Source organism: Rhinolophus ferrumequinum, chromosome 11, assembly GCF_004115265.2.
Source record: "Rhinolophus ferrumequinum isolate MPI-CBG mRhiFer1 chromosome 11, mRhiFer1_v1.p, whole genome shotgun sequence".
Lineage (NCBI taxonomy): Eukaryota > Metazoa > Chordata > Mammalia > Chiroptera > Rhinolophidae > Rhinolophus > Rhinolophus ferrumequinum.
Window position 1 is genome coordinate 4,148,928 of NC_046294.1, and position 288,358 is coordinate 4,437,285.

Consider the following 288,358-nt stretch of genomic DNA (forward strand, 5'->3'; position numbering starts at 1 on the left):
GCATTCAATAGCCAGGTTCTTTTTTCAAAAGTGGAGAACAGTGCTGGGATCGAACCTTTCATGTCGGCTCATTTTTAAAAGGAAGCAAGCTGGCTCGTGTCACCAGCACATTCTAGGGTTTGGCACTTATCAACATGGACACCCTCCGAGACCACTGGCAAGTCAGATGCTCGGAATGCAGAGGCATGGTTCACCCAAGAAATAATCACCGTAGAAAAAAGAAAGGCCCTAAAATCCAATATGCTTTTTAAGGAAACAGAGGAACCAAATATATACACAGGGTGCCAAAAAACATGTACACACATTTTAAGAAAGGAAAAAAGTTGTATTAAAATTGTATTACAGTGAATGGCGCTAGCATTCATTTGATTAATGCCATCTTTTGAGCGAGCATCATACTATACATGGCTTCCATAATTCAACTTCCAAAAGTAATAGATAGATAACATCTCTTAAAATGTGTACATTTTTTTGGCACCCCCGGTATTTTTATACCACCAGAAATTATGACAACAAAGTATGTAAAACTCCCATCAAAGGCGGCCCGGTGGCTCAGGTAGTTGGAGCGCCGTGCTCCTAACACCGAGGTCACCGGTTCGATTCCCACATGAGCCAGTGAGCTGCGCCCTCTACAGCTAAGATTGTGAACAACAGCTCTCCCTGGAGCTGGGCTGCGGCGAGCAGCCGGAGGTTGGCGTGAGCTGCCGTGGCTGCAGTGTGCTACTGTGTGCTGCCAGGAGTGGCCGGTGGCCAGGAGTGGCCGGTGGCCAGCGACCGGCCAGCGTGAGTGGCCGGCAGCCATTGTGAGCAGCCGGCAGCCGACGAGAGCTGCCGTGAGCTGCTGTGAGAGGCCTACTGATGACCAGTGATCAAATGCCTCAGCCCGGGGAGCGCAAGGCTCATAACACCAGCATGGGCCAGGGAGCTGTGTCCTACACAACTAGACTGAGAAACAACGGCTTGAACCAGAGTGGGGGTGGGGGAGGCGGAAGAAGGGGAAAATAAATAAAGACATAAATAAAACTCCCATCAAAAAAGCCTCCCGCTGGCGCGCTTCTCTCCGCGCCCCTTCTCCCCAGCATGGATGGGGTCCTGTGGGCAAGGTGGGGGCTAGCGGGAAATAAAAGTTTGGTGCTTAATTTCATTGCTTAATTTCATCCCTGAGAAAGGATATTGGGAGAAGGTCATAGGCAGATGAGGCTGACAAGTCAGGCCTCCATGGCGGCCCCTGGAGCCCTAGCAACCCAGACTCACAGGAGACGGTTTTCAGAGAGAAAACATGGGCTTCCTCTGGGTTTCAAAAGAATATGTCGGCAGATAAGCAGGAAAGAGGGTGAAGGGAGTGCCCAGCAGAGTCTTCTAATTTCTAGGTGATTCGCCCCAACCCACATCCACAGCCAGTTTGACCAGTTTGAATGGCCGCTGTGGTGGCTGCTGGTGGGGCCGCCCACATCTCCTTACCAGGCTGGCGACCCCAGCTGCTGGGAATGTTGGTGTGGGGACAGAGCCCCAAAAAGCAGTTTCCAGGCTCTCGGCCTCACATAGAAAGGTGCTGGCTCAGGTAGTAAATGGCCATCGACTGTGATCAAATGGCCATCAGCTGTGGCTAGTTGGCCGTCAGTTGTAACCAGTGAGCCATTGGGCACTAATATAACTGCCGTGGCTAGGCTAGCAGAAAAAGGGGGGCTAGCAGGAAGATGGTGGCTGAGTCTGCAAGCGGCACAGTGAGGGGTGAGAATTGTGTTGTTCCTGGTTCCTGTGTCTCCACCGGCCGCCAGCGAGAGTATAGTGGTGTGACTCCCCTACCTATGGCTCCGTGGGTGTTCCTTTTTGGCCTCACCATGTCCTGCGTTCTTGTGTGGGGAGCGGGAGCAGAGACCCCGCAGGCCACCCTGCACGACAGTTGGTCATTAAGCTGTCCCTGCTGCCCTTTCTCCCAAGGAAGCCATGCTGTGGGGACAGAGCCCCAAAAAGCAGTTTCCAGGCTCTCGGCCTCACATAGAAGGTGCTGGCTCAGGTAGTAAATGGCCATCGACTGTGATCAAATGGCCAGCAGCTGTGGCTAGTTGGCCGTCAGCTGTAACCAGTGAGCCATTGGCCACGAATATAACTGCTGTGGTTATGCTAGCAAAAAAAGGGGGGAGCTAGCAAGAAGATGGTGGCTGAGTCTGCAAGCGGCACAGTGAGGGTTGAGAATTGTGTGGCTCCTGGTTCCTGTGTCTCCACCGGCCGCCAGGGAGAGTATAGTGGTGTGACTCCCCTACCTATGGCTCCGTGGGTGTTCCTTTTTGGCCTCACCATATCCTGCGTTCTTATGTGGGGAGCGGGAGCGGAGACCCCGCCGGATGCCCCGCACAACACTTGGCGTAGTCCGCAGGATCCCTTGCACTACACATGGCCCAGCGAGCAGGGTACGGTGTCGGCCAAAGCTCTCCGAAGGGCGGTGGAGCAGTTTGTGCGTATGAACACTCAGTCTCAGGAAGACCAGGAGGAGCAGCTGCTGGAGAGCTGGACCCCCGTGGAGGGGTGGGAAGATGTGGACGGTTCCCCAACCAGCAGAGGCCGGAGAAAGCGAAGGTCGTTGCGGCCCTGTGGGCTGGGAAGTGCTTGCTGAGGCAGCCGGGATGCAGGACTTGTAGTCCCAGGAGGAAAGGCTTGCTGAGTCCTCCGTGGGAGCTGAGGGTGAGGTCAAGGTCATCCCTCACCCCCAGGACAGCCCTGGCAATGACTATGGACTATGGGGACTTGCCTTCCATCCCTAATTTAATGGACAGCTTGACTGTTTGGGAACATACCACCATGTAGTGGAACTGGGGGATGTTTGCTTTTGTGTCTTGACCGGCCACCATTGAGAATATGTAAGCACCTTGACTGTGAGCCGCTGTTGTTCCAGCACGGTACCCTGAGAGGCCCAGAGAGAGTGGCAGTGCCCTGAGAGCCCTGGCTGAGTCCAGGAAGTCTGGCTGTGCCCAGAGAGAGTGGCAGTGCCCTGAGAGCCCTGGCTGAGTCCAGGAAGTCTGGCTGTGCCCAGAGAGAGTGGCAGTGCCCTGAGAGCCCTGGCTGAGTCCAGGAAGTCTGGCTGTGTCCAGAGAGAGTGGCAGTGCCCTGGGAGCCCTGGCTGAGTCCAGGAAGTCTGGCTGTGCCCAGAGAGAGTGGCAGTGCCCTGAGAGCCCTGGCTGAGTCCAGGAAGTCTGGCTGTGCCCAGAGAGAGTGGCAGTGCCCTGAGAAGCCCTGGCTGAGTCCAGGAAGTCTGGCTGTGCCCAGAGAGAGTGGCAGTGCCCTGAGAGCCCTGGCTGAGTCCAGGAAGTCTGGCTGTGCCCAGAGAGAGTGGCAGTGCCCTGAGAGGCCCTCACTGTGTCTGGGGAGACTAGTGGTACCCTAAGAAGTCCAGGAAGTCTGGCTATGCCCAGAAGTACTGGTGGTGCCCTGAGAAACCCTGGCTGTGTCCGGGGAGACTAGTGGTACCCTAAGAAGTCCAGGAAGTCTGGCTGTGCCCAGAAGTACTGGTGGTGCCCTGAGAAACACTGGCTGTGACCAGAGAGCTTGGCTGTGTCCAGGAAATAGCATTCACCTCCAGGCTCCTCGCACAGGGCCCCTCGCGGAAGACGCTTGTCGCGTAGATTGTGAGGCGAGAGCCTGTAGGGGTGGAGTGTGGGGACAGAGCCCCAAAAAGCAGTTTCCAGGCTCTCGGCCTCACATAGAAGGTGCTGGCTCAGGTAGTAAATGGCCATCGACTGTGATCAAATGGCCAGTAGCTGTGGCTAGTTGGCCGTCAGCTGTAACCAGTGAGCCATTGGCCACGAATATAACTGCTGTGGTTATGCTAGCAAAAAAAAGGGGGAGCTAGCAAGAAGATGGTGGCTGAGTCTGCAAGCGGCACAGTGAGGGTTGAGAATTGTGTTGCTCCTGGTTCCTGTGTCTCCAACCCAGCCGCCAGTGAGAGTATAGTGGTATGACTCCCCTACCTATGGCTCCGTGGGTGTTCCTTTTTGGCCTAGCCATATCCTGCGTTCTTATGTGGGGAGCGGGAGCGGAGACCCCGCCGGACGCCCCGCATGACACTTGGCGTAGTCCGCAGGATCCCCTGCACTACACATGCTTTCCCCACACTGTCCATGGGGGTCACAGCTGATGACTGACTGGTACAGGCTTGCCCGTTGACTCTGTGTGCTCCTGTCATGCAGGGTGTCATGGGCCCCCGCTCCCCACATAAGAATGCAGGACATGGTGAGGCCAAAAAGGAACACCCACGGAGCCATCGATAGGGGAGTCATGCCACTCTAGTCTCGCTGGCGGCTGTGTTGGAGACACAGGAAGCAGGAGCCACACGATCCACAACCCGCCTTCTGCTTCTCTGCAACCCACAATCCACAGTCCGCAATCCGCGCCTGCTAGCTTAGCGACGGCAGTTATATTAGTGGCTAATGACTCACTGGTTACAGCTGATGGCCAACTAGTCACAGCTGATGGCCATCTACTACTTATCTGATCTTATGTTCTCACTCCCGAGACCGGACCCTCAGAATCCAGTCCCATGGGTAGTTTCCAGGCCTTTCCAGGTCCTGGCCTCATCTAGTTAATGCTGAAAGTACTAATAATTCTCTAATAGGATGCATGCTCTCCTCCCGCTAAAGGACTGTGTGACTAGAAGTTAACAGCAGAGTAAAACATAATAGAATTACCCTTGATTGCAGCAGACATAGAGACACGCCGCTGGGCTCATCTGCAAGGAGTGGACCTGGCTGACGTCCTCCCACCCGTAGGTCCTTCCAGGTCTGCCTCAGCTTCCCAGCCTAAGTCCTACTCTGCAGCCCTCCTCTCATCACGGAACAAGAGAATGGCATGGGCCCTGGCCTTTTCTGCCAACTGTGGGACTCCTCTAAACTTCTCACTGGAAGCGATTGGGCCAGCGTCACAGGTGGACAGCACCCACACTTTCCTTGCACAGGTCACCAGGCCTTTGCATCTCTGACTGTCTCGGTGTCTGCTGCCAGGAGAACCCAACTGGCTCAGTTGGCAGCAGCAATGGCCCAAGAAAGCAGGTGGTGTGATGGAATTTAGGGACTGTCTGGGATGCCGCATGAACACTAGCAGAGGTGGGGGCCCAACTGCTAAACCGGTCGCCAGCAGGGTCTGCAATGAATGAGCTGGTGGGGGAAAGGCACTGGCCAGGGTACTGATTCAGGCATTTGAACCATACAGGGTGGGGACCACTGTGAGGGTGGTAGCACTAGATGGTTGTTACTAAGCTGCCTTGAGACAGACAGATGGTGACAAGTTGAGGACAATTAACAAATAATTGAAAATGTAGTGCGAGAGCCAGAGGGTTTTTTGAGCGGCCTGTACACCCCTCATCTCATGCCATGGGAAGTTTAGAGGAGCTATACTTCAAGGCTGTTGGATGCTCACGGCGGCTGACCTTTCATACCAGTGTTGGGGGCTGGTGGGGGACATCTGGGGTCCCGACACCTCGATGGATGTCTATGGAGAATTTGACTCCCCAGACTTAGTTCTGAGTCTGTGGAGGTGGCCCACTCCTCCCCCCGGTGTGAAGACAATACAGGTGCCAAAAAGCAACGGCTGCCCCCCTCGGGAGCTGTCCCCATTTCTCTCTTGGCTGCCAACCTCAGCCTGGGGCTAAGGTACAGCGTCACCCATACAGGGACCCGCTGGCCCCCTCCCACCAGCCCCTGGAAACCACCATTCCACTCTTGGAACATTCTAGATACCCTGTGTAAGTGGAATCATGCACTATCTGTCCTTCTGCGACTGGCCTATTTCATTCAGCATAACGTCCTCAAGGTTCATCCCTGTTGTCACTACTGAATTCTTTCTTTTTAAGGCCGAATAGTATTCTGTTGTATTATAGACCGTATTTTATTTATCTATTCATCTGTCAATGGACATATTATTTCCACATCTTGGGTATTGTGAAGAATGCTGCGATGAACATGGGAGTGCCAATATCTCTACGAGATCCTGATTTCGGTTTTTTTGGATAAATACCCCTAAGTGGATCACATGATAGTTCATTTTTCAATTATTCGAGGAAACTCCATACTGTTTTCCATAGTGACAGCACCATTATGCATCGCAACCAACAGTGAATTTGCAAAGGTTCCAATTTCTCTACAACCTCACCCACACTTGTCTTTTGTTTTGCTTTTTTTTTTTAAACTGTATTCTGTATTTATTTATTTATTTATTTATTTATTTATTTATTTATTAATTATTGGGGAAGGGGAACAGGACTTCATTGGGAAACAGTGTGTACTCCCAGGCCTGTTTTCCAAGTCAAGTTGTTGTCCTTTCAATCTTAGTTGTGGAGGGTGCCGTTCAGCTTCAAGTTGTTGTCCTTTCAGTCTTAGTTGTGGAGGGCGCAGCTCAGCTCCAGGTCCAGGTGCCGTTGCTAGTTGCAGGGGGCACAGCCCACCATCCCTTGCGGGAGTTGAACCGGGAACCTTGTGGTTGAGAGGATGCACTCCAACCAACTGAGCCATCCGGGAGCTCAGCGGCAGCTCAGCTCAAGGTGCCGTGTTCAATCTTAGTTGCAGGGGGCGGAGCCCACCATCCCTTGCGGGACTTGAGTAATTCAACTGGCAACCTTGTGGTTGGAGAGCCCACTGGCCCATGTGGGAATCGAACCGGCAGCCTTCGGAGTTAGGAGCATGGAGCTCTAACCGCCTGAGCCACCGGGCCGGCCCTGTTTTGCTTTTTTTTTTGGTAAGAGCTATCCTGACGGTATGAGGAGATATCTCACTGTGGTTTTGATTTGCAATTCCCTGATGACTAGTGATATTCCACATTTTTTCATGTACCTGTTGTCCATTTGTATGTCTTCTTTGGAGAAATGTCTATTCAAGTCCATAGCCCGTTTCTGAATCAAGTTACTGTTTTTTGTCTTCCTATCGAGTTATATGAGTGCCTTATATATTTTAGAGAGTAACCCCTTATCAGACATATGGATTGCAAATATTTCCTCCCTTCGTAGGTTGATGTTTCATTTTGTTGATGGCTTCCTTTGCTATGCAGAAATTTTTAGGTTGATGTAGTCTCACTTGTTATTTTTGTCTTTGTTGCCTCTGCTTTTGGTGTTATATCCGGGAAATCATAGCCCAGACCAATATCATGAAACCTTCCCCCATGTTTTCTTCTAGGACTTTTACAGTTTCAGGTCTTACATTTAAATCTTCAATCTATTTTTGAGTTGATTTTTATGGTATACGGTTCCAATTTCATTCTTTTGCATGTGGATATCCAGTTTTCCCAACACTACCTTAATTCAAGTATAGTTTCAACCCTGTAAGACAGTTATTTTCATTTCTTTTTACCACTTATTTCTCTGTCCGATGCTCTCTATTCTTACTGCATTGCCTGACTTCCATCTGGGAGGAGCTCCTTGTGCCTAGAAAACTTTTAGTGCAGCTCTGCTGGTGTTATTTTTCAGTTTTTGTTTTTCTGAAAATATTTTTATTTTGCTTTCAGTTTGGAGGATAATTTGCTAAGTATAGAAGTCTAGGTTGGCATTTTTTTCTTTCAGCATGTAAGATATCATTCCATGTCTTTTGTTTTGGCTTTCATCATTTCTACTGAAAAGTAACGTATCTATTGGAGGCAATGTCCTTTTATCAACTGCTTTTAGATTTTCTTTGGGGTTTGGTGGCTTTATTATGATGCTGTTAGTTGTGGTTCTCTATTTATCCCCCTCGTCACTCGTAAGTTTCTTGATTCTATAGATTGGGAAATTCTTGTTGGTCTCCTCTACCCCATTCTTTCTTCTTTCCTTTCTGGGACTCCAAATACACTATATTACATTTTTACTGTAGCCTATATTTTTCTTAGGTCATTTTCTGTATTTTCCATCCTTTTCCTCTCCATACTTGTCTGAATGTTTTCTACAGACTATCTTAAGTTCATAAATTTTATATTCAGCTTTGCCCAATCTGCTTTTAAATTCATTTGTTGGGTTAATTTCAATTATTTGTTTCAGTTTTAGAATTTCCATTTGACTTTTTTTTTTGTAATAGATTCCAGTTCTTTGGTGAAATTCTCTTGATCACCTACTGTCTTGAATATATTAGTCGTATTTTAAAGTCTAAAACCTCTAAGCTCTGGATCCATTGTCTGTTTTCTTCCAGTTTTCAGTAATTCCACGTTTTGTTTTCTGGCACATCTAAGGAACTTTTATAGAGTACCAACATTGTGCATGAAAAATGGTGTAGATTTTGGATGGGACAATTTTCCTTGAGAGGGGATCTGTTTCTTCCAGTAGAAACTGGAAGACTGACCTCTGATGTGTTCCAGGGTGTAGTCCTTCAGTGGTTTCAACATTTACCAGAGTCCTTCCTCCTTGGAAGTCCCTAAACTCCCAATTTCTGCCCCCCAACATGGAGAAATGTCTGGTGATCCTTCTCAGCCTCTTAGCTACAGTTTTCTGCTTGGCTTTTTGGCGTCTCTTCCTCGCATAGCTTAGGAATCATCAAAGGCCTCGAGAGGAAAGGAAGAGCATGTCAGGTTCACTTCTTTATGGTTCTCTTTCCTCCAGGACCTTGTCCTGTCAGTCTTCCCAGCCCTGTAAGACTCCGGAGAGCTCTGAGCCTCTGCTTTCTGCTGGACCTCATGTTCCTTAGTTAGAAACAGCCACAAGAGGAAAAACCTGGCATCATATGTCAGGTTTATCCTTCAATGCATTTCCTTTCTTTCTAGGATCTTGGTCTTTTGAGCACCTGTAGCCTTATTTGCTCTCCAGTGGCTTCAAATAGCTAGTCTAAAACTTTTACTGATACTGTTGGCAGGATGTTTAATCTGATAAAAATCACTTGTAGTTGGAAACAAAAGTCCCTTTACCTTGCATTTCTAATAATTATGCTTAGCTGCTATAATTATAATTTGATGCATAGTCTTTTAACTCTATACAGTGCTTTAAACTTTAAATTCCACTTTGCCTGATATTATGTTTTTGTTTGCATTTTCCTCTATTTTACCATTTGCTTATTTTCAGCCTGTCACCTTTATGACTTTCACATAAACAACATATTGCTGGGTTTTATTTTCAACCCGTCTGACCATCTGTCTTTTAAAAAGAGAATCTAGTAAAAAATCAACCAAAAAAAGAATCTAGATTTACTAACAACTTATATCCTTTCTAATTTTTCTTGGTTTGGGAGGGGGACTAGGGGAAACTCTGAAAGGTTCAGAAATAAGTGGGAATGAGGACATGGGAGACAAATGGAAAAAACCTGGTTAGAAATTCTAGCTTGAGATGTGCAGCGAAATAAATGGGCTTGCCAGTCCCTCACTCCTGATTTAGACAGAATTCCACGCCTAACCACTGGCGGAGCTGGACAGCCACGGGTCCTGTTCAGAGGGACAGAAAGCCTGGGCAGACGACAGACCAAGACACACGCCTCTGCAGGCCAGCAAATGCAAGAAAGAACACTTAGGCACAGATCCCAAAATGCAGGCTGTCTCCAAATGAATCAGGTAAATTGCTGTCATCACCCCTAAGAGTGAGGATGATCTGCTTATCCATTTTCCTGTTGTTGGATGTTTTTCATCTTTTGTTACTATGAATAAAACGACATTAAACACCGGTGTACAACTTTTGTGGGTGGACTTTCATTTCTCCTGGGTGAGTATCTACAATTGCCAAGTCATAAGACTGAAGTATGCCTCATTTAAAAAATAAGAAAACTTACCCAGCAGTTTTCCAAATTAAATGTATCATTTTAGATGGCGATATGCGTTCCAGTGGCTCCACATCCGGTGTGTGGTGTGGTCGGTCTTTTATAGCCATTCTGACAGATGGACAATAATATCTTCCTGTGGTTTTCATCTGCATTCCCCACTGGTTAATGACATCAAACGACTTTTCCCATTCTTACTGGCCGTTCACATCTTCTTTGTGAAGGTCTGTTCCAGTCTCTTGTCCATTTGTTAAATTGGGTGTTTCACTTTATTTTTGATTTGCATTTTTCTATCTTCAGGATATGAGCCTTTCCCAGGACACACAAGTAATCTTTTTCTCCGGCAGTCGATGGCCTACCTGTTCATTTTGAAGAGCAGAAAAGTGTAATTGTGATGGAAGCTTAATTCCTTTTCTTCCGTGATTTGTACTTTGTGTCCTAAGTAGCTGTTGCCCATTCCAGAACTATTTAGGTACAGTGGTTACCTCGGTTTTCTAACGTAATGCATTCCAGAAGACCGTTCGAGTTCTGAAACGTTGGAAAACAACCGACAGCTAGGCCTCAGGATCTTGCACTCAGCGGAAGCCATGTGACATGTTAAGACTTCCAAGGCGTTTGAAAACCGAAGCATTTACTTCTGGGCTTACGGAGTCCGTAAACCGAAATGTTCATCAACGGAGACGTTCGAAAACCCAGGTACTACTGTATGTTTTCTTCTAGAAGCTTACATGCTGATACATTTAGACCTGTGATCTATTTTGGATTTTGGAGTATGATAGGAGTCAAGGTTCTTTTCTTTCCATACAAATAATCCAGTCGTTGGTTGAAGATTCCTTTCCTCATGCAAATGCCTTGAAACGTTGTTGAGAATCAGCTGACCATGTATTTGTGGGTCTATTTCTGGATTCTGTTCCATTTCATTGACCTGGGGGTTGGCAAGCTTTTTCTGTTCAGGGCCAGATAGTAAATTTTTCTGGGTTTGCAGGCCATGTGCTCTCCACTACAACTATTCAACTCTGCCAGTGTATCCTGAAGGTGGCCAACTGGGAGTCGGGTCCAGTAGCAAGTGGGGGGCAGTCCCACAGGTTGCTCAAACTTGTCTACTCCTGTAGGCTTATCAAATTTAATTCTCCTACATGCACTGGTCTGTTTCAGAACTGTTTTGTACACCAGCCATCAGCCTTTGTCTATTGCTATGGCTGTAAGTTTTATTGTTCTATCGACTATCAAAGAGCCCATACAGCCAGTCTCCACTCATTTGTTGCTCTACTCAGAAATTAAATTGTCAAAATTCTAAGAAAAATACACCGGAAGATTTGATTGGAGGGGGGGGGCGGCAGAGAGGTAATGTGTGTACTAGAGTAATAACAGCTAATATTAATTGAGCATTTACAGAGCCAGGCATTGTTCTGTTATATATTAAATGTGTTAACACTTAATCTTCACGACTGTCACTTGCTAGCTTGTCATCCTTGGACAAAACTACTTGACCTCTGTGTCCCTCTTGTACATGTAGTGAGGAGAGCTATTTCATAAAACCGCTGGGAGGAAAAGTTAATGCATGTCCAGTACTTAGGACAGTGTCTGGCACACAGTAAGAACCCAGTTTTAGGTCACCAAATAATTACACAGGAAAAAACAACACAACTCACCCAAGTGCCTTCCATGAAACGGTGTGAAACCCTGTGGGCTGCGTCTGTAACCTACATGGGAGAGTCACCTGAGAGGCAGCGTGGCACCATCTGTTTACTAGGTAGGCATGGAATGATACACAGGATGGTAAGGGTGCAGGAAGCCGGCAAGCACTGGACGCAGACATGGCAGTACGAAGGGAACAGGACCCAGAGAAAGGAAACCGAATAAAGAACACTCACAGGCTATGGAACGAGTGAAGCGATGCAAGCCCCTAACTGTCACTGCCGTGCGGAAGCGGCCACGGTCCGCAGAGTGGGCACGGCCGTGTCGCAGTACAGCTGTGTCACCACAGGCTGGCGGGGACACCCAACCCGGAGGCAGAAGCATCATCAAAGCCATCCGCTCGGAGCGCAGGCACTGGAGCTTTCTGGGGGTGCAGGTTTTAAGTACACCAGCAGCTCAAAGCCAGGCTTCAGGTTGGTGAGCAGGTGACATTACAGGCTTGAGAAGTGAGTGAAGAGCTATCAGCTAACATTACAAGCTGCTTATCATCACACGGCAAGGACTCTTCGATCTCCCGTCTGTCTATGAACCTGCGACCACCATTTCCCCTCTGACAGAAAGAAGTGGACACGAAGAGAGGTGAGCTTTATGAGTGTCGGGGGGGGGGGTATGAGCACGAGCACTGGCCACCCAGTGAGATGCCCGCAGAGCCCAGGGGGTACAGGTGTGTGCCCAGACTGGTGCACTGGGTGGGACCTGGTGACTGGCTCTAACCACCACAAGGATCTTTGTTTATGCAAATCGGTGGAAGGAGAATGAAAAATAAGCAGTGGGAATGTCACATTTTAAATGTCATTGTAGAACGGCTGAGGAGTTTTTTTTTTTTTTTAAGGAGAGCGCAGCTCACAGTGGCCTATGCGGGGATTGAACCAGCAACCTTGGTACTAATAGCACCACGCTCTAACCAAATGGGCTAACCAGCCGCCCCAACAGCTGTGGAATTTTACCACTAGTTATTGGCAGGGCTGGAAGCCAAAAAATCCAGGCTAGGGAAGTGCTGCCCATGGAGAAGACAAGCTAGGGACCCGACAAACCATCTCAGGACAAGGGCTCATGGCTGTTCCCGTCACCTGTGCACTGATGGTTCTCGTGTCTGGGTGACAGCGGCGGGCGGAAGGAGCCCTGTCCCGCCGGGTGGCACACACCGTAACTCGGTACAGGCCAGGCTCCCTGCACAGCCGCCCGTGTAGAACATGAGGGACATCAGGGAGCCCCGACCGGGACAGTCAGTGACGTTCTCTCAACATGGCCCCCACACCCTGTCCGGTTGTGAAAGCCCAAGCAAGGTACAAGGAGATTTCTAGAAACAGAATCAGGCTTTATTTTTGTTGTTGTTATTTTTAATACAGGTATTGTATTGTAGACATCTATTAGTCTTGCAATTCAGGATGGCCGATACACAGAAATTAAAGTAGAAAGTAATGAGTGTGCTCGCTCCTGGTCGTCCTTGGGCTGGTACCCTCCAACCCCAACAGGCTGTCGTCCTTCCCATCCTCGTGTCCTTTCCCTGCCACACAGACAAGCAACACAAAACACTACCCCAAACTAAAACCCCAAATGCTCTTTCATCAGCAGCAGGCGGGATGAAATAAGCCTGTTACCTCGGGTGGGACGGAGAAGCCGAGCAAACGCAATCCTCACGGACAGAGGCAGCGTGTGCCACGCCTGGAGCCGAGCCCGGCGGTTGCCGGCAAAGCTCTCACCAGGTGAGACCAGAGTGCGTCATCCATCAGTGGTCCCCGAGGTCCTGTGCCACAGAAGTCAGCATCCTTGAGATGAGCGAAAGCAACACAGTCCTCCGGCGGTGCCAGGTCCCAGGGGGACACATGAGACAGTCTCTTTGAAGAGGCACTCACACAGAAAGCGTTCCTGAGGGGCGCAAGGCCCAGCAGGGCACCCCGCCATCTGTCCCCGACGCACCGCTGACTCCACTGTCCTTGAGGGCTCCGTGTGCCTCTGTAAACCTCACCAAGAGTTTCCACACCATTTACAATGGAAAAGTAAATAAGAAATAAGGCATTAGACATTTGATTTTTTTATTTCCATATGTAATGTAATGTTTAGGCACGCTGCTTGGGATGCTATTTCTAAAAAAATCGTTGTCCATTTTTCAGAATATCCTTTTGGTTTTAAATACTGGTCAGGAAAAACAAATGATGTAAAAATACGTGAATAATTTTCTATTACAGAAATGAAAAACTGATTTGCATCTAAAAGTGCAAGAGGTGAAGAAATTTAACCCTTTCACCAGACGATATGGCAATATACAATATATTGCTTCAGCTGTTTGAGAAGGCTGTGATGTATTCTTATATTGACATAGAAAATTATAAATTACATTGAATTAGTATCCATAATCACTATATATATACACAAACCAGTTCTAAAAAAATAGACTGGTTTAGAATTTACGAGTGAAAACCTCACAAGGTACAGTAAAACAATTAACATGCTTAGGTGCCGGATGTTGATTTCTAGTGTAAAAATACTAGCCTGTAAAATGAATTCCATTAGCGGCACGAGCATTTTTCAACTGACTTGCCTAATAGGATTTTGGTACGTTAAATACGCAGATTGCTCTGAAATGTTCATTGGTGATGCTTGTTAACAAGGTAAAATTTGGTGAATGGGTTAAAAGGCAGATGAACTACCGAAAGAAAACAAAAAAACAAAAAACGAAAAACAAGAAAACCCAAACCACAAGCCATGTACACTCCAAATAGTCTAGTGTTTCACCTGTAGGAATAATCATTTCAAGCAAACAAGACTTGAACAGAACATATGGCTTTACAATAACATCAATTTATCAACTAAGTTGTTGCAATAAATACTTAATCTCTACCAATAGACTTACATTTTTTGATCCGTTTTAAACAATACAGAAAACAGTCACCAATCCGAAACTGGTTATAAAAAGAACACCAAATATTTCTTACTCAAAATCACTTTTGTAAGTTAGAACAACCAAAATAACACTTAGAGGGCATTTCAATCCTACAACTCCTTGCCAACCTGGAAGAAAAATGAATTCAATTTTGTACAAGGTGAAAAATGTATGAAAACTGCCTAATACTTTGGTCACACTAATAATTGTCAAATAGTTATGTTTCAAATACAATAGATCTGTGTATTCACTTTTATAAAACTATTCTTACAGCCATTTTAACTATAGTATTACTACTATTATTACATGGGTGGCAAGGTCTTATTTCACAGGCTACCCATTATTTAGAACAATACAATATAAACATACGCAAAAATTCTTGGTATTTGTCAATGTGCAATATTTGTACACTTCTGAGTCTCTCTGTACAACGTCTGAGCATCTAGAATGTAACGGTTGCTGGCCCTGACCGCTTGCCGAGAGAGTGCAGCAGCGGCTGCAGCCGAGCCGAGCCCCTGAACGCTGGCAGTCGGCAGTCCTCCGTCAGCGGCAGCAGAGGCCACTCATCATACAGGCCCGTTCACTGAGGTGTCGCCTGGCAGGCTTGGCTGGTCAGTCCTACGGAGTAAGAGACAGACGCCTGAGGGAGGCACTTACACAGGAACGTGAGCCAGAAGATAAACTGCTTTTGCCCCGGGGGTGGGGAACATTTATTTCAAAGCTGCCCATGCAAGGCCGGGCATGCAGCCTGGCACTCAGCAGTGACTTAATGAAACGCTTCAGAAATGCGTTTACCCAAAGCTCCAGAAAGTCTAACTGAAGAGCCGCTAAGCTCCTTCTTAGGCTTTGGTTGCGTGGGCGCTCGCCAGGCCTACAGGACAGCGGGCACGCCATGAAACCAGCCCCCTCCCGGCTTTCTGGAAGTACAGGCCTGGCCAGGCCCATGGATCTAAGCTGCTCCCGGAGCACACGCCTTCTTGAATGCAGCTTTTTATCTGTTCCGTGTATCGGAATCCACACAAAATTTCACTTGAAACATAAGACTCTGCTACTGAGGGGAAAAAGGAAACGAGAGGAAAAGCTTGCCAACAGGACCAACCGCTGAGAACAAAGGTGTGACTGGAACGAACGTGCTCAGGTTTACAGGGGGAGGGACAGGCGGGATACTAAATGGACACAGTGGGGACGGAATACCGAGTCCGCCGTGCTGCGCTCTGGATGGCATCACCCACAATCCTACAAAGCAGACTTGGGGAAGGATGCTGGAGGCCCATTGGGAAGTACTTGTGAACCAGCATCAAAATGCACACATAAAACGCTTCAGACACCTGTAATCGTCCCGAGGACCCAGAAGGCAGCTCCACACAATGCATGTTCCTCACATTTGATGGCGTCTCAATGTATCAGCGACACAGGCACCGAGAGTTCTAGACTCAGACATAACCGGGCACATCCTGCCCTCACCACTCACTGTGACCTTAATTGAATTTGTAACCTCTCTCAGTTCAGCTTTCTCCCCCGGTGGAAAGGGGACAATAACCCCCGCGGGGGACTTGCAAGCAGACGACGTGTACAAAGTGCCGAGCACACGGGCGGGCACAGGTGTCAGATATGCCCGACAAGCAGCAGTGCACACCGGACAGCCCGAGGGATCACCGTGATGCTTGGCTGTGACAGGAGCCCTGTGGGGCAGACTGCTTAGGAAAAGTCCCAAATGGCCTTTTGTCGCCGACACTGCCACGAGCTGCTGTAAGAACATGAATGTGGCACATCAGGAAACTTACCTTCTCCCGGCCGCAAGGGCAGCTCAGATGTCACCCACTGAGGCCGTTCCCCGCCGCCCGACCTAACACGGGCTGTCTGTCCCTTCACCCGCTGGATCTAGTCTTCATCAGGCCCCCTTTCTGCGCGCCCCTATGTGTCTCTGTTCTGCTACTGTCTTCTCATCGGGCCTAGACCACTGGCTGCCACCCTCAGACGTGTGTTGGACGAGGAAGGGCAGATGGACAAATGCATGGACACATGTGGTGCCCCTCTTCTGCCACTGGTTCTCCCCAGTTTTTCCTGCCTGCAGATTGGATGTTTCTAGGCAGGGAGAAGAGCAAGGGGAACGGTTCCCCTGAGGAAATGAGCCAAGGATATTATCCCAAGCCTTCTGGACCATTTATGTCAGAGAATCCAAGACCGGATGCCCAAAGCAACACTCCAATTGGGACAGACGTGGCCTATCCTGCCTTCTAGACAGCGCTCAATAGCAAGGAACTTACAGGTAGAAGTCAGCGAGATGACATCACTTGATTGGGAGTGAGACCTACAAAGGACCTTTAAAATAACATACACTGAAGACCCCAGGCAGAAAAAGTGACTTGCCCGAACCTTTAGAAACACTGCCAGGGCTGGATGCCCAAAGCTGGGGTGTCACCCGCCCTCCACGCTGCCTCCGCCTCCCAAAGCCTTCACCAGAGCCAACATGCTCAAACAGTTCTTACAATTAATATGTGTGTTTTTAATTACAAAAGCAAACCCTTCATTCTGGCTATAATTTCCAGGAGAGAAACAAAAGCGGAGTCGCCCAACCAGCGACTAAAGAGTGCCCTCTGCTGGTCCCGCTGGGAATGTCACCCCTAAAATGCCTAGAAGGTTTTTGGTTGGGGGGGTTTGGGAGGGGGAAAGTACAACTTCTCTAAAATGACTGTATTCCTGAGGGACGATACACAGATAGATATATTTAACCAGAAGAGTTAACTCTGGAAATACTGGGGGCAAATCCTCGTCCCTGGCTCGGCTTATCCCTTCAGAGCGCTGGCTCAGCCTGAGAAAAAGGTAACTGGAAAGAAAACACCACACTCCAAATCACTCAGCCCTGGTAGTGAGGTTTTCAGTGAAGACAAGTTTACAAAAACTAAACCAAACAGGCCTCACCTAACAGTGGAGAATATTTAGCTACACTTGTGAAAGGGCCTCCAGGAAAGTCCTCCCCATGTGTCACAGGGGCGTGTCTGGGCAGGAAAACAGGCGCCAGGAGCTGCTTGTGCCTGGCAGCTGTGTGACTTCATGGAACCAATGAGAATTTGGGGGCCCAGTCCGGGAGGGGCGGCTCCATGGTCTCAACTTAATGCCTCATCAAAAAAGGGGGCTGGGTAATGCCAGCATGGGACCCTTTCATTCCCAGATTTTTTTTTAAAACTTTTATTTATTTGTGTGTTTCCAGGGCCCATCAGCTCCAAGTCAAATAGTTATTTCAATCTAGTTGTGGAGGGCGCCGCTCACTGGCCCATGCGGGGATCGAACCGGCAACCTTGTTAAGAGCACCGCGCTCTAACCACCTGAGCTAACCAGCTGCCCCTCCCACATATTTCTTGAAGGGCCAGTGATGTTACTGAATCTCCAAACACAGGTCAGTTTTCGACTGCTGGGGTCAGGAGATAAACTGTTATTTCTGAGTTCTCAGCTCAGTCACCCTGATTCCGTGAAGACTGAGAAAAACGTTACTGTGCTGAGTAAGTCACGGAACGTGTCAGGACAACTGAATGACTCCCTCCTGTGTCCCATGCTCCCGATGCCAACTTCCCTCCCCGCGCCCAGGTGACAACAGCCAAGGCCAGAGCAGGGCCTGGGCAGAATCCAAGGAAGTGGGCCGTTACCTCTGCTCCGGGCGACTGCTGGGGGGCCGGGGGGCCGTCTCCGGGCTCTCCTCCACATCTTTACAGGCAGCATCTTGAGAGGTAGACAGTTTTCCTTCCTCGCTGCAGGAAAGAGGACGACAGACAGTGTGAAACGCCACGGTCCCAGGCCGGGGGGGCAGATGAGGGCACATGCAGATGGCGCTGGAAGTCGTGGGTGCCATGGATCACAGGCCCGGGGCTGAGCATGCTCAGGTGGGGGGGGTCACAGGCACCAGACAGAGACTGGGAACCGACAGAGGGAGAGGCTCACGCACAGTGGGGACCGGAAGCGGGACGATGTAATGCAGCTGGTGTCTGGGGAAGAACGGGCCCGCACGCCTGTACATACCGATAGGATTTCAACACTCTGAAGCCCAGTGTGCAAAACAGAAAAAGAAATGTACAAGAGTTTCAGAACACTCCTATAAATGAGGAATTTGGGGAATACTATGTCCACGACTGCACATAAGCAAATCTGCAGACTCGGTGAAGGTGTCAAATGAACCTGTTTGAAGGAATGAGTCTTTAGTTAAAGCATTTTGCTTTCCGGGCTGAGCCCACCATTTAAACAGTCAGTAGGACAGACCCCCATCAGCTTGCGGGCTGATGTCATGTGGGCAGGTGACACGCGGCCTAAACCAGGACTGAACTTCTCAAATTGCCCTCCAACCACGCGTGAGAAGTATAGACACCCAGAAGGAGGAAAGCCACGAACAGCGGCCAGAACAGGTGAAAACTGCCCCGCGGGGGTCAGAAGGAAATACCACCTGAAAGGTTACTTCCCCTCCCCGAGGGTTCTTGGTAAAGACAGACAAGCAGCAAACGCTTTCAATTGTTTGGGGGTTGAAATTTAGACTTTTGCCTGTTCTGTCTGGACTGCCACGTTGACACAATCAAGGTGGCCCTAAAATTAGCTGAAGGGCGGCTGGCGGTTCCCTCTGGGAAGGTCCACCATTCTGAGAGCTGGTCCTGTCCTGGATTTGCTTATGAAAAACGGAATCTTAAGATGGTTTCTTGCGTGGCTTTCGGATAGGCCCAGGCAATTTGTAAGGAGGAAAATGAACTAAAGATTTGTGGACAATCTGAGTGACCTGGTTCATTAGTCTACCCCCACTGTCCAGTCCCTACCCATAAACGAGGTGTTTTATACACATGACCTTCACCCCATAAAATGCAGTCATTGCATACAGGCATTTTGAGTCATGTAAGTGGCACTGGATCGTTCCCCTCATTGCACTGATCTCTGTAATGAGCCGTCTGGAAGAGCACCTGTCCCTGCTGTGACACAGGACCCTACTGTGTGCACCTCAGTTCTATCTGGCTTCTCACAGTGACTAGGCCCGAACTGCCCTCCACCTCGCACCTCTGCACATGCTGCTGCAATGACCGGAGGGCGCAGGGCCCCAGGGAATGCCTGGGGTTTCTCCGGACTCTACACCCAGCGGTGGAAAACGTGGTCATTGACAAGGGAGCCCCTGGCTGCATTCCCCACTAGCAGGGCGACCAGGCTCGGCCCCAGAGCCCCCCGACACTTGTCATGACTCCTGCTCCTCTCGTAAGAGATGCCGGATGACGAGTGTTTTGAGCAGCTCTCTTTCTTTTAGCCCTGTTGGATTTCCTTGGCTGTAAAGTGCCTGTTGCGCTCTTTTGCCCATTTTCTGATTTGGATTTTCTATCTTTCCCTTCCTGGTTGACAGGAATCGAATACTGTCTTGTTGACTGAGATACTGTGAACTTCCTCCCCCCCCCACTTGCTGTCTGCCTCGTGACTGTGAGTACAGTGCTTTATCAACCAGAAATTCTTAACTTTGATGTAATCCAATTCTACCCTTCGCATTATGGTTTGTTTTTGCAAATTTTCTTGTTTCGTTATTAAAAAGGAAGTCCTTTTCTGCCCACAGGTCAGAAAGACACACTGCATTTTCTTCTAACGACCAGGAGACTCTGGCCACATCACTTAACTCTGGAGTCTCATTTTCCTCATCTGGAAAGTGGGATGATAACCACAGTTCTCATCTTCTAGGGTTCTCGAGAGAAATGAAGGAGTTAGCACACGTGAACCGTTCAGAGAACAGTGCTGGGCACGCAGACAGCACCACACATTGGACCTTTAACCCCCCTGGAACTAACTGCTGGTCGAGGGGGCTCTCGTTTCACTTGTCCCCTTGTGGTGAGCCAGGCTCCCGGCGCCCCCACCCCCGCTGTTACTAGGCTCCCCCATCACACTGGCCCCTTCACCTGTTTGTACACTAAGATCACACTGTTAGAATTACTGACTTTGCAGCAGATCGAGTAGCTGCCAGCACAAGTCTCTCATTTAATCTTCCTTCTGAGTCTCTCACCAATTTGGGAACCTTATTATTCCCCATAAATTTCAGAGTGTGTTTAACATTTTAAAAATCCAATTGAAATTGTGATTGGAATTGCATTAAACTTAAAGGTTGATCTGGTGACGGGCACCTCTCTGCCCCACTCAGCTGTCCCATCACAGAGCGTGGGTGGGGCTCCATGCATCCAGATCTGCAGTGGCTGTTACGGGACTTCCACGCTTTCTCTATAGGCACCTGGGCTGACAGAATTCCTAAATAACTTACAGTCTGATGTGTTTTGTGGCTGGTCCTCTGCCTCCTGTTATACAGCCTAGCTGCTTATTACTGATGTAGGGAAAGGCTACTGATTTTTAAGAGCTCTCTTACCCAGCGGCTTTCCTGAACTTTCCCTGGATAATAATTGATCACTATCTGTGAACACTAACAGTTTTACCACTTGCCATCTAATCTTACCTACACTTCTATTTCTTCTTCTTTCCTCCGAACATTGCGCACGGCTGCCCACACAGTGGTAGTGATGGGGGCCGTCCTTATTTGTTCCTCACTTTAAATGAATGCACCGAAAACGCCCTTAGTGAGTGTCATTTCTGCTGTAGAATTTTGGTACTTATCTCATACAGAGGTAAGGAAATTCACTTCTGTTTCTGCTTTACTCTGTTTTAATCATCTATGGGTACAGAACTTTGTCAAAAGCTTCATCAGAAATATCAAACAATTTTTCTTCCAGTCTATTAATATATGGTGAATTTCACTGACAGATTTGTCTGATGTTGAACCATCCTTGCAGACCAGCAATGAATTCTAATGGATCATTATGGATTATTTTTAATACGCTATTGGATTCAATTAGCAAATACTTATATAGGGTTTTTGCATTTAGTTTTCTTGTAAGTGACATGAGTCGATCGTTATATGTAATTATCCCTATCTGGTTTTGGAATGAACATTTCACTGCCTCATAAAAAGATCTAGGCAGTGTTTGCACTTTTTATATTTTCTGTAACAACTTAAGACAGAAACTAGCAGACTAATATGCACGAAACGGCCCTGCATCGTTGATGTAACGACACACCTGCTGCTGTGAGGCCGACCCGCTCAGGAGTGGGTGTGCTCCATTTTCCTCCACAGGTACTGGGCTTGTTGGTATCGTCTATCCATTTCAAAAACTGTTATTAGCTTGTCTCTTTCTTACTGATATTAGGTTCTTCCTCGATCCTCCTCCTGAATCTTTCCTTGATGGCTATGGCTTGTCTTTTCATTTTATCACCTCTTTTGGAATGTTAGAAATTAAATAAAGTCAAATTATCAATCATTTCCTTTGTGGAACATCTGGTGTTGGTTCATAGGATGCCCTTGATTTGTGCATCCAGCAAACTTGCTAAACTTTCCTAGTAGTTCTAATACTTGTCTATAGACTCAATCAGAAATTTTTATGTAGAAAATAATAATCTACAAACAATAATCATTTTATTTCTTTCAAATCTTTACCCCTTTTTAAAAATTTTATACTGCATTTGCTAAGACCACCAGCATAGCGGTGAAGAGAAGCAGTAATGGGGGGTTCTGCACGTCTGGGTCCTGCCTTTGAAGGGAACACTTCTAATGCTTCCGTTAAGAATTAAGTCCACTGTAGATTTTCAGTAGACACTTCCATCAGTTTTAGGCAGCTACTGCCTATTTCTGGCTGCTAAGTCATGAACGGTTTCCATTTTTATTAAATGCTTCTCCCCACCACCTACTGAAGGTCCAAATGGTTTTTGTCCTTTTATCTATCTGTGAATTACCTTCAATAACCTTTGCAATGTTACAATATCCTCACATTCGTAGGATACATTTTTGGTCGTGACTTAAGAATACATCACTGGATTTGGTTTGCTGGCTTTTAACTTAAAAGTTCTGTGCACATATGCCCACACAGGAAGTTAGCCTACAATTCATTTTTCTCTTTCACGCCTTGTTGTGTAGTGACCTTACAATGAGCTGGGAAGCGTGCCTTCGTGTGAGCTGAAAGGGTGTGCACACCATGGAGACCAAAGCTTCCTGAGCTCTAACGACCGCGCTGTGTCGGGAAACGGTCTGCATAAGGCGGAGCTGGGGTTTTCACGGGCTGAGCTTTGAAATGAACTGCATACGAGTTAGTTTCTACTATGACTAAAGGTTTGTCAAGTTTTTACATTCATATATTTTGAATCTGCTAGACTTAAATAAGTCTGAATACTAGAGATAGAGAGAGACAGACACAGACAGACAGACTTAGGCACCCAAACTCTCCATCTCTTCATGAAGATTTATTGAGTTTAACAGAGATGTTAGAAGGATGTCAGGCTAATCTCTGAAGCCACATCTGAATCAAATTAACGATGTGAACACTTGAGGTTCCCTGCCCAGTACCCTCCCCACCTGAACTGCCAGTATGACCCGCCTCTGGTTACCTTTTGAAGACCGCAGTTTCTGTCTTGGCATCTACAGTGAGGCTGAGAGTTTCCTTCATGCCGCCATTCATCACTGTCTCAGTTACCTTGTCTGTACTTTCTGCGTCCTCCTCTCCATCAGAGCTGGCTTCCATGGCCACACTGCCTGGCACTGAAGAGAACACAAGGCTGAAGGCCACACACACCAAAACCAAACAAGAACGGTCACCCCTCTTTTGTGCATTCCCACCCACCCAATGTGACATCTCCAGCTTGAAGAAGACGACATGGTTTGCCTGGGCCAATTCTTGATGGGCACAGGCTTCTCACAAATGCCCACTGGTGATGTGCCACGGGGCTTCTTCAGCCCCGCACCGGCGAGTGCCCACAGCCTCCCGAGCTCTGTCTCCCCACATACCCGACTCCCCAGCATGCGCCCATCCCTGTTCGCCATCCACGGTCCAGGCAGCCAGCCCGATTCTAACCTCTCTACCTCCACGCACAGGACGCAGCCCATAGCTTATCCAGTGACTGTGCTCATGCAGCCTTTTCCTTTCAGTTGCCCCACTTGGGTCCTCTTCTTTCTTTTTCAAGTTACTTTCTTGTGGATTATTTCCTTCTTCTATAACAGGGAGCCATGCGGCGTACTGATTATGAGCTGGGGCTATGAAATCATACTTCCTGAATTCAAACCACAGCTTCACCACTGACTCATTCATAACCCTTGGGCGAGGTATCTAACCTGTGCCTGGGTTTTCTCATCCACCAAATGGGGATAACTGAGCCCACCCGTAGAACTGTTGAGGGATAAGATGAGGTTATCCACATAAAATGTTTGATAGAATGAAAAACAAAACCAGTATTAGCTGCTGGTTTTAGTACCTTGCCCTGCCCTCGGTTCTTGGGCCCTCCATCCGTATCTTCATTTCTTTCTCTAAGGACTTCCTTCTTTGTTCCCTCACATATACCGACTCCCGCCCATACCCACTGCACTAACCTCCTCCCTCTACCCCGACCTCCCAAAGCCCCGTTCATCAGCTGAAGACAGTTCAGGGCTTATGCAAGGAACGATGTGTGTACAGTGGCACCTCGGATTTCGAACATAATCCGTTCCGGAAGACCGTTCGAGTTCTGAAACATTTGAAAACAGCTGACAGCTGGGCCTCAGGATCTTGCACTCAGTGGAAGCCGTGTGATATGTTCGACTTCTGAGGCGTGTTCGAAAACCGAAGCATTTACTTCTGGGTTTACGGTGTGCATAATCCAAAATGTTTGTCAACAGAGACATTCGAAAACCGAGGTACTACTGTATTGTGAATAACAAGACAACCACTGCATACCTAGGACTCTTTCATCTGTTCATAAAGGTGAGAAGAAAATGAAGTCGCGCAGCCTGAAACACACCCAGACACATGCACAGGCCCCAGCACAGTAAGCTCTGTGGCACAGAAGGACAGGCGCCGCCGGGCTCAGAACACACACGACTAACTCGGCCTGTGCACCCAGGCTTCCAGCTACGACATTCTTCCTCCTGGGCCTTTTCCTTTCCTGTACAGACAGGACCGTTTTCTGTCCCTTACTCCTACAATCAACACGCTGTGTTTCCGGACTGAACACGCAATCTCTTCTCCGGCTGCCCTGCGGACATCAGACCCACCATCTTATTCTCCTGGCTCCTTTGGGCCCTTGAGCCTGAGAGTCCAGAGTCAAACCTGCTTTTATAAATCTGCTACGTGGACTGAGGCAGCTTTTCAGACCCATAGAACTAAGCGCAAGTTCAAGCCTGACAGACAAAATGGTGGCCAGGTCCCCGCCGTACCCACCTTCGGGCTGCACCACCAGCGCAGCGACACTGGGAGTCAGGGGGTCCATCGGTTCAGTGCTGGTTTCCATTTCCACTGGAGAATTACTCCTTAAAGCATCTTTTGTACTTTTAGAAAAGAGAAAATTCAAATGTTAGCAGTGGGGAGTAGCCCTCAGTGACCATTATTCGCAAAAGTCCTTTGAAAATCAGTTCTGGTTCTGTTGCGGAGACATCGGTAGTTGGTGACAGACTCCAGGAACACACGAATCTAAGCGGGGCCAGGCAAACATTCTGCTAACTCACAGGGCGGTAACGCAGGGGCTTCTCAGGGTTTCCAGACAGGGTCAAAACGGCCCAGCCTCAGCCTCACCGCGATCACCAGGCTCATAGGGCAGGGAAAGCAACGGCACACACTGGACAGTATCGACTGCGTCTCCAATGCCGTTTTTACAAAACCCCATTTACCTTGAGCCACACTGCCCGGAGGGCCTGGCCCTCTTAGTGATACTGAATGAGAAAACACAGGCTGTGCACAGCGGCAAAGGTAAGTGAGCTGTTTCAACAACGTTCTCATGTAACCAAGGGCGCTCGTCCTCCAGTCACAGAAGGCAGAGAGAACCAAGAGGGGAAACTCGACTGGCCGGTACAGGAGCCGAGTTGGTGAAATCGTTCATATTCTTTTGGAGACGTTCCCACAAATCTCAGCTTCACCTCTGAATGACAGCTTACTGACTGCTCTGATCAGAATTGGTATAAAGAAGCAACATGAGTTTTAGCCAATTTTTTGATTTGTCTAAGATGGTAACTGCCAGCTCACCATCTTCCTGTCTTTTTCATTACCAACAATTGTTTAAAACCATCACGTGTTAGAACAGGCAAAGCAACACAGTCTTTCAAATGGGGCGGAGGAGATCGATTTTTTTCAGTAGACCAAATAAAACCGTGTTTAGCAAACGCAACAAGACATGAAGTCCATGGCTAATACTCAAATGCTGGCAGTATTATTCAGGAACGTTACAAAATGACAGGTTGCTGTCATCAAGAATAAGACAAATAACAGGACCCACAGCACACCTGTCGCACTCCTTAATTTACATCACTGGACAAGCTGCAAGCTAAATACAGGTCTGGACTGTCTGTAAGTTTAAAACACAGTTTGCCTTGCTCTGCCGCCCTCCACACACAGGTGCCTGGCAGTTCTCTGGGTCCCCCTCTTTCCCAATCTCCTCACTCCTGCCCCGATGGCTCAGTGGGGCCCGAGAAGCCCTGGCATATGCCATCTTCATCAGCATCCTGCCAAGTAGCTTCCCGAGGCCACGTCTTCCCAGGCCACTTGGCTCACCATCTACGCCCTTTCTCAATTTGCCCTGGATGAAAGGAAGGAGAATGGTGGTTGTTTGTCCTGTGACTCAGAGCGGTGCCACTATGTCCCCAGTGTTGATTTTTAATCTCGTTTGAGACCCTATATTCAACTTAGGGATAAATCAAGATGACACGAAGCACAGTGCTGACACCAAGCACACACCATCCCCAGTTCTCTTATGGAAAGGTCTGGAGAACTGGCGTACGCGTGCTCACCTCAGGGAAGAGGTGAACTCCGAGAAAGAGGCCCAGCCCGTCTCTTTAGTCGGCATCGGCTCCTCCGCGCTCCAGACATCAGACCCCACAGAGTCTAAGGGAGCACCGTGGGTTGTCTCCATGGGGACATCAAAGTTGGCTGACCAGTTGGGTGCTAAACAGAGGGGAGGAATACATTTTGAGAACGTTTCACCAGTTTCACGTAACACAGATATTTTTCAGAAACAGGTCTGCACTGATAAGAAAGATGGGAGTTGTGGGACTAGGGCATTTTAATACACTACTGGTAGGGAGGGGTGCAACTGGCACCCTCACCTGCAGGGTGATCTGACAACATCGATCGTGTTATAAAACTGCGTGTTTCCTCTGATCCCGTAGCAAGCCCCATTTCTAAGATGTTTTTTCCAACAGAATATCTCACAAGGATGTGAAGCAACACAGGCTAATGTTAATTTCTTAGTTTTGACAAATGTACAAGGTTATAGCAACACTGGGAGGAAGAAAGGTGAAGGAAGCCAATCCCGCTACAATCTCTGCAACTTTCCTGTAAATCTGAAATTATTCCAAAATGAAGTTTATTATAAAGAAAAGGCTGTTGGCTATTTAACTGTGGTCCATGGGACACCACGCTGCTTCCCAGCCCACGCCTGGTCCCACTTCATACTTTCCCGGCCTCCCCAGCGTTGCACAGACAACAGGGAGACTTCCTGGGACACAGTAAGAAACGCTATTTGGTCCCTGCCCCCCATCTCTGTTTCCTCTTGTCCGCTCATGAGCCGACTGGGGCCCGAGGACTCCTGGACAGTCTCAGGATGGGGCTTGTTTGCAAAGTTATCATCAGTCAATGCTTTAATCAATCGTGTCTACTTAATAAGGCCCCCATAAAAGACCTAAGCTGTAGGGGTTCGGAGCTTCTGGGACATGGAAAAGGGGGTGCGTTCATGGGGACAGAAGCTCCGTGCTCGGGACCCTTCCAGACCTGTTCTAGTCATCTCTTCCTCTGGCTGTTCATTTGTAGCCTTCAAAACATCCTTTGTAATAAATTGGTAACAGTAAGTAAAGCTCTTTTCTCAGTTCTATGAGCTGTTTGAGCAAATAAGTGAACCCAAAAAGGTCACAGGAACTCCGATTTACGGCCGCTGGGTCGGAAGGACCAGAGGCCTGGACTTGACTGGCATCCGAAGTGGGGCCGAGCCCCTCACCTGTGGGGTCTGCACTAGCTCCAGGTAGAAGTATCTGACTGGGAACCATAGGACACCCAGCTGGTGTCGGAAAACTGGTCTGTGAGAAAACCACACATCTGGTGTCAGAAGGGAAGATCTGCTGAGGATTAAATGAGGGCCCGCACATAGTAGGTCTGAATTAGGGTTTGCTCCATGCTTCCTGCCCTAAAATCTGGATGAGTGTAGCAAGCCTCCACGGGCACCAGGAAGAGACGACACTGGAATGCCTGAAAATCTAAGAAGCTGACAGTGCTTGTCACAGGCCAGCTAATGCAAGTCTTCTCAGCAAGTAGCAGGATGTAAACAAGCACTTAGCTGGACAAGTTTTAGAGTTACAAGACCCATAAATCAACTCTGAAAAACCCACTTTATATTGTTTATGCTTTAAGGCGTTTCCTCTGGCTTGGTGCATTCACGATGCTTCACACCAATATTTCCTCATCTTTCCATCACCCGCGGTCTGTCCCCTTCGGCACCACCACACCCGGCGCATGGCAGTGTCCTCCGGCCACTCACACAGTGGGCGTCCATCCCGGAAAGCAGTGTGCTTCCCTCACAGGTGTAACCTGCGTCTTCCCTCGGCCTGGTCAAACGACCACAGGTATCTCAGCTAACTTTTCCTTCTGACGTCACCTCACGCTGTGGACCAGTTTGCCTATTTTCCAACACAAAGAGAGCGACATGGAGGAGAGGAGAGCGACTCACGTTCATTCAGATCCACCTCCATCTTATCCTCGGTGTTGGCGCTGCCGGACTCAAACAAGTCTTGTTTTGCTCCATCTTCTTCTTCAGAGTCTGTACTTTCCTCACTGTCTGTACTCCCCGAGCTAAGGAAAAAAGGAACCAAAATATTTAATGCTGCATATCAGGCACCAGCTAAATCCAGGACATTCTAAAGTTCACCCAACAACAAAGAATCACATGCACTTCAACTGGATCACGCCTCCGTTCCATTAAGACTTCACGCTGCAGCAGAGCGGGGGATGCAGGTGAGAAGGGGCAGCATGTCCATGGAGGCCCTGAGCCAGCCTCAGCGGAACAGCGCAAGGAAATGGAAGACAAGTGACTGGTCCAGAGAAAGCCGAAGGAGCAACACAGAAGCAGCGTCCCCTCAACTGGGATAAATGCCTGGAGGTTCAGTTTTCTTAAGGAAACGAGGGCAGACAGCACAAATATTTTGATTCCGGGGATCACAACACAGCTAAAGCAAAAGGGAGGAACCAGCGCAGCCCCGGGCAGGTCCGTGGTCCCTGGGGACCACCCTCCCACTGCACAGCGCGCTTCCACAAGGAAACCAGCCCAGTTCTAGCAAGCCCACCGGCTGATGGAAAGAGCTGCACTGCAGAATCTTCTAGTTCCCCTTCTCTTTCCTTAATGTTACTTTCCTGCTGTTTCTTTCTTTCAGTCACTGAGGCATTTAGAGTGCCAGCTTTGCAGGTGGCGGCAGTGTGTGCTAGTTAAGGGAAGATGCCGGTGTGTCATTTTTGATTAGTTTAACAGCGTATTGATGAAACGAACCTGTTAGAGTTACATAAATTAATCTACTTGAAAATAATAGTATATATTACCTAACTTTTAGGGGAGGCTGGTCCTAACAAATACTGAGCAAGTTTTAATATTTTGGCTTTAATTCATTTTCATTACAGCTTTGTATGCTACTCTTATCTAATATAACCTCTATTGTACTGATTTCTTCTGTATTTTCCTTTTGGATTTTATAAATCAGAAGTTTAAGACCACAGGTTGGAAGAACAGTCAGATATTTCAAACAAATAAATGGGGCTCCAAAAGATTTGTATTTCTGTCCTTGAACTTCAATGGCCTTAAACCCGTCTCAGCTTTAACAACTGAAGTTTGGGGCAATATTTGCCCATTCTGGTGTAACGTATATGATCCTTGTGTATAACAGCTGCCGTGGAAGCTAATCTTATTCAGTTCTATAGCAAAATACCCTTTGTTGTTCAAGATGTGAAGTATGCATGAACATCGACCATTGAATTCACTTTTGTGCCACTTTTGTAAATACCTCAAAAAAGGTATTTACAACCTCAAAACAAAAACAAAAAAAAAACAAAGACTGCTCTGCGAGTGAGCTGAGTGAGCTGCCTAATCAGGACTCTACCACTTGGGCAACCCGTAAAGGTGTAGATCACAATCTAAAACAGCGCCTTCTACTAGGTGTGTAGGGGTATTTCCCGGTGGTGTTAATTTGCATTTCCCTAATGACCAAGGCGGTGGAGCTTTTCCCGTGTATTCGCCACCCATCTATCTTCTTTTCTGAAGTTTTTTCACATCTTTAGTACATTTTAAAAACTGGGTTATTATCTTTTTTTCTTATGATAGAGTTTTGAGAGCACTTTATACATTCTCCTAGAAGTCCTTTATCAGATATACAATTTGCAAATGCTTTCTCCTAGTGTATGCTTTGTCCTTTTGTTCTTTTGAAGAGTAGAAGTGTTTAATTTTGATGAATTTAAACTTATTAACATTTTTCTTTCACATATAGTGTTTCTGGTGTTTCATCTTAGAAATCTTTGCCTAACCCAAGGTCACAAAGACTTTCTAGTATAACTTTTAGTTTTATATTTAGGTCTATGATCCATTTTGAGCTAATATGTATATATGGTAAAAGGCATGGACTGAGTTCATTTTTGTTGCACACAGACGTCCAACTGTTCCAGCACTATTTGTATGAAAGCCTATCCTTTCTCCCCCGAATTGCCTTAGCAACTCTGTCAAAAATCAATGGTCTACATACCTATTTATGGGCTCTACTCTGTCCCTCAATCTAGTCCCTGTCTTAATTATGTCTTAATTACTCTATCTTGAAATCAGGTAGTGTTGGTCCTCCAATTCTGTTCTTTTTTGTCAGGTTTACCCCTACCTATGTAATATTCCGATGCTACTATGAATAGTATTGTTTAGTGATTTCGATTCTAATTGTTGCAGTATATAGAAATACAATTATATGGATCTTATATTGTGAAATCTTGCTAAACCACTAAATTGTTCTAGTCTTCTTGTAGATTCCAATATACGTTTTATACATTGAGAGTCATTCTGTCTGTGAATATAGGTTTACTTTTTCCTTTTCAATCTAGATGCCTTTTATTTCTTTTTCTTGACTTACTGCACTGGCTAGACTCTCCAGCGCAATACTGAAAAGCAGTGGTGAGAGCAGATATCCTTGTCTTGATCCTGATCTCAAGGGGAAATTGCTGAGTCTTTTACCATTAAGTATGGTGCTAACAGTAGGTTTACTGTAGAAGCTTTAATCAGGTGGAAGAAATTCCCTTCTATCTCCAGTTTGCTGAAAATCCTTAGGAATGGATGCTGGATTCAGCTGCATGATTGACTTCCGAATGTTAAACTAACTCTGGATTCCTGGAACAAATCTTGCGTGGTCATGATATATTATTGTTGCATTTATTTGCTAAATTTTTAAAAGTTGTGGCATCTATGTTCATGAGAATAACTGGTCCCTTTTCTTGTAATGTAATGTAATGTCAGCTTTTGGTATCAGCTTGCACTGATGGGGCCTCATAGACATAGGTACTATGACCTCCTTTTCAATTTTATGGAAGCTTTGGTATAGAATTGGTATAATTTCTTCCTGAAATATTTGATACAATTCACCAGAGAAGCCATCTGGGTCTAGAGGTTTTTTGGTACATGTGGGAAGTTTTAAATTAAAAATGCAACTTCTTTAGTAGATCTAGGACTATTCAGGTTACCTTTTTTGCTTGAGCTGTGGTACTTTGTATCTTTCCAAGATCACGTAAGTTGTCAGTTACTGGCATAGAGCTATTCATAATAACCCCTTATCTTCATTTTGTCAGTACCTGTAGAATCTGTAGTGATGTCACCTCTCTCATTCTTGATATTAGTAATTTGTATCTTTTTTTTTCTTGATCATTCTGTCTATGGGTACATCAATTTTATTAATCTTCTCAAAAACAACTTTTGATTACGATTTTCTCTATTGTTTTTGTTTTGCATTTTAGTTTCTTAAGGTGCAATCTGAGGTTGCTGATTTGAGATGTTTCTTCTTTTTAAAAGTAAGCAGTTAGTGCTAAACATGATCCTTTAAGTACTGTTTTAGCTGTACCCTCCAAATTCTGGTATGCTGTGCTTTCATTTTCTTTCCATTCAAAACACTGTGTAATTTCCCCTTTGATTTCTTAACTTGTGTTATTTAGTTTCTACATATTTGGAGATTTTCTAGAGATATTTCTGCTATTTGTCAGAGAACATATTTTGTATGACTTGAAACCCTGGAATTTGTTGAGGCTTGCTTTACAGCCAAAATATAATCTCGCTTAATAAATATTTCATGTACACGTGAAAAGAATGCATATTCTGCTGCTGTTAGGTGGAGTGCTTCATAAATGTCCAGCAGGTCAAGCTGGTTAGTAGTACTGTTCGAGTGTTCTGTATCTTTCGTGATTTCTGCCTATTGTTGTATCAATTACTGAGAGAGGAGTGTTGAGATACCCGATTATAATTGTGGATTTATCTGCTTCTCCCTGCACTTCTGTTTTCCTCTGTGTATTTTGAAGCTATTATTAGGTATATAGACATTTAGAATTGTTTAGTCCTCTTAATGACTAGAGCTCTTTATGACCTTTTCTTTATCCCCTTCCTTTGAAATATAGACCTTCGACCTTTCCTTTTGACTCGTTTCGGTATTTATATTTAAATTATTTCACACAGGCAGAATAAATTAGATCCTGTTTTATAAATCCAACCTGAGCATCTCTGTGTTTCACCGGGGGTTTCTGGATCATTTGTTTAGTTACTTAAACCATTACTGATGTGGCTGCCTCGGTTTAACACTATCATCTTGCTGTGAGTTTTCTGTTTGTACCAGCTGCCTTTTATTTTTTTTGCCTTTAGATTTTTTAAAAAAATGACTTCATTTCCTTTTGTTAGCTTATTAACTCTGTTTTGTTACTTAGGGTTTCTAAGTATACATCTTTAACTTATCACCCCTCTAGTTTCAAATGATATCACAGCCCAAAATTAGGAAGAACCCAAACGTTCATTAACAAGTCAATGAATAAACAAATTACATAGTGTATCCATTTGATGGACCACTCTTCAACCATAAAAAGGAATGAACTCTTGGTACATTACACAACATGGATGACTCCATGATGTTGACCGGGATATCAGTTTCGTGGAGGTATATACATGTCAAAACTTATCACGCTGTGTAATTAAAATAAATGCAGTTTACTACAAGTCAATTCTACCTCAACAGAGACGTTAAATAAACAACTGCCTTCTCTCGTCACATTGTGTTCCCTCTAGGTGGCACCTGTCATCTCCTCCAGGACACTGCACTGCCACACTTAATGCTCTGTTAGGACCAACTGCACTGCTGTTTTAGTGTGTGAGGACGGTCTGCCTCCAGAGGATAAATGTTACCAGGCAACGGTCATTGAGTAAATCCACTCAACACAAGGGCCAAGATTTCCTAGCAAAGGGTGACAGACAAGTTTGACTGGCACTTAATCTTAAAAAAGAAAAAATTCCCATGAAGACACCTGACCCTTGCTGTTCGTTCCTGGAGCTGCGGCAGCTACGATGAGGTCACAAGGTGAATAACCAACATGCGGAAGGTGACAGAGTGGGAACCAAAGAAAGAAGCGAAGTTTAGTGACCATAACAGCTCTGGACTGTGAGACAAAAACACCTGTGCCGGGTAAGCCGGGAAGGGGCTGGCTGGGAGACGGGACGGAGGTTTTATTACACTTTTCACTGTACTCTTTTGTCTTCGAATTGTATGCCATGTTAAAACATTACTTATTAAAATTAAATGAAATAAAAATGAAAGTTCAGCTGTTGTTCTCCTAACTATGAGGAGTCTAATGATACTTAGGTAACAAGAACTCCCTGTGTACAGAAGCAAATCTGGGTTCTTGTGACAGAGAGACTTAAAGAAAATTAGGAAAAAATAAAAACTGGATTGATTCTGACATGACTATCTCCGCAAGTTAGATTAGCTTTTAGAGAGAACTTTTCCCTCCTTGGGGAAACTTTAAGTCTTGTGTAACAACCAAAACATAACCCGGCTGCCGCTGTTGTTAACGGGAAGGGAACAATTAATCAGAGCCTGTACGACTACATTCCTCAGCATCGTTCCCCACGCAGAAGAGGCTGTCACAGTGCTCCGTGAACAACAGCTCAACCCTGCCAGCATTTTCAAGCAGATCACCCTGTCCACACCTGTCTCCCTGCAGCTGGGAGCACTGGCACCCACCACATCAATCAACCAGGGCATTTCTATCAGGACAAAAGCTTTGGGCTCCAGGACACAGTGCACTTCTCCTAGCACGCATGTGCTTTGTGCATGGATATTGCTGCCTGAACAAGACATCTTTCATCTTTCACCTGGACCGTCTCTGGGATTCTGGTGTAAACGCAATGTGCTTTTCCTCCCAGATGTCTTCCTCGTCAGACCCGCCGCCATCGTCAAACTGCTGTATTCTTTCCTTACAACACGCTTCAAACAAGGCAATATTTCCCTAAACAGAAACGAGAGAGGGACGGAAAGAACAGAACAGATTTACAAATCAATTTATTTTCTCCGAAAGTTACCAATGTACATTGCATTCTTCCCCTTCCTTTAAAAACAGTGCCTATCCCCTATACCAAGGTAAAATGTAAGCACCTAATGTCAGCTTCTGTGTGAGCGACAGCCAGAATCCCCCTTAGGTAAGAGGGATCCAGACCTAGCCTGAGAAGCCGGGACTGTCCTCAGGGACCCACTTCCGCCTGGGAGCCTCGCTGCCCCGCCCGCCATTCAGGTGACAGTCCAGCGCCATCTGATGTGGCTCACTGGCTCGCTGCTTCACAACTGCCTGGGGAGGAGAGGCTGTCCCTGACCCAGCCCAAGTTTCTATCCTGTTGCTACACAGCAGACCGGAAAGGCGGCAAGCTAGAGTCCAGCTGCACTCCTTGAAGCTCAGTAACTAAACTGCAATCGTGAGTGACCCTGGTTTTATTAGCCCTGTCGCATCTTAAACAGGGGCCAGACAGGTCACGTGAGAGGATCAGCGCTCTTAACACGCCGTGTCCTAGTGACAGCCTCACGCACAGCCTGACAGACCAGCTCCTACTCGTGCATCCCTCAGATGCCTGTGGCTACGACAGCGAACATTAATACTTACACTTTCATTTGTATTGAGAGTAAAGTTGATGTCTGATACCCGATCGAAAGAAACACTGCAAACAAAATATAAGTGTAGGAACAGTTAATTATCTGTAGACTCAAAGACACAGTATTTGTGAAATTTTCCAAATTTAAAGTATTCACACTATCACTAAAATCTCTGTAAGTTAAAAACAAACACCGTGCTTACATTAAATGATACCTTCTCCCTTAGTATTAAGGAATTTGTATAAAATGGGGAGGCTAGAAGGGAAGCCTTCTGAGACACAATAAACACCCTCAAAGCCGTCCTGTAAAGGCTTTTCACATCCATGGAAACAACCATGCTCCATAAGCAGGAAAAAGGTTATTGGCGAAGAGGAAACAGCACACAAAAGCTGTCAAACACTGAGCTTTCTGCAGGTACAGCCACACTCATACATAAAATACACAGACAGCCCGGAAATCGTGTGCTGTTGTAAGACATCAACAGGAAGAAAGGAGGGAGTAAAAGGATTCACAACCTATTAAACATAATTTTTGAGTAGGTGGGGCTAGCTTATCATCCTTAAAAGATCTGTTCTAATCAGCCATATTCCAAGGACCCAGTGAAAGTTGTAGAGAAACTACAGACTCCTAACATTTAGTGTGAGTTCACAGGCGAGCACGGACGCCCCGTGGCGAGGCTGTGGGTTCGGAACCGAGTACCCCTGGGGTACAGGCACACCACCTCGTGGACAGTCCCTGCTCTCTCTGGATCTCAGTTCTGCGGACAGCCTCCAACTCCCGCTGTGACAGTGAAGCCTGAGGCTCAGTGTGCCGACAGCACGTTGCGTGCGTGGCACACAGTGTGCCGGAGGTCTTTCAGCTTCTCCCAGGCCTAAGCTACAACTTGTGAGGGCCCACAGCCTCCCCTGGCTGTGGCTCAACAAACTACTGGAGGAACCGTAACAGACACTGGGGGCTCACAGGGGTCACCTGGGAGCCCCCTGTGAGAGCAACCATCAACACTTTAAACCCCATTCGCATAAACCCTTTATTTATAAACACCTCTCACCTGCATTCGCATAAACCCTTTATTTATAAACACCTCTCACCTGCAGGTCAGGTGCCAGGCCGGCTGCTTTCACTTCTGTGGATCACCGCACATCTGCTACACCTCGTTCTCTACAGCACTAACAACCCCCATTTCTATGCGCCTCTGACCCTGACTACACAATGCTCTGCCTGCCTGGCTCTTGTAAAAACCTACCTCTGCCTTATGGTGAGTCACCTTGACGAGAGAACACGCAGGGTGGGGCTGCTCGCCCCACACTGTAATATTAATACCTCCCCGTGTGCATGCTCAAACCAGTTATCTCTCCAGGATGAGCTACTTTAGATAATGCTACTGGCAACTAACGCGAGGAGTTCCTAAATCTACTAAAAACAAACCTCTGTGAAAGAGGCAAAGCCCCAAAGCAATCCCCCCTAATGGGAGACCCTCTAATTCCTACTTGTCCCCAGGGCTGGACACGCTGGAAGGAAAGGAACACCTGAGCCCAGGACAATCACAAAATGTCTCACAACCAGCAGGAGTGCACGAGACAATTATGGAAACAGGAAAATGTACTCACTTGCCAATGTCATCTTGATCTGCAAACTTCTCATCGTTGAAGCCAAACTGGTCAATAAAATTGGACGTCATTTGTTGCATCTGATAATCAGAAAAGGCCTGGCAACCCCAGGACCAGTGACAGTGACATAATGATTCTAATGACATTCTACATACTATTTGCCCATTTGTGTTCCAGAAATCATCTTATTTATAGAGCCATAGGACTTAAAAAGTTGGTGTGTTTTCTAAAAAACAGATCAAATAATTTCAGACACAAAATTTACCCCAAAAAGGAACGGTTTGGAATTTAGTGCACAAGCCATTCTAATGCACATGTCATTGTAAGAAGTGTTAAGAGACCACTCTGTCCTCTTGCGAATTATCTTTAGAGAGGGATCTAGGTTGTCTAATTCAAAGAGGTGATCAAGTGACATGTGACAGTCTGAAATTATAAGGTTTATCAGTTACCTCTGGACACAACCAACCTCATCCTTAAGATCCAACAACAAGTAATGACCCCACCCAGCCCCGCCCCCCTTCGCACCTCCCCGCCCCCAATCACTGCAGCAACATAGTGGCAGAGGAAGAAAGACAATCACCATCACCATCTTACAAACACTCGTTCAGGGACACTTCATTTTCTTAGAAAAAGCTTTAAGTCTTAAAGAGATTGGGAAGAGCATAAAAGTCACCTCTGTCCTACCTACCTGAGAAAGGACAGCCCGTTTTAACACTGCCCTGAAATCACTCTGAAAAGCCTACACCAGTTTCCTACACTGTTTCTAGAGCACCGAGCTACCTGGGTTTCCTTAGGGGAGAAATGGGGGACTCTGCAGAAATGCTGGTATTCTAATTTAAGAGAACAAGCAGGCCCAGGAGGTGAATCGGGGGTGTGTCCTATGTTCTCTATGAGGAATGAGGAAGGGAAGACGATAAGGAAGTGTGACTCCTTGGTGTACCCCAAATAATAAATCCGGAGACAGATAGCAATGTGTGTGCTGCCCGTGGACAGAGCTGTGCACAGATGACACCGCTCTCCTGCCGGTGAGCCCCATCCAGGGGACGTGAGCAGCGGCCAGTGGCTCAACTAAAGACATGGCTCCTGAGGCCACTTGCTGGGAGGGAGGGAGGCAGCTGTCGCTGAGTTAAGCCGATCTGTCCTCGGTTCCCCCGAGCGGAGCCCACAGACCCACCCACAGATGTACACTGCAGACGTGCCTGCCCTTCCTTCCTGATTGCTCATTCTGGTGGCAGGGAATATGGCATGGATAATCCAAGTTGTGGATAATTAAAAATCAACCTTATATTTGGCTTTGGAAGGCATCTTTTCCTTAGGTCTGAGACACGCTGTATCTGGTGTACAGAGAACTACAACCTCCCTTTTCTCTGAGTATACCCACCGCCGCCTCTGTTCACGCTCACACTTCCTTGCCGTCCCCTTTCCTGCCCAGAGATGAGACTGTACGAGCACGTGGGGATCTGGCTGACAGAAGGGGAGGCACAAGCTCCAGGAGGCTGGGCCCAGTTTTGGACCCATGAATGGAAAATATGCGATGGAGCATTTGTAGTCATTAAGTCAAAAAGAAAGAAGCCGATCCCCCGAAGCGCAGCTTTATCTTTTATAAGGTAACAGGAGCGCCTGGTAACTTTGAAGATGCAGTGACGGTGATGAAGCCATCTGAGCGAGCAGCGTAAGCCAGGCTCTGACTTTATTTAGGATGGATATTTGGTCACACGGGGGAAAGGTCCCTCTCAATTGTCTGCTTTGAGTCTTTCTTTTCCCTTTAATTTTGTACTTCTAGAGATCGTACTGTAAATCTTTTGGGTGCAAAAGGGAAGAAATGTTACCAAAGTGTTCCTTTAAATGCTTCATGAACAGACTGCAACCACTAAGTTGTTATAAATGTGCATGTGAATACACACAGATACGTACACACAGCTGTCCCTCGGCATCCAGCGGGGCTGGTCCCAGCACCCCCTCGGGTACCAAAACCCAAGGAGGCTCAAGTCCCTTATCTAAGGCTGCGTACGGTATTTGCATAAAAAGTGCCCACAGCCTCCCGTACTCGTATACTTCAAATCATCCCGAGGTCACTCCTAATACTCGCTATAGTGCACAGGCTGTGGAAACATCTGTTACACTGGACTGCTTAGGGGACAATGACAAGAAAAAGTCTGTACATGTTTGGAACAGACCCACTGTGGGCCTAGCTACATCGTGTACATCCGCAGCTTTGTCTAGTTTTCTTCTGAATATTTTTATCAGCAGTGGTGGAACCCACCAATGCGGGACCCATGGATAGAGGGCCAACTGTATACACATACACATTCGCATTTGTCTGTCTGTCTGCCTGCCTGTGGAGATACGTCACAACTGACAGACAGAGTTAACCTCCGTGCCACAGCACCGAGGAAAAAGAAAACCAAGGAACCGTAGCCAAGTAGTACGTGCCAAGCCTGTTATACCTCCTAGGATACAAACCAGCAAAGAACTGCAGGTCTCAAACCTGATTATTACCAAGAAAGCTGTCAAGGCTACTAAACCCACAGAAGTAAAAAGGCTGTTACTGCATTCTATGTAAAGAAAGCTACCCAAGTGCTTTCCACCCTGAGAAATCCAAATCTGGAAAGCCCCATATGGCTGTGTAATTATTGAAATATTTTAATTAGTTAAAATTAAAAAACAAAAACAAAACCCCCACACTTCCTGGAACTGGCATCTGGCCAAAGCCGGGGACTGTCCAAGTCACCGAGAAGCGAGCCCGCCGCTTCATTAAGCAAATCTCTCTGGGGGTGTCAGCTGGGCCACAGACTCTCCCAGTTCACCTCGTCCGTCTGACCACGTGCCTATGGACAAGCCTGTCTGGAATGAGGCCTGGGGGAGCCGGTTGGATCGGTACTCTAGAGCCCATGTGTGGGACGCAGCGCGAATTCTGCAGACATTCCTCAGCCTCCACACCTCTGTTAGGCAGAGTTACGAGGAGCAAGAGTCAAACACTAGAGGGGAGGAAAGCAGAAGGGGCAGCAGGCCCAATGAAACAGGCAGGGACATAAACCCTGGGAGGCACTCTGAACCGAATGTGGCCCCGCGGTGAGTGACACGGGCAGGAAACCTTGTTACGTAACTTGCCCTAAGCTCCCTACACTTGGGATTTGACCCACACGACACCTAACTTCAAATGTGAACGAGAACTTCAAGTTCTCGTTCACATACAAAGAGCTCTGGGCTAAATTCACCTAGACTTGTATGGTCAAATGAAAAAGGAAAAATGCTCTGGAGTCTATTTCTTATTTTCAGAATGACCCATGATTGGTTTTAAACATGCAAAGAGAAGTTTGCTGGAAGCCTGTCAATCAGGAAAGAACAGTCCTTTTTCCTACTTTTTAGAGTTCCACAAAGTGGAGAAAACCCACAGGAATGAGCCCGGTGAGAGCTGTTACCAAGGCAGTTCTGTGACCAGGGTGGCTTCATTTGCACATCAGCAGTCAGTCAAACCAAAACAATGCCAGAAAAGTCTCTCAGAACAGCTATGACCCTGGAACCGGATTTCATGAGCAGTCAGGGGGTCCCTTTTCCACATACCTAAGTGTAACCACCCCTTGATTCGATCAGTAGCCTAAAGTTCCAAGTTTGTTGGTTTATTTACAAATAGATGTTTAGGGCACTCTCCTTCTTAAAGCTATTTACACAGGTACAAAATCACCTTGATGATTTCCGCTTTCCCCATCACGCTCCACTGTAGGGTGGAGCAATGGATGGCACTGGGGTGCACCCCAGATTAGGCGGACCATTTCCGTACTCTATGGGTGCTCCCGGACACACGGCTGTCGTCAGCACTTCCTGGGGTGGCACCAGGGATTGCCGGGGTCGAGAAAGGCCTGCCTGGAGGCACAAGGGCTCCCAACGAGCCCAGAGGGCAGTGCTGCTCCACAGCAGCCCAGACAGGAAGGTGGCAGTGAGGGGCTGCTGCAGGCTTCAGGAAGGCCCAGCGGCTCACCAGCCCCCCCCCACCCCCCATGGCTGCTCCCTGTGCTCCCTGCCCCTAACCTGGGGGGCTGGGGAGGCCAGCTTCAAGGGCAGCAGTGTCAAGCATCAGCCTAGTGCTGCAACACTACTTCAGACTATACTGAAGATGCAAACGTTCAATTGCCTGGTATCAAACCAGCTGCTTAGCTTGGCCTATGCCAGAGCAGGCTGGTCCATGGGATGCAAGAGACAGGGCTGAGTGATCATCAAACATTTCATCCTGGCCCTGGTAAAGGATGAGGCTTCAAGATGGAGAAAAAGGAAGCCAAGCAAAACGCAGTGCCGGCTGGGAAGGCCACTGCCGTGCCAGGACCTGGTCCTGACTGAGGACACCTTCTCCGTATCAAGTGTTGATACCGTGTTTCCCCGAAAGTTAAGACCGGGTCTTATATTAATTTTTGCTCCAAAAGACGCATTAAGGCATATTTTCAGGGGATGTCTTATTTTTTCATGTACAACAATCTACATGTATTCAAATACAGTCATGTCATCTTCTTCTGGAACACTGTCATAACGTACTGAATGTGTCCGTCTGGCTGACGATCTTAACCGGGGCTTATTTTGCGGGATAGGTCTTATTTTCGGGGAAACACAGTAACTCTGGAAAGGGCTTCTGTTTTTAGCTCCCAAACTTGATATCCAGTTGAGACAGTGAAATCATTTGTCACCCCTCAGGAACTACCAATGGATGATAAATCAGTACATTTATCTTTATATCCTGTTTTTCTCCCCCACAAAGATTACAAGCAGCTGGTAAGCGAGAGAAATTTGGAGGCAGGAGGGGAGGATGGCAATGAGCTGCTTCCACTAAAACTTAATTTAGTAGACCTTAAAGAAATTAGAAACATGTAAGCCATTTGGTTCAGGGACATTTATGCAAGTTACGCTTACTGACATTAAAAAGGTCTTACTCCAATTATTCTTACCCATAGATCTCGACTACTGGAGTCTTTAGGCAACAACTTAACTACTGTAAAGGTCTGCACAACGGGCATGTCTGAGGCGCTTCATGAACTGTTCGTTCAGTTCATTCAAAGCTCCTGAGAATTGACCCAAGTCACCATCGTTTATCAGGCGTGAAACATTTCCTGGAAATATAATCAACACAAACCCTCCTGTCACATACCCAACAGTCCCTGTTTGCATGCTTGTCCTAACGGATAAGTAACCCCAAATCACATCCTAACATAATCTGACTCCGAAACTGATTCATAAACGGCAACTGGACTAAGCAATGAAAATAAAAACAAAAGCAAAGCTTTAGGCATGACTCACTTGCTGCAAAGAAGAATCCTGTGAGAAACCCGTTTCTTTAAAGTCAATTTCATCATCACTGGATGAATGAATATGGCAGGTTGTAACCTATATGCATAAAAATGTAAAAGACTATTTAACATAAAATGTTTTGGACATTTGTTTGCATCAGCATTTTTATGGAAAAATCACATTTACTTTTTCTCTCAATGTGTAACAACAACAAGAACAAAACTAAGAAACAGTGAGTTGTAAAATCAACCCAACACTCTGGGGTGCACGTCCCCTAACCAGACGGCTTGGCGCCCTGCCCTCTGCTGCCCACGTGTGGTCATTTCACTCATTACCAACATCACCAGAAAACAGGCCAGAGGACTTAACTCTGTTCAAGTGATTTTGGTAATTATCTCCAATTAAATGTTTACAAAGGGAAGGCGGAAGGAATGGCTCAGATGAAATATAAAAATAATTTATATGTGCCAATCTTGAAGGCTAAAACTGGAATTCCCAGGAATTACTAATGAGCCACTAGAAAGGTCAGGTTTAAATATAACCATTTCACTTGAAATTCTTGCATTTCTTGCCCACTCTAAGAAAAGCACTGTTCATATGACTTGAGTCAATAGTCTCCAGCTTATAAAAAGACCCCAAATCTTCTTCCCCTTAAAACGTACCCCTGCCCTCAGAACTTAACAACCAACTCACATTAATTAAGCAAAAACACAAACATGAACTACTCACCACTTCATGGTACGTGATTTTTATTAATTCAGAAATGTCACACATTAGGGGAAATGTATTAAAAATTAGAAACGATACACAAATGACTAAATATATAGCACTAATAGCAGAAATTGCTATATAGCAAGTACTAAATATGAACCGTCCATACATTCTAGAAACCGGCATGAAACTTCTGAGGGTCACTTACACTGCATTTTCTGGGTTTTTCTTCCTGTACTTTTAGCAGAAGTGTTGTGGGCAGAGACCACTGTAATGGGGGAGGAGGGGCATTACCACCACCCCTTGAGGCTGGAGTCAGAGAAACTGGCTGTTCTGCTTTGTGAAGTTCCAACAGTGGTTCAAGCCCAAAGCAGAATCTAAATAGGTCTGTGTGTGATGCAGCTTGTGAAAATCTGAGTAAATCACGTTCTGAAGAAAGTTAATCTTTCTCTCTGCCTGACCGCCTGTGTAAAGACACTGAGCCCACGTGGGGACCCAGTGCTTCAATGGCTTCCGTCTCTAGCTTCCCTCCGGCCGAGATGCACTCGCACTCTAATGGAGAAGCTGGCCTGATGAAATCAGACGCAGAATCTGCGACCCTGGAGGGAACCCTGCTTGCTAGCGTCAGTCAGTTGGAGCTTTAGGGGAGAGCTTCAGAGAAGACGGGGAAGGGGCCGCTGCAGGAGCGCCGAGGCCACGGGGTACCGCTGGGTCATGGCAGCTGCCATCTCACGCGGCCATTGCTATGAAGAGTGGGCCAAGAGGTCGTACTGCAGGGGGTTAGAGGAGCTTTGGGCTACTTGGCTGGCAGGCTAGTTAGTGCATGAGTCATATGAAGCCAGTGTGTGTTTTAGGGGTGCAACCCCATGGTGGGGCGCAGAATTAGACAATTTAAAGAGCAAGCTAGGTGAACTAAACAAGATAACAGAAAGAGTTGGCTACTTCTGGCATGTTTACTTTTTGCTACAAAATAAGATTTTACCAGCTAATTAAAGATGAGAAACAAAGTAGCTTTTGTTGAGCAACTACTATGTGTCAGATACTGTGACCACTTTACATAATCGCCTTAACTTGTATCCTCAAAGCAATTCTGGGAGGTATTTAATATAATTTTTTCCTCCAAAAAAACCCCTACTGTTTTAGGAAGTTATTGTTAATAACACCACAACACATGCACACCTTCGCAATTTTGTTACTGAAAGGTGCGCCGATTCTGATGTAACACGATGAGCGAAAAAGACCCCTGCACTTACCCCCCGGGGGAACGTGCTAATCAGAATCCCACTAGTTCATCACGCAGAAGTACCCCCCCCAGAGTCCCTGAGCTAAACTTCTCAACTTCCCTTTTACTGAGAATCGTCCAGCTCAGTAAATGCCAGTTCCATTCTTCTTCTTCCTCGCTAACCCCTCGTCATGTTTCTTCTGACCCCGTGCATCCGTCACGCTACTGTAGAAACAGAACCTAGACCCCCCACTTCCCATCAGGTCCCCACCACCTCCCTCGTGCAGGCCATGAGCACGTTGGGATTAACGCTCCCTCGGGCAGCGAGTCCCCTGCTGCAACCGTGGTCCCACCGTAGTCTGTTTTCCACCAGCAGCCGCAAGGCTTTCTTTCAATGGACAGCACATTAGGTCACTTTTCAGTTCCAAACCTAGTGGCTTGTCATCTCCCTAAGGACACAACCCAAGGGCTTGCCGTGGACTAAAGCTGTGAGATCTGGCCTGTAGAACCTCAGACCTCACCTCCTGTTCTCTCCATCGCTCGCTCTGGGATGACGTGTCAGCCTCTGCACACACGGGGAACGAACTAACCTCGGGCCTCTGCACTCACTATCCCCGCCCCCCATCAAGCCTCTACACAAATGTTACCTGCTCAGCGAGGTGTTCCCAGGCCAGCTAATTTTGAATTGCACAGCTGCCCCAAACGCTCCCTGACTCCCTCCCCTGGAGTTTCTCCATCTGCATCGAGGTAGGGTTTTTGCCAGTCTTGTTTAGTACAACGTCCCCACTACTAAACACACAGTAGCCATTCAAATATTTATTAAATTAATGAATACTAATAAATCACTACATGAGAACAGACTCATACCTTAAAAAAGTAACAAGTGTAAGAACACTCTTGCCAAGATAGATGTATTCTAAGTACATTCTTGATGCTACAGTGAAAAAATGCTTTTGAGGAGTCATCATCTTTCACAAAATTTGTATTATTAACTGCTGTTACAGGAAAAAAAACGAACAAGTGTTTCCTTCATTTTTGCCGGTCATGTTGCTAAGGAAAGCCACAACCATGACTTAAACTCTGAGTGAAACGTGGCAGCTCCAGACTCAGCCCTCATTGGTGTGTGGCCCTGCTCTGGCTCTGGCCCCCGGCACCTCCCCGACCTGGGCTGGTTAGAAACACCAACTCTCAGAGGTCCCACCACAACCTGCTGGACCTCTAGGCAAGTCCTATGTGCACATTTGTACACAACCTCCATAAACTGTTTCATCAGTGATGGAAAAGAAGCACAAATGCTTTTAAAACACATTCTCCCCTTGGAGAGGGAGGCAGAGAATAAAACAAACAATTTTCCAAAATCAGCACAAAAACATTTCCTACATTATGTAAATTATCTAAATCCCTACCAATCTTTAGATGGGGGGCTTAGTCAAAACACAGAGGTCTCTGGATGTAATTAAAACACCAAATTTCATTCATAATAAACTCCTAACACAAAAGCATAAACAATGTACGAATCCGCTGTGTATATATACTTTGGCACGATGGGTCGATGGGTCGAAAGATCAAAGTCCTTCAGAGCTGGAGGGGAGGGTGATTGAAAAGTTGCCCTAGAAGTGACAGGAGCTTGGGGTTGGCACAGCCTGTCTTACATAATGGAGCAAGTCCTCAGGCCCACAGCCAGCAGGATGGACAGGGAAGTGTCTGGCGTAGAGGTAAACAAATCCTTGCCGGAACCAGAAAACAAGAACGGGCCAGGGCAACACAACAAGCATTTGGTGTTGAACTACAAGGTGACTCAAGACCTGTTACTGGGATTACCAAAATAATCCCAGAGAGGTACCCGGCCGAGCCATCCTAAACCAACGAAATCAGGCAGTACATCGAATCTAACCTGCTTGGGGAAAGGGCAGGGAATAAGCAATCTACGATCTAATCGCCAATTTCGGTGATAAATGTGCCTGAAACCGTCAGAAGGGAAATGCTCTGAGCTGGACTCTGCACTGCCTCACACGTGTGGACACCCCTTCTGAACTCCATTTTTACAAGAGCAAGAGCCACTAATCGAAAACAGTTCTAGAGTGGGGCTGCATCAACGTTAACAGGGCTCTATAAATCTGACCATTCTTGCAGTATATGCAAACTTCTTCCTTCCTTTTTACTGTAGGTTATTTATGCAGTGCGTGCACGTGGCAGAAAGTGCAACAGGCAAAGGAGCACTGAGCTCCAACGAGCGGTGGGTAGAGCCCACGTTCGCTTCTGCTTCAGCACAGGTGTCACGTCTGGATGTCGGCCCCAAAAAGGCCACACGTGACTCCGCATGCCAGGCCCGCACTCCTCCGTGTGGACACAGCAGTAACGCTTACAGTCACACACCAGGTGGACGCATCATGCAAGGCAGCTGAGTGTTATCTGAATTGCAATGAAGTCCTTCTTTCCACAGAACTGCTCTCAAGAGAAATCTACTTGACTTACCAAAAATAAAGAGGTTTTTAAATTTTCCTGATACCAACAAGTTTAACGGGACATTTTTTATTTCTACCTCTGAAGTCAAAGGAAAATATTAAAAGAATTTTCCCAAACAAAATCAGAATTAATATTCCTAAATATTCCTTTTTTTGATAAAAACAAGACAAAAATCCCCTTAAAGGAGATCACCTTGCCTGCCATTTTTAACAGGTATCAGCATGGGGGCCTCTACAATTAAATGGCTCAATTTAACAGTATGAGAGAACACTTTCACCCTACAATAAAACCTGATTATCCAGAAGTTTGAGCAATTTGATTGGGGGGAAAAAAAACATCTACTGTGGGTGATACATTCATTCAAAATTACTTAACCTTTCCTTTACGACTCAGGGCTGCCAAAATGAATGTGTTTCTCTGTTGGGCTATAATACACTAGGACACTAAGGGCCATGAGATCTATTTCAATTACATGACCCCACACAGGTCGCTTTTTATAGCTACCTCTTCACTTCATAATTCTGCCCACTCTGGATACCTACTAATGTTATCGTTATACCCACCTTAACAAGCCATTTCCCTGTTCAGACTCTGGAAACAGAATCAAATTTGTTAGACCATCTACAAAGCGGAAGGCGACAGGCCCTTCAGGCTGTGACTCAGGATGACCCAGTGGCCGCTCTGTCGCTGCCTCAGCCTGTTTTCCTCGTTTCTTAATTCTGTTCTAAAGAGATAATGCCGCCAGACACCTGACTGCCAAACAGTTGAGGTGTTACTGTTTATTGGAAAGTCAAGACTGCAGCTGCTGAATTTCAAACAGAGAGTGAACTGCCCGACCCACCTCCTCCCCAGAGGAGCCAAGGCCAGGGCCTCGACTTGGCTGGCATGTGCTGACGGAAGGAAATGCTTTCCCACATCTTTAAAAACAAAACCAATACTCACCTTAAAACTTAATGTGTTAAAAAACAAACAACAAAAAAAAAACAAGGAGTGCATTCCAAAGTCCAATATAATTTAAGAAGATGTATTATCGATGCCATTATTCCCTGGCTAAAAGAACCAATCTGTTAAGACTTTAAAGCTGGGGTTTCAAAGGCATCTACAAAATGTCTTCCTGGTAAAGAAACAGACTCATCCTTGACCCACAATTCCCAGGACACATGGAAGATCTTTCACATCTTTCTGAATAAATAGGCAAAGGCTAAGAGCCCTGAAGTCACAGAAATGTAACCTTGTAAAACCTACTAGATCTACCGTGTTCCTCTTGTTAGTTTCTCCTAAGGAACTTGTGCAGAACGTCTCCCATCGCTCCCTGACTTCATCTGGAAGATCTTCAAAGGAAAAAGAAGAAAAGCGTCATCACTACAGTGACCTACACACAAATGACATCAATAGGTGACACAAGAGGGTACACCCCCCCACACACACTGGACTCATCAGAGAACTCCCAGGGGACCGGAGTTACACAGCCATGTACAGCATGAGCCCCGACGACTTTCAGGAACCAGAGCCACCCCTCCAAGAGTCTACACTTGACGCCAAGAGCGCTTAGCAGCCGTGAATTTAAACAAGTTTTAAAAAATCTGTTGGTTAAAAACTTAACCTGGAAAATGTGAGTGTTTCCAATAAACTCTGCTGAGAAGGTAAGTCTTTAAGGTGGGGGGAAATGCCTTCTTTTTTCATGGTCATGCACGTTTAGGAAACGCTACAAAAGTCAGCTCCCGCACACTTTCTTGAGCCACTCTGATTAGCATCTGGCCAAACAATGTTCTGTGGAACTCAGTTTGGCTTTTCAAATTGCTCAAAAATAATGTTTCCTAAATGTCTGTGTCACAGGCGAACACATGGATACATAGTGAAATTCAGCCTTCTATAGAAATTTTAAAGAAAAGGATATACCCTTTTCTGAGAAAATGAAACTATAGCTGTAATCTCGGAGGCCTTACTAAAATTGTCATCTGACAATTCTGATTTAAACACACACGTGCCCCACCCGGCAACTTCCATAAAACAAAGACTGATCTAAAAAACAATCACACACATGGCCATTCTCCTTGGTAAGAACATAAACTGTCATGATCTGGCTTACACCCCTCTCAAGAAGCACAATTACAGGTGAGCAAGCCCCAATTTTTCCATCGCTGGGCATCAACTATGGTCTGGATGCACATTTGATAGACAACAGCCACTTGAACCCATGAACATTCTTAAAAGATAAACAGAAGAATATACTGGAAAATGAGTTTCATCGAGTTAACTCTGAATGAACTCTGTACTGCAAAGGTTAAAGATTTTTCACATTCAGAGTCAGTCATGGGACTAGTGACCCGCTGGTACACAGAGCTCTCCTGTTGTAGGAGACAGCCGCATGGCCTGCGTGCCAGTGTAAAAGGCATCCACTCCCTCTCTTCCAAGTAACCTTGGGCTGACTGCATTTAAATGGCAGGACAGACAGAGTCCTTCAGGAGCCAAGAGTCCTCGTTTTAGTAACAGAGATACGGGGAAATGCTGACCAGTGCTTTAATATCCTGGTTACAGGAACTCGGTCCATAGGCTATAGAGGGGCCCTTAGAAGAAAAGAAAAAGCGAGAGAATTATAGGTCAGGTGGCTCAACTGCCAGCTTGCGAGTCCTGTGAGCTCAGAGGGTCGAGCTACTGAGCAGTGCTCTTTGAAAACGGAAGTGGGTAACTAACTAGTATGCTGAACTCGGCCAAGCCCGCCAATACTCACTAACATGACCGCCGGAATAAGAACAGCAAAGAACTACGTCGTTCAAAACATTCTTGAGAACCTCACTTAAAGCGCCAGATAAAGAAACTCCACAGACAACTAGGAAAAATGCTGTTATTTCTACTTTGTCCTTAAATCCTTTCTCTGATCCAACGAAAATGTAATCCCAATTCCGTGAAGCACTTACCTTTGATGAGCTGCTGCACGGCTGCACTGTTGGGGCCCTTATCTGTGCTGTGCACGATACAGTTAGCTATCCTCGTCAGGTGTCCCATGTAGCCGTGCCGTCTTCCTCCCTCGGCCCTGCCAAGGGGGCAAAGGGCAAATATTGAGACTCCTGACAGGACGGAGCGATGCAACAGCTTGGTGAATACAGTGCATTTAAGCAATCATTCTAGAAGCCGAGGCACTACGATGAGAATGGACAGAAAAGCTGGGCGCCAATACATTACCAGGCGGGGAGACAGAGAAATTGTCTACTCAAAGATTATACTATAGCCTCATTCGACAGGACAAGGTTTATTCAACTATACAAGCCAACCATTAATCTTCAATAACCTATTACCTTTAAACAACAAAAACCCAAACATTTATTGATGCTTTTCCTTTTTATCTCTTTGTGAAGCTTTTTCAGACATTAAACAGATTGTAGGGAACTAAGGTAATAATTCTGCTGGTTCATTTTGCTAAAGGACATCAAATTTTAATCATCCCAACCAATTAACAGAGGTAATTATCTACCAATGGCATTTCTCAAGTTGAAACATTGGCTGGTTTGTGGACGTGGCCAAGATGAGAGATAGTCAGCTTGTGTTTGGCCCACACACCATTTGGAACGTAGGCAAATTATTCCTCGTCCCTTTCCACATTTAGGGTCTCATCTTCCCAACGAGATCCATCTTTCCATTCAGAAAAATGCCTATTAAGACAGCATCACTAGGAAAAGTCTGTGTAACAGCTACTTACACATTATCAACGAATACTTCAAGTAATCTTGCCAATCAGCTAACGGAAATGTTCTAAAAGGAAAATACTAGGCAATTTCCCCCTCGAGTTCCACGAAGCAACTCTTCTCTACAACGAGAACACGGGGCAGACAGGGCAGGCATGCTAGGTTCAACCATCATCCAGGAGGACTTGGCTTGACAACTATTCCTTCAAGTCCACATTATTCTCAGAAAACTGCCACTCAGAAAGGACAGAAAGGTTTCGATGGTCAGCACAGAGGTGGGGAGTACTCTCACCCCCTGGTTTTCCCTCAAGAGAGGCAGAAAGACAGAGGGACCTAGAAATAAATTATTAGTATATCTGTTACAATGAAATAATCTGGAGGTCCTGAGAGAACCATTTACAACTGTAACGTGGCATGTACCACGTAATTACTTTCCAGATTCTCTGTCTAGGGCAAGGGAGGACATTTTTTTCAAATGGAAAATCAAACTGAATTCCTATCAGGAAACAATTTACGTACTGTTTCTTCTCGTTCATTTCCCAGGCATCAAGTATTCGTTCGATTAACTGACATTTTTGAAAAAGCTGAAAAAAAGGGAATATAACCAGTCAAGATTTATATAAATGTCAAAGTGTCAAAATTCTGAAGTGAGACAGAAGTCTAATTAAACAGACTAGTGCTATGTATAACCCAGGAAGCTAAATATAGCTGTGAATTACTGGCAAACCAAATGCAGTGTGATGGCGAGTTTAGACCTTCAGGATCCAAGACGGGACCCACGCCTCCAGCAGGGCCGCTGTTGGACATGACAGCATTTCCAGTACTGTTACCAGTGAGCAGCTGACCTAAAGCAAAGCCAGGTTTTATCGGCCACGGAAATGGGGCCCAGAAATACAGAGCCTGCCCGAAATTCCAAAGGGATAAAGAAAATCGTGCCTGGCAAAAACTTCACTCAGAATCCACAGCGATGCTTGTATTATTTTCACTGTGAGCACAACTAACTTCTGGATGCACTAACATTACTGCACTCACATTAAAAGCAGGTGCCGCAACCCTGCAAGCCAACGACAAGCGCCTGGGCTGCATTACCGGAATGTGCCAGTGCCAGCTTTAGTCAAACGTCCTCTGTCTCCCCATCTACTTGGTTATTCCAGGCTAGCCTTTTCCATCTTCCAGGTTTGGGAGTAATGTCATATGATCACAGCATTTAAGAGCAAGAAGAAACCTGAAGACTTAGTAAAATCACCTCACACTTAACCAGAGAAAGCAGACCCTAAGAAGAGGCTCCCTCAGCACTGCACCGAACTCGCCTCTCCCAACTTTCAGCCACGTTTTCAGCACCAGAGGTAAAACTCTGGCATGCCAAGTAACTGCTGAAATGTTTTCTGCAGTATTTACATTTTTACGGTCCTTTTAATCTCCAAACCTATTTTCAATCTTCAAATCTATTAATTTTACCAAATAAGCAGGCCACTTAGATTTTTTCCTTAAAAGTTCATCTAACTGTTATTTGTCCAGGATTTGATTTATAGAATCACTGGTTAAAAGTGCAATGAAAATAAGATAGTTAACTATTTAGACTCTGAAATTTAACCTCGTGTCCTTAAACTTCAATTCACGTCACAGGTATGTGGGAAAATGCTATAAACAGGAGTGGCAAAAAAAAAAAAAAAAAGACACCGAGTAAGCTTACGTGTTTCAATAACAAACTGTCACCAGTGGAATCTTGATCAGTAATTGTGCTATTTTCTGTGTTTTCAAAGGGACTTGCAAGAATCAATGCGATACAAATTTCCACCTGTGTATGCAAAAAGTTATTCCACGTATATTTGAAGAACATGTCCTACAAAAAAAAAAAACACACAAATAAACAATGCTTTCTTTTATTCGGTTACCTCAATGCTTAAGCCACTACTTTAATACAACTACCAAACAGTGATTTAATAAAGTAAAAATGATGTGTTCTCAGTCCAATAGGACTCATTAAAGGGAACACAAGTTTATTTTAAAGAGGGTTTGAAATGCCATTTCATAGAATACATAACAGTGTTTGCTCATTCAACATGCCAGAGTTTTCAAGGAATTGAGTAGAGACCAAAAATAAACAGATGACAAAAAGACAAGAGTACGTTTCTGAAAGAGAAAGGGAGTATCTTTTTACATTTTCAAAGCAACTAACCCTGACATTAAGTTCAGTAAATTTCCAAAGAAACTTATGAAAATTTCATTTTGATTCAACAAATTTTTACTGATGGGTTTTGTGCAGGGCATGGTACCAGGGGCAATACTGGCGACAGAGAGATAAAAATATGGTCCTCATTCTTGAGGGGCTCACAATCTTAGCAAAGAATAACCACCTTGGCATTTGAAACTCAGAACTATCAGCAAATGGAGTGAAACAAGAGAGGACGTGTGGATCTCCTAGAAGTACAAAGATGTTCCAGATTACCTCAAAAGTAACAGTATCACAAAAAGGAAAGACAATCCCTAAAAGCACAAAACACATGGTTAAGGTATGTATTCTAATCTCAAAATGAAAAAGTAATTATTCATGACCCTTTAGGAGTTTTATCAAATGTGTTATCACTCCAAAGTAGCTCTAAAGATGAACAGAATGAACGAACAGTTGTGTATTTATTAGCAGTAAAAGACTAGTAATTGATGACCGCAGGGATACTCCCAGAGACAGGAGTAGAGAGTTATGTTCCTGGAGTCAGAAGGTGGAGCAAGAACTATGTCCCCAGAGGGCAACAATTAGGCTGCCAAAGGAACTGGAACTCTTTGACATTTCATCTTTCTCCAAAATGACCCTGATCTCTGTGCCCCATACTGATGTGTCTTTTAACCCAAAGCTGAAATACAACTAACAGTATGTCAGTGGCACCAGGAAGCATTATGGCATGGTTGATAAAGCACATGTGGGTTTGAAATCAGATGTGATATCAAATCCTGGCTCTACCACGTACTAGCCATGGAACGTATCCCCATTCTGGGCATGATCTGAAAAAGATTCTCTCACAGGGTTTTGTACTCAGGATCACATGAGAAACATAAAAGTGCACATTCCAAGATCTTTCATGTTGTGAGCAAACACCCCGACCCTCTTTTGAAAGCTCCCCCAAGTGTACGGTGGGATGGCATCTTGTGCTAAGTGGTAACCCTTGGGCCTTCCAGGCTGTGGGTGGCAGGATGGCCAAAGCAACCACGGGTACCAGAGCTGGGCCCGTGGATTCTAGGCACAAACTTTCAAACTGGGGACTTCAGGGGTTGGGGAATCCACACATTCCCTGGGCTCCACTGACAAGCAGACGAACAGCTGTTTCAAGAAAGAAGTTGGACTCGAATCAAAAGCCCACACAGTGCCTCCGATGTTATATAGATAGAGAGACCTCAGTGGAAAGAAGATAAGCGCCTCTCCCTTTGCTACTTACGGCTCTAAGCAGCAGCGGTCATTGCTAGTCCAGTCCCCTGAAGGGGGTGACTGTCCTCACTCTATCATCTGTGAGACTGAACTTCTTGAGGGAAAGGCCTATGTTTTAATTATCTTTGTGATTCTCTAATATAGTTCTTTACACACAGCAACGATAAATAGCTACTGGAAAAGGCATTAAAAGTTGACAATAAACTCAAGGCAAAAACAATATAAAAGACCATTTACGCTCCGACCAATAGAAAGCACTGACACATATTGTAAATTGGTGAGGCTGTACCTTGAGTTATCTATCCGTAAAACATCGCGGGTAAATGAAAACGTCTTTCCGGAAACGTCTTACCAGTATGACGCCGATGCTGTTCAGCTCCATGAGGTCCCCATTGATACTGCTGGTGTTTGTTTGAAGGAGGCTGGATATCAACCGAATCACATTCAACCGGGTATTCCCCACAGGAGGGTCCAGCACGCCCCAAGTGGTCTTCATCACACTTTTCTGAGGACGAAAAAGCTTTCATTAAAGCAGGGGTACGTACTGAGATGTAACAACACCGGGTAAACTAACTCCGCAAACACTGACCTGAATTCTGTATCGGAAGGAAAATCCAAAGCTGCTACTGATATCTTTCAAGGTATGAGGAAAACAATGATCTAGTAATTTCCCTGGATGATTTTGTAAGAAATCAAATACCCTGTGTCAACATTCTACGCTGCCACAGAAAGAAAGCCGACAGCTACAGAAGTCCATAAAGAAGTGCAGTATCCCAAACCCGACCAGAAACGAAGAGAAGTTACAAGTGGTTTAGGACACAGCCCTCCATCTTTGTCAAATCTGTGATAAACACACAAACACAGAAGCTGCTGGTGGATCACAACCTGGAAACCAGATCAACCTCAATCCTGTTCTTGTCCATAAAAGGGAGTCTCTGTACTTTGAAAGCACAGAACACACAGAACATTCCAGAATTTCAGCAGTTTGACAGGAAAGGGGACGAGTTATAACCGAGGGTGCGTTGTCCCCAGCCACACTGGCACCCTCGCTCTCTCCTGTTCCTCTTGAGGCTTCTCGGAATAGTAAGGCTCACGGTTTTACTCGTGTAAGACAGCTCTAATGAACAGACATTTTAACAAGTGTCATCGATCTACTCACACACCACATCAAATAGTGAAATTAGGGACAAGCGCATCTCACTCAGTCCTAGCAGTAAGAGGAAGCCCCCACGAGACGCCGCCGCCTTACTTCCGAATCAGGGCCAGGAGCACACGCTTGAGACTCCACCTTAGGTGCCACCCTTTCTGTCCCCTTAAGATACAGGTCAGGGTACTTCATTACACACCCTCTCGTCCCTCGGGTCCCTTCTCCCTCCTCCAACTTCCCCTTGGACACTCTCTCCTTTCTCCTCAGCCAGTCCTTTCTTTTGCTTTCCCTCCTCTCCCTATTCTGCTTCTTAGGTCTGGCCTGAAGAACGCCGCTGACCGGAATTGTTACACACGACGCAGGCTCTTTCCCCGGGGATGAGTGCCAAACACGCCAGGCCGAATCCAAGGCAGGCTGAATGCAGACGACGTGGGACCATTGCCTGCTCGCTGGTCCCACCAGCCACTGGAAGAGACAACCTGGAAGCTGAACTAGACGCCCTGGGTAACGGACGGAAGTTACTTTGTGCCCCCGCCCCCCAACATGGCTAAATAAACACAAGTCTTTCATTGAGAAGGGAGAAGCTGGTATGATCAATTCCCAGGAACTCTCAGTGACGCCACGGAGAGGCACACACACCGGCCCGGACCCGGACCCAGCGATGCAGGGCAGGAGGGAAAAGGAGGGTGGAAGAAGTGGTGCAGGTGGCAGAACTTTCTGGAACTGCATCCTCTACCCTACAGATGCCAGAAGGAAGAGCCTCTTACCCTCATCTAAACCTCTGCACCAATCCGAGGGGTCTAGGGGGCAGCGGAGGAACACCACTTATGGACACCCCTGTTTTGTAGGTCTTCACTTTCTGTTATCTGTGTTTTCAGCGGCTCGCCTGCGTCAACAGTCATTTTTAGATTAGCACACACATGCGCCCTACGGAACCACTCACGCTCCAGGTCACATTCACCCACTAGTGTTTAAATAAGGCATCTGTCCATCACTGTCCCACTGCTTCAACACCGAGGAAGTCAACTCCATTGCAAAGATCACGTCCCAAAAGTTTAACTTCACCTCAAAGATGTGAGAATAATATGCTACGAGAACGAAAATGTTTATTGTACTGGCATGTAAGTACCCGGAATTTATAGAAAGAAAATACAAAGCTAAGCAGGTCCAATTTTGCTCAAGTTTACCATTCACTAGTTTAGACATTATATATAGATAAAAGCCAATTAGAAACTAGCTCAAAAGCAATAAAGACAACGGGCAGTGTATCTTTTAACGTATTTTGTACGTGCTGGTCATAGCCAGTTCTCTTACTCACGAGGTTCATACACTTTCTAACAACATTTAAATCAAAGCATTGAGCTGGCCGGCTGTGCTTCAGATTGCTGCCCTACCTTGGGTGGCTCAAGCAGGAGTTCATGGAAAGATCCAAGTCTTCCTCGGATGGCTTCTAGAACACTCTTGTTGACCGAACAAGCTGAATGACTCATGCCTGGTGGGCAGATCTCTATGTGGCCTTCAAATCTTGAAATAAAGCAAGTTAATTTTACTCACTACAATTTCAAAACAAATCACTCACAATGCTATCAGCATGTAGATATATACACAATAGCTACACAAATATACGATGATTTTATCAACATTTCTGGAGGGAAAGGAAGCACGTGTAATAAAAACTCGAAGGGGCTCGGCCCACATGACCTGAAATCCAAAGGCCCGCAACGTCAAGTGAGAAATTACACACGAGTTCTTCCCATTCACTTAAACCTCCCATCTCCTTGTATGTGTTATACTAATAGCAGTTCTCTAACCAGAAAATCTGAAAAGCAAAAGGAGATGTGATCCCAGGACAGAGCAGACCACACGGCCCACAATCCGCAATGTTAATAATAAGCAGGCCTGCCTCTGTTCCAGTTTTTCTTGTGTAACCAACGCTGTTTCCTATAAAAGGCTCCAATTACTTCCACATAAAGCTCAACGTACCCTCATTACAACTCACTCCTTATAGGAAGTTACGAGTGGAATGAGACTTCCCAAAGCCTATTGGCTTGAGTGAGTACCTGGGCACAGGGGGTTCTCATAGCGGGTGCAGGACAGAGCCCAAGAGGGGACAGAGGACATCGGGGGCAAGGTCTAAAAATGGGGGTATGCAGTTCAAATGAAAAGATAAGCCTGAAAACGGAGTGTCAACTGAACAGCAGTACACACTGGGGGTTAGTCAGGTGGCCGCGGGAGCCAGACTGCCTGAGCCCGCTACTGGCCCTACTATGGAGAGAGGGAGTCACTCTAGATGTCTCTCCCAGGACTGCTGAGAGGGCTGTGCGAGTGCAGGCAAGGAACTGAGAATGCTGCCCGGCACAGAGCCCACTCCTACTGTGTGTCCCCGAAAATACGACCTAACTGGAAAATAAGTCCTAGCATGATTTTTCAGGAGGACATCCCCTGAACATAAGCCCTAATGTGACTTTTGGAGTGAAAACTAATATAAGACCCGGTCTTATTTTCAGGGAAACACGGTAGACAGTGATTATTACAACCAGTACTCGAAAATATGCCACATGTGGAAGTGATTTCTAACTCTAAGAGCTACGCGGAACAGCATTCAGAAACTTAATTACTGGAACGGGGGCAAAAGGAAAGGCCTTTTGCTTTGATTGTAGTGCTTTTTAACGTGTCGGAGTTTTAATTTATGTGGCCAAATATAGCTGTCTTCATTATAGTTTCCGCCTAGGGAACCACGCTTAAAAGTTCTTCACAATCCCATAATTCTGAGTATTTACATACTTCTCTGGTATTTTTTAACTTAACTCATCTGGAATTTACTTTTATGTAAAACTGGTATAGACATATTTTTTTCCCACGTGGTGAGTCACTGTTCAAGCCACATTTATAGAACAATCATTTTCCCCCACGTACGTGAAAAACCATACCAAGCCATATACTGAAATTCTTTAACCATTCATAGAAATTTGGTATCATACACACTAGTATCACGCACTGTATTTATTGTATCAGTAATGCACTGTAATATGTAGGAGGGAACTTATCTCAATCATTGGTCTTGTTCAAAAGTTCTGCGCTAGTCTCACATTGTGATTCTTGAAATATATGTAAGAATCTGCCAAATCCAAAACAAAAACCATGCTGATGTTCCCAGGAGAACTTTATTAAGCTTAGAACTGAGACTTGGAAAGGCAAGAGAAGCGCTGGCTGTGCAGCAGCCGTCCATTCCTCCTCACTGCTCAGCAGCTCAGACGGGTGCTTCACGGCTCCTTTAGTCACAGGTTAAAGGCACTCAGCTTGCTTACAGTTTGGGGTAATTATGAATGAAGGTGACACAAACGTTCACTTTACAGGTCTTTGCATGACAGTTTTTATTTCACCTGGGTATCTAAGAGACTGCTATCTGTTTCACTTTATAAGAAACTGCCAAATGTTTTTAGAAAGTGGCCATGTGACTTTGCACCCCCAACGACAATGTTCGAGACTTTGTGACTTCCCAGCATTGCCAGCAGTGGCTGCTATTTGCTTTGGGTTAGCAATGCAGGGGGCTGAATGGGGGCTCCCTAAAACGTAAGCCCACATCCTAATCCCCAGCCTGTGAATGTGACCTTATTTGAAGATGTATCTGAGGATATCCGGAGGTGAGATTATCCTGGATCAGCCAGGTGGACCCTAAATGTCATCCTAAATGTCCTCATAAGAGAGACAGACACACAGCAAAAGAGGAGATGTGAAGGTGAAGCAGAGAAGTGGCCACAAGCCACGGAGAGCCAACAGCCACCAGGAAAGGGAAGAGCCAAGAATGAGTCTCCCCTGTTTCTGGCGAGACTGTAGCACTGTAGCACTTTGATCTTGGACTTTTCTGGCTTTCAGACTGTAGGAGAATCAATTTCTGTCATTTTAGGCCACAGAGGGAAATTGCTATAGCAGCCACAGGAAACAAATTCAAAACAAGTTCAAAAGGTGTGCAGTGGTATCTTGACATGGTTTTAACTTGAATCGCACTACTGACAAATGATTTGGGCCATCTTCTCATGTGTTTATTTGCTACATATGTTTTATTCTTTAAGTGTTTGCTCACATCTTTTGACTTTAAAAACTGGATTGCTTTTCTTGTTACTAAATTTCAAGTGCTCTTTACATATCTGGCTAGAAGTCCCTTCTCAGACACGTGCTTTGTGTCTATTTCCTGGCAGTCTGTGGCCTGCCTTACCATCTTCTTAATAGAGTCTTTCAGATGGCAGAATTTAACGTTTTAGTGCAGTCTGCGCTGTCCACTTTTCCTCTATGGACTGGACTTTGGTGATGCATCTGAGACACCTCAGCCTAATCCTAGGTCAGATTTTCTCCTAGAAAATAGTTTGGGCATTTCAAGTTAATTTTTGCCTAATGTGCAAGGTACGTATTGAGGTGCAATTGTTTGCAGCTGGAGGTCCCAGCACCATTTACGAAAAGGCTATCCTTCCTTCGCTGACCCACCTCCACACTTCTGTGAGCAGCACTGGCCGTGTGTGTACATTTACCTCTGGACCCTGTTCAGTGACCTGTGTGTGTCCTTCCGCTAACGCCACACGGAAGTTCCTCGTGATTGGAACTTTCAATCAGGTAGGGTCAGTACTCCCAATCTGTCTCTTTCAAAGTTGTTTTGGGAGCTGTATTTGCTTTGAATTTCCATGCAAGTTTTAGGATTAGCTTGATTTCTACAAAAAATCCAGCTGGGATTTTAATGGGAATTACACTGAATCTCCAGATCAGCTGGGGAAGAATTGCCATCTCCACGATATCGACCCTTCAAATCCATGAACATGGTACCTCTCCATGTATTTAGGTCGTCTTTGAGTCCATCAGTATTCAGTGGTTTTCAGCCTTCAACCCTGCACATGTTTTGATAGATTTATATCTACGTATTTCCTTTTTTTCTTTTTCTTTTTTTCCAGTACAATCCAGCAATCACCTTGGTATCTACCCAAAAGGGAGTTGAAAATGATAAGTACTTTTAATTTTAAAGTAAATGGTACTTGGTGAAAATTCCAGATTCTAATGACTTGCTAGTAGTATAAAGAAATGTAACTAATTTTTGAATACCAACCTTATAGCCTGCAATCTTGTTAAATTTACTTGTTAGTTCTAAGAGTTTTTTGTGTTTTCTTTAGAATTTTCTATGAAGATGGTCCTGACATCCACGCATAGATTCAGTGGTCCATCTTCCTTCCAGTCTGGATGGCTTTTCCTTCGTGCCTTAACTGTACCAGCTATGACCTCCAGCATGAGGTTGAATAGGTCAGGCGACGGGAAATACCCTCGCTGTGGTCCTTGATTTGAGGGGATATCATTTCAGTCTTTGACTATTAAGAATAATGTCAGCTATGGGTGTTTTTTCTTTTTAAAAAGGACTTTCTCAGTTTCCAGGTTCCTTCCTATTACTAATTTGCTGAGGTTTTAACATGAAGGAATACAATGAAGTGATCACATGGTTTTTCTTTAGTCTGTTGATATGAGTTACACCGATTGGTTTTTATGAACACTTTTTTTACTTTTTTATATATATATTTTTAATTTTTATTAGGGAACAGTGTGTTTTTCCAGGACCCATCAGCTCCAAGTCAAGTCATTGTTTCAATCTAGTTGTGGAGGGAGCAGCTCACTGGCCCACGTGGGAACTGAACCGGCGACCTGGGTGTTATGAGCTCTGCGCTCTAACCAACTAAGGCCACTGGCCGCCCCAAGACTTTAGTTTTATCTAACAACTTTAGGATCACAGCAAAATGGAGGGGAAGGTACAGAGACTGCCCACGTCCCCTTGTCCCCACACATGCAGTCTCCCCCATTATCAGCACACAACACCCCCACTGGTTCACTTGTTACAATCCTGTCACATCATCACCACCCAAGTCTAACGTTCATACTATGGTTAACACTTGGTGCTGGGTCCATTCTATGGGTTTGGACAAATGTATCCATCATTAGGGTAGCACACAGAATATTTCCACTGCTCTAAAAGTCCTCTTTTCTCTGCCTATTAATCTCCCCCTGCCCCCACCAACTACTGATCCTTTTTACAATCTCCATAGTTTTGCCTTTTCCAGATGCCATATGGTTGGAATCATACAGTATGTGGCCTTTTCAGACTGGCTTCTTTCACTTAGTAATATGCAGTTAAGGTTCCTCCATGACTTTAGAGCTCCTCCTTTCTTTTGCATTGAGTAATAATCCATTGCTGGACGTACCAGCTCACTTATCCATCACCTACTGAAGGACATCGTGATTGCTTCCAAGTTTTGGCAGTTACGTGTCAAGCTGGTACAAACATCTGTGTGCAGGTTTTTGTGTGGACATAAGTTTTCAGCTCCTTTGGATAAATACCAAGGAGCACAACTGCTGGATAGGATGCTAAGAGCGTGTTTGGTTTTATAAGAAGCTGCCACACTACCTTCCACAGAGACTGCACCATTTTGCGTTCCCACCAGCAGTGACTGAGAGTTCCTTTGGCTCCACAATCCCACCAGCAGTTGGTGGTGTCAGTGTTCTGGATTTTGACTATTCTCACTGATTGATTTTTGAAGGATGAATGGGTCTTGCATTCCCGAGATAAACCATCCTTAGTCATGATACATCATCCTTTGAATATATTGTCAGATTTAATTTGCCAATATTGTCTTGAGGAATTTTGTGCCTAACTTTTTCTGGAATCTTAGTTTTCTTTGCTGTAATATTTTTGTCTAGTTTCAAAGTCATGTTGGAAAGTGTTCCCTTCTATATCCTGGTAGAGTCCTTCCATGTTTGGTAGAATTCACCAATGAAGCTATATTGGACCGAGAGTTTTCTTTGTTGGTTTAAATATGAATTCAATTTCTTCAATAAATATAAGACTGTTACTGTTGTCTATTCTTTTTGAGTGAGCTTTGGCAGTTTTATTCCTTTAAGGAAGTTGTCCATTTCATCTCAACTGTTGAATTTGTTTAATGAGTTGTTTGTAGTATTCTCTTACTGTCTGTAGGAAATGTAGTTATATCCCTTCTTTCATTCCTGTTATTTATAATTTGTGTCTTTTCTGCTTTTTTCTTAGTCAATTTGGCTAGAGATTTAATTTGATCTTTTCAAAGAAATGGCTTTTAGTTTCATTGATTTTCTGTATTGTTTTTCTCTTCTGAATTTCTGCTCTTAATTTTATTATTTCTTTCTGCTTGCACTGGGTTTAACTTACTCTTCCTTTACTAGCTTCTTAATGTGGGAGCTTAGATCATTAACAGAAGACTTTCTTCTCCTTTGTAATATAAACATTCATTGTAATAAATTTTCCCTCTACTGCTATTACTATATTCCAGAAATTTTGACATGTTCTGTTTCCATTATCAATTAGTTCAAAATATTTTTTCTCATTTCTCAACATTTCTTGACACTTCTGGTTATTTTGAAGTGTGTGGTTTCATTTCTAAATATTTGAGGATATTCCAGAAATCTTTTTTATTGATATCCAGTTTAAACCCATTATAATCTGAACACACACTTCATATGATTTATTATTATAATTTGTTAAGGTTTGTTTAACGGCTGAGAATCTGGTCTATCTTGGTAAAGGATCCATGTGAACTTGACAAAAATGTACGTTCTGCGGTTGGTAGGGGGAAGGTTCTGAAAGTGTCAGCTAGGTCAGGTGAAAGGCCAGTGGTTTTCAAGTCTTCTATATACTTTCTGATTTCCTGCCTAAATGTATATCAATTTCTATTAGAATAGTTTTAGATTTACAGAAAAATTACAAAGATAATACAAACAGTTCCTGTATAACCCATACTGGATTTCCCCTATTCATGTCTTACATTAGTATAATACATTTGTCACAATTAATGAACCGACATTGATGCATAAAACCCACAAATCCATTTTGTATTCAGATTTCCTTAGTTTTCACCTGAAGTCCTTTCTCTGCTCCAGAATCCTATCCAAGATACATTATATCTACTTCTCAGGTCGCCTTTGCTTCCTCTTGGCTGTGACAGTTACTCAGACTTTACTGTCAGGTATTTTGCAGAATGGCCCTCCCTTGAGATTTGTCTTGAATTTGTCTCAGGATCATGGGTCTTTAAGAGGAAGACCACACAGGTAAAATGCCACCTTCATCACATCATGTCAAATTGTGTACATACTGTCTACACAATTTATCGCTGGCTGCTGACTTTGATTATCTGGCTGAGCAAGTGCTTGTCAGGCTTCGTCAAGTTACTCCTTTGATTTTCTCTTTCCACATGGTATTCTTTAGAAGGAAGTCATGATGTGCCATTTACACTGAAAGAGTATTAAATTCTGTTCTTCCTCCTTGAGGAGAGAGTATTTACATAACTACTCGGCATTTTTCTGCATGGAAGATTTGTCTCTTCTCCACCCCTTTATTTAGTCAATCATTTATTGACATCAGTATGGACTTATAAAAAACCATATTTTATACTTTGGGTTAAACTATGATACTGCTTTACTTCACTGTTGGAAATCAGTCCAGCTTTGGCCATAGGGGGCTCTTTCCATGGGCTCCTGTGTCCCTGTCACACCCCTTTACTGTGGGTGGTGTGGTTTAAGTACTTCCTTATTTTCTGTACCACATGAAGCTCCAGACTCGCCCTGTACAATCCTTGCCCTAGTTGTAGATCCAGCCATTTCTCCAAGGAGCTCTGGCTCCTTTTAATGGAGAATGGTGTTAGAAACCCAGACCTGGGCATTTGTACTTGTTCCTGACGGCACGTCATTACTTCTAGGCCCTTGTAGCTCACAAAGCAAAGGTCTTTTTGGTTCGTCTCTCCACACTTCTGCATGAATCATTTCTGAGGCCCTACGCTGATTCTTTCCTGCACTATGTCTGCGTTGGAAAGGACCCCAGTTCCTCAGTCTACGTTAAGAACGGTAATATGCACTAACTCACCCCTTCTCCTTACTTCTTGAGGCTTGTTAAAATATCTGGAATTTATTTGGTTTTCGACATTTGACTTATTTCAGTTATTCTTTCTTAACATTTAACTTTCACAGTCATATTCATTTCCATATCCCTATCCATTTCATTTATCATCCCTTTTACCAACATATTTCCTTATCTTTAAGTTTTTCATTCTAACTTGTTTTTCTGTTTGCCTTTGGAAAAGTCCATCTTCCAGGTAATTTACCCCAGAAACAGAACACGGATGGCACACTGAGGTCTCACGTGCTTAGAAATGCCGCGTTTGCCCTCACACATCAACAAGATTTCAGGGCCACAATCCTGCCATTTGTTTTTCAGTATTTATCTGGCTTTACAAACGAGATGCCTGGCAATCGGATTTGCTTCGTAGTTATCCCATTTTTTCTTACCCATACACTTTAAAGATTTACCCTTTATCCTTGGGATTCAGAAATCTCACCAGGATAAGGCTAAAATCTGAGTCTTTTTTTAAAAAAAAATTTAAATCTTCCTTAGTATTTAAGAAACCTTTCTGGTCTGAGGATAAATTCCTCCTGGTCAGACATTTCCTTCTATCATTTCTTTTATTGTTGTATCTTCTGTGTTTGCTCTGAGTTGTGCAACTCTGTTGTTTCCCTCTTCCATGTGCAGAAGTGTCCCATTTTTCTCAGACGCACCCCTCTCTGCAGTCACTGCACCACTTCCTGTGCTTTGAAACCACTTCAGGAGAGGGCGCGGTTACCTTGCACACAGTGGCGTGGTCCCTGTCCTAACCCCCGGGGTTAATATCCTGAGTTTTGGCTGCATCATTTAAAATGTAGTTCACCAGGGAAGACAGTCGAAATTCCAGATGCAATCCCTAAATGACAATGTACTGGAAGCAGTGCCGCCACGATGCCCTTCCCTTACCACTAGCCAAAGAATGAAGACACCAGGAGTAGAGGTCAGGAATTTGGGAAGCAGCAGTTGGGTAGACTATTCACTATTTTACTAGAAACCAAGAACCAGAAACCGCGGGTGGCAGAGGTTCCCCAGGCCGTCCTCTCTGTGCCCTCGGCCTGTCATCCTCTCTGTGCCCTCGGCTAGACTGGATGGACCCAATAGTGAGTAAAAAAACACGAATTCCCATCTCGAAACCACACTCTGCTGAAACGCTTACCTACGCACATACGCCCCTCTTCAAATTCTCATGCTTCAGGAACAATGAGAAAGCTCCAATAATTGGTAAGTAAATTAGTTAGTTAGCCCTGGACATAAAGTGTGAAGAATAACATGACAAACATTAAACGGCTGGTCCAGGGGCACACACGTTTCTGATGCTGAAGCTCTTAGCATAAACTTTCCCCTAAGACCTCAAGCCACCTGTCCATCTATTTTAAAACAGCCTCATACACTGCAGTGCCCTCACATGAGAAACCCTGCAAAGACAATGTGAAGCTTCAAATTAGCAGGTGTAGGAAAGAATCACAAAACGGAAAGAGTCCTTGAATCGCCACCAACCAGGAACACCTATTTTCAATTTTCATAAGCAAAAAAGAAGCTTCTCATAACTACAATATTGCCACAGGATATGAAAGACAGTTTGGTGAATACAATCAATAATGTAAACATTTTGTAGGGTGTCAGATGGGCACTTGTCTTATTAGGGAGACCACTTCATGGACGGTGTTGATGCCTGACCACTGCACTGCACACCTGAAGCTGAATAATATTACATGTCCACCATTATTTTATATATATATATACATGTGTGTGTGTATATATATATATATACATACACACATGTATATATATATACATATATATATGTATATATATATATGGTCACGGGATATGGAGTACAACATAGGGAATAGTCAATGGAATTGTAATAGATATATACAATGTCAGAGGGGCAATAGACTGGGGGAGGGGGGTTACCCTTTGTGAGGGGTGAAATGTCTATTACATTGTTTTGTACACCTGAAATAAAAAAATAAATAAAAAATAAAAAAGAAAGAAGCTTCACGTGTGTGAGCCAGGAGACATGTTTTTGATTTATTACAGCACTTACTATAGTAGCATTTTTCCAATAAACAGTGTTCACCAAACCAGTTTTCAACTGCATCCCTATATATCACATTCATGTAAAGATAACTGATGGTTTATATAGCAGAAAAAAGTTCACCTGAAATTCAAGGGCATGATATTGTAGTTTATAACCAACGACTCAACTCTCAACTCAGCTTTTAGAAAAATCTAAAAGCAAAATCCAAATGGTTCCTTTTGTAAGGTAAGAGGAAAGCTTACGTTGGTCGTCGTGTCTCAAGTAAAGTCAGCAATATCTGGATTGCACTGACGATGGCGGATTCATTTTTCTCCTTGTGAAAAATATTTGATAGAAGCTGCTCTATAATTTCTTGCCTAAGGAAACAAATCAATAGTCAAGGGTTAACAATAACATCATTTAACAGTAACAACTTCAGAGAAACAGGTCATGGTGCCAGTAAGACAAATATTATATAAGCATTCAATGTCACCTGGGCTATTTGTTTCAACTTAACATTTATTCTTAATACATTTACTGAAGTAGGCGAGTGATCCGGCTTATTGAAATTCCCCCATTCTTCCATACATATATTCCTACTCCCGCCCCTCAGCAAACTCACCCGGGGCCCTGCTTGTCTCTGCCAATCTTGTTGAGAGCCAAAAATATTTCAAGACTGGACATCACCTCCCACTCAGACCAGGTGGTGATGGTGGTGGTGGCAGAGGCTGGGGGTGGGGTAATAAGACTTAGAACCCTTCATCCCCACAAAAAAGGGGAATTTTTCAAAACGGCTAATTAGAACCCATAAATGTTTTCCCACAAGGCATTAATGTATAATTAGAGACCTGAAACAGGTAAAAGAGAATATCAATTGTTGCATTTTAATCTATAATTAAAATGTGGTAGCAATGAAATGGATTTGACTGAACTATTGCCCAAGAAGGAATCCAAGCAGGCCTTTCCCATTACACCTCTCGAGTACATATGCAAGGTCACAGTTAATATAAAATGCGGGGGTAACCTGTTAGGTGAATCTATAAGGACACTGTCAAGGAAAGCTCTCGTTTCTTAGGATCTCAGTAATTTTCAGAATGCACACGAATTAAAAAATGGAATCTCCTTCACCATGTGACATACAGCTGTCCCTGTTGCTCACCTGGCAGGGACGCGAGTCATCCCAAGGTACAGGTGTGCTCACTGTATCCTAAGACCTGCCCCCTTGCCAGGCTAGGACCACAAGTAGGAGAGAATCTTTTTCTATTTTGGGGGAGCAAATAAACCTGGCATCTAAACTAACTTCAGAGGAGCCTCCTGCAAGGAGCTTTCAACGACCCCCAGACCGGCACTGTAATTGCTGGTGAGACCACCGCTACCTGAAGTACTGGCACGGTAAGGTCACTCCACACAGGGCAGTCTGGAGCCTGCACACCAGGTCTCAGACGGGGCTCTGGAAAACAGACTGCTTCTTTACAGTAAACACGAACATTTTTCCAACATCAGCCTCACCCCAGGAAGAGGGGTACCCACACAGCATCCAGCCTGACACGTCCACCTTCCCACTCAAGCGTGGAGAGCACGACCAGCCTTTTACCAACACTGAGATCTGAAGACAGTGGCTAACAAAGGTGCCCTTGCTATTTCATGGTGGCGTCACATTCGAAGTCTACTATGTCCATTCTACCAATGGACAAAAACGATGTCATAATCAGCAAACAGTGGCTAAGCCATATTCTGAGTCTTATCTAAATATATAAATATCACCAAATACAGAAGAACCATAAACTCAGGGACTGAGCTTACGAGACGGGATAAAAGGAATGCCTTCATATCCTTTAAATAATAAGGCATTTGTTTACAAGCGAGAGAAAATACATTCATTTTCACATTAAAAAAAAAATGGAGTTCTCGGATGAGCATCAGTGAAATTCGTGACAGGAGTTGTTTGCTGCACGAAGCCATCAGGGCAGGCTCATTATCCATGCCGTTGAGACAACGGCTCGCTTCTGTTTTGTTTTTGATTTTCATATGGGCAGTCAGAGGACTCACTTCTATAAAACTTATTCGTTCAAACCTCAACTCATTCTAAGCTCATTAGTATCAAGAATTAAGAGCTGCATAGTCCAACCCTTTCTAACACAACTGCTTTTAATGGTAGTTTTTTGTTTTTGTTTTTTAATTTTTACTGGGGAATATCGGGGAACAGTATGTTTTTCCAGGACCCACTAGCTTCACATGAAGTCGTCGTTTTCAATCTAGTTGTGGAGGGCACAGCTCACTGGTCCATGTGGGAATCAAACCAGCGACTCTGGTGTTACGAGCACCGCGCTCCAACCACTGAGCCAACCGGCCACCCTAAAGGCAATTTTTTAAAGGCAGTTTTGAACTTGAAAACTCCCCCCCCACGAGCCACTAAACTGAATCCAGCCAATGGGAGCCCAGCCTGCTTTGCAAGCTAAGGCTAATTATCGCCCACTTTCTTAGAGGTCGTCTGGTGCCCGACCTGGCCTTAGCGTCTTCTTGAGCTCATTTCAAACTTTTCCTGAAGTGCTAACCTACATATATATATATATATATATATATATATATATATATATATATATATATATAGTGTACACACACACACACATCCTGTGGGTTCTTTGGCATAATACAAAGAGTTAGGTAATCTGTACACTATGTACTGCCAGTAGAGTGGCCTAACAATACTATATTTTTAGATAATAATTTATCACATTTATAAAAAGGCTATTATGATTAACAAAAGTTGACTAAGCTCACAGAAAGCAGCTTTTTGTCACGGTGTATTTTCTCCATCAACAGATACTACGAGAACCACCACAATGTGGGAGCATGTCTGACAGTTAAAGAGGTTGGTTCTCATTGTCAAGAGTGTGGGAAGCACTGGGACAGAGTAAGTCTCCCCACTGCTAAGTGCAGTGAACGCTTAACTCGGTGACATCATGGGGTCCCTGAGTCATCAGGTCTGTGTATTTGAAGAATCCTATTCCAACTAATATTTAATGTCATCAATTCTGAGCATGTACCCACCTGCATTAAATTATGCTTGTCCGATCCGGGACTAAAGACAGACTGAAATGTAACAGCTACCATGTTTCCCCGAAAATAAGACCCAGACGGACAACAGCTCTCATGTGTCTTTTGAAGCAAAAAATAATATAAGACTGGGTCATATTTTACTATAATATAAAACTGGGTCTTGCAATAAATAATAGTATGATATAATACTGGGTCGTATATTAGTATTTGCTCCAAAAGACTCATTAGAGCTGACTGACCAGCTAGGTCTTATTTTCGGGGAAACACGGGAGTACGTCCAGGCTCCAATGGTTAGCCCCCCACCCCCCATTTAGTTCAAGCAGAGGTGTGTGAACAGAGACACTGAAGAGCTCAGTGCTTCCAACTCAGCAGTCTGACACTCGGGGTGAAGCTGAGATTTCCAAGATAGGAGCCACTCACCACCGGTGGCCACTGAACACAAAATGTAACTAGTCTGAGCCGGCCTGTCGTAAGTGTACACTACACGCTGGGTTTCCAAATCTCTGTACAAAGAAGAGAATGTAGCGTACAGCTGTCCCTCAGTACCCAAGGGGCAATGGCCCCAGGATCCCCGCGGATACCAACCCGTGAGGGTTTTGTGTCGAGTATTTGCACATAACCTACATACATCCCCTTGTATCCTTTAAAGCTCGAAATCACTTATAATACCTAATCCGATGTGAATGCTACGTATGTAAATAGTTGTCATACTGCACTGTTTAGAGAACAATGACAAGGAAAACAGTCTGTCCATGTTCCGTATGCAGTATATGTCAGCAACACCGGGACATTTATCCCTGAATATTTCTGATCTGTGATCGGTTGAATCCGTGGATGCAGAATTCATGGATATGTATCTCATTAATAGCTTTTTAAAATGAACATATGCTGAAATGTTACTTTGATTCTACTAGATTAAATAAAATACATTATTAAAATTAATCTCACCAGTTTTTGCTCTCACGCGGCTACCATAAAATGTAAGAGTACACGTGGCTTCTGTTACGCTTTTCTTGGACAGCACTGTCATAGACCATATGAAACTGCTGATATTCAGTATTTTTTAGCCTACTCAAATGGCCATTTTACATGGTTTGACCTAATGCTACTACAAGCATTAGGTCGTGAAAGGTCTTACATGTTATAAAAGCAGTGCATAAGCCATAATGCCAAGAACTACTGACACGGGGCGGGTAAGATGGCATTTTACTCAGAAGCTGACGATCTCAAGTTTTGCTACTTGAGAGAACTACTCATCTCCTTCTTCTTCTACGTTTAATAGAACGTAGAACCGGGAAACCGGGAAAACACAACTTCACTTCGCAGAGGATACCTCGTCTCTAACTTGTTCCTCGCTTGAGTCACACTTGCCAAGCAAATAATACACGCAAATGTTTATTTTAATAAAAGGGCCTTCCAGGTACTTAAGCCAAAAAATGCAAAGGAGCCTCAACATACAGGAGGACTGAACAAAACTCATTGAAGAGGACAATAGCAGCAGTAAATTGACACAAGACTGCCATTTGTATTTAACAATGCTAACTGTATGCTCTTTCCAACTATTCATCCCCAGTGGGAAAATACCTGATTTTTCCTTATAAAATCACTTCCAGCTGTATGAATGCAGGTCAAATGTATGCCCATGCTTGACGGTAAATATTCTTTCTGAAATTGTGTGAATCCAGAAAAACTAGTACACGGAGGTTGGCCATTCACCAATTTCAAAACAGCTCACCACCCTCACCCTGCCTTCCACCCAAATAAGAGATGGCTGCTCATTAAGGATTATCTAAAACTAAGGGCAGAAGCAGCACAAAGAAACGAAATACACACGACTATACCCCTTCAAATTGGGTCTGGTCAGATGGCCCTTAGCCACAAAGATACGGTAAACCCTAAGAAGAGCTTTGGATAAAAATCGTTCACTAAAATAGGTCAAATTAGTTCACACATAAGACATTCTCCACCAAAGACCCGTGCAGGCAGTGAGTAGTTCTTAAGTGGCCACCCCCAACTTCGATGGCTTTACAGAATCCTAGTTTAAACTGTTGGAAAAGTTCAGTCTCCACATAAATGCCGTTTACTTACATTCTTCCCCTGCAGATCTCCACTGGGCATCACGAATGGCTGGGATCAGGTCGGCAGGTGTGCCTACCTTCTCACCCTCCCAAAGGTGGTATTTTTCCAGGGATGCAATTCCCACAGGAGGAACACTTACCAACCACTCAATGGTAACACATCAAATAGCATCAACATGCAGAAAGAACGAGAACAAAGTTTCAACATACTTCTCTAGCGTGGCAAGCAGAGGGTCTGGCTCTGTACTGTTCTGAATTTGTAACATCTGGTCTCTGCTCAGGCGAACAATTTCACAAAGTGACTGTGATGCATTTGAATGCCGCTAAAGGAAAAAAGGACAATTTTAACTACAAAACACGTCAGAGGTCAAATTTATAACACAAAGTTAGGGAGGAAACTACTTAAGAAATAACACAAATTCACACTGGCCTTAAGCTGCGGTGAGTAAAAAGTCAAGCTCAAAAGAAATAACATTTTGTAAAAAGCCATGAGTATTTTATTCTGCCAGGCTCCTAAGCTTTTTACTTAACAATACTGCACAGTTACTATTTGTGGGGAGATGTGACAAAAGTTCTGGCAAAGAAAAATTTCTATAACTGAATACCTGAAAAATAGATCCCTAAAATATATCCTTTTAGCAGCACAGAAAGATACACTTCTTTGATGCACAGCTTTCTGGAGTATACCAATGGGTAAGAAATGTTACATCTTCTCGAAGTGTACAGTGTGTTTCCCTTACGGAAAAGCACTAAAACCTCAGCGCCCATGTGACATGTGGCACCGAGCATAACCTGCAGAATGGCAGAACACTGATATTCCAGCACAGATGACAATACACACCAGGGGATGAAAAGCCACTGGTTGGAATCAGGAGCCTAGCATCTCCTTAACAAGTAGAAATTGGACAGTAGGATTTCAGCGTGTAATGTATCACTTCATGCAGAACAGAAGTAGCAACTGTCCAAAGGGCACAGTTAACTTGCAAGTCAAGCAGGGAAGGTGCTGACACCCTCAATGACTTGTCCTTCGCAGGGCTTCTCCTTTATGGATTTCTCCTGGACGCTGCAGACAGGCAGCACACCCTGCTGAGCAGTCCAGTTCCGCTCAAGATGACGAAGGTAGTGATGAGCAGGCCTTGTCCACGGACGTGCGCCTCCTGGTGAGGGGTGGGCCGCGCTCCTTTCGTCACGCCAGCACACCCTCCCTCTAGCACCCGTCATATGGGCACCCGGCACGTGCCCTCATGTCAGCAGTACAAGACTACACTGTCCCAAGAGGAAGGACGGGGGAGCAACAGCCCTTAAAGAGTTAACTTTCTTTCTTCCTCTTTCTCTTCTCTCTCTCCTTCTTTCCCTCCTTCCTACATTCCTTCTTTCCTCCCTCCCTTCCTTGTAGAAACACCTGTTTTAAATAAATGCTCGGTAGCATAAGTTTTTGAATGGACTACAATGGAAGGGGAGGGACTAGATCCACCTTCACACAAATTTGCCTTCATGAGAGAGAATGTCCTCTGGCTACCCTTCCTTCCCCCGCACTGTCCCCCGTGCTGCCGAGGGTGTACAACAAGTCCCCGCGCCGGGCATCATGGCAGACCCTGCATCCTCTTCAAACCAACTCCTTCAGAGAGATCAGGTTGAACCGCATGGAACTGTCACATCTGGAGGCAGAAACGGCTGAGAACTGGCAATTCCTCATGGCTTAGCCTGCCACTGAAGGTGGCAACAAGAGCAGCAGGAGAGAAGCAGGGTGACAGCCGCCTCTACAGAGCCACACAGACCGATCCTGGAGACCCCATCCTGACAGGTGAGCCCTCAGCACAGGGCTCGGTCTGCAAATTCCAAAGTAGTGTCCACCTGGCGCCAAGCCAATCTCCAGCACCTAACACAGAGCCAAGCCTGCCAGAGCACAAAGCCCTGGCTGGGAAGGACAACCGCCAAGAGCCTGTCCTGCTTGGGGCTCAGCGGGGTCAGCAGTGACCGAGACCTTGCCGTGCCACCTGCGAAGCTTCGGCCAGGACAAGTAACAAATGCAGCGTGGCCTCAGTGCTTGGGCTAAAAATGGGTATGAAAGAAAAAAGAGGTGTGGACGGAGGAGAACTGAAACAAAGATAAGCAGATTCAGCATGAAATCCCAGCTCGAGAAAGGAGACAGCGCTAGAGCCAGGGCGAGCTGCCTTCCACATGTCTGGACATTTCTGGGTATCGGCGAAGTGTAGTGTTTTTAAAGCCTTTAGTGTTTAGAAAACTGTCTCCTTTAAGAATGCCAGGTTGTCGCTGCTCTACGTGTCCTCTACGTCACATCTCATACAGTCATGCTCTGTGCGCAAACAAACACGGTTCCTTTTTAAAACAATCAAGGGTACACAGTCACACGAGATAACTTACATCTTCTTCTTGCGATGGGTGAACTATTTCCACAAGCCTCTGGATAATGTTCTCCTCATTTAGCCACTGTAAAACACATTGTAGAAGCAATCATAGCAACGAGTGGCTCCTGTTCGAGCCCCAATGAAGATTAACACACTTGGAAATATCCATCACATTTTAAGTAGAATGTTACAGGTTTCTCTGGACTTTGAACACTACAGGAAATTAAAAGTCCCCCAAGGAAAATGCCAGTGAATATATGATTTAACAGTAAGTAGCCAACCATACCAACTACTCCCCAACTTACAATACCCACATACAAAAATTCTATGCATTGGCTTCTTAGCCAAAGGGTAATTCTCAGAACTGAGCACTAAAAGGGCTTGTATTTGGTTACTGGGGGATGGGGTGCAATTTACACATTTTCTACCAGAGTATTCACTTTAATAAGAGAGCTTCAGAAAGACTGAGAAACGCAATGTGCAGCCTCAAGCCTCTGGGTTAAAACACATGACGAACTTGTAGATTGCAAAACCAAAACCACAGGAAACGTGGAGGCGCAGGGGGTAGGGGAGGGCACTAGGGAAGCAGAGTTTATCTGCCCTGTCACATGTTAGCAAAGAGCTACTATTATGACAAGGGCAATCTCCTCTTCACCTACACATGAAATACTGCTGTGAATGAAAACATGAAGTGGATGAAAATAAGGAAGAATAAATGAAAACTCAGCTGGTATAAGATTAGCTCCATAAGGAACAGAAACACTAATAAACAAGGCGCTCACTACCCAGAAAGGGGACGGAAAGACACACACACACACACCCCCCAGTTAAAGGAGGAGAGGGGAGGGAAAGAGGGGGGGGGCTAGGTGGCAAGAAATCAAACCCAATTTGCTGAAGGCAGAGCGAGAGACAGGAAAATGCAAACAAAGCTATTAGGAGGGTACAGCCAAGGTGAGACCGAGGTTCACAGTTTAAGAGCTGTTGTAAAATGTGCAGTGAATCACCCGCCCAGGGATCTTGTGAAATGCAGATTCTGACACAGTAGGGCAGGGGCGAGGGAGGCCCGAGTGCATGGATTTCTAATAAGCTCGCAGCTGATGCCTGGGACCGCACTTTGAGTGGCAGTGTCCTCAGAGGATGGTCACACCTGCACGGAAGGGGCGGGAGGAGGGTCCTGAGGGCACTCATCAGGCCCCATCCCTACTGCCTCCATAGCTAGTAACAAGCACTCACATTGCAACCCACTTTTGGACCACCCCCCCACCCCACCGTGGGCCCCCAAATCCAAGGAAGTCATTTGGGAGTTTCTAGAGACCCTTCTCCAAGCTATTAACCACCTATTAACAACCTGCCTTTATTAACCATCTATCACTACATCTAAATTTCAACCCAGAAGTGACCAAAGGACTTCTAAGGAACCACAATGAATAATTTCCCCTGTAATAATCCAAACAGATAGATGACCCTCCCTCTGTCCTAGACAGGCTTCTCTGGAATCCTCAACCTCTTTTCACACGCCAAAACACGAAAAGGAACCAGCGTCCCCATGTAGGGACCTTCCACAGGCAGCTCCCAGGACATTCACTGAGTCCGCTCAGCTGGTTTCCTCACAATGACCACGGTTCTCTGTGGACCTCTGCCTGGTTCTCCACATCCGGCCCTGACCCCTCGCCGGGACACACACACACACACACACACACACACCCCTGGCACTCCTGCCCACCTCAGCGGAGCACCCCCTTTCCTGGGACAGCACCCAACAGACCCTCCTGTCTCACCTTCCGGTCCTTCAAGTCTTTAATTAAAATAAGCATTTTCAACGAAACTCATTTCCAGAGAAATGAGTAAGGTCTGAGGTTCGAGGTTAAGCGTTCAAGATGGAATGGACCGGGGAATGGTTCTGGAAGAAGATAGTGAAGAGAACGAAAGAGGAAGACACAGAAGACAGAGGAGGAGGCAAAGACCCGAGTCTGTGAGAAACCCCATTCAAGTCGCTCACACCTCCCTCTTCCCACCCTAATTCCACTGCGCCTCAAGAGGCGCACGTATCCCAAACAGCCATCTCCCCCAAATTTAAAATATGTGCCCTTTCCAAAGTAAACTGTCCTCCTTATCCCGTGCTCCGGTACCCACGAGAAGAAAGGTACTTCTGAAGCCCGAGTCCCTGGAAATACCGACCCTCTCTCTCCGTGTGTGGCTTCGGCGGTAACCCTCCATCTTCAAGAAGGAAGGCCCCCAGCACACTCAGAGGAGATTTACGGCTCCCAACCAACCGTCTTACTTCCGCTCTTCCCACCTGACCAGCTTCGAGACAAACCTCAGTCCCCACCTTCCCGCCCCCACTGCACAACACACCAGCAGAGGGAAAAGAAGGCCTCACGAGGAAACAGCCCAGGCACCTCGGGACGTACACTCTGAAATCCTAATCCTGCAACATCTGGCTCTCCTCTGCTCTGGGAACAACCTTCTTCCCCACCCTGCTCCCTGCCCCCCCACCCCCGTTTCCCAGACAACCTCCTACTGCCAATCAAATGCCCGGGAATCCCACCCCAGGCGGCTCCGAGCCGCCCCTCCCTCTCCCCCACCCCGGGCAATGCCAGCCATAATTCTACTCACATTCAGCACATCTTGCCTGGGCTGTGGAGGCTCGATGCACGTCAGCAGCCTGAGCAACAGATCCATGATAGCTGAAGTTCCTATGTGCTTTATAACAAGGTCGACAAAATCACGTTTCTTCTTTAAGAAATCCACAATCTAGAGGAGAACAAACCAAAACTGAAAGGCACGTAACTGGGAACTATAAACTTCAGAATGCTTTCAATCCTGACCCCTCTAACTGGCCCCCACTCCAAAATCCCACCTCCACCCTGCGTACAGGAATGGTAAAGGCTGAATCATAATAAGCTGTCAAGTTGGAAAGCCTGCTAATCGTTACAATATGCAACAACCCTTAGGAAAACAAAAATCTTCCAAATTATCACACATTCCCCAATACAAACATACCGTTAACAGAATCTTTTATTTCTGCTCACTTTCACTATTAATTCTCAAAGAATGAGGATTAAAAAAAATGTCATACCTTATGAAGAGCAAGAGAATATACCATTTCACAGTTTAGGAACAAAAAGCAAGTCCATTAGACTATGCACTAAAATGCAGAATAAATATGCAAAGCCCTAATCATACTCTAGGTAAGTAAGAGGAAAAAAACGCGAAACATAAAGATTTCTACATCAGTCAAAGTGACTAAGTCACCTGCTACAGAAACATCACATTTGGATTTGATTTCTGCAATTCACCTAATCAGATTCACGCAAGGAGAGTATGGGAGAGGCCGACAATTATACCGAGGGACCGTGAGAGCCGCAACAAAGTTACAGCCATCCACCTGGGTCCCTTCTGCGCAGGAAGAAGGGGGAGACTGTCCTGTCCTGTACACCCTTGCAGACCTTCCGTCCGTGTGCACGACTCGTCTAGTCACAAGGCCCGGAAGCAGCGTGGCTGCTGCTCTAACAGTCTCCCTGAAGTCTCTCAAAAGCCCGTGTCGTGGGGTTAACTCAGTTACAGATGAGGAAACCGAGGCTCAGACCGGTTAAGTATCTTGCCAGAAACTAAAAAGTGGCTGCCCTATGATTTAAACTTGAATGTATGTCCCCAAAGCCACGATCCTGCCATTATCCCACATGAAGGAGTCTAAGGGCCAGAGATGACAACTAACACTGTTCCACACCATCAGGTGAAAATGCGGGATTAACCATCACACGTTGCTTCTCCAGACAATGAAGTTAAACGTCGTAATGCAAACCTTTGAGAAGTTATATGTAAATAATCCACTCACAACTTAGTCACACAATAGTTTTTAAAAGCACAGGAGAGGAGGAGAGGAGGAAAAGTCACAGGTCACCAAAACACTGCGTAAGTCGGGGTTAAGAGCATGGGACCTGCATCCAGGGGCACGAATCGCAGCCAGTCAGTGCAGGGGACAGCACAGCAAGGACACAAGCTGTCCTGGACAGAGGACGACACTGCTGAGGTGCCTAAGTGTCCCACCCTGAAGGCGCCCTACCACTGGACTTCTTGCTCCACGAGCGATAAATGTACCGGTTAAGCCAGCTCGCGTCTAACTTTTCCTCGTGATTTGCAGCTGCACTTATCCTTACCTATACATCAAGTGGTGGGAAACCTTTATTTACTCTCAGAATTGTCTTTCCCCGTCGCGCAAAGAAAGAGCAAGGGCTACCGAGTCCACTTGTTCTCATTCAAGGAGTGCTGAACCCAGAAGCACAACGAGCAGCAGAGTGACGCCAGGGCCTTTCACAGCGTTTAACGGGCACGAGCCACCATCCTTACTCAGACGATGTGTCTGACCTTGAAGACCAATATGAATACTCAGAAAGCTTCACGTGTATTCTCACGCATGACACTGACAACCAGGCCCCACAAATTTGGGTTTCCCTAGCACGGGATGCGGAGGAAAAGCACGAGGAAGGTGTAAGACCTGTTTCAACAAGGGCTACAACCATCTGGAACTGACCGGTGACTTAGGCTGAGGATTCCCGTAACAGTCAGCAGTACTGTTAATTCTCATCGGAAGGCAGGAGAGAGAAAGACAACCTGTATTAGAGTGGTCGTAGCTGGGAGCATTACCTAAGAAAAAAGAACCTCAATTCCGATAGATTTCGGAAGGTAAACCTGCTCCATCAAGAACACGAAAGAATGACCTCAGCTTGCTAAAATAAAACACATGTGCACTCCACTTTGGTACAGGGCAGACGCACTGGGCCTAAACTAGTTCTAGTCCCTCCACGTGTGCGGACGGCAAGGACGGGTCCTGGAGCCCATTTCCCCCCGAGGAGGGGGCCAGGCCCGACCAGTCTGACCAATCGCTCCCGTCATCACGCCCCTGCTCGCTGCGCTCCGGCAGGGCTGTCGGTTTGGACTTGGGCATCCGAGGCTTGGCTCGCTGCTCACTGTGTCCATAAGGGGAAGGTCACATCCTGCTGAGCAGATCCTTTTCACACCAGTAACCACTAAGGCGGCGATTCTCACATTTCAGCACGCACCCATCATCTGGAAGACCTGTTCTCCCAGTTTGCTGACCCGCCCTCAGCATCTGATTCTGTAAGTCTGGAGCAGGGCTGAAGGACTCGCATTTCTAACAAATTCTCAGGTGGTGATCATGCCCTCCCATGACACATCCAACAGATACCTGGGAAATGAATGACCCAAACACAGGAAGAGGAGGAGCGGAGGGGGAAAAGGGGAGGGGGAAGGGGGAAGGGGCGGTACGGCTTTCTGACCAGCAGAGCTCCACAGGTATACCTGCTACCCAGGTGCATGAAAGTCGATACCCAACTGTCTCAAGCTAAACACTGACGTTTTTGAATGGAATCAAAATGGAAACGATCACCATTTGTATAAATCAATCATCAATTCCATTTATGGGAAAGCGTTTTGATTTAAGCTTCATCTGTCATCATTAGAGGGAAAGAAAGAACACAGGCAGCTGTTCCTTTTCCACAGTCACTGCGACTCCCCTCACACACTCCACTGCTCGGCGTGCACCGGAAGGCCGTCTCCACGAACAGAGACCAACATGCTCCCGCTTCTACTCGGCCCGAGAGGAAACCACAGTACAGTAAAAAACAGGCCTCGTGAGGCTCGAAGAAAGGAGCATGTCAAGTCAGACCACATTCATTACTGTGTGAATCCGCGTGAAGCCAGCGAGCATTCAGAACGTTTCAGGTTGAACATATAATTCTTTTACAGAAGCTGACGTCAGGCACAGAGAACACGGAAGCAACAAAGCGACTGGGGATCAACTCCGGGGGGGTGATCAGCCCTAATACTTACCTTTTGGAAAACAATATTTACCTGTTCTGGTTTTCTGCTGATAAGAATACTTAGCACCTTGCTGAAGAAACTGGCAAGTAGTGGGTTCAAGGGGGAATCGTTTAGGAGGAAGCTATATAATTTCATTAGCAAGGATTCATCTTCTCCCAGTCTATCATTCATCTGGGAGACATCAGAAGTGAGCAACTCACAAGATATATTTGGATACCTAGAAGAACAGGATACTTACATCATCATCTGTATTAACAATTTAATCACATAAAGTAAAACACAAATCAGAAAGGCTTCCTAAAAGTTTGTGAAAAAAAGAACAAAATTATCTTCTGGGAATCAGAGAGTCATTTCAATCCATTCTTTCCAACCTCTAGATTAGAGTGAATGTTCTACTGTGTCTAAAATTGTTCCTGAACCAAGCTTTAATAGGCAAATGCTTTCCCCAACAAAACTCGAACACACCTAGGTCTCAGGAGCCAGGGGGCCATGCTGCAGGCCGTGGCCTTCTCAGCGGAGGCGAGAGGGGCAGGGAAAGGCCTTGGGTGGCCGTCAGCAGCCTATCTGGCATGGAAGGTGGCTCAGCTTGTGGACAACCATGGGGGGCACTGGTTTCCAGGACACTGTACTGCACACGGCACCGTGTAACTACTCACACGTTCAGGTTCCCGGACCAGCCACCTCTATTTTCACATGGGTTGCAAATGGTACTAGAAAGTTGTTTTGGGGGCTTATCAAATGTTCAGTCTATGTGACATCTGAGGAGAATGCACAGCCTTGGTGACACAGGTGGGAAGCTGTCTACAATGAACTTTCCATCCCAGCCTCCCAAAGGGGATCAGCCCACCATCAGATTCAGTGCAATGGGACACAGACCCATTCTACAGACCCCACAGCGCTAGAAATACCCGCACCCCTAAAGCTGGCTTGTCTCTGAGCACCAGAGCTCGCGCTCTCTGCAAAATACGCAGTAGATCCATCTTCTCCACTCACTCCCTCCTCTTACTACAATTTCTCGTCTGTTTTCAGTAGCAACAAAGGAGACTCCAAAGCCCATGCAGACTACATTCTCCCCGACCCACAGTTCACTTCTCTGCTCTTTACTCCTCCCTGTCGAGCAGCCAGGACCCAGTCACCCGGAAGGGCAAGCTCCAATGCTGAGCAGGACAGGGAGGTGACAGAGCAGCCAGAAGCGGCTACGTGACAAGAGAGAGGTGAGGGCTGTGGTCTGGAACACATGACAAGCAAGGGGCCGCCTGTTCTGTTTTGAGGTCCACGGCTGGAGAGGCCACTGGCAACAGACAAGAAAGCTGCGGCACCTCAGAGGGTCTGACGTGAGGTCAGAAGACTGAGTAGGAGGCGACTGTCCCCACATGAACCTTTGTAGGGAAGAAAAAACTGGACAGACAGACAACGAAACAGGCAGCTGTGTGGGCATGAAAATCACATTACCAAACAGCTGTCTTCTGGAGGCTTATGGCTCAACCAGATTAGTCGTTCTCACTTTATGGAAAATGTGGGCATATAGATACCGTAACATCAAGTCACCGTCAGGCTGGGGGCAGGATTATCCAGTGGACACTGTTGTGGCTTCTGGAGTCACACCATCGAGGCTTAGTACCTGTCTCCACCGCTTACAAACTATGACCTTGGGCAAGTTATTTAACCTCTCTGGGCCTCAGTTTCCAAGTTTGTAATCTGAAGACAACAGCTCTTACCTCACGTGGGAGGGTAATATATCCAAAATCCTGAGGAGAAAGCCTGGGCTAAGCGAATGCTGGCTGTTTCTATTCCTCTTTATCAAACTGCTGACACGCTGCTAAGGGGGTTGGGGGCACGCTGTCAGCTGCGCCAGCTTGAAAGCTGCTGGCTATGAAAGGACTGGTAAAAGGTAGCACACCTCAACCCCAGCTGTGAACCCAACGCGTAGGGTGCACTCCCCAAATTCTGATGCGGAAGGTCCAGGAAGTCATGGACATCTTTTTACATTTTTCATGACTTTTCACCTATTTTCCCACAGGTGACTCCAAGGTATGATCTGGCTAAAGAAGCATGAATATGGGGCACTACACAAAAGGCTCAAGGTTCTGGTTCTGGACAGGCTGGGGCGACTCTCTCGCTTCCCACCTCTTTAACACTAAACAAGATTCTAGAACACCCGAAGGCCTCCTCTCCTCCTACCCGACCACACGCTCTCCCCTCACTTCCTTCCTTTGTACTGAGGCTACAGAGGCAATCAGGAGAGAGCCCCGCCAACTGCACCCCGACCTGCACGTGGGCCCCTTCCTCCTCTCCCTATAGGGGAGCTGGCCTTGCTCCCAGCGCTGCCCCCACTTCTCCTCTTAGCCCACCCCCCACCTACTCAAGCCCTGCACGCCACTAGAGCTCCCACTCCTAGATACCAGCGCCATTTCCCTCTGGGGGTGTCAGTCTCAGCAGCCCCGACACACAGACCGTCATTTCCTCCATCCAGGAAAAACAACGAGCACCCACTGCTCTCCTGATTCCACATCTGCCCGCGGCTCCCACTTTCTCCCTCTGCTCCCTTTCTAGGAAACTCCTTGAAAGAGGCGTCTGTCTCCAATTCTTCCTCACAGCGCCCGTGTGCTCCGTGAGGCAAACCCCAATGGCTACTTGGTGCGTGGGCACAGCCCTGCCCACTGTCCCATCTCTCCTTCCGCCCTGGTTCTCCTCTCGCCTCAGGCCGCTCCGCAGCCCCTCTGTGGGGACCTTGACCCAAGCAACAGCATTTCAGCTTCTGAATTTACAGTTCTGCTTCAGGACCTATTGTTAAAGCTCTGTTGGTTTAAACTTATACTAAATTATTTAAAATCAGAAATATCTGTCATTAAGACTACAAAGCTTACTGTAGTGACCATCCTTGAACACTCTGTACATGATTAACTGAAGTAAGTAGAACAGTGATGGGTTTAATCCACATGTGTAACTAATATATAGTTCTGAACTTCAGAAAACAAAACACCAGCCTAAATTTCCTAGGTTGACTACCAGCGACCTTCCCCCTGAAAAGCTTTCCGACCCTCTGAAAGACCTCGCTACACTAATCCAGCGGCTCGTATCCCCCAGCTGTGTGTACGTTACACACAAGCCAGAAGCCCAGCGGAGAACTGCTCTGCCCAGCCAAGTTACGCTCCCTTGAAATGGTGCCACCCAGAGGCTGTGTCCAGGGAAGCATACCTGCTCTTGCAACTTCAAAGGTAGCATAAAAGGAGGGAAAAAAGAAAAATACTACTGGCGTGGCAATACCACAAAAGCAGTGACGACTTTCTGGCAAAATAAGCACTTTCCATAAGGTGTGCCCACTCTTCCCAGTTAAAGAGGTGTTTGCTCCATCCAGCACAGGAGGGACAGACCCCAGGAGGGCACGTCCCCACCACACTGCCTTCTACCAGGGAAGCCCCACGATGGGCAGCTCCCATACATGTTGGCTCACTGTGCCGGGAGCTCCAAAGCAGCCAAGTGTCTAGCTTTTGTGGGATGGGCATACGCTAGTATTTCTGCTGCCAAATGTCTTTCCTCTTCTTTGTTAAGACACTGGTCTCTGAGTGGAGGCTGTCACTGAACGCTAGCTGTCAATCTTCATGGCTGGCAGAGAACATGACCTCCTTGAAGATCCAAGCCACCAGCAACTTGAAAGCATTAGTAAGTATTATTTCCCTGACAGCAAAATTCTCACCGCGAAGAAATGCAAAGATACCTAAAAAGAGTGGACAGACTGGGAGAGGAAGGGCAACAGAGAACCTACTAAATCCACAATGCTTCCTACTGCATTAAGTTCATTTAATACATAATCAATAAATTTTTGTTCCTGAATTTGTTCTATCTTTTTTTTTTGGGGGGGGGAAGCAAATATTTCAATAGAGTTGGAAATGGAAAAATAACTAACTGAAACCCCAATCCTTTAATCCCACATGGAAAGCTCAGTTTCCGAGGTCTGTGTACAGGGTTACAAGACACAGTGAGAAAGGATCCCGTGCTAGCGTTCTGCGTGTGAGCAGGTGAAACCAGCGATGAGTAGACAAACCCACTGGGGTCACCCATGGTGTCACATGCTGAAATTCAGTGACACCAACATTGACCAAGACCCACACCTTTATTTTCAGTTAACAAAAGGTCAGAATTTATTAATTTATCAGCAACGCTCTTCATAACCCAAGCTCTGGCTCATTCGCTGTGTGATCTTGGGTGGACACATAACCTCCATCTTCCTATTTGCAAAGAGAAAATACTTACTTGGATCGTCTTACTATTTTAAGAAACTTCATTGCTATTTATAAAGCACTTTGCCCTCCCACAAAACCTGAGTGGAATACAGAACGCTCATTTTTACAACCTCATCGTCTCACTGGACTTGGCTCTGGAATGGGTTCTGTGCTCCACTGGGCCATGGGGAATCGCTAGACGACGAGAATGAATTTTTACCCCACTTCACTCAGTCCCACCCTAAAGAGAAGATTGAATTTTCTTACTTGTATCTGATCTTTTCATCCATGTCTTGAGGTGGTTCTTCTATAATGAATGAGACTAAATCTTCCAGACATTCTGCTTTTAACAGAAACTCTATAAGTTTGCGGTTCTGGGCTTTACATTCCTGTAAAACATCTTCCTCATCCATTAACTCCTTCAGTGTTACATCTTCTCTTTCTAGAAGTGTGTCTATGTGGGATGATGAGTGAAGATCAAATTTCCAGAACATGCTGGTCTAAACAAAATGCAGAGAGTATTTCAAATAAAATTTCAAATTCACGTTAATTTTTCAAATTGCAGTTTAGTTTTACAATCTAAAATGCCATAAATAAAGTTTCATGCTGAACCTATAAAATACTTCCTAAATAAGTAAAGTCAAGCAGGAGTTTTCTCCTCATAATAGAAATATTTTTACTGGTCACAAAAAATGGACGAGAAAATGCTGAAAGAATGCTACCACTTGGGGTTTTAACCTGCAAAATGAGCCCACCCACACTTTGTTACGAATGCTGGGAAAGTAAGAAAGTACACCCTTTCTTAAGGGCGAAGAACAGATTCTTCCACAGAACCCGTATGTTCAGCAGCAAACGCCAAGTCCTGAGACCTCGGTGTCTGGCAGTCTTCAGAACACTAGAGTTAAATAAACACACCACGGCCAGCAGTACTATCAGCCACTGACAGCACTTTCACAGCCGAAAGCCATAATATGGTAAAGCCCATGTCAATTCTTAACTGAAAACTAAAAAGCCAGAACCTCATTCTTGAGGAATGAGAGACACCAGTTCTCCTCAATTGCGAGGGAGAACCTTGACTTACCACGATCACTCCACCACGCCACATATACTGTTCCTGCCTCTGCCTCCTACCCCTCAACTAGGAAAACAACCAAGTTTGTCTTCTTCAAGTTACAGAGTTACAGGAGGTGCTTACTGGTAACGACCAGAAATAGGAAACACAGGGTCCACTGTATGATCTAAAGCTGCCATGACGAGACAATCTCACAGGCCATTCCTGATAACAAGATGACAGAGTTCTGACTAGGGACAGGACCATTCAAAAGTCACGTCTGTCAAAGGCAGTCACTACAGAATTCCTGAAGCAGGGGGTGAGACACATACTTATTCCATGTAACCACCTGGAGAAGTGGCCCCATTAGCATTAGCACCAAAAGCATGCCAATATCCACATGTGCTCATTTAAAATCCTGCGCGGAACCAGCCTGGGTAAAAGGAAGGAAACTGCAAAAGGTCGTAACCTATGGACAGACAGCACACATACATTTTTCAAAGTATGTAGTTTGCTAAATCAACCACAGTAGGAGATCGGGTGGGAATGTCTGATATTTTCATGAACGTGCTCAAAAGAGTATTCTTTAAACTAGAGATCATGGAGGGCAACATTTATTTATGCTGCTAGTCAAACAGATCAATCCAACAATAAAGCAGCAGAACAACCTGTACTCCATGGCAGGTCACTCAAGGGTGTGTGAGGGCACACCCACGTCACCGGGCCTCACCAGGAAGTCCACGTATGAGCAGCGTTTAAAATAAAGCACAGTTTTAAGGAAACTCAGAAAGAAAAGGGCTCTTTCAGGGAACCAGTTTTAGGTAAGAAATACGGTGTTACGGTAGTTGTCTGTTAAAAAAAAAAAATCTTGAACTGTTTCGAAAGAGACATAAAGCAACATCTGTCATCAATGAGCAACAACAGAACCAGGCCGGGCGGGATGAGGAGCCGCCGTGCAGGCTGGCCTGACCTGCGCTGCCGTCACCACAGCGCTCGCCGGGACGACACAAAGCAGTGGCCCACAATATCAGGCCCAGCTAGCACAGAACATGCTAGAGAAGCAACGTCACAACTCCCAGCAGAGCCAGTACCCCCACTACTCGCCAACAGTGACCTCCCTCCTCCAAGACGAGGAGCGGCAGAGCCCGTTAGTTCCCTAGCACGTCTGCCAGCGAAGGAAAGAAACTCATATACTTCAAACCCAAGAGCAACCCACTTGCACCCAAGGCAATTACGAAGGAACTAGGAAATAATGGCAAAGATGATATCCATCCACGTAACAAGCAAGAAGTTTGGGGAAAAGGACAGTGGAAATAAATCTTACGAATAAATGCTTTTTTGGCATTCAGATTTGTGGAAAATGGCAAACAAATAACAAAACACCCGTATTGTGTCATTTTATCCTAGTGAAACTGACAAGGAGAAAACAAAGACAAAAGGCTAGAGAAGGCGGGCCAGCCCCGTGGCTCAGGCAGTTAGAGCTCAGTGCTCCTAACTGCGAAGGCTGCCGGTTCGATTCCCACATGGGCCAGTGGGCTCTCAACCACCAGGTTGCCGGTTCACCTCCTCGAGTCCCACAAGGGATGGTGGGCTGCGCCCCCTGCAACTAAGATTGAACACGGCACCTTGAGCTGAGCTGCCGCTGAGCTCCCGGATGGCTCAGTTGGTTGGAGCGCATCTTCTCAACCACAAGGTTGCCGGTTCGACTCCCGCAAAGGGATGGCAAAGGGATGGCAAAAGGATGGTGGGCTGCGCCCCCTAAACTAGCAACGGCAACTGGACCTGGAGCTGAGCTGCGCCCCCCACAACTAAGACTGAAAGGACAACAACTTGAAGCTGAACGGCACCCTCCACAACTAAGACTGAAAGGACAACAACTTGGAAAAAAGTCCCGGTAGTACACACTGTTCCTAATAACGTTCTGTTCCCCTCCCCCCCCCAAAAAAAAAAAAGGAGGAAAGAAGAAAAGCAGGTTTCCAGCCCTCGAGAGCGAGAAGCCGTCCCTTGCTCCGGGCTGTCAGCGGCAACAGCTCGGCTCGCTTATGTGTTTCTAAAATCACAAATTCTGAAGAGAGTCCACCTTCTTTCCACTCTTCCCCACACTCAATATAAACCTTGCGATGACTGAAATGGCTGCACCCAGCACAGCGGCCCACTGACAGGGCCCAAGCCCGGCCGTGGAGACGTGGAGACGCCACGCACACATGCGCTCTCACCACTTAAGGACAGACGCAGGCGTGCGGGCTCCAGTTCAGCTGAAGTAGCAACATGACCTTCGAGAACAATCATGCCCGTCCACCTTGCCTTCAAAATTGGTCGTGGAAACTTTGATCCTAGGATGTCTACAGACTGACAAAATAGTTCATTTTACTTAGTTTAAATACATCAGTAAAGTCACTGACTGTGTTAAACCTTCCCACAGCCCGGGCCCCAACGTCACCAGGTCAGTATGTGCCACTTTGGTCTATAAGCCAAATCTCCTAGAATCGAATGGGCTCTCCACTTGAAGTCAGAAAACTGGACATAGTTAATAATTTAGCCTGAAACCTTTTTAAAAAATTACGTCTCATTTAAAGTCTTTTTATTTTTTTTGTAATCCCTTGTATGAAGTATAATGGAAAATACTAAGTAAGAAATCACAAAAAATGTAAATCTGGTATCAAGCCCTAACTATTGGCTAGTTATAGACAAGATATACACTCACCTCTATCAAAAATAAACTATAACATCTACAAACTATAGATTAAGTTATACTTCTAAATTATGGATCAAAACATAATCATATCTATCCTCAAATAAAATCCAACTTCCAAAATGTTACCCTTATAAAGATAACTCACTAAATACTAGATTTATAAAAAAGACTGATAATTAGTAGTGATGAAATGGAAGCAGAAATTGGCAAACTGTGGTCCAAAGATCAAATCCAGCTCACAGCCTGCTAGTTAAGGATGATGTTGATATTTTTAAAGAGTTGTTTTAGGAAATGAGAATAATTGACAGGGACCATATGCAGCCCACAAATCTTAAAATATTTACTCTCTGGTACTTTACAGAAAAAGTTCAGCGTCCCTTGCTCAACAGGAAACAGTTCCCACGAAGGAACTTTCCCTTCGCTATCTCTGAACCCAGCCCCCAGCGCTCACAGCCTGCCCAGAAGGAAGGACTGTCTACCAGATCCACGCTCCTCTCCGTGGGCACTCACTAGACCGATCCACGCTCCTCTCCGTGGGCACTCACTAGACCACGTGGCCAACTTCTCAGGCAGGCAGGTACTGTCACTCCAGTTTTCCCCAATGTGCTGTGAACCACACAAACACCTCCCCATGCCCTCTCCTGCTGCATGGAGCCGGATGCTGAGGACAAACAAGGCCCTAACTGAGGGCAGAGCTGAAAAACGAGGTGCATCTGGCCCACCACCACAGGGGAGAAGGCTGCCTGCCAACCTGACGGCTGCCATAGACTGTCACCGTGTTTCCCCGAAAAGAAGACCTAGCTAGACAATCAGCTCTAATGCGTCTTTGGAGCAAAAATTATTATAAGACCTGGTAGTATATCACATCATTCCATATCATATCACATTACACGGTCTTATAGTAAGGTAAGACCGGGTGTTACATTAATTTTTGCTCCAAAAGACGCATTAGAGCTGACTGTCCGGCTAGGTCTTCTTTTTGGGGAAACGGGGTACACGAGCCGGTGTACACCTGCTGTGTCTGTCCAGCAGAGCAGAGGGCCTCCCCGACCAACCAGCTCCTCCAAATCCCCGAGGCTGTGACTTCGCTGTTATTATGATTATTAAACACAAGAAAATTAATTCTTTAGCAACTGTCTTTTAAAATGCCTAACTCCTTTTGCTTTCTACTGTCCTGAATTAGAATAGCTTTGTCATTCAAGGGAGAACACTTGGAAATACACATTTCCATTGTGCATTTTAATACAAACTTCAAAATAAAACCCCAGTAGACACCTAAAGCAAACATTATGCATTTTATCTTTTAGCCAAACAGCAAATTGACTGGAAACTGGTAAATTAGTTATCCCTGGCTTGGCCCTGGTTTTCCTTTGTGCCCTTTGAAATAGAAACAAGCAAGGGGTGAACTAATAGTTACAAAGTTCAACTGCCCAGGGGCCTGAGGTAAAACAGAGTCCTTTGAAAAATATACCTACTTTAAGATACTCAAAAACACCCTGAAAGGAGTCAGAACTCCAAAATTTCATTTTCAGTAGACATAAATATACTTTAAAATCCATACCCAGGCTACATACGCATATAGTTGATCAAAATAGATTGAAAATAGGGTTTTCTCCTATAGGGGCTGAAGGTTAGGTGGGCAGGTCACCAGGGAGGTACCTGTTACTCGATGTCACAGATGCCGGCCTCTGCTGTTTTCTACCTTCCCCATAACTTAAGACACAAGTGAAAATTACCATGTTACTCGTATGTGCGCAAAACAGGACCAAAGGATCCCTAAACCTATTCATCTCAGATCAACTGCTTTAATTAAAGGTCCTCTGAAATTACTGAAATACCATCCTCAGAAGCAAAATCTGGACCCAGGTACCTTTCCTTCACAGCAGTTAGGCAGTGACACTTGGTTGCTGAAAGGAAAGGTGTGACCCCTTTCCTAGGACACACCACCTGGCAAGTCATCTGCAAGAGGCATGATAAGAACACCAGTCTGTCCACAGAATCTGCCCAGGCACTGCTGTGGTCGAGTGTATTCAATAAGGGCCTGAGTGTGGTTTAGGTAAAGCACCTACAACCCCTTGTTTTCACCACAGACACACCATTTCCCCCTAAACCTTGTGACTGACTAGCAAGCATCTGAACAGACCTGGACTCCAATGCCAGGCTGGCCCTGAGGCCTCGGGAAAGCAACCTCCTCTCTAAGTGTCAGTGTCCTCCCAGGGAAACTGGTTGCAAGGAGTCAATGAGAAACCCCAAGAAAGTAGGAATAACATCCAGGAACTGGGCGAACGGCAGCTCCGGGGCAATGAGCACGTCCCCCACTGGAGCCAGTGAGCTTCGAACCAGTGCTTCCCAGCCTTTCATGGGCACAGGAAACACCGAGGGGTCTCGTTCTGACTCAGGAAAGCAGCGCTCCAGCCCGAGCCTCTCCAGCAAGCTTCCAGACTTCTGTCACTGCTGCCCTGGGCTGAAACCATTGCTGATCGTGTGTGACAAAGTGCAGTAAGTAATTCAAATAATTATACACCCATGAGAAACAGGAAAAGCATGCTTTGCAAACATGTGACTGTTTATTTCAGAAACTCCCTGTGGACAAGCTGATATGAGTGGGTTTTCTTCCGACAGGACAGAAGCAGACATTAACATATGATATCACTTTCCAACAGGGGCCCAAAAAAACTGACACCACAAACATACTAACAGATAAACTATTAGAACTCTGAAGAAAAAAAATGCTAATCATCCTACCTACAAATGGAAAGCAAACTGTGGGAATGACAAGAACTTGAATGAATTTAACATGCAAAATGTGCTACGCATATAAACTCTGAATTCAAACTCTGTTTGAAATGAGCAATTTTCTATCCAAGTAGGATAGCTGTACTCGGCAAAACACCAAGTCTACATGCTGCTATGAACTATGGGACGCCTGTACCCAGGACAGGCCGGGCCCCAGGCAAAAGGTTCAAAGACCCCCTCCAAAAAAATTCAAAGATTATAAAGTATTCAAGACAGCAACAGCGAGCTTAAAGCCAACGCTGCTGAGCATGGGGCCCTGAGAGACAGACGGCCCGGGCTGCACACCCACGAGGCCAGCCCCACCTACACCAGTCCATAACCAGCCCCACGGGGGTCCCCAAGACCCCAAATCCTAAGTGAGTATTTGCTGTCATGCGCAGTCATGCAATAAGCTTGCATAAGGTATTTCTGGTTTAAATAACTGCAGTTACCTAAACACACGGGGTACAAACAACAAAAATAGGAGAAGCAGCTGCTCCCGACAAAAATAACACATGGGAAAGAGTTAAAACAACAAAATGTGTCATAAATATTTAATACTGTTTCTTTAAAATGTGCTATAAAGGGGGATATCTGCAGTGCAGTTTTTTTCATGACTTACACAAAGGCATGCAAGCACATGGCCCAAGTTCAAGCTCCCGCACACCTGCAGTTCGCAGTTCGTCTCCCTGCCACATGCCCCAGGCCCCTCTCACCACCGCTGGCCAGGGGCTGGCCCCACCCACCACCCAAGCGAGGGGGGGCAGCTAATACAAACATCACCCAAGCCACAACGGAAGCCACATGTAAGTGTAACGTTTCTAGGAGCCACATCAAAACGGTCAAAGAAACTGGCATAATTAATTATAATAGTGTATTTGATCTAACTTCACATATCCAAACATTATTATTTCAACATGCAATTCTTTTAGTACTAAGTCTTAAAATCTGGGTGTATTTTATACTTCTAGTACATCTCAGTTTGGACCAGCCACATTTCAAGTACTGTGTTTCCCCGAAAATAAGACCTAGCCGGACAATCAGCTCTAATGCGTCTTTTGGAGCAAAAGTTAATACAAGACCAGGTAATATAATACTGGGTCTTATATTAATTTTTGCTCCAAAAGAGGCATTAGAGCTGATTGTCCGGCTAGGTCTTATTTTCAGGTAAACACGGTACTCAAGTCACATCTGTAACGTGCTTCTAACGAAGCGACTGACAAGCAGTATTTAAGAGTGTACTTTCAGGGAATATAAGTGATACCCAGGCTGTAATAACAGTAATGATGTTTTTTATAACACTTCTAATAAAGATGTTTCTAACCAATCTACATGCAATATGTGTTCAGACGGCGTTAGTTCAGGGAATGAAGTAAAACCCACCCTGCAACAGTACTTGTAACAAACATGTCTAACAAGGTTTTAAAAAAGTCACATTCGGCTGCTGTTCTGGACAAAACAGGTCTAATTACGTAATTACTACAATTGTGACTCAGTTTCTCCCGATACTAAAATAGCCCCACATCTCCTTCGACAGCCAACGTCAACAGTTAACCACCTTTTCCACACAACAGCCAATTTTCCTTTCTTCTAAAATGTAAACGTGTATTTTTATATATATAGCAATTGAACACTCTTCAACTCAAAAAAGCAGGTCACAAGAAAACAAGAACCGTTTTTTAGCCTCTAAACCAGGGGTGTCCAAACTGCGGCCCGCGGGACAACGGTGGCCCGCAAGCCATTTTTATTGGCCCGCAGCAAATTCCAAAAATATATTTAGTTTACTTAAATAAACCAGGTGAGGCAGTAGGTACTTCACCTCGAGTGAGTGAGTGGCCCGGCTATTTGTGTATTTTACCGCATCTGGCCCTTGGTGAAAAACGTTGAAAAAAGTTTGGACACCCTGCTCTAAACCTAGGAATATTTGTAGGAATAAAAAGAAGTTTTCAAATTCTTTGTCTTGAAATAATGAAGAGGCCTAGATCTTAAATCAGGCAGGCCACAAGTGGCTTATTACTGATTTAGATATACCTACTCACATTTTAAAATAGATGTATTTATTTCATTTTATAAGCTAATTCAAAAATACATAAAGAAGAAAAAAGTGCCTAGGTGACTCAAACACGTTGGGAAACAATGTTGTTTGTTTAATGTATTAAAAACAAGGAAAACCCTAGATGCCCTACTCGTCCTGGAGAAAACTGAAAACAGAGCCTTCATGGCCTCCATTCAGATTCAAAACTTGCTTGTTCTCCCAGCAGCAGGCACAGGAGACCTGGGGACAGGATGTGAGGAACAGGTGGGCGGCTGGAAGGCTGTTCTTCCTGGCTCACCTGCTCCTGCCAGAGGCCTAAACCTGGAGTCGCAGGCCCCCGCCCTGGGCTTAGACTCAGGTATGTGGGAAACCAAGTGGGGAGTTTCGTTGGGCTCCAGAAGGGTTGGTGGCTGCTCACTAGTGGCACGGCAGTAAGGAGGGGACAGGGAGGAAAGTAACTATAAATAGGAGAATGCAGAGTCACTCTGAAGGGAGGTCACCTGTCAGGGGTGTAAGTTAAGGACAGGCTCCTCCTCCTCACGGCACAGCCCAAGGCCCAGGCAAACATTCTCATTTCCGCATGAAGAGGTAGAAAGATGGGACCCAGGAAGGAGTCGGAGCCGGCCTTGAAGGCCGCCCTCGCTGTACTAAGGAAAAGGACCGCAAAGGACGGACGGCAAAGTCCGCCCAGAAGCTGCTTGTCCGCCCGCCCGGCAGAGGCATCCATTCTGAACCGTCGTCCCAGCCCCCCGCCCCCGCCCCCGCCCCAAAAGGCTGGACTAAGTAAATCAGTTCTGAGCGCCCACTGGAGGGAACGGATTTCCTTAAAGAAGAGGGCGCTACACGCGCAGAGCCAGTTCCACGGGGTTTGCTCTGCAACTGCTTCTTTCAAAGAACATGTGAAAAGCAATTTAACATGTTTCTACCATCCAGATATTCTAGAATCTTTCTCCATTTTACTCTGCTCTTTCTTTGCTATTTCAGCTTTGATAGTAGTAAATAAAGGACTGAACTCCATTTACTACGCGCTATACGAAGCAACAGGTACTTGTACAGCCTGATATGCAGTGTACTGAGGGATACAGGAGTGACATGAATGGTCCCTGCCCCTTAAGAATACAATAAAACTCAGAAGACAGGAAATACAGGGAATAAAAGGGATAAATTCCAGCGTGTTCTGTAGAAAGGGAGCGCCACAGAAGAGAGCCTGGCCAGAGACTTCATTATACCTGCGGCCTAAGCCGGTCCTCCAAGGGGAGGTCGTTTAGCAGGTGATGCAGAAGCAGAAAGGCTGCCAGGCCAGGAGAAATAAGCCTGCAAACACGGAGGACAGGCAGGACGACCCAGCAGCTTCAGGCAAGTTCACAGCAGGGAGGAGGTCCTGATGACAGGAAGAAAGAGCCTTTCAGGAGGTACCGGGAACAGGTTAGGGACACAAGGCCATGCGTGAATGCACAGCAGAGCAGTGGGCTTGCTGCAGAAACGAAGACGGGACCAGTGAGTCTAACTGACATAAAGGCACATTAAAAATACCTAGAGTAAGCAACAGATTTCAGTAACACACAGAAACACGTCTGCACAGAAGTAGAGGAAAAGTGACACAGCCACGACATTTATGCTGCAGCGAGTGTACTTTCCACAGAGCTTCTGCTCCTACAGATGCCAAGAGAGGGAAGGGGACTCCCCTGTGCTGGGCAGGGCCGAGTATGCGAAGGGCGAAGTGCTGAAGCGAGACCACTACGGGGGGACACGCAGGACCACACAGCACACTCAGACATGAGCAGTGAAGGCGGTGAGAAGAGGCGGATGAGCGACAAGGTCAGATCAACAGCTCAAACACAGAATCGCCAGCAACATGAAAGACGGACTGCAGAGGGACGAGCCCAGAAGAATCCAGAGCCCTTTTCAAGAACTCACAGAACATGGCAAGGCCCTGAGACGGCCTCTACTTCCAAACCCACTGCGTCCCCTCAGAGATTTCCCACTAAATTACCATTCCTCCTCGATTCCAACCACAATTCTGCCTCCCCCAAGCCTAATCCTTCCTTTCCGGTTGTGCTTTGCTATCGGACAATGCAACCTCGTGCTTGCCTTCGGTATTCTGAGCGGCCTGGGAAATCCATGACCCTCAGAAAGCGAATGCCGACCCCACACCGGGGACAACTCCACATACACCACACGGTGAGGGGTACGATCTTATCACCCACGTCACCTTTATATTTAAAAAGCCAACTGCCAATCAAAGGAAAGCCAGCCTTACTACGGTCACCTCGTCCACGTTAGAACAAGTAATGTGTTCCTCCCCAAATTCTCGTTATGAAAACTCAAATGTACGTGAATTTCTGTGCATAAATTCCATCAGTCCAAGTATATGCAAAACATGACTTATTTTTTAAAAAAGTTTTGGGGTTTTTTGTTTGTTTGTTTTTTGTTTTTAAGTGAGACTGGGGGGTTGGCAAAAAAAGACAAATAATGAAGATGACACGATGGTAATCAAGATTTGCCAGGAACCTTGTCAGAGATCAAAGGAATAAAGACAAGGAAAACCGACCCAGCTGGATCTAGACATCCCGTGTGTGTGTGTCTGTGTACACACGCATGCACGCACTCAAATACACACATGATGGAGGGGAGGGTGTAGTTAAGAGAGTCTCATAAATGTCAAAGTCAAATCAGAAAATTCTTATGGGCTGTGGATAGAGGGTTTTCCATCTCAAGCATTCAGGATTCTGACTGAAACCAGGTAGGACCATCAACAAATGTGAAAAAAGTAACATGTAACGGGGAGCGAGAGGAAACATGACGTGATTAGTGTAGCCTCTATCTGCAATAAAACAAAGGCATTTTTAAGTCTCTAAAACTGTAGGGAGGAAGGGGGGTCCCGAGCAAGTGAGGGACGGTATGACAAGTGCTCAGCTAGGAAGGGAATTCTGCTCTAGCGTGGAGTGAGGGGAACACTTGGAAAACTCAATTCGACTAAGTTTTAAGTAAGTGAAAGCAGGTTATCAGCAGTTTGTGAGTCACCCAATTCGAACCAAGTGACAGTGGCTAGTTGATTATTCCTATGTCTGTTACAGACAGGATGCCCCAAGAAAACAGCCTTTCTACATCAGGTACAAATTCTAGAGCATACTGAGATTCTTTTGGAAAAAAGTTCCAAAGAAACAGGCTTCAGGTTAAGAATGAGCTAACTGTCCTCGTTAATCTCTAACCAATTCAGTAACAGAAGACAGAATGGACAAATTGGTCAAAAAAGCTCACCCAGCAAACTTGCATGAGACCATGCACGACCATAAAGCATTCAGGGCTCTCTCCACGGCTCCTAGACCCGCAGTGATGAACTGCGCGCGTCCAGAAAGCGCTGTCCTTCACGAATGTTCTACCAGGGTGCACCCTCGTGCACAAGAAAAAGAAAAGCAGATTCAGGGACTCAACAGTCAGCTCAGGGATACAAGGTCAGTGCAGAATGTGAGAATAGTTTTGACAGTCTTGATAGCTCCTTATGACAAGCAACCTTCAAGCTCTTCTAACGATTCCACAAAACCATTACCTGTCTTGACACTGGAACTTCCTATTAAAAGTAGAAACATGGTGGGCAGCCAGATGGCTCAGGTGGTTAGAGCTGAACAGCAGGGTTGCCGGTTCAATTCCCACATGGGCCAGGGAGCTGCACCCTCCACAACTAGACTGAAGACAATGAGCTGCCGCTGAGCTGCCGGCGGGGCGGCCGGATGCCTCAGGTGGTTAGAGTGCCAGCTCTCAACAACAGGGTTGCGGGTTCAATTCCCACATGGGATGGTGGGCTGCGCCCCATGCAACTAAGATTGAAAACGGCGAATGGACTTGGAGCTGAGCTGCGCTCTCCACAACTAGACTGAAGGACAACGACTGGACTTGGAACTGATGGGTCCTGGAAAAACACACTGTCTCCTAATATTCCCCAATAAAATTTATTTAAAAAAAAATAAAAGTAGAAACATGGTTGACAGCAGCTACCACCTATGAAGCGCCTGTCACAGACCAGGCTCTGGACTTGGTGCTTTAGATGCATCATCCCTACCTCACAACAACCCTTCATTCTGCAGATGGAAAAACTAAGGTGCAGAGAGGTCAGATGACCTATGAAAGACAAGAGCTGGTCCACATGCTGGCCAGAATCGGGACTCGAACCCAGGTCTGTCGAGCTCCAGTCTGTGCTCCATCCAGTGTAGCGCACGGCCACCTGGCCCGTGTGGGGACAGCTGGTGAGCAGCAGTAACTGAGAGTGCACGCCCGCCCCGGCCAGCTGTGTGTGTGCTGCGGCCCGCAGGAGGCCAGCCTGTCACCTGATGGTTTTCAGGACACTCACAAATGGGAACCGTGTGTCTTCCTGTGCAGGGCAAAGAATCACTTCAGAGACAAGCTGGCTGGGTGGTGACACGGCTCCTGCGGCCAGTGGCTCCATCAGTGTTGCTTCACCAGGATGCTGCAGGCTTATCAAAATGCACAGACAACATGAGAGAATCAGCTTCAAAAACTGGCATGATGAAACTAAGAGAAATTTACTTAACACAGATAAAGTCCTTTGTAGATAAAAACTACAAAACACATTTGGGGCGGAGCACCAGGAAGGTGTAAGAAAACTGTTCAAGTGAAGAAAGAAACAAGTCCCAAGATATCAGCTGATGACAAGCTCAACGCCAAGTCATGCTATGATGTGACTAAGCAGAGCAGTGACAGGGTGTGGTCAGTGATGAGTGGCGCCTGGGCCCACGGGAAGCCCTCATCCTGCAGCCTGCCCTGGGGTGCTATGCTGCCCTGCCATGCTATGCCGGGCAATATCGTGGGCAATATCGTGGCACCCAAGGAGATGACCAGGGTGGCCAAAGGACTCCGGCGTGGTCGTGGGTGATAAGCACTCCGCTCTTTCACACCATCGTGTAGAGCTCCGCAGGCGACAATGAGAGCCCATGAGTTAAAGCAGGCTGCTTGTGGGCAGAAGCCAGAACTTGCTAACGGTGAGGGCCCGAGGCTGGAGGGGAGCCAGTAAAGCCTGGGGGAGCCTCCAGGAGGGCAACGGAAGGCAGAGGAGTTTCCGATCCGGAGAGGAAGGCCACACTAAGTGATCACCGTGGAGTCAAAGCCCGCCTGATCGGCAAGGCCTGGCTACGTCGGGCCTGACGGGGAGCCTCGGCGAGAAATGAGAAAGGTGGACGCAACCTTGCAGACGCTCAGTGGGCTGAACCCCACACAGTTCTCCACTCCTCTGGAAACTCTAACAATAATAAAGGACAAAAAAAAGGTAACAGCAGCCAAGGAGAATGCCAACAAATTTATGAAAAGCCAGACAATGGAGAAGTAATTCAGGAAGTCTAGCATCCAAGTAATAGAAGTTTTAGAAGAACACACTAGAATCCACAACCAAGCCCTCTCATCAAAACAAACAAAAATAATTCTCAGAGCTTCAAGAATGTGACTCTGCCCCCAGGACCTGCACATGCCATCACAGTCTGTGGTGAAACAGATCCTCTAAGGAGGTGTGAAATTCCACGGCACCAGAGATAAAGAGTATTGACACTTTTCTCGCCAGAAAAAGACTTGTAAAAGGAATGGAAATCTGAACGACCTCAGCTTCCTCAATAGCAATTTTGGCAAAAACCGTTTTCAGACATGAAAGGTCTGAAAGATTTATTCACTTTTTCAGAACGCTACTGGAGAATGCACTTCATCAAAGCACGGCAATAAGCCCTGAGGGGAGGACATGGCATACACGAAACCAGGGACACAGCACACTAAGATGAGTGCCAGCAGAAAGGTGAGGGGGACACCTGCAGCTCCCGGGAAAGTCAAGAGGAACCGGCCCGGAGTCAGGCACGCGGCCGAGGGCTCTGGACAGGATGTGACAAGGAGGCGATGTGCCAGACACGTGACCACACTGAGAACTGTGCAAATTAAGCCAGAGATTTAGGGGATAATAAACCAAAATATACATCCAATTAATATTCATTTTTAACCAAAGTTGTGCTTTAATTATGTTGGAAGATGGGGGAGGAAGGAGCTGTGCATATCTAAGAGCTGAACCTTCACTGTCATAGTTAAACGTCAGACAGATCAGACAGAGCTACCGACAGGCGTACATTTCACTTAGAAACGCGGAAGGACGAAAATACGAGAAAACAGCTAAGAGGCGAAGGTAGCAGCCCCCAGCGGGTAGTTGAGGGATGAGGAAGAGACAGGATGGGCGAAAAGGAACAAACGACTGTTATGTTTTGTTCTAAACCTTGTGAAACTGTTTGACTTTTTAAACCATATACCTATGTACAACAAAATAAGAAATTATGAAAAGAAAACATGACAGCACTTAGGACAAGCCCTGGCACTTAGTACGGGCTCTACTAATGTAAGCTCAACCTGAAATCAAGATATTGCGCAAGACTCGCTAACTTGTCAAGTCATATACACAGATAAGATTGCATACACTCAAGACTCCGTGTACAAAATAAACAAAAAACAAGCAAAGAAAGAAACAAAAATCCAACCGACCAAACCAACAACAACAAAAACCACTATGGTACCTGTTCGTGGTCAGGTCCCTTTTCACCCCATTCTTTCTTCCATCAGCATATAAACCAATTGCAGAAACTGGGACCCCTGGGGGGTACAGTACTGAGATTGCCAGGTCTGATCTGCCCCTTATTTTTAAGGGGCATTCTTAGCTCTGTGTGTGTGTGTGTGTGTGTGTGCGCGCGCGCGTGTGTGTTTGGGAGGGGTAACAAAAGAATATTCCATGACTTGTGCAAATTCTATGAAATCCAAAGTTGAGTGTCCACGAGCTTACAGCCACACCACTCATTCACGGCCTGTCTCTGGCTGTTTTCACGTGACCAGGGCAGAGCTCAGGAGCTGCGACAGACACCACGTGTGGTGCTCCCGTCACTTTGCACCGCAGCTCGGCCGGGCGCTCTACAAACCACAGCAACACAGGTGTAACTCAGCGGTGTCCAGAGGGCCACGTGTTGTACTGCAACATCTGATTTCATTTTATCATCACTGTATAGTCCCAACATGTCAAAAGCGGAGAAGGAAAACTGGACTTCACATGTGTGCTTTTAGGCCCAGTGGCACGTGGACTGCTCCGCTGCGGAACGTGATGGCAGAGCAGTGGTTACCATGCCCTCACACACACCGGTGCTCCCAGAATAAGCACACTCTGTGTCAGCACGACCGGACGAAACAGTCACCGCAGCAGCCCCAACTCACAGGAAAGCAACTGTCAGAAAACTTACAGAATTTAAAATGGAACATCTGATAAACGCAGAATTTCTTCACACAAAAAATATGCAAATGAAGGTTCAAAGTTGGTTTCCGAATGGCTTACTAGCCAAGCAACAACGCCCATGGTTTCCTTTGATTCCTGGTGAGTTCACAGGTCTGACTGACACACCTCAGCTGTCGTTTACATGGGAGCTTGAAGCGATGAAGAATTAGCCTCTATGAACAGTCCGCCTGAAACAACTGCAGGCAGCATGTTTCCAGAGAAGCTGAGAAAAGATGAAATCACTACTACATGCTGCAGGAATCTGTACAACGTGCTACAACTGACGGTGGTTAAATGTGTGTAGGGCAGAACCGGCTAATTGGACAAATTTCCAAAACCTGTGAAAATGTTAAGTGTTTAAAGCTTATGGTTATGCTTTCTAATTTCATCATCAGGTACTTCGGGAGAATTTAAAAATTTCTCATATGTTGCTGAACTGGTAATGTGAACATTAATTTGACATTACTGAACTTAATTTACTCCCGTGGACTTAACTATCTTTAGTTCCTGACTTGTCCTATCACACAGCAGCTTAAATGGCTTATCAAGGGTTAAGTTTTTTTGCAACTTTTTGAGCTCAGGGCCAAGGATGACATTTTTCTGAATGAGAACTGTCCTTATCCCCTACTACCTAACAATGGATGGTTCTGGAAATTTGCTTTTGCTCAAATCTTTATGTTTCTTAATGAATGCAACCTAAAATCACAAGGCTAATACAACCTAAAATTCCAGCACTGACCTGCAAAACTTAGACTGGGGTATATTTCAACACTAACTTTGTTTCGATCAAACATTCAAGCTGTTTCATTCACTTCCCAAGCTGTCACAAGTTAAAATGAGAAGATCTTCATTCCCATACAAATTTGCAGTGGATACATTTTCTGAACTCAAACCACAGTTAAACACCATTTTCAGACCTGAATGCAAGTGCGAAGGAAATTTCTCTATTTCAGAATCCATCTAGTTATGCAACTGAGGAGCTTTCACTGGAAATAATCTATGTGCTAAAAGGCAAATAGTAAGAGAAAAAACTAACGTATTTCTATCAATGCCCCCCAAGTGATGAATATACTCAACTAACCTCATATGCTTCTAGAACGGTATCAGAATGTGACAGCACCTACCTGTGTACAGAGACATCTTTAAAGATGAAAAATCTATGAAACCTCATTACTGATCAGCATTAATACATTAGGTGACTATTTGCAATAGATTTGGAGGGGAGCTCTAACTTTGAACATCATTCAGGTGAAATGTTACCCCCTAGAAAAGAACTCCATTCTTCTCATTAGATCTATATTACAGAAAATGTAATGCAATTATTTCTACATTTTGAATTTCATCAATAAAGTCTGTAAAAATGTGTTTTCTCTCTTGTTATATAATACCTTCATAATGGTCTCTTGGTCCACAAAACCTAAAATACTTACTATCTGGGCCTTTGCAACACAAGTTCAGTTAGACAACCCCTGGTCTAAAGGACCCTCTGTCTCCATGCTGCCCTCTTCTCAGTCATCTGGATTGATTCTAGGACTCCTGGAGGCTTCTGGGTAACTAACTTCTTAAAAGAAGAGTTCACCAGTCTAGTGTGAAACAACTTGCTGATGAATAGAAGGAGAGAAAAAATGAAAGAGAGGAATACAGCTAAAGGTAAGGATTTGTTCTATAAGCTACCAAAGCTACGAGTCTCTGTCAGCAAAGCAACACGAAACAAAAAAGAAGGAAAAGGAAAAGGGGAGACAGTCTTAAAAATGTTATCCTAAGAAATGTCTCTGAAATTTTAGCTCCTACCACCAATTAATGATACCTATTACTTAAAAAGTACAAAAGACATAAAGCAGAAGTCAAAACTCCTTGCTCACTGGGAACTTAAAATCTACTTAAAGAGAAGAAATAACCCTAAAATAATTTCCTGAGGTACTCGAACAGTATACAAAGGAGTGACTACAAAGGAAGTGGACTATATACAGAAAGGGTTGGTAAAAAAAGTGAGAGAGCGAGCTGAGCCTGGAAGTCATGAAATCAAATACACAGAACAATAATGAAATCATATGACGGGGGAGGGCAAAATGGGGTGGAGAAGGGTCAGAAGGTATAAACTTATAGTTACAAAATAAGTTAAGTCATGGAATGGAACGTACAGCATGGTCACTATAGTTTATAATACTGTGTTGTCTATAAGAATAGATCTTAAAAGTTCTCTCACAAGAAAAAAAATGTGTAACTGTGTGTGTGGAGAGATGGTAACTAGACTTCCTGTGGTGATACAAATAGATACACTTCCTTCCCAATAGATACAAATATAGAATCATTATGTTGGACACCTGAAACTAACATGTTATGTCAATTATATCTGAACTTTTAATAAGCTAGTATGTATGGTATTACAGAAAAAATTCTAAAAATTATTTTTCAAAATCCAATGTCACAACAGACAAATGGACAAATGTTATAGTTTACAGATACACAATTATCTAAGAAACATTAAAAAACACGCTCAACCTCTAAAATAATCAAGAGACTTCAAGCTAAAGGTCTCTGTGGGGTCCTAAACTAGTGCCCTGCTTTCTACCACCCCAGCTGCGAACCAACTGCTGACCAAGGCAAACAGATCGTGTGTACTACAAACTGTCTTCTTCATTATAAATAACCCTAACGCTCAGACCACAGCTTGTAACTACCCTGCCGACTTCTTAAGTCTGAGTTGAGGCCTCGCCCACAGGGTAAGAACATACCCCTGGGTGGAGAAAGAGAAGGGCTGGGCCCGGGGACCAAAACAAAACAAACCAAACCAAACCCTGAAACAAGGTGCCCCAGGTGAATGAATACTCAGAAGGACTTTTCCCCACCGGGGATTTAGGCAGAATAACATGGAGGTCAAACTGGAGGAGTCAGAAGAACCTGAGTTTCAGGGCAAGGAGCTGGAGCTTCCCTGTAAGCACAGGGGTGGCCTGAGGGTGGAGGAGTCAGCCAGAGGGGCAGCGAGGTCATGCGCAAAGTGGTATTTCTGCCCAGGAAACATGGCCCAGGGATGAGAAATGAGATCTGTCCAGCAGAACAACCCGAGTGTCTCACAGATGGATTGTGAAAGGCAGGTCATTAAACAGTTTATACCCACTTTCCCCTTGAGATACTATGGAGCAAATGAAAATGAATTAAGAACATGTGCACGTCCCCAAAAGGCCCTACTGGGCCACTTCCTATTACGTGCCAACTGAGCCAAAAGTCAAACATCCAAAGTCAACCTCTGGTCTTTAAGAAACTTACAGTAAAGAGTTCCAAAGCGATAACAACCGTCTGGCTCAAAGCCAGATGGCCTTTGTCTTATAAAACAAAACCACCTCCGGCCCCTCCCTTTCTCCCTTCCCCCTCCCTCCCCTCTCTCTCTCTCTCTCTCACACACACACACACACACACACACACAGAGAGCCAGGCGGCCTAGAAGCACTATGCATGTTACTCCAGCCTCCTAGCCCTGGCTGGTCCTTGGGGCCCAGCTCACCGCCCCCGCCCCACCCCCCCTCACGAAACTGGGAATCACATGGGTGCTGCAGATCGCAAGACACAGCAGAGCAAACTACACAGGCTGCTCTTTACCTTCCTAACAATCCCCTGGCCACAGAACCATACTGTACCTGCTCGGAGATGGCCCAGCCCTGGTCCACCTGACTCCAGGGTCTCGTGACACGACACCGCTTGCCTTCATGTAACTCACGGAAGCAAACTCCTGTACTCTTAATAGTCTTACCTTTCAAACCAAGTTTAAAAACTAAAAGAAATGTTTTCTTCTCGGTGGCTCCTTGCCCATTACAGATTATCCTGGCAACGGCTGTCTCCAATTTACTGCATCAGCAGATTAGCAGGGCGAAAGTGGGACGTGGACATGAAACAGAAGCTCTCCTATAAAGAAGAAAGAGCACATCGTCACAACATGTTCTCTTCTGGTCTGATGACAGTTGCCACTAAGGATGCTGGTTCAGGGTCTTGATTCACACAGAGCTATACCTCAGAGGACTGAAAAGTTCTAGTTAATTGAACTTTTTTCTATGTCAAACAGGAGAAGAGGCACTGTCACCCACCTCGTTCAGCTTTAATCCTATACTACACAATAACCCAGAAGCAAGAGGCCCACACCAGCATTATCAGTGAGCAAACTAGAAAAAAATACATGTTATCTTTATATTATGAAAACATCAGTGATATTCTTATCCAACATGGGGTTGGCTGCAAAGGCATCATACTTTAAAATACGAAAACAAATTTTAAGTGTCTCCCTCTAAATGCCCCCAAGCAGCCCCACGTCCTATCATTAAAGAATCCTAACTTTTCTAGGAACTGTGTGAGCAGAACACTAGTCGCTGAAGTACTAGCTGCCTTACTGTCAATGAACCAACACTACACAGGGAAGAACTATCAACTATCCTCAAGGCACTTCATTTACTTAATCCTGCAGAAAAAGACCCAAACTATGGACAGTTACACTAACGAGAAATCCCGTAAGAATACAGTCTACAAGACATCTTAAAAAAAAAGCCTCACACGTAATGCCTCTCTTCCACAGAAATCAAACCAAGTTACCATCTCAACATTTTCCCTCAAATAAAATAGAAACAATGCTAACTGCTTCTTAAAACAAATCAACAAAAACAGTAGCAAACCTAGGTTAACACAGAAAGAATATTTAATTCTAAGTCAAATGTGTTTTGAACATATGCTTGAAAAAGTACAATTGATCATCTAACTTTTTTGCTTTAAATCACAACAGAGCTGTCACCATGAACTGCTACAGTCCTTATACACAAAAAGCTTAACATGTTCATGTAAAGAGTGCACACTAAGTGTCATAGGTAATTCTAGTCCCATCACCATCATCTTCTGTTAGGAGTCCCAGATTCCTTTAAGAATCGGATGAAGTACTTTACAAAATCGCGCGCGTGCACATGCGCGCGCACACACACACACACACTTTGGCATTTAAATTCCAGTGGTTGCAGGACCCTCGAAGCTGACCTGCAATCACTTCCCGCACTTGCAGGCCAGTCAAGCACAGACTCCCAGCAGAGCTGTACCGAGCTGCCTGGCTCACCACGCCACTCACTCCCACCAGGGAGGCCAGAAGACAGAGCAGCCACCAAACAGGCTGGTCCCAGCCTCAGGAATCCAGGTGCTTATTAAGCTGTATTGAGGATGCTGAGACATAACCCGCTGTGCTGGAATCGAGGCTTTGTCTAACTGTTTACCGTCTTGTCACTACTCACTGGCAAGAGTGGGTCTATGTTACTGATGGTAAGAAATGTGGTTATTCTGAAGTGTGAGACTACAAGAATCGAGACCCAAAGGTGGAACACAGCCCGGAATGGTGGACGAGCGCAGTACAGGGTCTCCTGGGTAGTGTATACTGCACACACATTGAAACGTCTCTAGAACTACAGCAAAAAAACAAAAAAAAAAACAACAAAAAACCTGTTTTGGTTGTTTTTTAAAGGCACAACTGACAAGGACCAGGAGAAGACAACAAAATTAAAGGGGTGCTGGAAGGAAGCAGAGGAATCTTGACTGAAAGTTATTCAATGAACACTTAGATCCCTGAATCTGCCTGCCCTCTCCTGCCCCTCCCAACCCTAGCAGATGACGGACAAGCCCAAAAGGGAAGCCCAAAAGTCTCTGAGCTGGGCGATCCCAGCCCAGCGGGGACGAGCCTGCCACGCTGCCAACACAGGGCTGTGTGAACTGCAGCACGAATGCTGCCACACAGCCCCGTCCCCAGCCAGCTCCTCCTACCCACAGAGCTCCTGAGCTCCTAGCCAGGCTGACGACTGAAAGGTCTCTTCTGAATGATCCGACCTCAAGGGAAAAAGACCTGAAAATGCAGACACTGGGGGGCTTCCCAACCAAAGGAGCTCAACTCGTCACTGCTGGGAAGTCCACGGGCCCTGAGCCCCACCTATGACACAGCCTCCAACAACCACTCTCACTCCAATTTTTCTAAAAAAATAAAAAGGCCTTTTCATTGTAAACTTGCAGAACAGTTCAATGGCAGCACAAGAAAACTCCCCCAGAGCCTTCACCTGGATTCACACCCATCACTGTGGCATTGTCGCTTTACTCCCGTCCACATGCATCCCAAATACCCGATTTACTGCAGCCAACTCGTCCTTTACCCTTAAACAGTTCCCTGTGTACTTCCTGAGAACAGGGATATTCCCTTACACAACCAGAGTACAGATGTCAAAAGCAAGAATTTAACCTACTGATCGTCAAATGTGGGTTACGGAGTTCATATTCCAATTCTGCCGCTGGCTCTGTAAGGTCCCTGCCACAATCCCCCGTCCCCTCAATACAGGATCGTGTGTCACGCCTAATGTCATGTCTCCTTTACTTCCTTTCATCCGAAAACAGTTCTTTAGCATTTCTTTGTCTTCCATTTCACTGACATCTTTGAAGAATACAGGGTATGTATGAATCTCTGGAAGAAATACTACATAAATGAAGTTTTGTTCTTTTCCTAGAGTATAACATAGAGACAAGACGATGTCAATTTATTCCATTATTGGTAATAATTTTGATCACTTGGTTAAAATTTGCCGTATTTCTCCACTGGAAAATAACCACTTTTTCCTTTAGTAATTAAGTAGTAAGTAATCTGTGGGAAGATATTTTGAGATTATGTTTTTCAAACATTCACCCGAGAGTTTTAGTACTCACTGGCAATTCTTGTCTGAATCATGTTACGCTGACAATTATAAAATGACGGCCTTTTTGGTAAATCTATTATTCCTTCTGCATTTAGCAGGTGGCATTCTAACTTCAGTGAGGTATGTTCCCTTCTCCCCACTCGTTCTTCCCTTAATCCGCGAGCAGCATGGACTCAGAGACTTATTTTATTATTAATGTCATTATTCATTCTGATGATCAAGCTGTCCCAGAGTTGCCAGTGGGAGCCCCACCGAGCAGACTCTTGTGTGTTTCTCTCAGTTTTTGAGCACTTCCTTATTTCCTGGCATAACAACAAGTTCCAGATTCATCTTGTACGTTCTCTGCCTCAGCTCTGAAATCAGCCATTTCTCCAAGGGGCCCTGGTTCCTTTTTGTGGACACTGTTATTTACAAACGAAGATCTGCGAGCTAAGTATGCTCATAGATAGTGGACAAAGCCAGGAAAGATGGAAATTTCATGTGATTCAACTCTATGTGTTATCTGTGTGTATCCCTGACTTTTAAATATGAATGGAAACCAAAGGGTTACATCTCAGGAAAGCTCTGTCATGAAAGGCCGTGAGGAAAACAGACAAGGCAAGTTGGAGGAAAGACTATACCGGACAAAGAGAACATAGAAGTAAAATTGATATCCTCAGAAAGAGAAGATAATGCATCCATGAAATAAAAGCTGGCACTCTTTTAAAGGGCACAGGACAATTAGCAGGCTAACAACAACAACAACAACAAAAAACACGATTTCCAATCCAGAAACCTATACCCAGTGAAACTATCAACCAAGAATACAGAGAGACACAGGAAGACTCAAAGGATTTGCCTCCTACATCCCTTTCTCGCAGAAAACTACTGGAGACTGTGCTTCACTTAAACAAGGGGAAGAGCAACAAGAGAGACAACGGAGAATACAGAAACAGGAGATTCAATGTAGGAGAGAGGCAAAAAGGCACCCAACCCCATCCCCCAGGAGACAACTGTGTTCCCAGCAGGGCGGGCAAGCAGTCCCCACTGGAGCAGGCACAGATTTCTTCAAAAAGGTAATGATGATGGAATACGTAACCATGTAACTGGCCGAAAGTTTCAGACCAAATTAGTGATTAATACATATTTTTTTAAGTGATGCAACATTTCCAAGGAAAACCAAAAGTTGTTTAGTAAAGGAAAAGTATTTTATAACTTACCACTTAACATTATAAATAGCACACAGGGTCATAATGATAAAGCTAAATGTTGATTTGACTAAAACTGCAATAAAACGATATTGGAAGGCTAGGGAAGATAAAATGTGGAGAGGAGGGTGCAGTGAGGGGAGAAGAGAAAGCTAATCCTATGGTCCGTATCTTTTCATAGTGGCAAATCAATAGATATGCTTAAAACTAAAACCCTCGGCAAGCATGCATGCAGTACGCACTCTTCAGACACATGGAGGTAAATATTTATTATTTAATTGGCTAAAAGAGTTCAAAAAATCATAGCTTCCTTCAGGAAAGGGGAAAAAAAGGTGGGGTGACTAAGAATTGCTGTTCATCTTATCCAACCTCCTAGGCCTAGCTTATTCTTAACTGTGGATGTGTAAAACTTTGACCAAAACAATTTTTAAATACATTTTTAAGAAGAATGCTAGACTGGGAAGGGACAGTAAATGCAGAGACCAGAGCACGACATCAGCTACTGACTAGCTGTGTGACCTAAGTCATTTAACCCAAGAACCCATTTCTTCACCTATAAAATAAAGGCATTAGACTAAATTAACTCTAAATTTTCTTCCTGCTTCAATAATTTATGAATCTAATATAAATATAAAGTAATCAAGGCTTTAAATATGGTGCCAGTGGCTACAGACATTAGCCAATTGAATTACAGAAAGAATTAAGCAGGCTGGGTGAAAGAATATACGGAGAAAGAAGTAGGGAAAAAAACTGATTTAAGTCTGTGGATACTGAGAGAGAGTGTTGATGGCAAAGGAGAAGTTAGAAAAGTATAGTTTAAGAAATGAAGACAAAGAGTTCCTGATCCTGGCATGGGAAGAATGTAACGTATCTTGACAACCTATGACATGAGACCCCTGAGAAAAAGCTAACGAGGCCAGAAAGAGATGGTTGTTTTGAAAGTTAAAAATATACAGATGATGGTGGAATCCATGAGGATGATGAAAGGTTCTTCCCAAAGAATACAGAAGCTCCAAAGGGGGCAATTCTTCCCGAGTGTTTCATTCCTAGGAAACTATAAGCTTTACATCATAGTTAAAGACAAACATGAGACAGGGGCACGGCTAGAGAGCAGACTACCTACCTAAGGACAGCGGGGAGGGAACAATAGCATCATGTCATGGAAGCTGAAGGAGAAAAAAACACGGATTTGCTAATAAATAGTATGTCATTTAATAGCTGATGTTTTAGTCCATTATCCACCTGTTACAATGGCTTATAAACAGCAGGAATTTACTTCTCACTTCTCTAAAGACCAGGAAGTCCAAAATCACAGCATCTGCAGGTTCAGTGTCCAGTGAGGACCCACTTCCTGGTTCACAAATGGCCATCTCTTCACTGTGTCCTCTGACGGTGGAAAGAGACCAGGGAACGCTCTGGGGTCCCATTCATTAGGGCCCTACCCTCATGACCTAATCACCGCCCAATACCAACACACTGAGGATTAGGTTTCAACATATGAATCTTGGGGGGGACACAAATGTTCAGTCTATGGCAGCTGGTATCATTAGATTATTCTCTCAGAGTAAATGGACCCAGAAGGGCCCCCTCAAAAAAGGAAATCAAGATTAAAAAAATAGTAATAAACTATATTTATTTTTGCCAATCATTCCCTAAAAGAATCACATTTTAGTCAATAGCCATGTAACCTAATCCTATCCCAAAGTGTCTCCTCTTTTCAACCCTTCTGATTCTGATTAAGGCCACTGAAGAGAAAGCAAGAACAACGTAATTACAAAAAAACTGAGCAGTCAGGAATGAGGACTAGTTATGGCCCAAAACAGCAAAAGAACACATTCTCAACAAAACAGTACCTAAATATGTAGTTGCTTAGTCACAGAACTCCAGAACAGCGAGAAGGGACATCTATTACCCTTACAGAGCCTTGGTGCGAGCGTTATACAAGTGCTTCTCGAAGCTCTTGGGTATTATTCCTAGTTTACAGCTGAGGACAAGAAGGACCTACTCCAAGTAACGCTTACATTGAACACTGAATTTATTTTTTGAAAAAGCTCTCCGTGGGATAACAGGCAGTAACCATCTGCTCTACACTGTCATATGAATTGTTACTATAAATTCCACGATATTCCTGACTGCTGCAAATTCACAAGAGGAAGCCATAGCTATTACATAACCTACAAGAAAGCATTTCCTCCTTATATCACAGCCAGCTAAAAACACCCTCTCAATTACAGACAGGTGATACCTACAGCCCAAAGCCTGGGCACACAAAAGCAAGTCACTCTCGAGTTGCTACTACTCTCAGAAGTCCTGCGGTGGGCCAACTCAACCAGAGTATCCTTTTAATGTGGGCCCTGATCCATTTCTGCAAGTTCTTCTCGTGTATGTTCCCCAAATCACCCAGTCTACAGCGATGGAAAAAACCCATCTCTGCGTGAGGTCTTGTTCATTTCATCCTCAGTGCCTAGCACACTGCAATACGAAAAAAAATGGCACAAAATTTTGACTACAAAAATCATGAAAACTGAGCACATGCACAGGCACACACACACACCAGCTAATTTCAGAAACACCAATCCTTTTAATACAAGCCATGGCAAGACGATAAGGCTTCTAAACCACTAATCAAAAATCACAGTACCAACAATGCAAAAAGACTACCGTCTAAAGTATAAAACACCAAGGTAAATCCATACCACCTCTTAAAAGTAAAATCATGTATGGAGAGTACTTGAAGCACAAACGTTGGCACCTGATTGGATTACATCATCGTCTGGCTATGCACCCTAATGGACACTCAAATCACTGCAGTCATGCATGAAGCCAGCCCAATCTAAGTTGCTATTAAAATGGAGCCAAGTCATAAATTAGTAAATTAGCATCCCAAGGAAAGCCTTGAGAACCAACTCTGCCTGTTACGACAACATGCAAAGATGTAGAGCAAGGGCACGAGAGACCCTTGATCCCAAGCGCCAAGCTGCACGTAGCCGGCTCAGGCCCGGCACACAGCGAGCCCAGCTGGTGTCTAAACTGAAACCGCCCCAGTCCAGAGTACAATAGCAAGATGCCTTTTTGGAGGGCATCTTGGTAATCAAGTGATTACTCTGTGAAATAAAAGTCTAGAGACTGAAAACCATGCTGAGCACCGTGAAGGTGAACAAATGTGTTCACTGAAAGCTCAAAGATAGGATTTTCAACTAGCAAACAAGATACGTAAGTGACGGAAAAGGAAGAGAACTCTTTACACAGGTTCTCGGGTGCTGTCCTGAAGAATGGATGAAATATAAACCAGGCCCAAGCTTCAACCAGCTGGCTGTCGCACTGCCGCAAGCTCCAAGTCAATTTTTCCTACTTGCGAACCCAAAGCCAGTCTCCAGTTGGCAATTGTAAGCATACTCGTGAAGCCTTGATCCCCACCACTAACACGTGAAGTTCTCCAGAACAAGTTGCTGTTAAGTAAGTGCTCTAGGCCTGCGCTGCCCAATACAGTGGCAGCCAGCCCCCTACGGCTACTGAGTACCTGCCATGTGGCTAGTAAGACTAAGAAACTGAATTTTCAATCGTTTCATAGCACGGATAAAGAATATCATCGTTATACGAAGTCCTACAGGACAACACCGGTGACTCACATTCAAAACTAACCACAGGATAAATGCTTATGGTCTATAATCTCGAGTAAATTCACATCTCTAGGCTTCAACTTTCTCAACCAAAAAATGGAGAGTTCGACTAGATTGCCTCCCAGGCTGTAAAGAAATTAGTGCAACAGGTAAATTGTCTTCATTAGAACTGTTGCAATGTCATTAAAGTCCCACACCCCCTCAAAATAATGGCAGGTGACGCAGACCTGATGGTGCAAGGTCATCACCTTACCGCTCACACCACCGAGCTTCCTGGGGAGGCTGGGAGAACAGATTCAGTTCAGTCAGCCTTCGGGCAAGTAGCCTCATCTCTCTGAGCCTGTTTTCTTATCTGTAAAAGCACCACTGAAGATGCTTCAAATCCTAAACTTCTTTCCTATGGCTCTAAGAAGTAAAGAAACATGAAATACAAAATGTAAGTGAAACCAGGATATTCAATGAAATGAAAAGGAATCGTTGAATAACCATAGTCTCAAACTCTAAAGAAATGAAGTCAATTTAAACAAGATCTTAAGAGTCCTGATGACAGAGAACGTGAAGTTGTACAGCATCACGTACTCTGGTGGGGAGGCAGATCCGGTCTGTCTGGGTGTCCCTGGTTTTTTACGTTTCTTTAAGTCTGTACGTGGACGCATGCTACCTCCCAAGGCTGACCTGCAGAAAGGTCAGCAGAACCAGGTTAGTGCAGGTGGCAGCACACACAAAGGTCTGTCCTGTCCCTTTCCCCCACAAAGAGCTGACCTAGAAAGTCTTCCTCCCACAGACAGCTACAGTATAATGAATCCCATTGCTACATTATTCTGGGTTCTCAAACAACATCGTATCTTGCCTCCTTTTCAAAGACCCAAGCCAAGTACAACGGCGTGCTCTCCTGATAGGAGCTGTGGTTACTTTTAGGTGCGGTAAGGTAAGTGGGGTGTGAAGTCATCCATGAAGCGTGTGCAGTGGTGGACAACCCAGCCCATACAGCAGACCGGAGGGGGTCCCCTGCAAAGAATCCTAACAGGCATCTGGCCCTTTCCTCAGCTGCCGGGAAGGTGCTCGGCCGCGTGGGGGTGAGGCCCTCACTTCACCGGCGCCCAGCACTCACCTGCCCCACGGCCTCTCCTCAGCGACGAGGTGTGGGTCACGGAGGATAAGATCAACGCCCTCATTAAAGCAGCCGGGGCAAACGGGGAACCTTTCTGGCCAGGCCTGTTTGCGAAGGCTCTAGCCAATGTCAACCTCGAGCCTCCTCTGCAGTGTGGGGGCTGGGGGGACCTGCCCCAGCAGGAGGTCCTGCCCCCTCCCCCACCGCTGCCCCGCTGAGGAGAAGAAAGGGGAAGCAGAGAGAGAAGAATGTGAGGAGTCTGTTGATGACATGGGCTTTGGTCTTTTTGACTAAACCTCTTGTAACATGTTCAATAAAAAGCTGAGCTCTGGGGGGGAAAAAAGAAAAGAAAAGAATCCTAACAGGTATCTGGAGAAGGGAATACAGACTAATACCTTACTAAGAAGCAGACGGTCAAGGCAGAATGACAGGCTTCACAAGCTCTTCAGAGGCACATTTCCGAGCACCTTCTGTGGCCTGTGCCGGCCCACTGATGCCTTCCTCAATCTTGAAAAGGGCTGGGGAGTCACTCCCAAAGAGCCTGATTTAAAGCACGGAGGGGGATAAAGCAACAGATTCTGCTTCCCTGGAGAGAATGTTCTACCTGATACAGACTTCCCACGTATCACAGTTGACTGAGCCAGGCCACCGCGGATGAGCATTCAGTTTTCACATTACAAAAATCCCCCCGAGTTCCCCGCAAGGAACTGTCGGCCCCAACACTGAGCTCTATTAGAAGCACGCGTGGCCAGGCGGCTCTCCTGGAGGTCGCACTGGCCGTGCTCCCAGCAGCAATGGACAAACGCCTGTCCCCTCACACCCTTGTCTTAGGACCACTGTTGGTATGTTTGAGAGCCACTTATTCTCTGCTTTTCTGCCAACTGTCTGTTGATGTCCTTTGTCCACTTTTCTCCTGGGCTAGTCTTCTCAATGATTTGCAGTGGTTATTTAAAAGTAGGAAAATTAGCCCTTTGTCCGACAGCATTCCCTCTTCAGCTCATTCCAACGTGGTGTCTACCTGTACCACTCAACTGAAACCGCCATTCCACGTCACAGTGACTTCCCGATGCGGCAGGATCCAAGTGCAACTCTTCTGTCCTCATCTCAGCCTGGCCCTCAGCGGCAGCGTCCAACACAGCTGCCGACAGACCCGCCTCAGCGGGACATCTGCCTCACCTGGCTCCTCTGGTCTCATCCTCTTCTTGTTTCCGCACCGGCCACTTCTCAGGCTCCTTAGCCAGGTCTCCTGCCCTCCTTTCTTCCTCTTCTACACAACTGCTATGGTAGAGGTTCCCACGGGGTTCAGACTGTGGACACTGCCTATTTAGTACACACTCCCAAGGTAAACACACTGGCTGGGGTGTCAATTCACATCTGTTCTATTCATGCTGTTGCCCTAGCAACAGAAACAAAGCCCGGGAAGAATAAAAAGTTATCTTGACTAAATGAAGCCATTTCCGTGGTTGTTAAGGTACTTCTATAAACACAGTTGAGACCCAACTTTATAAAACCAGTAAGACCATCTCGATGCTTCAAACACAGGTACCCCCCACCTCCTGGCCAACATGCCCCTTGGCCGTCCACAAGCACATCCAACGTAAGGTCTCCACACGGAGCTTTGGCTCTCTACCACACACCGGCCACTGATCAAATCTTTTCCCCACCACGTCTTCCCGGTCTCAGAAAAGGCACACCCTGTGACAGAGGGGCCTGGAAACGCCCGGGCTCCTCTTTTCCCTCCCAAACTAATTCATCCAAATTTTGTCAATTCCACCTTTTGAGTATCTCCCCTTCCCCATCTTCTTCTGCCACCACCTGGAAGACAGAATCAGCTTCCTAATCCATCTTCATGCATCTCCAAGCCATTGTTTATTGGCGTTCCTAGTCAATGTCCCCCACTACGCCATGTGAGCAATGACAATAACGACGACAATTCTGATCTATGCAGTCCGCTATGGTAGCCGCAGAAGGCTTTACAACACTTGAAGTGCAGCTAGTTCAAATTGAGATGTGCTATGAATGTTTCCAAAGACTTAGAACAAAAGAAAGAAACAGAAGTGAGAACATCTCAATAATTTTTTATGTAGATTACATGTTGAAATGAAGCTACTTTGAATTACTGGGCTAAATGACATATTTTAAAATTATTTTTACCTGTTTCTTTTTACTTTTTCATGAGGCCACTAGAAAATTTAAGATTACACAGGTAGTCTGCATCGTATCTCTATGAAACACTGTCCTGAGTGTGTCACTGAGGGCACCAGCACCATGGCCACCTTTTTTAACCACTTGTGACCAAAACACAGAAAGCACCAGGTCTGGCATGAGGCAGGTACCCAGATGCTAGCTGAGTGAATTATGGCCAACAATTACTATCATCTATGTACGTTCACTTAAAAACAAAACACTAAAAATTTAATTTACTTGAAGTTAAATGATACTTTAAAAATACAATTTGTATTAGGAAAGTAACTTTCTAAGTTTAAACTTTAGAAATTCATGAATTTTAAGAACGAATTTGTCTCCTTCTCTTATGTTCGTTCCAATCCTGTTGTCATTAATTTTTCTAATTTTTCATTGCTAAAGCTTCCACCGTGTTTCCCTGATAATAAGACTTAGCTGGACCATCAGCTAGCTCTAATGCGTCTTTTGGAGCAAAAAATAATATAAGACCCGGTATTATACTGTATTACCTGATCTTATAGTAAAACAAGACCGGGTCTTATATTAATTTTTGCTCCAAAAGATGCGTTAGAGCTGATAGTCCGGCTAGGTCTTATTTTTGGGGAAACATGGTATGAGAAAGGGAAGACCGGAAATTTACGGTGGCCTCAAGAGACCTTAAGATTTTGAGTCATCAACCCTTAAAACATTGGTCATCACACCTAAAAAAATCAGCTGCAAGAGAAAAGTAAGCTGGTGGACAGTACAAGAAGAAAAATACAAGTACACAATCAACACGGAAAGTCTGAGTAACAAGAGCTGGACCTTGCTATTTTATGCCCCTCAACATTTTAAACTACTGGAGAGGGTGTGGCATACTCAAGATAACAAAGCTTATAGTCAGTGCGTTGTCATTCTACAGAAGACAGAAAATGCCTGCTCAGATGGCCTCACAAGCACACAGAAAAGTAATGAGGTAGAAAGTAGATTCCAAAACGGACACCACTACATTTTAAGCACAGAACAACTCTGATCTATAAGAATTTCAATGCGGTTTAGTTTGGAAGTCCTTCGAAAATTTCAATTTGGGTCTACATTCAACCTCTAGAGACAGATCACAGCCAAAGAATCAACACCAGTGAGAGTGCAACAAAGCTTACCCCCACAGAGAAACTTACAGCTACCTGGCTACAGAACAAAGAACACTGTGGGGTCACCACAAAACAAACAGTCCAGGTCTTCCACAAAGAGATGGCAACGGCCGGGGAGGGGGGGGGGTTGGGGGGGTATGAAGACTAGGGACTCTATATACTTTTTAAGTTGGTGGGTTTCCATTGGATCCTGATTAGCCAAAGCTATTAAACTGTACAAAAAATTATGATATTTGAGACAACTGGAAATCTCAACTCTGACTAGATATTAGATAATATTAAGCAATACTGTATGGGTTTTTTTAAAAGATATGATAGTTTTATGGTTATGTACAATTAAAACAAAAAACGTGTTTATCTTTGAAAGATATATACTGATATAGTATTTACAGAAAAAAAATACTTTGGGATTTTCTTCAAAATATGGAACGGGTTAACCATAAAGGAAAAAATTAATAAATTACATTAATATTAACTTTCTTTCCTCAAAAGACACAATGACAAACAACAGAGCAGGAGAAGATTCACCATCCTTGTATCTCCTGAAAAGACTCATCCAGAATAAAAGAAATCCTACCGAGTGTCGTGTTTGGAAACACATTCAAATCCCTGACACATTCTTTTAAGAAAATGGAGCCCAACTCCCTTTAAATGTAAACTGGATGATTTAAGTGAATCTCTTCTAACAGAACATGGCAAACAGAAATTCCCCGACTTCTGAGGCTGTCATAAAAAAGACAGCGTCCGTCCACATGGCGCTCTTTCTCTCAGATCACACTCTGGAGGGGAAGTCAGTCACTTAGGCACCCCTGACAAAGACCCAGTGAAAAGTCAGGTGGCTTCCCACCCACAGCCACGCACGCACGGGAATGAGCCACCTCAGGAAGGATCCTTCAGAGGGCTGATCACATCCAAGCCAAAACCACTCAGCCAAGCCACTCCCTAGTTCCTAACCCACAGAAACTGTGAGATAATAAATGTTTATTGTTGTTACAAGCCACTAAGTTAGGGGATAATTTGCAATGCAGCAACACAGAGTTAATGTGATAAGAAAAACAATGCGATATAAAAAGAGAACAAAAGTCTTAAATATATCTTCATAAAAAAGGATATCGAAATGACCTATAAAAGTATGAAAAGTTGCTTGACTTCACTACTGCAAATTAAAACTGTCATAATATACCACAAGCAGCTACTGTGTTTCCCCGAAAATAAGACCTAGCCAGACAATCAGCTCTAATGTGTCTTTTGGAGCAAAAATTAATATAAGACCCAGTCTTATATTGTATTATAGTATAGTATAGTATAGAATATATTACATTACATTATATAAGACCCGGTCTTATTTTACTATATTAATTTTGCTCCAAAAGACATTAGAGCTGATTGTCCGGCTAGATCTCATTTTCAGGGAAACACGGTAGGAGTATAACTAGAATGAAAAAGATGAAAAATACGGTATTAGAGAGGATACAGAGTTAAGTGGAACTCTCACACACTGCTGGTGCGCGTGTAAGCTGGTACTACCACTTTCGCAGACACAGCCAGTCCTCCAAAATTGGACATATGCGTACCGCTGTGGCCTATCATTTTCAGTCCTAGATATATTCCCAAAAGAAATGTATGCATATGTTCACCAAAAGACACAAACTTTGAATGTTCAGAGCAGCACAATTTGTAATAGCCCCAAACTGGCATCTATCCAAATGTCCATCAACAGAATAGATAACTTCATACAATGAAACTTCATATAACAAGAACAAATCATCAACTACGTGCAATAACATGTACAATCCCACACACAACGCAAGAGAAAGAACTCAGACACGAGAGAAGATTCTACTTATTTAAGGAACAAAACTGGGCAAAACTAATCAGTGCAGTTAGATCCCAGGGTACCAGCTGCCCTTGGCAGGGAGGGAAGGACTGGTCGTGGGCAAAGGGGACATGAGTGTTGCCAATTACCCAGGTGAGTTTCAGCTTGGGAAGGTTCATTGATGACGCGTATTTTTCTGTATTTCTAGTGTAACTAGACAGTTTTAAACTAGCAACAACACAGGAGAGAGGTGGGGAACAGGGGAGTAAGTGGGACAGGACTGGCCGCAGCTATGTGGCGGCTGGGGCTGGGTAACAGGGTTCATCCTGCTATTCTTCCTACATGTATGCATGATGAAGTTTTCCCACATTTTTAAAATGTCTTAATATAAAAAAGGCTAGAACTGCTGGTAAAAGTATAAACCGGCATAATTTTTCTGGACACAGATATCAAACGGTGTTAAAATCTATACATCCTTTGACCAAATTATTCAATTTCTCTGAGCTTACCCTAAGGTGTTTATCTTGAGTAAAAGGTCTTAAAACAACATCCAAAGAATTTAAAAGAGGAAAAAAAGTCTAAATAGAGAGGATACAGGACACTGTAGGAACGACCACAGGACAAGTAATCTAGGTCATCCACAAATACACGGTACCAAACTATCCACTGATAAACAAATGATTTTATCTGCACCAAGGTTTTTATCCAACCAAGGAAATATAGTCATTAAAAATGATGTGATCATATGAAAAGATGTTCCACATCATTATGTCACCAGGGACATGCAAATTAAAACGCGATACCACTACACACCCATTAGATTGGCCAAAATCCAAAACACTGACCAAATTCTGGGGAGATTGTGGAGCCAAAGGAACTCACCGCTGGTGGGAACTCAAAATGGTGCAGCTCCTTTGGAAGACAGTGTGGCAGCTTCTTACAAAACTAAACATACTCTTACCATCCATTCTAACAATCACGTTCTTTATTTATCCAAAGGAACTGAAAATGTATGTCCACACAAAAACCTGCACACGATGTTTACAGCAGCTTTCTCCATAACTGCTAACACTTGGAAACAACCAGCATGTCCCTCAGCAGGTGATGGATAAATAAACTGTGGTCCATCCAGACGATGGAATACTACTCAGCATTAAAAACGATGAGCGCTCAGCCATGAAGTCATGGAGGAATTTTAAATGTACCGTGGTGCCTCGGTTTTCTAACGTGATCCGTTCCGGAAGACGGTTCGAGTTCCGAAATGCTCAAAAACAGCCGGCAGCTAGGCCTCAGGATCTTGCACTCAGCGGAAGCTGCGCGATGTGTGCGACTTCCGTCTTCCAAGGTGTGTTCGAAAACCGAAGCACTTACTTCTGGGTTTACGGCGTTTGTAAACCGAAATGTTCGTCAACAGAGGCGATCGAAAATCGAGGTACCACTGTATATTACAAAGTCAAAGCAGCCAGTCTGCAAACGTTACATACTGTGTGATTCCCACTATATGACATTCTGGAAATGGCAAAACTATATAGAGACAGTAAAAAGGTAAGTGGTTAAGTGGGAGGCAGGAATGAATAGGCAGAGCACAGACGACTTTTAGGGCAGTGAAACTATTCTGTATAATACAAGGGTGGATACATGTCCTTATACAGCTGTCCAAACCTGGAGAATGTGACACACCAAGAGTGGTCCCTCATGTAAACTGTGGACTTTGGGTGATAATGACGTGTCACGTAGTTCAAAACGTACCGCTCTGGTGCTGCTGATAGTGGATGGGGCTGGGGGTGGGGCAGGGGGTATATTGGAAACTTTCTGTACTTATGGCTCAACTCTGCTGTAAACCTAAAACAGCGCTACGAAATAAAGTTTATTAATTTTTAAACATGGTCAAAATATAAGTTTTACATTATGCATATTTTACAATAAAAGATCTGGTAATTGTTGATTTACAGAACTTAAAAACAAGGTCATATGTCATTTGAAAAGGAGATGAACAGAAAAAGCTTCCTTTAAAAAGGTTTTTTCCACTGGTTAACAGTTGTACTTTACATGCAAAGACAAAAAGCAAAAGAATCCAGCTTATAATTTAGCATTTTACCTATTTCTGCAGCAAACACTGCACTTATAAAAGCTTCTAAGAACAAAGTGCTTACTATATGAAATAAGAGCTGAACTGTGACTTAATAACTCCAAAGCCCACTGCCATGGGAAATGGCTGTTAGCTACATTTGCGGTCTGCAGCAATTAAAAAGAATGAGGCAGATCTCTAGTACTGCAGGAACTTGGTGAAGAATAATGAATGATAAAATAAGGGTATACTCCAGACACCGTGTAATTGCCATAGCACATATGAGTATGCAAATACATAGAAAAAAATCAAGACGGTTGACACAAAATATTAACAGCAAAACGTGGAAAAGGATTGGGAGGTGATTAGAGGAGATTTTAGTCTTATCTATAATTTTACTTTTTTTCAAAGCAAATATAATCATATACTAATTTAAAAAAAAAACAACAAACTATGGTTTTTGCATTCCAAACAGAAAAACAGCAATAGAATAAAAAAGATTAATTCATAAATTCATAATGTCCTACCTCTAGTCAAGACTTCAACACCCAAGCCAGTAAGAGAGTTCATAAAATATATTAATCATTAACAAATCAGCTTGGCCGCAACCACTTGTTCTGTTTTTGATTTTTACATTAGAATACTTGCCTTGTCCGCCCCCACAATCCCTCACGAATTCCAAGTACCCAAAGTTATCTTCTATGGAAAAGGGAGAACTTGAATAATCTTAGATTTCCATTTTACATACAAAAAAACGGGGGCTCAGAGAGGTGAATAATTTGCCCACAGCCGGCCAGCTAGCCAGCGGTCAAACCAAGGCTCTGATGTAATTCTCAGCAACTTAACGACCCTTCCGCTCCGCATTTTGGCTCCACCGCCTCCCTCCCTCCCTCCCAGAGGCGGCTTTTCACATGAAAGATGAACATCCCACACTCATCTGGAGGGAGAACAGTTAAAAAGCAATGCTTGCAATGAATCCAGCACGAGTGACAACAACAATCACTGTGCAAACAGGACCCAATTTACACCTCCCCGTGTAAGGCGGGTGGGTGAGCTCGGGCAGGCCGCTGAAGGCTTCCGCGACTCACAAGGAAATCCACTAGTACCTGAGGCCAAGAAGTGGAAAACGAGGCCTGACAATAACATACGGTAAATGGCAGGAGCAGACGCCCTACTTTCTCCTGGGGAGAAAAACAAACATGCCCAGTGATGTTTATTTTGAATCCTCACAACAATTCTGCTGACCCAGCTCTCTCCGCCCCCCTTACCCCCGTACAATCCTTTCCCATGCTTTCCTCAACGCCCTGGAAGACGATCAAAATTGAGTTTTTGGAAGTTTGATGAAAACTGTAGTTCTGTTGCCTCTGCATTTCAAACTCTTTGGCCGTGCTGAAAATGACTGGGACAGGATAAAGTCTTTGCTCCCGGGATCAGCGGTCTGGGCACCAAACCACCTACCCTCCTCAAGGAGGACTGTGGCAGACGCACGACCACGATGGACAGGGTCTGCTAACCTAACCATCGTGTCACAAGTGAGTTCCAACCCTAGCCCAGCGGCCTACATGTCATGATGTCCCTCAATGCCTCTTTTGTGTCCGATTACCGTTTTCATTTATTAGTCAAAGAAAAGACTTACTATCAAGAAAAACGTTTACAACAGTGCCTCCCTCCCCTGGGACAGCCCATGTATTATAAATGCTGAACTCCACTCTTTTCCCTTCCTCTTGGCTCATACTATTTTGATCCACATCCCTTTTCCAGATTGTTTTTGCTGTTCTCTGTACTTGGCTAGAGTCATATTTAAAGTTCACATAAACGTTTTCTAGCAACCAAATAATCCCAATTTTAAAAGAAAATTATTCTTGAAATCTTTCACATTTCTAGATGTAAAAATGAGCTAACTAATGTGAAGAAGCAGAAAATCTCTAAGAAATTCCTTACTGCCACAGGAACACTCCATATTAAAGAAGAAAAAAATTCACATTTGCCAGCTCTTACAAAAATGAACACCCTCTAATACTTGTAATTTTTTAATTTTTTAAACACTATCCAAAACAGATGGCTGATACTTGGTTATCCGGAATTAGCAAGACACTGAGAAATAAATAAATAAATGTATTATAAATTTATTATAAATAAATTTATTACAAATAAATAAATAAATAAATAAATAAAACCAGCAACCTAAAAGTAAAACAGAGTGAACAAATTTGCTGGACTGACCAACAAAACGAGTGCTTTAGATACACAACACCTCCAATTCCTGGGTAAGGAAAAACTGACAGCTAACTTCTAATTAATCTCAACAGCAACAATGGAAAAAGACGGGAAAGACTGGCAAAGTGCTAAGGGAAAATAATTATCAATCTAAATTTGGCAAAAGTGCCTTTAAAATATGACCAAAAAATATACATAATGTTTAATCTGTGGAATTTTAAGAGCAACAAAATGAAAACTCGGCAAGAGCACCATACAAACCAGGAAGGAGTATAAGACTAAAACATTCTAAGGTTCTTATAAAAGTAAAGGGATCAATTAACTTCAGGCTATAAGTTAAATATGAAATGTCTAAGATTACCGAGAAAATAAGTGTTTATTCAATATATTACTGATATATTACTGGGTATAGAGAGTAGACAGGAACAAAGGGATAAAAAACCACAATACATAGGGCAAGAAAAAGAAAAGGAACAGGAAAAAAAACCAAGTTAGAAAGCACAAAAGAAGATAACAGAAATAAACCAAATATTTTTCTCATAATTAACATAAATGGGCTAACTCATCAGTTTAAAATAAAATTATAAAAATGCAATCTAGTTATGTGCTGCTTTCAAAAGGCACATCTAAAAATCATTAAGGCCAGGGGTCGCTGGTTAGCTCAGCTGGTCAGAGTGCGATGCTCTTAACAAGGTAGCTGGTTCGATCCCCGCATGGACCAGTGTGAGCTGCGCCCTCCACAACTAGATTGAGACAACTACTTGACTTGGAGCCTATGGGTCCTGGAAACACACACTTAAAATAAATAAAAGTTAAAAAAAAAAAAAAGACACTAAGGTCACAAAAAAACTTGATAGAGAAAGGGCAGAAAAATATATATCAGGCCAATGTTAGCCCAAAATCACTTGGCACACTATACCAATATCTGACAAAATATACTTTACCGGAAAAAACATTCCTAGAAACAAAGATTCACAAATTGTGCCAGTCACTGGGAATTTAATAATTCTAAACTTACACAAAGCAAAAACAGAAACTTGGCAAATCTCCCATAACAAGGGATATTAACAACACCTCCTGTAATTGATATAGGACAAGCAGACTAAAGATACTAGTTTGAATGTGAATTCAATTAATGCATTTCATCTAATAGATAAGGAAAAAGCTCACCTTAAAACTGGAAACATTCTTTTTACACACACAGAATACTGATAAAAATTTGCCACAAACTAGACAATGTTAAAACAGCCTCAAAAAATTTCAAAGAATCAAAATCACATTGGACTACATTTCATTAACAAAATGCATGCTACCAATCAATAAAACAAAGATTAAATAAAGGTATACACAGTATATATACAGTAAGATTTCTCAGTAGACTTTCTAAGCTTCTAAGTCAGAGCTTAGAAGAAATCAAATGAAACTCTGAATATATTCAGAACTGAAAGATAGAAATTCTACATAGCAAAACTTCTGAGATGAGCTAAAGTGGTAGTAAAGGGAAATTACTACTTTATTTGGAAACACACACATGTATATGAAAAAGCTAAAAATTAATAACCTAAGCATCCTGTTTAAAAAGTTAATTATTAGTGATTAATTACAAATAAGGCATGAATTCAAAGGCAAAAAAATGAGAATTTTCTGCTAGTATATTTTAAAATGCACAAAAAAATAAAACAAATTTTAGAGAAATATAAATTACCAAATGTGACTCAAGAAAAAACAAAAACTTGAATGATTGTATGAATGTTAAAGCAACCAAATCAGTGATTTTTAAATCTCAGAAAGAAACACAAGGCCCTGATGGTTTTACAGGCAAGTTTTACCAAACAATGAAGAAAATGATAATTCCAACTTTATATATATTTAAGAGAATAAAAAGGAGTAAATACCACAGCTCATTTTATTAGACTAGACTAACCTTGATGATAAAACTCCTCAAGGTTATTAAAAAAAAGGAAAATTACAGACTGATCTTATCAATGAACGCAGATCCACAAATCCTGATATTAGCAAGTCAAAAACATACAAATCATACCAAAAGTATTTTTTTAAAGAGTATGTCACGGTCAAAGCTGAATTTATCCCAGAAATGTAAAGTTAAATTAAATCAGTATCTTTTTTAGCAATTTTTCACATTAGCAGATTAAAGACAAAACATATTATCATCATCTCAACAGACGCATTAAACAATGCATTCAATTAAGTTCAATACCTACTTGTGACTTTCTAAAATTCTCCATAAACTAAGATGGAAGAAATCTTCCTCAACCTAAAAAAAAAAGTACCCACACATTTAATGGTGAAAGATAAAAGCGTTTCCTTTAAAACCAGGAATACAATGATGCCTGCTGTTGCCATTTATATTCTCCATTGTAATGGCTGTCCTGAAGCAGTGCGATAAGAAATAAAAAGTAAAAGGGCTGGAAAAGACAGAACTGTCATTATTCAAAGATGAGATGATTATCTACATAAAAACCCAAAAAGAGCCCACAGGCAAATTAAGTTAGAGCAGTTACTGCATGTGCGAGCTGCGTAAAGTCATCTACATTTCCATTTGCCAGCAAATAGAAAATTTAACTTAAAAAAATTATTTACAACAGCAACCCAAACTATAAAGTATCCGAAGAATGTATCTAACAAAAGATGTGCAAGACGTGTACGGAGAAAAACCATAAAACTTTAAAAGACAACTACCTACAAGTCAAAAATCTACTTCTTCTTCTACCTGGGAAGTGAGGGCTAGGAGAAAAGATTAGAAGACACTGAGCTCCTTTTTTGCCCTTTTATTCCATGCTTTCAATAACCACTTTTTAAAGATCCGATAAGCACAGTAGAAAGGCAATTCACAAATTGGAAAATTGTATTCGTCACACAGATATTTAATAAAAAATTAATCAGAATATATAAGAATTCCTACAAATAAGAAAAATAAACTCAATAAAAAAAATAAGGCATAAACAGGCATTTCACAAAAGTGGAAAATCTGAAAAAGCCAGAAAGATGCTACACTTCATTAGTCATCAGAGAAAAGAACATTAGAACCATGCAAAAATAAATAAAAATGGACAAAGGATTCAAATAGACTTTCCTCTAAAGACATACAAATGGTCAGTAAGCACAGAAGCACATGCTCAACAGCCTTAGTCGTCACGTCACGGAAGGCGAATCAAAAACCACCGAGAGATACCACACTTCACACTCCTAGGGTGGATTAAATTTTTTTTTTTAACGGCAAATAATAAATGTTGGCAAGGATTTAAGAAATTGAAATCCTGATACGCTGGCAAGAATGCAGCCACTCTAGAAAACAGTTTGGTAGTTCTTCAAAATCTAAACATAGTTACCATGTTACCCAGCAATTCCACTCCTAAGTACACACCAAGAGAAATAAAGGCATACGTCCACGTCCACGCAAGGACTTGCACACAGCAGTAGTGGAAACCCAGAAGCCCACCCACTGACGAATGGCTAAGTAACACGTGGTCTCTCCATATAATGGAATGTTGTTCGGCAATAAAAAGCAATGAAGTAGGGCGGCCGGCACCTGCTACCCCCTGGACGCGCTGTGGAAACACTGAGTGCACGCAGCCAGACACAAGAGCACAATGTTGCATGATTCCATTTATAGGAAATGTCCAGAATAGGGCAATCGATAGAAACAGTACTAGTGGCTGCCTCCTGCTTAGGCAGAAACGGAGAACACGAATGGGTACAGGTTTCTTTTGGGGGTGATGAAAAAGTAAAATTAGACTGTGATCATCATGACACGATTCTGTGATCCACTAAAACCCATTACATTGTACACTTTAAATGGGTGAACTGCATGATGCGTGAATTATAGCTCATTAAAGCTGTTCTTTGTTGAAAAATGTGATGTAAGTTCACACCCACCAAATTGGCAAATATAAAAACGTCTGACAGTGCCAACCAAGGGTTAGAAAGGGTATAGAGCAGTGCTCGTAGGAGGGCACACGGGACGGCCCTTTTGGGAAACTAGCGGCACCATCTACTCAAGTTAAAGATGTACAGGTGCCACCAGCCTGCACGGGCTAGGCCTGGAGAAATGCTTCTGCACCTGCTCAAAACAGCGCTGCTTCTTTACTGGAAACAGCCCTACCCTCCAATGATAGGACGAAGAACTAAATGAGACATATTCGGTCTGAAACAGAACACAGAAGTGAAAAGGAGTAAAACGCAATGACAAGCATCACTGGACAAACGTCACACCTGGGTGCCCTCACCTCGCTCACATCCCAGCCTCAACACCATGGCCACCCAGTGATCACTGCCCGGACCTGCTCCTTTCGTTTTGCCACTTTCGTTCAGGGAGAAGCACAGCTCTGACCCAAACGCAGCACTGCCTACCTACTCTGCTTCTGGTAAAAAGAACACACCTACTCTTTGCACTGGAAACTCAGGGTGCTCCCTCACATAGGCTGTTCCATGTTGCTACTCCACTCACATGCTTCCTTATCCATAGAATATTCCATACCTTCTCCTCTCTCCTCACAACCCATTCGGCCCTACTCACCCTCACTTGCACAGACTGCTGGCAACTTCTTCTATTTCACTGGGAAACGAAGACGACATGTCCACATGCTCCCACTATGGGGGGAGGAAGAGCCCCCCCCGCCACGCTTCCTCTTCTCACCACAGCAGAGCCTATGGATGCTACTTGGGCACCTGGTCCATTCATTCCCTGGTGCCGTCCCAAGGACATGGCTCCAGCAGTGTCCCCTCTCCGACTTCATCACATCGTTCACTCTGTACAGGATCACCCCCCACCCACAGCACGAAAACGCTGTCACTTTTCCCATGTCAACCAAAACTTCTCAGGGCCCAAAATCTCCCTGCAGCGTCCTGGCTCCTCTATTGGTGGATCTCTTCTCCCAGGTCTTCCAGAACCCTCCCTTCCAGGCTTTTCCTGCACCACCCTGTGGAAATGGTCGAGGTCATCAAGGACTTCTCGGCCCTCATTTTACTTGACCTTCCAGCAGCAGCACTGGGCACAGGTGTCACCCTTCCTCCATGACAACATCCTCCCTGGCTTCACAGGTGCCACACTCACCTGCTTCTCCTCCACCTCAGGCTGCCCTGCCCTGCTTTCCTTGCTGACTCAGCCCTTACTCATCTCAGCGCTTTCACTCAACCTCAGGACTTGTGTCTCACGTTTCTGTCTTCAGCCCAGACCTCTCCTCTCAACGCCAACCGCTTCAATCCTACCCGTCTCGTCAGCTCTCTAAAAGCTTCACAAACTTAACTCCTTTGAATAAACCCAACTCCTGATCTGACTTCCACAACCTGTGCCCCCGCCGTCTCCCCTTTTTCCATAATGGCAGCTCCCACACAAGCCAAACCTCCCAGGATCGTCCTTCACTCTGCTCTCAGCAAATCCCCTGGGCTCTACCTTCAAGACGCATCCGGAACCCAACCACTTCTCACTTTTACCCGTGTTCCCACTCGCCTCCAAGCTGCCATTATCTGTTTGCACACAGCAGCAGCTATTTTTAACATAGCTTTAGGGGGTCCTTTGAAAAACACACATCAGATCTCAGGTCACACTTCTGCTCAAAACACTACAAATCCCCATCTCATTCAGAGAAAGACAAAACCATAAAGAAGGCCAGTGTGACCGGCTCCCACCCCCACCCCCACCGTCTGTGACCTTGTCTCCTGCCACTCTCCCTGGGGCTTTCCCTCCAGCCCGCCTGGCCTCTACTGCTCCTTCCTGCGACAGAGAAGGCACAGCCCTTCTAAGCACCTCCTGCACACTAGGCCCTCTGCCTAGAAGGCTCCTCCCATCCCGCCCGCACCCAAAGCCACCCAAAGCCACGTGGCTCCCTCTCCCCTCCTTTAGTTCAAAGGGCCCCAACTCAGGGAGGCTCACCCTAGTGACATTTCACTCTGCAAACAGCCCCTGCCCAGACACTTCCCTGCCTTACCTTTCTCCCCATGGATCTGACTTGTCTGTGAACTGTCTTCCCCCCTAAAACGTAAGCTCCCTGAAGGCCGGGACTGGCGTCTGCTTTGCTCACTAACACACCCAGTATCAAAACAAGCATGACACAACAAGTACAAATACTGGAACAAACGGATCTCAAACACGATGGGCGGAAGAGTCGCAGAATAAAATTATTCAATTCATATAGTTTAAAGACATGCAAACCTTAAGTTATATAAGCATACATTCATAGATGGCCACGCCATAAAGTAAAGCAAGAAAATGATACCCGCAGGGCAACGCTGGCCGTGGGGCAGTCAGAAGAAGTGGTGGGGAGGACGCACAGGGAGTCAAAGGCGGCAGCAACGGTGTATTTAAGCTGGTAGGGGGGTACACAACTGCTGGTTTTAACATTTAATATCTGTACACATGCTGATATATATTCTTTGACACGAGCTCATTAAAAATCAAAATTAAAAAATAGATTAGCACAGGGCAGGCCAAATCCAGCCCACTACCTGCTTTCGTAAATAAAACTGTGTTGGAAGACAACCACCTTCATTTGTCTGTGTGTTGTCTCTGGCTGCTTTCACACCACAGGACAGAGCTGCGCAGCGACAGAGACCACAGAACCCTCAGAGCCCTTTACACAAGAGAGCTGTCTGTCTGGTACAAATGTGGAATTTGTAAAGAAATTAAGTGAAAAATAAAAAAAGTCCAATCATCTCTTAAAATACATGATCCTTCAAGGTAGATGTGATTTTCCAAGTACACTGGAAAAATATGGTTCTTTATGAGACTCCAAAACAAACGGAGTTACCTTTATAATGGCAGGAAGATTTTCAAAAATGTTTTTGAAAGCAACACGCAAAACCTCAATTTACGATCTCTACTCCCACCAAAGTCAGAAAACATTACCACATTTATATAAATGAAACATACATAACGTAACATAAACATGAAAACACACAAAAACGTGCACATAAACACTAACTCCCTAACACCCCCGAACCGCAGCACCCCCGAGCAGCTGCTTAGACCTCAAAGGTCCTCCGTGATCCCATCACAGCCCATTTCACTTCTTCACGGCATTCACCGCACGTAGAGTCGTTTCTGCAGCTATTTCTATTCTTATCACGAAGATTGGTGAAGGTAGTAATATTAATACAAATATTACTCTTGTGCTAGGCCTTGCGCTAATTGGCCTGTATTTAACATTAATTTCACAGATAAGGAAACTAAGGGATAGAGATGTCATCTAATATTAGCATCACACGGCTGGCAGACTAGGAGCCAGGACGCAAAACCAGCTATTTCATACCCTGAGCACTCTTCACCTCCATGATATACTCTGAACTGGGGACAGACAACAGGTACTAATCTGTGAAAACTCCCTTTGCTTAAAACACTGTATCTATGATAGGTGTCAAACGCACAGTTGTTGAATCCAGTGTAATAAGGGTCCGCAGTGGCAAGTGGGGGGGAGTCATTCAAAGACCGTTATTTAATCAGGGTCTCACAGCAACAGAGGCAGACCAGCCCTACCCATTGTCCAGAGGCAACAGAAATCCTGCATATCTATGTCAATAAGAAAACCAGGAGACGCTATTCCCTCGTCTACTACAATGACAAAACTAACATGTACGACCACCAAAAGGGAACAATTCACAAGTTAACCCTTTGTTTTAACTCTCGGTGAGAACTACCTGTGATGTCACTCTTGAAAGAAATGACACTTGGAATTGGGGTCTAGTGGGGCCACCAAAACCCTAAGGAATCATGCAGGAACTGAGATTTCTCAGCTGCCTGTGGGTCCATTCTCCAGCCTGGCCTAAATTTGTCTCTAACAATCAAGGATCTCTAAGTTCTGTGCCAGCTCCAGAACCGTGATTCTCACGAGAAGAAGCCCCAAACAGCCAACAGTCAGTACTTGTCAAAGCTCCTCCTGCCACTGCCCCCATCTGGGAATTGAAAGCTCAGATTTCACCAAAGTCCAGCCAATGTCCACTAACTACGAGGCCACCGTGTGCCTCAGTGGGTAGTGTAACACCGCGGCCTTCCTTACCCTGCCTAGGGCCTCAGGGAGCCATGCATTCTGGGGCGAAATGCTTTCTCTTCTTGTCCAAGTGCGTCTGACACCAGCACTGTCGCTCAGACAGACGTCAAGGTACAGGGAACTCGAGGCCCCAACGAGCAATCCACACAGCTTTCTCCAAGTCAGACTCAACATTCAATCATACTCATTTTTGCAGCCTTTTTATTTTTATTTTTTCCCTGCAGCTTTTTCAGTTCTGCTCTCTAATGTTCCAAAAAACCAATCTTTCATTCATCTTCTTTTAGGCCACCAGATTTCACAGCAGTCGACCTCTGGGACACACGAACCATTCCAAGTTAACACATATTCCCACTGGAAGAAATTTTGGAACTAGCAACGTCCTAGTCTTCTCCGGAGTCGTTGAGAAGCACAAAATCAGAGCCTCCTCATATCAGTAAAAAGAGATTCATAACCTATCAAACTTTATTATAGAAACTCATAATCGAGTGCGTAATCCTCAATAATACGTAGAAAACAGGTCAACGCTAGCCAGGTGTATGTGACAAGCAGTAAACCATCTCTACTCAGTAAACCCAGATCTCTGCCAAGTATATGACATAAAAATGTCCCAGTTAAGGTAAGAAGCCTTTCAAGTACTGCCAAGATCCCTTTTACTTGCTTCTTTACCATCTAGGCAATCTACCTGGTATCCAGATGTCAGTTCCTTCATAATCATCCAAAACCTGAAATAAACTGGGTATTGATCCGACAAATAACTATTAAGTTGTTGCAAAAGTAACTGCAGTTTTTGCAATTATTTGTAACCTTTTAAACCGCAATTACTTTTGCACCAACCTAATAGTATCTCCTCTCTCCCAGTAAAGAAAAATAGAGAGAGAGACGGAGAGAGGAAGAAAGGGGGTTTCCGTGGCAATTAAATCTAAGCCAAAGGCAAAAGGCCACAAAAACAGATCTCCACTCAACCAAGACCCAGACTACAGCAGAAGAAACCATTTCCGTCCCCTGGAAGCACCGTGACTTCAGGATGCCCAAGATGTTTAGCGAGAACCTACATCAAGGCCCTGGTCAGTGTGGAACCAGTCAGTGTTTCAAGCTTGACTGACTGACTGACTGACAACCAACATCTATGGAGCAAAAGACAATACAGATCAATCCTATTTGACATTACAAAACAGCTTCACCAGTATGCCAAGAGTGGCATCACCACCAAACCAAACCAAGGAGGCAAATCAACATAACCATTTAATACATGGAAAAAACAAACGTGTAATTCCTTCATCCTCTGGAATCTCGATCACCCAACCAGCAAACGCAAACGAGTGCTTTTCCTCTGAAGCCTCTAGGGCCTCTCACCAAGAGCCTACCTACCGACTTACTTACCAGGTACAATTTTAACAAGCTGTTACGTGGTCTCCCACGCAAACTCTTTCTCTTTTGTAATGCTGCCTCTCCTTCTGGATTGCAGGGCCTTAAGCACCTGGTCAGGAGTGACTCCCTAAAACAGTTCCTGGCAGAGTCAAGACAATATGTTAGCTGATCAAATAAATGAGGATTAGAAGTCGAGGGCGGAAGGGGTCACTTGTCATTCTCAATCTCGGCCATAAGTCAAATTTTAGGATGAAGGATTAGAAAGTGCCTGCATAACCTCCTTTTTATGTCCTGATGCTAATATTTAGTTGCTGAAAGTGTGTATAGTTTTTATACTAACATTTCTCCATTCAATAAACTAGATCATCTAAATCGTAAGTATGTGTGGGAAAAGGATCTCTGCCCTTCTCTACTACTGCACCTCATCCCCCCCCAGGAGGAAAAATAGTCACCTACCTGGGTCAGAGTCCAGGGCACAGAGGAAGCCCCTTTACTAGCAGGCAAGAGTCACTGTGTAAAAAAGCTGAACATAAAGTATGTCTCTCTCTTGCGCTCAAAGGGCAGAATTGGCAAACTGATCCAGGGCTAACTCTCTGGAAATAAAGAAAGGTAATGAGGAAGCTGGCATCTAACAACAGAACTAACAGCTGATTGACAGGATGAGGGCAAAAGATACAAAACTCAAAAATCACACTAGTATAAAGCTGTTTAGCACAGGAGCAAACAACACTCAAAGCCTGAGAGTGCTACTAAGTTTCAGCACAACTTGGTCATTATTTTCCTGAGGGAAAGGAGGAAACGTTTTCTAAATTATTTTACAGAATCAACTCACTTAAAATTTCTTTTCAAGTTCCATCTTCAGGCACCTGCAAGTAACGTATGTACACCATCCCTTCCACCACTAAGTAATCTCCAAGGTGGGACGGAAGTACCACAAAGACAGAGCTCACAGATCACCTGAAGGACTCCCTGACCTACAAGCAGCCCCTAAAATTTGTGGGGTCGCACAGCGGTGCCAAAACCTAGCTGAACTTCAGTATTACCTGGGGAGCTTTTTAAAAATATATTCTCAATCCCACCACAAATTTCCAGAGGTGGGATCCATCACCCATGGTCTTAAAAAGAATCCCAAATGATTCTAACCCAAACCAGTCTAGCATCTGTCTTGCTCAACCTTGGCATTATTGTTATTTGGAGCGGGAGGGGGAGTCGGGAGGAGGGAATGCTGTCCTGTGCCTTACAGGATGTTGAGCAGCTTCCCTGGTCTCTACCCTTTAGCTGCTCACTCCCACTGGGGTGACAAGTTAAAGTATCTCCAGACATTGCCAAATGTTTCTCTAGAGGCAAAATCATCCCCCAGTTGAGAACCACCGATCTGGAGTAAATAAAAACCAATCATTTGAGGTTTTCTTCGGAAAGAAAGAAAAAACAAAACAAGAAAGCTACTTAAAGCCAAGAGGCTAGGTCTATGTTTTCAGTTCCTCGCACCTGAGAAAAGTAGCTAACACTACTCAGCCCACTGGGGCTCAGATTCTGACTTATAAGGAGGAACAAACCACAGCTTCTTGGGCTTTTCATGAAATAAACTCAATGCTGAGTTTTAGCTGAGCAGATGGTTAGAAGAGCTTCAGTCACTATCATTTACTCTCCTTAAGGGTAACAAAAACATTGTAAAATTTTAGACCAATATCCACTCAGGTTGCATCTCAAATATCCAAAATATAAAACTGCAACATACAAGTGTATCATAGAAACAAAGTCAATATTGAGCCTGACAACTACTGTTCTAAGGAAGACATGTTTTACCTGTAATAAGCATATTATCTTTGTACCAAATAGATACCAAAAATTAAACAAACCGAGCAAACCTCACCCTGTCGAGTCTCAATTTTACTACTATTCACTTTATGTCCAGCTATGTTCTCACTCTCAACTTCTCAAGTAACTAATTGAAACTAGCAAGTTTTTGTTTTGTTTTGCTATAATTTACACAAAAGCTATTATAATTTTCTGATCCAAACTGACCTTCTTCCTGTTCCTGAGTTAAGTTACAGCAGCAAGATGCTCAGCTCTACTTAAGACTGAGTCTATCCAAGCAACACTTTCCCAGTGCAAGACAGGTCCCAAGCTAGTAATGCCAAGGAAAAGGGGAGCACGGTTTCGAGTACCAGGGAGACGCACACAGGGCAGTAGTTAAAAGACTGTGGTATATGTGTGACTGACTGGATGGCATTTTGTTAAATATTCTAGATTCCCTGATCAGACACACTGAAACGCAAAACAGCTTATTCCCCAAACCATCTTTACTGAAATAAATGTCAATACACAATAACCTTTCAAACCTAAATAACCACCCAAGAGTACACAAAGAAATCCTGGAGTTACTGATTTGGGGGGCAATCATACTAAGGATGTAACACCCACAAGAGGAAAAGAATCTGACTCGAGCTCCTGATGGGCTTTTCTTTATTTACATCTCCTAAACCAAACATTCTGAGGCACCACCGCTAAAAATTACTCCAGGATACGTTTGTAATTCAGTGAATCTTCAACCACCCCTCTCCTAAAAAAAATGGAAAACATTTCCACTTCATTTTCTCACTCCAGCTGATTCTTAAATACACAAAGTTTTCCAAAGACATTCACCAAGAGCCAGCGCTTAAACACTCATCTGACTTTCTAATAATACCTAAACATTTAAAAATCAAATTTAAATTAATAATAATTGCCACTAATTACTAAGCTGATTCTGCGTGCTAGGCACCTTTTCTAACTGCTTTACATGTATTAACTCATTTACTCCCAACAAACTTTTAAGGTAGACACTTATTATTCCCATATTACACAGGAAGCAAAGAGACTGAGTAACTTGCCCAAGGTCACAAAGCTAGAAAGTGGTGAAACCAAGATTTCAATCCAGGCAGTCTGACTCCAGAGCGAAGATCGCTCAAACACCACCACCACCTAGCAGACGTCCCACTGGCTGGAAATCTGGAGTCCCTTTCCCACTTGCTGCCTACCTGCAACATGACCTTGAGGACTGAATCGAAGTAAAATTCACATCAAAGTGGGGCAATATCCACGTTATCAAGTGCCGTGAGGATGAAAGGAAACTACCAAGTAAGCGCCCCTCCCATAAAAGCAAAACATAAACAACGCTCCACGGGACCCACAGAGAAAATGTGAAATACCGGAAAAATTACACGAAGCTCTGACGCGTCAGGACAGAGATACATCCAAGGGCTCGTTCCGTGCACCTTACAGCCAAAAGTCCAAGTTGTGATCAGAGCAGGCGGGATGTGGGAAGAAACCCCTCCAAGCTAGGAGCGAACAGGCTTCTTTAAGAGGGAGGTACTTCCAGCCGCAGAAGGACCACCCCCCTCGCTCATATTCGCCAGGGAGGCTTTCGTGACCAGGTCTACATTCGAGTCACAACACTGGAGTTAAAAAATCGCTCAGAAGGCTATTTAAATACTCCGAGCTGCTTTTTGCGTTTTCCAGCGAGTCTGCAGCGAATGAATAGAAACCCACAGAACTTGTTTCCCGGAGAACGAGTCCAACAATGGCCTTCGCCCGTCTACAGCGAGCTGCCCCTCAACTTGACATGCTTCCGGGGCTCGCGCGGAGAGTTCTCCGGGGCCCGCGCGCGGGGCGGCGCCCGGGGCGGGCAAGCGGGAGCGGAACCGAGCCAGGCCAGGTTAGGGGCGCGCCCCGCCCGCCACCACTGCCGCGCAGGGCCGCGGACCTCATCGCGGGCGCAAAGTTCGCCGTCGGGCCCGCGTCCCACCCCAGCGCCCCGCACGGCGGGGCCCCCGCGGCCCGTGGCGGGCGAGCAGGAGGCTGACAGGCGCGGACCGGGACGGCCGGGAGAGCCTGGACGCCGCGCCTCTCGGGCCGCCGAGCGGCGAATTCCGGGGGGGAGGGGAGGGGGCCGGGACGCTCCCTCCCCGCGCCGCCGAGGCCAGGAGGAAGAGCCTCGCCGCCGACCGCGCGCCGCGCACCCCGCGCCGCTACCCGCTCCGCCGCCCCCCTCCCCCTTCATTACCTGGAGGTGCCCGCGACCCGCCGCTAGTTGCGCTCAGGCGGGAAACGCGCTCACCGACACCATCAGCGAAGCGCCCAAAATGGCGGACGTATCAAGCAGGCCTTGAGTTCTCCCCGCCCTCCCTCTGGCCTCCTCGCAACCAATTGCGGCCCTGCCCCCGCCCCCGGCTCCACGGTCATTGGCTTCCCTCTCCCGTCCCCTGCAGCCTATTGGGGCGCCCCGCGGCCCCGTTGCACCCACTCTTATTGGCTCGCAGGCCCCGTCAGTCAAGGGCAAGGGGCGCATTCTTTTCCCATGGACTTGACGGATCCGGAACCTCTAGGACCCCGGAGTCTGGAAAAACAAATCAGAAACCAGGAGAAACCTGGCTGGGTCCCCCTACGCCGTAGCAACAGCAGGGCCCCTGTTTGACGGACGCTTCGGACCACCAATCCGATAGCAAATGCTTTTTAAAACTAAACTGAGCCAAACCAATCATGGCCGTGAAGCTGGAAGCTGCAAGGGAACCAATGGGGTAGCGAGACCCGTGGGCGGGTTGGAGAGCCTGCAGGAAACCGGTGATGACGTGAGTCACAATATGTGTCCGCGGCGGAAGTTTTCTGGACCTGGGGAATTAGCTCAAATGGTAGAGCGCTCGCTTAGCATGTGAGAGGTAGCGGGATCGATGCCCGCATTCTCCACGGCTGAATTTTATAAAGGGAGACCTGCACGTCCTCGGTCACCTTACGAGGAAAAGGTGGCTGTCGCAGGAGTTAGGGGTCACGTTCACGGTAGAGAGGTCAGACCAGGTTCCCCCAGCCCCTACCCCTACGGTACCGGGAGAGAAGAAATGTTTTGCCTTACGGAAGGATTTACACACGAGTTTCTTCCGAAATGCTAGAGGGCGACAATTGGCGACAGGGCTAAAAGCTGGGGGCAAGTAAGCGTCCGGTGAAACCCAGCCGGAATTCAGCGAACGCAAAATTACGCACCCACGAGTGTGCGCGCAGCGCAGGGGAAGCTTGGGCTGCAGGCTGCGGAAGCGGGGTGCTCTGCATTCGTGGGCAGCCCTTTAGTGAGCGCCTGGTGTGTGCACAGCCTGTGGGGGTTCGTCAGACACCACCTGGGTAGCACCAGGTAGTGGTAAGTAAAACAGGCCGCCGAGTGGTGCGGGCCCTTCCTGAGCAGGTGTCATTTCAACACAGGGACAGGGAGGACAGAGCTGCAGGCTCTTGCGTCCAGATGGCGGGGAAAGAGGCCTGAAGCCCCCAGGTGGGGCTGTGGAGCGCCAGGGAGGCAGGTGTAGCTGCGTTGTGGTGGGAGAGGGCATGCGCATGGCAGGGAGAGGAGGTGGCAGAGGTGACTGGGTGGTGGCCGGGCCTTGAGGACAAGTGAAGGAACTTGGGGTTTATGCTCAGAGATTGAGGTCCAGGAAGCGCTTCTGGGTAGCGAAAGGCGTGTTCATGGCTGGCCTAACTTTATTTAGAAAGGACTGTTCTGAGCAAGAGCAGCAAGGCAATGCTACAGGAGGCAGAGGGCGGGGGCGGCAGGCCCCAGGGGCTGGACCTAGGAGTCAGGGAGAGGCTGCAGGGAACACTGGCATAGGAGTTGGTGCCTGAGAGGGAGGCTGGGCGTGGATAGGAGGGGACAACTAGGGCTGGGACCTGCCCTCGGGGGCACCTAGGGAGGGCCCAGCCACCCACTGATCTCTTTACTGGTTCATCTTCAAAGGACTTGCCAGTACCTGCTTCTGGCTCCTCCATCCCAGACTCTGAAGTGGGTCCTAGGGCCATGTGCACTATAATTAAATGAAATAATGCAGTACCTCACCCAATATAAGTGGGCCCCGAAAGTCTCCAGTTAGATGAGCTCCTAACCTAATCTGAAGGGTTGAAGCCAGGAGAACTTCCTGAAGGGGGAGGCATCTGAGCCCTGCCCGTCACCTGAGGGCAGTAGGGAACCACTGACAGGCTTTACAGAGGAGAGGGACTTTTGAAGCTTTGCATCGGCCTCACTGTTGTCGAGTTTCTAGATTTCACAGAGCACCACTCTCCCCCTTTTTCTCCTTAATCCTTTGGTGATTTAATTTTTAATGTTTAAATTTGCAACCCATCTAGACTTTTAAAAAATTTATACGAATCATTTCTCACACACTCAACAGTAGAGAGAAACATTATGAACGCCCATGTGCCTGTCACCCAGCTAGTACTCCTAAACTTTGGGAACAGCCACAGAACTGTGTCATTACTAATTCTATCAAGTAATGGTTTTTAAAAATACCATTTATTATTGCCGTCCTTTCATACAAGGAAAGACATTTGAACATACATACACTTAGGTAGGAAAGACTAGCTCAGGATAAACAAAAAGGCTTTAAATTGAATAAGCTCAGCTTGGGGACAAAGACATCCTATTGGCTTTCCTTTTGTTACATCACCAGGGCTCAGTCCTGATCTGAGAGCTAGAGGGGGGCCATGCTGAGGACAGCCATGCTCCAGAGGGGCCCGGGCTGGTTCTGGGTCAGGTCAAGGTCGGTTGAGGTTGGAGATAAGGGGCCAGATATGCAGCTCTAGTGGGATGTGAAGGGTCGACCGATTTTAACACGGAAACGTTAACTTTTCTGTTTCTTTTCCTTTTCTTCCCTGCATTAAGATTCAATCTGGGTTGGGGAGAAGGTATTTCCCTTCCTGCTAGAGGACTGTTGGTAGCCCAAGTGTTGGTAGAAAGGGGAACCAGTAGGTTGCTACCAATTAGGGCCGCTAGCTTACGGGGAAAGAACAGGAGGGCATTTGGGTGCAGAGAGAGAGAGGTAGACACATGGGGATCTGGATGAGGACCTTGAGGGAGGAGCCAGCAAGGGGGTTCCTTGGCGGGACCCCAGCCTGGTGACCTGAGGGTACGGTCCAACAAGCGGGTCTCAGTGCTGGGAAGAGCCATCTGAGAGGCTCTCAAGAAGGTACCCTGCAGGGGCCAAGTGGGATCCTAGCCCCACCCCACTTCCCACCACCCAGGTTTCTCCACTTCACCCACATCCCAGTTCCCCATTGTCCTGCCTGGCACTGGACATGCCTAAAATCTGGCCACGTGGATTTTGTTCGGCTGCCCGGGGCAGCTATGGACCCAAGAGGGCTGCCGGGCCCAGGCAGGGCGGAGCTCCCACACGCATCCTGCGGCCAGCCTGGATGAGGCCTGAGCTGAGCAAATGGCTCCTCTGATATGGTCAGGGAGGCCCTGTCGTTCCCCGAGGGACACCCTGCAGGGCTCAGTGAGGGCTGACAGAGACTCAGAGGTCATGCGTGTCACCGCAGAAGTGAGAGGGTTTGGAGGGAAGGTGGAAGCCCTTTTGGCCACGTTGAGTAACACCCAGTAACCAGTTAGTAATGTTTATCGGATAAAGGAGTGATTGAACAAATGAATGAAAAAAATTGTGGCTTTTCTTTTTTTTTCCCTGAGCCTTGGTTTCCTCAACTACAAATCGAAGATACCTCGCTGGGGTGTTGTGAAATTTAAATGAAACAAGCTAAGTTAACTTCACCCCCTCAGTTAAGACTGCTTAGACGTCACCTCCTCCAGGAAGCCTTCCCATCTGAGTGTGATACCCTTTCTGGGCCCCAGATATCTCAACACTGCTTTCCCCCAGCCAAGACTTTGGAAAACTCTCCATGATGGATTTGGAGTACCTTCAAGGGAGGACATCTGACTAATCTCTGGGCCCCCCAGCAAGGGCTCTGCAGGTAGTGGGTGCTTACTGAAGGCTGACAGATTTATTTGGCACATAGTAGGAGGCCAGCAGTTTGGCCCATTCCCCCTAGCTGATTGCAAGGCAGGAAAGCGTCCAGCAGAGTGGTCTCTGGCCACCAGATGGCACCCATAGCCATGCAATGGATCTATCAGGGGACACTCCAGGGTGCTGGGGGGGAGAGCGGGAGGGCTGCAGAGGTAACTCAATCGTCCCCAGCCCACGCAGGCCACGGGGGTCACAGCCCAGGTCATTTCTTCCCCACCCCTGGTCTGATCCCTGGCAGGCCCTAGAGGACTGGATGGCTGGCTGGGTGGGAGAATGGAGCAGAGGTGCTCCTGGGGACCCCCGATGCACGATTGAAGGGCAAGAGAGTGGACGGAGGTCTCCTAGGGGAACCCCCCAATGCAGCCACTGCTTCTGAGTCAGCAAAGGTGCCCTCTGCTCCCCGCGTGGCTGCCCAGGCCAAGACTGGTACTTTAAATTAGCACCTCAGGGCGTGGGGCCCAACCTGGAAGAACAGGAATCCTGAGTGCTTAGAAGCCCCCCCGCCCCCCGCCCACTGCAGGCAGCTCTGTGGGGCAGGGGACCCCACCTTGGGCTGGGAGTCTGGGTGCACCATCTAGCTCTGCCGGTCCTTTGTGGTATGACCTGGGGCAAGTGCGTCAGCTCTGAGTTTAACAGTTCCCAGCACCCATGTACTGAGGACCTGCTCCTTGCCAGGCAGACTGGGCGAGGCTTCTTCACGGGCATCATCTATGGAAGCCTCTGACAGCCCGAGGGGACGGGCGGGTGACGGCACCTTCCTTAACAGACGGGGCCGGCTGCATGGAGTGGCTAAGAGATGAGGCTGGCCCTCCGGGCTGCAGAGCTGACCCGTTGTCTGCAAAGGGGCCTTGGCATAGGTCCCCCTCTCAGGTGGCCCCAGGTCGGTGCTCAGCCCTGGCTTCCTGTGCTCACTCTCGCTTTGCACTGATGCCAGGTCACCCTGTCCCCAGCATCTACTCTTGGTCCCAGCGGCAGCGGCAGCAGCAGTCGGGACAGGGGAGGTGAACCCCGACGGTCTGTCCCAGGAACCAGGCCAGGCAGGCTTGTGCCCTGATGTCCCCAGCTATGTTCCGTGGCCAAGCAGTCCTAAGCGCCACCGCCTTCCCACCTCCTCAGTGCCAGGGCTGTGGGGCCCGTGTATTCTGGGGTCCCCCATCGTGGAGGCTGCCCAGCAGTTGGTCACCTCTGTGCTCCAGGCCCTGGGGGTGGGTGAATGGTTCAATCTCGGGGGTGTATTGGGAGGCCCTCCTTCCAGATCTCGCGAGTGTGCATCCAGCACAACCTGTGGTGGTCCTATCACCTCCCTCCAACATTGCAGTGAGGGCCAGGCCCTTCCTGGCTTCCTGCCTCCCCTCTGAATGCCCTCTGCCTGGCACCAGCACAGCCCAGCTTCATCACGACACCATACTTGCTGACTTCTCCATCGCCTTCCACAGACTGGGAGTCCCCAGGGACAAAGCCCAGTCCTTATCTAACAGTCTCCTCCAATACCATCCGGGTGGACACAAGGCAGGCCTCCGGCTGGGGGGCTCCCTCCCAACCTGGGGTGTGTGCGACCTGGCAGCCCCATCCACTGTGTCCATACAGATGGCAGGGCCAGGAGGGGTCGCCAGCCCCCAGCACTGTGTTGATGGGCACAGTAGTCTGGGCTGGCACACAGAGTTCACACGGTGGCAGAGACTGGCCAGGAATCTTCAGGGCCTCCTGCAAAAGGAAAACGGGCCTCTTTCTCAAAAGTTATTTAGAATTTCAAGATGGCAACAACAGAGCATGAAACCAAGTGCGAGGCCCTTCGTGACTGCACGCGTCGGACACCCATGACCTTGACCCTGCCCGCAGGCCTCTGCCCTGTGGGAACCTGATGGAGAGAGACACCTGTGCCCAGGAGCACAAGCGCACGACCCCGACAGCTGCGCAGGGCAAGGCCGGGGTCAGGTTCACTCCGTGGGGACACTCAATTCCAGCGCACACATGGCACAAAAGAACAGCAGTGATGTTTAAAAAAAATTAAGTTTATAAATATTTTCTCCGCTGTACAAAGTTTTCCCAGCCCTGCCCACCCATCATTGTTCACATTTCTCATGTTTTTAAAATCCCAACTATATTTATTTCTTAAATCATAAAATATATATTTTTCTTTGTTCATATTTAAAACTATTTACAGGGGTGCAGGGAGGCCGGGGTGGCCCGGCCGAGGTCAGGACGAGTCCGTGCAGGGGGACGGCGGGGGCGGGAAGAGGTGGAAGTAGCTCCTTTCGGTGGCAGGGGAAGGGGGGCAGCTGTCCTCCGCGGACAAGTACTGGCTGTGGGGTGTGGGCGGGGGCGGGTAGGGGTCTGAGTCTGAGTTCAAATCCAGGTAGTACTTGCTGGCCTTCCAGCGGCTGGCACTGTAGTCGCTGTCGCACACGTCTGTGCTGCAAGGTGTCGTCGGGGGCACCATTCCACGAATGATGTAGGGTCTGAGGGGACAAAGAGGGGGGAGTGGGACCTGATTCGGGAGGCCCCGTGCAATGCACCCGATGGGCACAGCTCCCCCACGCCCAGCTGTGTGGCCTCTCTGAGCCTTGACCTGCCCACCTCTCAGTAGGTGCCCATCCACCCTGCAGGGCTGCCAAGCCAGGCCCCCGGGAAGCCCTGCAGCCCCAGCCAAGGTCGCCTTTATGGACAGAGTGGGGACTCCAGGGTCTACCTTGGGCAACTCCCTCAACCGCTCTGAGCTTTAGTTTCTCGTTGATAAAATGGAGAGGATGACGCAGTACCCATTTCAAAAGGGGCCTGTGAGGATTCAATGAGATTCTGCACGGAAAGTGCAAGGAACTGTCTGGCACCAAAACGTGCTCAGCAACTGTTCCCCTTTACGTCATCCCTGTCAGTGCTGGAGCCCGGTCGGCCAGCAACGGTCCCATCTTGAGTGAAAGCAACCTGACCCCGGAGATACCACCCCGCTGGCCCCCCATGACACCGCCTCCCAGACACCTCCTGCACCCTGAAATCCTGTGTTGGGCCACCCCGTAGCCTGCGTCTGGGGTTGGGATCACGGTGTGTTTAAGAGCCCCAGGCCTGGGCCACAGTGGGGCTCACAGTGGGCAGGAAGGTGGAGCCAGCCCCCAAGGGCCAGCAAGGGGTGCTGGGCTGAGGAAAGTGCAGCAGGAGGATTTGTCTCATGGGATCCCAAGAGCAGGAAGGGACCCTGACAGACGGTGGGCAGGGCAGAGGTATCGGAGGTGGCACCAAAGTCAGGACAGAACGAACAAAATAGACTGAGGGGCCGGGCCTGGCTGGTGTGCATGTGACAGCCCTGGGCACAGTGGCCGATGAGGCTGCTTCAGGTCTCTGAGCAGGGCAGTGACCAGTAAAAAGGTGAGCCTCTCCCAAGGCTGCATAGCTCCCGAGATGGACACCAGATGGCAGGTGGCGCCTTGCTCAGAGTCTCTGTGGGGCCTCAGCCACTCCCGAGCTTCTGCTTCCACCTGGGCGGTCCAGCAATATGCCAAAGCCTTGATCTCTCGGCCGGGGGCAAGCCCAGCCCAGGCCCACCCCCACCCGTCCCATCGGCTGAGGGGCCCAGTGCACCTGGGGGTGGGCGCTGCTGGCTGAGACCCTAGGGCTGAAGGGCAGGAGGTTCACCAACCCCGCCCCAGGCTCTGACGGCCCCTGGACACGTCCGTGTACCCGGATCCCGCTTGATCTCCACGTTCTCAAGAGTCCCGCCCCACCCAGGGAGGAGGGGCCTGCAACCCCATTACAAACAACTTGGGGGGGCTGAGCAGGCCTGTGGGCTTCTCAGGCTCAAACAGGCCCTTGTACCAAGAAAGGACCATCTTATCGAGGGCCCGAGAGGCAGGTGGTGCACCTGCAGCCATGCAGAATTAGATGTGACCCTGTGGGGCCCACAGCTGAATTAACAGTCCGATGCCTGAGCCTGAGCCTGGTCCCCTGTGCATCGGTCTCCACAGGCAGTGGGGCCCAGCCATGCCAAGGTGGGCGCCCTGGTGGCATCCTCCAAGGCCAGTCTGCCTGTCCCGGCTAAGAGCCCACTCAGAACGTGGGATCCAGTGGGTTTCTGGCCTCAACACGAAGGCCCAGTGGGCTGGTGTGGGGAGGCAGCACGGTGTGCTCCAAGGGCCAGGAGATGCAGGGGAATGAGGGCTGGGCCCCGACATGTATCCATCGGTGCCCTGGAGCCCTCCCCGGGTTTTCTCTCCTAGGAAAGGGGACAAGGCCCCTCCCTGCCACAGGCTTCTCTGGAGGCCCAGCCCCACAGCGTGCCAGGGCTGTGCCAGTGCTATGCCGGGACTGCATACCTGTATGGTCTGGCGGGGGTGGGAATGTTTGAAGAGTAGAACATGTCCATGTTGTACAAGGATGGGTCCGTGGCAGGGGACGGCGGTGGGTTCAGGATCTGAGGAGAACAAGCAAGGGTCACAGTGGCCCGATGGAGCTTTGTGGTCCTTCCACCCACCCGCCCTCCTGCCCCGGTTTTCTCCTAGAGCAGGGGGTACAGGTCTGTGCAGGGCTGACCGGCCTCAGGAGGCCCATGCTCCCAGGACCCCTGTCTGCAGAGTGCAAGCAGCTGCTGTCACATCCCGAAGGTCGTGGGAGCAGAGGTGTCTACAGCCCCGGGTGCCCTGCCCTGACCAGCAGTGACCCCCCCGCCCAGGCGCTCGCTCGCCCTGCGCTCTGAGGCAGAACTTCGGGAAGGTCCCTGGATGCCTGAGCCAGCCAGTGCTGTGCACCGCCCCACCCCAGCAGTACAAGATGTCCCCACAGGCCCCAGCATGGCCACCTGCACCATGACCACGCATGACCTGCACCTTGGGGTCCTCTCGCCAAGGGAGGGGCCCTAGCCCCACTGCCGGCCCTCGCGGCACCTCTGAGCAAATGAGGAAAGGGTGCACCTTCCTCAGGGGACAATATGGTCCCCAGACTGTGAAAATAAATGGACAACTCTATCATGTGAATGCACCCTCCTGAGCCGGGCAGCACATGACCCACCCCACAAAGGGACAGAGGGAGCTGGGTCTGCACCTTCCCCAGCACCCACCATCCAGCACACTCCTCCAAGCCATTTCTGGAGGGGGCACAGCCAGGTCCCACTTCCAGTGCTCCTACAGCTGAATGGGTACAGGGCTGTCACTGCACACCCTGAAGATGTGTCTGGGAGTCCTGTTCCCGAACTTCTGGGCTGCACATTGCTCCCTGGTGAGGAACTTCACCTGTCGGGGCCTCGGTTTCTTCATCTCTAAAATGGGGCTAAGAAAACCTGCTTCCTGAGGCTGTCCTAACACTTGGTGCGTCACCAGACGTGCGGCATAAGGTTCCCGCTACTTATTTTGGGGAGGGTCCTCTTCCGCCCAAATAGCCACTCTGGGGACTCCTCAGGATCTGACCCCAAAGTTGGCAGGACACAACACTGGGAGGGCTTTTTCAGAGAGGGGAGCAGAAACCAGGCAGGGAAGCCCAGCGGAAAGGGCCTCTGGCAGCTGCCTGTGGGGTCCTGTTTGGGCATCTGCCCATGAACTTGACTGGAGCTGGTTTTTCTTCACTTCATCCTCCAAGGCGTGCTCTGGGATTCTGCCCAAACCCCCTCCCTCTGCTGCTGTCACTGCTACTTCCCCCAGGGTGTTGGGAGGTTAAAGTCAAGGAGTTGTGGAGAAGGTCTTCCCAATACTGCACTGGGCAGATTTCTAGCAAGTTCCGCTGGTGTAGCACCTCAGCGACTTCTCAGCCAATTGCTGAGCAGAGGCTGTACCCTCTCTGAGAATGGACCATGGCCCTGGGGGCGCTTCTTCGGGCGCTCTCTCCCACCTGATCTGCTGTTCCTGTGTTCTGAAGAGTTCGCTTTACCTCTCACTGGCCGACTGTCCGGAATTCCGGTCCCCGCTAATAATTCTGTCTATTGAACTTTCTCTGTTCAGAACACCATGTGAACTGTAACTAACAGAGACCACCTGGGAGCCAGCGGCACAGAAATAAAGCCAGATGCCAACAACCTAATTACATTCCCAGAGAATCAAAGATTGAAATATAAAACATGAAACTCTGAGAACATTAAGAAAAAGAACATGGCAAGAAATTGCTTTTCTTTTCTTTTCTTATGATAAAAGGAGGGAAAGCCTTTCTGAGCACAACCGAAAACCCCTAGATGTCGTAAGAGAAAAGATTGATCGTTTCATTGTATAAATGGCAAACACACCATAATCCAAATCAAAAGACAAAAATCTAGGAAAAACAGTTTCAACACACGTCTCAAGGAACGGGCTAATTTTCTTAATATATCTATATATAAAGAGACCTTATAAATGGATAAAAATACTAACAACGCAATATAGCATAGACCCTTCAGAGAAAATAAAACTGTAACGGTAATTACACACACAAAAAGATGTTTGACGTCATTTGTAACGCAAGAAATACACATTAAGATTATGCCACCGTACAATTTGCACCTTAAGTTAGATTCATGGAGAGAGTGTTTGAGAGGGAGTCGTGCCGACGTGGCCCTCTGCTGGCCACAGGATGGACTGTCCCCAGGGGAAGGCCACTTGGCCAGAGTGGTCAAGATGATGGACACTCAGCCTCTGCAGCCCGGGCATTCTTGCTCTGCCTGCCCTCAGGGGGGAGTGCAGCACTGCGCCAGGAGCAACCGGATGCCAGGCTCTCAGGAACCGCCTCCGGCTGCCAGTTACCACTCAGCTCTCCGTCTCGTTTGCCAATGGGATGACGACAGTGCCTCCTTCTGGAGACGGGTTCACGTAGCATCCGGAGAGGGCACTGGTCAGCTGGGCGGTCCGAAGTGCTCAGCTTGCCTTCTCGCCAGAAGCCAAACGCAAGGCTCAGAGGGGGGCTCTCGTTACCTTCAGATGCCACCATTTGCGTTTTAAAAAGTACCTACGAATCGACTCTGTACGAGACTATAATGGTGGATAATTGTCATACGTCTGTCCAAGCCCACGGAGTGTACACCACCAAGAGTGAGCCCCACTGCCCACTGTGGCCTTGGGTGTGACGCTGTGTGGTCCGTGCAGGCTGTCAGCTGGAACAAATGTAGCACTCGGGTGGCGGATGGTGACAGGGAGGGAGGCTGTGCAGGTGTGGGGCAAGGGGCATGTGCGAGACCTCTGTACCCTCCTCTCAAGTTTGTTGTAAACCTAAAATCGCTCTTAAAATAATAAAGTCTTAAAAAACGAAGTTTTTTATATGTAAAACTGGCAAGATCTGTATGTAAAACTGGCAAGATCTGCCCATGTAAAACAACTTGCCATATGTAAAACTGGCAAGATCTGAATAAGGTCAAAGGATGTCGTATCCATGTCCTGATTATGATATGGTACTATTGTCATTGCTGAATGTGAGTGTCCCCCAAAATTCCTATGTTGAAACCTACCCTCTAACGAGACCTTTAGAGGTGGCGCCTTTGGGAGGTGAGTAGGTCATGAGGGTGGGGCCCTCACAAGTGGGGTCAGTGTCCTCAGAAGAGACCCCAGACAGCTCCCTTCTGCCATGCGAGGACCAGACGGCCACCTGTGACCCCGGAACTGGGCCCTCACCAGACACCCAGTCTGCCAGTGCCTTGATCTTGGGCTTCCCAGCCTCCAGAATTGTGAAGAACAGTTTGCTGTCAGGCCGCCTGGTCTGTGATAATTTTGTTAGAGCAGCACGAACAGAGGACTGACACAACCGTAGGGACGCGAGATGCTCCCACTGGAGAAAACCAGTGAACGGAACTTCGCTGAATTATTTCTTGCAACCGCGTGTAAGTCTACAGTGGTCTCAAAGTGGAAAGGAAAACACTTACTACCTTTGCTGGAAAACTAAGTCCATACTCTTGAATACTTGCTTAAGTACACATTGCCCAGGGAAGACGCACAAGAAACTCTCAACGGGAACCTCCAGGGGGGGTTCCTGCTCAGGGTCGGGGTGGGGAGTCCCTCTTTTCACTGTATATTGTATTGTGCCTTGTGAATTCTGTACCATGAACATATATTACTGCCGCAAAATCATGTTAATTTAAAAATAGCTGGCTCTGCGTGGGGTTTCTTTTTAGGTGATGAAAATGTTCTAAAATTAACGATGGCGACGGCTGCACATATCTGTGAATATACTAAAAACTACTGATTCCTACAGTTTAGGTGGGTGGACTGTATGGTATGTGAATTATATAAAAAAAATAGTTGGCTGGTCAGAGTTGTCTCTTGCTTCCTGATGAGATCCCCCAGCTCCCAGCAGAGCCTAGAGACACAGAAGCCAGTTTCCTGAGCCTCCTGGGACCTGCATGGAGGGTCCAGGGGGCTGCTTCTAGGGGCAAGCTCAGTTTTACATGGGATTCTGGTGCTTTTGGCTAGTTACGTGGAGCAGGGGAGAGTCAGAGAGTAAGGAGGACGAGAAGAACGATGGTGACTATTCTAAACTCCAGGCTTCTGGCTCCTCGTTTCCTCTGCCCCTAAATATAGTCGGACCCCGAGCCTCCAGGAGCCAAGTTCCTGTCCTGTGAACCCAAGATAACGACCTCTGCTGCCCCCTCCCCTCCCAGGGCCTGCCACAGTCAGGTGCAACACCCCAGATATGAGAGACATTCAGAAGGGCAGGAGAGCCCAGCCCTGGCTGGTGGGGCTCGCTGGAGACCCCACAAAAAGCTCAAGGGGCTATCCTCACTGAGGAGAGCATACTGTTTTAAAGAATTAAAAAGTGTAGAACCAAGTCAAGTCAGACCTCGATGTTTATAAATACACAGGTTCACCTACCTCCTTGCATCAAGCTCACCGCAGGTAGCCTGGAGCTGTTGGAAATTTGGGGTCCCCCAGCCAATCTCGGAGAGAGACCCCACACGGGATCCTGCAGGGGGCTCGGGCCCTGGGGGCTTCAGTGTTTCACCCTCTGTACGATCATTTCGCTCTGGCACGTGGCTTGGCTAGGGTGAGCCCGACCCTGCCTGGGCTGCCGGAAGCTCCAAGGAGCATTTCAGCCACACAAGTCCCCCCAAGAGTGTCTGTCCTTCAGAAAACAATCCAGTTATTTTCTGTGGACAAGCAAGGCCATGGTGGGAAAGTGGGGTGTCCCTGGGGAGAACGCTGAGAGAGAGCTTGCAACAGGCACCCCTGATGCGCCTGAGCACCCCATCCAGATGCACCCTACAGCGGCAGCCATAGGCGGGCGGGCCTGTGTAGAACAGAGACCGCCACCTGGACACTATAATGCCCAACAGCCACCCTGAGAGGCTGGATGATGGGTGAGATTTCTGCTCTATAGATTGTTGTATTGTTTCTAGATTGTCCGTAATAGTCCGTAATATGTTCTATTGTTTCTAGATTGTCCATAATAAATAAGGAGTATCCTTTTTTAAATTGGAAACAATATCACTGAAGAGAAAAATGACAGGGTCTGGAGACAAAGGAAAGTCAACGTCCTCACCGTTCTGTAAGGAGGGATTCCAAAAATCCTGAGGTCATTTTTTAAGGAGCGTCCCCTGGTCAGCCACTGGCGGTGGGGACCTCCAGCCAGCCAGGCCGCCCCCCGCCCCACTCACCGGTGGGTACAGTGTGGCCTTGGTGCTGGACGAGCTGCTGGACGAGGCTCCAGTGACATGGTTCCGGTCGTAGAGGGGCACCCCGCCCCGGCCCCCCATCAGGCTCACGGAGCTCATCATGGACTTGCCGCATGAAATGCCTGCCACGCAAGGGGGACAAGCAGGTCAGGCTGGGGCTCCCCACAGACACAGCAGGTCCGCCTCAGCTCCAGCCACCCACAGGACCAGGTTCAGGTGGATAAGTCCTGTCTGAGGTGTGTCCGACCTCCCCAGCGCCCCAGGTCCTCTGCCCACCACAGGGGTGAGCCTTAGCTGTAAAATGGGGAGTCGCACAGCACCTCCGGTAGGGGCCGCTGTGAGCCTGCAGGAAGGACCTCAGAGGGTCTCAGCACAGAGCTGCCTGGCACAGACACGGCCCTGCTCGGGGGCTGCTGCCACCGTGACCATGCCACCCCCTCGGGCCTCTCGGAGCTGCTGAGAGACCTCTGACAACCCCACTCCAAGAAGAATCAGGGTCCCAACAAGGCTGGCTCTGGGCAGGGCGTCGAGAAAGGAGAGAGGGACCCAGGGCTGGACAGGCCCCGGAGCTGACCTCAGTGACCTCTCGGGCTCAGCACTGACTAAGCCCCCTTCTCTGTGAAGTAAACCAGGGTGGTTCAGCCTGGCGTGGGACCGGGGCATCTACACACGTGGCCTCTCAGGTTTGTGGCACCGTGGACCACACTGCAGAGTCACTGTCACTGCACAGCCAAGTCCAAACCATGCTCAGGGCAAAACTGCTCGTTATATATGCCGACTCCTTTGATGCTACAGAAAACCCAGCTACCCCCCATGGATGACTCAAGACACACCCCGCAAGAATATTGAAGGTCAAGTCCAAAGAGCTGTCCCCACACTTCCAAAGCCAAAGGACAGGTCATAGCCGTGCAGGCTTCTGTGTTGAGAAAGACTCTGATGCTAAGGACAGGTGCCGCAGTGGAGCCTGAGTGCTGCGATCGATTAGTAATGTCTGCCATGTGCACAACAGGGACCATGGTAGCGGCTTTCCTGATCTACTCATCCCACATCCTGTCCAGACTACTCTCCCCATCTCTGCCCGGGGCCCTTGCACACACATCTCAGGCTCCTTACCTGTGAAGGGACCATGCTGTGAGGCGCCTGGGGCTATGAAATTGAGGGGCACGTGGGGAGTCCCACTGACGTACTCATGCGGGAAGGGCCCGTTGGCCCCTGTGTAGCGCTGACACACCACACGCTGGCAAACAAAGTAGACCCCACCCATGACGAAGAGCGAGAGGATGATGCCAATGACCGGCCCGATGGCACTGCTGTGGGCTGGGGCGTCGTCCGAGGATGGCTTGGAGATTTCTGCCAGAGGACAGACAGGATAGGTGGTCATCGTTAACCGCAAAAGAACAGGGGAGACACCATGTGCCCTGGAGGGGCTGCTTCTGCCCAGGCCCAGTACCCACTGGTGGAGGGAGTCAAGAAGGGGGACTATGGGGTGCTGGGGAGCCATGCTGACCTCAGTACCTCTGACCCACTGCCCCCTTGGCCTGCTTGGAGCGCCCTCCTTCTGCTCTGTCTGGCTAAGCTCTACCTACGTCCCAACGGCCCCTCAGGGGTGACTCCCACACAGCAGCCTCCTGTCATCCACTTGTCCAGGGGCTCTCGGTGGTGGCTGGAAGTGTGTATACCAGATGCTTCCGTGAGTCATGAGCTTGGCCAGGACGCCCTTGGAGCTGGTTATGATTTGCTGACCAGCAGGCTGCAGATGTGGGGACAGGTAGATGGAGCCTGGTGTCTCCCAGCCTATGTGGCAGTGGACTTCACCCATGCACAGGGGCTGGGCGAACAGGCACGCCATGGGCCCAGGGCCTTCACCAGCAGGGCTCACTAAGTCCCACAGAAATCCTGAGTGGGGGCACTGTCAGGGGCAGAGTGTGACAGGGCCTGGACTCGTGGGGTCAGCCCAACCCATAAAGCCAGGAGCCAGTGCAGGGGAACCTCTGGGCACCCCGTGTGTGGGACTGCCACGTGGGGGTGCTCCTTGAACATGGTCCACTATCAAAGCCACCAGGCATTGAAAGGCAGTCTTTGATTCAGACAGGATGGGAGCTGGAGTCCCGGCTCTAGATTCAATTTGGACACAGCCCTGTCATCCAGGGGCGATCTTACTGCCTGACAGGTGTTGCTGAATGAGGTCCTGGGCACCAGCATGATGCATCCCACTCAGGCCTGGCCTGGCACAGTCAAGGGGGCCTGCCTCTGTGCCTCTGTCCCAGCCGAAATGCCTCAGAGCTCAGAGTCTCCCCCTCCTCTCCCAGCTCAGCCTCTCAGCTGCCTCCACCTCCAGGAAGGCTTCCCTGCCTCCCCCTGAAGGCTAAGTACTCCCAACCTCCTAGCCCCCTTAAACACGGCCCCCAGTATGTTTCCTTCCTCTAGACCCCACACTCCTGGGCAAAACCCCAGCACTGGAGGGAGTCCTCCCACCCCCACCCTCTGGGAATCCAGCTCACCGCACATGAGCTCATCAGAACCATCGATACAGTCGGGGAAGGAATCGCACTGCTGCTTGATGAGGACGCACTGGCCACTGGCACACCGGAACTGGTTGGGCAGGCAGACGGCTGTAAGGAGCAGGCCTTGCATTCAGAGAAGCTGGCAGGCTTGATGTGGCTCCCTGCCCCGCCACCCAGGACCCAACAACAAAGGTCTGGGCTCCAAATTCAGAGTGGACAAAGGGGACCCTTTCCAGGACTGGGTTGGGGATTGGTCATGGCAAACCCATTCTTCCCCTCCCCCTTGCTGACCCCTGTTCCAAGGCCTCCTGGGCCGGGCTCAGGACTGGCAGGGAAGACACCTTAACAACCCGCCGGGAGGTACTGACCAGACTCCTCCCACACGGCACCAGGACTAACCAAGGCTCTCCCAGGTCACAGGATAGGTAAGAGCCAACTAGAACATGACCCACAAGGAGCCTTGGCTCCCTAGAGTGGGTGGGGCAGGGGACAGGTGACGTCTCAGCAGAGCTACTATGAAGGTAAAAGCATCCCACGCAAGTGACCAACGCAGCTCACAGCCTTTGGGGGTGGGAGGAAGCAAAACGCTGGGTACTGACTGCGGCCGCCTCCCTTCCTGCTCCCAGATACTGTCCTGGAAGAAGCTACAGCCGCACCAGGAAGGCAGCTGCCTAGGGCCTCAGCCGTCAAGCACACTTGCTGTCTCAGCTCCCCACCTGTCCTACCACAGATGCCCCGCTCTGGGAACTGGAGACAAGGGACCCTGTCCTCAAGGTGGGTGGGACCATTTGCTGGTAACCGACCAGGGGAGGAAGATCTCAAAACAGAGTGTGGAGCCCAGAGCCTGCACTAGGGGCCTGTTCTCGGTTCTGTTTGCAGTAGGAGGAGGCAGGGGACAGTTCCTACTCATGGCTCCTGCCATCCTCTGAGATGGAGGCCACAACACGGTGCCGGGGCAAGGGCCGCAGCAGCACTCAGCACTCAGTTTTTCTGTAAAGGGCCAGATAGTAGGTATTTGGGCATCGAGGACCATAGGTCTCTATTGTAACTGCACCAAGCCCAGCCACAGACAATAAGGAAACGAATGAGCCTGGCTGCATCCCCAATCAAACTTTATTTACCAAAATAAGTGGTGGTCTGGATTTTGCCCTCAGGCCAGTTTCCCAACCTCTGGTCTAAAGCCTCCATCAAATTCTCAAAGTGTTTATTAGCTGAAAAGACTTAGCAACTGTGGCTTTATAGAAACATCTAGGGAAATGGCCCCCAGGCCCTCCTCGTCCACAGAAAGGCTGCTCATCATGAATGGGGATGGTGGGTTATCTAAAACCAGGACCTGGTGGCTATGGGGGAGGCAGTAAGAATGACCCATTAACAGCTGAGTGGCAGTCATGGGGCCATGGTGCTGACAACGTGGTTAGGAACCAACTGAGTAGGCCACTTACGAAAGGAAAACTCAGCGGGGTCACAGAGGTAGATGTATCACTGTTGAGGTCTAAAGGAAGATCCTGCTGGTCAGAGTGGATCTGGCACGAGTCTCTGTTAACTCCTGGTTTAATGGATTGCTAGCGACCACCCAGGGGTTATCCCACAGACGGCCTGGTGGACGACAGCACTGTCTTTTGGGACGGGGATTTACCAAGGTGTAAGCCATGGAAATCCAGCCAACTACTGGATTTGCCTTGGATTTCTATAAAACTCTTGACCAAATGAGAGAAGGCAAGACTGACTCTTACAGTCTGCCTTCGAGCCGAACTGCTTGGCAGAACAGGATGGGGGCAAATGGCAGGGTTTTCCTCATTGGCCTAAAACTAACTTATTTTCCTCCCAAGCTGAGGAGGACCTGGTGATTCCGCTCCAGGGAAAGGTTTTACAGAGACCCTACCCTGTGCGGGCAGACAGAGCCCCAGCGGGACACTCTGGAGGGCAGAACGCAAGTGGCTTCATGGGAACTGCACTGCTCTAGGGAGGGGCAATCAGGGACGGGGCGGGGCCTTTTGTGGGCGGGGCCTTTGTGGGCGGGGCAGGGGAAGGGAAGAGGGTGCCTCACCATCGCAATCCGCCTCGTCTGAGCGGTCCTGGCAGTCGGCCTCGCCATCGCAGCGCAGTCGCAGGTCCACACACTGGCCACGCGCGCAGGGGAACTGGGCGGCCGAGCACACAGGACAGCCCTCCTCGTCGCTCTGGTCGTCACACTCGGGGAAGCCGTCGCAGCGCCAGGCCCCGGGGATGCAGTCGATCTCCCCCGTGGCACAGGCGAACTGGTCCGGGGAGCAGGTGGGAGGCTCTGGGGAAGACAGAAACACCGTCACTGGCAGCCCCGCCCCACGCAAAGAAATCCCGGCGATACGCGTCTGGTGCTGCACCGTCTAGTGTGTCCTGTCAGCTGACGCTGCCCTGGCGTAAGATGAAGGTGGGGGTAATAAATGTTTGCTGAAAGAAGACATGACTTTTGCTGTTTTTTCCACTGTGGAGGGAAAAGAGGCTAACTGGGGCTGTGAACTTTAAGTAGCAGGTACTACACCGCGCACAGCGGGAAACACTCCAGGCTGGGAACTCGGCTGTGACCGCTGAGAAGCAGGGGCAGACCCCTTCCGCTAGGGGTCCTGTCTGTCCCTTCTGCTGGAGCCAGCCTTTGCCGCCTCCAGGCCCAGGCCCGGCTGTCAGTCCAGCGCATCGAGTGTGTGCATGGTGGCCTGGCCACGCCTGAGTGTCCACTGCACCCAGTGGGTCAGCAAGCAGGTGGTCAGCACCCACATCTGTAACAGGGCTGGGTGGCTGGAGCGGTGAGCTGGAATTCTGCAGGTGGCCAGCATGCCCACAGGCACAGTGGGGGCTGGCAGAGGATCTGGGCACCTTACGCAAGAGTGGGCTAAGAAAAGGCAGGAGGGTGAGGATACCATAGCAGGTGTGAAGTGGGTGAGGAAGGGGAGGGAAGGCTCCCAGGGGGAGGGAGTCGTGTGCGGGTACTGAGCTCCGAGAGCAAAGGACAGCAGACCTGGGGCCACCTCCTCCCAGGTGACCACGGTGGGTCCGTCCACCCCTCAGAGCCAACTTCCTCAGCACAGGCCAAGGGCAGTAGTGCTCAGTGAGTGGCATCTTTCTGGAGTCTGGCATGTAGACGGGCACAGAGGCGGGGGCACCAGCAGAGAGAAGCGAGAGCGCCCCATGTCTTCAGTCTGCCCCATTTCTGGGGGCTCCCATCACCATCGCTCCCCTCCTTTGAGTGGGAAGTCACAGAAAACTGAGGCCGGGAAACAGGCCAGAACTTCGTCTCAAAGTTTAACAACAGTCCTCAATGCTCTGGAAACCTGATTAAGGAAACAAGTATTGGTTTCCCGCAGCAACAATGCATCTAAGCCTTGACATTTGGAACCTGTGTAACTGCCAGGTTCACACCAAGCTGAACGGGATATGTGTGGGGAACGGGATTTGAGCAAACACAAAAAGAAGCCTGGCTGTCCCCACTGAGCCTGGCCACAAAGGACACACCAGGGCCAGTAGAAGCCTGGGTACCCATGGCATCCAAAGGGAGCCAGGGACGATGTCTGCATGCTGAGCCACCAATAAAGGACATGCGCAGAGGCTGGCCACGGCAATGTGTATGTGGACAGGGGTCCCCGCCCGACTTCAGCTCCCAAAGACCCTGTGCCTATTGTTTTGACTGACACCCTATCCAGGAAAAAGAGGGTCCATGACCCCCCTGTGGGGTCAAGCTCTGATTTCTGCAGGGCCGGCAGCCATGGCTGGAGGGTGAGGGTGGAATGAGGGTGGGGGGGATTGGACAGACCTGGGGTTGTACCCAGGCTCCCCTCTGCCGCTGTGCAACCTGACGAACCCACCCCCAAGCTCCTAGAGCCTCTATTTTCCCATCTCTAAAACAGAAACAGCCACCCTACTTCACAGGCTCCATCACAAGAAGTAACCGAGATAGTCGGGTAAGAGCGTGTGTGTGTGTGCACGTTTGCGTGTGTGGGGCTGCGCCTGGCTCAGGAGGGGCTCAAACAGCGTTGGCAGTGGTACTGCTGAGAACACTGAAGCCACATGGTTGTTCCTTGCCCATCGGCTCCCACCATTTCACAAGGGTCCATTGTCACCTCCCGAGAACCTGTGGGCCCTTAGCCTTCTATGATCTCCCCAGAGAAGTGGCCATGGAAGAATAAAGACAGGTAGACAGTAAACAAACGTCTTTTGGGCCGTGAGTAGGGGTCTGGGCTTCCTCAAATCTGGAGGACTAGAGCCAGGGGAAAAGGGAGAAGGACGGGACAACAGACAGAGAGGCACGTCCTCTGTGTGGAGGCACATAGCTGGGGCCTGGGGACAGCCGAGCGCTCTGCACAGCTCTCTCCACAGAGGGCTCTTCGCCAGGGCAGCGTGGCCATCTGTGGGAGCTGCACAGCCACTCTCAGGCCACAAAGCCTCGTGCGTCCGGAACAGCAGGTTGGAGACAAGCCACAAGGAAGCTCAGGAGAGTCAAGGTGGCTCCCACCAGGGGGCAGCCACAAAATGTCCCCTCTGCTCTTGGCCTAGTTCTCTGGTGTTTGCACTGTGAGGCAGGGCAGGAGAAAGCTCCAGAAGGACAGGCCCCGTGGTCCCACTCCCCGAGCTACTGGGCAATGACCAGTTTCTACCAGGGCACAACAAGCTCCAGAGAAGAACAGGCCCCATGTATTGTGAGACCATCTGCTGTGTGGGGGACACAGGGATGGTATGAGGGGGGTTGGGACAGGGTGAAGCCTGATTCCCAGGAGCTCACGGAGGAGAAGGGGAGATGAGAGGATCCAAGGTCACCTAGGGTCGCTCGGGGCAGTCGAGATGAAGCCCTGGGAGTTGGGCTTCATCATGGTGACAGTAACAGTTGTCACTTTTTGTTACTGCTTCTATCCCCACAACTAACAGCAGCTGGCATTCCCATGTGCCATATATCAGGGACCATTCAGAGTGCTTTTACTTAATTCCCTCCCTCACAGGAGGCTCAATTGATCAGCCTGGGGTTACTCAGCTGAAGTGGTAGAGCTGGGATTTGACCCAGGTCTGTCTGATTCTTGACTACTCCCCACAAAGCTGCAGGAAAAAAGAGGACCCGCGGCCTGCCCGGTGGCTCAGGTGGTTGGAGCACTGTGCTCCTAACGCTGAGGTTGCTGGTTCAATTCCCACATGGGCCAGTGAGCTGTGCCCTCTACAGCTAAGATTGTGAACAATGGCTCTCCCTGGAGCTGGGCTGCTGTGAGCAGCTGGAGGCTACTGTGTGCCACCATGAGCGGCCAGTGGCCAACGTGAGTGGCCAGCAGCCAGCGTGAGTGGCTGGCAGCCAGTGTGAGTAGCTGGCGGGCTGCTATGTGCTGCCATGAGTGGCCCATGGACAGCATAAGTGGCCAGCAGCCAGCGTGGGCTGCTGTGTGCTGCCGTGGGCTAACGTGTGATGTCATGAGCGGCCAGTGGCCAGCGTGAGAGGCCGGCAGCCAGCGAGAACTGCCGTGAGCTGCTGTGAGGGGCCGACCGACGACTGTCGACCCACTGCCTCAGCCAGGGGAGCGCAAGGCTCATAACACCAGCATGGGCCCGGGAGCTGTGTCCTACACAACTAGACTGAGAAACAACAGCTTGAACCAGAGTGGGGTGTGGGGGGAGGTGGAAGGGGGAAAAAAAAAAAAAGGATGGCAAATGAAGAGACAGTCCGCTGTGGAAATTGAATGCCATAGGGACTGACTTTAAAAGGATGCTAGGCAGTGACCAGCAGGCAGAGAAATCAAGTCCCCGTCCACGTTCCCAACAGAAAGCACTGAGGTCACACCTACCACCACAGGTCAGCAGGTTCTGCAGGAGCACGAGGTGCACGGGGCATGAGCATCGTGGCGTCCCGTCACCCTTGGCAATGCAGATGTGGGAGCAGCCGCCGTTGTCCCGGGCACATGGGTGGGCTGCTGCAGACACAAAAAGAGGTGGGGGTCAGGCTCTGCCTCCCACCTCAGGACCAACGCAGAGGGAGGCGGGGATGAGGGCCAGGCACGAACTCACAAGAACTGGCACTCCTGTAGGCCAGGGTCCTACACATCCTCCCACTTGACTCCCAGGGCAGCCTACGGAGTCTGTTTCTAGTGACACTGCATTTTGCAGATGAGGAAACAGAGGCCAAAAGCAGTTACAGAACTTGCCCAGCTCATCAGCACCAGGTCCCACTGAGCCCATATGGTTACTCTATACTGCTGCCTGTCTGTCTCTTGTAGCATAGCAGGCTGAGTAGTGGCTCCCAAAAGGTATGTCCACATCCGAAACACTGGAATCTGTGAATATGACCTTATTTGGGAAAAAGGTCTTTCCAGATGTAATCCAGTTAGGGATCTGGAGATGAGGTCATTCTGGATTATGTGAATGGGTCCTCAATCCAGTGACAAATGTCCTTATAAAAGACACAGGGGAGAAGGCCATGTGATGACAGAGGCAGAGATTGGAGAAATACAGCATAAGGAATGCCTGCGACCACAGAAAGCAGAAGGGGCAAAGAACCAGCCCTCCCAGAGCCTCCAGAGGGAGCACAGCCCTGCAGACAACTTGATTTCAGACTTCTCACATCCAGAACTGTGGGAGAATGCATCTCTGTTGCTTTAAGTCACCCAGTTTTGTGGTGATTTGTTACAGTGGCTGCAGGAAACTAATACACAGGGGAGTGAAAACAGCAGGCTGCTGAACCCTGGGGAGCTCACAGATTTCTATGTAACCAACAATGCGTTCAACCCAAGTGACAGGAGGGAGCCTGGGAGGGTGGCTGACCTCCCTCAAGTGAGAGAAAAGACAGAAAGCACTCGGCTCCCCATCCCCACCCCCACCAAAAAAGTCACACAGTTGTCCCTCCTCAACCTCGAGGATTAGGTGTCCTTAAAATGGCAGAAGTCATGCTTTAGAGCAGGGGTCAGCCAACTTTTTCTGTAAACAAGTTCATAATTTTGGCTTTATGGGCCAGACTGTCCGTCACAACTCCTCAAGCCTGCCAGCTGTAATGCCAAGGCAGCCGCTACGAAGGACACATAAACCAGTGCGTGTGGCTGTGCTCCAATGAAAACTTCATTCACAAAATCCAGCTGTGGCCCACGGGCTGCATCGTGCTACCTGGTTTGGAGTTTAGCTGTGGGATCTTGTACGGAAGCAGGATGGGTGACTCACGTCCCAAACAAACACGGGATTTCCTGCCCTCACTCAAAACGAGGAGCCTCTCCATGTCACCTTAGACATTGCATATCAGTGCTCACAGGATGTCCCCAATTTCCACCCTCATCTCTGCACACTGTACTTTTCCTGACCCTCTCGTCCCCTCAGGTCCAAGGAGCTGCCAGTCAGTGCACCTGGATTTCTGCCAACACCAACAGGTCTGGACATTCATGGGCTCAACGCTCACCATCCTGACCACCTCCAGCCATTCTGAAGGCCGTGACACCCAGTAACCCATGACTTAGCTGGGGACGGTGTAAGGGGCCAGGCAAACACTGTCATTCTAACCCATATCCACAGGTGCCTCAGTTATCTGGAAACCGTTCACCTAACAACTTCAGTTATCCAGGACCCAGTCAAAAACCCACAAGGGTAGAAACTGGCCACCCAGCAGTCAACACAAAGTGACCAATTCACTGCGTCAGAGGTCAGGCCCCGCTCTGAGCAGGGAGCCCAACAACCTCACTCAGACCCATGTGTTTGTACCGGACACATGATTCTAACGAATGTGGTTGCCAATTTGCACAGCCCACCGGAGGAAAGCAGCACACAAGGCCGGGGCTAAAACCTGGCCGCCGGCCTCACATCCAAGCACCAGCTGACAGGGGAAAGGTAACACCCTCTCTGAGCCCTACCGTCCGCAACTATAAAGTAGAATTGTTGTGAAATGCACATCATGTAATAATACAGTGAGCCCAGGGCCTGGGAGGAAGCAGTCACAACATAGCACAGCCGATGGAGACCCACGGGGTAGAAGCTCATCCACTGAGAGAAGGACACCTGAGCCCAGTGACAGCCAAAAAATTAGTAGGAGTTACTGAGCCAGAGAAGAAAAGGAAAGGTGATCAGACAGAGGGGCTCTGGGAACAGGCACACGGCCAGCGGTAGGGCGAGGGGCACGGAGAGGCTGGAGAGTGGGACATCCCCCAGGGCCGTGAAGGGCACCATGAAAGTGGCCAGATGGCAGGCATCACAGGACAGGGAACGGCCCTGTCCACCCCGCTGGTGGCCCAGGTGTATTTACTGAATGAAGAGCGAGGAGACAGGTAGACACTTACACTATAGCCATGGACGGAGGGGGTGGAGAACAAGAGGTTCCAGGGGTAGAGGTCCCTCTCTCCCAGGCCCTTGAGAAGAGCCAGGCTACGGTAGGCAGAATCCTAAATGCCCCCCCCGTTGCCCACCCCAACCCCCAGTGCAGGGGATGTGATGAGCGATCATGTCCATGGTTTTGCAGATGTCATTAAGATTATTAATCAGTTGACTAGAGTTCATCAAAAGTCTAAAGATGGGCAAATCTAATCACGGGCCCTTGAAAAGCAGAGCAGGTCCCCAGGTGGTCGTAGAGGAGGAACTCAGAGATTCGGATCTGTCTCTGAGATGGAGGGGAGCACAAGGTGAGCACCTGAGGTGGTGTCCAGGAGCTGAGGGCAGTGTCCAGCTGGCAGCCAGAAGGAAAATGGGGCCTCAGGCTAGCACGCTCCTATCTGGCCCTAAGGGGGCCGGTTCAGGGGTTGCTGTGCTGTGAGCACGTGACCACCCCCCCACACACACATACACCGCTGCCCACCCCCCACATACAGAAGTCCTCCAGGCTGACGTCCTCCACGGCGTGGATGCCGGTCAGGTGGGCCACACGGCCCTGGACTCGTGTCCGCTTGTCCCCAGTGGTCTTCTCCACGCGCTCAATCATCTGCTGCTGGCGGTCAATCCAGTAGAGGTGTTTGCCCAGCACGGTCAAGCCCACGGGCTGCACGATGTTGGCGTCCTCCAGAGTCAGGCGGTTGGCCCCTGCAAGTGGGACAAGTGCCCCTCACGTTTGGCTCAGGAGAACGGAGGGCTGCCAGGGAACCTGGGGCTGATTCCCCGGAATCAGGCCGATCCGAGACCAGCCCTTGGACAGCCGTGCTCCCACTGGGGCCAGCCGAAACCATGGACCCCCGTCACTGGTTCTGGTAAGCACAGTGCCAACCCTTCTCCCATCCCACCTATCTTATGGAAGAAAAGCCCCTCGAGGCACCGACTCTCACTCCTGTCCAGCCCAGGGGCCTCCTGGTCTAAAGCGGCCCATCTATGAACTTGAACACAGGAGGCAGAGGCTGGGATCGGACTCTGCTCTACCCCATGCTGTGGACCCCAGGCAGCTCACTCACCCTCTCTGAGCCTCATCTCTGTGTCTGCTATGCAGGTATCATTTGGGGCCTACATCCTGGAACTCTGGGCGGGACTGCATGAGGGGCACAGGAAGACCCAGCACAGTGCTCGCCCCCAGGAGGTCCTTGACAAGTGTGGCCACTGCTACTGATGACATGGAAGCCCGGGCATCCCAGGGAGGTCAGACCTGTGACTGCCCGGGACCTGATCCCCGGGGATGCCCGAGGCACAAACCTGACAGGTCGCAGCTTTCGATGCGCTTCAGGTCCGCGTCCACCCAGAAGAGTTTGCCCAGCCTGTTGTCCACCACGAGGGCCACGGGACGGATGAGGCCCGTGGTGAAGAGGACCTCGCGCTCAGTGCCGTCCAGGGCCGTGCGCTCGATCTTGGCCGCTCGGTCCTGCATGTTGGTGAAGTACAGGTACCTGTGGGGGGTTGTGGCGGGCAGGTGAGGGACAGACGCTATGCACTGCCGTCTCCTCAGCCGGGATCCAGCATGCTCAGCACCACACAGCCCAGCCCCTGGCCCACGGGCATCCAGCGGGCCTTTGCAAGGTTACCAGTCATGTGGCCCCGGCCCATCAGGGCTGGTCCCCAACTCTGAAAAGGTCACTCCCTGTACTGGGTTGAATGGTGTACCCCCAAAATCCATGTCCACCCAGAACCTCAGAATGTGACCTCATATGAAAATAGGGATGTAGCAGACAGAATTAAGCATCAAGCTGAGGCCATATTGGGTTAGGGTGAGCACTAACTTCAATGAATGTGTCTTCAAAAGAGAGAGAAGAGGCCACACAGACACAGATAGTCGCTGTGAATACAAGTGGTGGAGGGATGTGGCCACGAGTCAAAGAATGCTGGGGGTCCCCAGAGGCTGGGAGAGGCAGGAAGGAGCCTCCCTGGAGCGTCTGAAGGGAGCACGGCCCTGCCCACACTTGACTTGGGACTTCTGGTCTCTGGCAGTGAGAGAATAAACATCTGGTGTTTTAAGCCCCCCATTTGTGGTCATTTGTTGCAACCGCCCTAGGGACTAGTACTCGAGCCACCTGCCCCTCCACATTGCCAAGAAGTCCCTGCGTCCATGAAGACCAGCCTCGAGGGACCATCCGTGAATGAGTTTCCACGTCCAGCTCTGGCTGCTATGGCGGGGACCCGGGAGCCTCCTGGTCCATCAGAATGTTGGGAGTGGAAAGCCCCTCGCAGCGCCAGAGGCTGACGTTCACCAAGGGGCCTCCTGGCCCGCCCCAGCGGGATGCAGCCCCCACGCCCCAGTGCCCGCCTGCCCTTCTGGCCTCGCACCCTCGCTCGGCATTGACGACAATGGCCCTCGGCTTGTCACGGTCCCCGCGGAGCACCACGCCCATGGCGTCCCCATTCAGTCGGTGGACGTTGATGGTGTTGGTGGCCTCGCACGTCCAGAACAGCGTCCGGCTGTAGATGTCGATGCTGAGGTCATGCGGCTGCCTGTCTGGGTTTTGGTTTTGGCTCAGGGAGGTCAGAACGAAAGGCTGTAAAACAGTGAGAAACGAGCACCGGCTGAAGGCGTGGTGGGGAGGGCAAGGCCTCAGTTCAGGTCAAAAGTCAAAATTCCAACCTGTCAAATGGGCCCACTTGACACATGCAACCCACAGGCCCACTTGCCAGTGAAACACGGATTCCTACAACAGCCTCCGGAAGAGCTCTGTGCCGTCCACTCGGGTGTCAGGCCCACCCATCAGAGAACCCACGGGCCCGGCTGTCAGCCTCGCAGACCGGCGGCTCTCACGTTCTCTGGGTCCTGTTCTGCACGCATAGGAGGACCCCCTGACGGCTGAATAGTCCACCCAGGATCACAGGCCCCTTCTCAAGACCTCTCATCTCTTCTTGCTTGTTGTCTTAGACTCATGCTTTTTATTAGGTCCCTCAAATCTGAGGGAGAGGCCAGGGGTACAAGGCCCAGTGAGGGGACAGGCCAGGCGAGGGTACTGCGGAAGCCATGCCTAAAAGCAGACTTTGGGACACCAGGCTGGCATCAGAGCAGCCAGCTGAGAACCACACAGACCTCCCCAGGAGACCAACTTGACCAGCTGGCCAGTTTTACAAAACCTGAACCCCAATTTCAGTGTAAATGATAATATTTAGGCTAATGCAAAATTTGTAACTAGAATCCCATTCAACACCACGATCAACATGAGCCCCCTTCACCCCCCCACCGTCGTCGGCCACTTCATGAAGTTCGTGGCAGCACTGTGAGCCCCATGGAGAAAGGACCGAGGTGTCACGGACAGGTGAACACGTAAGCAAATGAACACGTAAGCAAAACATGGTCTCCCACCCAATGGAACATTCCTCAGCCATGAGGAAGGAGGAAATTCCGACACATGGTACAACGTGGATGAACTCTGAGGACATTTGGCGTCGTGATATAAGCCAGAAACAGAAAGACTATGATTTTGTAAGACCATGATCCCACTCATATGAAGTACTTAGAGCAGCCAAATTCACAGAGACAGAAAGTCGCCTGGATGGAGCGTGCCAGGGGCTGTGGGAGGGGAATGGAGAATTAGTGTGTCACGGACACAGAGATTCAGTTTGAGAGGATGAAAAGTTCTGGGGATGGATGACAGCCATATGACAACATGAAGGGACTTAATGCCACTGAGCCACACACTTAAAAAAGGTTAAAATAGTAAATGTTATGTGATGTCTGCTGATCACAATACAACATTAAAATAGGAAAGAACACTTAGCCAAGCAGATAATAATTTAAAACGTCATCCTTAGGGGTTGGACGCGGTGCCCGCTCCCCCAAAAGCATCTGGAGCTTAGCCAGAGACACAGGAGGGAACCGTGTTTCCAAATTAAATGGAAACCCGGAAGCTGTTCCTAAACGGCTTTTTCTTCCAAGGCTTTCCCACTTTTACCCAGGTACTATGAAAGAATGCTTTTGCTCAGATACCATGAAAGAACCCCGGATGAGACTCTAAGGCAATTTGCACCGTGTATCGTTCTCAGCAGGGAAATCACAGTCCGCCAATTAACACTTCCTCATTCTGGAAAGGACTCACAGTCACTGTCACCTGCACTGAGCAGGATGAAAAAAATCCATTTCCACCATTTCCAACAGGCTCTGCACCGACAGAGACGGTGGTCACAGCTGCCCAGGCACAGCTGGGGCTTCACCATCCACTCAGGACACACAGCTCAAAGGGTGGTGACCTGTTGACGGGTTCTAGTCCATCCAGACTAGCACTAGCATCCAGTTCAAGGAAGGCAACGGCAAAATCTACTTGACAGACGTGAAAATCATCTGAAAATCTCCACCAACGAGCATTTCTCTGTATCACTGTCATAACGGTATCAAGATTTCACCATGATGACGTAAGCCCCTACACTGACCCCTGGATTGAGAAAAGAGACTGTCTGGCTCTGTAGCTTTTGTAAAAGGAGTCTCTGGAAACTGGCAGGATGAGCCAAGCATGTGCTCGACCCCACAATGATGGGAGGAACACCTGTCACCTCCCTGCCACGTGGAGATGCCAGGTGTACCCCGAGGCTGCGGTGAGAACGTCCTTCCTGGAATCGGTCACAAACCTAACACGGAAAAGCTAGAACGTGCATTTTGAAAATGCCAATGTCTTCCAGGGCAGGGACGGACCCGGGACGACCCGAGCAGAACAGAGATTTCGCATTTGCTCGTGTGCATTTCATCCGTGAGAAGCACCGGCTGAATGCACCAGCACGGAGCCAAGTAGGAACAGAACCGCACACCCCAACACCGTCCACCTCCCTGTGAGCCCCACCTCCACACTGGGGTTGTCCCTTTCTGCCCCCTGAGACAGTCCTCATCCCACCGGTTCACCAAAGCCCACAGGCTACAACCTTGTGGCCAACTTCCGGTGTCTTCAAGATGAAGCCTCATCTCCACTGTGGCTTTGATGCCCTGAGCCCTTTAACACGCACAAGACGCTCCTGTGTTATCAGTTCCTTTATTTCAGTACGTTGGTGACGGGGTTTTGAGTGTTGTGCCCCAGCTCCCTTCCCCCATAAGCCCTGTGATTTGTGCTGTGTGATTTTGCGTGAGTGTAGTGATTTTTAGAACACATAGATGGCATTACAGCAGAACGGACTATACAATTCCTATGAAGTAAGAACAAATCCAAATTAAGCAATATCAACTACCCTGCACAAAGCCACTGTGGAAAGAAAAATAATCCCATGGGGTTTGATCCCCCCCACCCCGTGCCAACCACTTCAAAAATTATAAAATCCAGTTTCTACATAGAATCAAAGGGTTTCACACTGCTCAGGTGTATACCCAGGAATGACTTATCAGAGCCCAAATCATCGCTTACCCAAAACTGTGCTCTGTGGGCACCCCTTCCGCTAAGGGAATGTGGGCAGAGCCTGGAGACCGCCAGGGCAAGCTCTGCACAGAAGCACCCCCCACACCCCGCGACAGCTCCACTTGCCTGGGTCCCATCGTCCTTGGCTCGCTTGATGTTCTGGCGCCCGTCTGCCCAGTAGATGAACTTGTCCAGTGGGTCGTAATCGATGGCCTTGACGTTCCTCAGTCCATGCAGGGGCAGGATGAGGTCCGGGCTGTGCTGGTCGTCCGGGATCATCCGGCTGATGGCACTTTTCTGGCTGAACAGCAAGAAGGTGCTGGGCGCTAGGGTGAGGCAAACAGATGGTGGGGGGGCGGGCAGCACATCAGAACCTGGGAGCTGGAGGGCAGTCGGCAGGGGCAGGGAGAGGGCATTGGCACTCCGCTTTATTGTACAGAGTAGATGTGTAGACGCACCCACCAGATGGACATGGAGAAAAGGCAGGAAGGACATAAAGCTATTTCTTGGGGGTCGACAACGGGGAATTTTACTCTCCATGTTACATGTCTCCGTTGTTTCAGTATTTTCCGAGTGCAGGTGTTATTTAAAAAATAGATACCAATTCACGTTTAAGTTACCAAGACTTAAGATGGAAGGAAGACCGTGGCAGTGAGCCTCAAACTCCCACCCGCAAGGACACCGTGCTTGGATGAGGTGCAATTTGCTGCATCCTCTGTGTAACAGAACTGCTGAGAACCAAATGGACTGAATAGCGACACTAGGAGGGGACACTCCTCGGGGGTGTCAGTGAACAAAGCTGCCTCGGTGCAGAAACTGCGTCACTCAGAATATGTAGGAGGCCACTGGGCGCAGCCATGGTCAGGGAGTTACAGTGGGGCAGTGTGAATGCAAGTCTCACCCCAGGTCTGCTCGCCACAGGCGCGGGGACAGAGTTACAGGCGTCCCCTCAGGCCATGGGTCACCTGCACATCCGCTTGACCCTTCAAGGTTATGGTCCCCAGGGGGCAGAGACAACAGGACAAAGGGAGCACAGGAGTGGGGAGTCGCAGGCTGTGGCCGCCAGCCTGGGGCCTCGAACATGCCCCTGAACTCATAACCTCACCCTTAACCCTTTGGAACTCTGGTACCTCGTCCACATGACCAGCACAACAAAGACCAGCTCTCCTAAGGCCCAGGGCTGTGTGAGCCTCAGACGAGACCCTAGATGACAAAGAGCTTCATAAACTGTCACATGCTGCAGGGGCTGAATTATAACCGGTGCTCTGCTGGCATCACAGGAGAAAAGCCTGCCAACACGACACACCTGTTCTTCCTATGGCCCGTGGGAAAGTGGCTCTCAGGCTCTCTGAACCTCACATTTTTTTTTTATCATTGACATGAGAGCTTTCTGAAAAGGCGTACCTAATCCAGAGGGTCAATGTGAGGGTTACACGAGTGAACGTGAGGCCAGATGGCAAGGGGTCAAGAGCAGGGACTCTGCAGCCCGCCTGCCTGGGTTCAAACCTAGTGCGAACCTCACTAGCTGTGTGACCTGGTGTGGGATATTACGCATCTCTGTGCCTCAGGTTCTTTGCCTGTGAAATGGGGACAGTGACACTTCCTATCCTACAGGCTTGAGGATTATGTGAATAATCACATAATGCCATAAAAAGCACTAGAACGATGCCCACCTCTATAAATGAGCACTCTCCCCCATGCCTGGTTTTCACATCCAAAGACTACCCCATGGAATGTGGCAGGTGAGGGCTTGGCCCATCTACCTTGTATCTTGATAAAGCAACAGGTCCTCCACCCAGCCCGGGGCTCCAGGTAACATTATGCAGCTTGTGCAGTGCACAACCTGCCCAACAGTCCACGTGCACCAACGTACCCAATATAAGAAGCTCCTTTCCACCTCAGCCCCCAGAGCCAGCCTGAGCTAACACAGGGGTGAGAAGCAGAGGGAAAGCAAGGCACTTACGGCTGCAGTTGCGGCTGCTGGGGTCCAAGGTGTAGTGTGAGGCACAGCTGCAGCGGTGGCCTCCGGGGACGGCAAGGCACAGCTGCCCACACTGCCCGTTGTTGTGCATGCAGTCATTGAGGCCGTCCTGGCGGGAGGAGTGGAACACCAGGATGTCCATCACGAAGTCCAGGTGGCCCTGGATGAGGGTGCGGTTCCGGCCACTCGTCTTGTCGGCCCGCTCAATACTGTGCAGGTTCCAGTCTGTCCAGTAGATATAATCACTATACTGCGTCAGGCCGAAGGGGTGCGGGAGGTCGTCGGCGATCACAACCCGCTCCTGACCTGTGTGGAGACACACAGGCAGGGCGTCAGCCTTGCACAGGCTGCCCCGTCAGGAGAACGGGTTCACCCTGCAGCCTGGGGGCTTATGTCAGAGCCATAACGTCCGACCACTTTGAAAAACGAGCAGGACGAACTGAAGTTGGATAGATGTACACTACCCGGTGACCTGGCTATCCCCGGGCCCTGCCACAGGAGGAATGCACGCAGTGTCCACCCCGGTAACACGGAAGAGGATGTGCACAGCAGCCACCCTCTGTAACAGCCACCAGCTGGAAACAACCCTACTGCCTGTCAGTAGTAGAATGGCCCAAAAAAGTGGTGGCATCTTCACGTAATGGAAATGACGCAGCAATAAAAAAGTAATAACAACATGGGGGCAAATCTCACAGTCGTTAGATTAAAAGAAGCCAAACACTAAAGAGCACATGCCATATGATCACATTGACAGAAAGTTCTAGAACAGCAAGATAGATAGAAGGACGGAGGTAGAAGTCCAGGCAGCAATCACCCCACAGGCTGCTGAGCAGAGATTCATGAATCAAAGTGTGGTGTAACCATACCAGGGTGCGGCCTCAAACTGAGCACATGTATGTGCACCTACTGTGTGCCAAGCACTGGGCTGTCGGGGATACAATGGAGAACATGCCGGCTCAGAGCTGGGTGGGACAGGGCCCCGATGGGGCTGAGCCATGGGGGAGGGAGACAGCAAATGTAGGGCCTGGGTGACACAAGTTCTATCCCTGGGCCTGGGCATGGCTCTCCAGGTCTTCACGCATCAAACTGTGCCATCATGAACACTTCATGTATGTTCTATTTCACACTAAAAACAGTGCCAATGAAAACATGTTAATGACATGAGAACATGCTCGTCATATATGGGAGTGAGAGAAAGTAGAATGAAAATTATATATGGCACAATCTGAAATGTTTTTAAAACTATTTTTAAAAAGGAAAAAACGAATCAGATTTTTAACAATTAAGAACATTACTTTAAAATTTGTGAACCTGGAAAGAAATATGTTAACATGAATATTGGTTACCAGTGAATGGTGAAATTATGAATAATTATCATTTTTATTCATATTTTTCTGTATTTTCAAAAAATTCTCTAAGTTGCTTATTTTATCATTAGGAAAAACACGTTGTTAAATAAGGATGCTCCCTAGTACCTCCACCAAACACACACACACACGCACCAGGTCTCCGGGAGCAGACAGTTTTCCAACAACTATCATTATAATTACATACTCACAGGGCACCTACTATGTGTCGGGCATGGTGAGAAGTGCTTTTACCCATATCATCTCCTTTAGGTCACATGGTAAGTGCTTTATGAGGAAGGTACTCCTAATATTAGGGAACTGAGGCACAGAAAGGGTTAACTAGCTGGCTGAAGTCACACAATTAGTATGTGCCCGGGCCAGGACTGCACTGGGCCGCGAGGTCCCAAGTTCACGCTCTGTGTCCGGCTCTAACGACATCAGGCATCATTACCCATCCTTCACTTGCCTGGGGCCTCATACATTATTCAGGGCTCAGTAAACATCTGCGTCATTGAATGGAAAACATGCTACGGCAGAGTGACAGCCAGACCCAACACGCGTGGCCACCCTCAATCGGCAGGGTCGTGGGAGTGTCCAGGGCTTTCGCTGTCTTCCGTCCAAGTATGTCTCCACTCTGGGGTCATCAGTGAGCTGAATTATTTCGGGCAACCACAGCTGTGCTGTGATTGGTTTCTCACCAGCCACCAGCTTCTCATAATTTACTGCTCAAAGACACATTCAAATCCAGCCGTTGGCCTCATAAACCAGGACAGTCAGGGCGCAGGGGTGGGGGGTGTGCAGTCCGCCCAAAGCAGAAACCAGGACATTGGGGTTCTAGCTCTGCTCACACAGTACCTGGGGCAAGCCATTCAGCCCACCTAGGGCTCAGTTTGCTCATCTGTGAAATGGACACAACCAAGCCCACCACAGGTGACAGCAGAAGCCACTAGAGAGGAAGCCAGACTCTCTCTACTACACATGGTCGCCCCATCACCTGGTGCATCACCCGAGAATGCTGACAGAACCATTCCCCTCCAGCAGTACAGAGCTCAGAGTTGTGTGTTTTGGGTTCAAAGCCTGCCCCTATTGCTGGGTAGCTTTGGAGCAAGGTGATTTGTTTTATGTTGTTTGGTTTATCTAACCCCAGGGAGTTGGGTATGGCCTGTGAGTGGTCCCAGAATGCCTGGCATACAGTAGGTGCTCAGGATCAATGGAGACTGAGTGCATGGTCCTGGGGTCTGAGAGGTGCTCTGTGACCTCAGGCAAGTCCTGTCACCTCCCTGGGCCTCAGTTTCCCCATCAATGAAATCCTACGCCATGTGGTGTAGTGTCAAATCAGAGTCCTAGCTCAGGGCTCAGCTGGGACCCAGCTCGCCAGTAGGTGTGCAGGAAACAGTGGTCCCCAGGACCTCTGTCCACACACCTACAGCCAAGGCACAGCGCAGAAAGGGACAACCCTGGGGAGAGTGCGAGGCTGGATGTGCACTCGAGGTGTGTCTATACCTCCTGTAGGGCCTGGGGACTCACAAGGCAGAGGGCTGCCCAGCCCTGTCGGTCCCGCCCGTCCTCACCCAGCATGTTGGACGACTCGATCATGTTGGTGTCCAGGTCGGTCCAGTAGAGACGCTGGTCAGCGTAGTCGATGGTGAGGTCGTTGGCCCGGCCCACCTTGTCCACCAGCGTCATGCAATTGGTCCCGTCCATGAAGGCCCGCACGATCCTCGGTTTGCCGCCCCACTCAGTCCAGTAGATGTAGCTGGAAGGCACGGGGAGGAGGGTGGGGCGGGCTCAGGTGCATCCACTGTCACCACAGAGCAGGGAACACAACCGCCACCATCGCCTAGGCTTGGCCCTCCCTGCCCTAGAGCAATCCACATCCATGACATCCCTCTGGGAAGCAGAGAAGAGGTGAGACCCTTGAACCCACCGCCACGCCAATATCCCTCCAGGGGCTGTCACTGTGCTACCTCCTGCCTCCTGAATTCCCATAGCTCATCTGCAGGGTACGTGTGATCACACCGTTTACAGACACAAACTAGGTACACAGACGAGGTGACTGCGTAACAGAACATCCAGGCCGGGATGCTTTCGTTGGAGACAGACGCTAACTAAGCCAGACAGGATTTAGGGGGCAAGGGAACCAGGATGAACGTGGACAAAGCAGGACTTTGGTCCTGTTACCCAAAACAAGTAGGAAGCAAGACCCCAAGGCGGCAGGTGCTGCATGGCCAGGATTCCCATGGCTCTGCTGACTCCCAGCAGCTCCAGGAAAGGAAACACATCCTTATTCCAGAACCGTGCACATCATACGTGCCCTTTTGCTAAAACCTGGACCTATTTCTCTGTTCTGCCATCCTGAAACTTTCCTTCCCTAACAGCATGCGACAGGCAGGGTTTGGGGTGCTCCATATGCATCACTGATGCTTTATGGGGTGAGCATTGTGTCAGCATCTCAGAAAACTCTGGTGCAGGGGGAGACTCCACCCTGACCCCTCTGGCCCCGGTGCCCAGGTCAGCCCAGGCCTCCTGTAGATAAAAGTAGGGGTGATAAGCCTTGGCTATGCGGCCTGTAAGAAGCCTGGGCTCCAAGGAGCTCAAAGCCAGCTGTGAGATGGGGAGTCTTGGTGATCCCGGCAGAGGGAAGTTGCCCAGGATGGGAGCCTGAGACAGGACTTGTCGGCCCAGGCCTGCTCTGACTGGTCACGTGACCTTGCGTAAGTCACTCAGCTTCTCGGAGCCTCCGTTTCCACATCTGTAAAATCAGGGACAAAGACACCCACCCCTCGCGGACCCCTGGATGCTGCAGGGAGACAACCCACTGCAGTGCCTGACACAGTGGCTGCCATTCCTTCCTTCTGCACTGGGCCTCAGTTTCCCCTCTGTGAAATGAACTGGACGACCTCCAAGGGTCCGGCCAGCCCCGGCCACCTCAAAGCTGGTGGCCGCCAATACCAGCTGGGCAGCCACCTGCCATGGCCGCGGGTCATCACCGTGAGGCAGACAGATGGGACACGCACGCATCGGACAAAAACGGCCCTTACCCTTTGGTGGGGTCCAGGGCCAGGGACCGCGGGTTGTCCAAGTCCCTCCACACAAGGACCTGCCGGAACTGCCCGTCCAGCCGGGCCACTTCGATCCGGTTGGTCCCAGTGTCGGCCCAGTAGAGGTTCTTGCCCATCCAGTCGACTGCCATGCCTTCCGGGTAGTCGAGGCCGAACTCGATCACGTGCTCCACCGAGCTCCCATTCATGAAAGCGCGGCTGATGGTCTGGGAGCAGCAGGGAGAAGGGCCGTGGTTAGGAAGCAGCCGTTTTCAAGATGACTAAGCACAAGATGCTCGACCACCTGGAGCAACTGCTACCCACCCCCATTCGAGAGTTTTTAAATGAATGTTTCAAATGCAGCAAAATACAACCTCTTTAGAAAAAATGATTTGGCTGTATTTATCTATACAATGTGTATTTTATTAAAAAATATGTACATACGTTATACTGTATATAATTATAAAATAAATTATATATAATATAAAGTACATGTTATCTATTTACCTAGATATCATGACCCTTAGAAATAGTTATATCCTTCCACCCAGTCATCTTCCTCCTGAAATTTATCCAAAGGAACTAATGAAAATACAAAAGATGGAGAACTACGGAAAATACAAAAGAGGCTTTTCTATTGCTGTGGTATTGGTTAGAGTTGGGAATAACTGGAAGTGACCAGAACACCTAAAATAGGGAATGGTTAAGCATAACAGGGAATACCTATGCAGTGGAATACTTTACACATTTAAAGAATCATGTTAAAGAGTTTATAATAGGTTAAAAAGTACTGGTTACAACTTAAGTGAAAAAAACCAGGATATAGAATTCTATGCAGCATATAATTGCGATTATGAAAAATACTATCATAGGATGAAAACTCCAAAGAAATACAGGGAAATGTCAGCAATGGTTGACTTGTGCTCTTGGGGTTATGAGTGATTTTTATTTTCTTTTTTATACTCTTCTGTATATTTCCCTCTTTTTACAATGAGCCCTGGTAACTTTTAAAATCAGGAAAACTTTTAAGAGACATGTACTATAAATGGTAGGATAAACAACGGATGATTAGAGTGCTTCAGTTGTTCAATACTGTACTTTCAATAGGGTTCAGCACTCATTTTCTATAAAGGGACAGACAGAAACATTGTGGGCTTCACGGGGCACACGGATCTGTCGCAACCACTCATCCTAGAGGCACAAAAGCTGGCGTGGACAATCCATAAACAAATGGGCATCGCTGTGTTCCAATAAAACGTTATTTACAAAAGCAGGAAGCCAGCCCATGGACCAGTTTGCCAAACCTGCTTTCTCTGTATTTATCTCGGATGTTTCTATCTGTACCTTGAATGAAGAAAGTCTGCTAAGCCAGGGGGCACTGGGGAGGGAGTGAGTGAATCTAAAGATAGCATCACACACGTATCACAGAAACACAATCACTCTAGAAAAGTCCATTTGTGTTATCTCCTGGATCTACAGTTGTAATCATTCATGTTAGTTTATCAAAATAGGTTCACTAATATTTTATTGGCTTGATTTGACTTAAATAAATAGTACAGGTCTTTCGAAAACATTTTTAAAGCCTTTGAAGCAGTCGCATTGCAGGCAAGGTGTTCACGGGAGAGCGGTGTGCAGGACACATCGCAGGCCGTACCTTCAGGCTGACGTCCGTCCAGTAGATGTGATTATTGGACACGTCGAAGTCCAGTGCCGAGGCCTCCTTGACGCCCGTGAGTGGGATGGCCACGTCATTGTTGTTGGTCTCCAGGGAGATCCTGTGGATGGTGGCTCGGCTCGTGAACACGAGGAAGGCCTCTGGAACAATGCAGGTCTTCATGTCACTCAGCAGCTCCAGGCCAATGGGGCAGCCGCACTTGGTCGCGCGGGGTGTGAAGAAGCACAGGTGGCTGCATCCCCCATTTCTGTCTGCACACGGGTTAGTTCCTGGAAGTAAACACACAGGCCCTTGACATTAGCAGCCCAGCAGAGGGCGGGGGCAATCAATCCACGGTTGTGTGTGGCTTTATGTCCGCCAGACACAAACAAGCCCACTCAGTGGAGGTGATGGAAAGCCAGGTCCTGCCTGGTACTGAAGTGGCAGGTAAAACAGGTCCCAGTGGGACCCAATGCATTAACTCGCTCCGACCACTCAGCAACCTGAAGGGTAGACGCTAGTCCCATCCCTGTTTTCCAGTTGAGGAAACAGAAACGCTGAGACGCTGTGGAAGGTGACATAGTTGGGAAGTCAGACGGCAGCTCAAAGAAAACACGGACTGGGAGAACCCAGCCTCCTGGCCTGAGCTCCGGCCCAGCCTGGACACAGTAACACCTCGAGGCAGTGATGGAACAAGTCATCCCTCCCCAAGCCAGGCCTCCTGGCCTGCCAACGGGACTGGAGCCCGAGACGCCCCCCAGATGGCTCCTCTGCGACCTCGAAAACTCAGACCCACCCAGGACGGCCAAAGATGCCTCTATTTTATTAAAGCAGATGGTACTTAGCACGTTCATTTATTTTTGGCCGGCCTGTTAATCTCACTCATCTACTGGGGTGCTGTTAAAATTGGCTCTCATTTAATGTTAAGTATTTCAGCTAAAAAAAGAATCCTTTTCTTCATCTCTCTCAGTAAATCCTGAGATGAGAGAGATAGGAGAGAGGGAGGGAAAATGAGCCCGATTTCTCAATTTTAATCACACCCCATGGATACACCTTTTTTCTTATCCCTGATATTTTATTTGTTTTTTAAACAATCACTCACGGGTGGGCCCCGTGGTCCGCAGTGGATGATGAATGTGTTTTACAAGGAGCCTAGTGAAACGAAGCGTGTCCATGCCATCACCTTCGTATCAGGAATGCAGGTTGGGACTACAGACCTCCCCAGACACACAGAAACAGTAGCTGCTCCCAGGTCAGCCCACACGGCCTCACCTCCAGGTCTCTGCTCAGCTGTCCCTTTGGCCAGCAAACACTGCTCCCCACCGGCTCCTTAAATTCCAAACTCAAATGACCTCCCTTGTATTTTAAAGGCAGTCATTCCTTGAACATGCCAGTTATAGCCACCCGCCTGGTGGCAGAGCTGAGGGGTGTCTCACCCACCAGACTGTAAATGACTTGAGGGCAAGCACTGGGTCCCTGCTGCTCATTCCTTCATTCATTTATTCCTCCAGCAAAGGTCTGCTGAGTGCCCGTGATGGCAGGCACTGTGCTAGCCCCTGGGGCCCCTGCTGGAGCAGAGCCCCCACCTCACGGAGCCCACAATCCCCTCATCCCACCTGGATGCTACTTTCTCCCATGTAGCTTGTTGACCTGCATTGGGAATCCTTTTCATAAACAGACAAAATTGTAGCAAGTGACCTTTTTGCAAATCTTGGCGATGCGGTCGAGGTCAAGCCACGCGTGAATCCTGAGCTTGGCCACCCACTGGCTGCGTGGCTTTGCCTGTTTCCCCCCCGCGTGAATGGGGCAATATTGTCACTAGCGCACAGGGTTGCTTTGAGCACTAGGGCACTTAGCCAGAGCCTGGCACACAGCAGGCACGCACCTAATGTTAGCCATCATTATGACCATTACTGCCAAGAGTGCCAGTGCGTAACCACTGCCTCGTAAGTATTCCTGGCCCGTACACTGCCCCACACCCACCTGTCCTTAACCAGACAGTATCTCCACTTTCTGTCACGCTCATCCCCAGAGTGGAGCACCCCAGCTGGGTACTTCCGCCTCCAGCTTTGGCCCCAAACTGGGCCGCCCATGGACCAAAGGGCATCCACAAGCCTGTCCCTTATCCCGGCACCAGCTGGCACGGCTGACCCGTGGGTGGAGGCTGACAGGACTCACCGACGACCTTGGCCACGTTCACGGCCTTGAGCCCCATCAGGTCGGGCAGCTGGTCGATGATGACGTCGCGGCTGGCCTTGACCTTGTGCACGCGCTCGATGCTGCGCCGCTGCCAGTCGGTCCAGTAGATGAAGTCCCCCAGCAGCGTGAACCCGAAGATGTGCGGGAGCTTGTCCTCCAGGAGCGTCCGCCTCTTCGTCCCGTCGACGTTGATCACCTGGCGGGACGGGAAACACAGGTCTGGATGGGCTGACACAGGTCTGAACCAGCCTGAGCTGCCCAAAACGAGACGCGCTCACTCCCAGGACGGAGTCTCAGCTCTGCTGCACCCCACCAGGCCACCACACCAAGCTGGTGCCACGGCTCATCAGGGCACTGGCCGAATGACATTTCCAGTGAGGGCCAGTGCAGGGCCTCTCCCCACAGCCTCCCCTACCTAGGGGTGGATGCTGGGCTGAGAGGGGCAGCGCGGGCTGGAATAGCAAGGCAAAGAGGTGCTCTCTCTCACACCACTGCTGATCGTCTGACGGTGGCTGCCTGGTACCCAGGTGTGGGTCTCAGACCAGGTAGGGCTGCACAGGAAGGAGTCCCGGCATCGATTAGCAAGCCTGCCCTGAGTGTAGCACAGGGGGGCCCCGGATCACACCCGAGACGCAGAACTGAGTTTCCAAAGGCTGGACAGCTAACGCACTGAGGGCCCGGGGTGAGGCCTCCCACTTGTCTGTGGACTAACTTCTTGCTTGGTGACGACCAGATGAATTCTGAGGGCACTTCTGGTTCTGAGTCTGAGCCTGTAGCTCCAGGATCTTTCCACCCCCAGAAGCACTAGCGGCCGTTTACTCTGAGATGTGCAAGCCCAACATCCATCCCTTTCTGGAACAGTCTGGGCTGATCAAAAGCATCGATCACAAAAGCCACAGAGGAGAAAAATACTGTCAAACATAAAAAAATCCTTAACCAACTGAAACACATCAACAGAAGACGTGATTCTGATAACAGAGGATCCTGCAGACGCTTATGTGAAAAGGAAGACGATAAAAACGCAACACCCAACTCTCGGCTTCCAGGCCAGGATGAAAGAGACACGGTGAAATCAAAAGCAAGTTTCAATAGGTCTCCTGCAGCCAGATTATATTTCCAGCTTTCAGAGAGACTAAAAGCCTCTGTTTTGCAAGCAGCAAATACTTGGGACAGATCAGATGCACGTGGAACAGAAAAGACTGGTCCTCTGTTGTCGGGCAGCATAGGACAAAACTCCTGGGTCAGGCGGCAGGGGCAGGCAGCCGGGGGGCCCACCTCAGCTCTGCCCCATGGGCAAGCCCCTTCACCCCAGTGGACCTCAGCTGGCCACCTGTAACTGAGGGGAGAGGCTACGGTCACCCAGGGAACTTAACCAAACAAAGAACAATGGCCGGGCCCCAATCTGGGGCAATTAAATCAGAACCGGAAGGCCCATGGCTCCTGAAGGCAGCTCCCACAGGTGGTTCCGATGAGCAGCCCAGGTATGAACACGGATTGGACCGTCCATTTGTATCCTGAACTGGAGCGCGGCCAGCCTCACCTGGGTGGCAGATCCCAGGTTGTGTGGAATTCTGGGTGCCACTCCTGGCCCCTCGGGTTAGCAGCACAGGTGACCCTGAACAATGCAGTGGTTAGGGGAGCCAATCCACTGCTCACGCAACTGAAAATCTGCATATAATTTGACTCTCCCCAAACTTAACTACTGGAAGCCTTCCCAATCACATAAACAGTCGATTAACACATATTTTGCGTGTTATATGTATTAGGTACTGTATTCTCACAATAAAGTAAGCTAGAAGAAAGAAATTGTTATTAAGAAAACCGTAAGAGAAAATACATTTATTGAAAAAAAATCCACATATAAGCCGTTCAAAATCATGTTGTTCAAGGGTCAACTGCACACGGCAGGCAATGGATGAACTCTCCAAAACGGTCGAGGTGCCGGTTCCGGTTTCGGCCCCACACAGGAAGGCCCATTAAAGTGACGAAAACACGCTACGTGGTGAACACAGAGCACCTCAGAGAACCTCAGCACAAATCGCACCCGGGAGGGAGTCTCGCCCTGGGATCACAGCAGAGGAAGTGAGGGTGGGAGGAGACGGGGGTCTGTGTGTGTCCCGTGAGAGGTGAGGCTCAAACCCTTGGTCCTAGATTCAGAAGAGCGTGGCTGGGGTGTGGGGGCCAGAACCCAGTACCTTAAAACCACGGAGAAACAAGACTCAAGGAAAAACAAGACTCAAAGTTTTAATATTCCAAAATGTCAACCCCATCCGTTGAAGTTTCCTCTTCCTTCTCTATTTCCGTATTTCCTTATTAAATAACGAAACTTCAGACATACATAGGTAAACGTTCTAGAGAACTGAGATGAGGGAGCCCATTTTTCCTGGCTTACGGATGATGAAAATGAGCCCACAAAGGCACCGTCCGTCTCTCCACCTTTGCCCTGATTCCCTGGCTGCCCAGAATGAAGTGGGAGGTGGCAATGAGCTGCCCCCCACCTGGCAGTGGCTGGGCTGGCTGCACCCACAGCAAAGGCAGGACCGTGGCTCCGCGTGGGCAGGGCCTCCTTGGGACTCAGAGGCCACTCCTCGACCCCATCACCTTCCACACCCATTACAGAACCCACAAAGCACCGTGCAGGCTCCCCAACCTGAAAGAGCAACAGGACCCTAACACTTAAGAAAATGAATGACCCCAAAGCGGTCTTTTTATAGCAGCTTTTAGCACCCCTTGACGAAATCCAACACATCTGCAAAAGTTAACTCTGCTGGGCTGGGCCCTTCCCAAATCCTGCAGCAGGCGACTGTCTACAAGGAGCACACGTTTCAACATCTCTGGATCCCTCTGGGCCCAACTGGGGCCTCTACCTTTCCTGGGGCCTAGCTGAGCCTAGCTGAGCCTCTTACTGAAGTCAGGAGACAAGACACAGAGAAGGTCCCATCTGCCTCCTGGGCGGGTAACACATCCACACAGAATTCAGAAATAACAGCACAGAATCTGGGACAGCCAGGAATGTTGGAGCCAGAAGAGACCGTGGGAGATGGATTTTCCAGGATAGGGACCGACAAACGATTTCTGAAAAGGACTGTAAATATCTTCAGCTTTGTGGCCATATGGTCCTTGCAGCAGCAGGAAAGCAGCCACGGAGAGCGCATGCAAGTACAAGCATGGCTGTGTTCCAATAAAACTTTATTTATGCCAAAAACAAATGTTATTTGTGGACACTGACATTTGAACTGCAAATCACTTTCACATGTCATGAAATAATACTATTCTTTTGCTTTTTAAAAATCATTTAAAAGTTCAAAAACCACTCTGTGTTTGAGAGTGGTAAAAAAAAAGAGGCAGCCTGGCCTGTGGCCCACAGCAGTTTTCAACCCCTGCTCTAGAAGTTCCCGTGCCCTTGATTTTCAAGAAAGGAGACGAGACGTCTCCCAGAAGGTCTGCCAAAATGCTAGAGTCAGGTGCCAAAGGTGCCTGAGTGCCAGCCTTGCTCTCCCTGGCCTTTCAGCCTCTGCCCTCCAGGGCTCAGCAGATCCACACTCCATGCCCGGGGCTGGGGTAGGGGGTGGGGCGTGGCAGAGGCAGGACAAACAGAGCAGACACCTGTCCCCCGACCAGCCCACCACACAACCTGCAGACCAGCCGCTGTGCGTAGGAAAGGAGGGTGGGGAGACCCCATCGAAGCCCAACCTCAGCTGTGCTCCAAGGGGCAGAAGCCGCAGCTGTGGAGTCTGCACGGTGCCCCACAAAACGGTGGACCCCAGAAAGTCACCTGAGCTGCAATTTCCTTATACAGAGTCCTCTGTTTACAACGACTTGGTCGTGCAAAGAGACCCGAGCCCAAGAACAACCCTTTGAAAGCACACGTTTGAAGGAAAAAGAGTTGTTTTCTGATGGAATAATTATCACACTCAGTCAGACACAAAATTAAAACTGCTATGGTTATTTTGTTTCATGTCATAAAAAAGGATCTTAAACACACACACACACACACACACACACACACACACACGTGCGCACATACACAACTCTGTCTCTGTCCCAGGGAGCCCCGCGCTCTCCTTCCCCACAGCTCACGGGCAGGGACCTACAGCCAATCTGTCACTCCTGCAAAGACTGCTTGTTCTGGTTGTGTCAGAAGTCACCTCCTCGACTTAGTAAATGTCAGGAGCAGGGGGACAGATGGATGTATTTTTAACTTCTCAGTCTGTGATTCAGCCTCGGCCTGCCTGGCCCGCCAGGTGTGAAGGGCCCCGCCGGGTACTCCCCCTGAAAGCCTACCCCGACAGCTGCCGAGACTCAAGCTCTTCACCGTCCTGGCCAAGTGAGACAGCAGAGGGCCACGGAGACCCCAGGCGACCTTCCAGGGCCGCCAGCAAGAACACTGTCAGCCACACACAGGCGACACCTCCTGCCACAGAGATGAGCCAAACAGCCTGGACTGGGGGTTGGCCTGCGAGATTTCTGCCTGTTCTGTCCTCGGGTCAGAGCAATCCTGAGGGAAAAAACTAGGCAGGAAGCTTTAGAAAGACAAAGTCTTCTCAAGGGCAAGACCCGTCCTTGCTCTGATTCAGGAATGGCTGAAACCACCGTGCATGGACACGCCTGGTCACGGTGTGCCTGTTTCCTATGTGTGTGCGCAGGGGTGTACAAACACTTTGCCTACTTCAGGATTAATTGTGGGCACAATTCCTCCTTCTACTGTAGAAACAGAAGGAAACAGACAGAATTTACACAAATAAGTGAGGGGGGAAAGCAGGGCTTCAGAGCAAATGTGGCTGGAAAAGCAGCTGGGGTGCTGTCGGGGAGCCTGAATGACTCCCTCCCCAGCACCCCCACCCGCTCTCCTGGGCGGCTCTCTAGAGCACGGACGGACGTCTCTGGTGCCCTGCAGTTGTCCTGTTATCTGTTGCCTTTCTACCTCCCCCTCTAGAACGCCTCCCCCGACCAGGGCACAGGTCTGCCCCTTGATGCTTTTCCAGCAGGAGGCAGCATTCAGTGAATGCTGTGGAATGAACAGATGCTTGCCACGGGGCGGGGCCTTGTGATGTGACAGGAGTTCTGCTCAGGGACAACCCGCCTGGCAGCTACAGAAAAGGAAGATGCAAGGGGAGGCCCAGCAAGGGGCACGTGGAAGCCACAGAGAGTGTGGGAGGGAATAACACAGACCCAGTGTGCCCCAAGTCCTCAGAGAGCTCCCCCTTGCTTTGGGAGATGTGGCCTGCTCACAAACATGTGAAATTCGGATGATATGATGACGATGATGATTCGTGGCTAGGCAAGAGCATAGCGCTGGATGGGATGGACGGCGCCCTGGCTTCTGGCCGGGGGAGGCCGTGTCCAGGCTAACACCGCCATGTTGCCATTTTGGGAAGGAAGACCCCACCCTGGGCGCCCGACTGGATGGAGGAGGCAACTCATCCCACACAGGAGACCACAGTACATGGCGGGAGGTGATTCCAGGCCTCCACGGGAGAGGGTCAGGGGACAGCTGGGCACGTGGGCTCGGGAGAGAGCTCTGGACAGAAGGAAGTGCTTGGGGGAGGACCCTCCTGGGCCATTAGGGGCCTGGCGTCTGCCAAGAAGCACAGTCAGAGGGAGAGGACAGAAGTGCAGGGCCGAGCGGCCATCAATTAGAGGCACTTAGGGAGACCGTGAATCCTAGTTACTTTTGCAAATAAAGTTGAATATTGAGGCACAAGACCTAAGAGCTGTGGCCAGTCAGAGGAGGGGAAGTGCTCCCAGCTGGGCAGGCAGGAGGGAGAGGAAAATGTGCGAGGCCAGGAGGTAGGATTGGGGAGGCCTGGTCCTGAGGGTGCAGCTGGAGTCAGGGGCAAGGCTGCGTGTGGACTAAGGGTAACCACAGGGCAGGAACTTCCAACCCCAGGGGCTCCAGACTTAGGGTTAAGGAGCAGGAGCTTGAAAAACAGGGAGTAGAGGGGATGCAGAGGGAGAGTGGGGGCTGCATCCCCAGATCTCAGCCCACACCCATCCCAGGTGGGGAGGGGAGCTCAGAGCTGCCTCCTAGGGGGAGTGGCCACGGCCCACCCCCTCGGGGAGCCACCCGATGACTCCCACCTGTCACTCATGATGGCAATTAGCTGGCCACCTGTGGCCTGGCCAGAACCTGACGTCCAAAACATTGACACAGACAAGGTCAGCAGGAGGCCCCACCTGGAGGACCACGTGGGCCTGTCCTCGAGCTGGACCCTGTCCCACAAATCCCATCTATGTGCCGCGAATGCCGTCCAGATGAATCCACGTTTCACCAGCTCAGCGTCTGCAGACCTTTGTTCTCCTCCCAGTTCATCAAGGGATCAGCACAGCTGCCCTGTCACGTCCTTCTGGGGACGGGTGGACGGAACACAGGAGCCTGACGGCCTCTTCAAAGGGAAGCCTATTTAAAGGAACTTCGCCATCCAAAGTCCCTTTCCTCCAGTGCCTTCGCCGGCCTTCAGAGCCAGGCCACGCGCACAACCACGCGGAACAGAATCCGTCTGCCCTTCAAGGCAATGCGGCTAAACATGCCCAAAGCCGCCTCCAGCTCCTTAGCGCCTGCTTGGCCATTTCTTGTCTCAGGGCATAATTCCAAAACATCACCATGGCTCAAAGCGTGAAACAAGTCCTGTCACTTTCCTCACCTGGTTTATACCTTCCCTGACCATCCCTCCCTCCTAGGGTCCGACGGCACCCTCAGAAAGGTAAATGCGGTCCCTCACCCCTCAGCTGACCCCCAGCAGTGGCCCCTGCACCCCAGCTGGTGCGTGATCCACAGGTCCATGTAACAGGCGGCACCCAAGGGACACACCAGAGGAGCTTCTGGGGGCATATTTACAAAGGTGGCCCCAAGCGCCTGGAACAGAGCTGGCACTCACTAGGTGCTCAGCGGCCAGCGCTAAGACCCTACGGCAAGAGGCAGCAGTCCACACGGCAGGCACACAGGGGCCAGTCCCCCACCATGCTCAGGTTACCTCCCAAAAGCTTGCCCTTAGGTCAGCTACCTGGGCCCTGGGGCATTTCTCCACTGAAGAAAATTCCAGAAGGGTCTGTTCCGGGTTCCAGGCAGGTCCCAAGATACTGCCATGACCCAAAAGCACCTGCGTCTCACTGGGGGTGTTTCCCACACTCTTGGGAGGAAAACACACCAAATCCACACAGAGGACCGTTTCCATCCATGTCAGCGGATTCCCTGAGGTGGTACGTCCAGCACGAACCCCAAAGCCAGAGTAAGCTCTGGACATGTGCACGGACGGCAGCGATAGTCCCAAAGTGTGTGCCACCAGAGCCACAGCGGGACAAGAAAAGGCCCCTGCATGGAGTCGTTTGAGAACACTCATGCAACTCAGTCCCCTCGTAGAAGCTCAGCTGATTTTTTTTTAATTTTTATTTATTTTAAGTGTGTTTTTCCAGGACCCATCAGCTTCAAGTCAAGCAGTTGTTTCAGTCTAGTTGTGGAGGGTGCCGCTCACACAGGCCCATGCGGGGATCGAACCGGCAACCCTGGTGTTACGAGCATCGCACTCTAACCAACTGAGCTACCGGGCCGCCCCCTCAGCCGATTTAAGTATAGGAAAGTGTCACGGAAAGTCACCTGGCATTTCCCAAGACGGTTTGGTCCAAGAATCCCAAATCCTTGTAATTCTTCAGTCTTTTTAAGAGTCCTAACGATTAACTATAAATCAATAGGAAACACGCTCACGGTGCCTGTTTCTGGTTTGTCCCCTGCGGCCACTGCATATGCCCCACCCCGTCCTCCGGCTACAGACGTAACTATTTTTAGTTCCTCTACTTAGTTCCTTGACACTCTAATAGTCTCCTACCTTTCCCCACCCTTCGGCCTCCTATCTTCTGTCCGTTCTACTTATCCATTATCCCGGCGGGTGAAGTTTACATTCCGTCCAGGAACCTGACACTGTTTTGGGGCTCTGTCTGGGGACTGATTATAAAATTGCAAAATCAAAAACCACCCACTTGCTGTGTGACCCAGATCAAGTTACTGTCCCCTGGACCTCAGTGTCTCATCCACCAATGGGGACTATGCCACATACCACAAAATACTATGATGGTACAAGCAAGTGAAATGTAATTAGTCATCAGGAAAATGCAAATCAAAACCATGAGACACCACAGGACACCCATGAGGATGGCTACAATCGTAAAAAAAAAGAAAAAAAAATTACAAGTGTTGGGAAGGATACGTTGGAATTGGAACACACATACACCACTAGTGAGTGTAAAATGCTTCCTCAACAAGTTAAACATAAAATTACTATATGACCCACCAATTCCACTCCTAGATATAGACCCAAAAGAACTAAAAATAAGTGCTCAAACAAGAATGTGTACACACATGTTCATAGCAGCATTACTCACCATCGCCAAAACGTGGAAACAACCCAAATGTCCGTCTGCAGACAGACGGATGGACACAATCTGGTCCGCCCATACAATGGAATATTATTTAGCCATAAAAAGGAATGAAGCTCAAACACATGCTACGGTTTCGATGAACCCTAGAAACATTACACGACACGAAGAAGCCAGACACGAAAGGCCACGCATTGCATGATTCCATCCACCTGAAATGTCCAGGATACGCAAATCCAGAGACAGACAGTATACTAGTGGTGGCAGGGGCTGGGGGGGCTGGGGAGGAGAAATGGGGTACCAAGTGCTTAATGGATACGGGCTTTGGGGTGCTGAAAATGTTCTGGACCTAGATAGAGGTGTTGGCTGCACAACACTGTAAATGTCCTAGATGCCGCTGAATTGTACACTTTAAAATGGTTAAGGTGGTCAATCTTCTGTTGTTTATTTTACCACAATGAAAACGACAACTCACTGCCATGGGAGGAAAGGGATCGATGGCTTTTTAACACATCCAGTGGCATCAGCTGGACACACTCATCCCAACCCGCTCCCAGGGGTGGGTGGGGTCTGCCGACCCCGCCAGAAACAAGGGTCTTGCCTTCAGGCTCAGAGGCTCGAGAAACAAGTGTCTTCACACTCCCTTTAGAAACAAGCTCCTTTTAAAAATGATCGTTTACAGGGAGCTCCAACAGGAAATGGCTATGACAACGGCTACTTGGGCTTCAATGGGGGATGCATCTGCCAGCCCTGCGTCCCCTGTACAACCCTGCTCAGAAACGTGGCTTGAAACCCTGAGACACAGACACACATTCATATTCTCGCGCCCGCCCTCACTCTGCAAGCAGCCTGGTGGGCGGCTCCCCATGGAGCCGTGAGAAGAATAAAGGTGACTCCCCAGTGGTGACACCAACAGGAAGTGAGGTGACCAAAAGCAGACAGGGATCATCCAGAAGCTACTGGAACTGAGGGAGGTGTCCATGCCAAGGAGAGGCTTCAACATCACTAACGTCCCTGCATTAGGGACAAATTTAAGCACTGTATCATCAAGAGCACCCAAAAAAAAAAAAAAAGCATCCGTGAGCAAAAAGCAAGTTGCCAAAGAATGCACACAGGACACCACTTAAATGCGGCATGGAAAATCACGCAGAACAAGACCACGTAGTGTCCAGGGAGACATCCAAGGGGTACAAGAAAATATCACTTAGTGCCTGGGGATGAATGGCCAAATTCAGGATGGTGCTCACGCCTGGCTTCAACCGCATTAATACTGGGTGGGAGCTTACGCTGCGTGGTGGGTATGAGTCCTGTGTACGTTTTATTACGACTCTGTATTTTGAAATAGCTCAGGACTCACAAGAAGTCACACAAGTAGTTCTGAGGGTTCCTGGGGACCGTCGCTTCCCTGTAACATGTGACTTAGCACAGTACATCCTGCAGTGCTATTAGCTCTGTAAGGCCTTTCTGCACATCAGAACTGTATCGTGATAAATGATCATTGCAAGGATTCTATTTGTCCCCATAACAGAGCCCCACCTGAGACATATGACGGGCTGCAGAGGCGGCCAGGCCCAGGCTCTGCGCAAAACCCAGGGCCCAAGGCCAGGCAGGCTGCAGGTCTGTACAGACGGCTCCACGGACCGTGCTCGCTCGTGGGCACCACTCACCTCGATCTTGTCCGTCTTGGCATCCCCCCAGTAGAGCTTCCCCTCTTGCCCGTCCAGGGCCAAGCCGTTGGGCCAGCCGAGGGAGGTGTTCACCAGGACGTGCCGTCCCTGCCCGTCCAGGTTGGCGCACTCGATTTTGGGGTTTTCCCCCCAGTCCGTCCAGTACATGAGGCTGGAGAAGAAGCACATGTCCATGACTGTGGCCATCGTCATGTCCCTGCTGTATCCCCCGGGCTGAGAGCAATGCCCGTCCCCATCACATGGGAGGTGCTCGGGGAATGCTGGCTGGTGGGACGGACCCCCTTGCCCCTGCCCGCCCCCCACGGGAACAATGCCGTGCCCCGTGCGGGCTTAACTGCACGAGGCTTGAAGGGGCTCATTCTCCCGTCCAGCAGGTCAGCGAACAGCACACACCCTAAAGAGGGACCTGGGGCTGGAGGGGCTGAGCTCCGCGAGGGAGGAAGAGGCAGAGTGGGACCTTCCCTTCTTCAAATGGCCGAGGGGCTCCCATGTGTAAAGCAGGTGACGTGCTCTGTGTGGCCCCAAGGAGCAAAACTAGATCCTGGGGTGGCCGCCCCCAAGTGGAGGGTTCCTGTCCACGAGGAGAAACTGCCTGAGCTGAGCCCCAAGTCACGGCCCCTCCTCCCCAGAAGCCACTCTCTCTCACACCCGACTGCCGGCCCCACTTGCCCGGGGGGAGTCCTCAGACTGAGAGCTGGGAGGGACTTTGGAGCCGGCTGCCCCCCACCCCCATCTCACAGATGAGGGCAGTGAGGTCCAAGAGGCAGAGATGACAGAGTTCAGCAGCGGCAGAGCGGGGAGCAAGCCCCGAGCCACAGGCCCCCCCTGGAGCCGGCAGGGAGCTCCTCTGCCTCCTTGCCCTTGCCCCCCAGGGGACCTGCTTCTCACCCTCACCCATCCTCCTTGGGGGACGGTACTGCCCTCTGGTGCAGCGTCCATGCTCCTGCCCCACCTTGGGCAAGTCCCTTAACCTCTCTGGGCTTCAGCTCTGTCCCCTATACAACTGTACATACCCCGGGGGGCGACGGGACATGGAAACGACTCCTGAGTGTAACATGCTTCGAAGGGGCCCGCGTGTACGCGGTACGTCCGCAGCCGCCATCGGTGCTGCTACCATGTAAAGTGGACCATTCCTCTTTACAGACGCGAAGCCCAGGGGAAGACACGACTAACCCAAGGTTTCCAGGGCTTTCTGCACATGCGCACAACAGCCCGAGCCAGAGCTGCTCCAAGTCCAGTCCCCGGGAATGCCAGTTCTCAGGCTTCATCCCAGACCTCCTGAGTCGGAACGCGGGGAGCAGGCCCAGCCACGCACATCTCAGCGAGCCCTCTTCCCGGGGACTCTGACCCAGGAGAAAGTTCCAGAGCCACCGGGTCTCTCACTTCTGTGAGGCCCGCCCCCAGCCCCAGCCCCCGCCAGGTGGGAGGCCCGCCCGCCCCCAGCCTTACCCCATCACGGGGTGCAGCACGATGGCACGGGGCTCGTCCAGGTCCTCGGACACCAGGATCTTGCGGGAGGTACCATTGAGCCGCGTCACCTCGATGCGGTCGGTGCCCGTGTCCGTCCAGTAGAGGTTCCGGGCCACCCAGTCGACCGCAATGCCGTCGGGGTCATTGATCTCGGTGTTGACCAGCGTCTGCGCCCCCGACCCGTCCAGGTTCGCCCTGCGGATGGCCCGCACCTCGTCGTCCGTCCAGTAGACGTAGCCCTCCAGCGGGTCATAGTCGATGGCGATGGCATGCCGGATGTCATCCACCTGCAGCACGATGTCCGTGAAGTCGGGCGTGTCCAGCGAGATCCTCCGCAGGTCCGTCCGCCGAGCCAGCAGCAGCACCTCCTCGGCCCCTGCGGACACACGAGCAGTGGGGTCAGGGGCCTGCGGCAGGACAAGAGAGGGCCCGAGGTGGGCACGGCGGGGCGGAGAAGGGGCTCAGCCAGGCCCCCGGGGCTTCCTGGCAACGACAAGCCGTGTTAGGTAATCTTCTTACACAGTCACTGATTCATCCTTATAAGAGCTCGGTGAGACTGACATTATTTGCCTCACCATCTTACAGATGAGCAAACAGAGGCACAGAGAGGTTATGCAGCTGGCTAAAAGCCACACAGCCACCAGGTTTCAACCACTGCACAGCAGAAGAGCTGCTGCACACTCAGTCCCCCTTCCCCCCTGCAAACCCTCTCCTGGCCACAAACCAGCCCCGACTACAAGTCCTGCCTGGGCACTGGGCTCCAGACCCCACTTGCTGGCCATACTCCTCAAAGCCCCCACAGGTCCCCACCTCCTACATGCACACACTTTGTCGCTCAGCTCAACAGCCCCTTTCTCCCTGAAGCCCTCCTTCCCCCCGCACACTCTACAAGGCAGTTTCATAGCCCATAACCACACGTGTCACGCACAGTCCGATTCCTTCCTAGTGGCCGTCTCATGGACAAGGGTGAATGCCTTGGGACAGGCGCGCAGGCTTTCTCTTCGTCACTTGGCAGGTGTTAACATTTGACTCTGTCCTGGATCCTCCCTGCTGGGAGTTATAGAGCTTCCAGCAGAAGGGGCACGTAGACGCACGGCCCTGGGGTGTTCGCCACCATGGACGGCCACTAGGAAGGAATCGGACTGTGCGTGACACGTGTGGTTATGGGCTATGAAACTGCCTTGTAGAGTGTGCGGGGGGAAGGAGGGCTTCAGGGAGAAAGGGGCTGTTGAGCTGAGCGACACAGTGTGTGCATGTAAGAGGTGGGGACCTGTGGGGACACCTCCAGAGGCTGCTGAGGTCAGGATGTGGTCCCCTCCCCAGAGCTGTGTCATCATCCACTCGTTCATTTTGGCCCTTTCAGAACCAGGAAAATTAGGCCCAGAAACCATTCCTGACACATCGGGGCCACTTGCCTGGTTTCACCAGAGGCCCAGAAGGGGGAAGGACCCCCTGAAGCCACATAGTATCACAGGGAGCAGACCGGGCCAGAACAAGCCTGGCATCTCCCTCATACGCAGGCCCCCAGACCCCCAGGCCCAGCCTCTGCAACCAACCGCCAGGTCTCCTCAGTGCCCGGTCAAGCCACAGGTGGTCTCCTGCACCCCAGTGCTGGCTTCTTGCCCAAGGGCCGAGCCCTCAGAACCTGGTGCCCTGCATTTCAAGTAAGGGCGGGAACGGGTCCTGACTCGCCTGTTCCAAGGCCCAGAGTTCATTTTCTTATTCCTCCACTAGAGGGCGCACACGTGACAGCAATGGCTTCATGAGCCCGGGGCCAGGGAAACTAAGGCAGGCAGCACTCAAGAGGTTCTCCAAGTGCTCAACAGCATTGGACACTTGCAAGAATCAAAGTCAGATTTAGTGCAAGTTCTGGTTTGATGTATGGTGGAGGGAGGGGAGCGGAATTCTGAATTCCAACAGATTGTTTTCCTCTGGCCTCCATTCCCAAAATATTCTGTTGACATCTGACCTGTTCTTCAAGGCCCAAGTCACATGCCTCCTCCTCCCCCGGGGGAAACTGTTCCAGCCTCACCTCCCCAGTGGACGGACTGACCACACTCGCACACACTGTCTGCCCCTCGGCCTGGGCACCACCCTGACTGGCTCGTGGGGCTTCTGGCACACACCCCAGCACAAGGCGATGCCCAGAGAAGGTGCCAACATCAAACGGGCAGGAAGAATTCTGGGCAGGAACCTGCTGGCCTCTGCTGTGTGACTTTGGGCACATCCCTCACCCTCAATGGGTCTTGGTTTTCTCATCAGTAGAGAAGAATCAGCCCTATCTGATGGTGTCTGAATCCTTTCTAGCTCTGACATCAAGGGGACCATAAACGAAACTCCACGAAGGGTTGTGGCTTGATCCGCCACCATGGTGGAGGTAGGTATCCCCAGGGCACAGCGAGGAAGAGCCCCGTCAGCAGAGGCTGTCGCTCTCCCAAGCCGAGGACGGGGGCAGCTTCACTGAGCAAGACGGGAGAGTACGTCACACCCCATTGATCTCAAGCACTTCCTCCACGATGCCACAGAAAACACTGGTCCCAGATGGAAACCAACACTTGGTCCCAAAACACATTTTGAGCCTGTTTCGCCCATCCCTTTTCCCATGATCCTCCAGACACGCTCACCTAAAATAGCACAATCTTCGCTCCAGTCCCTGGACATATGATTATGCCTTATTTTACTGTTGAGGAACCTGATGTGCAGAGAGGTTAAGCTCCCCACCCAAGGACGCACAGCACACGTGGGAAAATAAGGCCCCACAAACACTCCGATCCCTGAAGTGGGCACATGCAGGAAGCCCGAGGCTGACATGCTGCCCGCTGGCTCAGTACCTTTATGGGCAGCCACCTTCAGCCAGGCCCTGGACAAAATGCCGGGGGTGGGAGTGGATCTGTCCCGGGGTGCTCCATCACACCCCGGGCTGAATCAGGGCTAGGAAGTGAATCAGGGCTAGGAAGGAAAGCTGGGGTATGGGGGTGGCTGAGGCTGGGGGTCTGGCCTCCAGTTCCAAGAGCTTCTGGGATTCATGTGGCTGTCACCACGCGGCAGATTCCAGCTGCGTGTCCAATAGGCAGAGTTATCACGGGCTACGTGTGCCCGGCCCCAGCGCTCCGGTGACCAGGGCGACACAAAGCCTCTAGCACACACCTCATCAGGGAATCCTATTATCAGCGTCCCTCCGAATAAAGTCTCTGTGGCTGAGGCAGCGATTAAATGCTGGATAAATCTGTGGGTGTTAACAGACTCCAAAGCGGGGAGGTGCTCACACACTCCTAGGGCTGCAGAGACATTGAGGTTTTTATTTGAGCTTTGCAGAGAAAAATGAGAAAAACGCAGAGACCAGGACCCTGGGCAGGAGCCACGGTCCAGCCCACTCACCTGAAGGTGTGAGCAGGTCATACCCACAGGGAGTTGATGGAGTGCTCCATCCAGGGCCAGGCCAGGAGCAGCAGCGGAGAGCAAACCACTAGCCCGGGCCCTGCGGACGCTCACCAAGGATGTTGCCCACAGGTGACCCCCAAGGTTGTCTGCAAGGTTGTCTCCCAAGACCTCCCCAAGGAGGTCTGAGCAGCTGCCCTGGCCTCGGGCCACCTGGGGGTGGGCGCAGGGCACTGTGCCTGAGCATGATGAGAGGCCGACCCCCTTCCTGGGACCAGACACCGAGCCAGGGTAGGAGTTTGTTTAAACACCAGGGAGGTAAACTGTTTAGAAACTAACAGTTTGGCCAAATGGTTTTCCTTGGGGTTGTTTAAACAAATAGCCTGCCTCACAGTGCTGCCAAAGAAAGTGAAACCTTCCCCTCGCTGGCTGGGCAGCAGTCCCTGGAGCCTCCTCCCAGGGAGGGGGTGGGGGGCTCCTGCCTGCAGACACGCAGGAAAGAAGAACAGCATCTCTGCCTCATGGCCAGGCATGGGGCCTGGGCACAGGCCGGGGCACAGGCCAGGGCAAGGCCTTCCTGGCAGAGGACATTCTCAAAACAAAAAAGCAGACCTGAGGGTGACCAAGGTCATGGACTCGGCCAGTTCAACACCCTCCCTCCTTGCTGACATCCATCCAGACCAAGCCGCCCTCCGTCATGGGCACAGTCCCTGTGCCAGGCCAGGGATCAGACAGATGAGGCGAGACACAAAGAAGGGCGGACGTACCGCCACAAACTGGGGGGCTTAATCCAGCCGAAATTGATTCCCTCACAGTCCGGAAGCCAGAAGTCAAACGTCAAGGTGCTGGCAGGGCCGTGCCCTCCATAGACTCCGGGGAGGCTCCTTCCTGCCTCTTCGAGCTTCTGGGGGTTGCTGGCCACCCTTGACGTTCCCTGCCTTACGATTCCATCACTCCCATCTCTGCCTCCATCTTCACACGGCCTCCTCCCCCATGTGTCTGCATCCAAATTTCCCCCCTACAAGGCCACCAGTCGTTGGATTGAGGGCCCACCAGAATCCAGGATGACCTCATCTTAACTTGGATACATCTGCAAAGACCCTCTTTCCAAGTTCGGTCACCTTCACGGGTTCCTGGGGTTGAAACTTCAACACGTCTTGGGGGGGGATACAATTCAACCCACAAAAGTCAGGGAGCAGAGTGTGAAAGGCAGCTGCAAAGGAGGGAACTCCAGGCAGAAGGGACAGCATGGAGGCCAGAGTGTGTGGAGGCCGTCTGCAGCTGGGGAGGGCAGGAATGGGCTGACCTCCCCCCTCGCCTGCCGCATTGGGCCTGATCTGAGCTCAGAGACTGGGTGACCACCAAGAGTTTGAGTTGTCCCACAGGCCACAGCTCTTGCATGCAGGACGCTGGGGCCGCTCTGGGCCCAACCCCGTCTGCAAGGAAGTCTAGTGCACACAGCACGCTGTGCATACAGCAGGAACCCAGCCACAGGACAAACACGCCACTCTGGAACAAAAGCCCGGCAGGAAACCGCACCAAGTGTCCACAGCCGTTATCTCTGGAGATCCCCGGTCTTCCTTCTAGTATCCGGCAGGAGTCTGCACACGTTTTCTGCAAAGGACCAGGCAGTAAACAGCCCAGCCTTTGCGGGCCTCAACTGCGTCTGTCGCAGTCACTCAGCTCTGCTGTTGCAAGGAGAAAGCCGCCACAGATGACCATAAGCAAACAAACGTGTGCAAACGAAACTTCATGTCTGGACCCCGAAATGGGAATTTCCTATCGTCTTCCCACGTCACAAAACATTCTGCTTGTGAGTTTCTTTGCAAACACAGAAAAATGTAAAAACCATTCTTAGCTCGTGGGCTGCACTGAAACAGGCAGCTGAGGCATTTGGCCCCCAGGTTGTGTGCTAACCCTCCTATGAGAATTAAGTGTGACTTTTCCAACACTAGAAAGTGACTTCTGGTAACGGGTAAATTGGGTAAGGGGGAAGAGGAGACAGAGAGGAGAGCACCCGGTATTCCCCACTCTATTTTCCTGTAAACCTAAAACTGCTCTCAAAAAGTCTATTAAATTTAAGTCAATGAAAAGGCATATAAATCAGTAAGAAAAGCACCCAAACCCCAGCAATAAACAAGCGAAGACCATAAACACAAATTAACAGAAGAAACAGCCCAGCAGATAAACATGAAAAAAACGGGTAACTTCGTGGTAATTGGTGATAACATGAAAATAGGAAAGGCCCATTGCTCCCCACTGGGAAGAGGGGGTGTTAATACTCGGTGTGGGTGCTGCCTGTCCCTGCCTCCCAGAGGACTGCAACCAACGAACACTTCCTGGACGGCAACATGGTTCAGGGACCCTCTGACCCCACGAGCTCCCCCGAGGACCCAGTCCAAAGCAGCAGCTAGAAACGCACATGGATTCCTGGCCACGGAGAGTCACCAGCGCTTCCTGAAAACAGCAAAACCCAAACCGAAGAAAAGAACCTGTAAACAACCTAAATTTAATACAAAACATTAAAAATAAAGGAAGGCACTGGGGTATAGGTCACTCACTGCACAGGCCCTGAACACCACGCCCTGGAGCAGGGCTGACGTAGGAAGTGCTCGTGAAACGTAAATGGGAGAAGTCACCTCTGCACACAGGCGTGCACCCCCAGATCTGAAGAAACGCACAGAAAAAAAATGAATGAGAAACACACCAGCACGTTAACGGCAGCTATCTCTGGGTGGCAAAATTATAGGTGGTTTTTATTTTTTCCATTAGTTTTTACGATGTTTTCTTTTCTACAGTGAAAACAAATGTCACTTTATAGCAAGAAAAAACCAAGACTTTACAACATGAGTTCATGGGTTTATCCTTAGAGGATCTCCAGGTCTGGAGGCGCGGGGGGCGAGTTTGGACGCCGGGGACAGGGCTTCTCAAAGGGCAACCTGGGGAATGAATGCACCAGCCCTCCGCTGAATTGTCCCTCGGGGTTGGTTTATGTGACCACCAGGTTCCGAACCGTGTTAGAGGAAAGAGCAAGAGAAGAAAGGAATGGGGCAGGAAAACCCACAGCCCTGACAGACCAGGAGGAAACCCACTGCCAGGTGGCCCAGGGTGAGAGGACCCGGGACGTCCTCACAATTAACTGCCCCCCCCACACCCCACCGTGGGAAAAGGGATTTCTGCAATGAGCAAAATAACACCACATCCCAGGGCGTGGCCTGACCACACCAGCCCAGACACAAGAGGAAGGACGCCCCCTGCCCCCCACCCCGTCCCTCAGCAGACACAATGGACATGACCACCAGCCCCCACTGAACCAACTGCAGCCCCAAGGTCACGGCCTACGTGGGAAGGATGGCCCTGCTCGCAGCTCCAGGGTCTCCTTCAGCCCTGTCTCCCCTCAGCTGCCCCCACAGGAGGCAGAGCTGACTTCGGCCTTCCTGACGGGCCAGGAGCTGTGTGGGCAGGGCCGGGTGTCAACACAGGCCACTGTCCACTCTGCAGTTTCTAAGGCCATAAACAGCTTCACAGCAGGCAGGCGGCCGGCTTATTTTTGTTTTTTAGCAATTGATTAAATTTCTCCACTGCCCCCCTGGGGTAAGTGGTTGGACAAACGCTGAGACCGCAGCCCAGCATCCTGGCCCAGGAAACCGCGCCGAGTGACCACAGGGTCACAAGGCACAGAGGAAGTGGCCAGGCCGGGCGCTGGCTCCACTGGAAACCCAAGGCCCAAGCAGCTGTCCACCCGCATAGCCCACCCTGGGCCTCCCAGCAAACACGAAGGCAGGCTGCAGCCGCCAGGAGTGGCCGGCAGGTCCCCTGGCCTTGAGTCTGGGCCTCGGTCGGCTCAGCTCGAAAATGGGCAAGTCAGTCGTCTGCCCAGAGGCCTGGGGCAGCCAGAACAGCAAGGTCAGCGCCAGCCCCTTGCTCCCATCTCCAGCTGTCAGTCCCTTATGTGGTCCTCCCCTATGTGTCTTTCCCTGCTCCCCAAGACTGCTCACCACACAGGCAGGACAACCCACTGGTCACACCGCCTTTAGCCCCCGAGCCCCATTTTCTCACGGAGTGACCCTGAGCAAGCTACCTGACTTCTTTCCCCTCACAGGTAAGACTCGGGTGTGGATAAGGTCCCACAGTGAGGCTGGAAGGGTCGCCTGCCCATGGCCCCTGGGGCCTAAGGCCACAACCCCAGCACACTGTCCCCTCCCACTGGCATTAAACACACACCCAAGGACCTGCCTTGGCCATGTTGTCTATGGAGACAGGGAGCACAGACGCACCCCGAAGGCTCAGGTCCCCGGCGGAGACGGGGGTGGGGGACAGGCACACGAGCGAAGTGTGGTTCATTGGGCCAATTAAAGTTGGGCAGCGCTGCAACCCAGGAATGCAGGTGTGGGGTCTCTGCAGCAGCCGGCGACTCACGTGAGGAAGAGGCTGTGTCCCACTCGGCACCTGGCTCCGTTCGTTCTTTAAGGAGCCTGCCCACACAGAGGGCCCTTCGGAGCCAGGCACACCCACCAATGGCGTTCCACAAACAGCAGGGACTCTCTCCCCTCCCGATAACACCCTCTGTCCTGCGGCTCCTGGGATGGCATGACCGGGTGCATGGACATGCCCCTCTGCCTGGGAACCCAGGCAGTGGGGGCCGGGGGGTGGAGCAAACCCTGGGCCAGGCGGCCCGGGTTCAAACCCCGTCTCTGCCCCTTCTTCTGTGGCCTTGAGCGAGCTTGACCATCGGTGCGTATGAAGCCAGCCAGTCACTGACCCGCCCTTCCTCACACAGCTGCTGTAAAGCACCAACGAGTCCAGGTCTCTGAAGGGCCACCCATGCAGCAGCCCCCCAAGAACCTGACTGCTACTGCCACCCTATGCGAGCGGTGGAGGCGCAAATCAGAGTGGGCTGAACCGTATGAAAATGCCGCCTCTCTAGTGCAAAGGTGCTTGAGCACCAGTGGGTCACATGGTTCAACGCGAGTGCACTGCACTCCACAGTTTATAAGGCACCTTCAGAGGCAGGTCGTGCCTGATACTCCCAGGTCAACAAGGCACAAAGATCCTGCATCTCACTGGGGGTCACAGCCACACGGTGCAGGGCCGACCCCAGACTCAAATGCCCCAATTCCCACCAAGTCATGGCCCTGGGGGTAGCAAGGAGGGGACAAGAGAAGGCTCCTCTTGCAGTCACCAGACTCGTTCCCGCTGCACCGACGAAGGCGACTAAGCAACTTTCCCAGCACTTTTCCTGGGCCTGACATTGTTCCCAGGAGAAGCCAGAATCCCTCCGTCCCTCCCTCCCAGAGGGGCCAGGGTGTCTGAATGGAGGCCTGAAGGAACGTCAGGTCAGAGGCCGTGGGGAAGGGTGCTGCAAACAGCGAGCACAGCACAGGGCAAAGGCAGGAAGACAGGCAGGGCGCAGGGAGTGGGTGGAGAGAAGCAAACCATCTACTTCCATTGGAATAGGAGGGAAAGGGTACAAAACGATCCACCTAGTCTCTCTCTATGATAAACTGGCAGCCCGAGGCGTCAGCCCAGCTCATCCCGGGGTCTGGTCACTGCCCATCCCCGAGGCACAGGCACAAGGGCACTGTCAGTGGGATCAACACAGGGAATCTGCAGCCATCACCAAATGCAGAAAGGGCACAAGTGGCGTGTGATCCGAAGGGGCTGGACGGGTGAGGGGCTGGGCAGACCAGGACTCTGGCAGGGCCTGGACCCCAGGAGCCCAGAACTTGACTCTGAAGTGAGGGGAGACAGCTGAGGTCCAGGGGCGTCTGGGGCCAACCAAGATGGAGCTGGGCTCAGGCTTCAGGAGCAAGGAGGACACAGAACAGGCTTGGGGAACAAGCCTAGTGTCGGGGTGGCCAGAGAGGACACAGGGCATCCACACGGAGTTAGCCGCACCCAGGAGGAGCCCTACGAGGACAGTTTTCTCTTTCTAAGAACACGGCATGCTCTCCTCTCCTTTTATTCGATTTAAAAGTTAGTCTTCAGGCTGAGACACAAAAGAGCACATGCTGTGTGGTTCCATTTCTGTGAAGTTCCGGAATAGACAAAACTAATCCTTGCTAATAGAAGTTAGGACAGCGGCTGCCTCTGCAGGGCGGGGCCCGGGGTGGCGGGGTGGGGAGAATTTTTCAGGTCGCAGCAAGGTTCTGTATCTCGATTGGGGCGGTGGTTACGCAGATTTACACAACTGTCAAAGCTAATCAAAATGTGCACTTAGGATCTGTGCACTTTATTGTCTGCAAGTTATACCTCGATTTCTAATGAAGTTAGTGCTCGGGCTTGTCACACCATTTCCTGGGACTGTGCAATCTGATTTTCTTGCTATTAAAAATTGACAGTCCACGGCTGAGAACAGCAGCTGCCTTCTGTTTGCAGAGTCAACGCCAATCACAGCCCGGGCGGCGGCAGCCTCGGCCACAAGGGCCTCTTTTCTTTTCCCTTTGACCTACTTCCCTGATAAGTGACAAGACAGCCAGACTGGGAACAAACGCGCCCCTTATTCCCCGGCCCTGAGCCTCAGCTAATCCGCCCGGACAGACGGATGGATGTGAGGGGCTTTGAGACGTCGCCCAGTTGTCAGTCTGCCCGTCAGACCCGACAGTGACGCCTCTGTTTCTCCCGCCGCCTAGGCCAGCCACATCCCCGCCGTCTTTTTGTTTCCTGTCCCTGTGAACATCTGTTAAAACTACTTCTTGGCGAGGTGCGGCAGGCGGACCCGTAAATCACGGAGTCCGAGCCTCCCGCCTGTCCGACGGCGGCCACGGCCTCAGCTGGAAAGGCCTGGGTGGGGGACAGAGAACCCTCCCCAGACAGCCTGGCCACCCCCATGAGCCACCTGCCCAGGTCGGTCAGGCCCAGAGCACGGTGAGGGATGGGGTGGGTGGCATACCACCCAGAAGCCCCTAGTGATGAGGAATACGTGGGGACAAAAGTCAAAACAACAGGGGCATGTCCCACAAAGAGCCGGCCGCTGAGAGGGCTGGAACGAGGGAAGCAGCAGGCTTCCTCGGACGGTGGTGGTAACTCCCAAATAAGGCCCCGCTACTGCTGTTTTTAGCCCATTCCACATAATTGGAAAAACATGGGGAAAACCAAAGCCAGCTGGGCGCCTCAGTGCAGAGCGGGTGGGGAGGCTGGGCTAGAGGGCGGCAGGCGTGTGGGATCGCAGCCTGGCCCGCCCTGGGGAGGGCTCCTTGTGTGCTGCTTCCCAGGACAAGGGTCACTCGGGCCCCACGGGGAACCGCACCACCCCCAACCCCCATCTTCCCAAGCCCCTGGCAGAGCTGGGTCCACAAGGGGGCCACTTGCTGTGACTTCCTTCCTAGTCTCAAAACCTACAGGACTCTCACCAGGGCCACTTCAGGGGGGTCTGGGCAACCTAAGACTCTTCACCCCTGAGCCCAGAGGGAGTCCCGAGTCTCATGTCCTGTCTGCGTGGACCCCACACAGGCATACTTAACAGGCAGTTTCTCATTTGACCCCCTCAATCGTGGTAAAGGGGCATTACTCTGCTCTCCCCATTTCACAGGTGAGGAAGCTGCAGCTCAGAGGGCTGACTAACCAGCTGCCTTCCATGGGCAAAAGACAGTGGGAGGGCTCCCCCCATTCCATCTTCCCCTTCTAAGGGGATGCTTGCACCCTCCTGGGATGTCACACCCATTTGTTGGGATCTAAGCGTCACCACCAACCTTCTTGGCCCCTTCCTTGGGGAAGGCACTGACCCCCTACACAGGGGCTGGCTTTCATTTACTTAATGTGGGGACAGAGCCAGGAGTGCAGTTTCCAGGCTCTCGGCCTCATGTGGAAAGGTGCTGACTCGGGTAGTAAATGGCCATCAACTGTGATTGGATGGCCATCAGCTGTAACCAGTGAGCCATTGGCCACTAATATAACTACTGTGGCTACGCTAGCAGCAAATGGGGGCCAGCAAGAAGACAGTGGCTAAGTTAGCAAGAGCGGTGTGCAGTTAGCACGGCGGGTTACAGTTAGCAAGTGGGAGTCGGTTGGTTGGCAGAAAAGGGGACAGCAGGTCGCACGTCGTGTGAATCCAGCCGCCAGCGAGAATATAGTGGTGTGACTCCCCTACCTATGGCTCCGTGGGTGGTCCTGTTTGGCCCCACCATGTCCTGCGCTCTTATGTGGGGAGCGGGAGCAGAGACCCCGCAGACCGCCCCGCACAACACTTAAAATCAGGAAAAAATAGGATTCTCACAAGTCACAAAAAATTTCTTCATTTTCAGCTCCATGAAGCAGACGCCCCAAGTGAGAGCCCCAGGGACGCAACAGTCATGCCTGAGGGCACAGCTTCAAATCCTGAGGTGTTTCAGGCTGGGCTTCCCGACTTGCCTGCCCATCCACCTGCCTTGGGCACGTGCCACGTGCACATTCAGCCCTCCACCTCCCACATCTGACCCTTGTCAAGGACACTGATGTGGTGGGGCTGGAGAACGTGGATGTGACAAGGGTTTGAGGAATGCTGACACAGCCAGGTCCCTGACCCTGACCCCAAGTCCCTCCCAGCCCAACACTGACCTTCATCCCACAGGAAAGGGAATCATGTGCCCAGCTCACTTTCGACACACGCTTCACCCCTCTGCCCGTTGCCCACTAGGCCGGTGAGGAAGGCACCCAATCCACACTTTGCCGGCACCCAATCCACGCTTTGCCTCCACCCAACCTCTGTGTGTACTTCTGATTCCAAACGTTCAGAGAAGAATTGCTCCCCTGGGATCAAACCAGATTGCGTGACTGGCGCCAGGTTCAAGGTCAAATTCAAGCACAGCTCACGTGTGTTGGGCAGCCAGGCTTTCCCCTCAGCAGCCCCCTGAATCAGGTACTACCGTCCTCCCTTTGACAGATGAAGCAGCACAGGGAGGGGGAGTCATTTCCCCAAGAACGTGAGTTAAGGTCATCATAAACAACGACTCGACATAGAGAGCCGTGACATAACGGAAAACGAGGTGCTCTAAATTCTGGGTTTGGCCAAGAGTGAATTTCCTCACCGCCACAAGACTCCGGCAGGCTCTGCACTACGTACGGCGAAAGCCGTGTTATCCATCCTGAGCATTGCTTCTGATGCCTCCCCTTGTGGCATGAGAAGCCGCCCAGAGCAGTCTCGTTCTCCACCTCCATCTTCATCTTCCATCCGTTCCCCTAGCCCAGGGCTACCTCCTCGCCCTCACCGTGTGGTCTTGGTTCTTCCCGCTTCCCGCGACACACACTGGCCCTCATGGATTCCACAGCCAAGAGGAGATCCCTGAGCAACCCCAGGGCTTCCTTTGCCAGCCCCTGAATTCCATCCTCCCAGCAGACAGACTCCCTGACCTCAGAAAACTCCCCTGGAGCTGGCAGCCCTCCATGGGTATTGCTCCCTTCCAGCCGGGGTTCTGCCCACCAGGGCCTCAGAGCTCCATCAGGAGCAGCGACATTCTACAGAACTTCGTGTTTCGTTGTCTTGCTTTTGCCTTTGTGTTACCAGCTACTATCTCCAGGTGGTTTTCAGTCGGTACCCTACACATCATTTGTTCTCAAATGTGGATACATTCCACGTATAATTTATGTCCACAGGACGCAGAACTGCTCGTGCCCTCGGACGCTGGTGGTCTCAACAGCCACACACAGAAAGGAAGGCAGAGAAGTGTTCTGGTGATAGGATTAATCAAAGCTTTTCCTTTAACGAGATCTTTTGTGGCAAGGATTAAGAAGCAGCCTAAAGCCCCAGTTCACAGGCCTGGGGGTCGCTTTTTGTGACACCAGAAGCCCTCGGCCCCACTCAGGCCGTGCACGGTCCAGTCTGACTTGCCGTATCTTTCCCCCAAACAGGCCTAAAGTCGTCCAAGGACAGAACCCATTTCTCACTCATGCCTGTATCCCTCTGGATTAAGGAATCTGGAGAAATTTCCAGAATGCCATCTAGGTGAAATGCTTCTGAGAAGCTTCTGAGTTTCTTCTTAACTCAAACTAAAACGTTTAGAAAACGCTGTTCACCCTTTCCCACCCCAGTTACTCATGAAGCACTACAACTTCCCGTGGCTCCAGGGCAGGGAGCTACAGAAGCCCCATCAGCCCCCAGAACCAACCAGTCCTTTAATGGGAACCGTTCTTACAAAAACACCAACCCACAGTCACACTCTCATGCAAAGCAAGATGTCCTCCCATCCCTCTTGTCCCCTCTGGGGAGCTTGTCCCTCCTTCTGACGTAACACCCTGGACAGGGCATCTGGAGTGAAGGCAGAAAGATGAAGTCCCAGAGCTGCCCTCTGCAGCCGCCCCTGCCTGGCCCACACCCCCACCCAGGCCAGCCCCTCCGAATGACAACAAAAAGGTGTTTCTTCTGCGCACTTGGCATTCTCCAATGGAGTTATTTATAAAAGTGTCCTTCCTAGTTGGGGGGCAAAAACCGTCCTTACAAGAAGGTGGCCCAGAGCAGCCAAATCCTGCGGGAACCTGCTGGTTTGCTCTCATAGATGAAGGGGGTGGGTGCTATGGATCAGCCCCCAGCTTCCAACAGGAAGGGCAGGCTTTGCTGCTAATCTACCAGTTCCACCTGCAGGTTTCAGTGTCAGCTCCCCACCGCAAAGCTTTCAGCACCCCCATGCCACCTCCTCCAGGAAGCCCTCCCACCCCAAGCAGCCACCTCTTCTCTGCCCTGCCCTCACCCCCAGCAGGAGGGGGAGCCCCAGAACTGCTCTGGGCCTGGACATGGAGATGCATAGTTAACGTTTGCAGAAAGAATGCAATGCCCTCAAAAGGCACAACCAAGTGTGCACGCGGGGGGTGGGGCAGGGTTCCCCAGGGCTCGGAGGCTCCAGCTGTTGGAACACCGGGAACTAGAAAGGAGGCAGGGGTCCATGAGAGTCCACAGCCCTTGCCTCCTCTCGTTGGAAAAGAAATCAGCCCTCCCCCAGGGGGCAGGAGGACCCTTGGACAATGGAGGCAAACCTAGGCCTCCAGCAGACCTGTCCCAGCTCCCTCAGGCCCTCTGAGACAATCAGAGGCCAACAGCATGAATGGTGGGCTTGGCCACCATGTACTGTGCACCTACTACGCACCAGGCACCCTGCACAGAGCTTTCAATTCCTGTTAACACAATGGACCCTCCACAACTTCCCTGGGCAAGGGGTGGCCTGGACCCCATCTCGCAGATGACGAAGGGAGCAACAGAGTGACAAGGCCCCAGGCACCATCCACCCCAAGATGACCAACAGCCCTTTGCACCCCAGGGTAGCCTGGGCACATCCTTTCTGGAACTCCAGGCTTCTCCAGCTTCACTGGACCATGACTCCGGGATTCTACTAGGGTTCACACCCCATTTTTGCCCAGACCCCATTCCTGGAACTCTGATGCATGAGGGTGCCTTAATGAAAGCTGCCGACACAAGTGCCTCATCAGGGCACAGTGCCTGACAGGCATTTCTACAAGATGGGGTGGTCATGTCCATCTCCCACTCCTACCCCAAATGTCCACCTGCAGCCTGACTCTGGACACCCCAAGTGGGCAGAGATGGCAACCAGACCTGCATCCAGTCACACCCCTCCCGCTTCCAGAGCAGACATCACAAACCGATCCAACAAGCGCTTGGGCAGGCATCACTAATCAATGGCCAAGAGACACCAGGTCCAGATCCCTCTTAGTCCTGGCCAGGCCCAAGCCAGCCCTCTCCAGGCAGCACAATTTATAAACAGCAAAAACACAAAGAACAGAAATGCCTAACAGGGGAAGATGGTTCAAAAGTACATCTACTTGATAAAATACTCTTCAGGCACCACAACTCATATTTTTGAAGTATATAATATACACAAATTGCGAATGCTCCTGCAATAACGTCACGTGAAATGCATGGACAGACACAGAAAAACAGCAAAGACACACTGAAATATTAATAGACTATCCCTTTAGCTTCTCAAATACACCAAGCAGGACATCCTTTGCAGGGACCACTGCAAAATGAAAAGGCGGGGCCCCCTCATTCAAAAATGATTCAACATTTCAAGTCAGCGAAACTGAGCTCTGGTGGAGCTTTCGAAGCCGCTCACCCCGCCAAGGCCAGGCCACAAGACACCAACTATCAGATCACCTCTCTCCGAGCAAGAGGCAGCAGCAAACCCAGGCCCAGGAGGTCCCAACTTCTAGAACCTTCTCTGCTGCTTGCTGCAGGCGACCCCAGACAAATGACCTACCTTCTGTTTTCTCACCTGTAAAATGAGGGCATTACTCCAACCTGGTCAAGCTGCCCCTGGCCCTCGAGTGTCTACCACCTACCCTTCACCGCTTAGTCTGAACCCCTGGTATCGCTGAACAAGGCAACAGAGCCTGGTCCTCCTGAGCTCCAGGCCCAGCTTCTCTCCCGGCCTCACCTTCGAAGCCAATGTGAATGGCAACGTGGCCCAAAGGGATCCAGAAGCTGGTCTTCTACACACTCGCCTTTCTAACACCCCAAACAATTCTCTAACTCACCGTCTCCCCCCGCAGCCCAGCCCTAGCACGGTGAGCCCCAGGAGACAGGGCTCGCGTCTGCGCTGCTCACGCGGGACCCCCGCACCCAGGAACTGTGCCCAGCACACAGCAGGTGCTCAGTAATGAATGAACTGAATGAGGTGCCATTCCCGGGATTCCTAAGGGAAGCTCTGAGCAGCCGGGGACCCACTTTAAAAGAACCGTGAGGACTGGGCCACCCTCATCTCTAGTTCCCAAATGGTGCCGTGTCCTTTTAATGATTTCCCTGTGTGAATGACCTCCCAGGGTCACCTGGGAAAACGGGGCTCTTCGTAGGTGGGGGATGCAGGAGCCAGCACGCTACGCACGTAACAGACCCTTTGGTGCCACAGAGAAGACTCCACGGAGGCAGAAGCCCTGCCAGGGAGGAGAGGAGCCCCCGCCCCCAGCACGACCACAGGTTCACCCAAGGCCTTGGGCTGCCAACAGCGGAGGGACCAGGACACCCCCAGGGTTGGGCCCCAGCGCTCAGGCAGCAGGCGATGGACCGGCAGCCCTGGGCAAAGCGGGGAGAGAGTGCTGCCAGTGGGCTGCTCACTTCAGAGTCTGCCCCACAGAACCCCTAGCCCATGGGACCCATGGCACACGCCAGCCCCCCCGGAAGCCCCTGCCCTCCCTTTGTTCCCCCCAAGGGGCAGTAGGCCCAGGGGTGGCCACTGCCTGCCCTCTCTCCCTAATCCCCTCGCTGGCCAGGCCCTACGCCCCCGGGGACAGGCCGATTCCTGGACTCAGCCCGTTCCTGCAAGCACAGACCCTGACCCTGACACCCGGAAATAAAGAGGCTCAGACACGGCCACAGACGAGGGGGTGACACGTCATTAAACAATAACCATAGTACGAGACCTTGAAGTACCAAGTGCCTGAAAATTAAGGGGGAGAATGAAAAGGTGGTGAAATACCTACAGCAAAGGAAAAACAAGGTGTGTGGGGGAGGGGGGTCAACTGAACTCTATGCACTGAAAATGCCCATTGAGAACACGTCCGCCACCTAACTTTCCACAGGGGGTTATTACGGCATGAAGACTCCACGGAGATGGGACGGGTAGAAAACCCATCCCGCCAGCGCGGCCCCGCCAGTGCCCTCCGTCTCACCTGCCTTGCACGTCTTGCCGTTGTCCTGAAGCTGCACGCCAGTGGGGCAGGCGCACGTGTAGAAAGGCTCCCTCGGGGATAGCAGGCACAGGTGGGAACAGCCACCGTTGTCCTCTTCACATTGCGTGCGGACTGGGGAAAACGGGACAGGGTGAGAGAGAGGTCCAGCACAGGTCCCGAGAGAAAGAGAGAGAAAGACAGAGAGAGAGAGAGACACACACACACACCCGCTCCCACCACCACCACCACTTGTTTCCAAACAAGCAATACCCCACCTCCTCGGAGCCCACCCCACCCTGGGAGCCCCAGTGCGTCCCTCTGCCCAAACGCCGACCTCATGTGGCATCGGGGCCATCACCACGACACCCATCCCACCTCCCTGCTGACCCCCGCCACCCCAAGCCTTCAGCCTCACCAGACAAGCTGCCTGCCATTCCTCCAATTTCTCCCAGCCACTCTCAGGGCCAGGTGTGGGCATCCTCCTACCTGGCACCCGGCCCCCCATCTCCTACAACAAGAGGCCCTCCTCCCCTTCAAGGCCCTCGAGGGACCCCTCCTCCGGAAGGCCGCCCTGGCTGGATCTCAGGACCTGCCTATGCGGTAATGACGGGGCACCCCAGACGGTGGATTCCGGGAGCAGAGGCCCGTCTTATCTCTGCGACATGCTTGGACCCTATAGGTTCTGCACAAATGCTTGGTGGCCACACCCGGACACTGGGCTGAGGCCCTCGGTGCTGATGACAATGGTTTTCATTGTCCCAAGCCTTTCCACAAGGAATATGCAACTGAACGGAACAAACAGTTCCGGTATCGCACCCTGCCCAGGGCAGGCTGGGGTGCAGTGGCCCTGAAATGTGGAGCATCAAACCCACTGTTAACTGAAGCACACTCACTCGCTGGTGGTGCCCCTACCCTCCCTGCCTTGTGTGGATGCATTCAAGGACCGTGGCGCTAACCAGAAAGCCACTCCCGACAGCCCTCCCCTTCCTCTCGGAGCTGAGGACAGGTGCCCCTGCGTCCCCACTCGTAAGTTCAAAGTTTGAACCTTCTACAGCGCTGTGGCTAGAAACCCCTGCCCGGGTCCCATGGGTGCAGGTGAGCCCAGGGTCCTGCTCTCATTGGCTGCCTGTCACAGGAGCCCTGAGCCTGTGCGTTTCAAGCCTTTCACCGTCAGGGAACCCCTGGCACGATCCTATGGGAACCCCAGACTGAGAACCTTGGCTCAGAGAAGATTTTTCATTAATAAATACGTAATTTCCCTTGGAACTTGAAAATGGGGCAATCGTCCTTGGGAATCTCTGCCACTTCCAAGGACCACTGGGTGGAGCCCCACCTAAAGCAGCCCCCACACTAGCTCTGCAGAGGGGCCTCTCCCAGACCTCCGCCCAGCCCGCCCCTGCCCTCCGCTCTAGCAAGCACCCCCTTTTCTCCTCCACTGGCCGGAGGGTCGGCCTCCCGCAGAGCACGGGCTCCCGCTGGGGGAAGTCGCCAGCCCCCACGCCCCCACCCACCCTGACTTACAGTAAGGCTGCCGCTCCGGGCTGAGCACTTGAATGTCCATGGGCGAGTAGAGAGCACTGAGAATCTCCTTCCGTTTCTCCCCAGTCCTCTTGTTACAGGCGTGAATGGAGCGGGTCTGCCAGTCGGTCCAGTACAGAGTGTCCCCAGAGAGCGTCAGGGCAAAGGGGTGCGTCAGGCTGCCCTCCACCACCTTCTGCCTGCAGGAGCGGGAGGCGGAGGGAGAAGCCATCAGAGCCCCCACGGTCCCTCAGCACCCAGCTTCGAAAGGTTTCCACAGTCCCCGCTGATCCATTTACACAACCCAGGACAACAGCAGCTGCGAGGGAGCAGAGTGAGACCAGGGCAGAGGGTCCCAGGAACCCTCTCTCAGTGTGCACAGGGTACCTTTCAGACCCGGACGGCCTCCCGCCATCCCTGACCATAACACACAGCCGGCTGCTCCCTGTGCAACCTGTTTCTAGAACGGTGGCTGCTGGAAAAGTGCCCCACAGAGAAGAAGGAAGGAAGGAAAGTGGCAACGAGGAAGCCTCACTTGGTGATAAGAGCTGATGATAAACACACCTGTCCTGTCCTTATGTTTTAGAAACTCAATACAGATCAGACCAAACGTACTTGCTCCTCCCTGTAAGGCCAATCATTTGTCTCAGACTAATTCAACTTGTATCAACACAAGAAAAAGATTTTCTCTTCTATGTATTCACGATGCTCAACAAACCAGAACAGCTGGTATCATGTGTGACAATCTCCTTAAGGCCCCTCCCCTCACTATAGGCTCCCGGAGGGTGGGGACTATGGGTGGGTGGTCACTACCACATCCCCAGCCCCTGGTGCAGTACAGGGGACAGTAATGCTCAAAAGGAGTTTCGGAACACCCAAAAACCATACGCTCATGCTCTTCCTTGATCTGACCTGACGTGACCTCTTTTTTGTTTCTTTGATGGCAATATTTTAAAAAATTTACTGAGGTGAAATTCACGTAACACAAAACCAAAGTGAATAACTCAGAGCCATGCAGTCAACTCACAACGCTGTGCCACCGCCACCTCTATCTAGTTCCCGAACATCTCCGTCCCTCCACGGGAAAACCCAAACCTATTCAGCAGTTGCTCCCCACAACCTGACCCCAGCAACCACCAATCTGCTCTGTCTCTATGGAGCTGCCTGCTCTGGACATTTCTGCGTCTGGCTCCTTTCACTTAGCAGATTCACCCATGGAGCGTGTACAGTGCTTCATTCCTTTTTATGGCTGCAGAATATGCATAGAGAGCGAGCCATTTTGCTTATCCATTCACCATTCCTCTGTTAGTGGACACCCGGGTTGTTGCCACCTTTCGGCTACTGTGGACAGCGCTGCTGCAAGTATTTGTTTCAATACTGAGTTTCAATGCTTTTGGGTTTACACCTAGGAGTGGACTTGCTGGATCACGTGTTAATGTTTACATTCCGAGGACCCACCCAACTTTCTGCTGGTGTTGCCATTTTTTGATCAGAGAAGCCAGAGACCCATCATTTCTTGGGCTGTTCCACCTCCCCAAGCCCTGCCTCGGCCAGAGGTGCTGCGGGAAGCTAGTGCCAGACCTCAGTGTACCTCACCCACCCTCACCCCTCCTCTCAGGGCGCCTCCTCCCCTCTGGGTGCAGCTCCAGCCACACCCCCTCTGCCTCCCATCAAATCCAAGAGCTCCCCTGGTACCCCAGCCTTTACTGAGTGCTTACTGTGTCCAGGCACTGTGCCCCAAGTTCACGTGCATTGCCAAATCGGATACTGTGGCTACATCTAGAAAGTACAACCACTACGCTAACTGACATGTAAGGCCCCGAGCCTCAGAGCACTGACGGGACCAGCCACGGTCTCTGCTGAGAGGGGGCTGGCAGGTGTGCCTGGCTCTGGCACCTGCCCCCCTTACGAGCAGACCATGCTTCCACTGGACCAGCCCTGGGCACATCCATAAGAGCGCTGGCCACCTGTGGTGAGGCACGCAGAGCAGGGGCTGAGAGTGGACCCTGCAGTCACAGCATCTGGGCTACAACCCTGGCTCTGTCTAGCTGTGTGACCTCGGGTGAGTTCACATGCCCCTCTGAAACAGAGGATCAGAAGAGCAAACACTTCATAGGGTTGGTGTAAGAAAGGAATGAACTGAGAAAATGTCCCGGCAAACAGCAAGTGTTAGGGAAGAGTTAGCCACCATCATCAACATCGATCGTCACCACCATCATCGTCACCATCACCACCATCATTACAATCGTTAATATCACCATCATCACCACCATCACCACCATCACCACCACCACCACCATCATTGACACCACTGTTGTCACCACCACTATCACCACCACCACCATTATCATGTTTGAAATGCCACCATCCATCACTGTCCCTCATCACAAACCCTCGACCAGGGCACCCCCACCTGCAGCCATTCCAGCGGCTAACCCACCCTTCATAACTGCCAGGATCACTCAGCATCCCAAGGACCACGGTTTCTTAGGCTGGCACACTTTCTAAATCTCAAACCAGGCCCCAGGCCAGTCTATGCTCACAGGGACAATGGGATAGAATGTTTCGAACCAGCCCGCCTGGCTCAGCTGCAAGCGACGGTCCCTCGGTCCAGGAGGAACGGAGGCCTCCTGCCAACAGCCATAAAAGTGGATCCTCCAGCCTCAGCCAAGCCTTCAAGTGACCCCAGCCCCCGCCAGGAGCCCGACTGTAACCTCAGGAAACACCCTGAGCCAGAAACACCCAGCTAAGCCACTCCTAATACCTGACCCCCAGAAAACTATGTTGTTTTAGGCTGCCAAGTTTTGGGGTATTTTGTTATATGGCAATAGCCAACTAATATACAAGGCTGGATAAAATGTGGCAAACCTGCCGACGTCCTCAAGCCTGTGTGAGCTGGTATCCACCTGTGTTTATGGAAATCAAGCCACTGAGTCCTCTCCATCCTGTCACCGCAGCCCTTGGCAGTGGCACCCAGAAACTCCCTGCCTGGGCCAGGAGCCCTGCCAGCGCAGGAACGGGGTTTGTCCTCGTGGGGGGGGGCCTGGCATCCCTAAGACCTGGCACTTAGCCAGCAGGTGTATATGCTCAATGAATAAACTGCCTTCACCTGTACTGGAGGGTACATTCCTAATCTAAAGCATAATGAAGTAGGGAGACCGTTAAGCTAAACTGACCAGAAAGCTCTAAAAGCAATTACCCAACAATGAAAAAACATCCTCACATTCATTCAATCATTCAACCCATTTTATTGAGCACCTACTATGTATAAGGCCCTCTGGCGAGACTGGGGAATGATAGTGAACACCAAGACCGACCCTGCTCCAGCCTTCAGGATGCTTACGTGCTGGGGGAGGAAGAGAGTGCCGTGAACTGTACACAACCCTGTTGGACCCTTGGGCTTCAGGTCCACAATCCCTTATCTGCAGTTATGAAATCCAAACTTCTGAAAATTGAAAGAGCTGTGTCACTCATTTAACGGCAAAACCTGTGCATGGATGTGGAGCGATTTACAGCCTTTTCCATTTCACTTAGGATGAACACTTTACATTTTGCTATAAAAGTATTCACATGGTAGACGGCAGATGTCTCTCCCTCCCCCAGCCTCGCTAGGGGGTTGATGTCAGATGAGGGGTGTGCAGTCTCTTACTATTCTAAGTTCTGAAGGGTCCTGAATTCCTCAGGCCCCCAGGGTTCAGATACGATACTATAAAGGATCCTAACGCCCAGCTTGGACCAGCCAAGGGTCTGGGGGCAGCTGGAGTGCGGTGGGGAAGCTGGGGTCCACACCCACGCGGCCACTTACCGGAAGGAGCCGTCCAGGTTGGCGCGGTGGATGAAACTGAGCTTGGCGTCGGCCCAGTAAAGCTTCTGCTCGTCCAGGTCGATGGTCAGCCCGTTGGGCCAGTAAATGTCCGAGTCCACAATGACCTTCCGGGTGCTGCCGTCCATCCCCGCCCGCTCGATTCGGGGCGTCTCACCCCAGTCTGTCCAGTACATGTACCTAAGGAGAAGGGCAGAGGAGACAGCGCTACCACATCCGCTCTGTGTTTGTTTTCTGTCTCCACAAATGCAAACAGAAAACAACGCAGTGACTCCGCCCTCACATCTCACCCATCAGAGATGACCAGTGTTTAGGGGCTTGGGGTGTTCTCGCTGGTGACTTGTTTTATAAGCAGTTAGTAAGAAACCAATTTTGAAACAAAGTTGGGTAATCAAAACAAACTGTGTCCAACTTGTTCTGAGTTAGCAACATCTGGGCACCCTGTCTTTTTACTATTAGAAATCCGCCTTGTTCTTTTCAGTGATACAGATTATTTGTCATTTATTTACTATAAATTATTTAAGTAATTGCGCGTTGGATGTTTGAGTTGTGTCTGATTTTTTGCTACCATGAAATTGCTGTAAACGAACCTCTACAAGACAACTAGAAACATGTAGGATGGAATATTACTTGGCGCTGAAAAGAAATGCGCTATTATGCTATGACATGCCATGGAGGAACCTTAAACGTATATTATGAAGTGAAAGAAGCCGATCTGAAAATGGTCCATATTGTGTGATTCTAACCACATGATATTCTGGCAAAGGCAACACTTACGGAGACAGTAAAAAGATCAGGGGCTGCCAGGAGCTGGAGCGGGGAGGGAAGGGGGACCGGACAGAGCACAGAGGACTTCCAGGGCAGTCAATGACTCTTTGATATTACAATGGTGGATACATAACATTAAACCTTTGTCAAAACCTGCAGAACCTACATGGATGTATAGGAACTCTCTGTACTTTCCCCTCAACTTTGCTGTGAACATAAAACTGCTTTAAAAAAATGAAGTCTATTTAAAAAACACCATCACCTAGGTGGGAGGTACCCTGAATGAATCACAGCAGTTACTCCTGGCGGGGTTTGTGGGGGACCTGGCTTGGCTCCTGCATGCTCTCCAGCTCCCGGCGAGGGGCCCCCATCCACGAGAAATCACAGCTCCTCAAAGCCTTTCTCGTTTCATGTCCCACCAAGTGAGTGAAGACAATGTGCTGCGACACCAGACATCCGGTGTGACAGGTTCAAACCCCACCCGCCAGCATCCAGAGATGCCCCCAGTTCTCCAGGCCGGTGGCCCCTGTTTTTCTATCCCGTGACTCTCCGCAGAGAAGGACAGTGCTGGACTTTCCACTGGGGAACTCCTCTGCTGGTCACGGTCCATGAAACTCCCCAGGTGGCATGGTGTCCCCAGCCCCCTCCTTCTGAGATGGGCACAGATCCTGGCCATCGGCAAAGCCCGTCACCCTCGGTCTTAGGGACCGCTTCAGAGACAGGCGGCTCGTTCATGCTGGGCCCACGGGACTCAGCCCAGAACCCTGACCGGGAAGGCAGGGGCTCCCGGGAACCACCTGTGCCATCCCGTGCGAGGGCCTGTCATCCTGGGACACCTAAACCCAGGTGGGGCGAGGTGGTGCCACAGGTCATCGTGTGAATCTGAGAACAGCGTCACTCCACGGGCCCTCTTCTCTTCGAGCTGCTCCTCTCTATTCTCAGCCAGGTCCCCCTTCGCTCGTGGCCTCCACTTCTTCAGAGGTAAAACTGCACCCATGTCAGCAAACCCTGAGCTGCCGTCCACTGGGGACCAGCGCGGTCATCGGGGAGAACAAGCCCAACCTTGCCTTTTGGGGGGTCTCTGTCCAGCAAGAGAGGGAAAATGATACATACACAGCTGCTACCTATCCCTCCATGGGAGCTCTGCGGCCACGGGAGCTGCGGGTACCTGAGGGGCCACCCCCAGCCACGGGGCCACGCAGCCTTCCCAAATCCCCCATTTAAGGAAACCAGAGGCTGTCACTTCTGGGCCAGTGCCGCCACCACCTTCCTGTGATGAGACTGACGTGAATGAGCAGGGGCTCCGTGTGACATGTACTCTCCTCCCCGCAGGGACCAACTGCACCCAGCTGTTGTCACCAAGCTCCCCAGTGGGGACAGACAGGAGAGCACACTTCACACTGACCACCTCTCCAAAACGCCTCTTTGTTGTCTCCTTCGCATCTAGTGAGAACTCGAATGGCACAGGGAAAGCGGGACTTACTATGCCTACCGGACAGATGGGAAAACTGAGGCTCTGAAAGGCTGACCTGCCCCAGGTCACATGCGAGTGGCAGCTCTGGCAACACAGGGTGGTTCCCTGTTAAAGGCCGGGGCCTGGTCATCATATGACTCAGCCCTTTGCCAGCAGGCCCGGGCTGGTGGTGAACTTTTCCTGGCAGCCCAAGGCTCACAGGTGCTGTCGGCCAGCTCGGCAAAGGCTCCAGCCAGCCTGGTGCAAATGCCTTTGTCTCCCCTCGCTTCCACCGCCCCCCTCCCCCCTCCCGCGGCCTGGAAAGAGCCCAGCTCTCCTGCTAGGCCGCCACCAAGGAGGTATCAGGAGAATAAATCTCAGAGCAATCCCCTCGCAGCCTCCCCCCAGGCTCGACGGCAGCCAATGGGACAGACCAGAAAATGTGAAGGCTCAGGACCTCCACGAGAAGCATAATTCAAATTCCTTCCCCCGAGTTTCATAACAGAGGCCGCTGGTTTCCTTAAATGGGGAATTTGCAAGCCACTCGGTTACCAGAGACGGGTTGGCGTGGACGTGCTCTTGCAAAGTCCTGAACGCTGCCACAGGCCCAGCCAAATTCCACGGAGGAAAATCAACTTCCGAAGAAAAGCACTGCAGCCTGGGCTTTGTGCAGAGGCTGCGGTTGTGGTTGTGTTATTTTAGGGAAGGGCCGTTCTGCATTTTAAAGAGGGGGTTAGGTTTCAGGCCGGGTTTAACTTAAGACCCAGGAGCCCCTGCAGCCCCTCACGGGCTGGCACAGGCCAGGCCTCCCCCAGTGCCGGGCTCAGGTCCTCAGGGTCAGAAGGTCCTCCCCAGGGCCAGCTCTGCCTCCCCCGAGGACGCCTGCGTTTGCCCCCACGTCACTGAAACGGCTCAAGTCCAGTCTCTGGGGTCCATGGGCCTTCCTGGCCGCGGGCTCTGGTCGCACGCACACTGTTGTGGACACTTGGACTGAGAACTTTCCTTCCTGATGATGGCCGGGGCGGGTACCCCCTCATGTGAGGAAGGACCCCAGTGGGGGATGGTGTCGCAGGAGGGCACAGGAGATGGCAAGGGGAATCCAACGGGGTCAGGACGGGGCAAAGCTGCTCCCTGCAAACTTGTGTCTGTAGCCAGGATGGAGGACAAAACCTCGCTCTCACACAGGGCTCCTGTGCCCAAGACTCTGCCCAGACTCCAATAGACTAGCCTAGAGTCCTCCCCTCCTGGGCAACGTGGTGCCTAAGGGGCATCTCAACCTCAGCCACCGTCACAGAGGAACTTGGGGACCATCGTCCAGTGTTCCCACCTTCATTTGATCTGGTGAGTAGCAGAGACTACTACCACTATTTTCACTCCCTTCTTCATCAGACACATTACTGGGGCAGGAAAAAGGCGTGGGGGAGTGGGTGGGGCCCCAGCTGTGCTGCCCAGGACATCAACACCAAAGTCAAGTTTGCCCTGGGGGGAGGGGCGTGATCCTCGGTAGATCTGGGGGAGAATTCAGAGGCAAGATCAGAAAGGATTCCAAACATTTAATGAGAAAAGCCAGAGACTGACCGGAGATGGTGCAGGCAAAGCCAGCCTGGATGGGAGTATGAAGACTGCTCCCAACCTAGCACCAAGCACCTCCCAACCGAGGACCTCACAATCAAGGTCAAGCACCTCCCAACCTAGCACCAAGCACCTCCCAACCAAGCACCAAGCACCTCCCAACCGAGGACCTCACAACCAAGGTCAAGCACCTCCCAGCTGAAATGGCAAAAGGCCAGAGGAAGAAAAAAGAGAAATCTGCGTGTGGACATGGAGACTCTATTTCCACTGTGGGGATGGCCATGTTTAGTATAAAAATAGTTAAGTTTCTTGAACCTACTAACTGTTCTTGGTGCTTTCTGTACCAGCACTGTGCCATCCTTGTTTTTCTCCCCAACCTGCATGCAAAGTGCCTGCAAATCCAGCTGGTTCTACCTTCAAAATCAACCCCAATCTGGCTACTTTACACCCCCAGCTCACTACCTCCCTGGTCCAAGCCGATACCGTCTACTGCCAGCATCACAGTCATAGCTGCTCGTGGACAGTCATAGCTGACTAGCTGCTACTCATAGCTGCTCCCACTCCAAAGACGACTTTCATTCCAACAGCCACAGGGATCCCCTTAAACATGAGTCAGACCAGGACTCTTCCACTAAAAACCTGATCTGCCCCTGGCCCTGACTTTGAATGCCACCCCCAATTCTCCCTCATTCCACCACAGCCCTTCCAACAGGCCCAGCCCCTGCTACCCCAGGGCTTTTGCACTGGCTGTTCCCTCCACCTGGAATACTCTTCCCCACATTGCATCATGGCTCTCGCCCTCATCTGCTTCAGGTCTCTGCTCAAAAGTCACAAGAGACCCTCCCAGGCTCTGGACCTACTATGGGAAGCCCCTCACCCCGCCCTTCCGATCCTTGGCCCCTACTTTATTCTCCTCCCTGGCACACACCCCTCTCAGAACACTCTCCATTTACAGCCTTCTCCCCCCAGTACATCATAAAGGTCTCAAGGCTGCTCCCCTCAGCCTCTCCCACCACTGACAGATGGCCCCCTCTTAGCTAAGGAGACTCGGCCATGCCAGCTGCCACCTCCTGGAAGGTGGTCGGTGACTACAGGAGTCTTGGAGCCAAATTGTGGCGTGACAGAGGTCTGAGATGGGGACCGTTCACCAGGCAGTACAGAGACCATCCCGGAAGGTCAGCCTGGCCCCTGGGCAGCTTAGCTCACTTGGAAGCGGGGGGAGAGGGACCTTCAGGGAAGTCACTGCTTGGCATGGACCCCCAGCCCCAGGATGCTGAGGCCGGGGTGCTCCTCTGGTGGTGGGGGCAGCAGGTCAGCTGGCCTGATCTCAGTGAGCCAGACAGTGGGGCTGTAAATTCCACACCATCCTCCCCCCCCGGGTGTGTGCACTGACCCATGCACACACATACACACACACAGGCTCACACCCCTCATTTCCACACTCAGGTCGCTCACACACGGCTTTACACAGACCAGCCAGCTCTCTCCCCACATCAGAAGCCAGTCCAGTGCAACACACCCACGTAAGCAGGCTGACTGGGCCACAGCGCCCCTCACACGGCCTGTTCCCTGAGCTTCCAAGCCCCCCAAACCCCCCGGCCTGCAGGTAGCACAAAGTCACCAAGCATGGGCTCGCAGTGGAGACAGGGATTTTCTAACTTAGACAATTCAGGCATGTCCCACAGCCAGTCCTCCCTGGCTGTTCTCATCTGCAACGGCCCAGGCTGGTACTTCTCCCAGGGGTGTGGTGACATTAAATAAACTAACACACAGTGTTTCCACAGGGCCTGAGGCCAAAAGACAGCTATTGTGTTTCTGCTCAAGATGTCAGAGAGCCGCCTCTGACAACTAAACCAGCAGAGAACTGGACAGACATGGCAGTGGGTCGGCTCCTGCCAGCAGGCAGTCCATCACCTGGCCTGGTGCAGCCCAGGTAAGAGTGTGTCATTCCCAGGCTGTAGGAAGAGGGGACGGAGGGCTGAGGAGTGACTGAGCAAACAGCTCCCACTCAGAAGAGTCTAGAATGAGCCTGGCCTGGCTAGCCAGTGAAGCTTGACCATCTCCGCACAATCTCTGCCTCCCGTCCTGCAACCCTTCATACGTTCTGAGATTTCCCACCACTCACAACGCCCGCCTGGAACTCGCAGCCAGGCCCTGAGCCTTCACGGGCCTCCGTGAATTCAGACAGGGAAGCAGAGGGCTTCCGGGACACACCAGGGTGTGAGGTGTGTGAGGTGTGAATTCCACCTGTACAGTGTTCGCACCTCCTCAGTTCCAATCACACACACACAGGAGACGTCTGATGATTCAAATCCACGGCCAACCGTGACCAGTGTAAAAAAGAAACATGGCTATGGACCATCCTGGGGAAATAATTCTCAACAACAAATTCTGAAAGGTAAACTCATGTTAAGGTTGCCAGGTTTTCTATGAAAAAGCAACTTGGGCTCAAACAAATTCAAGAGGGCAACCATGACCAGCACAGCCCACCCTCCCCCCCACCAAGGGGGACGGGCAGCTGGGTTTACCCGTGAGCGGGGTCCAAGGCAATGGCCCGAGGCTGGTCAAGGTCTTGCCAGAAGAGGACCTTCCGGGACGTTCCATTGAGGTTGGCCACCTCGATGCGATTGGTCTCTGAGTCCGTCCAGTACAGCTTCTTGCCGACCCAGTCGCAGGCCAGGCCATCGGGGGACACCAGGCCAGAGATGACCACGTTCTGCACGGCAGCCCCCGTCTGGTTCAGGTAAGTCTGCTTGATGGCCTCCTCGCTCACGTCTGTCCAGTACACGGCTCCCTTGGAGAACTGGAAATCCACCGCCGCCGCGTCCTCCAGGCCACTGACCACGATGGTGGACTCCAGCTTGACTCCGCCAGCGTCCACCAGCCGTACATCCCGGCGGTTGGCAAACAGCAGAAGTGGTGAGGCTGTGGGGACAGAAGCAACCCGTGAGGACCACTGGCTGAGCCAGGGGTGCCTGGCCTAGGACGGGGGACTAAGTGCACGGACCACCCCAGGTACCTCACGGCCAAGGCCCTCCAGCCCCTTCCTGCCACGTCCCCAAGACGGTGCCAGGGAGGTGCCCGGGCAGGTCCAAGCCATTCACAGGCTCTTTCAATGCAACAGTGTCGTTACTGAAATCACCGCTGAGGGCTGTCGTTTGTCCCACCCAGGGCTGGGGGACTCATCGTGCTATAGCCACCAGCTCCCACAAGGATGCCACGACCAGGCCACACATCATTCAGAGGCTGCACAGAAGTCCTATCACCTTCGTCAGCCAAATGCGGGGGATGGGGACACGAGAGCACAGCCCCAGCTGTAAAGCCCAGGCCGCAGAGCCTCAGGATTCCCTTATAATTCCTGGACCACTTTCCGTGCACAGACCCCTTCCTGGGACTGAGGCCTCAGTTTCCCACCCTGGAACGCCGCCCCTCTGCTCAAAACCCTTCGCTAGCTTCCTGTGCCACTCAGAGTAAGGTCAGGCTGCCAGGACAAGCGCCTGGCTCAAATCCTGACCCCTCCTTTAAAAGATGAGAAGACACGTGGAGGATTCGAGGGCAGGACCCTCTACGGGGCTCCACCACTCCCACTGTCACTGTCACCGCCATCACCGTGTCAGGTCTACAATTCTTCACGGCAAGAAGGGACATGGTAAAAATCAAGCAAAGGGATGTCACAATGATATCTGAGTTGGGCAGATATAATATAAAGAACACCTGTCCCCAAATCTCACTCCTCCTGCCCCAGGCAGGTGCAAACGTAGCAAAGAACACTTGCTTGTCACAGGCTGACAGCTCTTTGCAATTCACACAGTGACCCCACCTGTGCCACGACCGTTCAGACTGTGGATGACATTATGCCCATTTTACAGATGGGGAAGATAAGGCTTTGAGAGGAGCCTGCACAGCTAAGCTCTATGTCCACAGGACACCAAAGGCCTCCACACTGAAAGCTCATCATGCACTGGATACTGAATACAGGCGTATTCAGTTTGTAAAACTATCACTTTTCTGTGTATTTGTACTTTGATAAAAAGTTCTTAAAGATTAAAAATGAAACTTTCCGTTTTCCCAGTTGCTCACAAGAATCTTTCCCAACCTGCCAAGGGTTCCGGTAGACCCTGCGCTCCGGAGGGCACAGCTGCCCAGCTAAGAATGCCCTGCCCCCGGCCAGCACACAGCCTCTGCTCTATAAACACTGACTGGGGTGTTTACATTTCACCCATCCAGCCTGCAGCACCCCAACTTCAAGACAGTGAGTTACTTCTGTCCTGTGAGAGGCGAGAAGGAAGGGGGGGTGGTGCCGGAAGGGTCCTGGTCCCCACCCCCCCCAGAGGCTCCAGGACACGGAGCAGGAGCGACGTCCACCAATGGAGGCCTGGCCAGGTAGCCTCGGAGGGTCAGCCACAGATGGGAGAGGAGGTTATGCCCAGGGTCACGGAGGGTCCGGAACCTTCCGAGGGCAGATCAGTGAGGACGGGAAGACAGTCGTGCGTGGGATCAGGAGGGCACCATGGCCCCACAGTACGTTCCCATGCCTCATGGCCATGATGCTCCCAGGCTCCCCAGGGTCCCTGCGGCAAGGTCCCCAGCTTGTCCCACTCATGCGGTGAACAGATGACCCACCGGGCATGCTGAGTTGAAATTCTACACTGGTTCTTAACATTGGGGGGGTCACAAAGCCATCTGAGAAGCCGATCCCCTCCGCTAAACACACGCAGGTGCACACATGGTACTGTCACCCCAGGACGTACCCCTACCAGGGGGGAGCCAGCTCTGGCCTGAGAACCCTATGCTAACACAGGCAGGGTGAGGGACGCTGACTCCTCTTTCTACTCTACATGAGCATCTCTGGGCGACAATGAAAGGGAGGGTGTCAGGCGTGAGCAGGCTTCCCGCCGCCACAGGTATCCCAGGTGTGAACGCCAAGGGTGGACGGCCACAGACTGCTTCCCAGCCAGGAGGGGCAATGGTGGACGGCAGTGTCCCACTGTGTGTGGCGGGGGGGGGGGGGGGGAGTCGCCAGTCCCAGCTGCTGGCCAGAAACCCAGTGAACCTTCTCTGACAGCACAGTCCCGGAGAGGGATGGCGCTGGGGCCGGGACAGGAGGCAGGGAGCGCTCAGAAGCTGCTCCAGGCACAAAAAAATCCTAGCTCTGCTCTGTTCCTTGTCCCTGAACTGGAAAGACCACATTTTCACCACGGTTTACACTCTGGGCAGTTCAGGTGCACCCTTCAAAGGCCGCAGACGGGGGGTGAGGGGGTGTTTTTCAATTTCCTGTGCTTTCCCAAACTGAGAGTCAGGGAGGGGCGGCGGGCAGGCCTCGGTGGAGCCCCGGCGGGTGTGGCCAGGGCGGGCACGGGCCTGGCAGGCAGGCTCTTTCCAGGAGGAGCCACGTATGCTCCTAAGACGATTAGAAACCAGCACACACTCAATTCTTAAGTGTTCAGATGCACCCCCTTCACTCTTCTGTCACCTGGGGAACTTACAGCAAGGTGGGGGGGCCCTCTGCGTGGGTGGCACCAGCCTTCCCCAGCGGGCACGGGCAGCACCTTCTCTCCCAGTCCCCTCCTCAGGGCCCGGGCGACCCTAGCTAATGTGGCCCCATGCCAATGAGGGGTCCCGGGTGCCCCGGCCCATCCAAGAGACATGGCCTCTTTAAAAGGCCCCCTCCTGTCCCACAGGTGGAGAGATGCTGGGGCAGGACAGACAGAGAGAAGCCAGGGGGCTGCGGGCAGGAGGAGGGCCAAGTGGGAGCAGAAGAACAGCGTAGAAAGAGGAGGAAAACGTGTTGGGAAAGGCAGCCAGGAGTAGTGGGACTGGCTGAGACCAGGACGGAGCCGGGCGGGCGGGCGGTGCCCAATGTCACGTAGCACCTGCAGGCACCATCTGGGCACATGCAACTGAACAAAGAACCCACCGCCGTGTCCTATATTCCAGTGGGGGAAACAGATAATAAGCAATAAATATCGTCAATAGATCAAGCAATATTGGGACCTTGGAACATAAACACTGTGGTTTGGAAAACAGAGCAGGGGGAAGGGCTTGGGAGTGCTGTTTCACACAGATGGTGGGCGGTCTCACCGAGAAAGTGACAACTGGGTGAAGACTTGCAGGGTTGGAGGGGGGCACGGAGGGAGGGTGCCCCCGGCAGAGGGAATGCCAGTGCGGAGGTTCTGGGGCTGAGCGCTCGGGAGGCGGGCAGACGCCGGTGCTATGTGGTCCTTCCCCAGGGACGTGTCCATGCGCCCAAGACCCTCTCCTCTCACAGCCTCCTGCAGGTCAGGGGTCATGGCTGCATATCCCCCAGGTAAGGAGGCTGTGGCTCCTGAAAAGGTGCCTTGACCTGCCCCATGTCACTCCACCCAGGGATAGCTCTTGACGAGTGGCCCAAGCTTTGGACAGTGAAGAGAAACGATGCCATGTGAGGAGGACAAGGAGGGGAGGGTGGACAGGCTGAGAGGTCTAGCCACTGGCCCGGCCGTCACCATGCTCTGGGACGCATGTGGAGTCACCGGGAAAGACAGACAGACTGTCACCTGGCAGCTGCACATGACAGGACAACCCTTTCCGCAAATACCGTGGTAACTGGTACTAAACCCTCTCCCTGGCAACCACCCTTGCAGGAATTTAAATCAAGGAACATCCAAAGGAAGGAAAAGGTAATTGTCACAGTATTTGCTTCAGCCTTATTTGTAATAAGAAAGAAAACAAGCAAAATATCCCCAATATCAGGGTAACTAGATTGTTCTCTCAGTGGAAAGCTGCATCATTAAAGTAATAAGAAAATGATTGCAGCGACATCAGAAAATGTGGAAGGTATCATGTGAGGTCAAAACACACACACACGGCATGCCCATAAACCTAATGCACCCTGGAACCACGGTTATGAGAAAGTGCTAGGTGGGGGACAGAGATTGAAAAGGAGACAGGATTAGGGAATGACGACCTTACTGAGTCTCTGGGTAAATATAATATTTTTAATGTTTTAACGCCAAATTCCCTTTATGTTGCTAGGAAGTTATCAGTGCAAACATTTTTTTTCAGGACCATCTACATCACCAGGGCAAGCAGACGAGGTCGGCCCCCAGAGCGTGAGGCCCCCAACCAGCTCAGGGTGACAGCTCAAAGCAGGACTGGCTCAGACCTGGGCCTCTCTGACGTCAACGCCCTGTCTGTGAAATGGGGGTAATTACTACACCTACACATCAGAGACCGCGAGGCTTGAAGAGGACAATTCATACAAAGGCTCAGCCCAATAGCAGCACAAGCAGCACACTTGAAGCACTTAATCAATACCTGCCAGGCAGTGGTCCGGGGCTCGCTCTACTGCTACTAAGGAAACTACATCACTCAGACTCGGGGGCCTGGGTTCAAATCCCAGCCTGGCCTCCAGCTGTGAGACTTGGGGCAAGACTTTTCATCTCCACTCTGAGCCCAGGTTCCTCGTCTACAAAGCAGGAAATTGTAGCTACCGTTAAAAAGAACTCAGTCCCACAGCTGCTTAACAAGGTGGTATAGAGTACCATAGGACCCAGCAATTCCATTCCTAGGTATAGACCCAAAAGAACTCTAAAAAAAACAGGGACTCAAATACCTACCTACACATGCAAGTTCATAGCAGCGTTACTCACGATCGCCAAAAGGCAGAAACAGCCCGAATGTCCAACAGATGAACGGATAAACAATATGTGATATAGCGGTATAGCGGAATATTGCTCAGCCATAAAAAGAAATGAAGTACCAATACACGCTACAACATGGAAGAACCTTGGAAACATTCTGCTGCGTGAAGAAGCCAGACACAAAAGCCACATATTGTATGATCCCATGCACATGAAATGTCCCAAACGGGCCAATCCATAAAGACGGATAGATTAGTGGTTGCCAGGGGCTGGGGGGAGGTGGAACGAGGAACAAGGTTAGTGTGGATGAGGTTTTCTTCTGGGGTGATGAAAATGTTCTGGAATTACAGAGGTGGGAGCTATGAAATGCCACTGAATTGTTCACTTTCAAATGGGGATTTTATGTTACATGATTTTTACCTCAAGAAATAATATTTTGTAAAGGTACCGCTGCGCCCTGAGCCCACTGACTTCTCCCTGTGACAGTCTTCCTTCGTCCTGGCTTTCCAGCCGGTTTAACCAGGCACAGATTACCCTTTCCAAGAGCCTATATTTACAGACACGATCCTCAGGACACCCCACAACGTCTTCTGCACCTGCCTGTTAGGGGAGTGGGACCAGGCCATCCCCACCTACTTCTAGGACGTTCCCAGGACCCTCACCCAATAGGTGTCAGAGAAAGGCCACTCCTTCCGCCTCCCGTCTCGGGTCGCAAGACTCGTGATTGATTTACAGTCCCTACCACAGTAGAACCAGGAGCCTGCAAGTCCCAGCACCAACAATCCCTCTTTAACCCACGTGAGCACATCCAGTTTTTATATATAGAATTCATAGCAGATGTCTGGGCTTCCATTCCGATAGCCTGTATTTTACACCGTTCACATGGTTACACTAAACACAACCCAGCTCAAGGTAATCCAATCCTCTGCTCCTACAGCAAAATCAGCAACATTTTTCAGACATGCCTTATTGATATTCACCAAGCGTTACATTGCTCACTGGAGCAGGCTGGGGCCTAGACACAAACTATGGATTCATCAGGCAGGAATGGTCCTGTGTCCCGCACCGGTCCCTGTGGAAGGCCAGAAACAGAAGACAGCATGGGGCCACCTTCAAGGAGCCTACAATTTAGTCGGGCAGGACACACACTCCACACATGCACATGTACAGTTAACCACCTAAGCAAGAAGGCAGATGAGTGACACGACAGGAGGTGCCTGGGGCCGGGAGGAGAATGAGCTGTCAGATGGACCTGGCAGGCTTCCTGGAGGAGGAAGAGCTGGCTGTGGGTGGCCCTGGCAGGCTTCCTGGAGGAGGGGAGACTTGAGCCTTGAAAGATGAACAAGACTTAGCAAATGCTGAGCATGCCCTGGCCTGACACCAAGATGCAGCTACGCACTCAAGTTAATTAATCCCACTCACAACGGCTCATAAACAACTTCCCTGACGCCTAACAGCTCCGAGCGCCTCTCAACTCGAGTCTCCCAAACTGGTTATTCACACAACCCACCCTGCACACCATCTCGTACCCCGCCTCCCATCCCCAGAGGCAGGAGTTCTTCCTTGCCACTTCTGCCAGGTGCCACACCTCCAGGTATGCCTGGGTCCGCACCCACCTTCCCTCCACTGTTCTCCTACTTGTCCAGCCCTGCGCCAGGAGCACCATGTGCCCAAGTAAGAAGGTTCTGGGACCAGCCGGACGTCTGGAGAGCCAGTCCCTCCCTCCAGCATCTCCCTCAGGATATCCAGGCTGTGAGGGCCACTACACCCCCTCCCCGACATGTTTCACAACCAGTTTCCCAAGTTCTACAGAATCTCTGTTGCAATTTTTTAGAGCATTTTTAGTTTATACAATATGAAAAAGCAAAAAATATCACAGCTTAGCCGGGGGGACAGAAGCATATACAGTGATGCTTTATTGTGTGAAAGCCTGGCTTTAATGGTTTATTACATGATGGTGGGAGACCGATGGATGTGGTGTTTGCACACCACTGTAAATGTACTTAACGCTACTGAACTGGACACTTAAAATGGCCACCGTCATGCAGGGTGTCATGCAGGGTCTCAGCTCCCGCTCCCCACATAAGAACATAGGACATGGTGAGGCCAAACAGGAACACCCATGGAGCCACAGGTAGGGGAGTCATACCACTATATTCTCACTGCCGGCTGGATTGGAGACACAGGGAGCAGGATCCACACGATCTGCAACCTGCCGTCCACCTGCCAACCAACCCCACTTGCTACCTGCAATCTGCCATGCGAACTGCAATCACTCTTGCTAGCCCCCATTTGCTGCCAGCATAGCCACGGCAGTTATATTAGTGGCCAATGGCTCACTGGCTACAGCTGACGGCCAACTAGCCACAGCTGATGGCCATCCAATCACAGTTGATGGCCATTTACTACCTGAGCCAGCACCTTTCCACGTGAGGCCGAGAGCCTGGAAACCGCACTCCTGGCTCTGTCCCCACAGCCATCATGGTAAATTTCATGTGATGTGTATTTTAACACAATTCGAAATAATACGAATAAAAACTGAGTGTCGTAATATTATAGATTATAAGCTACTAAAAAGAATTATTTAGCACTACAGTTGCAGCCTTCATTTAGGATTTGGGTTTTAAATGTTGGCTGGTCATTGATGCACGTCCACATCGTACTATTTATTCTGTTATTTAAGCCAGTGTAGACTCATCTTTTCTCATGTCATTAAAGGGGTTAAGACCCAATATTCCCTTTGATTTGATGTTCAGACTTTCCTCGATTTGCACAGTGACAGCCCCTTTGTGCTGGCTCTTGTGTCCTCTTGGCATGTCCCCATCGTGCCCTGAGGGTTACTTTCTGGCACAAAAATATGTTCCAGGCTCCCGTACACTTTTCCCTCCCTGCCCTGGCCCTAGAATCGGCCTTTTCTCTGGTTCTCTCACTGGGGAACGATCTTTCGAAGCCAGAGCTGGGCACTCGGTGTGCTCACGGCCGCTGGGAACCATTGCCCTCAGGCCTGCTCTGTAGACAGAGCCAGGAAATACACCCACAGCTTCTTCTCGTCCTTCACAGGCTCCCTATCTGAGACTGCGCCTATTCGCGAAAATGCATTTATATTCCTCCAATCAATACCCACGCAGCCTTTGCGATCACTCCTGAACTCAGGCACGAAGAGGGGTGAAAGGCTGGAGTCTCCCCACACACATGTTCCCAGCTGAGGAGGACCAAGTAACCCTGCACCTCCTTGGCTCCACTCATGCTGTAAACGACTGTCCTCTTTGCAGTGGAGCTGGTGGCACGCAGCTCGCGTCCCCATGCTTTCTGCCGGTGATCACCGTGTGAAATGGCTCCCAGGCACGGAGCTGAAGGGCTGCCGTGTGCTGAGCAGAGAAACGGTGTTGGGTGAGCTTCATGCAGGCCGGGGTGACAGCGTGATTGGCTGTGTGTTCAGTGCTCATGCATCAATAAGAGACATTAAATCAGGTGTTTTTAAACAGAAACACACGTGAAACAAGGTTGTGTACTGATCAGTGCACAAAAAGGTTGTGACCAGAGGCTCGTAGGAACCTACCCCTGTATTTTCCACTGGGAGCAGTGGTTGGGTATTTGCGAATTCGGTGTTTGCTGCGGTGAGTTTATAGACACAACTGAATAGGAAGAATGGACTGCATGTCATTGTTTCTGTATATATTTCTTTCTCTGCGTGTGTGTATGCACACATGGTAAAATCTATGAGTTCATGGCGGTCCTTGAAATTTTAAATATTTCCACAGGGTACTTTCTAATCTTCTCCATTTCTACTCTTGCCAGTACTTTCTCCAAAGTGGAAACCTAGCTTTTGGGATTATCTGTATATCTACTTATTTGCTCAACAAAATCAACTCCCAACCACTCCCGCAGGCTCTGCTGGCCTGACACCACTCTCCCCGCTCCCACCTTTCTTCTCAGACATGGGCAACCCCAGCCACGTCACCAATGGCATCTCTACGTGACACCCCCTCACCACCCCACTTCCTCAAACACCAGGCACCAACATTTCTGCACCAGGAAGGGATGGGAAGAGCACTGTTGGAAATGCTACTGAAATTATACATCAATTTAGGGGACAGGCACCTCTCTCTGATATTGTCTTCCTATCCATGAACATTTATTTAGGTCTTCCCAGAGTGTCTTTCTATAAAATATTATTATTTTTTTGCATGCAGTCTTGCACATTATTACTTATACTTCTAGTTCCTTCAAATGAAGGTACAATCATCGTGTTTTTAAAAAGAGAAATAAAACTAACATGACTATCACAGAGACGGACGTCAAAATCCCCGTGAATCTAATAATAAAACATGAAACCTCAAAAGACACTTGGGCTGGGGTGGAGTCCACGTTTAAGGCGACATGGGAGCCTAACCATCCCCAAGCAGGAAAGTTCTATTTCCCCTCTAAGAGGAAATGAGGGAATGCATGAGAAGCGCTGATCTGGCCAAAATGCTGGCGACCAAGGAGAAATCTGTGCGGTCCCACAAGTGCATGAGAGGTAGACACTTAGCTCACAGAGGTTCAGTCCCTCTGCTCCAAGGGCAATATAAGAACCACGCACTTGACTGCCAAGAACAAGGCTCAGAGATCTAACGATGAATGGAAATGGCACTGCTGTACCATGAGCAGCATTCTCAGAAAATCATACCTCAACTTCTCATGGAACTTTGTTAATTAAGGGGGAAGAAATATTAAACACCCACACTCACTTTTATGTGGGCAATTCCTTGAAGCCAGGGACCTGCCACCCCTCATTTCCATCCTCGGGACCCAGCTCGCGGGAGACGCTCAGCACCTGTGCCGCTCCCACTGCGGGGCTGAGGGGGGCGTGGGCAGAGGCCACACAACTCCAGGGGCAGAAGACCATGTTATCTCGAGCTTTTACCAACTCAGACAGGCTCGACTCGATAACACAATCCTGCAGGTATCCATATATTCTAAAGGATAGACTTGACATTTACAACAATAATAAAACCTTAGGTTTCCTTTAAATGAGCAGATGTCCTGCCTTTTATGGAAAGCTCAGCAAACTCAAACTTGCAGGCCTGAGAGGGCCCAGCCAGAGTGGAATTCTCGATAACATCTCCAAACGCCCCAGAGTGACTCCACTCCCCCGGCTTCCACCTCAGCTGAGCTATCATAGCCCCCCAAAGACTCCCCCATTCATCAATCCATCTCAGGACCCGCTAAGAAAGGGAACACCCCCAAATTCTTCTCCCGGCCCCCCAACCTGGCCTCAGCCCCCATAGGCTCCCCAGCAAGGACACTCCTCCCCTACCCCCACCGCCACCCCTCACTCCCACCAAGTCTCCAGAAGACCTCACCCTCTCGGCCTCCATGCCATTAGCCATTCCCACCCCCACAAAACCCTCCCTGGTCTCTACACCTGGCCCAGGTGAAAGCCCGCCCAGCTAGCCCCACCTCCCCTGAGCTTGCTGTCTGTACCCTCCCCCGACAGGGCCCACACCCCGCCACCTCAGGGCAGGGATGGCCGATGCCACCCACTGGGCCCCATGCAGAGCAGGGCACAGCTGCCAAGGGGTTTCTGGCAGAGGGCCCTCCTTCCACCCTTCCCATTACAGGTGCTGCCACGATAAGGATCGACCAATGAGCTGTGAGCTGCTGACATTTGCATAAAAATAATGAATAAATACCATATTTAGCTTCAAATGGGGGCATGCAGCCAAGGTGGGTCTAGGACCGGAATTCCTTCCCAAAACAAGGCTGCTCAGGTTGTCAAGGGCTTTTATTACAACCACAAGGGTGGGGAGTTCAGAATACACAAAACTAGGATGGTACCTCCTGGGCCAGGGCAGGTGGGTGAAGGCTGGGAAGCAGATGCAGGAACCTTCCAGAACCCTGCAAGGTCTACACTTGACCTGGGTTAACGCGATGAGCTGGGGACATTCATCAAGCTGTGTGACATCACTGGCTGCAAAACAAAGGCCGCCACCTCTGGTGCCCACCTGCCCTGCCCCAGCTCAGCACAGGGTTTGTGTCCTGCTCCCTACATTCACCTGGCACCTGCCCAGCTCCTGGAGCCTCCACACCCGCACCCCCTACCCCACCTCACCCCCACCCCCGCTTTCCTCCAGACACACCTTTGCCCCAGGACCCTCGGCCAAGCCCGGGCTCCCAATGCAGTTTGGAGCTCGTCCTCTTCCTCCCAGTTTAGTCACCCAATTTCTGCTGTCCCCCAGCCCCCCATCGTAGCTTCTCTCATCCTCACACACTCACACTCACACACTCGCATGTGTGTGCACGCACACGGCCCTATAGGAAGGCGGCAATTAACCCTGAGGGCCAGGCAAGTTTCCAGAGCAGGGACCATATTTCAAAGGTCAGAGAAGCAGGCGAGCAGGAAATGGTCAGGGTCAGGTTTGGGGGTGGAGCAGGAAAGAAGAAATCAGTTGTGAAAGATAAAAAGAAAATGAGGTCTCTTGTTTCCAACACCTTACAGCACAAAGAAACAGGACGTAGGCCTCCCTCAGGCCTCCATTACACAGGGAGATGGGCTGGGGCGGGGGTGATCCCCTTGCATGGGGTGGAGGGCTATGGCCCTGGGGCAGGTCAGAGGACACTGTGGCTGTGCCAAGGACAGGACTGAACCTCTGCTCGAGGAAGAGCCTGGGTCGGTCGCTCTGGAAAGTCCCAGGAGACAAGCAAAGGCCCAGGACCTGACCAAGGGCCACTCTGTGCATGCCAGAGGGACGCCAGGGTGTCAGTCGGGCAGCCCACTGCTCCCAAAGGTCACTCTGAGCGTCCCGACCCTGGCCCAAGTGACCTGGGCTCCCCCAGGAGTGAATGTGTGGCCTAATTCCCACGCAGAGAGGGTCACCCCCAGCCTATGGTCACCCACGCAGAGAGGGGATGCCTATCAGATGGTCATCAAGCCCCCCACCTTTTAAGTCTCAGCCACCCGTGCCCCGTCCCCAGCCTAGCACTCACACGGGACAGCAGACCCTAGGGGGATGGGCAGAGGAAGAAACTAGCGTCTGCTGCGGGCCCACTGTGCGCTCCCCACCCTCTAGCTGCCCCAGCTTATCCTCATGACCCCACAGGTGAGGTGCAGTCTTATCTCACTTCTTAGCAGCTGGAGAAGCTCCAACAGGTGGAGCAGCTCAGGAGGCCACGCAGCACCCACGTGACAGGCGGGGGCGGGCTTCAGGGCCCCCTGACCTTTTGCTCCACGACCTCTCACCCTGCCACACAGCACCCTACAGACTCTGGACTCTGAGCCTGTCTGAGGGAAACAATCCCCAGAGCAACAACAAGCAGCTCAAAGAGTGTAAAGCAGACAACTGTTACCAAATCTCGCGATGGGAGTGGCCAGGAGCTTCCGCGGACCGTAAGGTTCAGCCGTGACACGGGGTCATTCATTCCATGCACTCAGCAGAGTGAGGAGACCACCACCCAGAGGTGACAACTGTGAAGAGGCCACACCAAAGCCAGAGAGACAGTAAAGAACAGTGCTGGCGATGTCACGTGTCACTTTGGGCACAACCCAGCCTACACACCAGTAATGGCCCTCTTTTCTCAACTGTAAAGGGCGCCTAGGTAGAGGGGACACAGCCAGGCATGTAATTACCATTTGAAAGGCCCTGGGAAGTCCCACAGCGAGGAAATCCAGTTCACTTCCATTATTTCAGGATTTCCCAAATGTATCTGACCACTGAATATTTTTCAGTTCGAACGCAGGGTAAAGTGAAATGGAAAACACAAAAGTTCAACTGAATCGGATGCGCCAGGAGAGGCCTGGCTCAGCACCCTCCCTTCCCAGCCCACCGCCGCCTCTGCTCTCTTTCGTGGACAAGAAGACTGACGTCCATCAGCTCCGCTCTCCCCACACTGCGAGAAGCCACCTCTGGCCATGGCCACGACGACAGCCTTGAGGATGGGGCTTCTCCATCCGGTTCCTAGGAAACCGTGTGCAACACACCGCCCAGATACACAGGAACCGGTGGTCTCCCGGACATTGGTCCCCACTGACGAGGAAGCGTCCCACCCACCAACACAGCACAGGACCCGAATGACCCCAACGGACCAGGACCCCTGGCCAGTGAGCCCCCCGAGCTGCCTCAGTGTGGTCTGGCCTCCAGTCAGACTCCAGCGAGAGGAGGACACATCCCACGCCAGGAACAGTTACCAGAGCCAAATCTCCTTTTCCAAAACCCACTCCATTAACAGTGGTGGAAGTCAGGGTCTGATCACGGAACGCTGCTCAGCGGAGATTTTCCTGTGAGGGAAAGTGCTTTTCCCTGAAAGCCATTTCCCTACTAAGTATGTTTTTATTGGGCAAATACATCTATATTTCACCGCAGTGGCCAGGCAGGTGTTGACAGTAGTGGGGGGCCGGAAGCAGAGGCCCAGGGGACTGAGAGGGAAGGAAACAGGCAGCCAGGGCTCACCAGCAGGCACCTCTGTCTCTCCCTCTCTCTCACACGCGCACACACACGTGCACACACGTGCGTGCACATACACTCACTCTGCAAGCCCTCATTTTGCAGCCATGGAACCATGGAATGTTACCAGCTCAGTGATACCGACAGTAGGACAAGTTTTTAGGGACTGTGACATTTGACTTATATCTGCAAATGCGCCTTTTCTCTAATTAGAAGGTTTAGGACAGAGCAGAAAAAAATATGTATTTCAGAGTCCCAGTTTGACTTGCCAGAAACCAGCCTGTTACTGACATTCTTATTTTCGACAAAATATAGCATTCTGATTACATACCATTTCAGTTCAACGGCTCCTGGCTTGCCAGGCTCCCGGAAGTGGCCCGTGGCCACGGCAAAGACTAAGAGTAACAGTCCCGGGATCAGAGTGACTCGGGGGCCCTGAGGGGGCTGGCTGCTGGTCCATTCCGCTGGAAGGAGAGTCAGTAGCTTTCAGCCAAAGAACCGAGGCCCCATTCAAACGGCCATAAGGTTCCTACAGGAGGTAGGGCCACCCAAGAGAGTGGTTCTGATGGCACTGACCCTCTCCAGGCCTCAGTTTCCACATCTGCTAAATGAGGAGATTGAGGTCTGGGCTCAGCACCAAGCTTATTTAAATGTACTTGGGGCTCTTCAGCCAATTTCCTTTAGAGATGAAATAAAACACTTTTATAATTCGAATGACGATTAAGAGGCAGGCAGTAGAGCCTCAGTCTGTCCATTTTAGTGCCTGCGTGACCCTGAGCAAGTTCCTCAGGCTCTCCCACCCTCAGTTCCCTCATCTCTACAACAGGGGTAGTGATGGCACCCAGCCCCCACAGCGGCAGAAAGGATTAAATGAGTCAATCAATGAACTTTTTTTAGAACCTGCCGGTTCCAATGCACACGTGCAATAAATGTTAGCTGTTTTTATCTATTAAGTTGAGATATTTGTATCTCGGGGGTTCTAAGGCAGGATGCATTGACCGAAAAATAAAGATTTTCATTAAATGCATGCCCCACGTAAAGCAACACCATAGATTATTCTTAATGGAGACTAGTTTCCAAACCGCCCAGAGTGCAAGCTTTTACAGGTCTGTTAGCTGTCCTTGGAAATCAACCAAGGAGGCACCTCTGAGGATACTGTGTGTGTATGTGCACGTGTGTGTATGTGTGTGGTTCACAGCCGCCCAAAGGAGCAGTACATGCACACACACACACACACACACACACACACACTCAATCTCAAGAAAACCGCGACAGACCGAGCAGCCAGGGGCCCCATTGGACTCTGGGGACACCCACTCAGTCCTACCTGGCTCTCCCGCCAACTCTACATCTGCACTGTGTCCTAGAGACCTGTCCTTTGGATGGGGACCAGTGTTGGATGCCAGAAAGATGGGGGGGGATAAAAAAGAGGAAAGGGGCCAGATCAACTGCAGGTAACAGATCCAGTACCAAGACCCAGGGTCCAGGAATGCAGCGCAGATGCAAACATTTGGCTAGCTCAAGGCCACACAGCAAACCCAAGGACCCAGAACAAAGGCCGGCACCTCTGTGGTACCTCTAAGCCACCACCCTGCAAGTTACCACCATGGGCCAGCGGACCGCCAAACCCCTGAAAGTCAGCGGATCTCTACCCGGGCTGGCAGAGACCGGCCGTTTCCCCTCAGGCGGGAGAAACCCTCCCCAGGCCCACTGGCGTTTTCCCCGCGTGCTTACAGAGATCTCATTGTTCTGCCTGCAGAGGAAACTGGAGAACTGAGCTCAGAGTGCATTTTGGAACTGGCAGAAAAGAACATCTGGGAAAGGAAACACATTTCAGAAACAAACATACCTTTGTACCAGCTTTTATTTTCTTGAAGTGTTGCACAAAAATCATAATAATGAAGACGTGCCAATTTTACCATCACACTGCAAAATCTCCTTTTTATGGGGCAAAATTGGGAGGCTCTGCTTTCAAATGATCTCCTGTTTCTGGGGGGGAAAGCACCACCTGGGTGCCGAGGTCCACAGGCTGACACCCAGAGCCAAAGAAAAACACCTCAGGCTCAAGACACGTCTGTCCCGTGCGACGTGGACAAATGAAAACCATCACATGAAAGAAAACTCAAACGCCCTCCCCGTGGTTTGCTTGGAACCTCTTGCCTGCTGGTACCTGCTGAAGCCCCTGACGTGCTGACGTTCTTCGAGGAGCTGGCATCTCACAGAGTATCCATGCGGGTTTGGGGGCTGCTTGTAAATTGCAGCACCCAGCACCAGCTCCGATTATCCTGGAAACCAAGGAAACGTCGGGTCTGGAGGTTGGTAAGAATGAGGAGACGCCCATAATTAGGGTTCTGCAGGGCCTAGGGGAACTCCCGCAGTGTGCCGGGGACTCTGCAAACTGGTCCATAAAGATGAAACAGAATTCCCCACGGAGAAAATCGGACGAGCTCCAGGGATGTGTCCATTTCTCTACCCCAGCGCTCCCTTTCTGAGTCACAGCGTGTGAGCTGCTCCCTGTAACTGACATCACTTGTTCCTAACAAGAGATGGGACTACTGTCACCTCATTTTACATACAAGGATATTGAGACAGAAGGGGACAAAGTAACCTGCCCAAAGTCACACCTTAGCTAATCAATGACAAGGGAAGATCAAATGCCCAGGTTCTTCCCACAGTACTTTGAATTCATTTATTTTGCCTAATGGGGAAATCGAATGACCCTGGATCTCTGTGCAGAAGGGTGGGACTAGAGCCACATCCAGACAGTGGATCTGCCCCCTAGGCGCTGCAGGGACCCTCCCGTACGCCCATGAGGAGGCACGACCCGTGGCCTCTGTCTGGGTCCCCACAGGACAGTCGCCTCCCACCCCCTGACCGCACGCCCTCATCCTGTCCAGCAAAACCCTCTGTCCTCCGGAATAAGAGACGCACGCTGCAGCCCGATGCTTCGGAGAAGCAGCCGGGCCAGGCTGGTGGGTCAACAGCCCCTCCTGCTCATCTCTGGGGCGCCCAGAGCAGGTTGGGCTTAGGTACTACAGGCAGGCAGGACGGACAAGGCCCACCTGTTCTCTTCATACTTACAAACAGCGGGAGAGGGACACCTGAACCAAATACGTCCCTGTCACTCGAGGGCCTCACCCATCATGGATTGGGACAATTTCCTAGCTCAGCTCAGCATTCCGGTATGCTGCACCATCCTGCCCAACCAGGCCCCCGCCTGCCAAGGTGGGAAGGGAAGATAACTGCTGTGTAGGACATCGGGCAAGGTCCCCGTCCTCCTCAGACTCAGTGTTCCCATCTGTAGGACAGGGGCATGGACACACCGAGCGCTAAAGCCACAGAGCAATCCAGGAGCACGACTCCACACTCCCCCAGGGACACCCCTCACGGGCACCACACGGGTGCCCTGGGGATTCTAAGCATGGAGCTACACGTCTCCTACGCGACAAGGCCTTGTGCTCCTACGGGCGCGCCTGCCCCTCCCTGCTTCCCTCTGCAAACCCACGTCCCATTCTGAGCCTTATCGGGGGCCGTGGGGACAGCGCCGGCCTCCCTGACTCCAGGGCTGGTATGAAAGTTGAAACGGTGGAAGCATAACCTGCCAGGCAGCAGGAGGCCAACCTGCAGGGAGAGAGGCCGCTGTGCTTTCCCCAGAGGGAGAGACCCACCCAGGTGGCACAGGAGCCAGGCCCGGGCAGCAGGCACGGGAGGAAAGCACTGCTCTCCCTTCACAGACGTCAACTCCGTCGCACACCGCTGTCCGAGGGTCAGCGCATGCTCTACCGCTCTCTGGCCCCGCCTGGGCCAGCCATGAGGACGGGAACCCTGCCTGCCTGTGCTCCTCCTGCTCCCAGGAGCCTAGTTCTGTGCCGGGCACACGGGAGCCAGTCAGCACACACCTGCTAGAGGCTTAAGTCACTCCAGGGCTAGAGGCAACAACAGGAAGTCAAGCAAGCCAGGCGCCTGCCCGGCCAACAAGAGGCAGGTCCTACCTGGGCTCGTGGCCAGAGGGCAGGTGTGGAGGGAGGGCTCCCACCCCGGGCTGCAAAAGAGAGGGTGGTGGGCTGCACCCTCCACGTTACAGACGCAGCCTGGCACACGGCCCGAAGAGCAGCAGCTCTCAGAGTACCTACTGGGCACAGAGCCCAGTCAGCAGTCTAAGGGAAAGGTACTGACCATCCGAGGGACGCCGGGCTCCCTCCTCTGCCTTCAGGGGTAAGCTGGCCGAGTGGGAAGGGGGAGGGCTGCTGGTCAGGCCTCCAGAGGGGAGGCCAGGCCGGCTCGTTAGCAGGCTGTCAGGGAAGAAAGGCAACAGGGGAAGAAGAAAGCAAGGTTCCTAACAATGTCCTGCGCGGCAGAGGATACACTGGAAATGCCTACAAATAGACAGAATAGATGGATGGTCTCCAGATGAAGGAGTGAAGCAGAAACGCCCGCTGGCCACACCTCTGACGGCAGAGGCCGGACGAGTGCGCCTTCAGACGTCTGTACCTACTCCCCATCGCCGGGCTCCAGAGCCCACCCCACCAGGCCTCCAGCTACAAAATAAATGCCAGCTTTACCTAGGCAAGGAAACAGATCCAGTCCTGGAGGCAATTAACCAACTCAACGCTCCACCTTCTAATTGGTGATGGGCAGAGGGGTCCACCCAGCTGAGATGCTTTCCACCAGGCTGGCCACCTTGCAGTTGAGTAGAACCTGATTCCAGGACCCCGAGGGCTCTCTCCCCAGAGAATAATGATAATTGCCATAATAATCCTAATAGCTAATAATTATTGAGCGCTCACCAAAGGCGACCTGTGCTAAGCACTTTACGGCCTCGCCCCACTGCGTCCTCAGGCCTGTCTGTGTGGGGGCGCTATGATTATACCCCAACGGGGGAGGAAACGGAGGCCCAGAGGGGTTAACTTTCTTGCCCATGGCGGCAGAGCTGAGTGGAGCCAGGAATGTGAGCCAAGCCGGAACAGGTGGAGGGGCCCTGGATTCCAGGCCCAGGGGCTGGGCGGGCTCGCTGCTGGGATTCCTCTGGCAGCCCCCTCAGCTGTTCACAGCAAAACTGGGGGGGGGGGTGCAGCTGGGAAGGAGGCTGGGGCTCAGCATGGCCTCAATCTGGAGGTGCCTGAGACAGCAGCTCTGCTCAGAGGCCAGCACACACCATGCCACGGTGGCCTGCAGGAGTCCCACTGGAGAGCAGGTTGGGCTTAGGTACCACGTTGGGCTTAGGTACTACAGGCAGGCAGGACGGACAAGGCCCACCTGTTCTCTTCACACTTACAAACAGCGGGAGAGGGACACCTAAACCAAGTACGTCCCTGTCACTCGAAGGCCTCACCCATCATGGATTGGGACAACTTCCTAGCTCAGCTCAGCATTCCGATATGCTGCACCATCCTGCTCTGCTGATGAGCTAGTGAAGCTTGGAAAGACACTGAACCTCCCCTTCCCCCCCTGTCAAGAACACAACACCCCCTGAGATCCCAGACACTTAAGCCCCTATCATGGTAAAATCGGATTAGTCATTAAATGCCTGGAAAGCCTGGAAAACTCCCCCCTCACAGGCCCACGGTGGGGCAGTTCCCTAACACCATCCTTCCCAGGGTGGGGGCTAGTGCGTGGGGTGGGGTCCCACATTCGGCCACATTCCATCCTGGCCCCTCCACCTGTTCCGGCTTGGCTCACGTTCCTGGTTCCATGCAACTTTGTGGCCGTGGGCAAGAACGTTAACCCCTCCGGTCCTCGGTTTCCTCACCTGTTGGGGTATAATCATAGCACCCCCACACAGACAGGCCTGAGGACACAGTGGAGCGAGGCGTAAACGAAGGTCTTGGTGCACGGAGGACGCTAAGGAAGGTCCGTCCATGTGCTCGGGAACTGGGCACACAGAGACACACACGCCAGCGGGAGAAGGGCTGGCCTGAGAGAGCGCTCCGAGCGGGCCTGTCCGGAGCGAGCGCCTGCCTGAAGCCCAGCGCTCACTCACAGCCAGACCAGCCTGGACCTTGGAGCAGACCCGCCTCACCCTCCAAAACAGTATTCCCGCCCGGGGCCACAGCCCAAGGAGCCATGAGGTGTGCTGGCTCCAAGAGGTGCTTTCAATGCTGAAAAGCCAAATGGAAACTGCTGGGTGAGGGAATAATGGAAACCCTGCAACAGAACTGCGACCAGATCTGCTTGGCAATCGTGCACGTCTGGGATCAATAAGCAGGAAAGTTTATTATTTAACAAATGTACTTTCCTTGAAAGTATACAATCTCTCAACCAGAGGGAAATTTTTTTAAAAAACTAGAAATGGGAGCCCAAAGGATGGAAACTGCTCTCTCTCCTGCTCTCCTATCTCGAGCAATCCTCCATACATCTCACCGTTCGCTGCTCAAGCATATTCTGAGCGGTGGGGAGATTAACTGAAAATACGTAAGCCTTCAGCCGGCCATCCCACCAGCCTGCTGCACAACGTCTGGGGAACACGCAGAGACCACCCTAGCAGCAGACAGACCCACACTGGGCCTACCCTGTCTCTAAGCCTCCCCACGGACACAGCACCCTGTACCCAGCCTAGCAGAACAAGGACCTGGGCAAAGGATGACATGCTTTAGGGCTGCTCTGGTCACAGATATCAACCAGGTGGTCACCAGCTCCGCAGGGAGAGGCAGTGCTGTGGCCACAGCCTGCACCAAAATGACCAGGAGCACACTCCCCTCTGGACAAGGGACACAAACAAGTCCCCTGCACTGGAGGCTGCTCCCTGGCAGGGCTAGAGGTCCAGCATCTCAGCCCTTGTGAATTGACAGTCCACTTGGCCCACGGGAGAAGAGAACTCTGTGCAAACGCAGGTGACACCATAAAGCCAGTGCAAACCCCCCTGCGACACTCCAAGTGGACAGTCAGCAGTGCAAGGGTCCTGCCCAACGTAGGGGTTGCAGCAGTGAGCCAGGCAAGGATGGAGGGCTGCAGTGGCCACAGCAGGTGTCATGAGCATCTTGAAGAAGGGGACAGTGGCAGGGGAGGCCCACGGCAGCCAGGGCTGGGAACTGGCACTGCCTGCTTGCCCACAATACAGCACAAACCACACCCCCCCACACACACACACACCCCCCAGTCAACCAGGCACTAAGCAAACTCACGCAGAGACCTGGGCAGTGACAACTCAGCTGGAAGGCACCCAGACACCAGAGCTGGCCGGGCCACGTGCTCCGGCGGCTTTTAATGCCCCACTGAGCAATTTCCTGAGAGTTTGGCTAGGCAGGTACCGCCTCCTCATCTGGGCTAATGGACGGGTACAGCCTGGGGAAGAAATTAAAGTTGCTCACATTTTGTTCTGGAATGAGCTAGGGGAGGGGAGCAATAATTTACGTGGTAATTATACTTGCCTTCGGGTAACGCTGGAATTAGTTGCGTTAGCGATTGTTTCCTGAGCAGACGCTGTGTGAGCGAGGCAGCAGGATCGTCTCAGGCAACTCAGCACAAACGTCACCTCTGAAGCACTCCAGGTGCTGACAGAAACCAAAAACGTGCAGGCTCGCTCCGTCGCAGCCACAGATGAATTTATGTCCACAACCAGAGACCTGCTTGCTTGTGGGAGACCACTTCTAAAGTCCAGCTCTCGGACACCTGTTGAATGTCACCATTTACTGTCCCCAGATGAAGAGATCAAAGGATGGAACCCGATAGGCTGACTCTGAAGTTTATCGCAAAAGAGTAAATGTACAAGAGTCCACACAAAGATTTTCAAAAGAGCAATGAAGGGGGAATTGCACAATTGATCTCAAAATACACTGATGCTACAGAGACTCAAACAATAGCCCTACTGATACAGAAAGACACCCACAGGTCAACAGAGAACAGAAGGTTCCAGAAAAAAAACAGCCAAGCATCTGTGGACACTGTACATGAAAGAGTGGCATTTTAAATTAATGGAGATAGGATGAGCCTGTCAGTTAAGGTCTTGGGACCCCTCCCTGTCTACTTACTGAGGGGGGAGGTGGCAGGGACAGTTCATACTGTACCCCCCGCCTTAAAAAGCAGACAAAAGAATTTCTGAATATAAAACACAAAACCCAGAGAAAAACCTAGGGGAACAAAAACCATATAACAAAGAATTGATGTCCACACCAAATAAAGAGTTCCCACAAAGCAATAAGAAAAAGATAAACAACTTGACAGAAAAATGGGCTAAGGAGAAGAGTAGGCAATACGCAGAAAAATAAATATGGCCAATCAGCCGGTAACAAGGGAAATGCAAGTCAAAATGCATTATAGTTTTAACCAAATTGATTTTGAAAAATAGAATCTGGTAATTGCTAGCTTCGGAGAGGATACGGGAAAGCACATTCTCTCACTGATGCCTGGTAGGGTATAAATTGGGTATAAAATTCCTCCAAAAGGGCTTTTGCACACATGAAAATGGGTAAAATGGTTAAAAGGGCCTTTGGAGGAATTTGTGAGTATCTTTGTAAACTTATAAGTGGATATACTCTTTGACAAGGAATGTATCCTACGGAAATGCTTGCATACACGTGCACAAGTGTGAACCATGCCGTTCACTGTGTCAGGCCTTGCAACAGAGCCTGGAAATACATAAATGCCCTTGAACTGGGGCAAGGCCCTGATGTACGGTACACCTGTACTGTGAAATAGTACTTGGCTTTTAAAAAGAATGACGACCTACAAGTAAAGATATAGAAAACGGTTTTGATAAGTTAGCAAGTGAAAAAGACACGCTATAGGATGATAGGGAGTGACTGGATTTATGCAAAAGATAGGAGTACATGTTCAAAAAAATGTAACACGTGAAAAAAAAACGTATTAAAGGTCTGGTCATCTTGGAGAAGAGAACTAAAACAGGCAACAAACCATCGTCACAAAAGAGGGGACCATGGTCCATGCTTAAGCTGTTTATATGTATTCATGGATATATTGCATTTAAAACATATACAGAGGGTGCCAAAGAAATGTATACACATTTTAAGAAAGGAAAAACCTGTATTAATTGTAATACTCAATATATACCGATACCAAAAGATGAATACAGGTCACGTTTGACTTCTGCGATTACAAGAGGTGCTCAAACTGGTTCCCATCAGCGTCCAGACACTTCTGATTACAGCCAGCTACTGCTTGTGCATAGATAACATCTCTTAAAAATGTGTGTACATTTTTTGGGTACCCCTGGTATATATTTGTAAAAGAAAGTGGCCAACAAGCACATGTAAAGATGCTCAATGCCATTAGCCACCAGGAACACGCAACTCAAAGCCACAACCAGGTACCACGTCACACCTACTAGGACGGCTGGAACTAAAAAAGGAGAAAAGAAGTGCTGGCTGGATTGGAGAGACTGGAATTCCTGTGCGTTGCAGATGGAAATGCAAAACGGTGCAGCCTCTGTGGAAGACAGTTTGATGGTTCCTCAAAATATTAAACACAGAACTGCCCCTGTGATCCAGCACTTCCAAAAGTGCAAGCAGGGACTCAAACAGACACTTGTACCCCCATGATCACGGCAGCATCCTTCCCAGTAGCCCGAGGTGGAAACAAGCCAAGTGTCCATCAGGGATGAACGGATACACCAAGTATGTTCCATCCACACAATGGAATATTATTCAGTCATAAAAAGGAACGGTGCTTCCACACACACAACTTGGATGAACCTTGAAAACATTACACGGAAAGCAATAAGCCAGACACAAAAGGACAAATAGTGGCCAACTCCACGAGGAGGTACCTAGAGTAGATAAATGCCTAGACACAGAAAAGCAGATTGGAAGTGCCCAGGGGCTGCAGAGCAGGGGGAATGGGGAATGCTTAACGGGTGCAGTTTCCATCTGGGGTAATAAAAACACTGGGGAATAGACAGAGGTGATGTTTGCACAACACTGTGAATGCAATTAATGCCACTGAATTGTACACATAAAAATGGTGAAAATGGCAAATTTTATGTCACATATATTTTACCACTATAAAAAAGTGGCTCTGAATTTAAAAGAATCAAAAAGGAAAGGGGGAAGGCAGATCCCAGGACAGTAGTTTTTCAGCCAGGCCAGCAGAAACCGCCGGATCTAAGGATCCCCAGGGGCCCACACCTGCTCCCATGGAGCGCACTGTGTGCCGTGCCAGGCATGAGGGGACCCTGGGGACAGTTCTGGGCCTCAGCTCCAGGGACAGTTCCCTATGTGACGGCAACCAGCAGGCCAGACACAGGAGGGTAAGTGTCAGCCTGGCGAGGGCTGGTCAGCCCGCCCACTCGGCCCACCCCTGCTGCCCAGTCCCACAGAGAAAGCCTGAACACTACCAGCTTGGACCCTGAAGTTTCACACAGCCCCATGCAGTGGGTACCACTGGCATCATGTTTTACAGATGAAGAGCCTGAGGCACAGCAAGCTGAGTGACCTGCCAACCTCACACGGGCAGTCTGGCAGCTCGGCCCCTGGGCCCTGTCTCCAGGGCCTCTGAGGACAGAGTTCTGATGACCACCAAAGGCCTTGTGGGCAGTTGTGAGTACTGGTGGGGCCCTTGGCAGAATGGCACGGTGCGGTGGCCAGCGAGGGGCCCAGACGGGGAGGTCCAGCTCAGCCACACGCTGAGGCTCTGGGTCCAGGCCAGCCTGCAGGCCACCACCTCGCTATGCCTCTAGGGAGCCCTCTCTACCCGTCCCGGCCCAGACAGCCCCCTCTTAAGCTGCACGGTCCCAGCACACCCAGCACTGCTAGCGCCAGAGGGCAACAGACTTCCTGGGAGAGAAGCCTTCATCAGATTCTCCGAGGGACATGAGAGACCCCCAAAAGGCTAAACCACTCTCCTCCCTGAGCAAATCCTCGCTTCAGTTTAGCCACTAGAAAAATTACATCAAGGCAAACTGAAAGCACTCACACAGTGTATGTTGAATTAAATACTGACCAATAAAGCAAATAAAATACTCAGGAAGTAGTATCTCCCCACCTCCTCACAGGTGACGCCACCATGACAACCTCCAGGGGGTCCAAAGCAAGAGACAAAGGACATGTGACCTGGGCAGACTGATCACAACCCGAGGTTCCAGTGCCAGGTGGCTGCTGCTACCTCAAGAGCACGAGGCGAATACTACCAGGCAGGGTGAGCCAGTGGGCAGGCCAGTGGAGAGCTAACTGTCCCCTACTGGGTGACAGGCAAACTGGGACAAATTAGAAACCAAAGACTGGCCCCAGAGCCACACAGATAACCGGCCTGCTCGGGGCTCAAGACTGGGCAGAACTAATGTGGGCAAGGGTGCGCCCTGGTTGGCACATGCCCCACGTGGCTTAGAGGCACAGAGGTTCCCCACTTACCGGGGAAGGGCCAGCAGCCAGGTCTGCTCCCGGCTGGGGCTCTGGCCTGGATCGGGGCTGCCAGCCACCCTTCACGGGCAAATGAGCACCAGACACCGACACCCAACATCTCACACCACCTTCCGGCCTCCAACTGAATGAGGGTAGTAGGACTTGGAACCTCGGGGCGCTTTTAAAAGGGAACCTGGAGGCCTAGAACAGAACCTCTCATGTCCTTCACACAATGGCCTGTCCAAAGAACAACCTCCATCCGGGTCCCTCCTGACACTGGCTCCTGAACCCCAACTAGTTTTGCAGATGACGAAACAGGCTGAGAGCTAGCAAACTGCTTTCCAGAGCTAAAGAGAAAGCAGAGACCAGCCTGGCGCAGCGGGCGGGACCCTGGGCCGGCTCTTTGTGCAACCGCAGCTGCCTCTGCATGTCAGCACTTGGACCCGTGCTGTCCCTGGGACGGCCCTGCAGAGGGGGCCTGTCTCCAGCACACACACCACCACTTTCTGAGCAAATGTGTCAACAGGCCCCCAAAGGGAAGGGGCCGGACACAGCCCCTCACTCCCAACAGAGCCTCCCAGTTTTGAGAGTGGGCTAAGTGACCTCATAAGCCACAAATATCCAGTTTCGCTCAGGGCTTCTGTAACACTGAACATGGCACTGACTCTACCTCCCAGCACCCCTGCTCCCCCAGAGGCCAGCACCAGCCCTTAACTTGTCCCCTCTGCCCCCTTCCCCATCAGCTCTCACGTCTCTGAACCAAGGCGGGAGCAGCTAAATGCTAACCTGCCCAAGTCCTTGCCCAGCCTAAAATAGCTTCCACTGTCCTAACCCCACGGGGACATCACAGCCCCCAGCCTGTGCCCACTGAGAGAAGTACCCAACAATGGGGGAGTGGAAAAGCCAAATGTGCTTTATCCATCTGATGGAATATCGTTCAGCCGTGAAAAGGAATGGAGTGCTGACACGTGCTCCAAAGCGGATGCACCTCAAAACCGTAAAACTAAATAAGTGAAAAGGCCAGGAGAAAAGGTCACATAGCGTAGGAGTCCATGTAGATGAAATTCCAGAACAGACAGAAAGCCGACTGGTAAGCAGGGGCAATGGGAGCTACTATGTAATGGGAATGGAGCTTTACTTGGGGGTGATGAAAATGTTTTGGAACTTGATAAAAAATGGTCGTTGTACAACATTGTGAATCTACTAAACGCCACTGAATCGTACACTTGAAAATGGTTAATTTTATGTTATGTGTATGTCTTCTCAATTAAAAAAAAAAAAAAAAAAGGTTAGTTCAACACCTTTCACCTAGGACAGACCTGAATCTAGCATGTGTTTCCTATCCCCCCAACCAAAGTCTTCCAGAAGCTTCCATCGCCTTCTGGCTCACATCCAGACTCTGCAGCGTGATCTGGCCTCTTTCAACGGAGGAGACCACCTGGTCCCTGAGGACAGGGCTCTGGGACTGTGAGGGGGAACCCCTTGGGCCCCCCTCTCCCCTAGCTGTTTAGTCAGCTTCTTTCTCTACACAGAATGGCTGGCAGCAAAGGCTGGGGGCCTCATCTGTCATTCTATCCCCAGCACCTCACACAGGCGCCAAAGAGTAACATCAACCATAATAAGAGCTGGTACAGCGCCAGGCTCGTGTTACTCACTAAACTCATGGTAGGAAGTATTATATTATTAGCCCCATTTTACAGAAGAGAAAACTGAGGCACACAAAGGGAGAGTCAGCTGCCCAAGCTCCCCTCCCAGAGTAGGCAGCAAGGCGCAGATTAGACCCCCAGCCACCTGGGCTCTGTCCACACAGTTCAGCACCGGTCTCTGTGTCACAGCAAGAAATGAGTCAGATAGTAAACGAGATAACCAAGGTCACACAGAGAAGTACAATCCAGACTGTGTAATAACAGCTTCTAGACCTTCCAGACCAGAAAGATCAAGGACCCCGTTACACAACAGAAACTGCAGCTCTGCCACCACCAGTCCCTCACCCGGGACTGGGATGGTGCCAAGGGTTTCTCACACAGCATTTAATGCTCCCAACTGCCTGGGCTTGGGGGGGAACCAGGTGAGGATACTGGATGCAGAGAAGCTAAGTAAGTCGTCCAAAGTCAACCAGCTGCTGAGCATGTATGTAAACCAGGTTGGTCTGACCCCAAGCCCCCCCCCCCCACTTCAGCCCTGACGAGCCCCTGCCATAGGCAGGCAGCCATGCTTCGTCCTCACCTGACTGCACCCCCACACACACCCCCGCCCAACCAGTGTGCAAATTCTGGCAAATGCCTGAGCGGTGACACAGTGCTGCTGAAATTAGACGGGTTCCAAATACGACGGGATCTCCACAGCAAATGCTGGATCGTTTGGGTTGACTGGGGAAATTCTTGGATCCGAACGGGAGGTTACAGGCATGTGGGCCCTGCTTTGAAAAGCACAGAGTCCTTTGGGGGGGGGCTCTCTCAGTGGACTCCACACGGCATTTAGTTTACTCAACAGCCACCCGCTGGGCCCTCCCAGTGGGCCAGTCCTGGACAGGCTGGGCCTGGAGCAAGTGCTGTGGGGACAGAGGGGAGCGGCCTGGGCCATTCCCAGTACCGGGACCAGGAACAAAGGCACTTCCGTGGGCTCACAGCTTCAAATTGCAACAGGAAGCAATCAGGAAAAATAATGAGCTACCAACTTACTGGCTGCACTCCGGACGGATGCATAAATCGAACACAGAAATCAGGGACATACCATATCAAGAACAGCCCCAGGACTTGTCCATCCATTTTAGGCCTGGGTCACCCCATCAGCTGGTGCACTAAAACCCTCGTGCTGACATGCTTCCTAATGTTAAAATAATCAGCTCTATTTCTGCCTCACACACAACTGAACGCCACACACGATTCATCTTCTTAGGGGCTCGAACCACACAACGACAGGCATTCGCCTCCAGGAACCATCACCCCGAAAGGTACAGGAAATCCCAAACTGCAAGGAAGTGCAGATCAACAGAGCCGGCTAAGAAACCCCACCTTTAAAACAAACATCTTCCCAAAAAAAACCCTTTTGCCTCCATGTTCCAGGCATTTCCGGAAAGAAAAGGAGCAGCGTTGGCCTGAACTACCCAGATACTGTCATTGTTTTGTCGTCACCTTGTTTTGCTAGTATCAGACATGGCCGAGAAACGTAAACACGTTCCTGAGAGAGACAAATTTGGGGGGAAACCACTGACAGTCTCTAGGCTTGGGCTAGGAGGCAGGGGGACTTGAGGAAACCATGGCCTCTCTGCAACACCCCCCCCCCCCAAACCTCAGTGGAGGGGCCACAGCCCTGGGAATGTGACCACAGAGCCAGGCCAGTACACCTCGCTGCAATGTCCACACTGGAAATATCCAGAGAGACAGCTGTTTGTCTTGTTTGTCTTGAAGAGGCTCAGACAAAGGCACCCGAGGCCCCCTGCCCCCCCCAAAAAACGGCCACCAGCAGAACAGCAGCCCCAAGAGCACAGGACTTGCTGGCCGTGTCTACTTGGCCAGCCACACTGCAGAAAAACAACACTCACGTCAGAAGATAATGATTTAGGTAGCGAGAGACTTGCTTCAAAAACCACATGGCAATCTCCAAATTAAAAGAACATGTGTAGCGTTTCGCAGGCGCTTAGGTTTCCTGAGCCCTCCCGACCTCAACTCCACCCCTTGGGACACACCAAAAGTTGGAGAGAAAGGTCCCCAGCCCTCCATCTCCCCAAGGCTGTGCCCAACTGAGGCACCAGCACGCTGCCCCACCACGCCACGCTCTGGGACCAGGTCACCCCCGCGGTGGCCCCACACAGTCGGCCCCTGGGGTGGACACGGGCCGGGCGTCACTGTTTGGGGCCCCAGCGGCCAGACGTATCGTCCAGGCACCTGGCAGGTGTCAGTCCGTTTGGAAACCTACTGCGACGCAGATGAAAGGCCAGCGCAACAGGCCAGGCCGCCCCGCGCCCTGTCTCAGAACTTTTTCTGCAACTTAAATCAGTTCTCGGAGCTCGCAGGCCGGCTGCGCGGCCATCGGAAACAGGCTCGCCAAAGAGTTCCCAACGCAGGGCGGCCAGGCCTGTCTCCGGGCCGAAAGTCCCCGCTCGGTGCCTGCCCAGGGTCCCAGCACGGCCTCGCCCGCTGGCTTCACGCGGGCGCACTTCCGAGCGCGCCCCGGGGCCCGGGCAGGTGAGGACCCGCCCGCGCCGCGCCGCACCTGGCGGGGTCGGCGCCGCCTGCGCACCCTCCTCGCCGCCCCGGGACGCTCCGGACGGGCCCGGCGTCCGCGGGAGGGGCCCTGGCGGGCGAGACAAAGGGACCGCGCGCGGCCCCCGGGCAGCGGGGACGGCGGGGAGCAGCGGGGATCCGCGGCGCGCGCCCCAACTCGCCCCCAACTTGTAAAGTGGCTACCGCGCGCCGCGCACTTGGCCGCGGGCCGCCAGGGCGTCCGGGCCATTGTCCCTGCGGCCCGCGCCCACCTACCCGCGGCGGGGGCCAGGCTGCAGCAGAGTGCGAGCAGCAGCAGCGGCGGCGCCGGCCGGGGCGGCGCCGCCTCCATGTTATCCGGGGCCGGCCGGGCCCGCGCCGCGCTCACTCGGGCTCCATGGCGCGGCGCGGCGGCTCCTCGCGCGGCTCCGGCGCCTGCCGCCTCCCCCTCGGGCGCCGCGGACCAGGACGACGGGGGAGGAGGGAGGAGGCGCGGGAGCGGAAGCCGCGCCGCGTCTCCGCCCCCCGCCGCTGCCGCCCGCCCGCGCCCCCCGCGCCGGCCGCGCCCTCCCGCGGGCGCCCCCCGGAGCCGGCCGGCGGCGAGGCGGTCATTGCGCGCTCTCCCCACGGCCCTCCCTGCGCCCCCCGCCTCCCGCGGGGAAGGCCGCCCGGGCTCCTCCCGGCGCAGGGTCGGGCTCGGGGCTTTCACCCCGCAGGGCCCGGGGCCCGGAAGCAGGTGTGTCACCTGTAGGGCCGCAAGTACCTGGTTTTTACCGAGGGGGAAACTGAGGCACAGGGTTGTTGGGTTTTTTTTCGGGGAGGGGACATTGCCCCCGGACACACAGTGAAGCAGATTGGGGGCTGAAAGCCAGGGGCCCCGAGCCAGGTCTGTGCACTTCCCCGCGACCGCAGCCCCCACGGCAGGACCGGGTCGGGCGGCCAGGCGACACCTGTTCGCACTGGTGAGGTCACCCAGGAGGGCAGAGGACGACGGCGAATCGGCGCAGGGCGCGAACAGACTTGTAAGCGGATGAGAGAGTGAGGCAGTAGCTACACGGGCTGGGATTGGGGTGGGCCTAAGGTTTTATTTTTAAACTAAACGGACGCCCTCTACATTCATTGTGGTACAGACTCTGAGCGAAGACACGCTGGTCTTCTCAACATCCTTCTAAGCGGACTGAGCGAGAAAGCCCCTCTAGGATGGCAGACCTCATCTCTGACTCCGCCAAGCAGGCCCTGAGCTCCTCATCTTCCCAGCTCTGGGCCACCTGAGCGTCCAGCTTTGCCTGGACCCTCAGGGCACAGGAGGGACTTAGAGGGAGCACAGCCCCGGCTCTGGAAACCACGGGCCCCAACTCTGGCTCTGCAGCTTCCTAGAATCAGGTGTGCCCTTGGGCAGGTCTAAATATAACCTTCCCGGCACACTTTCCTCCCTTATAAAATAGGGAAGCAGTGCCTACCTTGCAGGTGCGAGAGAACTAGCGGTAAATCACCAAAAACTGATACTCACAGATGCGAATATTCTTCACGTACTTGTGACAACCTTACAAACCTAGTGGTCGGGCAGAACCTCTCTGTCCTGAGTGGGGCTGATATTCTAGGGAGGCAAGCAAAAACAAGAAGACAGATAAATTTAAAATTAAAAAAAAAAACCAAAATACCATTAACAGACTGAGGAATGCCATGAAAAATGAAGATTATTGTACTGCAATGTCTGGGGGAAGTCTGAGGTAGGGAGGTAGAGACGCCTGACAAAGCAGTAGGAGGAGCTAGCTGGAGCCAGTGCAGATCAGACCTGGACCCCAAGAGCAGTGGGGAGCCATCGTGGGTGTTGAGTAGCAAAACCCTTGCTGATTGCTCTCTCACACCCTGTGCCCAACCCTAGAAGCACATCCTGTTGGCTCTACTTTCAAAACAGATGCAGACTCCCGGCTCTTCTCATACCTGTGCTATCACTACCCTTGTTGGGGTCCCCTCTCACCTCCATGGGTCTTCTGCTTCTGCCTTGACCCCCTTCAGCCTAATCTCACAGCCAGAATGAGCCTGTTTAAACAAGTCAGATCACATCCCTTCTTTGCTCAAGAATCTTCTCTGGCTCCCATGTCAGCCAAAGGCTTTATGGCAACTACTGGGCCTGATCTGGCCACACCCTTCCCATTATCTCTCCAACCTCCTCTGCACCCTCCTTCCTCTCCCTCACCCTGCTCCAGACACAATGGCCTCCTCACTGGTCCTCAGACACACCGAGCACACTCTTGCCTCAGGGCCTTTGCACTTGCTGATCTCTCTGCTGGAACTGTTTTACCCCAGTTAGCCACATAGTTTATTTCCCCACATCTTCGGTTGCTCAGCCAGGCCTTCCCTGACCCGCCTTTGAAAATTGTAAACCACACCCCCTGGAACACGCACCCATGCTGCCTCTTCCTGCTGCATTTCTTCGCTTTACTTTTCTCCTTTGCACTGAGCGACATCTGACAGACTAAGTGTTTAAACTTACCTTTCTTCCGTCCAAGAATGGAAGCTCGATGAGAACAGAGACTGTCCTTTGTTTTGTTCCCTGTGTATCCCCTGAACCTAGACCAGGGCCTGGCACATAGTAGGTGCTTACAAAACGTTTGTTGAATGAATGAAGTGAAAACATCTGATTTACATTTATAAAAGGAGCACTCTGGCTGCCAAGTGGGAACAAGATTGTCAGGAGGGAAGAGGGAATGAGGGGACTGGGTACCATAGTAGCCGCCAGGAGAGATGGCAGCTTGGACTGGCAAGGGGTGGGGAGCTCAGGAATGGTGAGAAGGACCTGGATTTGGGATGCTTTAGGAAAAGCAAATGGGGCTCACTAAGGCCACTGGCTGTGGAGAAGAGGGGAAGGGGGCCCGAGGTGGCTCGCCATAGGAACTACGCTAGGTCTAAAGTTCAAGTCAAGTTTCTAAATCTGAGAAGGGATACTGAGGAGCTGAAGACCTTACGCTCAGTTATGCAGATGATTGAAAGTAAAATGATCCAAGAATACAAACAAACAAACATTGGGATTCTTTGTTCTGGAGGAGGAAGGTGGCAAGCTTGATTGTCAGAATGGGAGACTTCAATAAATAGAGAAGAGGGCATTTAAGTCAGGGGATGGCGGAGGCTGGCAGCAGCTCCTGGGGTGCCCTGGGGTTTCCTGTGCCAACTCTTGGGGTGTCAATTGTAGAGACCCCCCCACAGGAAAGGTACTGTGCCCCAGGTCTTCAGGCATCACAGCAATGACTCCATCCAAACTTTGAGAAAAGTCATTTGTAAAGAACAAATGAGAATGAGGTACTATTCTGCAGAATTCCTACATCACAAGGGCAGTAATCTTTACATTCTTCACTAATGTAAGAAGCAGCTGGAGAACGTGTTAGGCTTCCCAGAAGGCTGCCTGTCACAGCTCATCACGCCACGAAAGTTTCCTTAGGTCTCGCGTTTGGAAATGTTCACTCTCAATTTATTCCTCAGATGCAGGTTTCATCCCAGGGAAGTAACAGGGGCTCAGCACCTGTCAGATCTAATAGTTTCTGGGGACAAGGGCTCAATTGGGGTCCATTCAGGGCCCATCGAAAGATGCCACCTCAGCCCCGTGACATTTGGGGAAAGTGCCTTTTTGGTTTCCCTCCCATGCGGGAACATGCTGACTCTGGAGAGTTATTCTGGGCACGAGAGCCCTCCCTCCCGGCAGGCCTGGCGGCTGTGGACAGAGGTGTGCCTTAGGCTCCCAGCATTCCCGGCTCTCTGAACCACGAGCATCTTCCTGAGGGCAGCTCGGTGGAGGAGGGCAGAGGGAATGTCCACTGACCAGCCCATCCCTCAGATCCCAGAGGGCCTCCCCCTGCAACAGCACCACCTCCGAGCAACCTGCTCCAGGAGCAGGCAAGGGGAGGCAGCCACCAGCGCATGGTGGTGGGCAGTGCAAGGCTTAATTGGCAGTGGAGCCACGGCTCCTGTGGAGACAGCTGGGGTGTGAGGGACACGGGCTAAACTTCCCCTCTGAGCCTCAGTTTCCTCATTCATAAAATGGGAATATCTGCTCAACTGTTTATCTCTTAGTGCTGATGTGAACTTCATCCAAGAGAAGATTCATAAAAATGTTCTTTATACTTTGAAGCCCTGCATTCACGTGACTTGTGATTAGTGTGGGCCCACGATAGGGCACAAGAGCAAGTGTGGGTTAGGCAACCCCGCACACTTGCTCTTCTCTCTCCGATAGTTGGCATCCAGCCCTTAGTTTCTGTAGCCCTGAGCTTCCCTCCTCCTGATCTGTGGCTCGTCATGTGACTCGATCCTGGGGGAGCATTAATGCCACGTGACTGTCTGGTGCACCCAGCAGGGTTATTTTCAATACAGATTAAGAAGTTGATATTCAGGTTTGATATCCCTTTTTTAGCTCTTTAAAGACACCTATAGTGGGCTGAATAGTAGCCCCCAAACAGATATGTCCGCACCCTAATCCTGGGAACCTGTGACTGTTAATGTGTTTGGACAGAGGGTCTGTGCAGGTATAATTTAGGTAAGGATCCTAAAACGAGGTCATCCTGGATTATCAGGGTGGGCCCTAAATCCAATGACAATGGGCCTTAATACAGAAAGGCAGAGAGAGGGCTGGCCAGTGTCTAATGCCGAGGTTGCCGGTTCGATTCCCACATGGGCCAGTGAGCTGCGCCCTCCACCACTAGATTGAAGACAACCAGCTGCCGCTGAGCTTCTGGAGGGGTCAGATGGCTCAGTTGGTTAGAGTGCAAGCTCTCGACAAGGTTGCGGGTTCAATTCCGTGTGGGATGGCATGGGATGGTGGGCTGTGCTCCCTGCAACTAAGACTGAAAATGGCAAGTGGACTTGGAGCTGAGATGCGCCCTCCATGACGAGATTGAAGGACAACGACTTGGAGCTGATGGGCCCTGGAGACACACACTGTTCCTCAACAATATTCCCCAACAAAAAAATTAAAATAAAATAAAAAATCACTCTTCAGTACAATGCCTTTTCCTACATAAAAAGAGACAAAAGAGATGTCCTGACTGATCTTTTTTTAAAAAATGCTTCAAAAATAACTCTGATGATATTAAGAATTGTATTTTTTAGATATGAAGAAACTATTCTAATTATGTAGCGGAGTGCTCTTAGGAGAGCTAAACTATTTAATGGTGAACCGTCATATTGTCTGCAATGCACTTTCAACATATTTTTGGCAAATATGGCAAAACCTTAACAAATTTTGAATCTAGGTGATCAAATTATGGATGGTCACTAAAAAATAAAGTTATAAACTGGCCACAGACTGTGAGATAAGGAGTGTTTTAACCTCCTGGCGGGACAAATACGCCTTCCTAACACCAGGAAGGTGGTGCCACGTGGGACTTTTTGGACTCCTCCGAGTTCCTGTTGGAGGACGGTGACAGAGGAGACCCAGCACAGGACCTTGGGACCTCCACTTTAGGTGGCGGAGGGCGAATGCTCACAAAGCAGATGAGTTAGACCCTGGGCTCACTTGTGCCTCTCCAGCCATTGGCCCTCAGCCCCATCCGTGCAGCAAGGCTGAGGGCTGGATGCTTGGGGGTGCTTCCTGCTAGCGTCCCCTCCCAGGCCAGGAAGGATCACAGTCCTTCCTTGCTTGTCGATAACTCTCTGACCAAATATCACTGCAGGCAACGGGCAGGGCACGCGGCGCCTTTGATGTGCCTCAAAGTCAACAAACTCTGCTGCAGACTTTTGTACCCAGACTTTGTTTTCTCCCTGAGAAGACCGGGCGAACCCCAGGTCTTCAGCTGCGCAGTCTAGGCCAGAAGCCGCAGGGCAGTTTTCCCCAAGTCCTATGCTGCTCCTGCAATCCTCCTAACGCCCATTCTACAGAGGGAGAAACTGAGACCTGGGTCAGGCTGGGTGACTTGACTGAGGTCCCTCAGAAAGCAAGGCGTGGGGCTTCAGACCCCGTCTTTCCTCCTCTCGACAAGGCCCTGTGTCCTTTGGGCTGAGAGGAGAGAAGAGGCTGAGGCAGGGGTGGGCCAGAGCGGCTCGGGCATCTGGGTACTGAGGGGGCTGCCGGCTCGGGCCTGCAGGGAGCCGTGAGGCCACGAGGGGGCAGCAGCATCCAGCTCTGCCAGATTCTTCCTGGCGCTCTGGTCGGAAGGAGACAAAAGTCATATAACTATAATCTCATGGCTGAGATCTAACGAGTGTTAGAAGAAACAGCTCTTGTCAAAGTGGGGATGGGGTCTCGGAAGATAGATCTCGCCAGAGAAGCGACTGCACACACCTGAGGCTGTCAAGATAAGATAAAAGGAAAGAACGCAGGTTCTCAGATCAGTGGACATGGTTCGGTTCAAATGCGCACTGTTTGACCTTGGCAGGTTGTTGAACCCCTGGGGACCTGTTTTCTAGTCTGTGCCGCTGGGGATAATAGTAGTTGCCTGGCGTGGCTGCGTTGGGAATTTAAACAACAGGGTAGAAAATATAAAGTATTACTACCAGGGTGCAGAGGGCCCCAGGGCTGGGCTTCCTGATACTTTCTGGAGGAGGGTGGCTCCCCCTGGGGCAGGACCGCTGGGAGTCTCCCTGGTCACCTCATGACTTTCACACTTGGGGGCCTGCATATCTGCAGATCCGTGCCAGCCACTGAGCAGCCATGTCACCCCCACAGGGAGACTCATCATTGCCATTTTGAGGCTCAGTAAAGCTAAGCATGTGCCCTGGGACCACAGTCTGTGTCAGCCTCATTGCTGGGGAGCTGGGATTTGCAGTATGGAGCTCTGCCTTATGAATCCCGCACAAAACACTGCCTGAGTCGCCAGTGTGGGGTCAGGGATATTAACACCCTCCCACATCCCTTCAACCAAGGTGGGGGCCGCTGATGGACGCTTTGACAGTTGTCCTCCCCACCCTGCCCCCATCAGCTTTGCAGGATGGCTTGGGAAGAAAAGCTCTAGGCAGATTATCACTGCCAGCCTGTCCTGTCCACTCCCCAGTGGCCCCGGACCCCCAGCCATGGGCAAGCCAATTGGCAGGCAGGGAGGATGCTGTCAGGATTCTCCCCCACTCATCCCTTGCCAGCCCCAATAGACTGAGGAAGGGTCCAGGGAGGTGCAAGTGGCCTGGGGCAGCCCTGTGTTAGAATACGGTTGGTGTCTGCGAGGCTAAAAGTTGGAAAGGAAGGAGCCAGGATTAAGAGGGGAGGAAGTGTTTATAGGTTTAATTAGGTTAATGGGATTTATTTTATATTCTGATTATAAAATTAATTCATGGTCATTGCAGAAGTTTGAAAAGATAGGAAAGGATAAAGAGAACACCAGTCATATATTATCTCATGGCTGAGCTCTAACTACTGTTAGCATTTTTAGGTATGTCCTTCCAGTCTTTCTTTTCTAGGCATATTCACGGAGATATTTTTAAAGTAAAATCGTGGTTAGGAGTTTCTGTTTCTGGCAAAATGACAGGCTAACTATCCAGAGAGCCCCTTTTGGTACAAAATATGTAAAAATACTGGAAGCAACATGAATTTTAAAAACATTTTTTAATGCATGGTAGAGGTGGCATCTAAGGCCAGAAATAATAAGAAAGTCATACACATATTTTTGAAGCAATTGGCAATTTGAACACTGATTATAGCAGAAAAGTGAATACTGATGATATTAGGGGATTATTTAACATTTTAGGTGTGAATATGGATATTTTGGCTATATTTTTTGAAGAGTGCCTATCGTTTGGATACTGAAGTATTTTCAGATGAAATAGTATCACGTCTGGAATTTGGTTCAAAACCATATGGAGGGTGGGTGGGCTTCGAGATGGGCTGTGTGGTGAGTTTGTTGGAGTCACTATACTATGATTCATATATTTATATATATTTTAAATTCTCCATTTAAAAAATCAGGGAGGCTGCAGCTGGCCTTGCTCTGAGGGCATCTCTGATCCGAGGAACCTCAGAGCTGGGTAGCCCTGGTGAGGCAGCATGTGGGAGATGGGAACAAAGCTCAGGGTCTGAATAAGGAGGAAGGTCAGATCAGGAACCCCCAAAAAGCTGAGAACCCCCCGAGAAAGGACATATCCAGTGAGTGAACAACAAAAATAAAATCTGCCCCATGGAGGGTAGGAGGAAGGCTTCCCTATATTGGCTCTGAGTAGTGCAGAAAAAAATTAAATGAAGAAAAAAGCCTCCCTGAGAATGTCTGAACACAGCCCTGCACTCCCAGGGGTTCAGGACCAGAAGCCACGTAACACTCACAGTGGGGTCATCTAAAATAGTCCCAAGCAGTAGAGCCCCAAGCGGCCCAGCAAAGCAAAGGCAAGTCTGGAGCCAGGACACTTCAGACCGCGCTCTCAGATGTCCCACTAATAAGATCACACAGTGCACAGAGCACGTGGGAAATGAGCCACCATGAGTAAGCGTAGGAGGAAAAAGCCTCGGTGGCCCAGAGCCCTAAAAACTGCAGACCCTCAAACTGTCAGTCACAAACTATGTCAAAGTCTAATTCAAATATTTAAAGAAATAAGAGAGGATATTGAAATTATGCTAAAGAAGCAAGAAACCATCAGATTGGCAGGTAAATTGGAGAAAAGGACTAAAGAGCAGTTCCAGAAACAAACATTATAATTGAAATGAGACACTGAATGGATCGGTTAAACATGACAAAACCTGTGAATGTACTGGAGATACCTGGAAGGAACTACCCAGAGTGAAGCGCAGAGAAGAGAACAGGTGAAAAGGAAATGAACTCGCACATTCCTCGTGGGAATGGAAAAGGGTGCAGCGATTTTGGAAACAGTCTGGAAGTTCCTCAAAACGTTAAGCATAGAGCTTCCCTATGACTCAGCAAGTCCACTCTGGGGCATCTACTCAAAAGAAACGAAGGCATACATCCACACAAAAACCTGCCTGTGGATGTTCATGGCCCATCATTCTTAGCCAAAAAGTGGAAACAACCCGAATGTCCATTAACAATGAATGGATAAACAAAATGTGATATATCCACACAATGAAATATTATTCATCCATAAAAAGGAATGAAGTACCAACATATGCTACAGCAGGACTAATCTTGAAAACGTTATGCTATGTGAAAGAAGCCAGGCACCAAAGACCATATATTGTATGATTCCATTCACTGGAAATGTCCAGAATGGGCAGATCCATAGCGATGGAAAATGGATTGGTGATTGCCAAACTCTGAGGAAGGGAAAATGGGAGTGACTGCTGTCAACCAATGGTCCTTGGCACTAATTGAATGCCAACAGGAATCCCCAATTGGGGAGGCAACGAAGGAGGAGGTTTTATTCAGTGCAAACAGCTCAACTGTGATACAGCACAGCTGTGAGGTGTTTATATATTAATGTCAACAAGATAGTCTCTAAGCCAATTTTTTAAAATAAAGATTACCTCATAAAGAAAAAAATTAAATTCCCTAGGAAAATATAAGAATTCTAAATTGATATGCCCCTAATAACATGGCCTCAAAATAACTAAGGCAAACACTGATAGAACATCAAGGAGAAACAGAAACTCTACAATCAACAGAAAATTTTAACACTTCTCTCTCAATAACTGGTAGAACAAGTAGACAAAACAATCAGTGAAAATATAGGCGATTTGAACAACATAATTTACAAACAACCTGATTTGCGCACATAGATCTCTGAAGAACATACATTATTTTCAAGCACGCTTAGAACATGTACACAAAGTGAGCATATGCTGGTCCATTAAACAATTTCAAAAAAATTTCACTGGGCTCAAAAATACAGAACATGTTCTTTGACCACAGTGCAATTAATCTAGAAATTGAAAACGAACAAAAAGAAACCGATTTTTTTAAAACAGTTTCTGATGAGAGTCCCTGGTCAGCTTCAAAGTCCCTCCACCCTCGTTTCCATCTCTTGGACCCTGGGCCCTGCTCTCTGGGTTCCTGAAATATAAACATGTCCAGCAGCACCACTGCCCTTGTCCATGGAGGCACTGGGCTCTGCAGCTGTGACTGAAAGAGATGCCCCTCCTTAGATTGGCTCAGAAATTCGCAGTGGAGCCGGGACCCTTGCTGCCTGCGAGTCCTAGAGTTTGCCATCAGGCCTTTTTCTGCTCTGCCACCCTCCACGGAGCCCTGGACAAAGGGGCTCTGTGGGGTTAACCCAAGGGCTGAAACTAAGCCAACACACACTGGTTGGAGCTCTAGTGTAATGCAAATGTTATAAACATATTCTTAATCCTTTCCCCCAGGACATCCAATCAAGCTATCCATCTGTATTTTTTTTTTTTAAAGATTTTATTGGGGAAGGGGAACAGGACTTTTTTGGGGAACAGTGTGTACTTCCAGGACTTTTTTCCCAAGTCAAGTTGTTGTCCTTTCAATCTTAGTTGTGGAGGGCGCAGCTCAGCTCCAGGTCCAGTTGCCGTTGTTAGTTGCAGGGGGCACAGCCCACCATCCCTTGCGGGAGTCGAGGAATCGAACCGGCAACCTTGTGGTTGAGAGGACGCGCTCCAACCAACTGAGCCATCCGGGAGCTCAGCGGCAGCTCAGCTCAAGGTGCCGTGTTCAATCTTAGTTGCAGGAGGCGCTGCCCACCATCCCTTGCGGGACTCAAGGAATTGAATTGGCAACCTTGTGGTTGAGAGCCCACTGGCCCATACGGGAATTCAGCCAGCAGCCTTCGGAGTTAGGAGCACGGAGCTCTAACCGCCTGAGCCACCAGCCGGCCCTCCATCTGTATTTTGTCTGGCAACACAGAGCCAATCCCTCTTCCCTCACCCCCATCCCCTGATGACCACTGATTTTACAGACAAAAGTCTGTATACTCTTGTCTTTTCATGAATGTCATCTAAATGGAATCATACTGTACATAGTCTCTTATGTCTGGTTTCTTTATCTTAGCATAATGCTTTTGAAATTCTTCAGGGTTGGTGAATGTATCAGTAATTTGTGCTTTTTCGTGGCTGAGTAGTAGTCCATTGCATAGGTGTACCACTGTTTGTATATCCATTCACCCATTGATTGTCATTTGGGTGTTTCCAGCTTTTGGTGATTACGAAAAAGGTGCTATAGACATTTCCATGCAGACATTTGTGTGCACACGTTTTCATCTCCCTTGGGTAAATACTTAGAAGTGGGGCTGCTGGGTCGTACAGTAAGAGTATGTTTCACTTCATAGTAGTTAAAGTGTTTTCCAAAGAGGCTGGAGTATTTCGCATTCCCGCCAGCAATGCATGAGAGTTCAAGTTACTCTGAATTGTCACAGGCACTTGGTATTTTCATCTGGGACATGGAAGGGGGACGAGGGGGTCCCCAGGGTGCTGGTTCTGCTCTGTTTCTTATCTGAGTGTTGATTACACAGGGGATTCAGTTGGTGAACACTGACCAAGCTGTGAACTTATATGTACACTTTTCTGCCTGTATATTAAGCCTCAAAGTTTTTAAACCATATCAAATGTCTTTGAATATTCCACTAAATTAATGTGTGAAATTTAAAACATGCTTTTTAAAAAATTGAAATAAAAGAAAAACTCAGTGTAAATTCATACCATCCTGGTTTTGTAATCTTTAAGATTTTTTTGCCATCTAGCCACAGTATATATCTGCAAAGCAAATTAATATTTCTGAACATTATAAATGACAGGTGAGAAGGACCAATACAAGAATGCACATATATTTCTACCTGCATTAATGGTCCATTTTTTAATCCTCAAAATTCTCATAATTTTAATGCCCTTAGTTTTGTGTTAGAGCCAAAACTTTGATTAATAAATATGACGATAAAGGGTAGAGCGTGAAGGGAAGTGTTGGCTTTGTTTTTTCCCCGAGGAGTAATGGTTCAGTATTCCCTAAGTCCGTGGTCACAGAGACTTTATTAAACAAAACGACCATAATGACAGATAGACTGTATGATGAACTGAGGCACACAGAGGGTGTAGTCTAAGCCTCTTGCCCGCTGTCACTCAGCTAAAAAGTGAAGGAGCCAGGCTTTGAAGCCAGCCGGTGTTACTGCAGAGTCCTTTCAAATATGTGCAATCTTGCATGGCCTTAAATTCAAATAACATTGTGATTCAACAAATAAGAGGACAAAGCCTTGAGTTTGTTATTAGCTATTTCTGCATAGAAAGCATTTTAGATGATCGTGCCCTGAAACAAAAGCTTAAGGATTTAAGTGTATCCTTTTCTTTAATTCATCTACTGCCATCAGAAGAAGCTGGCACGCCCTGCTTTACTCTTCATGATACTCTACAGAAGCACCTCTGTAGTTCCCAAAGCTTAATGGACACTAGGTTCCCTGTGATCCTGATCCAAAGACATTGTAGTACTAGATTCCCGTGAAAGAATGTTTCCCTGTATTCTAGACCATCTAGGTGAGATATTTCCATTGTTGTCTGAAACTCATTTTCTAGCAACATCCTAGACTGGGGTTAGGGGGAGGGGCAGGGATTGGCAAACATGGACAACCCTGTAAATACTCTGTCAAGGAATAGGCAGTAAATATTTCAGGCTTTGTAAGCCATACAGTCTGTGCTGCAGCTACTCAACTCCACCCTTGTAGTACAAAAGCAGCCAGACAATACATAATAACTGTATTCCAACAAAACTTTATTGACCAAAGCAGACAAAGAGCCAGCAGACCGCTGCTCTAGACTGAGCAACTTGAGAAGGAGGGCTGTGCCTGATGTTTGTAATCTCAGCCGTAGGAGTAAAAATTGTCCCAATTTTGCCAAGAAGGAAGTGAAAACACAGAAAGTCACATACATCAGTTTTGGAAGAAGGCAAACATAAAATGACAACTGGATGTTTGGGTGTATTTTCACTTGTGAACACAGATCCTGCCCTTCTCATGTGAGACCTGAGCTAGTTGGGAAAATTAAAGCAAACACAAAACAAAAGGATCGTTGCCACAAACCCTACCAACTGGCCTAGGCCTCAGCAAACTCATCTTTGCAGGGTAAGTTTTACACAACTTGAAACCATGAGGTTGAACGGGGTAGTGATTGCTTTTCTAACTTGTTTTTCAGGTGTTCCCAGAGCTCAGAGCTGGTGAGTTCATCCTGTCTTTGCAACCCTTAGTTTTCTGTGTCTGGTTTAGTCTCTTAGTCCAGGACCCCTAGATAGCTTATAAAACTGTCTGAAAATGAAATCTTTCGGTTTACTCCCAGGTGTGCAGGAATAAGGGCTTATACGGAAAGTATCCTCACAAGGTGATCTGATCACCAATTTCTTCTTCTTTTACATGCTTTAAGCATGTAACTTAACCAAGTTATGTTTGGCTTAAGCAAGCCCTGTCCATTGTTTTGGTGCATCTACTGCGTTTCCCCGAAAATAAGACCTAGCCAGACCATCAGCTCTAATGCGTCTTTTGGAGGAAAAATTAACATACGACCCGGTCTTTATTTTAATATAAGACCGGGTCTTATACAATACAATACAATACAATACCAGGTCTTATATAAGACAACGTCTAATATAATTAATATAATACCGGGTCTTATATTAATTTTTGCTCCAAATGACGCATTAGAGCTGATGGTCTGGCTAGGTCTTATTTTCGGGGAAACACAGTAGGTTAACACACCTTTGAAATAAGCATAACCCTACACTGCACTTTGCCCTATTGATTGCTATCCCACGTCTTACAATTATAAAACATTTTGTCTCCGTTTCTGCATCTACAAAATGGAGGTGAGGCACCTCACAGTAATTAAACCAGCAAAGCCGCAGGTAAATCACCAGGCACAGGGCTTGGCAAACTGTAAGCTGCCACCACTGCTATCACTTACTATTAGGAACCCCGCGCCCCCCGCTAGCGCACGCCCCCAGGGGCTGGATCAAGTCTGAGGGGGGAGGAGGAGGGCAGGGAGGTGGCACCGTCACTCCCTCCAGCTCGAACCCCGACAAACGGTGGAGCCCTCGGGGTATGTCGGAGCTGAACCTGCCCCAGCCCGCGCACTCCGGTCGCGGCAATGAGGCGCCCACTGCCGGGGTGGGGGCGACAGGAGGGGTCCAGGCCCAGCCGCTACTACTTGCCCTCTTTTGCCAGAGACCCGACCGACAGAGCCACGCGTCGCCGCCTGAGAACTGCAGCGGGAGCCGCCAGCGGTGGGCGGGGCCTGGGGCTGCCACGCCCCTCACTTCCGGCCCCCGGCGGCTGCGCCAGGCACCGCCAGGCCGCTCCCGGCTCCAGCCCGGCTGCCGCGCCCCGCCTCGGGCACGCCCTCGTGTGACGTCACTTCCGGGGTAGCCCGGGTGGCCTGACCTGGGGCGGCTACCCTGAGCGGTCTGGCTCCGGGCCACGTTGCTTCATCGCCGGCCACGTCCCCACACCAGAGCGAGGGCGCTTCCCGCCGTTCCAGGGCCACCGGGCCGCCGCTGGCCTGCGGCGACCAGGTAAGGCCCGCGCTGCCGTCCCCTGCCTTCCAGGGAGCTGTAGTCGCCGCTGCCTGAACCGGCGCGGGGCTGACGGGGAGGTGTGGGGCGGGATGAATGGGAGCAGAAGGGGCAGAAGAGGGGACAAGAGAAAAAACTGAGTGGGGCCCCACAGTGCGAGAGGATGAGGACTGGAGGTGTTGGGGTAAGAAACACCCAAACCTGTAGAGAATTTTTGACTTTATTTGAGCCAAACTGGCAATTTCCCGGACGCAAAATCTTCACCGAATTGAGAAAATGCTCGGAGAACGGCAGTTTTGAAGCTTATTTTATTCATTGGACTAGAAGGAGGAGCTGTAAGGAGGGTTACATGAAATTCATTAGTGATAGAGTGGGGGGGGCAGGAGAACGCAAAGCGGGGACATCTCTGGGATGGGGTACAAAGTCAACAGGAGAGACACATACTTCTGTTACATTGGTGGGCACAGGACAGCTAACGTTTGTGGCACATAGAGATGGTTTTGGGGGTGTAAGATAACCAGGAGGAGTTCTGTGGTCTTGGGCTCTGGTGGGGTGGGTGTGCCTGAAGCGTTGGAAAAGGAGGTTACTCTGACATTTCAAAGGTGTGTTACCTTAGATGCAAAAAGCAATGCACAGGCTCACTTTGTCAAGGAAGCTATAAGCCTCGGACGGGACCACCAGCCCTGATCTGCTTTTAGTTAGGCATTTGTAACATCCCATAAAGTTACTTTCTGTCTCTGAGTTTGTAGGGCCGACCATGCTGGTCCCTCCTGAGTGCAGCAGGTTTTGTGCATGGCCCCTTTCTCGTCCACTCGGGCGAGAAACAGGAGAGGAAGGAACAGAAGGAGTCAGTCGGGGGCTCAGACACAGATTTTTCCACTTACATGCCTGGCTTGCCTAACAGGCAAAATAACGTCAAATTTACCTACATTGCCAACAAAAACTAGGCCCTTACGGGGTCAAATATATGGTGATGGAAGGAGAACTGACTCTGGGTGGTGAACATATAATGTGAGATACAGATGACGTCTTACAGAATCGTACACCTGAAATCTGTGTAACTTTACTAACAATTGTCACCCCAATAAATTTTAATTTAAAAAAAGAACTAGCCCCTTGATCAGCATTTAATTGTGATACCAAAACTTCCAGAAACCCGGAAGCAAGCAGTGTTATTAAGACAATATCCAGTGCTCCAAGTTGCCATCTGCCACAGAGACACGTCCTTTGGACCACAGGACAATGACTATATACACAAAACCACAAGCCTATGTTTTATGTACCTTGGGTTCTACTACCAAAGTTCAGCCAGGTGACGTGTCAGGATAGGTATTTGTGGTTTGCCCAGTATTTGCTTCCACCGTCCCTACTCCTTGGTGTGTATAGTTTCTCCAGCTTGGAGTAGGGACTGGGGCCACGTCCCTACGGATACATAAGTATTAACCAGAGTGATGGCATGTGGGGTAACGGTGTAGTCCCTTGCTAAGCCTGAGAATTACTTGTTTTGAATCTTAGGAACCTGTGTAAGCCAGAAAAAGAATTAAGCAATTTACAGTCTGGTTTCATGTAACTTGCATGCAACACCCTGCCTGTAACAAATAGGTTCATAAAAGAGTTTAAAATCAAGCCAAAGTTGGGAACACAAGAAATTGGGGACAGGAGGTGTTGAGGCATCACAAGGTGAAGGGCCAGAAAAGGATCAGGAAGTTGGCACCCAGGGTCCCAATCTGGGGGTGCCTTCTTGATGGAGTGTTGCTCGGCTCAGGTCTGCAAAACTTGTGGGGAGCTGACCTCTGAAAAGGGGAATGCCCAGCACCAGCCAAACCTGCTTTCCCTCTGCCCTCGTCTCCTACTTAATGCTAACTTCCTTCTTTCCTGCTTATTCCCCTCCTGCCCCAGGGGTCTCTTTCCTTTCCATCTATTGTGGTCTGAGACCTTTGTCTGTCTAGTCTCCTTGTACCAAATAATAAAGAGAATAATAAAGAGAATACTGGCCAGACCCTCTTTTAAGGTTCCCTACAGCCTTTGCAGGGGAAACTATTATTTTAAATCGTGTTAATGGTTTGTCCATTGTGAGTCAATTTATAAAGTTTAATGCAGGTCCCCACATATGCATCTTGACATTTAGACTATGCTGTTGGAAAGTGGAGGCAGGACCGTGCCAGATAGATGACGTCACGGCCCAGCGAGGGCCTGTACTTGACTCGGCATGAGGGCCAATTCCCGTCTCTGTGGGAGTGATCACCAGCGCCCTGGCTGGGAGTCTGAATAAGCAGTTACTGTATCCAGCGGAAGCTAACTGAGAAAAGTGTGGAGTTCTCCTGACCTCACCTTGTGGAGATGCTCCATGTGTCCACTCGCCTTTGTGCATGTAACTGTGTGTGCGTATGATTATTTGCACATATGCATGTGTACGACTACATGTGTATGCTTGCAACTGCATGCATGTAGAGCTGTGAGTGTGTCAATATGCGTGTGGCTGTGTGCACACACGGGTGGGACTGCATGCTCTTATGTGTGTGCCTGTCTATGCACGCATGTGTGTGCACATGTAGGCATTTGTGTTAGGACGTGGGCCCATGTAACTTGCATGCAAGGTGGTCCTCGGGCATCCGTACTACTACCTACCACTGTAGGAGGTGATGGGTTTCTTTGGTCTCCTCCTGAGTTTACATTAACTACTCATCAGTGAGAATCATTTGTGCTGGTTAATATCTTTGCGTTACCACTGTACTCTTAGATCCCTCTAGTTTTGGTTGGCTCCTCGAAAAATGCATCTCCTGATGTGTAAGTCATGAAGTTTCTCTAAATTATCAAAGTCTCTCTATCAAGTGGGCCTCCTAGGTGCCCTTGCCTGGTGGGTTAGAGTACTTGAAGAAAATCGCATGGTTAACCTTTCATCAGAGCCTTTCAGAAGTGTTTTCCATAAGTGATACATGTTTATAAAAAGAGAGAGAGAGAGAGAACATAGAAAATAAAAATCACTTGTAAATCTGTTCCCCAGGGATAACCCTTATTGACATTCTGGTATAAATCTTTCCAGATCCCTTGACACATCTGTTTAAACAAAAACGGGCTCATGGTGTGTGTACTGTTGTGTGACCTGCTTTTTTCATTTCATGTTACATGCTGGGCATCTTCCCACGTCAATAAGTAGAAATTTGTATGTCTTTTGACAGTTGCCATGGTGTTTTATATGTGAATGGGACCATATTTTACATAATCACTCCAATGTTTTTGCTGTTGTAAATAACTGTGTGATGAACATCTTTGTAGATCTCCTTCTTTGGACATCCGTCCAGTTGCTTCCTTAGAAGAAATTCCAGCAGTAGAAAGTGCTATATCAGGAGCTGTGGCATTGGAAGTTTTGATACATAGTAGTGTCATTTTCCAGGATAACGATCTGTGTAACGATATTTTGGTGCCTCCTCCTCACTGGCTGTTCTTCCTGTGCTTTTCCTAAGGAGTGCTTACTCTTTTTCAAACCCTAGATATGTCCATGAGCAGAGTGGAGCATCGGCCAGTGTCCCACGTGGGCCACAAAGCATGCCGGGGTCTGGGAGTGCCCCTCAAAGCTGCTCTCGCCTCCTGGAAAGCCAGACCTCACCTGGTGAGCACACAGACCTCGCCTGGCGAGCACACAGTGCCAAGCCCGCAGCTCTCCAAGGAGGAAGATGGCCCAGCCTGGGAGCACACCCTGAGCAGCTGCCTCTAGTGAGTGTCTGAGGCCCTGCAGGCCGGGGCACCAGCTTGGGGACGGGACAGTGAGCTTGGAGAGGGCACTGAGGGCGTTTGCCAGCCCAGGGAGGATCAAGGGAAAAGGACCGACAGCAAAGCCCAGAGGGCTGAGCTTCCAGTAACCAAGAGGGGCCCCATATGTGGCTCTTCCCTTCAGAGAGTCCGCCTTCTGAGGTGGTCCAGGAGGATGGTCCATAGGTGGGGACAGATGGGGACCGTGTGGTCCTCTGTGGCCCTCATCTGTTTCCGTCACACGAATGCCAATCACCACAAATGTTTTCTCTCAGCCTGTGTCGCAATACCCTAATAGAGTGCCATGAGACCCTCTTGGCACACTGCCAGGGTGCTGTACCTCACTGATGCCGGGGTGAAGGAGGTGCCTTGTAGCAGAAGGAACCCTGGGAGGAAGGCGACAGCGGCTGACCCAGGACCAGGAATGAAATGGTCTGCATCTGTTCCAGGGTGAGGCAGGAAGGAGGAGGTCCGCTCAGCATGTCGGGTCAGGGTCCCCCTGCTTTCAAGAACTCTGAAGTTCACTGCTAGAGCAGCGGTTGGTAAACTACAGCCTGTTGGCCAAGTCCCGCCTGCCACCTGTTTTTGTAAATAAAGTTGTATTGGGACACAGCCACGCCTGTCACGTACACGCCATCCATGGCTCACTCCTTTTGCATTACAGCAGCAGACCTGAGTCGCTGAGGCAGAGACCCTATGGCCCACAGTGTCTAAAATATTTGCTGCCCAGCTCTTTACAGACAATGTTTGCCAGCCCTGCTCTAGAGATTTGTAGTGAGGGGACATCGGAGTGCCTAAGGCCTGGGGTGCATCCAGGAAGCCCCTGGCACATTATCCCCGCCAGCGGACCCCAACTCCAGACGCAGACCTGGGGCCCTGCATTCAGCAGACGTGACTGGCCAGAGACAGCCTTTCAAATACACTTATTTACCCAGAGCCCAGCTGCATGGCTTCAGCTGATGTGGGAGTGAGAGTTCTTTGTGCCCAAGACCGTCTAGTTTGAATTCTTCCCTCTCCCGTAGTGTCTGTTTCTTTTCTCCCCACCCCCACTTGTTTCTGCCCAAACAAAGAATGCTTTGCACTCCAGAAAACAGATGCAAACCTGTGGTTGGTAGAGCTGAGCAACTTTCTAAACCTGTGAGATACCGGGAGTCCTTCCGGACGATTCTGGAGGCACAGGGCAGTGTGAAGCTACAGTGTGGTTAGTGACGCTTGGAAAGGGGTCAGAAGCATCCGGGAAAGTGCCCGCCTTCCGGAAGAGCTCGTGCTCAGATGGGTTTTCCCAGTCACGGGGCCACCCTACAACAGTCCCCACTGGTCCCAGGAGGCAGAAGGCCATTGTGTGGCCATCCCATGTGCTACATGGGGGCTGATGGCTAAGCCAGGCTCTGACTTGGGAACGACAGGTGTTTCACGTGCCCAGGGGTGGGAGCATAGGGGAGCGGCCCATGGGGCCAGGTTTTGAAGGTCGCCTCAGCCGGGTGCAGGAGCTTTGGGGTTATTCAGGGAGAGTAAGGGGTTTGAGCCGTGGAGGCAGGCTCAGCTCTGTGGGTGACCAAGATCTTTCTGGCAGCTGTGGGCGAGTGCTGCCGGTGAGTAGGGCCAGCATGGGGACGCTGGAGGTGATTCGTCTGAGACTCTTGGGGCTGCTGGTTAAAGAGCGAGCCTGTCGTGGTCACGGAAGCTGGCCTGGCTGCAGGGCCGTGGAGAGCAGCTGTAGCATCCACGCCGGGCTGAGGTGCTGCTCAGGACATTTCCACCCGGTGCCCTTAGGCTCCCTTTCGTGACAGCCTGTGGAACTCAGGGCTTCCACAGTGAGGGCCCAGTGGGGAGACTGAAGGCCTAGGGTATCTGCACGCAGGATTTTGGAGGCACCCTTGGGAGCCCCAGTCTTGTCACCTGCCCTGAGATTCCCAGCAGGCCTGCCCTGTGCCCAGATCGAGTGGTCAGTCACGAGACGAAACCTGACTGCGTGTGTCCAGGCCATTGTCTGCGAGGGCCTGGGTCTCCAAGTGGCCACGTGGGACTCAGGCAGTTAGGCAGGGCTGAGGGCGGCATCAGGGTGCACCCACAACGAGCAGGACGTGAAGGGGGGGGACACTTGAGGTCACTTGGCCCCTCGACTCCCTGTTGCACCCCTGCTTCCAGGAATCCCAGCCTGCCGGCAGGAGGGAAATTCCCAGAGTGATTGTGGGGAGACCCCCACGTACTCGGGAAGCCGGCTCTGGCTGGGCGCAGGCTTCATCCTGTGAGACTCAGCCATGGTGGCATCTCTGGAACCTTCTGCAGCACACTGTCTCTCACAGTGGCACCCCCAACCACCCCCCCACCTGCATCACCTGCCTCCTCTGGGCCCTTATAGTACCCTATCCTCCCCCAATCTCACCCAGCCATCTTCGGGTTCTTCGCCCAGAGAACCAGCCTCCAGCTAACCAACCCTTCAGGTCCTGCCCGCTGCCATCTCCATGCTTCCCAACACTGAGTCACGCCGCCGCTCTCCATTTGTGCCAGCCGGCAGTGACCGCTTTTCTGTCTCCACTGGGTGGCAGGCTCCCGGGAGGAGGGAGTTGTGTGGCTTTCATCTTTTGTCGCCAGGGCATTGCCTGGCACATGAGCAGGTGCTCAGAGTCTTGGATGATGGCTTGGAGAATAGACGGATGGGTGATGGCTGGCAGGCCAAGTGGCATCTCCCACATGAAAGGCGTGGTCGCTGTCACGGCCGCAATGGGCCTGATCTGTGCCCTGCAGACCCTGGGAGAAATTGAGGAGGAAGAGTTGGCCAATCTTGGCGATCAGAATGCTGTGCCCTTCGCTTGTGACTGAGTCTTGACCCTCTGTCCACTGCTCTTTCAAACTCTGAACTCTGGGGTGGGGCAGAGGGGTTGAGACTCATTGCGCAACTGGGTCAAGAAGTGCTGTAAACCCATCAGACGCAGGCGCTGGTGAGACCCCTAGACCATCGTGGCTGAGACGCATTGCGCTCTTCCTGGGGGCCAGGCTGGTTGAAGCACGTGGCTCAGTTGGCATGCTGGACCCTGCCACAGCCCCGCACGCAGGTGCACTGCCACACCCTATGCCCCAGGCCGGCCTGTGTTACTGACCAGATGCCACTGTTGACCACAGATCCCTCGGCCAAGCAGCAGGGCGTCGTCGGCAGCCTGAGAGCATCTGGATGGGAGCCTCGGGGACCGCCCAGCCTTGCTCCTGGCTCACCCGCAAGATGTGGACAGCTCTTGTGCTCATTTGCATTTCCTCCTTGTACTTCTCTGAAAGCCGAAGTGCATCCCTGGATCCACGTAAGTGAGAAAGCTGGGTGACTGCCGGACAAGGCCCACCGCGGCCCCAGAGCATCCTGAGCCCAAGGGGTGTCTGCAAGGCCAGGCCAGCGAGTGGGGAGCCCCGAGCTCCCCAGTGCTGGGCTGGGAAGGGCTGCCAGGCTGAGCTCCAGGCCCAGCGTGGGTAGGGCGCCCCCAATGGGACCAGGCCTCAGCCCTGAGAGGGCCACTCGCCTGGCCCTGCAAAATCGCCCTTCTGTGGACGCAGTCTTCGGTGAGGAGTTCATCCGTTCCTGCCTCAGATATTTACCTGCGCTTCTGTGTGCCAGGCACTGTTCGTCTCCAGGGAGACCTGCAGCAAAGGCTTCTAGAAAGCCAAGAATATCTTTACAGTTGGAATATCTGGGCAGCGGTTTATCTGCTTCGTAAAGCCGGGTGTGTGTCTGATGGGTATTAATGGTGAATCACACCTGTAATGGGAAACTTTCACTCTGTCTGGTGTTTTGGGAATTGGATCAAAGAGTGAAGCTCTTAAGCCTTCGATGGGCTTGGGGTTCCGAGAGGGCAAAGGCGCTTTAAAGTCAAAGTGCTGAGTGCTTCTGGGCTGGGCTGCAGGCCAGATGTGTGCAGCGAGGAGATCAGAGGGCCGCTGTGTACACAGCCCCTCCCTGAGCTCCCTGGGCCGAGAAGCCCGGCACAGCAAGGCCGTGCGCCAGCCCGCGTCTCGGAATAATCCATAGGATTGAAAGTGATTGTGTGTTTTTCTCCCCTTTCTGACTTTAAGGACAGATACGGGATAACTTAGTCAAGAAAAATGTATCTGAGGAAACAACTAAAAACGACTCTAGTAAAACATCTGAAAACACGACCACGACCACACCCTCTCCTGTTACGTTGGCCAAAAGGACTTCAGTAGGTGACAACAGCTCTCTGGCCATCCCAGCAGGGACCACACACAGGACAAATGTGGACACGTCAGCAGTTGTGACAAATCTCCCTGACCGCACGGCCTCTGGTATGCCCATGCCACCGGCCCCGACGCCAGGGCAGCCCCCGCGGTCCCCCACAGCTGCTCTCAGCACACCCGGCACACAGGCGCCCAGCGGCAGCACATTGACAAAAGCAGCACCTCGGGTGACTCAGGCCACCAGCACTAAGCTAGCTGCTGCCACCACGGGAAAGGCAAGCAGCCCCACGGGCACGCAGAGCCCTTCCACGCACACACCCAGCCACTCCACAGCCAGCCCTGCACCCCCAACGGCCCCCCGAGCATTTGAGTCCACACAAGGCCTCACCACCCAGACCCGGCCTGTGGCGGACACGGCTAGCAGTTCCAAGGCCCCTCTCGTGAACACAACCCTAGAGCCCAGCTCTCCCTCTGTGGCTTCCATGTCCACAACAGTGGTGACCACCACCAAGGCACAAGCCCAGGGGCCAGCTGCCACCACAGTGCCAGCTCCTGTGCTTCATACCAGCCCGACTCCTGCCACATCCCCCACTACACGGCCAAGCCCTACTCCACATTCCCAGGGGCCCACGGGGTCAGGCACACCCCAGACACCGGAGCAGGCCACAGATGGTACTGCTTCCACCAGGCCAACCGCCGAGAGCTCAGGGGACTCTAGAATGCCAATCACAGACTCGTGCCAGCTCAGCACCCAAGGCCAGTACCTGGTGGTCACCACCAAGCCGCTTGCCCTATCTCCGAACAGAAGTTCCCTCCTGGCGGTGCTCTTGCTGGGTGTGACCCTTTTCTTCACAGTCTTGGTTCTGTTTGCCCTGCAAGCCTACGAGAGCTACAAGAAGAAGGACTACACGCAGGTGGACTATTTAATCAACGGCATGTACGCGGACTCCGAAATGTGAGGTAGCGGGAAGCCGGCCTGCCGCCCCTTGGATCCTTGGAGGGCCAGGGTCCTTCCCCTTCCGTTTTCCCTTGGAGACCAAACCAAGTGCTTCCAAATTCTTTGGTGCAATTTAGGAGCTATGCCAGATGCTTAAACATATTGAATTACTGTCAGATCAATTCCATGATCACAGAGAGTTGTGCTTTTCTCATATTTATTTTTGTAAACAATCATGTTGACGGAGCAGGCAGTGATGGGGCCGGGGGCGGGGCTGGGGAGCCCCAGGTGTCAGGTCCCGGCCAGAATTAAAGTAATGACTGCTTTCCGTTCAGACCGTGTCTCCCCATTTGTGTGGGCCTTGTCCTGCCCACCACTGCCACAGGGGAGCCTTTTCAAAATACACGTGACGGAGTTCGGTTTTGTAAACGCTGAATATCATGTGGGCCCCTGGGGGCCTGCTGTGTCGGGCCGGTTCCTTGGGCTTCATGCTTACGCCCAGAGTTGCCCTCCCCCGGCATCTGGCACCATGTGGAGAGGCAGCTCTTTCCTCTAATCCCCCTTTCTCTGGACCATTCGGTGGTGAGCCACACGCTGCAGCCAGGTCAGCCAGGACCTGCTCAGACCACACTCGTGGTGACCCTGCACACCTCGCCTACACTCGCCTCGTAGAAAGCCTTGTGCGGTGGCACGGTCATTACTGGCACCTGACCCCAAGTCGCCCTGGAACGTGGGGAGCCCCAGACCCCAGTGAGTGCAGGGCCCGCTTCCCTCAGCAGGATGATTGCCCGGGTTCCAGTCCCCAAAAGTCCTCAGAGCCACACAGGCTGTGTCCTCGTCATGGGCTGGCCACCGTCCTCATGCTTGATGCAAATAACTCATTTAGTCACCGCCCCCAACCCAGGAGATCAGCTGTGATCCCCATTTTAAAGGCAGGGCCACCGAGGCATAGAGGAGACATTGCACCCCTGATGGCCAGTCAGGGTTAAACCAGCTCTTGAGCTACAGTTGACCATTGAACAGGGCGGGCGGGGGGGGGGGGGGCGGTTAAAGGCGCCAACCTCCCCCCACGGTCAGAAGTCCTCGTAGATGTAAGTCGGCTCCCTGCATATTCAACTGCAACCTCCCAGCAGACCCTTGAACAAGGTGGGTTTGAACTGCACGGGCCAAATGAAACAATCGTCGCTAGGTGGACCCACAGCGCAGGTCAAGCCCGCCTTGTCCAAGCGTCAAAGACTGTCTTACCGCCTGCCTGCTCTGAGCCTGCCCTTGACCTTTCTCTGCCCACCTGCTCAAGGCAGCGAGAGCTGGTGGGCAGCATGTGAAGCTGTGTTCCCAGGCCGGGCCTGCAGCTGCTAACTGTCACCGGGAACAAGCATGGAATGTTCTGGAGCTCCGCTGCTTCATCAGTGAAATGGGGAGACAGGATTGCGTCTTTTCCAGACGGGAGGGGCAGCAACTTCCGGCTTCTCCACTACGCAGGCAAAAGAGACTGATTTTGTCTGATGTCTCCAGGTCCCCGTGACAGGTCTCTGGAGCCAGGTCTGGGTGGCCAGCTCCTCTTTTTTAAGTTCTGCCTCCTCCAAAAAGGATTTCGAATGGCCCGTAATAACGACTCAGATAGTATCTAAGCCCCAGATCATTTGAGATCATGGAAGAGCCAAGGATGGAGAGAAAGGGTTAGAGCTGCCGTGCGGTCCACGCCTGTCTTCTAGCTGGATCTGGTTGGTCCAACAGGCCCAGAGGCCCCCTTGCCCCTCTCAGGCCTCTGCCTGTCTTTGAACCATGCTGTGTACACTGGCAGCTGGACTTCAACCAGCCTGAGCCAGCCTGAGCCCGCCTGTTTCTCCCTTCCCAGCAGATGCCAGCACACGTCTGCACATGTGATCACAGGTGCTGGCACTGGCCGTGGTTGGGAAGGTGGCTGTTCCAGCCCCCGTCTTGTCACCCTCTGTCCTGTGCTTCCGGCCAGCTTGCAGCATTGTCTTGGGACAGGCAGCTCTGCATACCAGGTTAGAGTCGGGTTTTAGAGCATGCCCTTTCCTCCGCCAGCCGTCACCCACCTGAGAAGGGCACGTTCCCCATCCTGGCCGGTTGAGCCCCACCTGGGAGCCAGATCCCTGGACCCACATGACGGGTGCCTTGTTCCTTTCTGGGCAGGTACGACAAGGGGCAGTGACCTGGGGCCTCTGCCTGGCACCCCTCCACCCAAGGAATGGGGAGGTAGGGTGTCACGGGGCCTACCTGTCCCCATTCCCCAGCCAGGGACTACTACGTCCTGTCACCTTCTGAGAATTGGTCGCATTCCCCATCCCTCTCTCCTTGGGGGTCTTATCCCCAATCACCCACCATTATTGTAGCTCCCCTAGTGGCCCACAGGTGCCTCAAACTCATGACATCCAAGGCCCAGCTCAGCGTTGGCTCCGAGAGTGTGTCGGCACTAAGGGTTCTTCCTAAACCGAAGGGCATTTCTGCTTACCTGGCGGGAAACCTGTGCTTCGTGCTGGGGTCCAATGGGCCTTCCTAAATATTCCTACAAGCTAGTGAGCCACTCCCTTCCCCGGGCCCCTGCTGCTGCCTGCCCAGGGCCCCAACCCAGCTGTCCCCTCCCGGCAGTCAGGGACCCCTCAACACAAACCTGCACACCTTTCCCTTCCTGAAATGAAGGCCAAGCTGCTGTGCCCGGCATTCCAGGCCAGGGCAGACCCTCCTCGTGGAGCACAAGGACGAGAGCTGGTCTCCAGAAAGCTCCGAGGAGGTGGAGACCACGGAGTGCCCCTCCATGCGGGGCTACCCAAATCTAGGGGGTGGCAGGTCTGAAGCGCAGGCTGTCCCCCTGCCTTGTAGGCCACTAGGCTGCAGCGACGGCCACTCCTGGCCTGCAGGAAAGTCCCACTCCGCGTTACCTCCCCAGGAGTTTAGTGAGGGCTCCCTGTTTGCCAGCCAATTGGGATTCAGAGATGAAGCTGCCCTCTTAGCCCGCAGGAGCTCACGGTGTGCTGGGTGAGATGTGAGAAGCACAGTGAAGAGGTAGGAGGTGGGCACACAGGAGGTATGTGACCCGCCTCGGGAGCTCAGGGCAGGCTGCCTGGCAGAGGGCACTCGGCCTCTCTTTCTGCTCCAGGCAGGGGCGGTGGCGGGTTCAGTGCCCATGACAACATGGACACGGGAGGAGCCGGGACCTATTCGATGGGTGAGAGTCCACGTGGCAGGCCAAGGCAGAAGTGAGTCACAGACTGGCTTGGCCCCGAAAGGGGCTCTCGTTTCTTCACAATGAGGAAACCGAGGCACAGGAAGGCCAAGTCACTTGCCCATGGTCACCCTCCAAGCAAGTGGCAGGACAGGAGTCACTCCAGGTTTGTCTGTCTGTCTACAAATGTTGGTGGGGCAGGAGCCCAGGCAGCCATGGGGAAGAGTGGTTCCTTTTCGGGGGCCACACCCACACCTGGACCCAGCAGCTTCCCTGCGCACCACGCCTCAAGGGAAGTCCAAGGGCTCCCCCTGGTGGCTGAGGCTCCCTCCAACCTCCTTCCCTCACCCTGCGTGCTGCCCCTGGCCGGAGACATGGGGTCCGGCACTCCACCCTGCTGCACCCCCAGCCCCCAACATCCCCCAGGGGGAACCCCCCCAGCCCAACTCCCCCGGCACCAGGAAGCCTTCCTGGTTATCCCCCCGCTGGAAGAACTTTCACCCCCTCAGTGCTCCTAGACTGGGGGTAGTAGGTCTCTTCTGTGAGACAGAATGTTCTCGGTGGCATTATGTCACTTGTGCCTGGGACTGTCTCCTGCCAGAGGGAAGCCAGGAGTTCAGGGAGAATGCAGTAACGTCACAGTACAGATCTCCGGGCTTCTGTCCCAGAACCAACCAGCTCGGTCGCTTGGGGCAAACCATGTCCACGCTCAGCCACAATTTTTATATCTACAACTTTGCTTAAAACTCATAGGGACCATCTAGTCAGTACAAGGACCAGTAATAGCTAATATTTTTTTGAGCTATGCACCCGACTTAGAGCCATTGTCTCATTTAATCATCTCAGACTACGCTCTTCCTGCTGTCCCACCCCCACCCCAACTCACACGGCAGCCAGATGATATTTTAAAAATATAACCCGGATCATGATACTCTGCTGCTTGGATCCCTCGGATGGCTTCTCACAGAGAGTAGGAAAAGTCCAAATGAGAACTGAGAACGCATGTGGCCAGAGGGAGGCATTCCTGGAACATCGGGGACAGGGACGTGGGGGATCCAGGCAGAGCGATGGGCGAATGCAGAGGCCCCGGAAAGATGGGAGCCCGGCGAGTGTGGGCAACAGAAGGGGCAGCGGAGAGTGGGAGACACAGGCCAGGTCCAGGGACATGGGCCAGCGCGGGCCAGCCTGAGGACATGGAGGCCCAGGCAGGTTTTCAGCAGAGGAAAAACGTCATCCGATTTCGGGGTTAAAACTTATTTTGTTGCGCTGAAGTATTTATCGATGAAGTGATACGCTGTCTGGATTCACGAGGGGACAGTGATGGGGAAGATACAGCAGGAGGGCGTGTCGTTGCTGTCTGTCGAATGTGGTTGACGGGCTCATCGGGGTTCGTTCTCCTCCTCTATCTCTGTTTGGGTATTTCTGGAAATTTCCATAATGAGAAGTTAAAAGATGGAAAGAAAGGAAGGGAGAGGTAGAGTGGTGATTGCGATCCCTTAAGCAAATGCCCGTTTTGGTTGTGACATGGAGGGCGCGTTGGGGGCAGCGCATGAGGGACCCAGCTGGGAGGCTCATCAGTTGGGAGCAATAGTGCGGCTTGGAGCAGGGAGGGGCCCACAGCGGGGAGAAGCCAGTGAACTTGGGGACGTGTTTTGGAAGCTGAGTCAACAGGACTTCCACTGTTTCTTTTTCCTTTTCTTTTTTAATTGAGGAATATTAGGGGACAGTGTGTTTCTCCAGGGCCCATCAGCTCCAACTCGTTGTCCTTCAGTCTAGTTGTGGAGGGTGCAGCTCACTGGCCCATGTGGGAATCGAACCAGCAACCCTGTTGTTAAGAGCTCACGCTCTAACCAGCTGAGCCATCCGGCCGTCCCTCCACTGTTTCTTTACACACACCCCACAGGCACATGGCGGAAGCCGGGATGACCCCTGCGTTTTTGGCTTGAGGAACTGGGGTGGTGGTGGTAGGGAGGAAGGGAACAGTGAGCCCTTATTCTCAGCACTTTACACGTTACTTCATTTAGTCCTAACTACAACCCTATGAGATGGTACTCGTCATCACCCCCAAGTCTCAGAGGGGAAACTGAGGTCTGGAGGATTAGTGAACCTCCCCGATCTCACATAGCTGGTAGGGGGCAGAGCCCGGAGTGACATGCAGGGACTCCCCCTGGCGTCCACACTCATACCATTAGACAACACTGCCACCGGATGGGGGGATGTGCCAGGCTTTGGGGGTTAGGTGGGCAAGGAAATCAGGTGTTCTTCTGTAGGTGTGTTAAGGCTGAGACGTCTGTTAAGTGTCAGGGAGACACAGGATAGGAGTCTGAAGTTGAGGAATGTCCCCACGGGAGAGAGAAATCAGGAGCCATCAGCATAGAGAGGGGGTTTGAAGGCAGGTGGCCAGATGAGATGGTCTGAGGGGAGCGGGGAAGTGAAGCGAGGTCACCACCCGGAACAGGCAGGGACCATGCTCAGAGGCTGGGGAGCGAAAGCGCCTTTTCTTCCACAGGGGAGTGGCTCCCTGGGATTGAGACAAGAGGCTGTTTCTGGCAAAAGGAAGTGGACATGCCAAGGGCCGGGTCAGAAAGGGACAGGAGCCGCTGCTTGTTTGGGCGGGGCCGATGGAGGTCCCAGGTGGCCCAGTGAGGGCGGCCAACAGAGGAAAGCAGGTGAGCGAGTACACGCTGACCGCAGACAGTTCCGAGAGGTTTTTCCAGGAGTGAGGGGGTGGGGTCAGGACAGGGGGTGCAGATGGACAGGGGACCACGAAGGATTTTTAAAATAGAAATCCTAAATCATATTTATTTGTGTGTTGTTTTTTTTAAATTTTATTGGGGAATATTGGGGAACAGTGTGTTTCTCCAGGGCCCATCAGCTCCAAGTCGTTGTCCTTCAATCTAGTCGTGGAGGGCGCAGCTCAGCTCCAAGTCCAGTCGCCGTTTTCAGTCATTAGTTGCAGGGGGCGCAGCCCACCATCCCATGTGGGAATTGAACCAGCAATCTTGCTTGCGCTCTAACCAACTGAGCCATCCAGCTGCCCCAGCATATTTATTTGTTGATGAGAATGAGTCAGTAAAGAGGCAGCCTGTCGATAAAGGGGAGGAAAAGGAAGAATTAATGGCGGGAGCTCCGTTTCTGAAAGCGACAGGGCAGGGGTTTAGCACAGAGCAGCCCTTCAGCCACCGTGTGGTGGGAACGACCATTATGCCCATCTCCAGGTGGGGAAACTGAGGGCGGGAGGTGAGGTGACTTGCCCAAGGCCACACACAGGTCAGGGCTGAGCCAGGCTTTAAGTCCAGTCCGTCTGGCTCCCAAACCCACGCTCGCACCGCTGAATCGACCTAAAGTGCCAGATTCGCCAGTCTGGCGTTCTCGGTGAGTAAGCTCTCTGTGCCCCAGGGGCAGAGCACATGGCAGGGGCTCGGCTCCTCCTTGCCGACCATGGAGTGACCCCGTGTGACAGGACAGGACGAGGGGAGCAGGCACAAAGGTGTCACGTGAGCAGAGAGAGTGCTCTGAGGGGCTAGGCCCAGTGTGAGGTCCGGGGCCCTGTAAATGGAAATGCGTGAAACAGGACGACCCCACCCGCCTCCAGCCTTCCTCCTGAACCTTGGGGAGACCCCCAGCTCTGCATCTGAGAGCCCCAGAGAACAATCCCACTTTATTCCATAAGCCCTGAGCAGCCCTTTGTCCAGGCAGCCTTTGATTGCAAGGACCAGAAACCTCGGGCCTTCCCAGAGAAAGGGGGACTTGTTGCAAAGATAGAAGGGGAGCCAGGACTCACAGGACCTGCTGTCCACCCCTCATTTCCCATCCCTTCTCCACGTCTCCGCCCCTCTGCAGGGCTCCTGCCTTTCCAAGACTCAGGGTCTGCTTTCTCCAAGGGGCTCTGGCTAGTAGTCTTGACACCAACAGTGACGTCCAACTCCCAGGACCACATCAACTGTGGCCAGGAGGCTGTTCCTAGTGGGCTGTGGGTGCAGTCCAGCTGCTAAGGGGTGTAGGCTGAGAAGAAAGGATGCCCACATCTTGGTGGGTTTCTGTTCCACGTACCAGCTGAGCTCTGGGGCACACAGATGCCAGGATGTGCTTCCTGCCATCAAGGAGTCACAGGCTGGGAGGAAAGGTGATACACAGTGACAAGCAATCAAGGGTTACAGGAGAAAGGGATGCCCCCAGGCCCTGCTCCCAGCACGGCTCCATGCAGGCACTTTGCAGGGCAGTTGCCCGCAGTGTTAAAACTACAGATGCAGCTGCAAGTCTGGGTTTCTGCCCAACAGAAGCGTGCAGGAGGCACGGATCACAATGCTCCTGACAGCATTGGTAATGGCGAAAGTCGTCTCCAGTAGCCCCGCAAAGTATGAACAGCCGTCAGAAAGAATGAGCTAGAGCAATCTGTAATAGAATCAGTGGTTTTCCAAGCCATATTATTATTGAACAAAACAGGAAGTTACTGATAGTACAATACAATACTGCTTGCATTACGGAGTTACCTATTTCTCCATAAATACGTGTATCTCCACAAGTGTAGCTGTGAAACACAACACACACTGATTATCACAGTTTCTGTGAGTCAGGCATCCAGGGACTGCCCCGCTGGGTCTTCCACCTCAGGGTTTCACAGTTTTAATCAAGGTGTGGGCAGGGGCTCTCTCCTCACATGAGGCTCACCTGGCGAAGGGTCTGCTTCCAAGGTCACATGGCTGTCAGCATCATTCTGTTCCTTGCAGGTCGCCTTGCCGGCTGGAGGCTGGGGACTCCCTCACCTGGCCACATGGCTCCCTCCATAGGCAGCTTGCAACATGGCAGCCTGCTTCTTCAAAGCCAGCAAGGGGGAGTGTCTCCAAGCAAGACAGACATTAAAATTTTTTTTTATTGTCATAAAATATATATAACATCAAATTATCATTTTAACTATTTAAAAATATGTAAGTTCAGTGGCATCAAGTACACTCAATGTTGCGTAACTATTTCTAGAACTTTTTCATCATCCCAAACAGAAAGTCTGTACTCATTAAGCAATAACTCTCTATTTCCCCATCCCCCAGCCCCTGGCAAACCCTATTCTACTGTCTGTCTCTGTGAATTTGCCCATTCAAGGTAAAGTGGAACCATTCGATATTTGTCCTTTCATTTCTGATTTGAGTGATTTGAGTCTTCTTTCTTTTACTCCTAGTCGATCTAAGTAAAGTTCTGTCAACTGTGTTGATCTTTTCATAGAACCAACTTTTGGTTCGTTTTTCTCTATTGCCTTTTGATTGTCTTTTTTGTTTACCTCCACTCTCATCTCTATTATTTCCTTCCTTCTCATGGCTTTGGGTTTAGTTTCTAGTTCTTTAAGGTGGACAGTTAAGTTATTGATTTGAGATCTTCTTTTTGAATATAGGAGTTTACAGCTATAAATTTCCCTCTTGGCACTGCTTTCTCTGCATCCTGTAACTTTTGCAATGTTGTGTTTTTATTCTCATCCATCTCAAGGTGTCCTCTAATTTCCTTTACGACTTCTTCTTTGCTCCATTGACTATTTAAGAGTGTGTTGTTTGATTTCCACATTCTGGGGAATTTTCCAGTTTTCCTTCTGTTATTGATTTCTAGTTTCATTCCATTGTGATCAGAAAAGATACTTTGTATTATTTCTTTTAACATTTATTAAGACTGGTTTTGTGGCCTAAAATGTGATCTACCCTGGAGAATGTTCCATGTCTACTTGAGAATATATATTCTGTTGTTTTTAGGTAGTGTTCTAAATATGTCTGTGAGCTCTAATTGGTTTATAATCATCTATTTCCTTAGGTTGTTTTAAATGTAGTTGTTCCATCCGTTACTAAAATGAAATACCTATTTCTCCTTTCATTTCTATCAATTTCTGTTTCATATATTTCGGGGCTCCTTTGTTAGGTGTGTATCTGTTTATAACTGTTATATGTTCCTGCTGGGTTGAATCTTTTATCAATATTAAATGTCCTTATTACCTTTTATAATCTTTTTTGACTTAAAAATTATTATATCTGAAAATAACATGGCCATCTCAGCTCTCTTATGTTACTATTTGCATGAAATATCTCTTCCCATTCTTTTACTTTTTACCCCTCAGACTGGATAGTTTCAACAGTCTTATCTTGAAGTTCACTGATCCTTTCTCCTGCATGCTGAAATCTGCCGTTGAATCCCTCTCAGTGATTTTTTTTTTAATTTAATTTATTATACTTTTCAGCACCAGAATTTCTGTTTGGTTTCTTTTTACATTTTCTATCTCTTTATTAATACTCTCATTTTCTCCAAACATTGTTTTCCTGATTTCCCCTAGTTCTTTTCCATCGTTCCCTTTAGAAATTGAACATATTTAAGACAATTGATTTAACGTTCTTGACTAGCAATTGCAATGTCTAGGTTTCCTCAGAGATGTTTTCAGTCAAGTTCTTTTTTTCCTGTTTGCTTGTATGTTCTGTAATTTTAGTTGAAAACTGGACATGCTGAATATAGTATTATAATGTAGTGACTGTAAATCTGAATCTCCCACTCCTCAGGTATTGCTGAGTTTTGTTTATTGAAAGCTGGAGCAGTCCATTTGTGACTTTTCCAAACTATTCTTGCAAAGTGTGTATTTCTCGTTGTGTGTGATCACAGAAGTTTCTCTTCATTCCATCAAATCTGTAGTCAGCTTGACAAATATTTCCTTAAATGTCTGGCTCTACCCTTTCCCCCCCAAATAATGAAGGTTCTGTCTCTTTAAATATCCCCATAGATCCTGTCAGGGGAAGCTGCTGCAACTGAGAAGGCTGAAAGCAAGGCCAACATCTGCTCTGGCCCCTCAGAGCACTGCCAGACAAACCAAGACGTCCAATCCCAAATTTCTGGAGAACAAAAACCCTACTGCCTACCCTGGCACCAGCTAGCCACTCCAGGAATGTGGGCCACCTCCCCGTAGCTGTGGCAGGACTGAGCAGCAGAGGATGGTGCGTGGTTAGTGCACACTCCTCCCTCCCTTTTTAAAACATTCCTCTTATTTTTAAAAGGGGTCATCAAGTTCCAGAGTTCCAAAATGGTTGAGTCCAGGCACTTTTTCCAGCTTCATCATTGCTTCAATGGAGGGATCCCCTCCTAGAGTTTTCTATTCTGCCATATTGTGTGACATCACAATCGCACGAAATGTAATCCCTTACATGGAATCATTACATCTCGTCGCCTTGGCTGCATTCTACTGGTTAGAAGCAGCAAGCCACAGTCCTTTCCACACTCGGGGGGAGAGGATTACATAAGGTTATGAATACCAGCAGGCTGGGACCATGGGGCCGCCTTACTCTGTCCGCCATATTGCTTATGTAATACGTTATTTCTAAATAAACATACATATATTTGTATATGAAAGAATGGGGGAAGTTCTGAAAAAAGATGCACTGAACTCTAAATAATGGAAGGAAAGGGACAAGAATTGTTTGCAGGGGATGGAAAAATGTAAGAAGGTAAATTTTTTTTTAAGAAAATATATTCAATTATTAACAAAGAATGACTAAAGATTGTAAGCAACTCCTTCAGAGAGGAGATAAATAGTAACATTTGAGCTGAGCCTGGAGTTCTTCAGGAAGAAGGAAACATCTATTAGCTTAAGAATTTCCAGTGATTCCCTTTGCCCCAAATATATTCAGGGCCCAGCCCAAGAGTATTAATAGAAGCACAAAAACCATGTGGCTAAGTATTTAGAAGTTAGGAGTCTTCTCCTTTCTCTCTTTTTTTTTTCCCCTTCCCATTTTGCACAATTCAGTTCAGAACCCATTAGGTAGAGCAGAAAATAGAAGCTCTTCACGTAGGTGGTGGAGGAGCTGTGATACCCTAGAGCAGGGTGAAGATGGCAGGACCAGGACCAGGTAGGGTGAGGGGTGAGGCAAGGGAAGCACTCACCTTGGGTGAAAATTTTAGGAAGGTGCCAAAAAGCTCAGTAATTAAGATAATATTTAAGTATTTTAAAACATCAAAATAAGTGTAAAACGAAAAAAAAATGAGTGTAAAACGTCCATAATGAGCAAAACATCAAAATGTTAAACTCAGGATCAGTATTACAGATTTTTCTTTTCCTTTTAAAAATTGTTCTTCCAATATAGCTAACATGCAATATTTATTAGTTTCAGGTGTACATCATAGTTGTTCAACATTGATAGACCTAAAGAAGTGATCACCATGAGTCCAGCAACCATCTGACACTGTCCCACGCTGTCACAATGTTGTTGACTATATTCCCTATACCGCACATTACACCCCCATGACTTATTTGGTTTATACTTGGAAATTTGAACCTCCTATTCCCCTTCACCTTTTCCCCTCTTTTTAAAAAATTTTTCAATTACAGTTGATATTTTATATTACTAATATTATTTTATATTAGTTTCAGGTGTACAGCACAGTGGTTAGACATTTATATAATTTAAGAAGTGATCACCCTGACTAGTCTAGTCCCCACCTGGCACTATACATAGTTATTACCATATTATTGTCTATATTCCCTATGCTGTACTTTACATCCCCATGACTATTTTGTAACTACCTATTTGTTTCTTGATCCCGTCACCTTTTTCACTCTGCCCTCCAACCCCCTCCCATCTGGCAACCATCACCTTGTTCCCTGCACCTATGAGTCTGTTTCTGTTTTGTTTGTTCATTTATTTTGTAATTTAAATTCCCCACATAAGTGAGATCATATGGTATTTGTCTTTCTCTGATTTATTTCACTTAGCATAATACCCTCTAGGTCCATTCATGTTATGTTGTCGCAAATGGTAAGATTTCATTCTTTCTTATGGTCGACTAATATTCCATTGTATATATGTGCCACATCTTCTTTATCCAATCATCTATTAATGGATACTTATGTTCCTTCCATATCTTGGCTACTGTAAATAGTGCTGCAATGAACATAGGGATGCATACGTACATCTTTTCAAATTAGTTTTGGATTTCTTTGGATAAATACCAGAAGTGAAATTGCTGGGTCATAAGGTAGTTCTATTTTCAATTTTTTGAGGAACCTCCACACTGTTTTCTATCGTGGCTGCACCAATTTTTACATTCCCACCAACAGTGCGCGAGGGTTCCCTTTACTCCACATCCTCACCGACACTTGTTGTTTGTTGATTTGATTTTTCTTTTGTCTCAAGCTCTAATATGAGTCAGTACGACACTGTTAGTTATCCTTCAAGAGTGCATTTGTGTGACATATGGCCTAATAGGGGATGTCAGAGCCTCACTGGGGTCCATGAGTCGTCCACATGGGGAGCAGCTCAGCATGGGGTTTCAGAGCCTGAGTGAGGAGCTGTCTGCATAGACGGCAGCTTGGTGCAGAGTGTCAAGCCCCAGATAGATGAAGAGGACACCTACATGGTAGTGGCCAGGTACAGGGGGTGGACCCCAACAAAGACGAGGATGGCATCCATTCGGGATAGATCAGTGCAGATACTCAGACCCCAGAAGGGCTGAGAAGAGCTTCCAAGTGGCTGTGTGTGTCCCAACATCCATTGTCAGAGTCTGGGTATGGAAAGGACAGCATTTGTGTTGGGGAGCTGCAGTGGTGGGGTTAGTTACAGTGAAGGGAATTGATGACGTTAATAACTAGATGGAAGTTTTAGGGAGACGTGTTTCTCACAGTTGGAGAAAGAAGGTACAGATTTGCAAAGGGAAAAAACTAGAATGAAACCTAGAGTGTCGGATTAGAATTGCAGGCATTGGCATGACATCTCAGTTTTCAATAAACTTCCAATTTCTCCATCTCACCCTTTGTGCTATATTTTTGTCACACAGCTCACTTTTACATATGCTGAAAGTTATACATAGTTACTATTTTTGCCTTAGATAATTATATGTTAGACAAATTAGAAATAAGAAAAAAATGTATTTTATATTGACTTTTGACTTAATCATTTCCAGAGTTTGTTTTTGTGTGTTGATCAAAGTTTCTGTTTGGTATCATATCCCTCCTTCCTAAAGAGCTTCTTTTAACATTTCTTGTAGCACAGGTCTACTAGCAAAGAATTCTCTGTTTTTAGATTTTCTTTAGAAATTTTTATTTCACCTTCGTTTCTGAAAGATATTTTCCCTGTATAGAGAATTCTGGATTGACAAATTTTTCTTCCAGCATTTTAATGATGTCACTTTATTGTCTTCTGACTTGCATATTTTCTGATTAGAAGTTGGCTTTATAGTCTTATGACTTATCTATGTTCTTTTGTCAGTAATGTACCCTCCCCACACACCCCCATGGCTGTCTTCAATATTTTCTCTTTATATTGGCTTTTCATTAGTTTGAATATTATATGTCTAGAGGGGTGTGTGTGTGTGTGTGTGTGTGTGTGTGTGTGTGTGTGTGTCTGTGCGTGTGTTTTATATTTATCCTGCTTGGGGTTCTCTGAGATTCTTGGATCTATAGTTTATTATCTTACATTTCTTTTGTAAACTTCTGGGAGACATTCTTCAAATATTTTTCCTGCCTCATTCTTTCTCTTTTCTTTTGGGACTCCAATAAGACATTTTTAAACCTTTTGATATTATCCCATAGCTTTTAGATGCTCTGTTCAACTTTTTTCCACTTTGTATTTCAGTTTGGGCAGTTTCTATTGACATAATTCAAGTTCACTGATTCATTCCTTAGCTATATCCAGTCTTCTGTTGAACTTGTTGAAGGAAATCTTCATATCTGAGACTTTTTAAAAAATTAATGCATTTTATTGTACTTCCTTTTATAATTTCCATCTGTCTATTGGGATCTCCCATCTGTTCATGCATGTCGCCCACTTTTTCCATTTGATTGCTTTCTGCAGTTATTGTTGTTTGCATTTTCTAAAGCTTTATATAAACAGAACAATACAGAGTGTGCTTTCTTTTTGTCTGGATTCTTTTACTTAGTATGTTGTGTGTATCAAGGATTCATTCCTTTTTATTTCTGAGTAGTATCACATTGATGGATATACCACAATTTCTTTGTTGATGGACCTTGGTTTGTTTCCAGTTTGAACTTTTAAGCTACTATCAATATTTGTGTACACGTCTTTCTGTGGGCATTTGCTTCCTCTAGGAGTGGAATGGCTGGATCCTTTGCTTCCGTATTTAACTTTTTAATATACTGCCAAACTGTTTTCCACAGTGTTTGTACCATTTTAAATTCCCACCATTAGTGTATGAGAGTTTTTGTTGGTCCCCATACTCACCAACATTTAATGTTGTCAGTGTTTTTAATTTTAGCCATTCTAATAGGTTTATAGTGGTATCTCATTTTGGTTTTAATTTGCATCTATCTAATATCAAATGCTTTGAACATAGTTTCTTGTGCTTATTTATTATGCATGTGTCTTCTTTGGTGAATTGTGTATCAAAATCTTTTGACTTTTGAATTAGTTTGTTTTCTTATTATTGAATATATATTATATATATATATTTTATATATATATGTGTGTGTGTGTGTGTGTATATATATATATATATATATATATATTCTCAATACAAGTCCTTTATCAGCTATGCTTTGCAAAGATTTGCTCCCCATCCATGGCTTATCTTTTCATTCTTCCAATTATGTCTTTTGAATAGCACAAATTTTTAATTTTGGTGAAGTTAGTTTTATAAATTATGAATCATGTTTTTGGTATTGTATCTAAGAAAGTTTTGCCTAACCCTAGGTCACAAAGATTATCTCCTGTTTTCTTCTAGAAGTTTCATATGTATATATTTTACATTTAGGTCTATGACCTATTTTGAGTTAATTTTTGTATATATTGAGAAGCATGGATTGTGTCACCTCTTTCATGCCTGAAATTGGTAATTTGTATCTTCTCATCTTTATTCCTGATCAATATAACTAGAGATTTATAAATGTTATTGATCTCAAAGAAACACTTTTGGATTAGTTGATTTTTCTCTATTTCTGTCTTCAATTTCACTAATTTCCAATTTGATCTTTACTGTTTTCTTTCTTCTGTTTACTTTGGGTTTAATTTAGTCTTCTTTGACTGGTTTCTTAAAGTGGAAGCTGAGCTCTTACATTTGAGACCTTTCTTCTCTTCTAATATACCTATTTAGTGCTTTAAATTTTCCCCTAGATACTACTTTAGCTACATCTCACACATTTTGATATGTTGAGTTTAATTTTCATTCAGTTCAAAACACTTTCTTATTTCCCCTCTGATTTCTTGACCCATTCATTATTTATAAAGGTGTTGTTTAGTTTCCAAATATTTGGAGAATTTCCAAAGCTGTTTCTGTTATTTTCTAATTTAATTCCATTGTAATCAGCAAACATATTTTGTATGACCTGAATCCTTTTAAAAATATTGAGACTTGTTATATGGCTCAGAATATAGTCTAGCTCAGTAAACGTACCATGTGAACTTGAAAATAATGTATTCTGCTGTAATTGGGTAATATGTTCTATAGATGTCAATTTGTTTGATAGTGTTGTTGAGGTCTTCTGTATCCTTATTGATTTTTCATCTGGTCCTTCTATCTGTTACTGAGAATGGGTATTAAATCTCCAGCTAAAATTGTAGATTTGTCCATTCCTTCTTCTAGTTCTTTCAATTCTTGCTTCCTGTATTTTCAACCTGTATTTGTTGTTAGGTGCATAAACATTTCGGATTGTTACATTCCCTCAGTGAAATGATCTATTTTTCATTATGAAATAACATTCTTGATACTTGGCAATATTCTTTCCCCTAAAGCCTACTTTCGTATCGATATAACATCCCCAGACTTTTTTTTTTTTACCAGTGTTGGCATGGTATATCTTTCTCCATCTTTTTTGCTTTTACCCTATTTGTGTCTTTATATTTAAAGTTGATTTCTTGTAAGTAGTGTATAGTTGCATCGTTTTACAAATACAATTGAGCTATTTCTACCATTTAATTTGGAACTTTATGCAATTAAATTTAATGTGATCTTTGACATAGGTAGATTTAAATCTATCATTTTGCTACTCGTATTCCATTTGTTCCATCTATCCTTGGTTCCCTTTTTACTTTTTTCCTGCTCTCTTTGGTATTAATTGAGTATTTTTTGTTTTTACAGGACTTTATTGGGGAACAGTGTGTACTTCCAGGACTTTTTTTTTCCAAGTCAAGTTGTCCTTTCAATCTTAGTTGTAGAGGAGTATTTTTTTAGATTCCTTTTTATCTCCTCTGTTGGTTTATTAGCTAAAACTCTTTGGTTTTGTGTTTTAGTGGTGGCTTTGTAGTATACATCTTTCACTTACCGCAGTCTACCTCCCAGTGCTATTGTCCCACGTCACATGTAATATAAGAAATTTACAATAGTGTATTTCCACTTTCTCCCTCTTAGTCTTATGCCATATTATTACATATTTTACTTTTACATAAACCTTGCAACAATTTATTATTATTATTGTTTAAACAAAAATAATAATTTTTTTTATAATGAGATTTAAACTATCAGAAAAAAATCTTATATAGTCACCCACATAGTTACCTTTTCCAGTGCTCTTTGTTTCTTTGTGTAGCTCCGGTTTCTCTCTAATACCATTTTCCTTCTGCCTGCAGGGCTTCCTTTGACATGTTAGTTCCCTAATCTTTTCTTCTGCCATGTCTCCTCTGCTGTTAATTCTATCCAATGTGTGTTTCATCCCGGGCACTGTAGTTTTAATATATTGAAGTTCAAATTGGATACTTAAAACAATAGTTTCCGTGTCTGTAATTAATATTCTTAATCTTTCTTTCCTTTAATTTCCTTAGCACATGGGGTACAGGTCTAATTATTATTTTATTGCCCTTGTCTGCTAATTCTATCATCTGTTATTCCTAGTTCAGTTTCAACTGACTAGATTTTCTCCTCATTGTGGCTCACAATTTCTTGCTTCTTTGCATAGCTGGCAACTTTTTTGGGATTCCATATACCATTTGTGTTAGTTTTTAAAATAATTATACTGGCACCAGCCCTGTGGCTCAGGCGGTTGGAGCTCTGTGCTCCTAACTCTGAAGGCTGCTGGTTCGATTCCCACATGGGCCAGTGGGCTCTCAGCCACAAGGTTGCCGGTTCAATTCCTCGAGTCCCGCAAGGGATGGTGGGCTCCGCCCCCTGCAACTAAGATTGAACACAGCACCTTGAGCTGAGCTGCCGCTGTGTCCTCTCAACCACAAGATTGCCAGTTCGACTCCTGCAAGGGATGGTGGGCTGCGCCCCCTGTAACTAGCAACGGCAACTAGACCTGGAGCTGAGCTGCATCCTCCACAACTAAGACTGAAAGGACAACTTGACTTGGAAAATAAATAAATAAATAATTGTACTTTGTTGCAAAATTATTTGCTCCTTTTGTATTCATATAAATATTGTTGAACTTTGTTCTGGGACACAGTTGAGTTCTTTGGACATAGTTTGATTTTATTTTTTTCTAGTCTTGCTTTGTTAGGCAGGACCAGAGCAGTGTTTAGTCTAGGGCTGATTTTCCCCACGACTGAGTACCTTAGCCCACAGATCTCTAAGATCTCCACTCTGACTGGTAGAAGCAGGAAATATGTTCCTGGCCCTGTTTGAGCTATTGTGATTGTTCCCTCTGATCTTTTCGTGTGTGTCCTTTCCTGGCCTCAGCATTTCTTTACATGCACACTTGATGGGTACTCGGCTTAATTACATCTCAAGGGCTTGCAGATCTCCAGAGTGTCTCTCTCTCTCTCATCTCTCCTCTCTCTCTCTCTCTCTCTTCTCATCCTCCTCCTCTCTCCTCTCTCTCTCTCTCTCTCTCTCTCCCTTTTCCCTTTCCTCCCCCTTTCAGTACTCTGCCCTGTGAACTCTGGTCTAAGCCTTCTCAGAGTCCCAGCTCTGACTCCTGAACTCAGGGGGAATGCCAGGCTATGCCTCAGTTCTTCCTCCTTGCACCACAGACTCGAAACTCTCTTCAGACAGTGAGACGGTGCAAACAAATGTGTTTCTTCTTTTGTTTCTTCTTCTCTCAGAGATCACTAGTTACAAACAAAAACAATAAAACCAGTCCCACTTACAATAGCTCCCAAAAGTTTTAAATACTTCAATTTAAATCTAACAAAGTAATTATAGTATCTGTAAGCTGAAACCTACAAAATGCTGATGGAAGCAATCAAATACAACCTAAATAACTGAGAGACATACTGTGTTCATGGTTTGGAAGACTTGATATACATAGTCAAGATGAAAATTCTCTCCAAATTGATCTATTGATTTCATCCTATCCCATCGAAGTCCCAGCAGGATATTTTTGTAGGTATCAACAATCTGATTTAAAAATTTACATGGAAAGACAAAGGAATTAGAATAACCAAAACAAATTTGAAAAACAACAAAGTTGGAAAACACACACACTCTCTGGATTTTTAACAAAGTTGAAAATGCAAGTCAATGAAAAAGAATAGTCTTTCAGCAAATGATGCTGGAACAATTGCACATCCGAGAGAGAGAGAGAGAGAGAGAGAGAGAGAGAGAGAGAGAGAGAGAGAGAGAGAGAGAGAGATCCTCAAGCTATACCTCACACTTTATATAAAAATTAACCAAATACGGAGCACAGAGTTAAATGTCAAACATAAAACTCTTAGAAGAATACGTAGGAGAAAATCTTTGTGATCTTTAGTTAGGCAAATAATTAGCTATGACACTAAAATCATGATCCTTAAAAGAAAAAAATAATAAATTGAACTTCATCAAAATAAAAAACTTTTGCTCTGTAAAAAAACACTGTTAAAAGAATTAAAGGGTAAGATGAAGATAAGACATAGTCTGGAAGAAAACATTTATAAATCACCTATCCAAAGAAGGACTTTTATTTAGAATACATAAAGAACCTCAAACTCACAATAAGAAAATAAACAATCCAATTTAAAAAAGGTTGAAAGCGTTGAGCAGACTCTTCAACAAAGAAGATACAAAATGGCCATAAGCTCATGAGAAAATGCTAGGAAAATGCAAATTAGTCACCAGGGAAATGCAGATTAAATCCACATGCTACCCCAATCCAGACCTATTAAAATAGCTGAAATAAAAAAGACTGACCATGCCAAGGGTGGACGAGGATGTGTCCAGAGGGGCTGGATCTCTCACATGTTGCTGGAATGCAAAAATGGTACAAGCATCTGGAATACGGTTTGGCAGTTTCTTGTAAATTAAACATGTACTGTTTGGCCCAGCAATCCCACTTCTGGTTATTTACCCGCGAGAAATGAAAACTTACATTCACACCAAAACCTATACATGAACGTTTATAGCAGCATTATTCAGGGTAGTGAAATTCTGGGAACAATCCAAATGTCCAAAATGCTTTAATGGACAATGGACAAAGAAAGTGCATCCATACAATGAAATACTCCTCAGCAATGTAAAGACAACCGACTCTTGATAGAATGACAACATGAAAGACTCTCAAAAGCATTATGCTAAGTGTCATTAAGCTTATATGACATTCTAGAAAAGGATGGAGAACAGATGAGTGACTTCAGGGGTTAGGAGATGGTCTATAAAGGGAAGCATGAGAGAAGTTTGGACTATTCTGCATCTTCACTGTGTTGGTGGTTCCCCAAATCTATGTATATGTTGAAACTCATAGAAGTGTATATGCCCCCCCCCAAGAAAAAACTACATCTAATTAAAGAAATCTCAGTTACACATTGAAAATTATTTTTGTTGTATTTCATCCATCATTTCCAGGTGTTTGTAGCAGAGGAGTATTCAGGCTACCTTACTCTGCCTTCTTATCAGAACTGGGCAGCTTCCTGATACTTTGAACCCTTTATCTCCAGGCCTCTTCCTCCCTCCAGTCCAGCTACCCACTCCCATGTCCACACCCTGGATCTTACTGCCATAAACTACTGTACCTCTGAAATATGCATAATTCAGCCAAACCACTCTCTAACGTCATCCACAGGGGTGATGGTCCCCCAGAGCGCATTTGGCAACGTCTGGACACATTTCTGTTTGTCGTGACTTGGGCAGGATGGGTAGAGGCCAGGGATGCTGCTAAACATCCTGTAATACTCGGGAGAGCACCCAGGACAAAGAACGGTTTAGCTGCAGATGTCAAGGGACCCGAGATTGAGAAACCCTGCTTGAGCCTGTCCTTCCTCCTTCCAGAACATTCACTCCATAGACTCCCCTGCAGCCATTTTAGCTTCGCCTAGACCATCCACCTCTGGTCTTCACCCTCTTTCTCCAACTTGCAGCCCATGGTACATCACCTCAGCCACTCTTTGGTGAATATTATTCTCCTCTTAATCAAGACTCTTAATTATAAGAATATAAGACAAATCAAAATAGGTAGGGCAGGGCCAGCCCGGTGGCTCAGGCGGTTGGAGCTCCGTGCTCCTATCTCCAAAGGCTGCTGGTTCGATTCCCACATGGGTCAGTGGGCTCTCAAACATAAGGTTGTTTGGTTTAAACTCCTCAACTCCCGCAACGGATGGTGGGCTCCGCCCCCTGCAACTAAGATTGAACACGGCACCTTGAGCTGAGCTGCAGCTGAGCTCCCGGATGGCTGAGTTGGTTGGAGCACGTCCTCTCAACCACAAGGGGCTGGTTTCGACTCCCACAGGGGATGGTGGGCTGTGCCCCTGCAACTAGCAACGGCAACTGGACCTGGAGCTGAACTGTGCCCTCCACAACTAAGATTGAAAGGACAACAACTTGACTTGGAAAAGTCCTGGAAGTACACACTGTTCCCCAATAAAGTCCGGGTAAAAAAAAAAATAGGGCAAAAAGGAGACTTGATTGGGACAACTCGGAGGTCAAACAATGATGGCTGAATCAGAGCTAACATTTACTAGGCACATACGTGGGCCATCCCTCATCATCACAGCTACCCTTCGAGGTAGGTATCATACTATCCCATTTTAACAGATGTCATACGGACCCCACAGGCCAGACGGCTGCTAGGCTGCCCCAGAGTTTGGAGCAGGAAACTAGAAACAAAACAGCAACAGAAGTGGCTGTTCTCCAAACTCTCTCTGGGACCTTTCTCTGCAGAGCTGCTCTCTCTCTCTGGAGACCAGTTTATTTCCACTACCCTGGAACAATCGCATCAGGCAGCCAGCTGAGGACTGCCTAGCTCACTGGACCCGAATTTAAGTGGGGTACAAATGGCATTTCTAATTGGCAAATTCAAATTCCGGTTTGTTTTTCTAAAATTCAAAACTTGTTTTTAGAACAGTTTGAGATCTACAGAAACATTGAGCAGGTAGGACACAGAGTTCCCCACCTACCCACGCCCACAGTTTTCTCTGTTAACATCTTGTGTTAGTGGGTATATTTGTCTCACTTAATGAACCAATGTTGACTCATGGTTATTAGCTGACGTCCGTAGTTCACATTAAGGTCACTCTGTGCTGTACGGTTCTGTGCAGCCCCCACTATGGTATCACACAGGACAGCGTCACACCATAGACGTCCCGTGTTCCACATCTTCGTCCCTCCCCGGTACCCCAGCTCCTGGCAGCCACTGATCGCTTTACCGTCTCTATAGTTTTATCTTTTCTAGAATGTCACAGAGTTGGAATCCTACAGTATGTAGCCTTTTCTCGTTGGCTTCTTTCATTTAGCGAGATGCATTTAAGGCTCCTCCATATCTTTTTGTGCATAGAAAGAAATGACAGTTCATATCTTTTTACCACTGAATAATGTTCCACTGCCTACATGTACCACAGTTTCTTTATACTTCCATCTGTGGAAGGACATCTCTGTCACTTCCGTTTTGGCCAATTATGAATGAAGCTGCTATACACATTTATGTGCAAGGTTTTGTGTGGACCTAAGTTTTCAACTCAACTAGATAAATACCAAGGAATGCAATTGCTGGATGATGCGGTAAGACTATGTTTGGTTTTGTAAGAAACCACCACACTGTCTACCAAAGTGGCTGCAGCACTTTGCAGTCCTGTCAGCAGTGAATGAGAATTTCTGTGGCTCCACATCCTCAGAGGCATTTAGTATCACCGACGTTTTGGATTTTAGCCATTCTGGAAAGTGTATAGTGGTAGCTCATTGTTGTTTCAGTTTGCAGTTCCCTAAATGACACGATGTTGGGAAGTATTCCTTTCTCGTCTATTTTCTGAAAAAAGTGTGTATGAGACTCAGATTATTTCTCCCTTAAACACATACGAGAATTGACCAGAGAATCCATCTGGGCCTGAAGAGTTTTACTTTACTTTTTAATTTTTGTTTTTGGGCCGTGTGTGTGTGTGTGTGTGTGTGTGTGTGTGTGTGTGTAGGTTTTTCATAAAGAATTCATTTTCTCTGATAGA

The 288,358-nt window shown here is 49.2% G+C and overlaps 3 protein-coding genes and 1 non-coding gene across 18 annotated transcripts; 2 read left to right on the forward strand and 2 right to left on the reverse strand.

Moving 5' to 3' along the window:
• Positions 1–12,681: 12,681 nt before the first annotated feature.
• On the reverse strand, positions 12,682–133,932 carry PPP6R3 (protein phosphatase 6 regulatory subunit 3). 15 transcript variants are annotated; one of them, XM_033119199.1, is made up of 25 exons: positions 133,799–133,932; positions 102,103–102,254; positions 82,769–83,001; positions 78,309–78,495; positions 75,051–75,188; positions 72,451–72,516; positions 70,276–70,388; positions 65,191–65,304; positions 55,370–55,499; positions 53,181–53,333; positions 51,101–51,250; positions 49,927–49,991; positions 48,643–48,758; positions 46,970–47,055; positions 41,335–41,421; positions 36,052–36,149; positions 34,455–34,509; positions 33,676–33,809; positions 27,985–28,106; positions 26,057–26,210; positions 24,498–24,604; positions 22,696–22,846; positions 18,283–18,300; positions 17,913–18,014; positions 12,682–14,886 (listed from the first exon to the last, which is right to left on the reverse strand). In XM_033119199.1, the coding sequence occupies exons 3-25, from the start codon at positions 82,993–82,995 to the stop codon at positions 14,835–14,837; spliced, it is 2,625 nt and encodes an 874-aa protein (XP_032975090.1). In that variant the 5' UTR covers positions 82,996–83,001; positions 102,103–102,254; positions 133,799–133,932; the 3' UTR covers positions 12,682–14,834. The 15 variants fall into 15 exon arrangements, with proteins under 15 accessions (XP_032975090.1, XP_032975091.1, XP_032975094.1 ...); XM_033119200.1 differs by lacking the exon at positions 133,799–133,932 and adding an exon at positions 132,945–133,060; XM_033119203.1 differs by lacking the exons at positions 102,103–102,254; positions 133,799–133,932 and adding an exon at positions 83,583–83,601 and having other exon boundaries at positions 36,052–36,098; positions 46,979–47,055.
• Positions 133,933–134,405: 473 nt separating this feature from the next.
• On the forward strand, positions 134,406–134,478 carry TRNAA-AGC (transfer RNA alanine (anticodon AGC)). The gene has a single exon. It is a non-coding gene; the product is annotated as a tRNA-Ala (tRNA).
• A 5,080-nt stretch (positions 134,479–139,558) lies between these two features.
• On the reverse strand, positions 139,559–243,156 carry LRP5 (LDL receptor related protein 5). The gene is made up of 23 exons (XM_033119194.1): positions 242,966–243,156; positions 213,677–214,073; positions 207,338–207,535; positions 203,536–203,732; positions 202,015–202,146; positions 185,026–185,422; positions 183,556–183,727; positions 173,498–173,714; positions 171,320–171,609; positions 169,666–169,892; positions 168,196–168,380; positions 165,258–165,581; positions 163,421–163,620; positions 160,269–160,477; positions 159,204–159,394; positions 158,397–158,606; positions 155,408–155,533; positions 151,660–151,896; positions 149,610–149,720; positions 148,222–148,458; positions 147,091–147,230; positions 141,869–141,966; positions 139,559–140,023 (listed from the first exon to the last, which is right to left on the reverse strand). Exons 1-23 carry the CDS (start codon positions 243,039–243,041, stop codon positions 139,762–139,764), a joined length of 4,833 nt encoding a protein of 1,610 aa, XP_032975085.1. The 5' UTR covers positions 243,042–243,156; the 3' UTR covers positions 139,559–139,761.
• A 13,742-nt stretch (positions 243,157–256,898) lies between these two features.
• Positions 256,899–266,258, forward strand: C11H11orf24 (chromosome 11 C11orf24 homolog). The gene is made up of 4 exons (XM_033121316.1): positions 256,899–257,055; positions 260,547–260,769; positions 263,929–264,101; positions 264,865–266,258. Exons 3-4 carry the CDS (start codon positions 263,978–263,980, stop codon positions 265,944–265,946), a joined length of 1,206 nt encoding a protein of 401 aa, XP_032977207.1. The 5' UTR covers positions 256,899–257,055; positions 260,547–260,769; positions 263,929–263,977; the 3' UTR covers positions 265,947–266,258.
• Positions 266,259–288,358: the final 22,100 nt, after the last annotated feature.

What these genes read in the sequence shown, in the direction of transcription:
- PPP6R3 (XM_033119199.1), bottom strand. Translation starts at nt 82,995, where the DNA reads ATGTTCTGGAAATTTGATCTTCACTCATCATCCCACATAGACACACTT. An exon ending in ACCCATCGCAAGAAGAAGAT is followed by an intron (nt 70,389 to 72,450) that starts GTAAGTTATCTC and finishes TTTTTCCTTTAG; the next exon opens with CGGCATTCAAATGCATCACA. An exon ending in CTCTCAATACAAATGAAAGT is followed by an intron (nt 33,810 to 34,454) that starts GTAAGTATTAAT and finishes GTTTCTGTTTAG; the next exon opens with GGAAATATTGCCTTGTTTGA.
- LRP5 (XM_033119194.1), bottom strand. Translation starts at nt 243,041, where the DNA reads ATGGAGGCGGCGCCGCCCCGGCCGGCGCCGCCGCTGCTGCTGCTCGCA. An exon ending in CGAGTCGTCCAACATGCTGG is followed by an intron (nt 165,582 to 168,195) that starts GTGAGGACGGGC and finishes GTCTCCACACAG; the next exon opens with GTCAGGAGCGGGTTGTGATC. An exon ending in CAGCAGCCGCAACTGCAGCC is followed by an intron (nt 163,621 to 165,257) that starts GTAAGTGCCTTG and finishes GCCTCACCCTAG; the next exon opens with CGCCCAGCACCTTCTTGCTG.
- C11H11orf24 (XM_033121316.1), top strand. Translation starts at nt 263,978, where the DNA reads ATGGGAGCCTCGGGGACCGCCCAGCCTTGCTCCTGGCTCACCCGCAAG. An exon ending in AAGTGCATCCCTGGATCCAC is followed by an intron (nt 264,102 to 264,864) that starts GTAAGTGAGAAA and finishes TCTGACTTTAAG; the next exon opens with GACAGATACGGGATAACTTA.